General features: G+C 43.3%; 14 protein-coding genes across 19 annotated transcripts; 8 read left to right on the forward strand and 6 right to left on the reverse strand.

The window, feature by feature from the left end:
• Positions 1 to 4,049: 4,049 nt before the first annotated feature.
• On the reverse strand, positions 4,050 to 8,012 carry LOC128301426 (protein cup). The gene is made up of 3 exons (XM_053037897.1): positions 7,373 to 8,012; positions 6,689 to 7,106; positions 4,050 to 6,605 (listed from the first exon to the last, which is right to left on the reverse strand). The coding sequence occupies exons 1-3, from the start codon at positions 7,461 to 7,463 to the stop codon at positions 5,222 to 5,224; spliced, it is 1,893 nt and encodes a 630-aa protein (XP_052893857.1). The 5' UTR covers positions 7,464 to 8,012; the 3' UTR covers positions 4,050 to 5,221.
• A 501-nt stretch (positions 8,013 to 8,513) lies between these two features.
• On the reverse strand, positions 8,514 to 61,679 carry LOC128305429 (cytohesin-1). 3 transcript variants are annotated; one of them, XM_053042867.1, is made up of 11 exons: positions 61,146 to 61,679; positions 59,577 to 59,650; positions 22,056 to 22,188; positions 20,611 to 20,709; positions 16,828 to 16,927; positions 16,577 to 16,751; positions 15,193 to 15,279; positions 14,984 to 15,102; positions 14,792 to 14,903; positions 14,429 to 14,678; positions 8,514 to 8,691 (listed from the first exon to the last, which is right to left on the reverse strand). In XM_053042867.1, exons 1-11 carry the CDS (start codon positions 61,219 to 61,221, stop codon positions 8,579 to 8,581), a joined length of 1,338 nt encoding a protein of 445 aa, XP_052898827.1. In that variant the 5' UTR covers positions 61,222 to 61,679; the 3' UTR covers positions 8,514 to 8,578. The 3 variants fall into 3 exon arrangements, with proteins under 3 accessions (XP_052898827.1, XP_052898825.1, XP_052898828.1); XM_053042865.1 differs by lacking the exons at positions 59,577 to 59,650; positions 61,146 to 61,679 and adding an exon at positions 22,349 to 23,386; XM_053042868.1 differs by lacking the exon at positions 8,514 to 8,691 and having other exon boundaries at positions 11,181 to 14,678; positions 61,146 to 61,677.
• Positions 61,680 to 61,885: 206 nt separating this feature from the next.
• On the reverse strand, positions 61,886 to 63,028 carry LOC128305431 (SUN domain-containing protein 3). The gene is made up of 5 exons (XM_053042870.1): positions 62,897 to 63,028; positions 62,551 to 62,835; positions 62,326 to 62,487; positions 62,077 to 62,255; positions 61,886 to 62,013 (listed from the first exon to the last, which is right to left on the reverse strand). Exons 1-5 carry the CDS (start codon positions 63,026 to 63,028, stop codon positions 61,986 to 61,988), a joined length of 786 nt encoding a protein of 261 aa, XP_052898830.1. The 3' UTR covers positions 61,886 to 61,985.
• Positions 63,029 to 63,932: 904 nt separating this feature from the next.
• LOC128305428 (uncharacterized) lies at positions 63,933 to 68,031 on the forward strand. The gene is made up of 6 exons (XM_053042864.1): positions 63,933 to 64,212; positions 64,337 to 66,033; positions 66,101 to 66,172; positions 66,243 to 66,437; positions 66,504 to 66,639; positions 66,708 to 68,031. The coding sequence occupies exons 1-6, from the start codon at positions 63,933 to 63,935 to the stop codon at positions 66,824 to 66,826; spliced, it is 2,499 nt and encodes an 832-aa protein (XP_052898824.1). The 3' UTR covers positions 66,827 to 68,031.
• A 781-nt stretch (positions 68,032 to 68,812) lies between these two features.
• Positions 68,813 to 70,263, forward strand: LOC128305430 (testis-specific serine/threonine-protein kinase 4-like). The gene is made up of 4 exons (XM_053042869.1): positions 68,813 to 69,017; positions 69,089 to 69,258; positions 69,397 to 69,841; positions 69,925 to 70,263. The coding sequence occupies exons 1-4, from the start codon at positions 68,880 to 68,882 to the stop codon at positions 70,078 to 70,080; spliced, it is 909 nt and encodes a 302-aa protein (XP_052898829.1). The 5' UTR covers positions 68,813 to 68,879; the 3' UTR covers positions 70,081 to 70,263.
• Positions 70,264 to 127,006: 56,743 nt separating this feature from the next.
• LOC128302337 (uncharacterized) lies at positions 127,007 to 144,986 on the forward strand. The gene is made up of 6 exons (XM_053039136.1): positions 127,007 to 127,500; positions 130,803 to 131,071; positions 133,449 to 133,659; positions 138,430 to 138,541; positions 142,157 to 142,785; positions 144,059 to 144,986. The coding sequence occupies exons 1-6, from the start codon at positions 127,389 to 127,391 to the stop codon at positions 144,247 to 144,249; spliced, it is 1,524 nt and encodes a 507-aa protein (XP_052895096.1). The 5' UTR covers positions 127,007 to 127,388; the 3' UTR covers positions 144,250 to 144,986.
• Positions 144,987 to 146,891: 1,905 nt separating this feature from the next.
• LOC128302615 (uncharacterized) lies at positions 146,892 to 154,128 on the forward strand. Its single transcript, XM_053039480.1, is given in 11 exon segments — positions 146,892 to 147,018; positions 149,475 to 149,634; positions 149,722 to 150,056; positions 150,143 to 150,354; positions 150,506 to 150,622; positions 152,240 to 152,369; positions 152,437 to 152,820; positions 153,319 to 153,549; positions 153,638 to 153,856; positions 153,930 to 154,105; positions 154,108 to 154,128. Coding segments are annotated over 11 exon segments (2,112 nt in total).
• Positions 154,129 to 161,704: 7,576 nt separating this feature from the next.
• On the forward strand, positions 161,705 to 166,959 carry LOC128302616 (uncharacterized). The gene is made up of 10 exons (XM_053039481.1): positions 161,705 to 161,798; positions 161,877 to 162,072; positions 162,147 to 162,693; positions 162,774 to 162,893; positions 163,714 to 163,840; positions 163,915 to 164,081; positions 165,806 to 166,004; positions 166,106 to 166,333; positions 166,439 to 166,666; positions 166,808 to 166,959. Exons 1-10 carry the CDS (start codon positions 161,705 to 161,707, stop codon positions 166,957 to 166,959), a joined length of 2,058 nt encoding a protein of 685 aa, XP_052895441.1.
• An 11,591-nt stretch (positions 166,960 to 178,550) lies between these two features.
• LOC128303667 (uncharacterized) lies at positions 178,551 to 181,949 on the forward strand. The gene is made up of 4 exons (XM_053040707.1): positions 178,551 to 178,777; positions 179,633 to 180,432; positions 180,498 to 180,845; positions 180,936 to 181,949. Exons 1-4 carry the CDS (start codon positions 178,551 to 178,553, stop codon positions 181,544 to 181,546), a joined length of 1,986 nt encoding a protein of 661 aa, XP_052896667.1. The 3' UTR covers positions 181,547 to 181,949.
• A 4,526-nt stretch (positions 181,950 to 186,475) lies between these two features.
• On the forward strand, positions 186,476 to 187,555 carry LOC128301028 (6-pyruvoyl tetrahydrobiopterin synthase). Of its 2 annotated transcripts, XM_053037325.1 has the most exons (4): positions 186,476 to 186,609; positions 186,670 to 186,755; positions 186,838 to 186,917; positions 186,984 to 187,555. In XM_053037325.1, exons 2-4 carry the CDS (start codon positions 186,688 to 186,690, stop codon positions 187,361 to 187,363), a joined length of 528 nt encoding a protein of 175 aa, XP_052893285.1. In that variant the 5' UTR covers positions 186,476 to 186,609; positions 186,670 to 186,687; the 3' UTR covers positions 187,364 to 187,555. The 2 variants fall into 2 exon arrangements, with proteins under 2 accessions (XP_052893285.1, XP_052893284.1); XM_053037324.1 differs by having other exon boundaries at positions 186,523 to 186,755.
• LOC128301027 (alkaline ceramidase) lies at positions 187,509 to 189,350 on the reverse strand. The gene is made up of 4 exons (XM_053037323.1): positions 189,142 to 189,350; positions 188,621 to 188,877; positions 188,422 to 188,559; positions 187,509 to 188,318 (listed from the first exon to the last, which is right to left on the reverse strand). The coding sequence occupies exons 1-4, from the start codon at positions 189,235 to 189,237 to the stop codon at positions 188,003 to 188,005; spliced, it is 807 nt and encodes a 268-aa protein (XP_052893283.1). The 5' UTR covers positions 189,238 to 189,350; the 3' UTR covers positions 187,509 to 188,002.
• Positions 189,351 to 189,506: 156 nt separating this feature from the next.
• On the forward strand, positions 189,507 to 193,158 carry LOC128301026 (protein shuttle craft). Its single transcript, XM_053037322.1, has 4 exons — positions 189,507 to 189,608; positions 189,745 to 192,353; positions 192,439 to 192,790; positions 192,858 to 193,158. The coding sequence occupies exons 2-4, from the start codon at positions 189,868 to 189,870 to the stop codon at positions 192,987 to 192,989; spliced, it is 2,970 nt and encodes a 989-aa protein (XP_052893282.1). The 5' UTR covers positions 189,507 to 189,608; positions 189,745 to 189,867; the 3' UTR covers positions 192,990 to 193,158.
• Positions 193,159 to 194,755: 1,597 nt separating this feature from the next.
• LOC128302050 (cytochrome c oxidase subunit 4 isoform 1, mitochondrial-like) lies at positions 194,756 to 196,144 on the reverse strand. Its single transcript, XM_053038764.1, has 3 exons — positions 196,019 to 196,144; positions 195,286 to 195,497; positions 194,756 to 195,215 (listed from the first exon to the last, which is right to left on the reverse strand). The coding sequence occupies exons 2-3, from the start codon at positions 195,490 to 195,492 to the stop codon at positions 194,889 to 194,891; spliced, it is 534 nt and encodes a 177-aa protein (XP_052894724.1). The 5' UTR covers positions 195,493 to 195,497; positions 196,019 to 196,144; the 3' UTR covers positions 194,756 to 194,888.
• Positions 196,145 to 197,602: 1,458 nt separating this feature from the next.
• Positions 197,603 to 223,922, reverse strand: LOC128301514 (developmental protein eyes absent). Of its 3 annotated transcripts, none has more exons than XM_053038044.1 (7): positions 223,820 to 223,922; positions 217,974 to 218,020; positions 199,464 to 201,018; positions 199,192 to 199,387; positions 198,976 to 199,090; positions 198,657 to 198,901; positions 197,603 to 198,186 (listed from the first exon to the last, which is right to left on the reverse strand). In XM_053038044.1, exons 1-7 carry the CDS (start codon positions 223,898 to 223,900, stop codon positions 198,005 to 198,007), a joined length of 2,421 nt encoding a protein of 806 aa, XP_052894004.1. In that variant the 5' UTR covers positions 223,901 to 223,922; the 3' UTR covers positions 197,603 to 198,004. The 3 variants fall into 3 exon arrangements, with proteins under 3 accessions (XP_052894004.1, XP_052894003.1, XP_052894005.1); XM_053038043.1 differs by having other exon boundaries at positions 198,976 to 199,093; XM_053038045.1 differs by lacking the exons at positions 217,974 to 218,020; positions 223,820 to 223,922 and adding an exon at positions 201,170 to 202,390 and having other exon boundaries at positions 198,976 to 199,093.
• Between the last annotated feature and the right edge of the window lie 32,997 nt (positions 223,923 to 256,919).

Here is a 256,919-nt window from a genome sequence, read left to right on the forward strand (position 1 = left end):
TGCACGTGCGTTAGGTACACTGTTCCCGTGTTTTGCACTTTCCAGTTGCAGTTCCCGCCGCACTGATAGTGCCCTTCTAGTGATGCTGTTTTGACAGTTGATCATGCGTTAAGTATGCGTCGTACGGCAAAAATGGGATGACAATTGCCGGCGGCTGCTGAGAAATTTGGTCGAACATCGGGGCAGATGTTGATTGCACACGTGCACACGGGAAGCAAAGGCCGGTTGACGCGCTTAGATACCGGATATCTTGAGCGGTAAGGTTGAAGTGATACGTGCACGGATATTGCCCGATGGGTTAAAACCCCTTTTTTCGTCTGTTTTTCCGTTTACCTAAGGGTTGTTGGCCGTTATTGAAATGTTCCGGAGGAAAATTAGTAAATCGGAATATAGACGTTTTGACGACCATTCAACACGATTACAAGGTTGTTGAAAAGACTCTTGCTCATCTAGTGATGGATGTATTATAAGGTTAATTGTAAGTTTACTAATATTCAGCTAGAATAATCCTTAAACAAGACCTCAAGCAGAAACACCGACATTTAGTAGTTAGACCAGAGGAAGATGTAAAGATATTGAAAATATAAGACTAACTCGTCTACAGTTTACGGCTGTTACATTAAACATTAAAGTAAATTGTATGTCGGATATAAATAGTTGCTGTATGTTCCTGGCATCTAAATTGTACAAAAATCACCCAAAAACGATATATAAAATAGATATTCCAAATGAGCTGCTTTCTCTACAATCAGGTGTCAAATACAACCACTTAAATCAATAAACAGCATACCGCCAGGGGCTGATTCGTACGTAACGGTATTGACCTATTTATCTTTACCTACCAAACATAAAGGCTCATAGACACACACGCCACACACCCAATTCAATAAAACGCGCGTTCCTAAACCGAAAAACGACGATCTCATCCGGATAAATGCTTTATCAAAAAGCTAAGCACACTCAAGGCAACAACATCACATCGATACTCGAAAGCTTCGCCAGCACACGCAAGACACGCAAAATTGGCAAATGAAAATTCAAACAGGGGGTCACCATTCGCCATCATCCCCGCCCGCTGCACGAAATCATCAACGGTCATCATAAATGGCACCGACGGCATTGGGGCTCTGCCTTAAGAGAGAGATCTCCTGGAATTTCCACATGCCGGATGTCAGTTCGGTGGGGCATTTCATCGATAGTTGGTGTGCCGCAACGAAACGTCCGATAAGCTGCTTCCGGTTGCACGGAATTGAGGGAGGCTCGATCGACATATGCCGAGGGCAATTGGGATTGTTCGAACCAGTGTCCAAACTAACCGGTACCAACCAGCGGCACATCGGTGCCCGAATAACATCATGTCAAATCGTCTCCCTGCCAATTCGGCAAAGGATGCCACTAGCCGCCGTCAATTTCAGCAATGCGCCTACAACCGACAAAAGGACCGCAATTCATTGAGCTCGGAGTGCCGAAAAGTCATCAGCAAGAAAGTGCACCCAAACCTACGGCGGTGTATCGAGAGCGAGCGCCACTATCGCGCCTCGAGGGGGAAACAGTTGGTGCTGAAAATCAACGCCAACGAGGACGAAAACAACCGTCCACACACACACACCTGTCCTGCGGCCTCTGCCATTGCTTCATCCTGTCTGGTGTGCGACTAAAAATAAAAACGAAAAGATACGAACACAAAAGCGCCCGCAAATAATTGAAACTCACCACTCCCTGAACTACCCGATCTTCCAACCGGACCGCGGCAACAAAGTGCAGATATGCAGCCTCTGCAACAAAATTTGCCTACAATAGCGCACAAACACCGTTTCGTGGTTGTTTGCGCGGGTGGGTTCAGTAGTGTCTGCTACCGCCGTGTATCAAATCCTAACCGGAAACACCGCACCTGCACACAATAGGAACACACATTGTTTGGACCGTCGCCATTTGATGAAACTCATAACCCCACGATCACAAGCGAACAAACAAACAAACCAAATGATCAAAGCAAGCGTTAAATCGCAATCCTAACCAACAACCAAACATCCAAACTCCTCCACCACGCAGGCTAGAACTGGACTCGCGAGTATGCTGCAATGTGCCAAAAGTGTGTCACCTTTATCCGCAAGCAAAAACTACACTTCCGGCCAAAAGTGGTGAGCGGACATGGGAGATTTAAATACAAAATTCAAGTGGGACAGCTTAGAGGACGGGCAACTTTAACCAAATATCGTACCGAAAGCGAGTGAACCCTTAAAATTGTACTGTTTCGATCAATAGTGAGGTGAAGTGAATCAGAATATGGGGTACATCTTTTTCCTTATCATATTGTTCTCGTTCAGAGTTCGTAATACTGAAAGTCCTAAGTTCGAATTCACTAAGTAATACAAGAGAGTTTAATGGTCACAGCATTATAAAGCTCTCTTTCTTTTGACTCTTCGGAGTTCCCGGAGTACCTGAGGAAATTCTGCACTCATTTCAAATTGATGTAACATAAAACTTCGCTACTACAGTGCGCAGGCACTTCATGTTCGATATCAAGCCACGCTAAACATAAGGTCCTTGGTTGAGAGGACTGTACAAAGATTGCGTCCCCTTGGAATCCTCTTAATTAACGATGTTCGTAAATCGGTTGGACATTGAACGAAAAACTTTAACCCCCTGCAGAAGATATCCCTTTTAAAAGGGTTTGTTCACGCACAACAACGCCGTAGGCAGGAAGTTGCCAGATCGGTTTCTTTAAGTTTCGTCACCCCTGACTGTCGTCAACCCCTCCAAGGCTCCACACTTCGGCGGATTGTGAGAAGAAGCGGTGATGACGGCCAATCGACATCTATACAGACATCTAGGCAGCACCAGGCTGTCCTACGAAGACTGTAGCACCATCCCTCAGCATCTATAGAAACAGCAATGACCTTCGGACCCTTGTTGCCCACGTCAGACGACCCGTAAGATTTGGAAGCACTTACCTTAGCGCATTTCCTCATCGATACATCCATGCATGCGATTCCTACTCCGGATTGCACTGGATTGAAGATGTACACTCTCGATGAACTGCAAAGGTGGCAACTGATGGTCCAACGGAGTATCTGCAGGAATTGCATAAAAACAACATGAGGCATCACCGTACCAACAACATACTACCTGGCCGATTAGTCATCCTGATGGATGAATCCTTACCAACAACCCGATGGCCCCTCGCACGCATCATCGACATTCGTCCGAGCAAGGACCACTCACGCACACGAGTAGTTACACTAAAAACTACCAAGGGGACCATCACGCGTCCAATCACTATAATTTCACTACTGTTCACTACTTTTATACTACTAAATCTTTCATTCTAGCCGCGAACCCGAATAAACACGTGCTAGCAACTTTAGTTTGTTTTGTTATGACATTCTGTCATGCACAACAACACCGCAGGCAGGAAGTTGACAGTTGACGATCGGTTTCGTCAAGTTTCGTCAAGGGAAGGTGAGTGCCAGGGGCACGGGTGCAAAACAATAAATCACTCTTGTTTTGATTGATGATTTGATCGGGCTGAACATGTGCTGCTCGTGATCTGCTGAGGCTTTCATCAAGATAGAGGCTTGTCACATAGAGAAATAGCGTGCGGAGACTTTTTTTCTCAAGCTCCGCTTTCTCAGCAGCTGGATAGATTCACTGAAACACATAAGTGTCTTCGGTATGGAGTACTCAGTTGCAAGTTATCCAAAACAACGGTCCTACACCGAATCCTTCATTCCAATCTTTCCGCTTACCTGTACAAAGGAATATTAGTAAAAATAAACAGTTCCGGTTACCTGTACAAAGGAATATTAGTAAAAATAAAATAAAATAATCCTATTCCTACGTTTGTTTACTATCTACATCATCCACTTGATTGGAATCACTGTTACCGTTATTGATGCAGATGTCCTTAAATGTTCACCTGTGATTTTGTATTCTCCTTTCATTTTATTTTCCTTTTCCTGTTTTAATTTGCATGCTAGAATTTTAATATGTACTCTTTTGATCTTTCTCTTAATGTTAGAAACAAGCAAAACAAGCACCCACCATCGTAAACGCGCACAAATAATCATTTTTATTAGAAATTGAAAGAAAAAAAAATTAAATCCATCCACCTGTGCCTAAACGAACCAAAACCACTCACAAACACTTTCGATTTTTTCAAAATATGATGCTCCAACCCAACACTTCCAATCCTGTTTGCAGTGATCGTCAATACTCAACACTGTTACAAGTTTTGCCTAACATTGTCGAAGTGATCAAAGGAATATAAACGTTACAAACTCCTGCGCTTCTCGCTGTTTTTGCATCGATCAAACATGACAAATTGTTATACATTTACTGAGAGTTTTGTTAGTAGAGTAAATAAACAACCTGTCAGAAGAAAGTTGGGACGTAAAACATGTTCCATTTCCTAGATGTCAGTTTCCGTTTCGTACTGACACTATCCGTGATAAAGGAATAGACGTGAGTTATGTTAACAAATTACAGTATAACGAGATTGCCTAACCGATCGTATACGTATACGAAACTTGATTTCTCCTGGTTCAAACATTGCTTTTGTGGTACATAAAGGTGAAAATTAATATATTAAAATATTACACCGTGGAATTTGCACGGAAAATCGTCCCTTGTTGGCGTCTCGTGTACCCAAACATTATACCGGGAACATAATCGCAGAGCACTTTCTATCGGCTCTATTAACACAAAACATTAAACTTTTCAACGAGCAGCAGAAGATCAACTGTTTCCAACTATTTCCGGCACTAATGAAACAAAGGGCTGCAGTGTCGATTTGCAAAAACTATTCTCCTGATCGTTATGATGCTACCCAGGCACCAAACGCTTTGTGAACTAAGGTTCCTTGCTTTCGCTGTGTACAACAAATTGTTTTAAACATCTAACATATTTTTGCCAAATTTCCTTTTACCAAAAATACACATAACACAAAGAGACAGGCTGTGTAGAGTGTGAGGAGTAGTACTTTATAAAATTAAAGGAGAAATTCAACAATTGATAATTAAATCACACAACATCTGCGGTCAGAAGAGTGCGAGTATGGGGTGGGGGGTGGTGTGGAATTAGTAAATAATAATTCCAAAATGAAGCATGAAAGTAGTATAAAATCAAATGCAAAATCTTTCGATTGGGTCCATTATCTTGCAAGCGATTAGAGGCCAATACAAGCAAACTGCTATACATATCCGTGAACGCTCAGTGTGTGTTAGTAGCGTCTGTTTGAAGGTCTCATTTGGCCACGATTGCCTCCAGCAAACAGGGAAGCACCTCCAACCGAGCCCGGTTCATTTCTACCATCCACACCACCGTGCTGCTGTCCATTACCTGCCAACGCGGACAAACTGCGCTGTACGTTGGGACAGATCGACTGAATAAGCTGCTGTACAGCCGGTTTCGGTTCCTGACCGCTCTGCTGCTGCTGCTGCTCCAACAAGTACCGGCTCTGTTCAGCGATTTTCTTACGCAACAATGCCTGCTTCATGATCGATTGCGTGTGTTGCTGCAGTTCGGCCTGCGTTGGGATGCGTTGACTTTGCTGCCCACCGGCAAAGTTAGACGAAGCGGCCGCAGTTGCATTCTCGAGCGAACATTTCTTCAGCAACATTTGACGGAGCGTTTCCGTCTCTTGGCAGTTTTGGAGAAGCTGCAGCAAGTACTGTTGCTGGTGCTGTTGATAATTGCGTTGGTTCTGGGCGGCCAACATTTCCAACAGCCGCTGGAATGACTTAGCGTCACCGGCGGACGGTGTTGTGGAAGTGGCAGTCGAACCGGTGGAACCTCCGGGGAAGAACGATTCAACACCGGCAGGAGGATGCTGAAGTGATGACATGGACAAACGTCCCGAACCGGCCTGCCGGTGCTGATGTGGCTGCGACGAATTGCTGTAGTGATGGGTGTTCCGATCGAGTGCAAAACGGACGTGATGTTGCTGCTGATGCTGCTGGGAGTAATGATGCTGGTAATGATGTCCTCCTCCAGTAGAGTTCGGCCCGGAAGGAAGTCCACCTCGATGGTAGTACTTGTTCATCCGGGAACTAGTCGAATCTCCCGAATCGCCCAGAATCGAATCAAACTTCATGAGTTCCTCAAAGTTGGAAACGTTCACTCCACCACCGGAAGAGCCGGAACATCCCACCGCGTTCCCGGATAGCTTCCTTCCATGCCCGCTGTTATTGTTCATGTCCTTCGTCGGAGTGCTGCGAGCCGGTGGTGGAGAACCATTGTTTGAGGTGGACACACTCTCGCCATCGCCAGCACCACCCGAAATGTCATGCCGGTTGCCACCACCATGCTTCGGATGCACGTGTTCATAGTGTAGCAGCTCGTCGAAGAAGACGCCACGCTGTTTCCCGCACGCCGGTGATGTCTTCAACGATTCCGCCACCGTACGGCTTACGTCCTCATCGAAACCGCGCAATTCGATCGTATCCAGGCGGGAAGTTGGACCAGCGACTACCCACTCCGGTTCCTCTTCGATGATCGTATCCTGAAGGCGCATCGCACCATTATGTACGCACGGGTCGCTTGCGTTGTAGCTCTTCACGATCACGTGATGGTTCCGGTTGCTAAACTCATGATTACGTCGAAATCTGTGTGACAGGATGGTTGGGAACAGCAAATAAATACCACTGGGTGCTGGGATTTCGCAATTTGCACCGACGATGTATCTTACCTTGGCGGATTGAAGCCATTGTCGCGTTGACGATCGTTCGGTTTGCGACCGTACGCACCACCGCCACCACCCAGGCCGAGTTCCTCATCGCTACCGCTCACCCGGCGTACCCGGTCCTGGGTGAAACCGGTGCGGCTCCAGATCGGATACTGTGCCGTGCGCGGATCGTCGATTGCCCCCGGGCGTCGATGAGAGAACGGGCTCTTTCTGAGGGCCAGCAAATGGGCGACCGTGTAGCGGATCACGTTCGCGGCGGCAGCGACGTTGAAGGAACAGGAAGCCATCAAGGACGACGGATGCGGCTTTGGTGTCGCCGTCGACGATGCGTTCGTCGTGGTTAAATCCTCTTCGTTCAGTACGATGGCCGGCAAACCGCAGCTAAGTATAGCCGGATCCAACTCTTCGAGCGATGTCATATCTATGAGAACCAAAATCACACAACCCGCCCGCAAGTGAAATGATGAAACTATGCTAGCAAAATGGCGGCATCAGAGATGATGAGGTGGCACTTGCTTCGTACTTACGCAATAATACCACACACCAAATTAATCGCAGCAGGCCATAAATCCAACTACACAGCACTTCTGTCATATCAATCCAGTACTGACACACACAAACACATACCCATATGACATACAGGACAAACAAAAAATATGCTACAACCCGCTGGGACAGCACACTAACCTGATTCGATACGCAGCTCCGAACAATTTTCATATTGTTCACCGTGGCGCAACGACATTGTCGTTGTGTCCGAATTGACGAATTTCATCATACCCGTAATTACACTCGGTTCTCTCCTTCCAATGCAACTTGATTTGCAGAGAAATGCGCCTAAATATCCACCTGTGTGTTGCGTTTACCAACGCTAGTACTGTTGTACACGAGTGGTCGAGTTGCTGTGCTTACGCGAAGACTAGGTTCAACGAACTCTGCTCTCCTATCGACAAGATGGCAACGAACAGGTGTGGTTCTTGCCAATTTTTCTTCTAACTTTTGAATATAATAATTTGTAACAGTTTAAAATCGATAGCACACTGATACCGCGATTAACGTGCCGAAAAGGATGAAAGGGAAATGCACCAGTTAAATAAACGAAACTAGCACGCGCGTCGTGCGTACGTGCAAATCTTTTGCGGGCAAAAAACGGCAATTAAGTTATTAAAGGGGGAAAACACTTTACAGCACTATGACGCGGATTAAAGGATTGCTACTACTACGCGAGCGCTAACTCTGAACTTAAACACAACTTGAATATATTCGGCTTCTTTAGGAAAGGTTATTTTTTCTAAAACTTTAGACACTCGAGGCCTGCCGACGCGATCACCTGTTTAACTTGGAATGATCTTACCATTTGAGCTGATGTGCGTTCTAGGAGGAAGGTGTTCCGTATCGTGAGTGCGGATCTAATCCGTTCCGAGCATCCTTTTCGGGTTCGATCCGATCCAAATTTGAATTGGCACTAGTTGACGGTTAATTTCAATTTTATACATGAATTCGTATTCGGTGATATATTATTATTTATTACTTTTTCAAGCTTTATTGGATTGGATGGACATGGAATATTTATAGACCGTACCAAAGAGTCTGGGAGATTGTTTGCTCGTCAGATGCTACTGGCCTAGACTCCAAATGATAAAATAAATTATATCAACCCTAACAGGCGGATACGAAGAGGGTCACTATTTAAATGTCGTCCGAAAAATTCGCTAGAAATTATTCATTTAGTTTAATACACACGGTACTACTTACCATACGCAAAGTACACTATTTCATGTTTGAATTTGTTAAGAAAAGATTGTTTTACCTAGTCAAAATGCTCATTTATATTGTCTTTATTTGTTTGCTTATCACAATGTGTGTTTGGCCCCACAAATCCGCAGCTGGAAGCTAGAGCGGCATCAGATGATAATCGTTGACGGTCGTACGCTGACGTTGGAGCGTTTTACGTTTGGCACAGAACAGCCCGCAACTGAACCACTCGAGAAATGTAGCGAACGAGTCTAGAAATGGGGTAAATTAACATGTTTAACCTTCCTTCCACTAGAACCCAACACTTCACGGTTACGGACGAACTGGAAAGCAAAAGCGCATCAATTGTTCTTGCTTATGTTGCTGATGCAATGAAATTGTGTTGAATAGCAAGATGACCGATTCATACAAATAGATAGGTTGATAGAAAAGCAAATTAATAATTATTTACTGCCGCTGTTAGTGATGATGTTTTGACAAAACATTTGGAACATAAAACATTTTTAAAATTAATCGAATAACCACAGGTTGTCATTAGCAACATAGCTAAGCATGTGGCCCTGGATGTGTTCATCAGCAAACCCTCCTATATATTCACCAGCTGGAACGAATTAGCAGTTGAAACAATAATCGCATTACAGCACCCATAGCAACAGGTGGATCTGTGTTGCAGTGCAGTGTTGTCAAACACAAGCAAGGACATGAGTTGGGTAAATAATTAGTTAAAATTCACACACAGAAGCGAATCCGATCCGATGTTGACCGCTAGCACCGGATAATGATTTTAGATTTAACTGTAATACTGGGTGATACAATCAACAGGCACACAAACAAGGTTTTAGATATTCGAGTATTCGCTGTAAAACCACAACTGCGTTTATCATATTTTCCACACGTACAACTTCACTTCAGCGTTAGTACAATATTACGGAACTGTTGCACTGCTACTGGTCCTGAACTGGGCACATTCTTGAGTGTTTCCTAAGTGTAATCCCATTTTGATTATGATGGCAGTAATGCGTAATGGAAAATTAATATATTATTTTGCAAATTAAACCAATCCTTTCACCCTGATTAACAATCAATTGCCTCTTTGGTAATTGATTTTGTAATAAATGTGCTGAATTGCCTAACTCGAAAGCTTCCTAGTACGTGAACAGAAAGAAACGTTGTTGCTAAACTATTCTTAAAACATGCTACTCACTCATTAAGCTTACAATCACAAACATTATCCTATTTAATGGGGGACTTTCTGTTCTTTTGCGTGACACTGTTCAATTGAGGTTTCTTATTTTTTTGCTACTTTCGATGCTCTGTTTCGTTCATGTGTTTCAAACTTTGCTTGTTCTATCCTAGCTTTCTGTTCCATGTTTCCGTTCTGTTACAATAAGGAACTTGCTGCTATCAGTAACTTTTCACACGTTAAACCAATTTCTTTCCCGTTTTTAGATATAATTTTCGCATGCGAAAATTACCCTATTAAATTAGGATGGTTTTCAATTTTTCTGCATAATATTCCAATGTAATAAAATTTCTATTGTATCGTTTTGATTGTAAATAAAAGCTTTTAAATATTTAACCATAAGATCGTTAGTAAAACTTTGTTTTTGTCACACTTTCATTACCTAAAAATTCCCAACAATTTTTTTTGTATACACATAAAACACACAATTAATTTACTGGGAGTTCATTCCAAAGCTCGGAAATGGAAGAGAGGCGCAACTTTATAATCGGTTGCACACGCACAATCACATAATTTACAATGATAAAATAATGCTGCCGATTCCCTCCTTCCCTATGATTTACACCGTGACACTAATTGTCCCTTCCAAAAAAAAAAAACTAACCTCGTGGTGGAAAATGGACCCGAGAGACGGCAAATGCAAAATGAATGTTATGACCAACAGCACCGAACTGGGTCAATAACGGAACCAACGCAACACGTTCCCTTGTGCCTGTTGGTCAAAATGGGACACATTTGATTGTCCGTTCCAAGTGGGTGTGGGTTTGGAAAGGATAAATCAAACTGAATGCCACAGCAGTTAGCACAGCCAACAGGAATGGCGGTGGCGGTGCTCTATCAGTGGAAAAAAAACATTTTCAAAAAATAAAATAGTGAAATGAATGTTTAAATGAGAAACAGATACATTGCGTGGGGTGCGTTTTGAAAAACGGAGATGCAAAAAAAAAGTTATAATACCCACCCCTAGATGCATCTGCAGGGCCGATGCAACGAGGGACATTTAATACACACACACACACACACACAAAAACACATACACGAACCAACTTCATCAGTAACGATCCGCTTCCGAATGGTGCGAATATTCCCCAGTATCCGGACTCGATTTCGATTTCCCAAAAACCGGGCTAGACGATAGAGGGCCGATATTGGCGAAAATCGAGTACACCAAACCAGATGAAAATCAATTTAAATTGAATTAATTCATATTGCACCACACACGTGTGCTTCCCGTCGCCTTTCAGTGCCGCTTGTTTGAAACAGGACAATCCGGATCGTGGGAGACGGTTTTAAATATCATTTTAATTGTGCCACGGGCAGAGCAACAAGAATGTCCGTACTACGAGGCGAGGCTTAAAAAAAAATTCCCAACCCGATCCAACGGGTGTCTCAGTAGTCTTTCGATCCCCGGGGAGTGGTAGGAATTTTATTTCTTCATTATAGTTTTTGCACTAAAAAAATAACAGCAGGACCTCATCAGACCTCGCATTTGCCATTGGCATTCGGTCCACCACCGACGGGTGCCAGTGCAATCGATGCAGTTCTGAACGGTAACAGCACAACACCCGGCGGTAACTATCCGGGATATGAGCGAGTGTGTGTCTGTGTTTCCCGCTTGTTAGTCTTTATTTATGCTCTTTTTTATTATCGAATTTCAATCATCATTATCGAATCGATCGAAAGAGGGATGGGCGAGGGGGCACCTATTCATTATCGTATTATTCGATTTTTCTCTACTCGATACGATCTGCCCTCCCCAGGATCGAACCGGATGCACTCTCGGTGGAATGTTTCCAATTTCCATTATCTGACGTGTGAAATGATTTTTGGAGGAACGTTTCCAGCCCGCACCACAGGGTTTCCACCACTTTTCACGACAGTTCGCTCCCAGGCGGTGTCGATCGATCCTTGTCTTATCAGTGTCTGCTGGGAAATTAACTTTCATGCGATGTAGTACGCATCAAATTAAAAACATTCCTACCAACACGAACTGGAACGGCTCCGAAATGAAACCGGAAAAAAAAACTACATCTCGATGGCAATGCCTACGTGGTTAAGCTAGCTTAGTGAGCAGAATACTTCAAAATTAAACCCGTTCAATCAATCGTTCTTTCCTTTGGTCACTAGCGCCGGGCAAATTATCCAGCGGAAGGACCGCGATACAACAAACGCGAAAGGCATGTTGCAACAACTATTTGTAACAAAAAAAAAAAAACAAAACACACACGCGCGATTCACATTCTTCGTCACACTTCTTCATGTTCAACCAATAAATTCAGTACCGCATTACAACTACATGCTATAAATTTAGCCTACAACACGGGTTCGTCGTTCCCGAAGTTCTCCATTTTCCAACGGTTCCAATCCTGGCTTGATGTTTTTTTGTTATGTCCCTACAGCATCGATCCATATATGTTTGGGGTCTATATTTTCTCTCTCTCTCTCTCTCTTTCTCTCTTTTGTGGCTTTTACTCTTTACAATAATGCGCGACAACGATGCATTGGGTCGAGTAGAGTTGAGTTGATTGAGTTTACACGAGTTAATAATTAAGGGAGAGGGCCTCCTACCAATTAGACGAGGGATATATGTAGATCGTTGCATTACAAAACCGACCGATGGGATAGGATTTTAATTTGAGATGCTTTCTTTTGTACGCGATGCAGACACTCGGCGGGGTTTTGGAGAAGATTTCGGTGGCGTTGGCGTATAAATAAGCGTTTCCGCAAACAAAAGAGCACGCGCAATAAATTCGGGACGAGGCTGCATCGTCGTTGGATTGGGAATGCCGCGTTTGGGGATGATATTTCGAAAACTCAACATTCACTTATAGTACAGCGTGGAACGTTGGAGTTGTTTAAATGAGGGTCACACCTTGCAGGCGATGATACTGTGTAGCATCTCTTACGATATAGGTCTACGATTGGTTCTGAGGAGAAGCGCCTTTTGCGAGCATTATTATTAATGTTTATACATGCTATTGTGTGTCTTTGTGGCACTCCAATACATCACTTATGCTGGTATCCGTTTGCTATATGCTAATATCTTTGAGGATGTTTTGCCATGAAGAGTATATCTGACTTGCTGCTTTGGGTTATATGTGGACAAGGGTTTCGATTGTGAATGTTCAATCTCTTGTGTAGTAAATGTGTAGTGTGTAAAGTAAAGTTTCGCCCATTCGCGTAACTGTTGACTAACTAAAGAAACAAAAAAAACTGACCAACTGGCCCATGAGGGGTTCGGAAACTGGTTTGGAACTTGGAAAAAATAAGTTCTAGAGCATTTTTACGATAAAATATACAATTTGAATAATTGAACGCAACACAACAATGCTCGAGTAAAAATGTACTGAGGGTCGATTAATCTGGTGCTGACTTACACCTCGAACACGCGCACATCTAGTAACTGCTAACTGAACTATCTGACTGATATTTACAACTATGTGAGTGTTCTTGTTGCACGACGCTATTGTTTCTATTGCTCAAAACAAAACATTTTCACTACATTTATACCGTTCTCTCAGTTTCTCTCTCTCCACTCGCTATTATCATCATGATCACAGTTACGATCCACCGCCGGATCGCTGTCAAGTTCGCACTATATCCTTGCATATACAATTCAACACACGGTGCACCCTCTTCTTCTCTTACAGCCCGCCATGGATGGGGTTGGGAACGGAGAAACTCACACACTGGAAGCTAACTGGACAGGTAAACAAAAATACTGTCCAAAGAACACAAGTTAAAAACATTCCACAACACACACAGAAACGGAGCAAAATCATCCGATCTGTAGTGCGCGACAGGAAGGAAGATAGTAATTGTTACCCTTTCGCTAACACAGAAACCCAACGGCAATATGACAATTAAACTAAGCTCTGACACTACCTAAACATATCAACTGCACATTACTTTGATTAACTAACTTTCAACTAACTAACCTAACCTTTGAACAAACGAACGAACAAACAAACAAACACGTACGATCATTTTCTTCATTGTTGGCCCACGATTGTTACACGGCTTCGCAAAGCTTCCGGCACGATCAACACTGGGAAGGGCACGGAACATTTACACACAGGCAGGCACACGCACGCAATACACTGGCAGGCAAAAAGACAAACCGTGGTTATTTACCGCACAAAATACAATCAGCAAAAAACAGAAACTCGACTAAATGATGCTGTTTCCTAGCGTCGAGCAAGCGTTACAGGCGTTACGGTGCGTTAATAGAGACGAAAAGCACGATCCAAATGCAGTGCCGATCGGGTGAATGGATGTCACGCGCATTACTGAATGTGGCTTTATGTGGGGGGGAAACATTTTTCTTTTTCTCACTTAAAATGTATAGCCTAATGGTTTGTTGCTTTCTTTAAGCACGTTTACATTTGAATTTATCATAAAAATGTTTGCATCTTTCACGGTTCCTTCATCATTCGATCCACCAGCAGCCTTGTTTAATGTTTAGTTTCGTTTTTTGGTAATTTAGCGATTGTTTTAAAATGTTATGCTTATTCCTCACACGTTTTGTCTTTTCGTTCAACTTTTTCTTCTATTTGCATTATGGAACTGTGGCTGATGAGAACATTTTTTGTTGCTGTTATGTTTCGTTTGTTTGTATGCACGTTTTGTTTTTTGTGTGTATGTGTATGCATGGCGCTATTTGTTGTTTTGTTTGTTTTTGAGGGTGCCAAATTTTGTAGTAGACTTTTAGTTTTAGTTCTTCAAACAGGACAGCGCTAACTAACTTTTTGCCAGGGCTTTCTTTTTCCTTTGTACTAGAATGTCGTGGAACGGATTGTGGCTGATCGACTGGTTTAGGCGGCTGATCCACTCCTGCTGTTCCTCCTCGGTCGCGGCAGACATTCGGTAGACGGTGTGCTTACCTTCTACCACCTTGCCCTCACTGTCGGTTTTGCATGCCTTGATGATGTCCGCGCCGCCGCTTGCATGCAGCTCGAAGCAGTGCGGTTTACTACGGTCCGTTACCTCGCGCACCTGTCACAGAAAAGAGGAGAAGATGAAAAAAAAAACAAAAATATGAAAACATTGTGTGAAAAAATAAGGAAATTTGTTTTGAATGATAGCTGGAGACACGATTGGACACATACCGCAATGTTTTCCAGTGGAATAATCCCCCTCGGTTCCTTGTCGGTGGTGTACTCGAAGTAGTAAAGACAGTTATCGTTCAGGATGAACCATCTTCGTTTCCACGATTTATATCTGCAAATAAAGACAAACCCGGCAAAATTGAATTAAAGCTCACCGGAATGTGCATGCGTTTGCTGATGGTATTCTCTTACCTTCCACCCTGCTTCCATAGCCATCCTTCTTTGTCCGGATTGAAGAAGGTATGCATCAGATCATTACCATCGTCCTGAGGTATTTTAAACGGTTCTGCTCGTATCGACTCATACAAGGACTGGACAACAACAAAAAAAATGGACAGCAATAAAAGAAGAACAAACGTTACCGCTATTGCACAACATGATCGACCATTTAATCTACTAACCTCCAACAGTTCGCGCGGTAAATCGCCCCCATTGTTGATACCACGGTTCATCGAAATGAACTGTTCAACCGTAGGCTTCTCTTTGACCTGGAAGTGAATAATAAAACCAAATGAAAAAAAAAGTTCGATGAATGTTAAATTTCATTCAATGACTCATTTAATTCACGCATCAGGCGGCTGCAAGTATGCGTTTGAAATGAGGGATGCACTCGAAGAACTGCATTCTACACACGCACTGGTATTTCTAGACAAAACCTGTATCTGCATGGCACGGTGACCAACATCAAAGAGTTCAAAGTTCCATTTGAAGTGGAAACCACCTCGTAACCGAATGCTTCATATATCACTTTTCCCCGGTCACGCAATAGGGATTCAGGATGCAATCGACCGATGATATCATTGATTAGCTTACGGCTGCGACTGACAAACTCATTGGGCAATGATGTTATAATTTAGCTAAGCGTGTTATGCCGATTCCCAAATCGGAAGCTGTAACAATCATTTCCGGAAAAACGACCATAGCTGGCGTTCGTTTGATGTTGTTCCAATTGGCTTGAAAGTTCAATGCACGCCACCATTAACGTACCCACCCGCGTACGGGGTTTTAATCAGTTCCAGAATCGGCAGATTGGAAATAATTACCAACCAACCAAACGCACAGTTACACAGGCATCCGAGTGCAGTAGGTCAGGTGATGATGCATTTTAACTCATAATCGAAAGATATGTTGATCAGGATATTGGGTTAGCCGTATTTTTTTTTTTACTTTGTTTGCAGTCCTCACATATAAAACAAACTGCCCTCGAGCTGGTGCTGCATAGGCATTGGTAGTAATTTACGCGTCGACAAGTCGTGGACTACGTTAATAAGCCAGCGTGAAATGTAACATTAAATTTAAATGCGTGCAAAAGGATGTGCCGCACTGAGGGGATAAAAATGGGACAGCATCCTAATCGTACCATCCCGATGCACCTAACGTGTGCACCGATGCGCGGATGTGAGTGCATAATTGTGCAAACGGGTGTACATAATGCCATATTTTCCATTCCACCAACCACCAAACAAAACGCTCCTGAACTAGCTTTGTTCCCTCGGCCGTGTTCGCAACCCGAACCACAAAGAACACTCTCAGCAAAAGGGGTAATCATCGTTTATCGTGGGACCGAACGGTCCCATCGCTGGGATATGATAATTAAATTCCGACCCGTTGCTACATAAACCTTGTGCCCTTGCTGGTGGGTGATGTAGTTCACGCCTGCAGTAATGGTTCGGAATAAACTTTCGGAAAACCCTATTGATCGTATCGGAGAATATGTTACTGCAAAGTGCGCTGCCATATTTTTCCTTCCGTTCCTGTGTCCGTTATGAACCGACCACCACCTACCGATGGATTGTGGAGCGATGTGTTGAGCATAATGATGGCAAAGCTCAACACGTAGCACGTGTCCGTGTTGGTGAAGATGTCTGGATTGAGCTGGCAGTACCGCTGGGCGAAGCATTCCATCATGCGATCGATCTTCTGCGCCTCGCCGGGCAGTCTGAATGACCAGAGGAATTGTCTAAAACGGAAAGGAGAGATACAAAAAAAAACACGTTAATGATGCTTTTATTCAATGTTTGCTATAGCGCACTCACCTTAAAGCTTGCACCAGTATAAGATTCGTAAAATCGTGTAACTCTACAAAGGCCTTCAGTACTTGCTCGTTGAAGTCATTCTTTTCACCCAAATAATCACCTGAAAAAAGCAAACGGAAATTCAAATAAGTATTACACAATTCTGCGGAAAATATAACCAAACGCATGTTTACTGCTAGCAGATCGATGTTAATGCATTAATGTGTTCCTGTTCTCCAATGTACAATGACAAGTTTTATGTACTGATGGCTTTTTTTTAACCAACACTTTAATTTATTGCCACCATAAGAATGATTTAAAATGGTAGCTATTTAAGCTTCCAATACTGAGGTCCTTCCTTTTTCCCATCCTTCATCCTTTTTTCCCATTGTTGCTCTGTTGCCGCCATGGACGATCGTTCATATCGTCACCGGGGAGGAAAATTATCACATTCGCGAAAATAAATTTATTTTCCCATATCATTTTGCTTCTCACTCGGGTTCGTCACAATTCCACCAACCGTTGGTTTCATGCTTACGTACAGGAATTTGCGAATCGGTACCACATGAACGCAGCAGCACGGTCCACTCGCGCCTGCGGCCCACCATACACCCAACAGATACAGTTGAAATGTGCCAAAATAACAAACTACCGTTCGGTGACCGCAAACAACCATCACACGTGGTGGAATGCATCTCTCCGCTCTCCCCGACGAGGAAGGTGCTCGAATGCGGAAGCACCAATTTGTCGTTCCCTCCCCCTTGATCAAACGCTGCTTACTGTCCACATTAAACATCTTTCAATCATCGCTCACAGTATGATTGCTCAGTGGAGCAGAATTACCGGGAGTACGCGCAGTGGTAAGGAGAACATTCGGAACCACAGAATCCGGAACCACAACCACCGAACCATGTGCGGGGTGTTAAGCGAGCGATACCGGAGCACGAGGGTTCTGCGCACATTCTATAGCACCACACACGAAACCACTCGGTTGATTGTGCAACAACAATATAAAGAAAACAAAACCCAGCACCGGTAAAACAATTGGACACTGTTTTAATCGCATTTTATCAACACGATATTAATTATTTTTGTTTATTTTTATGAACGCTACCATTATCTGTATGCGCGGTGCCGTTGTTTGCTGGCGATAGGTGCAACAAGGAGAGGATGGGAGAGACCACAACGGGCACACGTGTGTAAAATAACATTGCGTGGTTATTATTAATTACTCATCCCTGTGACCCACTGTGTGCGTACAGGCTGGAAGGAGAAAGTCATTCCTGGCAAAAATAATGCAAAAATAAAACAGATAAATAAAATTGCGCTTCCATCAATCTCCCGCGGGGCGCTAACGGAGGTTACGGATGATACGTGGTTTATCATTGCCCGACAGAAACACCGTGCATCGTGTGTAATAATCGAAATCCTGCGTACCAACAACTATCTATTTTTAAAACATTTTTAGACTAATGCCTGTGTTGATGCAGATAACGGGTGCATTACAGAATATGTGCTGATGTGAGCGATCATATTAGTTCCCTGCTAAACTAGTGGTTAAACAATTCATGTTTTATCTATTCTAGCTAACCCATTATGCACAGACCCACAGACACCCTCAAGCAGCTCCAGTCCCCACAACACGTGGCGTTTAGGTGAAGAAGCAATAATTCGTAAGGAATTTCGTGTTTATTGAACAGGTTCTCCATTGCATTTTCGCCACAGGGTCGACGGGGCGGGAAAGTGATCCTATTAACCTCCTGGAACTTAAAGCAATTGCGATCTAACAGTGCAGAAGAACCTGGACAAACTGGACTTTGTTTTGTGAAACTATCAGTCACGAACAGCTGTATCTGAGCATTACGAAATTACAATAGAAAAAGCGGTTTATGAACAATGTCGGGGTCTTAAAGATAGGCCTCATCATGCCTATTCGGTGCAGGAAGGCAATAACTCAGGTATTGGAAGTGTACTTTACATTCTCCACCAATAAGTTAAGAAATGAAAACTCTAACACCATGTTGCTGAAGAAGGTCCTTGAATGATAAGGAAAATTTTCTTTGCTTCGCAAACTTGCAGTGATTTTGAATATGATCACAAAGTGTCTATTTAAAGTTTTTGCTTGCATCGGAAAATATGACACAAAAGAACATAAGAACTTTTGAACAGAGGTGATATGCTCTCTTCGATAGTCTCTCCTCGTCCCACGATGTCTGCCAATAATTTCGAACGCAACACGGATTGCCGAATCATTCCTTTCTTTTTCCTTCCGAGATTCCGAAAGATTCCTTCCGTTGAAATAAACACGTTTCCTGCTATTTGTGATACGAAAGAAGCATAGTTTTATGGTCCATTATATTACCGAGCGGCTCTGTACTTATTGTGTTTTAATTAATATCCCATTCAACTGCTATCTAGACACGACAATCGATTATAATCGAACGTTTCAACAAATAGCGAAGTAAAAGTCCGCTAGGGAAGAAGGCAGGTGATAAATCTTCTCCTGCCATCAAAATTTACCACGGCGAAAATCATTACCGTATGAAATAAGTACTGCTACCTTACGAAGTATCGCCGCGATCGCAAAATGATAGCGAAGGTATGATTGTATTGAAACAGAAAAATAAATTACTTTAAAAAAAACACACACACGCACTCATCCACTTATATGTGCCCTTCGTAATGCGAGCGCATAATTTGTGAATTAAATTTTAACAATTGATGCGCGTCTCGTAATTCATCCCGGCGTCCGGAACATTTCGGTGTTTGCGGAGTGGAGTGGAGTGGTGGTAACTCCCAATGGCGGGCGCGACGTAAACACGATCGGGAGCAAATTGAAAAAGGCAATTATTTTATCTGAGCTCATCATCGGTAAGCTTACACCCTGCCCCCGGCGGGTTTCGTTAACCCTTCTTACCATTCCATTCGCAATAGTGCACCGAAACGAGGAGTGCAGTATGCGCTGTAATACTGCTGCACAGAGGGAACGAATCCAGCGATACGATCGGTATGAATCCAATTCGTAAAAACACACTTGTGCCATCTTTTCCTCCAGTACGCGCCTCGCCTGTTCGTTATCCCAATGGGGGGGACCGGACATGTATATCGATTACAAGGATCGTCGATTAATTGTATACACGTGGGGGATGTGTCACTGCAATTCACCTCCCTCTGGAGGGATGCAAAAGCCCATTTGACATTAGCTCGGTAATGAATAAAATACCGCTCAACATATCTACCGGGATATGGCAAAAACTCTTTTTTTTTTGTGTGTGTGCATTCCATCCTCATCAGCGAGTCCGGCAATGAGTGGTAGTCGCAAAACTGGAAGATAGGGAAAAAATAGCATTAAATTGCATTCGTTGCGATTAACGAGTTACACACTGGCTATAAAGTTCGTTCACTTCCCGGGAAACCGTACCCACCAAAAGGGAGGAAACAGAAATATATTTATACACCAGGTCCATAAACATATCCTGCCACACGTGCGAATGAAACACATACACGTATGTACATATGAAATGGCCGGCCAGTAACCCACCAGCTCCCGATTACTCCTTTCCAAGAGGTGCGCTTCGAATAAATCCTTCAAATTTATGGCGATCGTCGTGTCGCGTCGAATTCACGTTGGAGCGTTCAAATTGGAGAATATCGCAGGACTATCGTGCCACACACACATACGCGCGCCCTTCAGTAGTATGAATTATTTATCGTCTCGGTGTTTTGCAGATGGTGCGCTGTTTGATGAATGATTGCTAGCATTCGATTCGATGTTGCCAAAAAAAAAAAAACGATGTAACGTACCGATTGCCGTTTTGTTGAGACCTTCTCCTTTGTACAGGAACTGCGCCACATCCTGGGGATCTGTCCTTAGAAGCTGGTTTTCATATAAAAATTCTATTCCTGCAAAAAGGAAGGTAAAAATAGAGACAACAATATTAGTAAAATGGACAGTGGTGCTAAGAAACTTAATTAAAATAATGTTACAAACAACAACGTTTAAACGTTACGTCTACAATTAATACGGATATAGAATAAAACAACATTTTTTTTTTACGATGGCGTCAGACGCACTTCATATTTTAAACAGGAATTGGTTTGACATAAACCGGTACACCCAACTAACTCAATACTACAGCGGCACCGATCTTCCCACTTGACAGCGATATGCACTGGGGGGAGAGCGAATGGACGAATGATGGATGACTTTTTAATTTTAAAAGCCACTTCAGACCCGACAAGAAGTTGACCCGACTGGACACGTTAGTTCTTCAAGGCCGTTCGCTGCGAAACATTCTTGCGCGGGGGACTTGTGGAACAACTACTCCTAGCAACTTCTCGTACAGCAACGACCGCAAGGAAACTCTTGGCCCTACTCCGGTTGCGGCTCTCGATACCGAAGTATCGATGGCGTTCGTTCGTGCCGCCATCATACAAGCTTAATTGCACCTATTAGAGAGCGCAACAGGTTTTGCCGCGTGCCTTGTTGACGACGGTCCGAGGGACCTATCGTTGTGATCCAATCGAACGGATGCGGACAATTTAATTAAACGAATAAAGACAATCATTCATCGGTGTTGTGCACTTTCTATCCGGAGGATTCCTGTCCGGAGGTAGCCTGTGAAGTGGTGTACGGTTGGAGAAACGATTTATTCAACTTTCAGAAGGATTGGTCGGGGTGGAACTTCAACGCCTGGTGGTACGTGCCCCTAGCAATCACATATCTCACCCGTTACAGCAGGGGGTGAGAAGATACAATAGGCGGTTATGATTAATGCTAGGGAGTTGTCTCACGCAGAGGGAAACGTTTCGCTGAACGCATGGAAAAGAGCAAGAGTTTAGGCACACTGGACACTTAATTGTTTCGTAATTGGAAATGGAAGATGATATTGGTTTAATAGTGACATATTTATCGTATGCCTTGGTCGCGTTAAGTTTGAGTTCCTGTGTTCACACATCCAACATTATTGGGGACTATCAAACAATTTTAGTTGTTCATGCAAATATTTTTGCTAAACTAATAAATAAGACAAGCTTTTTTAAAATGACCAACAAAACCAACCAAATCCAACAGCAACGATGCGATTCATAAATCTTTCAATATCCACAATTGCTTGGAGCATGCAAGTTTGCATTTTTCATTTCACCAAAAACCTTTTACCGAAGAGGCAGGAAAAGCTTCCTTTCGCTGTGGCGCTTCTGCACAGCCGCACACACAAAGAAAATCCCTCAAAGTTTCCCATTCGTACCTTTCTTTGGATCCATGTTGAACTTTTTCCGCCCGAGCGCCATCTGTTTGTCTTTGTTGGAATGTTTGTTCTCCTCCTTGCTTTCGTGGGATTTCATCTCCGACTCGACCTCGTTCAGCTCATCGTTGATTTGCTGCAGCGGCGGAGAATTGAAACGAAAGAGAGCATTGTATTAGATTTAGAGGAAATTATTGGAAAGTGTAGATAAATGAGTGTATAGGTTTAGCTAAAACTAGTACATTGCGAGCGTCATTGTTGATGGTTGCGAGCATTACCGGAACTATCCGAATTACCTTACGATTCGGCTGCGAACAGCTTCTCTGGTAGACTAGATTGCTCTTGTTTTTACAGTTGTTGCACATCCGTAACACTTTGGTAATGGGTAGCGTCATGGCCGGCGGAGAGCCCAACAGTGAGGACCTTGGTTCGGCTACGGCGGATGACGCTGGTGGAGGTTGATGCGGATAGTTACGATTGAACAGATCAGCACTATCGTCGATGAAGTCGAAGTTACTGTCGTCCAGTATGCTAAACTGGTGCAGCTCATCAGCACGTGCCGACTCCTTCAACCGTTGCTGTTCATTGTTGTTCGGTTCCGTGGCCAGTTCCGACGACGGTGGTAATCGTGGCGGGGGTGGAATTGCTGGACCATTTTCCACCCCGCCAGCATTTCCCAGAGCGTTCAGGAAGTTACGCTTACTTTCCTCGACCAGCTGCCGCAGGTCAAGGTTGCTATTCAGCAACTCACCATTGTCGCTGAAGATCAACCCGACGCGGTACGTACGCTGCCGGTTCAGTACGGTCGTTTTCGTGACGGTCGTGACCGTTTTCGCACCGTACACGACTTGCTCCTTCCGGCGCCGCAAACTATTCGTCGCGAATGGCTGCAAACCGGCGGCAGCGCCCTCTGTCGGGGAAGTTAAGGAACTTAAGGCAAGATTACTATCGGAGGAGGCCGATTCTAGCAGCGCATCGTTCCGATGTCGAGCTACGGTCGTTGTAATGGTGGCGGTCGTTGCGATGCTACCGGTTGTTTCCGGCGGTTCAAACACCTGCACATACTCGCACGTACAGCCGGACGTTGGACGCCCGACGGTGGTACTGCTGGTGGACACTACCTCGTCCAGTCGCCCATTGCCAAACAGCGCTGGGCCACCGTTCGCCGTGGCGGACGGCAAATCGACACAGCTCTTCTGGAGCGGTTTGTCCGGCTCGAGGATGGCTTTTTTCGGCTTCGGTTGACGCCGAAGCGACCAGAACCAGTTGGTGGGACCCTTCTTCACGTCGGTTCCGCTACCGCCGGTAGCGCTCGGTGGCATCGAGGAAAACATTTTGCGGGGGCCACTGTAACGGTCGATCAACGGTCGATCGATGAGGCACTTGTTGGCTCGGAACGCGCGCACTAAAACACTAAATAACACACTATCTTTTCTTGACGCTTGGTATGCTTGGGTTTGCCCGACGAGCGGGTGGCAAATTCTCTCTTTTTCTGTGTTTGTATGGCAATGAACTGGCTGGCTCTAGCAGTACCTCACGTCCGAATCACATCTGGCTGTTGTCGCACACGAACGGCCGGACCGCCAACTTCACGGCTGAACAGTCACTTCACCGGCACGAGCAAATGCGGCTTTATTTTGTCCTTTCACTTGGAGTTTTCATTTGATTTTTGAACTGTTCTTCCGAATTCGGGGAGTGAACGTCACGAACATTTAATGCACATTTGAGGTATTCGAGTTTGCTTTCAATTAAAACGGCACTGCAAGTAAATTATTAAACGGGTTTTGTTAAACGATCTAATAATGTCGATTCCATTCGCTATTAAAGCAGCAACGCAACAGCAGCAACGATAACGGAGAAGTTTATTAACGAATTAATCAGATCACATCAGCTTCGATTAGTGAAAGATTGGGAACAATCAAGCGAGACTAGCTGAAGGCAACACCTTACATTACCGAACCCCTCTTTAATTTCCCCACTGTACTTGAGATGATTGGAAAGCCATCAGCAAACTACCCGTCAAACATTTGGCCCAAATTTATGTGCCCAGCAAAAATCAACCGCAAATGCTCGAATGTTCGCCACCGCCTGCTTCAATCAAACAATTTTCCAACATCAACCCGTGCACCCAAAAGCCCGGTGGAGGAAAAAATAGAGAGTGAAAATTTCGATCGATCCATCAATTGAATGGTTTCGATTTGTATGTGTGTGTGTGCGTTTTTTTTTTCAGCCGAAATGTCAGCCATTTCATTCCATTGCATTCACGCGCGCACATACGCTCTGGCAAACTGCCACAGCCAGTGGATCCGCACGCACGCAAAAGTGCAGTGGCGCACATTAGACGCGTTTTGTTAATCGATGGCGATTATTCAGGTGGTAAGTAGATTAAGAGCCAACATGGTGGCACAATTACGTCCACCAAATAGCGCAAATCGGAGAGGAGCCCTTGTGATGTGTTTGTTGTGTCAATTTGTTTATTGAAGTCAAGGAAATGATTGGGCTCTAATTTGGGGCAAATTTGGGTCAATAAAACAAAACTACTCAACTAATCTCCAACAAAACATCATATTTCTTTACTAAAAGATCGTTTATAGTAAAGTCACAAGAACACATGAATTAAGTGCTCGTGTTTTCCAACATCTGTCAAGGGCAATACGCTCTGCGTCATCCGAGCACTAAAAGAAGCACTACACTCAATAAAATAACCAACCACTTGAGCGGTAAATTTAACGCTACTTAATGCTACTTCCCGCATTTCTTCCCGTCGTCGAGGTGCCGCAGCCGGCGCCGTCGCCGGGCTGAGCCAAATCTCTTTTCAGTGTAAATCTAATAAACTTTGTGCAAACTGGTTCTATTTACGGTAGGTCGCTGGTTAACCAAGGAAGACGCTGGGTGAATTGATGATTGCGCAAATGGTGTGTGTCATAAATTTTGCCCCAACTCTCTAAGCACACTACTCCTGTTCAAAAAAAAAAATGCGTAAGGGCATACAGCAAGGGAACAGCTGCAAAAAAAAATCCACTGTCGATGCTTATGCTACTCCCCCCCCCGATGATGACGCGACGCGTGGATTAAGTGCAATGACAACCACCGATATTTGCTGCTCGTGTGTCATGTGTCATTGGGTGTTACAAACGCGGATAGCACCAATCGACCACGATAGCTCCACAGCATGGCGCACTGCTCGTTCAACACCGCAGCATCTAAAATCTATCATCTTGTGCCCCGCGGGAACTGGCTACCGAAAGGGGCACGAGGGTCGTCGACGAGAGATTTAATTCAATTTATAACAATCATCACCCCGGAGCTCGGCCGGTGCCGGGGCGGACAATGAACAGCTTTCCGTTGACGTTGGATTATAGCGGGTTTAAGTGCGCGGATCCACACGCTGGCCGAACAAAGTGATGCTGCGAAACGCTGCGTCGATTTGTGGCTCTTGGACAAAAGGCTCGTACACGTGCCGCACGGAAAGCAAAAAGGAAGCGCTGCATCCGAGCGGGACCAATAAGTAGCCAATTTGTATTGTGTGGCCATTGTTCAATTGGTTTAGCATCATAAAGGAAATGTTGTTTATATAATTGTAGGTTCATTGACGATATATTAAGACGCTTGAAAAGTTTACCTTAAAAAAGGAATGCTATAGTTGAGCTTAAACTGAAATAGTGTATCGCGCGTTAAATGAAATTAATACTTAACATTAATAGTTAACAAAATTGAATTTTAATTTAAAACACACACACACACCAATTTGCAATCAATAACACAACGCCCATCCTCGCCTCTCCAGGAGGCGATTGTGTTAATCCCACCTGGGACAGTTGTCAGAATGGAAAGGACGAACCGAAATCCGCCGACCGGTAATTGAATAAATTATGTGCAGTAAAAATTAATTTTACGAATTATGAATTATTAATCCGATAAATATCGGGCTGCTTCTACGGGAGGTGGTGGGAACACTCTCACTTCCACCGCGCTCACGGAGGTGTCGGAGCTTTCGAATAAATTTATCGAATGGCGGCTCATATTCCACACTTTAATAATAGCAGCAATCAAAACGAAAAAAAAAGTTAGCATGAAAGAAACACGATTGACCAATTGCCCAATCGAGTATTATGGTGATGATGATATGATGCAGTTGTGTGTGGAAAGGTCCGACATCAACAGGTGCAAGTATCGGTGGCCACAGGGGAAAACACTGGAATGGAACACTGCTTTCATCGGTCTTTCGTAAAGACTTTTTGTGCACATTTTCGAACTTTTTCACAACCATGCGTCTCCATTTCGAACGCAACACTTACGAAGTTTTGTGCGAAATTTGTGCTGGAATCATCTGGACGTTCTTTCTGGATTCATTCACAAATAATACTGCCAATTTAAACGCATTCGTGCTGTAGTTCTTATAATTGATTAATTAAACAATGCGTCCATACATCAATCGTTCGATTGCTTGCTGTTTCCCATCCATGGGAATGAACATTTTACGCTGAAAAAATAATGCTGCCCTGTCACGACCTGGTCAAACTTCGTCGTCACCAAAAGGAGAAAGAAGCTCCCTCCTGTGCTGATGGTTCCACAATACAAATTAATGATAAATGTGAGCCACAACCTCACAACCATAAAAAAAAACAACGCGGAACAGCAAGTGACAAACGCGGCAAGTATAAAATATATTAATTTCTGGGCTCATCGTCCGATGGCATTTGCTTTCATTGCCTTTCGGTAGATTACAGGCATCAGTGTGAGCATAATAACACCACATTCTGCCTGTCGGGAAATACCGAACGGAGATATTTAAAAAAAAAAAACGTCAACAAATAATTGCACAGTAATTCGAGGTTCTGCCGGTAAAACCATCTTTTTTAAACACTGGCACAAACAGTGCCGCGTTGAGAATTTCATTTCATCTCGTAACGTACGCACATTCCTTCACTTTGCAATAATTAACCTCGTACATACTCTTCTGGTTCGGAAACGGTACATGTTTTATTCGAACAAAGCCTACTACTCAACACTGTTCAGGCAACCGGATACCGACCCCAATAGGTTTGCTGTGGAGAACAAACATTTGACGTTTCGTCATCAATTTACAGACAAAATACGGATGAACTTCATCGAATTTTCATTACAACACTGCAAAAGCTGGTGATGTAATAAAGCTAAGGCCTTAAATAAATAGCTCCACAGCTTCCATGCTAGCTATTTCACGGTAGTTTCATTCAAAAAGAAGCTTATCCTGTCATATGAAAAACGAGATTGTGTATTTCGGGAGGATTTCCCAGCCAAAACTCCCGGCTCCCGGCGTTCGGGCTAACTCAATTTACGGATGGCTCTAGCGATCTCATTTTTACCCACCAATCAATTGAGTTCCAAATCCCTCCCGAATCCAAGGAATTCTTCTCTAGAAAGCTACTTTCTATCCAACGTTTGTGATGGCAAGCAAGCAAGTCAGCATTTCTAAAACTGGGACTATCGTTTTTGGGGGGTGTCCCCCATTTTAGACGAGTGAACTACTTCTTAAAGATTTTCCTTTCTTCCCATCGATCGATTTATCCAATTCGGTAGTGTAAAGGAAACGGTAAATGGTTCTACAATAACCTATCTTTCAGGCAAAATCTTTGCACCGTAGCCTAAAAGCATCCCCTCTTAGACTACTCGTAGGCTTTTAAATATATATCCCGTAATACCGCCCCCACTGGGAAAACAGCTAGACCATTCTCTCTACTGCTGTTGGCTTTACAGCTTCATTAAATTGCGGCCCTGTAGTTGAAGGCCCATTAATTTATAGCCCAAAATTTTCCCAACACCCAAAAACCCACCGACGCTCACGCTCGGTCACAACCGTTATACGCGGCACTCACTCTTTTGGGGGGACTTCCCAACAAGGGGTTTTTTGTTGAACGCTGAAGATGAAAATTATCCAACGGCAAAGTAAGTTGTTTTCCGTGTTTCACGTTGCGACAGTGACACTAAGACTGTGGCCGGACTGTGGTATGGAAATGAAGGACAATATATCTTACGCAGGTTTCGTTTACGATTCCGGCTTTTAGGGGAAAAATCATCGAAAGAGAAAAAAAAACGTTTTGTGCTTTAATAACGCTTTCGTAAATGCATAAACATTAGCGCCAAAGAATGGTGTTGCTTAAGGAGGATAAATCTTGCTGAGGACATCTAGCATAAATGAGAATACAAAAAGAAGCGAAACACTCCCACAGAGTGAGGGCATAGCATATTGTGATAACTATATTTCATTCTTATTGATCGTCGTTTAAATGACTCCATTTCCTATCAGCCGCCATCAATAATATTCCACAAAAGAAAATGCCAAATGAAAATTCAATTTAGAAACGCCTACCACCCCTAGACGACTTTTTGTGGCCATTTTGTGTTTTCTCGGCACGGAAAAACAATACTTATAAATTTCCAATCGACAACCACCAGGTGGCCGCCTTACACTCACACACATACACACACACATAATCGCTATCGGATTCGGCCCCCGTTGACGAACGCCAAATCGATCAGCAAACGCCACCCCACCCAAAACAAAAAGTGACAATCAACCATCGATGAAACAACTTTTTCTTCTGTGCGCCACCAATGCCATTAAGGAAAGGGAAGGTTGAAATCAACGAAACGATGGCAAAGGCCGCGAAAAACGAGAAAATCTAACAGCAACACATAAATAACATGTGTTTCAGCGGTAAGGCGTGAATCGTGAGGAAGAAAAACGGCCACAGAAACAGAAAGTCAGCCACAAGAAAAACAGAAAAGAAAAGGAAACACAACAGATATGAATAGCGGCATCCGAAAGCGAAACGGAACACGAGTTTCCATTTTTGGAAGCGCAACACACCCAACGGATGAAGAGTTCGGATGTGTTACCGTCACACAGCATACAGGCTGCGCTGCTGCTGGCTAATGGCCAAAACGAACCGTGTGTAAGTAATGCTATTTTCCTCTAGTTCAATGTCACAGCACGATCGAACAAGCGAGATGGCAAAAAACTCTCGAAACCTCCTCCCGGACAACGGATCTGCAGTCTGAAGTGCCGAAAGTGACAAAATATGACAACGCACAACACGCGTTATGGGTTTGCCGCCCGAACGATTCTACTTTCAGTTGTTTACGGTTTAATGAGGGGTGGGGATTTTTCTTCCGAACGTCTCTAGACATTCGAAAGGAAAATGCCGTCTGACTTGTAACTATAAATCTTCCCGTTACTAAAACATGCCTAGACCTAGGCAACAGGCTGACAGTAACATCGCATTCGTGCCACCCCTTCTAAGCTTTCAAGTTTCATTTTGCTGTTTACCCCAGGGTAAACAATACCCCCAAGAATACAGACAATCCAACAGTTACCCTCTTGCGCTCCATAAATCGGTCCTCTAGTCGACTAAAGATTTTGATATTTGATCGAATATCAAGCAGCCTCTGGATGGACCCAACCCAACTCCCTAGGATGTATGATTGTATATTTGGAGCTTACAGGGTTTTTGACATGTTAGAACAAAGCAGGCGCCTATCACCACAAGCGCAGCACATGAGATTTCAACGTTCTTAGTAGACACCACAACCCCAGCAGGTTTAGTTTAATGCAAGCACATGATAAACTCGTACGACGATATTAACCAAGTACCCGATTAACCAATCACCCGAGCAGTATAAACGCTCTCTGAGAAAGGATTTTGTCAACCAAACGAGGCTTGTTTTGATCCGAAGAAATATTTACTACATTTATCAAATTAAATATGCTTTATTTCATGAAAAATATAGTAAATTTTGTTAACAATCATCGTCTGGCTGTGAAAATCCTGCCAAGAGTGCGTTTATATTCCTCGGATCGTACTTCACTTCTATCGCCGTACTGGTGTTGTAGTAAGCTGCGCTGCCATTGTTACAGTTAAGTCCTGCGTACGAGGGGGTGGGATGTGGTCCGAATGGGATTTTGGTCCGGTTCGTTTCATGTGAAGACCGGAACTGCTAGCAATACACCACTGGGTCGTTCCTTCAAGCGAAGTTACGCTCGCATAAATGTTCGCCGACACTCCGTCAACACCTCGCAGCCAGTTTTACCATTCGTTGGCAGTATTGATTGGACATCATAAATTGTCGAAAATCGATCGACACCAATTTAAATCCAGAGGGCGGAGGTTGGTCTATGTTTATGCAAAGTGGAAATGGAAACAATGCATATTATGTCGCGTTGTGCCCTACGCCTACGTGTCGTGGTGAATTCCTTTCTGTAATTTTTTGCTACTTTCAATGTTGTTCGACAAGTAGATGCTTTAATTTTTAAATATCATAATAGCAAATATGCAGTAAAATTTAAAGAACTAAAACCCATTTTGAGTTGGTTATCTGCTTGTTTTTCAACTGTTTTGTAATATATTTTTCAAACAAACAGTTCAAGTTCATGGTTGTGCTGCAATAACACATCATCTCATGACATCCTGAGCAACGCGAACAAAAGAAACTCTACTCCCCCAAACCACGTACCGAACACCTACGATGACTACAAAAACACACGCACGCAAAAAATCAATCAACCGTACGAGAAAATCGGAATCCTCGGAATCGCCTTCGTTTTATGATCCCTTTCAAGCAGTTTAATCTAAAACTCAAGATTGAACGGCGCATGAATGCGAAACAGGAACTCGATTACAAACAATTTGTTCATGTTCCGCTCGGCTGGTAAGGAGACGAGGACATTATGCTAAAACAACATCGATACCGATGCAGGAAGCGACGAGAGAGAGAGAGAGGGAACTCCAAAATTGCAAACACGCACCCTCCCCGTTCTGTGGAAGGGCATTTATGACGTGACCAATATGTTTGTGTCTGTGTGTGTGGGGGTCCGTTACCCCGAGCGACTGGGTCAATACTGGAACAAACAGCTCCAATCAAAACCAGCGCACCAAAAGGGGAATGAAATGTCGTACCAGACACGCAAATATGCAGTGGAAGTCCAATTTGAAACGGGGTACACTACACTGTACGCGGCACAAAACACACCCCTGGCTGGTATAAACAGTTTTTTTTTCTTCTACGGGGAGCTACGTAACTAAGCTGCATAATAGACAATAGATGGAGCAAGTAGTTAAAAAGGGGTCGTCGGTCTGGACGGTGGCCCATGGTTTGCGTGCGAGCGCGTCTGAGAGTGCGTATCAATTGAGCACAAGGTCAAACCCGAACGTCGCGTCTATTATGAAGGAGAGAACAAGCGATTCAGATTTCAGAGGCCACTGTGCCACGCATGACTGTGATGGACGAGCTGTGCATGATCGGTGCGATAGCATTCATTCGTCAAAAGCATCATTATCACATTTCGAACAGCATGAATATATCTTGCAGGCTTAAAATAACCTTTTGAAATTACATAATAGCAAATCGATATTTCGCTCATGAAACATCAAAATGAATACAGTAAATAATACAGGAAAGTCTTTTAAGATAAGTTTTTAACATTTTACCTCAAAGCTAATCGAGTTCAATCAAAACAATCGAATCGAATTATTTCGCAGTATAAACTGGAGTAGAGCACAGAGTACACTAAGAAATTGCATCCGCAGTCTATACCGATATCGAATCCGGATTTGACTCATGAGGCCACTCAGAAGAAGAATCTAAAGGAGTTGAATTATGGGGACTAATAAGGAGTTGAAACTGGAGTCGATTTGGGAGTTGAAACTGGAGTCGATTTGGGAGTTGAAACTGGAGTCAATTTGGGAGTTGAATCCGCTAGTCCAGCGATAAAAAGTCTAATCCGGAATTGAATCAAGAGAAGAAGCTGTAGTTGAATCCGAAGTTTATTCTGGAGTCGAACAAGAAGTTGAAACTGGAGTCGATTTGGGAGTTGAATCCGAAAATCCTACAAAAAAAGTCTAGCCCGGAGTTGAATCAAGAGAAGGAGCTTTAGTTAAATCCGGAGTTATTTTGGACCCGAACAAGGAGTTGAATTTGAAGTCGATTACGGAGTTGAATCTGGTGTTCAATCTCAAGTTAAATAAGGAATTGAATCTGAATTCTGTTTCGAAGCAGACTCTGGAGTCAACACTCCCCGACACACAACTGGCTTCCGAAAAATCGCGAGTTTTCCCTTCACTAATTAAAACCCAGAAACGCTAACGAGCAAATAAAATTTGATCATTTTTTGTTTTCATTTCTATCACCGTACAAACGAATCGTCCGACAAAATTCAGCTAAATGGCTCATCTTCTGCCTCTATCGCATAACAAATAGAACCATTGAAATGGAACATCTCTCCTTCGGTCTTATTATCGCTAAATTAAAGAAGCAGCAAGAGCAGCAGCAAAAATCACCTTCAATGCGCTGGTCGGCACCACCACCCCAACATTCACGAAACGTTGAACTCGAAAGTGAAGGAAATGACCTCTCTCCGTCGCGGGGTGGCATCATAAATTAACGCGAACATTTTTTTTCACCCAACACCCTCCCCCTTGTCTCATCCCCCCACAGTACCCGCATACCTCTGCTGCCTCCTTCCGTCCCAATTGACGTCCGGCTGGACGGCGAGCAGAAATAACCTCGCTACACATAATGGGGGCCTTCCCATCCATGCTGATTCGAGCACGGAACAAAATGCATCGGTTGTCGCGCCATTCGCATGCGTGCATCCCCTCTCTCCCACTTTATCCACGCACGTATGATGAGGTTTTGTCCTCTCCTGGTACATGTTACGCTTCTGATTAGCAGAAAGCATACATACGATCTCCTCCACCGTCCGTTGGCTACGTGGCGTGAATGAGCAAACGGGTGCAAGATAGGCGAACACATACCACCGGGTGACAACACCCGGGTGACTCGTTCGCTAATAAATAGCCGATCGGTGCATATTTGCATACGCGCGCGGAACATTCTTGCCGTCCTTCTGGCTGGACGCAGATTGCGCAGAAAGGTAAAGCCTGCACAGGACGGCAAGGTTCATCACCCCCTTCTCGTACGATCGTTTGGTACGGGGTTGGGTAAATATATGATCGGTCGTTGTCATTCTTACGAGTGCGGCACACCGGGACAAGAGTCATGAGCATGGGGTCTGCTGGGACGGTTTGCACGAAGCGCAAGAATAAATAAACAGTGCAGAAAGGTCGAATAGCCTTGTTTTACGACTTTGTGTGCAATGGAAAGGTGTCACTTTTGGGAGCGGTAAGTTTGTGTTAAGATTTTGACACAAAGATTCGAATGATTTATAACTTAAGCCTGACGGGAGACGGTCAGATTGTATGAGACTTACATATTACTTGCTTTTGTTTTGGTTCATGAGGAAACTCTTTCTGTTTGCCATTCTTCGTAGATCAACGATCTGTTATGATCGTACTATTACAGTAGTACCTTTTAGACATTGAAGATATTACTCCAGAGGAGCATTCGATTCACGATCTTCGGTGTATTAGACCAAACACTCACGACGCTTCTACAAGGAATCTTCGCTGTTATAGTGTTTCTATGCAATTGAGCATACTAAATAGAGACGAATAGGTATGAAACAAGCAAAACATTGTCTAAAGATCAGGAATTCTTCAATTCTTCAATTCCTTCAACCACATCGATACATATTCCCACAGACAAAACACTTGTCTGTCATTCCCACTGAATTGGAATTCACGACAGCACTCAACATTAATTAAATAAAGTGATAGCACATTAACAAACTAAAGATCTACTTTTTGTCCCCTAAATCTTCATCCAGCACCCCGAGCGGAACACCCATAATTAACACTTTCGGGGCACTCTCTCTCTCTCTCTCTACACGCCAGACGACAATGACATACACAAACAACATCATGTGAAATCAATTAAATACGATCAAGATCACTCGCAAGATCACTCACAAGATGAACACGATCTTCCGAAAATGCGACCCCGGGGTTTTGGGAAACAAGATACGCATGAGAAATTCGCTTCTTTCGCGCAGCCACACTTCCTTTACAACCCCTGCGCAAACATTTGCTTAGCCGATATCTAGACCGATGAGCGCAAGTGTCTTCTGACTGTGAATTAGCGCCAACGCCTCGACGTCAGTGTTGCAATGATGATGGTGTGTGTTTGAACAAATGATGACGCAGACGGCGGACCTTCCGTCTCTCCATCGCGCCTCGGCAGCTCAGATCGTGTCACCGTGTGACTCCATCATTACGTGTTTTTTTCCTTCTACAACCCGTTCAAACAGCAGCAAGATTGCTATCGCTTGAATTGCGATGACTCATTGCACTCACTTCGTTGGCTCCCTCTGGAGAAGCTTCGGCGTTTCAATTTGCCTCGTCATTCCGTGGCCCCAAACAAGGGCTATCGGGTACGTTTTATCGTTACGCTTCTTAATCACACAGCCGCACAGCACATCACGAGCACATACGAACATGCAGTCATAACAAAGAAGATGCTAAAGGGAACAACACATTAAAGCAACACCTTGCGCCTAAACGCAACTAGCCTTGCCCTAGCCGATCGAGCCTTGTTAAGCCGCGGATCAGGATGCCAAGATCAGTTCTGCCCGAGATGCCCTTCAAAAGCCAGCCACGAGACGGTGCTAACAAAGGGGGGGCGCATTCGCTGTGCTGTCAAGGTCCTAAAAATAGGACCACAAAAATACACCCATCAATCGGTTTCCCCACCTCAATGGCTGGGAAAAGCCGAGTTAGTCGTTAGGGTGTTGTTTTATTTTTTTTTGAAACATATTTCATTGCTTCCATATTTTTTTGTCACCCTGTGGTTTGTGACGCCGGCCAGACAGGAATGACAAGGATATGGTGTTTTCTTTGCACATGACGAATTCCTCCACTTGTTAAAGAATGATGCTTTAACCACACGTTCGTCTTTCCGAATCGGTTTCCGTGTGGTTAATCATCGTCCCACTATCAAATAACACGAAAACGTCCCGCCAGGGCGCTTTATGATATGTGACGCAGCTAATAATTTGAGCTGCTCGCGTTCTATTTATGACGACTTAAGGCAGCTTTATCGTGCACCATGTAACGTAACGGCGGTAAACGGAAGCACACCCCGCGAACAACAGACTGGTTCGCGTACTAGATGCGAATTTTCTCAACCTACTTCGAAACGATCTTTTTCAAACCCCCCCCCCCCCCCCCCCCTTTCCTCACCGCACGGGGACTTGCGATCGCAGGAAGATCATCATCTTACATGTTGTTCTTTTTTATTCGCACCAAAATGGTGACATTTTAAATAAAGAACCTGGCGCACCGATGGCGTTTTTGCCACTGTTGCCATGCCAAGAGACGCCGACGGCCCTTATCGGGTCCCCGGTGGGTGAAAGCGAAATTTATACATCAGCACTCACAGCGAAATGGTGGTTGTTCCGGCCAGAATGGTAGCGTGGTGAGTTAAAATTACACATTAATTACCGTGAACTTCCGCCCGCTCAAAACTACAATTCTTGGCGGCCAAAGAAAATGGCAACAGGGTGACCCCCTTATAAAATACCAATGTTGAATAATTTTAATCTGTTCAGGGGGTTTAGACCACACTTGTTGTTCCACAAAAATCACTTTGATTCCACAAAAAAAGAAAAAAAAAACCCATCGAATTAATAGACACAAAAGAACGCGGCAAAAAGAAGCGACTAATAATATCGTCGTGCAGGATTTTCCCGCGACATACCATTGTCTCGGGCCAGCACAAGATGGTGGGAATTTGGGTTCTAATGGCAATCAGCAAATTCGTCGACGTCGCGACCATGTTATGAGCGGGGACTTTGGTTTTTTTTTTTCGCATTAAAAATTCGAAACACAAGAGGGACAAATAATTTGGACCATTTTGGGTTAATGTTTGGGAACAGGATAAATTACTTAACCGACTGGCTGCTGGTGCATAATCTGTAGTAATCTGATATTGTTAATAGTTTATTAGATTAAAATTGCAAGTTTATTTATTTATTTATTTATTTATTTACGAAGTTATCCACCAATCTAATCTAGCAGCCGGCTAATAATTACAAATTACAAATGTTTATACAGACAATAATATGAAGAAGAAAGGACAAGGAAATAAATAACATTATAAAACCATCAAACTAAACTATTGCAAAAAGGGCCTAAGGTTGTTCAAAGTTAAACAAAAATCGACATTATTTCATAACAAGTTAAATGCTTTAATCATTCGAATCAGAGGTTCACTGGACCCAAAATTTGTCAATCTGAAACCTATGCTAAGGAGTGCCCTAGGCATCAAAAATCTACTAGGTGCCTGAAACATAATCGAATCTAGAATAGACGGGGTGTTAATTGAGGGGGTTGTGTTGAAGGGGTTCACCAAGCAGATACGAAAGGGACCAAGGAAAGACGAGTAGTTGATCCGCTAACTCACAGAAGCTTCAGTAAAAATGTCAAGTAAACCCCTAAATTTGAATGCATTGTCACCCACCAAAATCTTCACTAAAAAAATAATTAAACACTACAAAAACGTGCTACCATGTTGCAATCGCGCAACAGGCTTGGAAAGGAAATTACATTCGATCGCACCACCATAAAACCTCACACCTCCTGCAAGAGAGGAGAGTTCCCGCACATCAAGGTTTGTTTATCATTTCCGGTTCAAAACTGCCGTTCCGTTTCAGCCACCCACCCACCCACCACGAGGTGGTAAACGAACGCACAAAACTCGCCCGTTCAAATAACGCTTGTCAAAAGGTGCAGCAAAAAAAAGGAAAAGGGCCCCATCCCTACTGTACGCTCCGCTATGGCCGCGTGTTTGCTATTCTATGTTTGTTTATACTAAGCCAAAACCCCCATTCCCGACCCGTCTAACGTGCACGCTTGCGGCCAATCTGTTCGTTCTAAAAACCCGAGCGACAAGCTGTTGCTACATTACACTAACATCCTTCATCCCGGGGTTGTAATAATGTGGTGCATGTGGTTGCAAAATTATATTTCACGAAAGAGAAAAACATTCTAAGACTGTCATTGAAGGGGCACGAAAGTACTCGATCGAGATCGAATAGTGCAAAGAACTCCATCCTGCACAGGCAAAGCGGATTGCAGATCAACCGGAAATTCGGCCGGAAGTCGGAGACTATACGAGCATATTGTCGGCAAAAGCGAAAGTAATACCAAACACGCAATAACTGCAGTTATTGGTGCGCATCTGCGTTCAATTCAAGCGACGATTCACGACGATGCGTCGCCATACGGGGTTATGCTTGGACAATGCGTTGAAGTGCATTTGATAAGCGTCGCTTGGTTTGCGGCTTCTTTTGATGAAGGGAGGACGTGCCTGTCAATCGATGATTCAGGACAGATCGGTCATTTGCAGTGGTGAATACTAGCGCTAATCAATAAACAAACAGGCTCGTTTGTTGTTGAACCGTGCGGTAGAATTCATAAAGGACCCGATCGATCGGGTTTGATTACTTCATTAAAGTACTAAAATAATAAAACTATCTCGTGTATCATTTACGCCTAGAAAAATATGATTATTAAAAGCAGCAACCAAAAGATGATCGATTATTTGTTTTAGTTCGTGAAAGCACGATCGGGGCGAATCTTCCTACCCTATGGATTATGTCATTCGACCATTCACGTCCACAAATGCGCAGAAGATACGCGATACAAACCCCCACGGATCAGATGATCAGTTGCGCTTCATAGTGCAGCGGAGTAAAGTCCTCACCCCGCATCAAATGTCCAAAACCGCTCGACCGTGCGCGGCATGGAAATTCATATTTTCCACCCCACAAATATCGCATGGCACGGGCAACGCGATCTCATCTTGTAAATCATATTACCCACCCATCGTTCCTTTCGCCATATGATCGACCAAAAAATTCACGCACCAGAGAACAGACCAGTCGCTTGTCGTACGGTTTCGTGCTGTCTATTCTTAGGTGGGTGGGTGGGTGTCTGTGTACCTTTTGAATGGGAATATATTTTGCGCATCCGTATCCACAAACCCGAGCGGTAATGGAGAAGGCCACTCAATCAGCATCCTTCCGCCAGCTGTGGTCCAGCGGCACAACACGGCCAACTGTGGAACCACCTACAATTCCAAAAGCAAACAAACCCCAATCGTGACGTCACTCTAAATGTGAAGAATCACCGGCTATTACGGACACGCTGATCAAGATGATGGTGCTGCGCTCTTTAACAAGACGACAAAACGGTGGGGGGAAGAATTATGCAGAATCCCAACCAAACGGAAATAATAATGAATATATTCGTCTTCTGCACGCTGCCGGGACACGCTTATTATCTCATCATATTTTCTCCAAACTTCACCCCCCAAATACGATGAAGACATGCTGGTAACGGCGTAACGGCTAGCAGACAAAGCGAGTTAAACGGCGATGATATCATCATCTCTCAGGCACAACTGCAAAATGGCACACGCGAGAGACAAACACCCAAATAAAAAAACAAATGCTAAACGAATCGAAACCATCTCTTCCTCCTCCATATGGCCACAGCTTAAGCGTGGTGAGGGAATTTGTGCGTGTGGGAGAATGTTTTTTGCCCTCTGTTTTGATGTCATGTTGGTAGAAAGCGACTAAGGATGAGGCCAAGGTTGGATGGGGGGATCCGCAGTTCCCAACTGGCCCCTTGGACGCCCCTGACGGTGTCCATGGGTAAAATAACGACGTCGAAGTTGATGATGATGATGATGATGATGGTGATGGTTTAGCACATCCAATAACATTTTTCCACTGGTTAGCAATTGAGTGATATAATGCATGAAGGGCCATGGAGGGAAAACAAAAAAAACTTTGCTTAATCGTCTGGACATAACGGAGCGGGTGTCGGGTCCTCGAAAGGGGAAACAAAGAATTCTTCAACAAATATGGATGCCCCTCTAAACGGATACGTAATAGGATTTTCGCTTTCTGTTCTCAAAAAAATAACTCCCTCCGAAAAACAGAAGCCAGAAGCGCGCAAAAAGGGATAATAAGGTTTATTGAGGACCACAGCAACTCTTTCCCCGTATCTCTTATCGTCGGTAAACTTTGGACGCGAAAAAGGGATAACATGGTTTTCTTATTTTGTTTTTTTTTTTTTTTGTTCGGGAACGATCTCTTATCTGCGCCGCGGCTCTGTTACAATTTGCCTCAAGGGCAACATATAAAGGCACGTGCTCCACACGCTCCATCGACATTCCCCAACAAAAAAAAAGCAACAACCTGCCACCACCAACCCAACAAACAGGATAACTACGACAAGATCAACGAACAGACCTCTTTCTAGCCGGAGGAGCAGTTTTGTAGACGAGTGGCAAACACAAAACACCAAACCGAACATCTCCCGATTAAGCTACGGCGCAATATGTCAGGAAGTCCACGGCCCAGAACATCACCGCCGGGAGCGAATCGAAATCGAAAGCGATAAAATCGTATCCCACAGGAACGGCTGGGGAGTTGAGAAGTTTTATGTCTTCTTCCTTTGCGGTGACTTGCCAGTGTTCCCATGGGATGAATGTGGAGTGACACACATATTTTTTTTTTTGGAATGCTTCCAACGTTCAGAACTGGGTCACACTCGCACAGACACAAATTTGCAACGATCGATCGCTTAGAACGATGGAAAGGCAAAACAAAACAAGAAGTCCTTTTGCTGAGTACATCCTCCAGCACAGTTGGATCACTGTCCGCTCGTTGCGAAGAAATCCGATACCGGAAGTGATCCCATAAAACATTGTGGGGAGCACATTGATGGGATGCAACGCATTCTGGACGCAAATGTTTACGATCGCCCTAGTGCGATTGAAAAGTGAGCCCTACAAACATTGGCTTTGCGGTGAGTGTGTGTGTGTGGTACGCATAAATAAAACTGTTTATAATAAATCCGGTGTTTATAAGTGTTTCTGGGAGAACCCTCTCAGAGCCACCGGAAAAACGAAGAAAAAACCCCTAAGAAAAGAACGAAGGGTTAAAAAACGGATTATCTTTAAGAAGGTTATTGTTCGAAAATTATTCCGCCGCCTTTTTTTGGGAGGGAGAATCGTAAAGATAAACAACAGTTCTATAAATACGTGTAAGTCACAAGCTAATTATAATATTCGACCGGTGGTCTTTAACCTTTCCTTCACCTTAAGAGACTCTTCCCATGGTAGCTTATTTGTGGATCGATTCATCAGGAAAAAAACACCAGGGAACACCTTCAGCAAGAACTCAACATAAAACGCTTCCGCTCGAGAATTAACGGATTAACCTGAATCCATCACAACACGGGCAGGCACATTCCGCGTTATCGATGAACGTTATCGCTGCTGCTGTTTGCTTTTATGCACAGCAAAGCAGGATATCGAATGAATCTACGATTCAAATGTGACCTATTGGTGCTACCTTTAGAACTTCAGCGAGAGAGAGAGAGAGAGAGAGAGAGAGAGAGAGAGAGAGAGAGATCCCGTTCCCACTTATCCCTTTTTCGAGACGGTAGTAAATTAAGGTACAACTTCATTGCCAGCAAACGTTACGTGGTTTGCCGGTATTACACCTTTCTATTTGATTAATTAGCAAGCCGCAGCATGGAAAAGTTCATAAATGGAAGGTAACAAACGACAAATGGCGGTGGGTGGGGAGCGGAATGTTTGGAATATTACCAAATAGCTTTCCGTTTTCCGGCATCGGTTGATAAATGGCTTCGGGTTTGGGTGGGACAAGCGCAAATTTGTAAAGGATCGAGCAATGAAATATGTGAGCACAGCAATTATACTCATGCCTGCGGCTGTAGGAAGCTATGTATATGTATGTAAATTTATATTGTGTATATGTATTTTTAAAGGGAATTGTGTTTATCAACCCAATAAATCTTGCTTTGCTCTGATAACATTCACCCTCTGGATGATCTTAATGACTTAACCTTAATTTTTAAGGTATTTTTAGCAATAAATCCAAATTACAGACAAGGTAATGTCAATTTCCGGGTTCTAGAGACTTTAAACGTTTTTTAACTAGTAGGCAACGAGCAGTCAGAGACATTTCTAAAACCATAATATACAGCTGCATCTCCAGTAATGTTGTCTAAGAACAAGCTCAAGATCAAGCACATGAAACGTCAGCCAAAAAAACATCTCTTCTGTCACTGTGATTTATCAAATCTACAAAAAAAAACAACGTTATGAAAACATGACAACTTCCAACAAACACTTTTAAAACTCTCAACTTCAAAGCTCCCCTTGTAACGGCGTACATGATCGTACGTACATTAGCAAACGTTCAATTGACGTACTGGGACCCGCGCCGCGCACTACTGTTCGCCAGAAGCAATCAATTATTATTGCCGCCTGTCACTCTCCCCCGTTAGGTGTTCGTGTAGTGCAAATTTAGCACGCGCTTTACGCCACAGTGCCCGGGGGTCCCATCCAATCGCCGCCCTTGTGTGGTTGCAGCTGCAGTATCATTCTTTTGTTTGCCTTTTTTATTATTTATTTCTGTCACAGTGCAGAGGATGCAAAAAAGGGCTGATAAACGACACGGTTTGCTCGCACGGAAAACTGCTGACCGAAGGGGCGAGAAGCGTTAGTGAACTGGGCCAAGTTGATCTAGAAGAAGAACAGGCACAAAAAAACAAACCCATGGTATGGTAGCGGAAAGCTTCTGGGTGCCAGATGGTGCACCCTGGTGCCAAAAAGGGATGGAAACGGGGGAAGTTATCGGGAGAGCAAATAAGCTGGACCGGAAAGGGACACACCAGGCTAAGCAAAGAAGCCATCCTTCGATAACGATGTTCCTTCGTCGTGCCGGATACACAGCGCGTGTGTGTGTGTGTGCCGTTGGCCTCATGGTGAACGAAAATCGATGAGCAGACATATTTTATTGGCCTGGTTGGTTTCCTTTTTTTTTTTGCTTGTGTGGAAAGAAAATGCACAGCAGCACCACTCGAAAAAGACGGACTCACTCGGGGTGTTTATGATAATTTATGCAAGAACAGCAACGCACAAATCGAATCAGGACAGGGATACCAAGGTGTAGAGAGAGAGAGAGAGAGTATCATGCAGAATGTATGTCTTATATACAGACACGTACAACAAACGAAACATGATTTCGGTGCCACAACAGCATCATCTCTTTAACCTCAGCCATTTTCGGTGTCGTTCGGTGATGGGAGCGGCACTCAAACTAAATATAAAAAAGAACACCCCTAAATGCTCTTTATGGCACTACTGCTTTAGTTCAATGAACCGTAAACAGAGCTGCGAGGAAGTCAGAGCAAGTCTCGCAGGTAAGGGAAACCGGGCCCGTGTTTGCTCTGCTTTAATTCCTTCGTCAATCCTGGAGGAGACATTGCCAACATGACAAGTCTTCAATGGAGTTGAAGTGTCACATCAATATTCATCGAAACCGCATCGAGAGTGTCGTCCCGTTTTTTTTTGTGCGCGAAGAACGTCTAAGAGAAGATATTAAGCGCACCGCACCCTCGGTATGCTGGACGGTGCTATGTTCACACAACTCACGGATGCGGATTTAATAAAGATATCCCACCTGCATCCAGCATTCCACTTGAGGGCGGGTGGGATGATCACACACACCCGGTAAATAAGCCACCGCGAGCGGCACGCCTTGAACAAACTAATTTCCACCGGCACGGCTTAAATAGTTTTCTTTCCCCGCGAGTGTCTTACGGCGAGGGACGAATGTGAAAAGCGAATTCCGGCAGTGTCGCAGGGCGGTGTGAGACATTCTTGTTTCGCCTGTGCTTAACATCCACCCGCCGCATGCGAATGAAACACACACTGTAGCGGACAAATGGCACCAGGAGAGGGCCCAGAGGACAGTGGCTGTGAAGTAAGCGAACGACATCTTGTCCCGTACGCTACACACATATGTTCTTTCTCCTTGGCATCTCTGGATAGTCACTTTCTTTTGTACATGTTGAGGAGTTTTGTTTGGCACTCCGGATCATCCATTGATATGCGCCAACCGACAGACGGAAGAGATGAGATTCTTACACGTTAACACGCTCCCTTGTTCCCTTTTCGTTTTCCCAATTCTTACGAAAACCTTACAACATCGAAAAGAACGGACAATAATGCAGTGACCTTCTCGGAAAAGAACCCTCCGGCGGGGGAAAAAAACCGTTTTACGCAACTAGATCTTCACGCGTGCCAGGAATCCTTGCCGCCTTTATTTTCGTGCACCGGAGAATCGTTCGCTTCGTGGAACGTTCCTGTTTAGCATATTTTTAAATCCAGTTGCCAGGGTCTCTTCCTTTTTGAACCATCGTTCGGTGCTGTGTGTGCACGATAGGGATTGAAGCAATTGAAGTGTCCGTAACGCCGTAACGATTGGGAGAACCGTAGTTAGCATAGAGCATTAAAACATGTTAAGCATTCCACGCCATTTCCCGTGCGCCAGAGCAAAGTGGGCAACGGGAAACCAGTGTTGAGAGCGTAAGAAACAAAAACAGTTAGTTGAAGAAGTTGAAATCGAATCAGTGAAGAACCCCCCCCCGGAAAGGGTTTCTGGTGGTGCTATTTATGAACGCTGCAATGCTACTTCCGGCGCATTCGGGCTTTGGGGGTGTCCTGCGATACAAAAAGTTTATAATTATTTTAATGTATGCGCTAACGAAAAAAGCAGCCTTCTCTCGCTCATGTAAATTCATGTAGCATTTGGGTACAACTGCTGTGGAATTTAAACAAGACAACATAATTAAAGAACTTATAGTTTAGTGTTCTTTTTTCATCAAATGCGAAGAGAGTAGCAGCGGCAATGGATAAGCTCGTTCCATTTGACACTAGAACTTCTGGACCATTTCCGTTAAATCACACAGGTTTTTTAATGCATTTTAGTAAAAGAGTGACTTTTACATATCAGTTTTGTCGTATGAATTCTAAAAAACTTCAACAAATTATACGATTTTTGGAAGAAGTTCAACTCTTCGAAGGAACCTCCTTTACATTGGAGGAAAATATATTATATTGGGAAAAAAAACTGATACAGGGTTTTCGGAGATTATAATGATAAGTTCAGCGAGATATTGAGGAATCGTCGAATGATGTTGCTGGCAACACTGCTGCTGGTAAAGTGCACAGCGAATAGCAACGCAGCTACTGTCAAATCCATAGCAACCGCGTTGCCAACAGGAACATTCTATTGTCACTCACTGAACTTGTCAATATAATCCCTGAAAACCCTGTAGTACTAATTATAAGCTATAAATTATGATTTTTGTGCAATCTTTAAGGCATGAAAGAAACAAAAAAATATTAACCGATAGAAAACAATTTGAAAACATCTCAAAGTGTGTAGATATAGACACAAAGAGCAGCACCACAAGCGACAGGTGGCAGATTAAGCTGTGTTCCTAACGATCATGTCCTGTATCATTTTACGGTATTCATCATGCCCTTTACGGCCCAGCACGGTTCAGTAGTCCGGGTTCAATGAACCGGCACAGGTAGCAACATAAGAACACAAACACCGACACCACCTGATAGCTCGCTTCAATTTCGTTATCTTCAATATGCCTGTCTCCTCCGGTTGCTTTATTTTTGTCAGTTTCAAATGCATCCGTATGCAAGGTTCGTAGTGCCTCGGTAAGCGATATCAAGCCACATGTTGCGCGACTGCAAACACAAGCACTTTAATGAAATTTCTTGACCGAAGCGACCTCACTCCCCCATTCGTTTCGCAAGGTGCGTGAATGCAAATTGCGATAGACTGTGGTGTCGTGTGTCATATTAATTTTCCACCGGAGCCGGGTGAACAACAATCGACCACGCGGCTGGGTGAAGTGTCAGCTGACAGAAAGCTTTCCTTCTCTTCGTGTCAATCAAATTGAGAAAGCTCTTCATTTATATTTTCCACATCAAGATACTTTCACCACGTTTGCCTGTCATCGCTAACAATGCTGGCGGACAAACAAAACAAGAAGAACATCTAACACGATGTGAAATTCCTACCCCGGTTGGTAACATCATCGATGGAATTGTAATAGCTGTCCATACTTTACCATTCAACCCATAATCGCAGTGGTAAACATATCAATATGATGTAATTCTGATTAATAAACGAAGATATCTGCACTGACGATCGGGTGCACCATGGCCGATGATCATTAGTTGGTCGTTGGTCCAATACAGTGTGTAACTTAACTGTATAAACACTTGCTTTTTCATTTTTGAGAAAATTAAGTCGGGGTTTTGGGACTTGTTGGTGTTGTTGGCGTGAAATACCCCACGTTATATTCTTTTGGTGTTAAAAATAATCCACACTCCTTCCGTTGATTTCTTCGGTGTTTTAATTACAATATCGCCGACGTCTAAGCGCTCTTAGCTCATCCTTCACGAGTAGTAGATACACACTGATTTTTTTTCTGTCTCTTCTTGTGCTATCTGATTGCTTTGATTGAAAAATCTTTCTTCCCCCAACTTTCCCATATCCGTTGACATATATGGATCGAAATCTTCTCCACGTGAACCTGACTCTGCTTTTAAAACTATTGAAATTCCAACAGTAATCTCCTTGTGGTAAACCGATAGATGATCACAGAGGAAAATTGCGATTTGGTGTAAAAATACGTTAAAATGTTGATAAAAAACAAAAGAGATCAAGAAACGTATTATTTTTTCTTTCTTTTAATTTTTCTAGAGCATCAATGTGGTGCAACTCTGCAAGTCTGAGTAACTATAAGACTGAAAAATAAAATTATTTGTATAATTGTGTACATGCACTGTATAACTTCACCGTTTTTATCAACGCATGTCAATCTTGTCACACTTATCGAGTTTCCCGCTTTCTTGTTTACAAGCTTCTTTTGCTACCATAAGGAAGAAATAAAATCAAGATTGTTTTATTCGGAGGTCATTATGAAACGTGTAAAGCTAATGTTTAAAACAACATACGAATTCAAACATCGCACCCATACGAACTTTCCTTGGAGAACATCGACATCAGTGCATGCCTATCTAATCTCGACGCGAATGTGCGACACTCGCTATCTTTCCGCAAGTTCACTATCGCACAGCGTAAGGTTGCCAATCTTGCTATGCATTCCTTCGATAATGAACAACCACAGTCGGGTGTGATAAGAGAGTCTAATAACACTGAAATCTTGCCTTACATACACACAACACCGACGGACAACAAATAGTTAACGAAGCGCTCAAGTAGAGAGCTGGTGACTTGCACACCTATCCAATCCATCGCCAGCCGGTATGGTTGGGTGTACGTTTTGGCATGACAGCAAAGTCATTAAAAATATGTCTCATTACCATAATGAACAACACACCTAGAAAGCATCACAAAAATCACTCACAGAAACTCCTTCGCGTGAAGGAAGCGAGGAGTGAAAAAACCTGCAATAATATACGCAACCATTGCTAGCATCCATTCGGCATATGTGTTTTTGAAATATTTATTTTGCTACTGCTATTTCTTCCATTCCTGGAGGAAGCAAAACTTCGAGAGCAAACTTTCTTCCCGGTTGAAGAACCGGGGCCGAGTTCCAACAAGGCCTTCCTACATGGGCGTGGGAGTTTCTTTTTTTTCGCACCCGACAAATCACCCAACGCAAGCTCATAAACTAAACGAACAACAGCCGGGCCGGGTGCCTCTGATAAGATCTGGTTCAGGGAAGTGGTCCGTCCGACATAGTGTGCAGTATGCCAAGCATAACAGGAAGTTCTGTGCTTGTTCTTTTAGTTTTTTTTTCAGTTCTACCCATTTTCTCACTTTCTTATCACTAAAACTGTAACACGAGCAACATAACGAGACGCACAAGAGAACCCTTCTTTTTTTTTGCTGATCGTAAATCTTCTTCCGCGTCAACGCAGTCTGCCTCCACACTGGAGCATCGAAGCCAGAGGTTGCGCTTACTTATAACCTCGAGAAAAACCTGTATCGGTGGAAGAAAATGGCCAAAAAAAAAACAAGACAAAACGTGTGAAAAATTGTGATGATGCTTCTAATATCATTGAAACGTACGCGCGCAAAAACCGATTCGTTTGTTTGGCCGCTGAAATAAATGCCTTCGGCAACGTGTTACTAGCACCATCCCCAAACGCAATCGCACGTCACTGCGTTTTGCGCAAAAAAAAGTGCGGTGCGCGTTTCCTAATGTATTGCTATCAAAAAACAAAGAAAAACTCACACGGCTCACAGCAGTTGCCAAAGCGGGTTTGTTTTATTTTGTGCACTTGTAACACCACACACACACACACACCCCCCAAACCAAATGTGCCAAGGGTGAAATGTGCACCACTACGCCACGCACGCACGCAGCAAGGTTGTGAACGATTTAGAGTTCTGTCCTAATCTTTGCTTATTCTGCGTAAAGTAAACAAGGCGCCTGGGCATGATTCATGCCAGCAAGCGCCTTTCTGGTGACGAATCGGAGTTCGGAGCAAAAACCCCTTTGCCTAGAATGTGACGAAAAAGCTCTAGAATCTAGCGCAAAAAAATGGCGCCGACTCTTGTACGCGGAAGGAAAGAGGGAAGCCTTTTAGATGGGCCAACAAATTGTGATTGAATTTTGGGCAGGTTCCACACTCACTCCTCGCCGAAACTCGATTCCAACCTAAATCGATCGTATGGTGATAGATTTCTGGAGTGCTTTTTACCTGGGAAAAAGCTTCACAGTCCTCGCAGTTTACAGTCGCATGTGCGATAGTTCGACCCACATCGAACGTTCCACCACAAAACGAACTCTGGTTGATGCGTTTCACTCAAATCCACCGAATGTTTGCTCTCGAATGGAAACGAAACAAAGCACAAACAAAAAACAACACTATATTTCAAACATCTATCAGAGGTGCTGCTGCTGATGGTTTAGAGATACAACGAAAAAAAGAACGAAATTCGATTTGAAACTCCTAAAACTTAAACCTCTGTTTGCCAGCTGCAGTACACTTGTGCAAATAGAATCCAACAGAACCCACTGCACATTCCAAAAGATCTAACGCACGAGGCATGATTTGGAACACTCTCACGGGCACACATTCATTCTCTGGGCCTTATCAACCCCTTTTAGATGCACACAACAACAGCAACAACAACAACAACAAAGTGCAACAAAACTGCGCAAAGTGATCGGTTCGGTAGTGCGCGACTTGCAAGCTGCACACATGCACAACACACCGGCGGCAGTGACTCACCCGCGAGTTCGCGTTAATGGTTTGCCCTCCGTTTGTTCCTGCTGACGACGACTACAGCTGCGGAGAGTCGTTATGGCCATTACCGTTGCTACCGCCTGTATTACACGCTGCACGATAGGGAAGTAACGTTGCTATTTTGTTGTGCGAAATATACGCGTTCGCCAAAGGAATGGGAATTAGAATTGAGCCGCTGGTAGGACGCGAATAATAACTTTAAAAAAAACACACACATTCTGTGGTCTGCTAGTGAGGGGATCGTAACATGTACGGGGGTACGATCAAATTCTGGTCGGTGTTTTCGATTCGACAGACATTCACGAACCTCCTCCACAACAACATGGGACACAACATTTTAGTGTGCCCGCCGTGCCATATGCGGGGTGCTGGTGAACGAGCGACTTTCACCCCTGAATACCCACGATGCTGTGTGTTTGGAACATTCTAAACATTCGGTGGCAACTGAGAATGAAGGTGACAAAAGCACACAAGCTGTGAGTGAGTAAATAATGTACAGGCAGTCTCCGAGATACGCGGTTTTTGGAAATTTGACAGCTGCGCTAGAGCTAGATAATTTTTAAACTTCATTTTTGGCTATATAGAAGCGATATTTTCACTTATATCAGATTTTTATGTGACCTTTGGGATTCAAGCTATCATGAGATGTTAACAAAACAGTGAAATTTAAATACGTAAATGTGTACTATGTCTACGAAAGAAGTCATGTTTAGTATGCGCCACGCGGGCAAATCTACAAAATCTTGATGATCAACGTCTTTAAAAAGCCAGGAAGTGGATGTCTGCGGTGGGTTCGCTCTTCAAAAGAGTACACTCTCATGAATATTCGTGAAATAACAAAAACAAAAACGAAATCCAGTACGATATCCTTGCGATATTTTACGAAGATGTCAATATCTCCAAAACTCCAATGGGGCGATTGGTCCAAGATGACTTAAATTCAAAGTCCAGGGCACGAGTGAAAGCCCACCTCATAACGGACCAGATTAAAGGACTACAGTTGAAACGATCGAAGATTTTGTTGAACTTATTCGAGAAGAAATATCCGATCGTCGTCTTCTCTTCTGAACAGAAACTTTTCACCCAGCGATCTTGCATGGAATTCGCCCACGGTTAGATTTATTCCAGATGCTGAAGGATTTTCCAGAGAAGGAAATGTTCAAGTGAACCACTAAACATTTTGCCGAAATCATGGTTTTCAGAGCAGTTGCAATGGGTTGATAATGACCCCGGTTTTCATCAAAGTCTGCTGGAAGGTGAATGATGGTGTCTTTTTGGGCATTTCGATGGAGGAGGTCTTACTTTGGATTAAAGAGAACTGCAATGAGCATCATCAGGTTTATTTTAACTAGTCAAGGGAGTGAAGAATTGCTGAAGAATATCATGACTTTTTGACCTAACGATGTTTGGCCGCATAGCACCTCAGACTCGCACTTTTTTATGGGTCACACTGTATATCTCCGAAAATCAATGTATCTTCAAACTCAATATGAGTCTCAATAATGTTTCATAGAGTGCTGTCACACACTGTAAAAAAAAACAAAACAAGCTAAACCACGGTTGACCCTTGAGGTTAATAATTGGAACAACTCTTAAATGCTTAAAAGATCCTTCAGATTGAACAACCGTGCCATCTGTATTTAAATTTCCCAGAAATCAAGCGGTTACGCATAAAGCTGTTCGCACAACGAAGCAAAATTAAACGGCTCAATTCGCTACATATTGCTAAATTTCTCAGAAACTTCCCACACAACAACGACCGACCCCGCAATCGGGAGATGACGGTTACCGCAAGCTTTATCATCGGCAAAGGCCACGCGGTTGAAACGCTCCAAAAAGAAGAGATACGCGACATAGCAGATAATCGGACATGGTCATGTGAGTCATGTGTGGCGCTGCTGTGTGACGTAAAACTAGCGGCACAAAAATTGGGAACAATCCCAATCCAGGGGTTTGTTTTACGGACAAAGGGCATTATTCGCAACAGGTAGATGGAAATCGCAGGGCATAAAGGACTGGAACTCTTTTTGGCTACAGAATGTACAAGCAAACACCAAAGTTTGCGCATTAATTTCCTTCCCCCCCCCCCCCCCCCCCCCCCCTTCTTTGCGTGAGAGCAAAGTTTTGGTTGCGCCTTTTTGCGCGTAATTCGTTGTTGATTAATTAATCGAAATACCAAGACAAAAATGAACTTCCAGATTAAGTTCCAGATGGAAGGCGGAGGGCAAAATTAATGGATAAAATTGGCAGAAAAACACTGGGGAACGACAATACGTCGTTTGTGTGGCTTCCTTCCGTTCCACGAGACTGATCACGTCCGCTTGCAGCGCCGAGTGGTCGGAATTGAATGGTTTAATTTGATATTCTCATCCTGATATTGCTTTACTCGTCCGTAATGCTGGTAGTGTGTTATTGCTGCTACTGTTGCTGCTGCTGCTGATATTTCTCTATTGCACCGGGGTTACACTTCTATTAGATTTGATTTGCTTCTCTACTGCGAGACATCTTGTCACATCACACACACACAGATCTCGTCATATCACACTTGTGGGGTTGCTGCGCCACAGCACAACACACGATCTCGATCTTTTCCTCGTGATAGATCGCCACGAGGTGCAGTTGGCAGGGGAAAACAAAATCGCCCGCGGGGTCTGGTGCAGCAACTTGCAACGACGCGCAATTGTCGTTAATGGTGGCCAATAGTAATAACACAGAGGAGACATTCGTATCGCGCCACCAACTCACCAACACGCGCACAAACAGATCGCAAATCGCAACGCTCGATAGTAATTAGAATTGCTCCCTGATTACCTCCCACTTAAGCACTAAACCAACCCCAAAAAAGGACATTCCATGCGCTTCACGGTGCGCCGTTGCACAACTCTCGGCGCAAGTGGCTTTGTGGAATGCGTTTCTGTGTCGAGTGGATTCCAATCGAGTGGATTGCAGAGCAGAGAAGGCACTTCACTTGTCACTCGTTACATTATCTGCTAAAACCTTCATTTTTATCATGACTGCAACCAGATGCAGGGTTTGAATGATCATGACACGATCGCATTTTAGGAACTTTTTTTAAAAAACTTTAAACACCTACACAACACTAGTTTGTTGCGTTAACATTACACTATTTTCCGACAAACTGGCACCCTTTTCTTCCCGCTGTGGACACTTACGAATCTGGCACACGGTTGCTGTATTTCGTGAACTTTCAACACACAACAACAACAAGATGCAAATATAGTGGCCGACAAAATACGCACACCGTATGTTTCTGTCAATCACCAGCAACAACAACAACTACGACCCGGGGCCCGGAAGAAAACAAATCAGTAGAGCGGCATTCGCGGACGTCGCGCTGCTGCTGGCATATGCCTTGCGCCCGGCTACGAAACTCCGACCAAACTGACGAGCGGGCGAGCGCGTACGACCGTAGCGAGCGCGTTGGAATTGTGTAGAGAAAAACCGTACGGAGACACAAACTCAACACGCGAGGGAACACAACACAACAACAGAGCAACAACATTCAAAAAAAAAACCACCAGCGCACACGGCAAGAAGAGAATAACAAACTCACCCTCCAACCCTCCGCGGCCTTCATCTTTGGACCGGCCATAAGGGACGCAATAGCAGAAGAAATAGCAACAAAAAATAACTGAAACACACACACTAATACACTCTAAGCAGCAAAGGAAAAGCGCGTTGCACACACTTGAAGAAAAGACGGTTGATTTTTAAAGGGTTCGTGAGCCATTTCGAAACACATTTTTAGGAGCCCTTAATATTGATGTTATTTAGAACTCCAAACTAATCCAACCTTCATAATCTAAAAGTGAATAACTTAAGCAGTTAAATAAGTTATTTGATTACCTAAATTTAGGAGTTGTTCACTCAATACAACTATTTTTATATCGCAGCCGATTAGTTTTTTTTCTACGATTAGTAGGTATAAAATCAAAAAGGTATAAATAACTAGTGTCTACACAAGAACTTTAAATTAATAAACCTCTGAATATGGGAATTTTGAATTGACCTATTGATTGAGAAGGACACAAAAATAGACAAAGAAATAGACGAAGCATACTGAACCTTACTTTTTGAAATCGCAAACATGATTATCTCCAAACGTGCAAAAAGATGATAGATTAACTTGAACAAAAAAATGCACAAAAAAAGACAGTGCGTGTGCTTTCTTTACTCGGAAACGGCATCGGCTCTGAAAATGATAACCGTTGCTGTTTATGAGTAAAAGGTGAATCATATTTGAGTTTTTCTTTTAAATAATGCATACAAAATATACCACAACATCACAGCACACTAGCCATGCTTTAAGAGCGTAGGTTTTATATTTTTATTTTCGCAGTGTCGTTCATTTTTTCCGGTGCAGATTAGCGAACCCTGTAAGAAATATCAGGAGCGTAAAAAGATGAGAGCGAAACGTGCGAAGCGAGCGAACGGATCAAGCTGAATATGAATGAATGAGCCGGGCGGTAAGTGTGTGTGTGTTAGAAAAGTAGGGGAAAAACTCACCCCTATTCTAAGCAAGTGTGCGAGCAAGAATATACGTAGTACACGCGCAGGCTGTGGTCACAGCGATAAAAAAATATGTTTTAATTGACGTAGATAAATAAAAAAAACTTGTTTTTGTACACAATTTGTGGAATTGAAGAGAACGAATGATAGTCAAACTAAAAGCCATTAAAATTTAGAAGAAAAAAAAAATGTTTTAAGATACAAATAATTGCGAATAAACACTTCCATGTAACTAGAAATTGTGGAATAATGATCACTAAAACAATTAGTTGCAGTCAGTGGAGTTTTAATCCTTTCGCGAGTAAAACTCTGGTTTTAGAGCTTTGTTGTTGTCCAAAAGGTAACAATGGTTTTCATATATGATTTTAGCTATATTTACATAATACCACAGCATTATTATAACATCATACCATGTGGCATTTATAAAAAAAACCGTGGTATAACTTCACAGAAAGCGGAAATAAATACATCCGCAATGCCGGTTATCAGCATAATCTCCATGTACTTATCAATGCTACACCAACCATTGCCGGATAATCGAATGTTTGTTTTACAAGCAGAAGCTAAACCTCCATTTGCATTACATATATTAGACTGCGGTCACAAAAACCAACTTCCCCGACGACACAATACGGCACAGGTTCAACGAACATCACCTTTCGTCCGTGTGCTTTAGCGGTTGCCTAGATACGACACCGCGCGATGACGATGATTATGATCGGTAGGGTGGCACGTGAATTGACTTTAAATGAACTTCCACGCAGCAGTAGCTGAAATACGAATCACAATCTCGGCCTATACACCATTAAAGGTTACACCTTTAATATTACAGCACTTCGGCGCCTGGATCTTCTACAAAAACAGCGCAATATAGGAGGCCAAAAAAAAAAAACAATATCCCTAGTGCAAATTTCTTACGGTTAAAAGCTTACGCCGTGTGTCACCGTTCCATTCTACATAGCAATCCCACGGCGTGTTGTGCAGAATTTATACAGCCTTCTTAACGACCCTGATGCATGGGGAAGTATTTGGCACGGTAAACACAATCGTAACGCACCACAACAAAACAGGATTTCGTCATCGATCGGGAAGGTTTAATATGATAGGGAATTTTTACGAGCACAGTGGATATTTGATGACGTTCGACCCATTCGATACTATCTGTCGTACGCACCTTTACCGCGCCGACACACAAACACTGAGCGGTATCACTGTTTGTAAACCGAGAAGAATCTTTCCATATCACTAACGTACGCCAATGATATAGCGATTTTACACATGGAGTTTACAACAGCAGTAAAGGTGTCAGAGGTGTCAAACTTTTTGTGATGTGTGTTAGCCACTATTATAATTAATAGCAGTGTTTTTCTTCCTGTTCTAGCCATACATTCACTATTCTTCACTTTCATAAGTCACTGTATACGACATTGAGAACAGTTTTAAAATTGGAAATGTTATGCTACATGAACTTATGCGTTACTTTTACAACAAGCGTTTAAAGAGAATTCATAACTCAAACATACTTTCAGCTCTAATAGTCTTTAGAGCATTTTATGTTTGGTTTTCCACTGACAATAAATCACTACTTTCTTGGACGGAAGCCTTCCCAACTCTCACAAATCTATTACGCGAGTAAGTTTTAGACAAACAGAAAAAAACAACATACCGACGCTACACACCACGTGTTTCTTTGCAAAACTTTAAAGAAGACGTCCACCGCCCGACATCATCCTGGCTGCAGCACCATTTCCCATTTACTAGTTCTGCACAGGGTTTTTGGCCGTACAAAAACGTCGCAAGATCCTTAGCTTTTTATGCTTTGCTCCCGAAAGCATTCCCCTCCAAAGGCGATGCGGCGTATGCCCGGGATGAAAATCCTTCCCTGATCCCGCGGCATCATCGGGGTGTTGGCCGTGGCCACGGAGCGACAGAGAAGCAACGCACTCTCGTGTGATCGACCTTCGGAGAGTGGCAATGTTTTGGTGGCAGCATTTGGTGAGAAACAAAACCGTGAAGCCGGAAAACAACGTTACGGGGTGCGTTTATAAAGAAGATGTCCAAACAGTCAAAATAGCATGAACCATAAAGTTAATATCGCTCAAAAGGCAAAGAATCTTCATCACTTTAGAGCTCATTATTGAACACTTGAAGAAATGCGGAAAACTGTTTCCTTCTTTTTCCCTTTCCGTATGATTTTACTCAACCAACGGTAGAAGAAGTAAGGGAAAGCTTCCGGAGAAGCACCGTCATCATCGTCATCATCCCTCCATCGATCGAAAAGTCCAACGAACCCCTGAACAGCCAAGCGAATGGGCGGGAAAAGCTTACGTACTACCACTACACCCAACCGTACTACGAAAGGAGGAGGACGGATATCGGTGGACAGACGGAAGCTAAAAGGCAATTGGCCGGAAGGCATGCAGCATAACGATGCCGGAAGCGCCTGATTCTTCCTTACGAGCACGAAATCGTACGATTGCCGCAAAGAAAAGAGAGCTGTAGATCGTGAAATTGTTGTGAGAATTTTTTTTCAACCCCATCCTGGCGTCCATTGTCAGCTTCCTCCCTGCTTGGCCTGGAGAGCCTGGAAGCGGTTTTGATTATTTTAGCGCTAAACAAACTGCTTTCCCCTTGAGTGAGAAAATGGGAGCAACTCTCAGGAAGAGCGCAACGTCCTTTGATCCTATACGAGCAGTAAATAGGTATAACACACAACATAGCACGGGATAGAGACTCCCGAGGCCATGCCGATTAAGCTTTGAAGCTTTGAAGGAGTGTTTCGTTTGTTTGTTTTGGTGACGGGAATAAAAGCTCCGGTTGCCGGATCGGACGCTGGAATTGGTTATGTATTGCCGGTGGTGTGCCGGTAATGTACATGGATTGCCGGTAAATAATGTCGTAGCGTAAACACGTGAAACGGAATCCTCTTGAAACATCTCGTACCAACTGGAGAGATACGTAACTTATTCTACAATAAGGAGGTAATTTATCCGAACTTCACGAGATACTCCATTCCGAAGTTACAGGATGAAAAGCTAAGCAGCGCTCCGAGCAAGTATTACAAACTTCAAACGATTATCTCAACGCCAAGTTTTCAAACTTTGTTGGACATCATAACTTTTAAAACGGTTTGTTCAATTTGTACAAAGTTTAAATTCTTGAACTTCACACAGTTTTTGCTGTCTTCGCGCATAGTCGATGTTTTTCATCTTAAAAATTTGACCCTGCGGGACAGGCTTTTATGAACATTCTCGTGTCCGAGAACTTGCATTTTGTATGAATGTAGCTATTTTTAATGTAGTTATATGTACGAGTTATAGATATTTTATCGGAAGTTGTGGAAAACATACTGATAGTTATAACATCGTGAGATTATTCATTAAAAGTTTATAACATCCTCGAAGATAAACATAAAAAAAAACTGTTCCATACATGATATTACATAAACATAACATAAAATTGATCAGACAAAGGTGTTAGGAGTATTAACAATGAAAAGATTGCGATTAAATCTCAGTTTAAGTCACACTTCTAGTAAATAAATAAGCGAAAGGAAATGGAATCAACATACAAAACATAAACAAACTATGATATAAAATGATGATGATGATGATATGATGATGATGATGACGTCCAGATTAATGGGATGAATTCCAAACGCAATTGCAGTCAAAAATAGCTTAAGAAACATATAGGCAAAAATGCGAATGATTTAAATCCAAACTTCATTATACATCAACGCATTATTGCGATGAATTGCCACTTGAAAACAAATATTCAAAGCAGCAAATAATCGAAGAGAACTTGATCCACCACGAGCACGCACTAGACACGCCTAATAGATGCAGGTGAACAATGGTCAAGTGAAAATCTCAAGAGCTTCCGACGAGAGAAAAATAATTTAAACCATACAAAAAAGGAATAAAATCCCACAACACCGAAACGATTTTCTCGAGGTAATGGAGATAAAAAAAAATCATCCCAAACGTGTCTTACCAGTAAGGAAAAAGCTTTTCGCTTGGTGCATTAATGCAATCAATCCGTTCGCCAAGTGGGTACTCTGTACCGTTCGTAAGGGTTCGCGAGAGTTCAGACGAACATCAGCATCCCTCGAATGCTTCGCTAAACGGAACTCTTCCTTCGGCCAACAAACGAACGGCGGGTGGAAAGTTCTTCCAATTCAATCACACAACAAAGAGACAGAACGGTTTCGTGCAGGGATGATTATGCGCCCTTGCTATGAGGATCGTATCCTGTATGTGGGCAACCTTTTTATTTTTATCAGTTATACATCGTATCAGTTATACAATCTTTACTGAGGACACATCTGTGAAACATGATTAGACTCTGAAAACATTATTAAATCATGAAAGAATAAATAATTCTCAAAGATCTTTGAATCTTCAAGTTATTTGTATTCTAAAAATAATATAATCGGTTCAAAAATACCTTTAGATTCAAGAATCTGAATCACATCCAGTTACAGCGGAAGGTTCAGCTTTAATACTGAATTTAGGGTAGAATGAAATAAAAATCCTGACGGCCATTTCCTGCGGGTTACTGGTGCGACCAACCAGATTAAAGCACATTAAGTAAATGTGTCCCACTTGTTTTTTTTTATCTTCACTTCCCGAAAAGCACCTTATGTTACATGCAAACACTAGGGGGGAAATTTTATTAATCCTCTGCCTATAAAATAAGGACCAAATTATCCTTAACGGTCCCGCTGCTACCAGTGGCAGTGAAAGCGCACTCAAAAAACCAGAAACCAAACACATTCGCACAGTAACAGCACGAAACGCATGCTTTTGTGGCATTAGATTTTCACTTGTTTTCCGGCATTAAACATGTTTAACAAGAGAATTAAGTAATAAAAACGGCTCTAACGAGGATGTGGGGAACAGGAAGTTCGGAGAACATGGCTTCCCAAAGTATGTCACCGCGTGTATGGTTCTGTAATAAACTCATTCATTACATATTTTACAATGAGATATTAAGTTGTACAAAATCTACCTAAAACTTGCACCTTTTATGATAAATAAATCAAAAATCTTAAAAAAAACGAAATGTCTTTCTATCTGTCACCTTTCAGCAACTTTCATCCAAAAATCCTTGAGAATGTACCTCACTCACCAATCTATTATCCGCCAAACCGAAAACAATCAAAAACCATTGCGGAACACCACCATTGCGACTTTACTCGTGAATGCCACCCTGGTGTCGTGTTGTTATCGATTGCGAATACGCCGTTCCAGTTGCAATGGGCTAACCGGGGTGTTGCCAAAAAAAGCCGAAGCCTGAAAGAAGACGTTTGCTATTTTCATTTATCCCCCCAAGGTCAGCACTGTCGGAAAATGTGTCCGCATTTTTGTTTGCGAATCTCGCCCATTATCCTTGATCTAGTTAGAATAATTTGGCCAATTATGTACGGGAAGGCCATGTATTTTTGGTGATCAAGGAAAGTATTTGTTTGTTTCAGTCTCGGATAGCAATAATTTCCAGAGCGGATGGTCAAAAGATAGCGGCGGACAGATAGAGTACAAAACGAGCTTATGTTGGCCACAACTTCAGCAATACTACGGCAAGATAATGAAGGGTGGCAACAAACCGCGATAACAATAATCATGGTGGATAACCATCGTGATGCGCGTCAAAATTAACACCCTCCCAAGGGAAACGGATTGTAAGAGTCTAACGGGGAGGAAAGGCAAACCTATTGTTGATTAGCCATTTTCCAAAATAACGGGGTAAGACCTATAACAGATTAGCCTACATCGTTCCGCTTCTTCGGACCTCCGTTTTTCTTTCTTCGTGCTATCCCCAATACCTTATACCACCATGACCCGGAATCCCAAAATCAAATCCATCGTGAAGGCTTCCTCAAAGGCATACGCGGAAATTTGGGCTTGGCTGTACGCCGTTGCTATCATTGGGCAAAACAAATTCGCGTGTCCTTACCGCACTGAGACAGAGAATTGGAATACCAGTAGTATACCACAACCACAATAGTGGGTAAGGAAGAAGCAATAACAAAAAAAAAAAGACATTAGAACCTATTAGAACGTCAACACGACAGCAGGACGGCGTCAAAAGGTCACCGAAATCCAACGGTTTGGCAAATCGTGGCAAATCAGCCGGTTCGGTCCATACCGTTTGTTGGTGTGTTGCGCTCCACAACTAAGGGAGTGTTTGCGAACATTAGTTTCATGAGCAGGCCTACCGATTTCGGCCGGATCTAGGATCGAGGTTCCAGCGATACCGTCTCCAGTTAGTGATTGGACGAGCAAGAAGACGACCACAACTGTGCGTTATTAGCAGTGCTGCCGTGTGCCACGAATGCGGCCAAATTTTGGATTGAAATTATCGAATTGCAGGTAAGAGAAAGTATTGCCTAAGTGCTGTAAACGAACCACCAACATTCAAACCTCAGGCACGATGAATCAGTGACATCTTCTACAATGAGATAGAAAACAGAAAACTGCACGGCGCATTCAAGTGATGACTCAACGACTTCACGGTGGTGCCGGGATCCTCCGGTGTATTCTAACTTCTCAGGGTTGCAAGTGAATGGTGGCTTATATGCAGATGTGCAGACTGCTTTACCGATTGTGTGTGCGTTCTTATTAATCGTGCATATTATCATTCGCCTCTTATTCAATCCGGTTCGCCACTTCCTTCACGTAGCGTTATTTCTTCATCGTCTGGGTATGTTACATCGGTGACGTCATTATTTGAGACTTGACTTCGATTTCAAGGCATCTGGTTTTGCGTTTCAATGTTTTCCACTCCATATAATGTAGCTTATTGTCTATGTTCCATAACTTTTGAATGGGTTTCACACACTTCTTGCACGATACAACATCAACAATGACGCCACATGTTGAAATCCTAAAAGAACACATTCTTACAGCTTAAACTCACCTGTATCTCGAGTAATATCTCCTGTTTCTTCCTACGCAGCTCTATCAATAGTTTCTGCTGCTCTGGTGTTAGCTCTAAAAAGATAAGCAACGTACAAAGGATTAGCTATTAGTATAACTGAATAATCGTGCAAGGTGCAACAATGCTTTACAATTACGTCTTGCTTAATCCAATACACACAATACACACAGAGAGATACACACGCGCTGTTCGTTGATGTAAAATTAGAACTTCAATCCCGCCCAATCTATGCCCCGGATAAACGTAACCGGTACGACGCTCGGCGGTCAATTTCACTCTAAATGAACTCTTTCCGCTGTGGGCACGGTTTGGCGGCATGATTCAGCTTTCTTACCCCATACCCAAGACGATAGTGCACCGTTGCACGCCGATTACACCTCCGATTCCGGGTGATTAGCATTCGTTCTTCTCGTCGACATTGGACGAGAGAGAGCCAAGCAGTTCTTTTCAATTGTCCGGTTAGTACCATACATAAGGTAGATGGCCCATTTTGTTCTTCATAGCAGAGGGATGGGACGGGGACAAATGGAAAGCCCGGGTACTTGAAATAGCTCCCGATGACTCCCGTTAGCTGCCGGTTCCAGTGCAAAGCATCGAATCCGATTGGTTGATTTAACTTCTATTTTCGGTAATCCATCGAACGTGCGCACCCCGTACCATAATCCAGTGTGCCGGATAGCCTTGTTGTTGTATTTACGGACGCGAGTGTGTAGGGACGCATGTTTTCGTGAGTTACCGGAAAATGTAAAGAAAACATTGCGCAAGCAAACGTAAACATTTCGGAGAGGGCCATTCGCGGGCAGATGATAAAGGTGAAGGCGAACCATTAGCTCTAAGAAAAGTCGGATTTACCGGACGATATTGTTGACGGATCCAAAACAGGTGTACCGATTGCTATTTGGAATGATGCACATTGATTGATTGTTGACACTAATAATGTAATAATGTTTTTACAAGTTAAACCTGTTTTGTCAATGCGTATGTTTTCAGAAGTTCAGAAGTTCTCAAGTGTCAAAATTACATATCCCTCAGTAGTCATGGTAACTTGCTTCCAGGTTGCTTCGAGGCTCAAACAACATAAGGGTAATATTTATGCTTGTTGAACTTAATTCTAATAGGATAACCCGGTTGATGTGGACATTTGTTAGCACCCCTGGCAGCCGCGCGTATGGAAAGGTTTGCGAAAAACAAAAAAAGTGAAACGCCTGCTGGCTACGTAACAGACATACTTTGCAATGTCGGTCGCAAGGTAAGCAAGCTGACCCGCACGTTAAGCCTCATCACATAGGCGTCCGGCGGGCAATTACGCTCACGTTAATTACGGGGCATTGTACGGGCCCATGGGGCGGCGGCATGGGCCTGTTTCTGCACAACCCTTACCGGGGGGGTTATAATAACAGACACCAACCATGCCACGAACTAATGCTACCGGAGGCTGAGTAGCAAACAAAAGCGAACCTAAAAAAATGGGAAGAAGGGTGGCAAAGCAATCCTCGATGCAAGAAGGGACCGCGGTGTTATTAGGTGTCTATCGAGGTCGCTACATACCTGGCAGTGGGAAGTTTTCTGTGTGCTGCGAAATGTTTGACATCGTTGCGTACGAGCTTTCCATTGTGTTGACCATAGTTCTCTCCGTTGTTGTTGTCGTCGTTGTCGCGGATGCGCTTTTCCGAATTTTCCAACCAACTCAGCTGAATCATGCACGCGCGTGTTACCGCACCAATTTTCGCAACACTCTGCACTATTTATCAATCTTTAACGGTGCACACCGAATCACAGTATCACGTAAAACTAACCGAAAACAGGATACAGAAATCAATTAAGCAGCAGACGATTTTCACGTAAAGAGGCTTTAGGTACGGGAACAATAACACAGCCACCTTAAAAGGCGTTCACGACGCGGGACGAGATTTTACAAATTTCCATTACACACTCAGCGGTAATTCTGCTTAGAACCGCCAGGCTAGCTAGCCCTATGTGGAACGCCCCGATAATTAACCACAAAAACATCACATTCTCACGTAAACACTTGGCACAGAAATTCTCGTCGCGTCTTTATTGTAGCTATTGTTTTTTTACAAATGCATTTAGCTACAAAACATCCATGTTTTAACGAAACGAAACGTCAAAACGCGTATTTCAACGAAAGTGTCAATGTTTTAACGAAACGTTGTTTGCTGATTACACTGTGGGAGGATTTTCGGGCATATCTTCATTTCATTTTACCTCCAAATCATTATGGTTCCTCACAAAGAACTCGTCGATACTCAAACCATATAAAATCAAAGAAAAATGGCAACAAATATCAACTCTCAAAAATGATTTTAAACGAAACTATCTTTCTCTCCTGAAACTAACGGCCATTTCCCCACATCGTACGAGTTGTTACTATTCTGGTGTGCCGTGAATACGAATCCTGCAAAAAGTGAATCATTTCGATTATTTTACGAACGAACTGCATTAAAGGATGCTCATTTACCGGTAGATGCAAGTAAACATTTCACCGTGATTGGAGTGAATGTCAATCCGTACGAAACGAATGCTGGGCATGCCATGCTCTAAATCGAACTCAAACGTCTCCAAAAACGTTGTCGCGTAATCGAAGGTGAATGTGCCGAAATAAATGTCCTTTCCTGTGTTGCTTGGTCTGTTTGTACCCTGGAAATCAAATCGTGAATCAAAACTGTTGCGATCATTTAAAATATATCTAATCGGTGGAACTGCGTACCCAAACTGAAAATTCCTTTATAGCGCTGTAAACATCCACTTTGCCGGGTAATGATGACTTCGGAATGTGTTCAATCGTTATGGCTTTTAAGTATACGTTCTTCATCAGCTTCAACACTATTGTTCCTGAGCTTCCCTCCAAAGCATAGCATGTACCACAATCCTTAAAAGAACATGATTTCGAAACATTAAACACGTATTTCGACGGATGAAATTCATACGCCACCTGTATGATGCACTGCAATTGATGATAGTCGTCGTATATATATGATATCATATTTCGCATTCTACTAAAGATTGAGCTCTGGTGACGTGATGTTGCATCTGCTGACACAACCTCTCCACCAAAAATACGAGCCGCATAATCAGTCGGACCAAGTTTATCAAAGTTCAGCTGTTCCAGGAGAGATATTCTTTCTTGGAGAACTACCATTTCTTTAAAACATTGGACATTTGTTTCACTATTCGTGTCATCTATCTTGTGAAGTTCTATATCTTTGTTCTGTTCCGGCTGCTACGACATAAAGGAAATAATTGGTAATGGGTTGAACAATAACATTGCTTCTTCATACCTTTTCAATAACTGCAATCCGATCGTGCGATTGTTCGTAGTTTTCACTAAAATAAACCCGAAACACGATGAAACATACCAACAGAGAGCACAGTATATAAACGGCCAAATTCTTCTGGTAAGTTTCAGGCATTTTGGAAGAAAAACCTTTCACCAATTATCCAAAGAACGCACAGCCTACTAAGAAATAATAAACCGCTTTTCAACAAAACCTCAAAACAATTCCGATCACAATATCTCCCTATAGGGAGCGCTTGCGTCGGCAAAGAGCGAAAACTGTCAACGTGACGTCTGGAACAAAACAAAGAAAAAATACGATCAGAAAGAGAAAGAACAACAATACATTTCGTCGCAAACATTTTCGCTTGCGGCGCACGGTGATCAGCAAATTGCAATTCTTGTGAACCACCCGAAGATATCTGCTGTGTCTCCTTCAACTTTGGCTACCTGCGTCATTTGGCAGATCGGTACGAAAACGCGGCGTAAATCCGGATGACGACATTCGTCAAAAAACGAACAGTGCACAGGTGCGTGTAAGCACACACCAATCGAAATAGCACCATTCGAATCGGTTTGCGTGCGAGATTTGTGGAGTGAATGGCTAGCTCACTGTTGCATTCGTCACCCGGTGTAACGTACACGGCCGGAAGAAACAATTGTCGTGAGTGGAAACATCCGTAAATCAAGTCTAGAGAATTGAAATTTCAAAGTCCCAGCATCACACCGCAGCTTGTCTGTGTCCGTCGCGGCTAGCCCACCCCTGTGTGCTGCAGCTGCACACGGGAGGCCGTGCAGAGGGATAAACGCGTAGTTTATGTTTTCTAAAATAAACAATATTACATCATACATACTTGATACAAACAAGCGAATCGAACGGTGCTCCCGGTAAGGTGGTGGCAGTCAGATGCCAGTATTCACGACCGTAAATAGCGTTCATTGTTGTCGTAAAGCGTGATTCGCCTCGTCCCACGACAGCCCCCTTTGGGGACTGCGCCGAAGGGTCACCGGCGCTCACCACTACTTCCCGTTATCCGGCAATGGATAGCAATAAAAACAAGGAGTGCTGTTACAGCAACGGTGGCGGTGGGCTTACCGTAGTCATTGGTACGGACGGTATCGCCAAGGCGGTGTCTGCTGCAAAGTACCAGAATCAGTTCAACAACAACAACCTTATCGAGCAGGAAAACCTGATGCCACCGGTGCATGATCGAGTGTCCGGCATGGTGCAGGACGACAGCTCACCCTCAACGTTGCCCCAGCAGAATGGCGTACCGTCGAATGACTCGCCGGTGAAAGATAAAGTTCTTGCGGAAAATGGTAAGAAATGCTAATAGAGATCATTTCAGAACTAAACAACATATGTATATTGTTACGATACGCCAGCAATTGGTAAGAAATTCAATTTGAAAACATTTTTTGTGTTTTATGCTTCAACTTTCAGGCTCTTCCCGTCACTTCGCGTCCGTTTTTAATCAATCATCCTCATCCGTTCTTGCTGGCAGTGAAATTCCATCGGAACGATTGCTTCCGAATCTGCAATCATCCGTGGAATTTTTTATTACGGGCACTAACAACGTCACTAGTTTTAATCCTACCACAAACGGAACAGGCGCGGACCATCTCCGAACTCCTGGACAGGGGAGCAACGGTTACGTTCAACCCACCGTAGATCCTGCGTCCAATGGTACGGTAGTTCCTCCAGACAATGAATCATGTCAAGTAGATGTGGAAGTCCCTAAATTCAATGTCCACGAAGACTCTTGTCCACCGGATGAAGGTGATTTTTCGGACAACAATTCGCTCGGCAACTTGTCGTACGTGAGTGAGAATGGTTTAATTGAGGAAATCATTCTACTCCCGAATAATGCTTACTCCGATGATGATAATGCTTCCACGTCGGATGACTGCATCTATGCGTACCGTGGTGGAGAACCGGACGGTGCTGCTGGGCAGCTGTTAGACTTGCAGGGTGATTTGCCACCGGACGACGAAACGGATTTCCTCGAGATGGATTTCGATCCGGAACCAAGCTCCGAGATGGAAAATTTTAACAGGCAGTCGGATTTTATGCTCGGTTTGGACGATGATAAGTTTGCTGGCGTGCCGAGGCCATCAGACGGACAGGATAATGCTGGGAATGGAACGCGATTATCACCCATCGTTGCACGGTCCCCTACGACGCCGCAACATAATTTAATACACCATGAATCGGGTCCTTTTCCGATGGAAAACGAAGCAACATCACAGAAAGGAAATGACACGGGTTTACATCGTGTACCGGAATCAAACGATGCACGATCACTACTATCAGCTGCGGTACAAACACATTCTTCGCTGGCGGATGAGTCCATAGCGACAGCTACTGCGCACGATCAACGGGAGCTAAATGTTAACGTCGGGGAACGAAACAACAGTCTCGTACCAAGCGTGAACCGACTAGAAGCGCAAAAAACGGGTGCCATTCCAAAAAATGTTCCAATTCTGATGGAACGTTCTACGCCGACGGAACGAGAAGGTTTGCCCAGCACAAAGAACCTTCGACTAGAGCTTAGCCTACAACCAGACGAGCCGGGTTTGGTCGAGACATCGCATCACTACCAACAATGTTCTCAATTTTATTACAAATCTGCAGAGTTTGGTGCTAGCAAACGCTCGAAGGGAGTATTGGCAGAGTCGGGAGACGAAGAAACGCACTGTTTGGACTGTGCAGAACAAGAGTTCCTGATGCGGACGAAGCAAGATCCCACCAGACAGAGGTTTTGTAACGTTTGTAATGCAGCGAAACAGGAAGTTAAAGGACGATCGTTGACAAACGGTGCTGTGCGTTCTTATGCACGAGATAATACAGGGCGTGCCGAAACGCAAGGCTTCTTCTCGCAAGGATCAGACCGGGAACTACCGCAAGAAGACGATCATACGACGGTGGATGAGCTGTTGGATCTTCGTGCGGAACAGATCGTCTATGATACGTTGCATAAAATCAACACGTTAAAGGAAATGCCACCCATGGGTGGACTGGCGCGAGTTAATCGTTATCAAAACACAGGCAGCGTACCGAACGTGCCAGAACAGCACGTAGCAACCAAAACAAACAATTGCTGGTATGATCAACAAGTTCCGCGTGTCCGTGCTAAAAAGGTGAGTAGAATTGTCTTATTGGAATATTACTCGTTCGTGAATTTAATTGTATTCATTCTGTTTTTAGACGCAAGATGAGGAGCAGAGCGTAACGATATACACGTTTAACTGCAGTCTATTGACAATAATGGAATCATTGGTAAGAGAGAATAACATAATTGTGGTCTTCCTTTTTGGAACAGTTCTTTACCGATCGATTCTTCTCGTAGACATGTTTTGGCCTTACACCGAATCAGGAAGTGCTTCGGCAGTACTTTTACGACCAGTACGAAGTCGACACGTCCAAGATGACCATACCGCAGTATCTGCTTCACATGTCCAAGCGCGATTGCAACTACAAGAAACTGATCGACGCCATCAAATCAAGCTGTGATGATGAACTGTTGGATATACAATACTATCCGGTCAGTGGCGAGTTATAATGTGTTATTGGTCTACGGTGCTTATTAACCTTGTTGAACCGTTTTCAGCTTCATCCTTACTCGGACATGCCAGAAACAGTGGAAATTTGTTCCAGTGAGATTGCAAAACGATGGACCGCTAACACTAATTTGCGACAAATTATTCACTTTAAGCACAAACACTTTCACACGCTGAATGTTCTTGGTAAATGTTCACAGTTTTCTATGCCCATAGGCTTTATTATAATTAATATGTATATATATGTTTTGTAGGTAAAATTGTGAACATTCTTCGGCAGCCTTCACGTGGTCGGCACACCAGCCACATGATCAGTATACCACAGTACTACAAGAGCGGAATTGTCAAGATCCGGCGGATAGGCGTATGGTGAGCGGATTTGTCGCAAAAACCCACTAGAGCTAGTCAGCAGTAGCTGCAGGGATTAAAACAAACGCTCATCCCCACTAGGTCAATAAGCCAGTGATTTTTTGTTAAGGAACACACACCCGGTCCCCTGTTATTCACATTTGCCCTGAAGGCACCTGCAGAGAGGACGACGGCTGCCAGATGTATTATTGTATATTGGCAGGACAGACACATCACACATCAGTTTAGATTAGTTTGTATTTGTTGTTTACGCTTACGCGCGAACGGATGCGTGATTTTGCTCTGCCTATCGTCGTCGGTTCGTCGATCGCTTGATGCGGTTTTAATTAGTACTGGATTGCAGATACGCATAAAAGGGTACATATGTACATATTAGATAGAAACCTATTTATTCTACGGTACACCCGCGCTAGCTTGCTGCAAAACACAATGTGAAATACCCAGCCCCAGGAAACAGTAGGACCACAAAAGTGTGAAACGTTAATATGCTACTTTCGTAACACGGTTCGAACTATACTCCTGTTTCCGTACATTATCCACAATTCGGATAGGCCATACAATATTTTTCTTGCTTTGCTTTTTTCACAAAGGAACACCCCACACCTTAAAGCAAAGGAAAAAAAACACTACTGTGATGCAGTTTTACTTATGTAGTTTTGGTTTGTTCTGTGCTTCTACTCTGCTAGGAGTTGGTTGGCAAACGAATTCGTCTTTTGTAAAAGCTTATTTTTAAAATGTCGCTAGTGCAGTTAACCAAAAGAAGAATATAAATTCAGTGGCCTACAAGAATCCCAGTAAAAATTGTCTCATTTCCCAACAGCAAGTCCTCTGATCAGCAAATACTAGCAGGCAGCCAGCGGCACTACTCTACACCAATGCTTTAAAAAGACATGTAACACCACCCTCACGGTTATCCAGTATGCTATATTGCAAAACTTATGCATACCTCCTATTAGTCAACAATGAACCAATAATGGAAACGTATTGGGCAGGAAGGGCTAGAAACAATATCCCGTTTTTGATCGTATTATATACATTATACACGCGCGCGTATCATTTACACGAGTATGGCCAAAAACCATCGATCGTTTTGGGGGAGAAACAGCTTAGCACACACACATAAGGCCGCATCCATTGTACACGCGTCAGGGTGATCCCTTTCTAGTTTTCAAACTGTGAGACCCTGGTGTGATCATGTGAAGATCATTCGAAAAATGATAACAATAATAAAACAAATCAATACAAAATCAATTGTACGTGTTTAAAAGGGGAGTAGAATAGATTGCAAGCAAACGGAATTTTTGTCTACAATTGCCGCTGCTCCAGAATCGTACAAATCTGCAACAAATTAAATACAATTATTCAAAGGCCTGCTTGGACTGTGAAGAATTGGGTAAGTATAATATTGGCCTGCTACAGGAATCCTCTAATCAGCTCAAGACCGTGTGGCGTCGTTTGCCAATCTAATATCATGGTCTTTCTTGCGGACGCCACCAGAACCACCAGAGTATTTGATAGTTGTATGATAGTGTGGGGGTCAAAATTTGCATCGTACTCTCGAACGCGGCTTAGAAGATTACGGCAGTTTGGGACAAAACCCATGCCTCCGAGGCGTATGTAAGTACTGAAGCTGTATCTAAATTAGTCCTCAGAATCATACCTTAATTAGACCTCAGAAAAATAAAACCACAGTCTACAAACCATAAACTATGTGAAACATTTTTTTCCATCGGGATGTAAACCTAAGTTTCGTAAATGAAACTCCTGCTGCGCAAAAGGCTAAAATAAAATGAACCTTGCCACACTTTTTCATTTCGCACGTAATCCAAGTAGTGCATGGAGCCTAAACACAAAACAAAAAAAAATCACTTACCTTTGACAGGATCGTGTTGTCATTCCACAGTTTCTGTTTGGCAAGAAGGGAGGGATCTGTAAATTGTTCTCTGTAGTCGCTGGCGCAGCTAAAATAGTGTATTAAAATAAAAAAAACAGCAATATTTATCGCAAAATCGTTACATCAAAACCTCTACCTAGCGGTGTGTTGAGTAAGTGGTAAAATGGTAGAAACGCAGGCGCGTCTGCATGCAGCACTGCAGGAAACTCATCCCCGTACGTCCGATCCGCTAAATACACTTGCAAAGAATGGCTTCATCGCGATGGAAACGATTGGCAATGGAGCGTTTGCAATCGTAAAGGTAGTGGCATATGTTGTTATTCTCTCTGCAGGTTTACAGAACAATGTTTGACACTATTTCCTCTATTGTAGAAAGCGCGCTGGACCAAGCTAAATAAAGCGGTGGCTATAAAAATTATGTCTAAAACACAATTATCGGATAACATCGTGCAAAAGTATGTGACACGCGAGCTGGAACTTGTACGTACTTTACGCCATGAACATATAATCCATTTTTACGAAATAATAGAAACCAATATGAGGTAAGTACTACGGGGGTATGATAACGAACCATCATTCTTGGCAATGCTAAATGATAAATTTTAATCACAATAATCCCACACCACTCCCTGTTTTTTTCCTTTCCCTATTCCTGTGGTTCACCGTGTCGTGGCGAACAGGTTTTATATAGTTATGGAATATGCCGAAAATGGATCACTTATGCAATTAGTACGCGACAAAGAAGTCACACTGACGGAAGCGAGAGTACGTCGGTACTGCTGGCAATTGGTCGATGCCATCCATTATTTGCACGCGCACTTCATTGCCCATCGGGACATCAAGCTGGAAAACATAGTGCTTGACAAAAAAGATCGTGTAAAATTGATCGATTTCGGATTTTCCTGTCGGACGCGACAAGAGGGCAACGATCAACCCACCTTATTACGACCGTACCTGGCGGAATCGTGCTGCGGCAGTTACGCGTATGCCAGTCCGGAGTTACTGTGCTTGAAAAAGTACGATCCCATACCGGCCGATATTTGGGCGACCGGTGTTGTAATATACACGCTACTATATAGACTGTTGCCGTTCTCGTCCAACAATGATGCGAAAATCATGCGAGAGGTATGGATAATTAACTGTAAATACTACATTCAAGTTAAGAGGGCTATAATCAATGAACTTAAACTCTTCTGCCATTACTGTAGATTATAGGTAGAGGCGTACATTTTCATTCGAAAGTAACGGTCACCGATGAGGCGAAAGAGTTACTGAAGCAAATTTTTGTCCCGGTAGCGCTGCGTATACCAGTCGAGATCGTTAAACAATCGCTATGGTTCCATATGGAACTGGCCGAAGAGTAATTGTGCGAAAGGATGCGAATGAAACGAATATTTCCCGGGGAAAGTTATCCAAACATTTCAGTTTCATAAATGTCGTCTGTGGATAAAATAAAGCTTAGTATAAAACACGGTTCCTGTTACTTATTATCGCTGGCTGGTTAGTTGTAACTTCACAAACCTCAGTACAAAGCAATCTTAAACTGATACGCGATCTTTTACGGGTTAAATAAAAGATAATAAATTATTTGCGGGAAAATGAAAACCTTGACCTTGTTTTTTTTTTTTTGTTAACATGTGGTACGTACCTTTTGCAGAAAATGGTACGCCCTCCGTCCGTCGGTAATGGGAATCACAAAAACGTACACATCACCCTCCAGGGAGTCGAAGGTGATGGAATGTAATTGCTCTGGCAGCCAACCGGTACCGTTTTGATGGCCTGGCGGGAGATATTAACGCGCGAATAATGGAATTATTCATGAACAAACTTTAGCGAAACACGGAACAGGGACGGTTTGCACTTGGAACACTTTATTTATAGTGTCAACATATAATGTTCCCTGGCCGAGAAGTAATCTTTCACTGTAAACAAACAGTAGCGAACAAAACAAGTGCAGCTGATGGATTAATCGATCTTTAGTGATAATCGCTTTAGTAATTATTCTTTTACGACAGCTCGTTACCTGACGGATCTATCATTTACATTAGTTTTTTGGCTTTTCTTAACACTAAGATAGTTAAGAAATATATTCTTTATCACATTTTTTTAATCTGTACCTGTCAAAAAATTGACACTCTTTGATGTACATCGAGGACTAGCTTCACTAGATAGATAGTACTAGATCGAGTTCTACTAGAAATGTTTATTCGCTCATTGTTATCATTTATGAAAATGGTTTGCCGAAATCAATCACATTTTTCATCCTCAACTGAAAAGACTCCAATCTCCGTCGAAATGTTTTTATAGCCTAATTTTGTATTTTATATTAACAAAGTTAGACGTTGTACGAACAATCCATTCGATCGAAAGCTTATAAATCTTTCATTTAACAATTGAGATGCACTGAATGCAGCTTTTTCAAATGGAATACGAGACGAAAATTATACAGGACTTCTTTCTCCAGATCATACAAGCTGCTGTTGGTTTGTCGTGTACTGTATGTTTTGGGGAACAAATGTGAGTGTTGGTGCAGGTCACTGGCAATGGTACTTATTTTCCATGTGAATGGTACAAGAACGTGGTGCGAGGACAGTTTTTCCTTCCCCATTAGGGCACTACATTTTCTTAGTAAGAAATACAGATGTAACTTTACTGCTGTAGTACATCTGACTGCATAACCGTTTGCATGCTTCCTTTGCACTAATGTGTAAAAACAGGAGTTAATAAGAAATTAACAGAAATTAGTAAAAGTGTATCCAGTTTTATTTAAATTCGAACTGATTTATTGCGCAAGCACAGGACAAATCGTGCAAAACCATTATTGCCGATTCTCCTGAAGCTCTGAACCCTGCTGCCCTCCAACATATTGCTCAATAAATTGGTTAAAGTGAACCGGATCTAAATGGATCAAATGCATGATTCGTTTATCCAGTGTCCGCGGGAACCGTTGTGCGGCTGCTACACTTTACCTACTTTGTACCAGTGACCAGTGCCGTGCACGGCGGGAATGTCCCTGGACCGCGAAAGCAGTTTTCCCATCCGTCTTTGCCGTTCAATTTCGAGCTCGTGATTTACAGTCGACAATATTCTGCGGCCAACTACTGGTCCGTGTATTGTGCATTTTTTTTTTCATCGTCGCTGTCGCCATGCCTTACGCCTGAAAGATAGTTTTACGGGATTTGCTGAAAACCGAACGGATCGGGACCGGAAACGTTGGCGGAAAGGAACGAGTGTACGCTAGTGTGTGTGTGTGTATGTGTGTGTGTGTGTGTGTGTGTGTGTGTGTGTGTGAGGGAGTAGGTGGAACATAAATCTTGCCCGGTGATAAGTTGACTTTCACGTTCCGATCCGTTTGGCATCGGGTGACTTTCGAAACGTTTGGGTACTATGTGGCGCGCGATCCGGGTGCAAAACGGACATACCGGATTCGGATTTGTTTCTGCTGCCCGTGGCATGGGTCGGCTCAATCTGTGGTGTCCGGTTGCACAAGTTCGATGTCAAAGTTGCTCCAACTTTGTGTTAGCCTTTGGTAGTGTCCCTGCCCGGAACGACGGGTTTGTGGGTTGGTGTCGGTGTGTATTTTCAGCGTGAACTAGCAACTACTGTGTACTGCCGTGCACGGGTTACGGGTCAGCGGAGAGGTCAATCAAAAAGTCGTCCGTACGTCAGCGTCCGCTTCGACGGTACGGGTTGAATGTTGACATAAATGTTCCGTGCAATGGAAAGTTCACCTGATGGTGGTCAGCCAGTGGACGGTTTTAGCAACAGTTTTCTACTGCTTGCTGATACATACCCGCACCAACGGTACGTAACGGAAACCGTAGAGAAAAGAATGGTAACTCCGGTTGAGGCATTCATCTCGCTACCGGTTTGTTGGATTGATTTTCCAAACATCTCAACCACACAGAGCACGAGCGAGCGGCATAGTTTAAACATAGTGTACACCCCGTAGGCGTTATGTTACGTGGAAAATTTTAAATCTATTGCTTGTTAATGACGCACCGAACGGGTTGTTGTTGTGTGTGGAGCATTTTTTGTGTCAATAAACCGCTGTTTGACGATTTTTAATAAATTTGAGAGGACCATCTAGCGTTCAAATAGAACATTTTATCGTCCGCTTGATCTCAACAGCGCACGTGTTAGTGAATTTTCTTCCGTCGTCCATGTTTTAGATATTTGTTATAAATTGTCTAGATTAGATCGAGATGAAAACAAAAAATGCTAGTCCTGTTGAATTGGTGATGACGTAAAGGGACTTTCCTCCATTTTTCGCTGTGAAGCTGACCACTCTAGCTTGAAGTTCCTCAGAGCACGCAAGAGAGTTTTTCGGTGTAGTATAAATTTGGTACATCTTTGTGACTCTTTTCAGCCCTTAGACAAGCAGATCGCAGTTAAGCTGAGCTATGATCGGATCGCGTGAGTTGTGAAAAGGTACGTACAAAATTTATAGCACTTCTACAGCAAGTAGACCACATTTGTTTGATAAATTATCTCTGCTACTAAATAATCTTACTCTTAGAATTTCTAAATTTCAAGCTGATCACTTCCTTCAGCAGTTTATCTCACAAATAGCAAGAGGATGCGATGCAAACACGTGGTAAACTTGGGAGCATACGAATCTCCTCGACCGCTCACTGCTAACCCATTCAAAACCCATTAATGGCACGTGCCGCAAATGCACCGTTGAAATTCCACACCACAAATCGTACAATTATCGAACTGCTGTACTGCTGTTAAAAAGTGGTTCCGGCAGCGGTAAACAGAGATGTTTCCCGGTATCGGAAGCCACCAGCATCTTCGCGTTCGATCGGTGAATGCCGGCCTGCGTAAACATGGCATTCAAGAAGTATTTAATTAAGTATAGCACTTAGCACTGCTGTCGGGCGCTGGTAAATAAATGGGGTAGTCCGAGCCCTACGCCAGACGAATCTTCCCTCGTACGTTCGTACCGTATGCGAACGGACGCGATCGTATGCAGATCGCTGGAACGATCAGCATCCGGGGAAAGTTATTTTCTTCGCCTGAGAAAAAAAAGGTCATCTTACGGTGGGTGAAAAATGCTCCTTTTTGCCGTGCGTCTTCACGCTTGCCGGCAGCAATGTAAACAACACTGGTGCGAGCCTATTAATGACTGCCGCGGGTCACGGCATTAAGTATGGGCGTGTGCTGTGCTGTGGAAGGCGCAACACCGGCAGTCGTCAATCGCCGGGTAGATTTTGAATTTATTTTCCTGCCAGTCTGTGTATCGCTCGAGTGCGGTCTCCCGCCGAAGTCTGCGTCGGAGTGTGCTCAGACTGTGGTTAGACATTTGCTAGTTGGTTAACAAATTATCACATCTTAAGATGGAACGCGAAGAGCAATTTACAGTATTTTAATGAGCTATCTGTTGACGATGCTAGCTTTTTCACTAGAAGGTTTTGACGTTGTGGGGATATTTTTGTACTTGATTGTTATTAAACCTTCTATTATTGTAAAGAGTTGCAGTGGAAAGATTTTGGGGATGGAGTTTTATTTAATACGAAAGGAACGGCCAGGCCGTATTGCTTTTAACTAGTGGTTTTATCTATTGTACAATTCACATTCGTTTGAAAACATTTCCTCCTACAAATAGTGAAAGGTTACCTGGATCTAAATATTGTCAATTGTATTTTTTTGTTATTAAATCAATTTGCTACATAAATTACCTAATTACCTAAGAAATGCCAAGTATGAATCCTTCATAGTCTTATTAATTTCTTCTTCTACTTTTCAAAATTTTCCATGTAAATTTTTAACAAAAACAAAAATAATATACCTAGTTAAATATAGTTAAGTATGTTATTTTTTTATAAGGACAGTTTGGGTAAACATAACCAGATGCAAACTACTCAACAAATCTATTGTCGTTTCACAAATTGTGTCACAATCATTGTTCTGGGAAGCTCTCAAGATTTCATCGACTGTTTGGGTTGTATTTCACACACTTTTACTGCGAAGCTGCGCATCCAAGGCGCGTTGAATCACAAACAAGTCCATTATATCTGTCTGGGGAAATTGAGTGTTTGAAGCCGTTACATGACAATCATAACAACTTGTTAAACGAACCAACAGTAGGGTTTATCATGCATGGAATTTCGATTTTTATGCCATAAACATATCAATAGAGAAAGTAATAAAAGAGACATTTCAATAAAAATTAATGCACCGTTCATAAACCTTAATTTTTAAACGACTGCTGATGTAATTTTAAGAGAAAAACGATTTTTTTAAAAAAAGAATTCCTAATGGAGGGTTTTAGATAAATGCTAAATTTGGATCAACAAAAAAATACTAAAAACAAGCTATTTGCACTAATCATCATGCCGTTCAACATTGCCCATCATTTTCCACGAAATGTAATGGCCCGGTACAGGCATGTTTGTGTAAATATTAACTTGTACATTCCCGGGTGGCCTGTGGTCCGCTTCGCCGGACTTAATCCTCCGTAGCGCGAAAGCAAATTAATCCTTCCTGATTCTTTACCCATTTATGGCGGCAGTAAATTAGCGGACGGCAGTAGAAACTTCCTAACATGCAACAACATTTTACAGCGTTACAAAACATCCAGCCACCACCGAAACCTGAATTACTGCAATCCGGCCCATTTCGGTGTTGTAAAAATTATAAACAAATAAACCGGCCCCAAAAATCGGTTTTATGAATTTACGGTTTCCAGCAATAATTTTCCCGCCCGCCTAGTGTTTCCTTTTTTTTGTTTTCCCAAGAAAAACAACACACACACACACCGTTCAGGCGTGAGTTTCGGCTCATATATTTCCAGCTTTCCAGCTTCTCGCGTACCGATTTGTGAGACGGCGAGGAGGCAAAACATGAAACAAAACAAAAAGCAAACTCTCATTCGAACACTGCAAAGCGCGAAGCCGTGTACCGCATCATCAGGTTCCGGGTCTCTGGGGAGAAAATCGGCCGTACCGCCATAAAGGAACCGCCACCAATAAATTTAAACTGTTTAAAACCGTCTAAAGTAGCAGATGTTTACGACTTTTTTCCCCGCCAGCGATGATGAAGTCGCTAGAACCACTTAAAGTGGAAGGTGTTGGTTTTTTGTCCGCTCTCTTATGCTTCGTTTTAACACTGTTGCACACAAATGGGGAGATTGTGCGCCGTTTTTTCATCGGAAGAAGCATATATTTTCACATTTATTTCTTCCCCAGTCCGCAGTTCTTAGGACACTTTAATCATAAACGGGTACGGGATGGGGGTAATATTAATTGGTTGTTCGCGACAGATCTTAGGTCATTTGGGATGCCCTCTTCCTATTGTTGGAAAAGTGGTCCAAGGCGGCGGTAAGAAAATTGGATTTTCTTTTTGCTCGTAGTACACCGACAGATGCGCTTCTAATTGTCAACTTTATGACAATTGGAAATTTGAAATACAACTAAAAATATTCCAAAACATCCCAAACAAAACGATTCGCTATAAATCTGAATCATGTCTGCCTCTTCCACCGAGGCAATTGCCATCCAGAACTTCCGGTTCCTGATTGTCCCGCTGGAAATCTATGCTCCCCTCTTTTAGTGACCTATTCACCATTATTGGAAGAATTCTACGGATATTGACAGTTGTATAGTACCCAATTCTGATTCGTTTGGTGCCAACAAACCATTATACATTTCCTGAAGTGAACTGAAAGCGAAGCTCTCTCCACATTTAGACACCACACACAAACATTCGCCCGTGACAAATGTACTACCTATTAAATTGATATTTCGAAGCGATATTTCGGTAAAAAATGGTATCCCATTGTTGTTGACATAAATTGTGCGGTAGTAGCAGCTAGTGCGACAACGAGAATAGCCATAAATGTCACTGGCATTTGTCTCGCGGCCTCGGTATTGCCCGTGAATCGTTTGGCAGCTCGTCAACTAAACGCGCTGCGGTTTTCGTTTGGTGCGTTTCGGGCACGTGTTCGTGGAGCAGAGCATGGTGGACGTGCGTGTGTTAACGGCAGTGTCGTCGTCATTTTTAAAGTGAAGCAGGTTTTTTCCCTTGTTCTCTCTCTCTCTCTCTCTCTCTTTCTGCTTGCTTTCCGATAGACTATTATTCACTACCACAAAACCCTCGAGTCTTCTGACATGTTCCGGCAGGTTGGATATTTGTCAAAATCACCTCCCGTATTCGCTCGTATGTTCCTGCTGGAAACGATATACACGCAAACGATCCGCCTAATCGAAATCTTCAAGTGCTTGGGGAGGGTGCGGGAAACATGCGTGACACGTTGGAAACTACTTAAGAAAGCGGAAAATATGCCCAAATTAAGAGACGTACAGGTGAACATGGGTAAACCATTGTCAGTTGCGATAGCACGTCAAAGGTGAAGAACGAGCTCTCACTTCAATGCTAGTTAAACCATGAAATTGAAAAATATTTTTCAAAAGTATTTTCTTATTTTTTTCTTTTTCTTATTCGCTGATTCCCTTTCCTGACGTTTGTAGATTTTTTTGGCGAAATTGTCACTTGTCCTGATGCACGAATATAATTGATTTCAAAAATATTGAGCTATACAGATATCCCCGGGAGTTCCCATGTTTTTTTTTTGGTTTCCAACGAATTATTTGCTCTAATATGTTAAATTCGCAGTTGCGGAGAGCCTTGGTCGGTCTTCATACTACAGGACCGGCACAAAATCCCATCTGGACCAATCTTTTGTGCCGCAGGACTAATTATCCAGCTATGGGTAAATAAAGTCAACGAAAGCTAGAAATGACAGGCCTAGACCTCTTAAACATAAAGAAGAATTAACCAACAATTCAACCCTTATAGCCTTAAACCAACAATTCAACCTGGCACACTTAAGATAAGCGACTGCTCGTGTAAATTTTGTTTTAAACTCTTAACAGCTATTTTTTGAGCTCAAACTCAAATAGTGTTCAAGATTCCGACGATGATACGATCTATGTAATTTTCAAATTCAAATCAACTTGTGTTATTGAGATCGAATTCTCACATCATTCACAAGAATTATTGGGTATATTAAAAAAATTAAAATGTTTGCTTAAATGTAAATGCTTAAATGTAAATTAAAATTAAATTATAAAAAAAAATAAATTAATATTGAATTAATCCCGTCATTTTTGTTAATATCATTTGAAATCCTTCATCTGTACTTTTTGTTTAAGATTTCATGAATTTATGTTAACATAAAAACATTATTTTCTCTAAGATAAATTACTTTGCTAATGCTAATTTTTAATGAGAAATATTTACCTTACTCGTTATATATTTACTTGTTTTTCTTAGCAATTTCATCCTTCACTTTAATAATACGTTCTCAATTCGTACTACCAGTGTAACTGTAGTAAAAAGAAAACATACTGATTGATAATTGTTGTGCAATCGTTTTAAATTATTCAAGCTGTAATGAACTGTCGAAATGTACATGAAACATCCTTCGGTTTCCGACTTCTGTTGAGTTCTTCAATCAGTTTAACATCTTTTTTTCTTTGTCTGCCATTCGATACTGTTTTCCATCGAACCGTATCCTATTTTGGATCGGTGACAGAACAAAAACAATTCAATCATCATATCCGTCCACGTGGTTTCGTGTCGATCCTCACCCGACACGCTCCCACGCATCGATCAAGAAGATTGTTTTACGTTCCGGTACTGAAGGCGAAGGAGCCGCACTAGGCAACAAGGGAGGGAATGGGTTTTGTGTGGGTTGCCCGCTGAGTATTTGATACGACACGCCATAATGGTCTCGAAAATCTGTTGATTTAGGACACCTCCGGTCGGGATCGGTTTTAGGTGTGGTTTCGCAGTTATTCCCGACTCGATGTAACTGTTTGATAAAGGGAAATGATTAAAAAAAGAGAGAAAGAGTATGACGGAAGCGGGAAGAAAAAAAGTGTACAAACGACAAAAAAAAACAACAACTTCAAACACGTCCATCATCAGAATGGACACTTTCTGCCAGGTTAATACCGCTTGCATCGATTGACCTTTTGCGGTATTGAATGATTTATTGTGGGATGGAAGAAAAACAACAGAGTCAGAAAAAAGCGAACATTTAATTTCTGATGACATATTTCTGGATGTTTCCAGCAAGCACAACGAAAGCAAAAAAAAACGAAACCATTGATGGTCAAACGCGTTTTGGGAAGGATGTTCAAATATTCGCAATATTGTTGCGCAATGGAGAGTAATTCGATTCGGTCATAGCTGGAAACCATTTGTAACATTTCACACACAAAATGTAACAAGAAAACTATAACACACACACGCGCGTTCGGCACAACAGATGATCAGAAAAATGAATAATCTAATTAATATTGCCATGAATCATTATTTTTAGTCGGATTCATTATGTTTCACCGAGATCGCGCATGACACGCCCGAAGGAAGGAAGTTTGTTTGATTTGTTTCGGTTCGTCGCCGGTTCAATTTGCCACAAATGGCTTTAGCGAGCAGTGCTGGCAAATGATCGCTTGAGGGGTTTTTTTTTCCTATTTTTGGCTACCTTTCCGCAATGCTTTCAAAAGAAAGTTGTTCCAACCTCCAGGGTTGATTCATGGAAAGGAATTTTCAAGGCCAGAGTACATTTGGATGCGCAAAAGGTAAAAGTAGCATCATTACACAGCTATTTTTACCACACTTACATCGTTGTTTTTCGCATGAAAATTCTTATTCATAATCGATTTTTTAATATGATGAAGAGCGTTTTTAGATCACCATAGTAGCAAATACAGGTATCTTGTGATAGCGGAAACCTTATTGATCGTTTAGAAAGCAAAACGAACAACACTGATGAAAAAGCAAAATCAGCTGTTTTGCTGCTATAAAACACATACACGTACAAAATCTGCTAACTTTTCTTATTTGACAGTGCTTACATTAATTACATCGTGGTAATTGGTGCAGTGAATATAAAAAGTAAATGGAAGACATTTACCGGAAAATGTTAGCTACCAAGATGGGATATCCTGTAGCTATAAACAGTGGCTGATAAAAAAGATCAACAATGTCGATGAAATATGTGAACATATTATTAACGTTATTGTTAAATTGTTTAAGCAACTTACGTTGTGTAAGACAAACTCAGTATGAAATTATTATATTATTATATTACATAATCATAATCTGTAATTATATTACATCGTAACTTCAAGAGGATTTTTTAAGAATTCTTTTTAAAACTCTAGTGGTCTTCTTGTGGTCTTCGGTGGAACTTCTCTACTCAAAACACCTGTTACGACGAACGAAGCTAGGACTATATAGAACTTATATAGTTCCAGTACTCACATATGTCTCTGAGATATGGACTTTGTCTAAAACTGACAAAATCCTCTTAGTCGCGATCGAGACGATACTCGATACTCAGAAGGATTTTTGGCCTCGTATGTGTGCAATGACGAGCTCTATGAACTGTACGGCGAACTTACTGTCGTACAGCGCCAGGCTCCGGTGCGCTGGTCACGTCATAAGAATGACCCCGGACGACCCAGCCAGTGGTGTCCTTCAAAAAAATTTGTTTGGACGTCTGACTGAAAGGAATTTGCTTAATTGACCGTTTTCCAGTGGTAAAAACATAAATTTTGTGTAACCTGAAGTTTACAAAGCTGCACCATTTTGTTACTTTATTGATGGCTCCTTTCATAAGCAAGAGCAGGATAATAATATTTAAAGCTTAATTTTGTGCGTCACTGTAATCAGCCTTGGCTGTCTGTCGCTTACCGAAAACGTGATTGCTTAGATTGATTTGGTAACCTTTCTAGGAAAGCTCGTCACCGGCTTGAAACTACCATAAACAAGCATTAACGCAACGCAAACGGACCAGCTTCTCCAACTGGTTCCCAAAGTGAATTAGCTCGTAATGCGAATTAATGCAAAAGTTATGCGCAAGAAAGTCCTTCAGCACTCACCGAAGCTAATGGGAAACTTTTTCGCGCAAAATAACTGACGACGAGCGAAGGAATAACGAACAAAAACGAGAAAATGAAAGGAACGCAAATGAAGATGAAAGTAAAAGCGCCATATTTCTGGCTGCACATGCTTATCGTATGTTTCGCACAAATGGCCCACTGCTCGCTGGGTGAAAGTTTGTTTTCGCGCCATCCTTGAAACGGACCGGGCTCTCCGGCAGCAATTACATATTGCAGGTCCTGTTGGGCAGCAAACGCAACAGACGCGACAAGACAAATAGCCGAATTATGAGCCATACGTATCAAACTTCAAGCCAAACAAATGAAAACCGACTGGTGGAAACAGACCAGTTGGGTGTGATATGCGCTAAACAAACCACAAAAAGGAAAGAGAGAAAGACATCCTTCCCACCGTGTTTTGGTGCTGTTGTCCTCCTGCAGCCACGGCACGACAGTATCGATTGCAGATTATTTTGTTTGTGCACCAATCGCAGCGGGTAGCATAAATCGATACACGCGGCACCATTTGTGTTTTGGATGAAAGTTTTGTAAAGCCAATTAAATTAAACCCCCACACCAAGGCTGGAAAGAGCCAGCCCGGTTCAATGGCTCTCCAGCGGGTGGTGTAGTATTTGGTTTTATTTTTCGGTTTTTTGTGCTGCTTTCTGCAACTCACAATACCTTCGCAATACGACACTTTAACGCTCATACCTTAGCGATCCTCAGCGGTGGAATACGGGCGACTTTTGGGCAGATATACGGTGACGGTGTGTAGAGCTTCTTCTTCGGGGATTCCTCGTGTTTCCAATTTTATCCAACCACCACCGAGGGAAAGGTGGGCACGTGTGTCAAGACGGACAGGTATCAAACTTTAATGACATTATTGCAAATACGGTGCGGATCGTTCTTGTGGTGGTAACGTTTGATATCGAATTTCGAGCGGTGAAGTTGATAGCGTAAGAAGATGACATAGAATCGGATAGAATACAATGTAATCGTGTAGGTAGGCAGTGTGGTTTTGAATTCCCGGAAAAAGGAATGATAGATACATTCGGAGCAAATAATGGGATCATCTTTGAACATGCAAAAGTGTAACACGAAAGATGTCGCATGTAGAAGTTTAAAGGATTACGTGCGAATGTCGCGCTAAAGCAGCACTATTACAGCTCTTATGCAGCGCTGTTGCTGCCTGATTAGTATTGCGCTATCCTTTTCCTTTTCTTCTTACATCATATGCTTATTCAGTTCCTTCTGATTTTTCTTTCTTTTTCTTGGACTTCTTCTTCACTTTGCTTTTCTTTTTCTTCTTCTTTTGTTTCATTTCGTCATATCTTGTTTTCTTATTTTTCTCTTCATGGTTGTTTTTCTGTGTTTTCTAATCCACAACTTTTTTTCTTGGTTTTCCTTAGATTTGACCATGCAATGTTTGAACGCCGTTTTAAATGATATTAAATTGCTACTGCCTATATAAATTTATGATATACCGCATACACGTCTTAACACTTAATACGCTGCCATCCGTTAGACTGAAATTCTGGCAGTTTAGCAATACGAGACCTCTCAAACATCGAACCAAACTTTTCGAAAGTGCCATCAAAAACAAAGGGTCTCCCCGAATGCCATTATGCAAATCAGTACACCCGAATAAAGTTGTTGTTTCAATTGCAACCAAAACATATGATTTTTTACTGTTGCCAACTAAACAGCAGTACATCACACTGGACAAACACAGCGCAAATGCCTCGATAAACAACAACACTATCAAGATCGTGCCTGTATTTGTCCGTGTTTTATCGGGAGGAAAAGGTCATCTTTCCTGTGAGCAAAAATCGTAACCGGCCACTAACAACGTGCCACCGTTGCCGTAACCTCTGCCTCAGCCGAGCAACAGGAAGTTAATTTCCATCTTTTTTACCTAAATAATTAACACGGCACAAATGTCCACCGATGCTTGCCGCATCCCATCGTGAGGTCATCTAAACCTTCCGCGAATTTGTGAAACGGCGAATTGGGTTGCCTTTAGATTGTCCCCGAGGGGATTTTTTTGTGTTGAGTTGGGGAAGGGCAACATGATGTAGAAACATTTTGACCATCGGTGTGTTTGCTTATTGCTTTTGCGAGAAGTGAGCTATCATCTCTTCGCAGGAACATGATGCGGAATCTATGATTAGCATGGAGTCGGACGGGAGATTCGTGTTTAGGGTTTAGTGCAAAAAAGCTTGTAGACAGTTTGAATTTGACATCACTTTTGGTCTGATTTTAAGTGTTGGAATTAAGTTTTTAAAACATCGAATATGGTAAACGTGTTTTTCATGCCACCACGCAACACAGGTTTTCATGTTCCTATCTGAATCACAGGTTCAAACATGCTTTAAAACATTCAGCCAAACCTCTGGTAGAGCAACATCCTTGGCTTATGCTGACATTTAAAGGACAATTGGTAAAGCGAAAGCGAAAGTGTACGGTTGTTAGGTCGAAACAGCTGGCATTCGTTGGCTTGGTTTGTCGTCCTGCTATACTCTGCAGGACAACATGCGCCACCACACAAACACACAGAAAAAAACGAGATTTCTTTTAAGTTTGTTTTCATCTTCAGCTTCCCACCGGAAATTAATAATTCATGAGCTGAGGCCCTGTGCTTGGCGTGAGGCGGCTACGCCCGGTGATCAAGAGCCGGTTGGCCGTTCGGGTGCCAAACATCGGGGGCCCTCCCGGAAGTCAGCGCTCGTTTCCACCGAGCCGGGTGCGGTGTTCGGAGTTTGTTTGTTTTATTTTGTCCAAAAACATGCCACAAACCGGGGATGTCCCAGCCACGCGCTACACGGAGAAGGTGATAAGGATGTAGAGCGGCAAAAAAAAAGAGAAGAAATAGTTGTTCTTGGAAGAGGACAGCGAAAAATGCCATCCCATCCTTTCGTACCCTGCATCCGGTGTGGGGTCGGAAGTGAACGCTTCGCAGCAAAGCGAGGCTTGGATAAGGATGTCCGTTCATCCAACCGTCGTATTGTCGGGAGTCAGTTTAATGGTCGTTTAAATGCTATGGTGTTGCTTGTAATTTCGGCATCAACCTCTCCCGCATGTTGTGGACCAATTGCTTTACCGAGAAGCACAACCCTGCAGGAAGGAAGGGCCTACCGCGATCGACCGCGTTCGACAAGCTGCTCCGCTTGGTTACCATGGCAACCCAGTTCCCAGGCGGAGATTGATTTGGTTGATTTGATTTAACGGACCGGCCTGACCGAAAAGTAACCGAAACAAAATTACGTTCCTTCGGTGGCCCTTAAAACCCTTAGCGCACACGACAAAACCACATCGGGGCCATCGGGGTCGGTGTCTCGTAATGGAGGACTGTTTGCCTTGGGATTCCGGCATAGGCTCGAATGCGCGCAATTGTCAGTGTTTCGTGGTACGTGTTTTCTTCCCACCAGTGCTCTGCTGGGTTGAGGTACATTTAAAATTCATACGATTGCTACCGTGCACACGGGGCGGTACGTGGTGGAAGACGGGACAGATGAAATAACTCGAATATGGTTTTGGTTTGTGGTGAGTGTACTTTAAAAATACGAATGGAAGGGAGCTTGCTAATGCTGTTGTGAAATAATTTATTGCGAAGACCTAAAACGTACTGAAACATGATAAGTGTAAGAAGGGTAAGTTGTATAATTTAGTTCAAAAATTCAAAATATCCTTTTGAACGCAACTTTTTTACAAAATTGATACAGCGTGATTTCAAAAATAAGTTAAAATATCCATTTATTTCGCTGTAAACTTGTAAAAGACATTTAATTTAAGCCACAAACGCCTTTATTAACTCCAATTCTTCTATTTTATTTTACTGGCCAAATTTGTTAGAATTCAGCAACTTTAAATATGCTGTTAAAATGATTTATTGATTTATTGGTGAATCTTCAAAGGTGGTAGCGATTATGTAAAAAAATGTAGTTTTTAACCATTTTTTGCATCATTGATAGGGCCTCATACCTTTACCTTCTTACTTCAAATCATGGGAATTATATTTTAAAGTCTAAATAAGGTCTAATTTCTCTTATAACATAAGTATGTAAAAATGTAAAAATTGATGAATGTTTCAAGCCAATAGACAGACTTATTGCGAAGTTAAAAATGTAAAATGTTATGCTTATTAGTTAAGTATCCATAAATACCTTCACTTTTATACGTTTTATCTCCTTAATTCCGGGAATGTTTTCATCCCTTCTATAAATGTTGATTGTGACGGTTACATTAGCATCTTGCAACAAAAAATTCGTTAGCATCGTTCAAATATTCCCCTTGGTGCGATGTTATTTTGTCCTCCCCGATTTGATTTTCGAATACAAATGTCCTTCTCCCACTATCCAGCATAAAGAGGGGGGTTGTTGTGAATCTGAATCACCCCGACAAAAACCATGCTGACCATTTCCATTCCGTCGCTGGTGAACTTCTTTCGTTAAGATTGTTCCGTGCCGGAGATAAACGATTGGAATTTAAAAATATTAAGACATCCGAATCAACACAGCCATGGAAGTGCGGGTAATTCTTGGAGCAAACCCTCATGAAGTATTGGGAATAGATTGATTGAAAGCAGTTCCCTCGTCAATGCCGTGTGAATGATGCGAAGGGCTGTAGTTTTTCCCCGCACGGATCGGGGAATTCTGTTGCGTTGCGTAGTGCGCAGAAGCAGAGCTTCGTGTGTTCATCCGTGGACGTACACAAAACGACCGGGTTAAGGGCGGTGGATGAAGGGTGCACGGTTCTGGCGGTGTCCCGCATCGTAACCATAGGCTGAGCGTGTACCGTCGATCCGTGTGCCAGTCGGTGGATGGCTTCGGTGCGGGAAACATCGGCTGAAAACATTTCCGACCATTTAAACGCTTGTAAGCGAGGGTTTGAACAGCGCTGCGTACGACAAACACGTTCGCCACGTGGATTGTTCGGTGTTGTTTTTGTGGGATAGCGCATCTTTTTCCGCTTTCCGACAAGTGCCATCCGGTACAGTGTGAGAAGTGCAGTGTGCAGTGAGAAAGCCCGATTAAAGGCCCGATGCACCACCAGTGTGTCGCCGCATTGAGTGAAGTAATTATGCTTATGATTTCTTTTCCGAGCTGCTTCTCGTACGTGACCGAAAGACCGTTAAGAGAGGTGGGGATTAGAGAGATAAATCGGTTACATATGAGCAGTGGACTGCTAGAGTTTGTGTGATCCTTTCGATTCGTTCCCGGTGGAATGACAGCGGAAGCTGAAATGATCGTGCCCCTTCGCAAGAACAGCAGCGGAACAGCGGAAGGAAACATAATTTTTCACCGCTCTCACTACCCTTCCACAACACAGCTGATATGCTAATGTCTTAAGATGGGCGGGCCGAAGTGGCCTTACCGCCGTGTACCTATCCTTCTCAACTGCTGCAATCCATCACTCACGCGCTTCGCCGGAGCCAGTGCTAGCAGTCATGGGGATTAGGAGCAAAAACTCGCGGGAAAAGCGGCAACAAGAAAATGAAAAGGGTTTCAAAAAAAAAAAAACGAGCGGGCAAAACGATGTACAAAAGTTTGATCATGGAAAAGTCGTACCCATCATTCGATCGTAGTAACCCTCGCGTTAGCTGCTACGTGGCAGAAACGGCACATGTGTTTCACCAGAGTGTTGCGTGTTTGTGTGTGATTGCGTCTAGAGAGTGTCAAATGGGGAAAAGATATTACGGCACCAAAAGGCAGCGCACGGTGAACGGCTAACCCGTTCCCAGAGCGTGGCAACAGTTGGGTGACAAATTGGGAAAATTAAGATACTTTCTTCTGCTTCTTCAAGTTACACAGTGGTGGGTGCCGAGAGTCACCGTGGGGGCCGGGGAAAAGGTACGCCGCCTGGGATTAATGTCACTGGAGAGATGTTGCAAGTATCTCGTCTAAGTAGGCTGTTTTGCATGAAATCTGTCCGTCGGTTCTTTAACCCTCCACGGTGTGCACGGCCAAGGTGTGTGCGGAAGCGGAACAGCCAAGTGGGGCGCAAGAAGTCTGGAAGCATCTTGAGAACTTCGTCTTTTTCAGGGCGGGCAATTGAGGTGATTTGAGTGAAAGGGGGCACCAGAGGGTATGCCAAGTTTATTAATAATCCCGGCACGATACAGTGTCGTCTGCGGCACAGTAGCGTTGGTGCGTGCTTTGAAACAAAATGTGACAACCACTGTTGTTGTTTGTACCTGAAAGTGCGTAGAAGATAAAAAAAACGTGTCGGTTTCGGCGCCATCGGTTGTGTGGAAGAAATTGTGCAATCAAGAATCGTGTTGTTGGTTTTTTTTCTAATGCTTTAGGTTGTTTTTGTTTGTTGTTGTTTGTTTCAATTTTTCAACTTCAAGACAAACGCATGATTCGGCGTAGTGTTGTTTACCATCGATTGTAACCTTACCGTAAGAGACCGGGTGAAAAAGACCGGAACGTGAGTGAGTGGATTATGGTTATGAAACACCGTGTGGTATTTGTACAGCTAGAATAACGATAGTTTTGTCGAACGCATTAAATGAAGTGTTGAATAAGGTGTGACAGAAGAGCTGTGAACTGAGCGCTTGGTCGGTGCTAGAAGGAAAGCTTGAAGTTTGTTCTTCTACTCGGAATGGTAAGCTTTTTTGCTTATTTGATTTTTTCTATTATTTCATCCCTTAGTTTAACAAATAGTATTATCGATCGATTTCGTTTACCGATGCAAAGATAGAATTCGATATTTGCTTCACAATTTTCGTGACCTTGACGATCGACTGTCACTCCGCTGTCCTCCGGAGAACGGAATACCGACAAAAAATCAAACGGTTGTGTCTGAGTGATGATAATTATGTTAAGACAATAATAAATTGTCACCAGAACCAACAACCGGTTTTAGCAATTCGTTTCTCAGGTGTAGTCGGCTTTAGATGACACTATATCATAACAAATTTCATCTTGTCCAGGTCAATTGCTACGGCCTACAGGAGTAATGAAGCTGCCATTTTGTCCTCAATCAGCATACAAGCATTTTTTATATCTAAACTATTTGCTAACTGTTGTTACTTATTGGCATTTTCATTTATGTTAAACACATTGAACTGATCAGAGAAACTATTATGTTTGACGCAAATGAGCTTAAAATAAACATTTTTACCAGACCGATTCCTTTGAAATCGTCCAAAATTTCACCTATCTGAGGTCAAAGGTCAGCACCGACAACAACATCGATGTTGAGATTATGGCCTAGGGTGTTGGGGTTCCGCAAATTTCTTCATTCAAAACATGTCAGACACGCGTCAGTTGAAGCTCAGATACGCCTCTGAGGTATGAATTTTGGCTAAAAGTAAATGGAGAGCCGTAACGGCGAGGATCTCTATGAGCTGTATATTGAACTCACTATCGTGGAAATGAATTAGACTCGCAAGGCTGTAATGTGTTGATCATTTCATGAGAATAATACCGGACACCGGCTAAGAGGAGGTTGTTATTTATGTAGGCGCTCGGACTATGAGCGGGTTACAGTGATCCTGGAGTAGTCTAATTACCTAATAAGTAAGTAAGTAAGACATTCTTGACTGATGATTATTTTAAATCATCCTGAGTTAATACTTAGGCATCAGAGCTGCAAAAAAAAATCAGCCATACAATTAAAATGTACCAATAAATAGCTTTGATTTTGGACTTCTTTTTCATAACAACCTCAAGAGGTCTAGGTCTGTCATTTTTGTCTTTCGTTGACTTCATTTAGTCATGCATTTACATGCCATAGTCAGTCCAGCGTAAGGAGAATTGATCCGAATGGGATTTAAGACCGGTCCTGTCGTATGAAATCCGGTGCCGCTACCAATACACCTTGATTTTCGAAACATAATTAAATTAATTATATACACTTTGAAATGTTTAAATTATTCATTTTTTCATAATACTTCGATCCATTAAACCTTGCTAAACAATAGCAACAAGTGTAGGCAAATCATTCATAGTTAATAAACCAAAACATCCTTCCATTAAATATTCATGCATTTTACACCCCTTCACACAGTATCTCATTAATCCATTACGCGTTCGGCTAATAAATTTAATGGCTACATCATCAGCACCGATAATGCCTCGCAAACGGTTTGTCAAATGCAAATTACCACCCACAAAATTACCACTGCCACAGCCACATCATGCCATCGATCGGTTTCAAGATAACAGCATTAAGCATCCAATGCCGAATTGATTGGCCAGCTATCGAATCGGTCGGACATCGGAAGAACGTTTTCGGGTGGGATGACTCCGTACCGGATAGGGCATGGAGGATGGAAACAATGGACGACCCAAAGCAAATGGTTCGGATTAGCATTTCAGTAATTAAATTCCCGTTTAGCATACCGTTTTGCGTAGATAATTCCTCACCAGCACGCAAGCAGAAACATTCCTTGAGCGATGCCGAGAAACGTGTTGCATTTGTTTGGTGGAAGCGTTCGGTTTTGATCGCTCCTTTCCTTCAGCGCAGCGCAGCAAGGCAATCATGGCTTTCTTTGATGTGTGCTGGAAGGTGTTTGTTTTTTGGCATTGTTTCGTTTGCCAAATTGCACACGCATGAATGACAAATGCAGCTGGCTATCAATAACCGCGCCATATACCGTACGCCGTTGCATTGGCGAAGCAATATTGCTGAGGCGGATGCGTGCAATACGGCGGAAGATGTTTGCTGACTGTTTTTAACGTGCGTCCCTAATCGCTGCTGCCTGATTGCCGCTGCTGCATAATGCTACAATCTGTGTTCAATGAGCACAAAATGCAATGAGCGCAATCGAGTTGAAAATGATAGTGTGTTGTTTATACCGTCTAAAAATAATAATATTGAATTCATATCACAGTTCAGTAAACCCGTCCACCGCACCGGTAGGGGGTTTAGAGTGCATGCAAATTAATTTCTACCTGATAGGAGCTGCTTTTCGGTAAAACGTGGAATGCATGTTTGTTTATCGATCATCTTTGTCGGCCTGTCAAGCCGAATCGCTTGTTGATGCATGATAGAACAACAAATCGAACCACAAACGAACGACAAAAAAAAACCACACACCCAAACTCCTGAGTGTGCTTATGATGAACAAGGTATGAAAAATGCGTCATTCCGGGAAAGTGTCGTAGGGGGGAGTGGTTGCGATATGAATTATGCATACGAGAGCTTAATTTATGAGAGTGGTAGATTGTTTCTTGCTCGCAATCTACCATGTCGAGGATGAAGTTGATTATTTAATGGAGTTTTTGGAAAATAGATTGCTCGTGTTACGGGGTAACACGAGGTAAGCTTTAATAGTTTGCAACCGTGTACGGTGTGCAAGTTTCGATACGATCATTTCGCCGCTAGCGATAAAAGCGTCTGAAATGTTGTGATAAGCTGAACTGTGCCAGGATTCAAGTACACTTGTGTGTGTGTTTTTTTTTACGTTAAGAGGATTATTTATGTAACACTATTGCGAGACTATTAAGCATGCTTGATTAGGAAATTTGGCATCAACATGAAAATATGTTTCATCTATGAAATTGTTTTACTCCACATACTTGTTTGCCTAACATACATGCTTCATCTGTTAAGTGGTTTTTTTTAGCCTCCATAATTATTATCTATTTATCAATTTATCTATTTATCTATGTATCAATTTATCTATTTATCTATGTATTTATTTGTCTATTTATATATTTATCTATTTAACTATTTATCTTTTTATTTATTTATCTTTTTATCTATTTATATATTGGTCTATTTATCCATTTATCTATTGCTCTATTTATCCATTTATCTATTTATTTATTTATATATTTATCTATTTGTCTATTTAATCATCTATTTATCGCTTATTGATTTGATTTGACTTTTTGGTGTGTGTAACATTATGTTATAAATTTCATTGTGTTTCTTCTAACTCAACGGTTTTTTACATTTGCGTTAATTTTTACGTGAGTTTACATTATTGGTAAGAAAATGTTATGTCCCGTGTGTCCTGATAAATTGGCCAATAAGTAATAACAAAAATTTGCTTTTTAATTTCAAAACATACCATAACAACATAACAACTGCGTCCTTCATTTAATTTTACACAATGGTTGATCAAGAAGAAGAATTCTTGTATCGTGAAAATTAGGTTTCCATCCGATTGGTTCATTGATCGATCCTTTGATGGATGCTTGATTCTGCCACGACAACTGCCAATCGAACGCTCGTATCGCAATGTCCATCACATGATTTATGCATCAGAACCGTCAAACCCGTTACCATTAATTTGGAATCTATTGGCAAATGTTTGCCACCAGCCGGTGTGCGAAATCACAAAACACACGCCGCTTAACGTCACTTATCGGAAAACGAACCATCCCGTTACTTCGAAACACCAATGCAGGAGATTTCACGCTCCATACGGCGCGTATTTGGGTATTCCCGCACATAAACTATTGATTTAGAAGGGACGCTAATGAATGAGTAATTGGGTAACTTTTCGGAAACATGTCGCGCATCTCCGCGTGTGTGTCCCGAAGGCCGTTGCCGATTGTGCGGCGGTGACGTTTGAAAATGTGGCAGAATAATTAGCACACTTTCGGTTACCTTAATGCAGCGAGCTGTTGACCCACGCGGGATGAGATTTTTGCCCACGTTCAGGCCAAACAGTGAATGAGCCATTTTCCCGGGAGACCATTATCTTTCAGACGGTAGTGCATTAAATCCCTGCCATCCTGGTAATGCGTTAAGTGGCTGCTGTTCATGAAAATTCATGGCTCCATCTTGGAACCGGCATGGGAAACTTTGTGGTGCGTGATACGTGAGGTCGCTACTGAAGGAATTACCCACCGTACATGGCCGCAGAGAAAATGTAACCTTTCGTCGTTGAGAAGCTTGAGATGGATGAGAGAATACGTGACAGAGGTAGCAGGCAGGCAGACAGCCGGAATCGTCTCAATTATTGGATCACTGTGTCTGTGAATCGATCAGCACGAATTTACCGGCACTCCTTCCGATCATGCTGGTTACTAGAAATTTTTACATGAATGACGGTAGCACCGAAGGACATGTCGCTAATTTTAGATCTAATTCCGAACTTTCGAACCTAAACAACTCCATTTTTGTGTCAGTCAACTCGTCATCAAATACGTCAATACTTTGTGGCTATTGTGATCCTTTTCTAGTTCTGCCATCGCGTTTCAAGCGTTAAGCACTAATCGCACGCCATCGATTTGTGGCTATAGATAGTGTAACATTTCGCTTTGGCTGTATCTGTAAACTTTAAATAATGAACAGCATAAATTATTCATTCCGCCAGGCGTACGGTGCGACAGTGGAACGCTTTGCAGGGTTTTCTGTGAAGACATAAGTTGAGGACTATAATTATGGAACGCTGAACAATTCTAGAAATACATTTGAGAATGTCCACCTTTCATGCGGGTGACAACGTATTCATCGTTACAGTTCCGGAATATTTTCGATGGATGTGCGAAAATATTCTTCCAATTGGATTTGCAATGCGTGCGGGGTCGTAAAAGGTTCTACGAATTTTCATAGATATGAACCCGGGCGTCATGATTGGCAGGATGGATGAGCATGGGAAGCGACAACGGTGTTATGGGCTTTACTCTTCTAATGCTGCATCTTAACGGACAGGGCTGCCGGTAGGGCGAACAAACACGTCATGCGGGTTGCGATTGTTTGTTTTTCCTCCATTTATTTGTCACCGTTGATTGATCGGACGTGTGGAATGATCTGATTATTGTTAAGTGACGGGTGGGCCGTAGTAATAGTCACTGTTTTGCGAAAAGCGACTAGCGAAGAATTTTTCCGCATGTACGTGAGCTCAGATCGCTTTTTGGAAAGGGCACAAGTTTTCGTGACAGAGTGTAATATTTATAACCTTTACATGAGATCCGGCCCTCACCACGGCGATCATTGGTTGGTTACTGGTTACAATTTTATGAAGTTCCATAAATGCGTGGATTAGTGTATTCACTCACATTATTGGGCATTTTTATTTTAACGGACATGACATTTTGACACTAAAAAAGGGGAATATTATTCTTGCAAAGCTTTGATAATTTATTTTCATCTTCGTTGCGATGTGAACCGAACTCAAGTTATCAAAGGACCGTTGCGTTTTGTCAGTCTCACTATCATAACTTTGATAGCTACGTTTGTTGCGTGCAAGGGGCTGGTCCGTTTCCTTAAAAAGCTCACGGAAAGTTTATAAATACAAGCAATAAAACACTCATCTTAAAAGCTGATCGCTAAGCAATGCAACATGTTGTTCTGGCACGAACAAATATAATTCGCAACATAACGGGGTGCGTTTGTAACACGAAATTCTTCTAAGAATAGATCCACTATCTTACTGGAATAGCAAACGCATTTTATTTACATACGTCGCTAGTAAAACATTCACCTAATGGGATTGTATTTTCATCTCTGCACACACCTTACATCCCAATACTTGTTGTCTGACGATATATTTTTACCCAATCAACGATATATTTTATTTTCTTCTCCTTGCATTCGTGTATCATTTGATTGCGAAAAAATTTGTTCTCTTCGCATGAATGTATTAGCATTTGAGCGTGTTGCGCTAACACACAGTGCCACCGTAACGCGAATTCGATTCCGTACGCATATTTTTGATTGCCTCATCTCAAATGCAGAATCAGCTGATGGAAACAACCGTTCGGGTAAGTTTCGCAAAGAAATGCAAATCGATTAAAAGGAATTGAAACGCAATAAACATGTAAATATTCGGCCAAGAAACGTGCATCGGTTCAAACATTTTGCCCTAACCTTACATTCCCTTTACATAAATTAACCCTACTGCACGATTGCCCCCCAAGCAGTAAACACTCCCACTGGTAACACAAAAAAAAAAACACCGAAACCAACTCGGCACACGAGGGTCCATTTTGGGAGTGAAGTCCCACTTGATGCCGCGTCCACTGGGCACTATGTTGCACGATTCGTTTTTTTTTTCTTCCTTCGCCCATCAAAAAGGAAAGCGAGTTTCATCCGGTTGTGAACCCAGGCAAAGTGTTTGATAAAATTGTATTGTCCCGGTTTGGGCGGTCACCCGGTTCGGGCGTGTTCACAACTCGCTTCCGGTACCTTTTCAGCGAACCTTCCGTGTACCTTCATTCAACAATGTAAAATCAATTGAAATATTCTCTTTTTTTTTTGGTTGCTTTTCTTGCATATGCGAACATACACATATTTGCCAATCCCGGTACGATACCGTGGAGTGAAGTGAACCCGGCCCGGGGTGTGGTGTGCGAATTGTAATGGCCGCTATAAAATGGGTCGTAAAAAAGCTCATCCAAGCGCTTGTCCGTCCATGTGCGGTGATCGTCTGCCCGACGATAAAAGATCGTGCAGAGAGCAATGTGCGTCCGGCAGGTGTATGAATGTGTGTGTGAGTACTGCACTTTTGACACGATTGGAAAAGTGTGGGCACATTCGGTACCCGCAGCATTTAGGGACCAGGGCTTCTTTTTCTTTGCTTTCCAAATTGAAGGACATTTCCAAATTGAAGCACAATATTCATGAGCTGAACAGTGGCGTGGAGTGAAGTAGCAGTGAAAAAGGGCATCAAGCAATTGATGTTTGAAGTGCGAACGATTCAGCAAAACTGTGAACAGAAAGAGGATGAGCTGTTGGAAAGCATCGTCGGAATCCAGTTTGCGAAACTGACGACGAACAAAAGTGGACGCAATAAACACGGGCACACGGACCGAATGGGAGACGGACAGAGAATTGTAGAAAGCAAAACAACTTCAGAAACAAAGCGAGAACCAAGAAAAAAAAACCCAAAACACACATTTACACAAAATCGAAACCAAACCAACCCATCTGCATAGTGTGGTGGTACGGTAGCGAACGAGCTCATGAAAAATACAGCGAGTAAAACGGTCCCAAAAGGGTCGCACGTAATACGATTCCGATTCCGAGACGCAGTGTTTCGGGGAAGGTTAAAAAAAGGGGTTCCGGGACTTTTCACTTTCTGTCTCTGCGGGGGGGGCAATCGATGGCGTTCGGTTGCGTGCGTGCGGCAAGATCGAAGTTGTACAAGTTTCGTGGCAACCCGCTGGACGGGGCCGGTCATGTGCCGGACTGTCGTATTTTATTCCACCATTAAGACAGGGATGATCCGTAAATGAGCAACACAAACAAGAGCGTGGGTCAGAGGCTCGAATGGGGCTGAATGGGCTAAGAGGCTCGATTCTCGGTCCATCCCCAAGCCGGTAAACGAACTTCGCTGCTTGGTTTGTTGTTTACTTGGGTCAGCTTTAGTTGTTGTGCTGAAGATTTGTGAAACTGTCCACGGATGATGAACATTTCAACTTCATTCACCCGTGTTCTGGTGGACAGGAAGAGTTATTGAGACCCAGTCATCCATCTGGTTGAGAAGGATTTTTTTGGACAGAATAATCAAATAACCGAATGGCCCGTTTGCTATGCGAAATGAGTTTTAAAATAAATCATACAGATTGTATAAAGATAACGTTGTTAAATAAACAGCTGCTATAGTGTCAAAAACACTTAAAACTATTGCTTAAAAACGTCGTTTTGCTGTTGATCGGAACAATCTTGTTGGTGTTGAAAGTTTCGAAGCATCGAGTTGTTGAGACATACTTAATTTGGATCGGATTCTAAGTTATGGATTCGATTCGGGGGCCGGATATGGGATTCAATTTGATTAGGATTCGATTGGAACTCGATTTGATTCGACTCGATTGGTGTGTATCTTTTATTTATTGTCCACAATTGGTCATTTTAAAATTTTTCAAGTTTGTAATTTCATTAAAAACTCCATACTTAATATTCTTTGCATTGATTATTCATCGTTAATCGACATCAATTTAGTTGTAAATTTGACATTTTATATACATTGATTATTCGTTAGAACTGAGCTGAAACCTCGCACAAATTGGAATCGGTAACGAACAAGTAACCTCAACAACTTGATTGAACATTTCGTCTAAAGATAATAATGACACGCTGCTGTAGACGAATGTTCGTACTCAATGTCCCATCTATGCTGTCGTTGGTATAGGATGGCCATTATACAGCCAGCAACTCATGTTTTCAAGAACGATGTTTTATATAAAAATGACTTGTGCCATGTTGTTGTTGGTATGTATAGCTATGGATTTGAATATTACAATATATTTCTGCATTCCTGAGTATAGTTTAGTTAACTAAATAAATATGTTTGTTTAAAATTGCTCTGTTAAATTCATCTTCAATTCAAGCAGTGATTTATAGCAGTTCTAATATATTTTATTCCTGTACTTCTGTACTTCAAATATAAGATTATAACATATGATAACTTATTTAATATCAATAGAAGATTTTTTTCGGACATTTTTTTATAACGAATTATGCTTGTCTTTTAATCACCAGTAAAAAAAAACATTCAATACTGTATTTTTAAATTTTTCGGCTTTCGGAAAAACAACATCAACTCGTGATGAGAATTGTGCCAATCGGGAATTAGGCTCACAGAGAACCTCGACTGCGTGGGAGTCACGCACCAGGACGAACATTCGCAAATATTGAAAGAACCAAAGATTGGGAAGCAATCAAGCCGCTAGAACCAGGGACGTCTACTTCACGCCATTCATCTACCGCCGTCGGCCTTATTTTTAGTCTACCGTCGTTTGGAAAGATATTTCCAATTCGTTGGAGCACGGGACTTCACTCTGTGCACAGGGTCCCAACGGGTAGTATTATTTCTTACCCTGCTTGCACGCTTTTGTAAATACTTTCCCACTTCATGCAACAGTCTCGTTTGATCTGATACACTTTCAACGGGACGGGAGGCGTATGTAGCGTCGCTAGGCTAAATGCAAAGTGTTGTCGAAATTCAGACCCAATCCCGTTGCCGATGGATCGCACGGAATCGCGCTAGCTGGCTGTCCGAGATGAGCACGATATGGTGAAATGGAGAAAATATAGAAAATTTCATTCCCATCAAATCGTTCGTTAATCGGATTAGCTTGTTTTCCGACAGATCGATTTCGTTTGCATACTTTACCATCAGCAGCGCGCACGTCGAGGCAAGTGCCGCCTGTAACGCAACGGCATTGCCGATACGCCTGTCAATGCACCCAGCACAGTAAGTTGGCTTTTGCGGTACGGTGCCGGGGTATGGAGTGGCAGAAAAAATGGGAAAACTTTGCCAAAGAAACGCTCCATTTGAGGATTCACTGTGGTGAATGGCACGCGAAGCTGTTTGCTGTTGTTAATTCTCGGAAGGACGATCCTTTGACGATGGCACCGGGTTTTGTATTTCAAGAGATTTGATGATTAAAAGTCTGGCCCCTTGATTGCATTACTGATTAGGTGGAATGTTTCCAAAACCCTTTTTGTGTGTGTGTATGTGCGAAGCGTCTGAAGGCGATGAGTACTTTGGAGAGGGATAGTCTAAGTTTAGATATCGCGTCAAAAGTAAATGATGAATTTATTCAGCAATCGAAGCTTGAACACGGAGCTAATATTGTGTCTCTTTTTGTATTTAAAAAAAGCTTTTACAAGAAATAACGGAGTCCTATAGTGTCCGTACGGTTATAGTCCCATATCTATAGTAACTACAATTTAATTCGAATTTAACGATTTTTTTATTGTGTTTTTTATTGTCACTTTTTGATTGTTTTGTGCATAAATTTTATTTTTATTATTAGACTTTTGTCATTTTTTTTTCTTTAAATTAAACAAACATGATTTGAGGCAATGTAAGTAAGTCAGCTGGAATTCGTTGGCCTACGAAAAAAGTATTAGCTGATCGAAAATTTGAGCTATTTACCACATATGGTTTCAGTCATAGTGAATGAATTTCTGGATCCGGTATGATTTCTTGAGCTTCTTGCGATTGATAGAGATTGCATGTAACCACAGTGTATATAACAATATTTTAGTTTAGATCTTGCTGATCTCATCGAAGTTCAATTTGTAGGAAAAGACGTGATTAAGGAAGTTATTTCTTGCGCAACTCCCTCTACTGTAGCCAAGTTTTAGCCGAGTGAAATTATCGATAAACTTGATCCCACGTTCTCCTTTCCCCGCGCCGAACGATCGACAACGCGGGCGTTCTGTTTTATCGCAATTTGACGACAGGCAATCGTGCAAACTTTCGTGTACGCGCTGAAATGCGGATCCTTTCACCAAAGAAGGAAAGGCACGGCACCGTCAAGCAATCTTTGTCAGCTAGGTAGTTCTGATTAAATCATCCGTTTATCGTGAGGTTCAATGCACAACCCGGTTCCTAACGCTATCGCTTTGATATTGCTACACGAAGGTACGCGTACACCCGATTGCTCGGGCAAAAGTTTCCATCGGTACTGTTTCGCACAAGATAGACGAGTGCTGTTTCTTTTTTTTTCCTTCATTAAACCTTTTTCCTTCCATTGCTTCCTCCTAAACGCCCGGGATGCTGTTTGCAAGGGAAAATGGTTCCACTTCCCTAGCGTAACGAAGCAATCTTCGTACGGCAGCTGATAGATTATGCTCATTTATCAATCAAGGTTTGTGCGGAAGGATGGATATTGTGCCATGCCATACGCTACCCTTGCCCTACCCGGTCGAATGTCCGAGCGAATGGCAAAGTTTAATCGTTCACGGGCAAAGGTTCCGCAGCGGTCGGATGGTGCCGGTGTTCGGCATTCGCGTACGGTTACGCTGCTTAGGATCCTGTGAGGCAGTAAACGATTTTCTGGATTAGTCACCCGTCAAAGCGGATTGTAACGACCGAATTTTATCCTACCCGATATACACCATCGGAACGTTATCGGAAACCCTTCACTTCACCCGAAGCTCTTCGGAACAATCCAATTAACACCTTCAACCGCCGGGGCTAGTAGGCTAGTATTTTTGCGCCTCGTTGGGTGTGCGCCCGGCATCGAAGAACTACCGCTGCAAGTGGTTTTGAATATTAGAGCCGTTAACCGAGTTTTCACGTTCCATTTCCTTCGTTCCAATATTTAGCCAGCGGTGTTGGAGGGTTCAATATACGGTTTACTGCGTCAGCTTATCGGTTTGGTGAAGTGCAATGGGCCATTCAAATTAAAGGGGAAAAACTTTCTCCGAATCCGATAGTAACGAACTGTTGGTAGAAAAAAAAGGATTTTTTCCTCCTTCCAGTAGCATAAGTTTCTAAAATCCATTCCGGCTCGTTTGATTCAGATACTTTAGTTTTAATTTCATGCACTTAATTTCCTCACTCAAACATTGTTGGGTAAAGAAATGGGGGAAAAAAACTCTTCTACCGCCAGTTTGCCTTTGATAATGCCACATCACCTTGAACCACTTTCGGCGAAACATTGTTATCGATGACGCAGGAGCTTTCTCACATTGTAGAGGGTTTCTTTTTTCACTTTTCCAGTGCTGATAATTTTTCCCAACACCAACTTGTAGCTACAACCGGCACGGTGAAACCCGCCAAATGCCCAACACGTTCACGGTACAGATTGACCCCCACACTGGTGCGAGCGAAAGGATGGATGGCGCTTGGTCCAAGAAGGTGAACCCCGTTAAATGGTTCGATACATTTTTATGAGCTCTAGCCGTACCGAACTCGGCTACCAACGACCGGTCCACTTAAGCTGTCCAGCAGCTAAATTGCTTCCGTTCGTTGAATTTCTCGCCTGCTTTATGACTTCGAATTGGTAGACGGACAGTGCTGGGACTGTTGCCACTTTTCAGTGCATAAAATGTTTCGTAATGCCGTAAATTCATCGCCAGCGGGAAGATGCTACGGGGAGGTTCTTAAAATAAACTGCACGCTGTACGTAGCGAGAAGTGTACGTGATGAAATAATTATCATAAGTGATGTGTTATTGATCGATTCACATGAATAAAATCAGGCGAGTACTATATAATGTTGAATATGCGGAAGGATAGGACAATTATATACATCTTCAAATGATATTCGGCATCACTACTGTAACATGAAAAACTTGCATCACTGAGGGTAATTTTCGCAAAATTCCAATTTTCAATATTGCTCGCCCAATAGTTACCCAGAAATCGTTCTTATTATTCTGCCCTTTTTAGAAATGGTTCTCGGTAACACTTTAAGTATTTTAGTAGTAATTTGCAATCACCAAATGCCGCAAAGCGAATGTAGCATAAACGTACGAAAAAGGAAGCCTCTTTGCTGTGGAACAGATGTGCAAAACCGCGCGGTTTTCTTTGCAGCCGAAAATGGGAATACTAATACCCATCAAACACGCGGCAGCGTACCGTAGTACGGATTTACAAGGTAATACCGTCGCGGTCAATTAACCTACATCATACAGCCCCTACTGGTGTGCGGTTAACCAAAAAACCTCATCCGATCTTGCCCCGATTCCAGTGAGCAACAGATGCAGAGTTCCGAGTGTGCTACGCTTTCATCACAATGCTTCCCAACCGGGGATGGACGGGGAATAGTCGTCGCACGGCAGCTAGTATCGAACCTGACGGGCGTTCACGGCAGCGTTCGGTAACGTTAGCAACAGCATCCGTTTGCTACCAATTACTGTTCCTATAGCTTCACTTCTTGGAAGAAATCGTATCGAGAAAAAAGGGTTCTGCTTCCCAGCTGAGACAAACCCCGGGCAGCCGAAGCGGTAAGAACGGCCCAGGAGACGAACCAGGGCGGGAAAAGATCAAAGACGACCGCGTGCTGTTGAACAGACGCACAGCGGCAAAGCCCGGAAGCGCTACTAGATTAAATGCAATACAAGCCGGTTTTCGGGACGAGATCCGTACCGGTGGATACCGACCGGCAAGATGCCAATCACAACCAGTGCGGCCGATGCTGTGTGCAGGGCCCCACTGCGTGAGGGTTTGGAAAAGTGGTAGAATTCTTGAAACACGAATCCACCACCAGTTGGACGGGGAACGAGCCGGGAACAGGTGTAATATTGAACTTTTCATATTTCTTTGCCAACGATTTGCCGATTTCTTTATGCGGGGTTTATTTTTCAAACGACCCTATGGATGTTCGGATGCCACACGCTAACACTTTACGTTGTCCGATGCAAGGAATGGAAATGGGACACTGAACTTGCCGCCGTTCGTCGTATTTCATGCAATTTGTATTTTCCTTCCTTCCAAAGCGTTGGTTAAAAATATTCAACCCAGACCGATGGGTTATTTTTTTGCCCCTCGGTGCCCATAATGGAGTATTCACAGACGGCACGGTCGGTACGCTAACCCGAAAGGCAATGCCTCCTTCGAGCGTTACTCGTGACGATCAGCAAGCGCTAGTAAAAGGGTAGTAATTCGATTGCAAACATTTTGCGAGCCGGAGAGCAAGCGCACGCAACAGCGGAGTGGTCGGTGCCGAAGAGAGCCGAAACAGATATTAAACATCGCAGTAAGCCGAATTTGCACGGTGAACGGAAATATAAATTATTCACTGGATTGGTTTAACAGGTGAACTGAAAGGGAAAAGAATTCGGATCGGAGTGTTGAAATGGTCCGTAATGGTTCTATTTATGGCGCGCGTTCCGTAGTGGTATATTTGTACATAATTCTAAATAACCATGACATCTGATTACTAACCTTACTTACTCATTTAATATTTTATTCGATTTATTATTTCGATGGAGGCGCCTAGTATCTCATGAATTCGCGCAACAAATACACTAAGTATTCGAGCTGGTAACACTGCATTCAATTCGAGATGACGGTCTTAAATGAATGAAGGTTGTGGTGTTTTCTAATACATTAGCTTGAAAAGTTACCTCAAGAAAGGGAGGATTGCAAAAAAAAAATAAAACAAATAAATACAAATACTTTATCTTTATTCTGCCATCGTTCGTTCCTGGCGATTCTTTTGGAGTATTTTTAGCGATGTAATTCTCATCATGCTTCTCCCCATCATCACCCAGTAGGGTTGTTATTGGAAAAAGGGGTTGAAAATTGCAAGGAAATCTTCTGCGCGTGGGATGAATGGACCTTTCTACGACAATGCTGCTCAACACCCATTGTTGAGTCGAAAAGGATTCGCGACTCCGAGTTGGTGTGTTTCGGTGCGTTTGGACTTGCTTTATAATGTTTCTGTCTGTCAAATCGCACTAAAAAAACATACCGAACCATTATGTATACAACGGAGCCACGAAGGAAAAGCAATCGAAACGTGCGACAAACTGCATGTTTGTTGGCCTCGGGAAGGCCAAATTAAAAAAAAAAAAGAAAGGTTATGTCACGTACCATTGCCACCCCGGATGCGGCAAACAATGGCAGCACCGTAACTGCGGTTACCGACCGACCTGGCTAGATTTAAAAACTTTCGCCTCATTTTTCATTCGTGCTTCGCCGTAAAAACCGATCCATTCGTTCCGTTTCCGGCATGGTGCGGTTTATTTTACTTGATTCCGGCTACCGGTACGATGGGCTGTGTTTTTTTCGGGTGGGTAGGCTATTATTTTTTGTTATTCTTTATGGCCACCGTTGCCCCAACAGGAGGATGGCAATCAAATCACGTTTGGTTGTGCTGTTCCGGCGACTTCGTGGTATTGTCGTACCATGATCAGGCGCAAGCTTTCGGTCTAGAGATCTGCCGAACTCAACGCGTCGACTGGAGGTGAATGGCTCCCAAATGTTGCTAAAAGCCCGCCGAAAGTGGTGGGAATCAATACGAGAATTGCAAAACAGCGCCGGAGCGCACCATGCGAACTTTTACCAGCGTGTAATTTGGCTGGGAATCAGTTATTGGTTAGTCGATTGTTGTTTGCCTTCGTCGGACCAAATTTTCTTTCCCAGGTTCGTTGACGTGTAAAGTGTACTGTTTACTTCTGCCAACTCCACTGGCTAGGCTTGAGACCGGTAGCAGTGGTGTAGCCCCGCGGTAGCAGATACCATTAGTATTGCTACCGACGACGATGAAACTTTTCCTTATTGTTCAACGTTAGCGCAAAACTTCCCGAACCATCGTGTTCCGGTCAAACTTTATGGTATTTCCGATTCGGGTTCGATCGACGAAAACGATGAATTGAAACGAGCGCCAGGTGAAGGAAGTAAGCGAGGCGAGGCCAGCGAGAAACTAGTCCGGTTTTGATGAATTGTTGCAAGATGCGACGAACGTGATATATACATTTGTGAGACGAAAAGCGAGATTCAATTTGGGATTGCAAGTTTGGAAATTAAATTAGTTTCCCCGGGTCGTACCCGGGAACGAAACATCATGTCATGCAGTGCCGTTGCGATGTTTGCTTGAGCAAGCGAATTTGGAAATAGTTTATATTGCCGTGAGATTAAAAACGATTCCGCGTCGGTTGGTACGGTACGTATAAAGATATTTCGATACCATTTCTTGCTGGTGTTTCCTTTCGGAATTAAATTCAACTACGGATGAGATAGCACTCTGCCCCATACAGTATTTGTGCTCGTGGTATGCTAGTTAGTTTAGCAGCTTAAATGGGTAGAACAATCATAACAACATTCCGCAACGTGTGGCATATTGGTAGGCTTCCCAGATGTGGTTACTCATCCCATTCCGCTACTTTTCCCATAGGTACGTTTCGTTTCGTTTCGTTACGTACTTCGGCCAGGACGCATCTCGCCCTGGAACGGAAGGATAAGCGATGTATTTTCGGCGAACAATTTACAAAGTTACATCCGGCAAAGGGATTCCAAGTCCGGTTTCGTTTGTGTTTGGCACGCTACCATGCTGTATGCGAAATAGCCCGAAAAGGATTCCTACCGGCCGCCAAGCTGTGCCACCGTGGGTTGGAAGATCCTGGAAAGAGAAGGAGGGAACTTTTTGTTACGAGCTGTACACTACTGAGTGTTTGCTAACAAGAGTCATAATGAACCATAAGCGGTATAGTGGGAGCAAGATGGCCAGCTAAACAACAAACATACAACTATATTTGAAGATAATCTCCATAGAAAGTTTTGTTGAATACATCGTGTGTCTCTGCCCATACGTATTTGTGTTTGTTTTGGCAGATGAATGTTTTGTTTGTCCTAAACGTGTGTAAAAACAATTTAGAATATATTGAACAAATATTTGAATGCATCCAGTCTCTTGTTTAATTTAAATCAATTTTCCAATTGTTTTCAATGTACAAGAATTGTTCATGTGTTAAATTGAATTGATATTTGTTCATGTATGTTCTGTTAATTCTCAGAACAGCAATGAGATTCTTGGGTTGATGGGCCATCTCACAATTTCCCAGTAAGTCGAAACTATTGTTGAGTAATATAACTCTACGGTGCAATTTTTTTCTTTTGCATTTGCGTTTTGAGAAACAATAAATCAAATGGTATGAATGAACACCATAATTAAATATGCCTTAGTTCAATGTTTAACATTCCGTGTATTGGGTTAGCAGGTAAATTTCTAGCATTTAATAAAAGCGGGCACGACTCAATTGTCTCTTGATCGGATTTGTTATCGACAATCCGTTGAACAAAACTATGTTAACAATTTTCCATAATAATACCTGAAGCTGTGGAGGAAGAACACTCGAACTTTCTTATACACCCAATAAACATTTTATATATCTTAAATATGTTATATATATGCTGAATCCCAAAAGTAATATTTTATGCAAACATTCAAGGTGTTTAACTTTAAATCGTTCCATTTCAAATAAACTGTATTCACTTCCCAATTTTTTATTTATTTATAAATTGATATTCTTATCACCAAACCTTTCGACGGCCCCTCTCCAGACCTACGTTGACCCGCTGGGTGCGTGTATGATCCGCTTATTGAGCATGTTAATACCAATATTAATAAACGTTGATCATTGATTGTTGTTGCTACAGGCGGAGGTACACGCAAACGGTGGCATGCAAACCATCCCGACCCCGTCGTCAGCTAATTACCGTGCTCGTCAATGTTTAATTAGATCAACATTTCACGTTGCCCCGGTCAGGATTACCGTTCGCATGCTCACTTGTGGCCTTGCATGAATAATTCTCGCGCATGATAACACAGACCGGAGACCGTACAGTGCGCCATCATGCCGTAGCACTTGGCACCGGGTGATTGAGTTAAGAAATGATCCACTTGAAGCATTAATGGGCGGTCTGGCTCGGCTCGTAGGAGTGTGACACACGAACCAGACCATATGATACCGGCAATTGGATATGACTGACGGTAAAGCGGCCGGAACCACCTTCCCTGCCACGATGTCGAGGGGAAGGTCATGGCGGTCTCTGTGGTAAAATATTTATGAAAATATATAAGCCAAACATTCCAGCCCGGTAATGCGTTCCGACGGTGGTGTCCGCGGGAGGATAGAAAGGGACCGTTTCTTTTCGGGAAAGCTAGCTTTGGAGGAAGCTGAGGCAATCGGTGGCAGAAACAGAAAGGTCATAAGGATTGCCCGCACAGTAAAGGAGTAAAAGGGCGCGGTCCGTGGGTTCGCGGACGGGCTGTGTACATCAACGTACCGTGCACCAGTTTACCTACATGCCTACATTGCCTAATGACATGTTCCGTCGTCCAGGCCGAAAAGGCACGTACTGTCGCATAAAATATGTCACCTTCAAGATGCCGGTCCTTTCGGGGCGATGGTTTATGTTGTTTGTGCTTCGGTTGGCTGAGTGCTGCCTTTCCCGCGCTCCGCATACCACCTGCCACGGCTGCACACACCGCTACCAATTGTTTGCACGAGACAAGACGTTCCCAACGGTGAATGGATCGAAAAATGGCGGCCCCCAAACTGGGCACGGACCAACACGGATGGAGTCGCGTACGCAGCAAAAAACGATTTATGACCAGAGTCACGATCGCAGCCCGACGCGCTGTTCGACGTGGGCAGACATTTTGTGGTTGGGTTGGGGTGGGTGAGTGATTTTTGTGATTTAATGGCCCACCGGCATGAGATGATCGTTTCGGTGAAATATATTTATATAAATACCATACATATGGTCCGCCAAATTATCGGATGGCAATGGTTTGGACGTGGACGGAGTGGGATGGAGTGGCTTTGAGTGGTTCAACATTTTGATTTGATGTGATTTACCGCTTGTTGCTGCGGACAACGGATAACGGTCGATGGGTGGGCGGGGGAGGAAGGAGGGACAGGGGACGTTGGAGGTCCCTGAAGTTTATGGCTCGCAAGCAAACAGTTGCCGGACTGGAGCAAACCGATGCTGTTTGCAAGGGAAATCACCATTCGGCCAGATGAGTGCCCATTTGAACGTAACTGCTACAAATGTGTAACCGGGGGAAACATTTATGAGTTTTAATTTCTTTGTACTTTTTTTTCGTAACGGTGCGTTCCGTGTGTAGAGTGTTAAGCTTGATCAAAAGTACAGTTTTTCCCTAGGACGTTTCGCGATTACATTCTGTACGTTATGAGTTTCTCTTTACATGAATAAGCACGTTAAAAGCATTTTTCTTAAATTAGATTTGAATGAATTTTGTTATGTAAAAATCACTGTTTGATTAAATTTTGCAATAATATTTTATTTTGAAACTTCTTTAACTTTAAAGTTTGAGGGTTATTTATTTATTTCATCCAATATGACGGCTTTTGTCGTATTATCAACAACGTACTGTTGAGTTTTTTTTACAAATTTTACAAAGCATTTCCTCCTTGCTAATTTTGAGGATTATTATTATTAGTAATTTCTTTACCTACTACGAATTATAAAGAATGTTTCGTTTAATTTTGAAATTAGAGTCACACTAATGTGTTTAAAAAGTGGCAACTGCGGTAACGTGGGAATAGACTACGGTTCTCCATTTTCAGTGATCGATCAATCATCCAGAGATTGATAATGAATTCAACTTTTACATTTCATAAACGAACTGACCACAACAGCATGGATCGTAGACGATAAATGATGAACTTCTATTTTTGATCGGAAATTTTCCAGTAGTAATTTTCTACTAGCGCTTACAATTTTGTCCTCCCCTTATGGCCGCCCTCTTCACTCCTTAATAATACTCCTAGTTAATCATGGGATTTTCACCTCCACATATCCGTTGCTTAGCCTGATATTGACAACAAACAAAAAGACATGTAAGACATGTAAGAAAACACAACACACTTTGTCGAACACAATGAATGACGTACCGTGCCTTCCCGCACTGGATTACGCTGTCGGAATTGCATCCTTTCCCACAACTTGCCTTCAATTTCCGGTTCTGCCCCGTTCACCACGGAGGGGTGGAAAAAACCTTCCCGTGAGGCGAATTGGTGCCGCTTCAGATTTTATGCCCTCATTTTTGCAAGCATCACTCTTATCTTGCTAATCAATCGTCGGTGCGAAATGAAACAGACACCGTCGGTCGAATGAATGGTTGACGGGGGTGAGGTGCGATGGGCCGGTGTGGCAAGAGCAGCGACCAAGGGAGGTTTGTTTAGGAATGGTACAAGGGTCGGCAACACGAACGCTGACGTGGTGTCATAAAAACCACAAAAGAAGGAAAGCATAAACTTTTGGGTCCGGTGCTGAGAAAGCAGACGTTCCGGGAGTGAAGTCGACCTGTTTTTTTTCTTTTACGGCTCACATTCCAAGCGTTTCAGGATGCCAATGATGGCTTTCTCTGTAAAGGGGGGGGGGGGGAGATTGCGTGGGAAAAGGGCCCGAGGGGGGGGAGTTTATATGTTGTGTTACAAAGCGCTGAAAAAAGGGAAAAATAAGCATTGCTAGGAGCTTTATGGAAGATTATTTTTCCCACCACAAAACCACGCACCCAGCGGTAACGGTGCGTTGCCGTTAATATAACTCCGGAAGGAGTTAATAACGAGCGGTAGCAAAAACAAGGAAAAAAGGGAAAGAAAAGCTCATCAGGCCCAGCACCGTGAGTGGATTGGATGCATTCTTTGGGAGCTTCCTGGTGCACATATTTGCTGGGTTTTTTTTTTCGCACGATACTGAACGGTTTGCCGTACAGTAAATCATTCTCGATGCGAGGTTTATTGGCCTATGCTGCACTACATCAGCATCAGTTTTTCTTTCCCATGTTCGATGATTCATGCAGGGCATGAATTTGGTCCAGGGATAAACATTTGCACAAGGACACTTTCGAATGGGGCAAGCGTTGTAAATTTTATTGATTATGCGATTAATCATGTCCCGGGGCAAGTGGCCCCGAATCCCGAGTATCAGGTCAGGTACGGAAGAAATATGGATCAAATTAGAACTCCCCGAGAAAAAAAAGGTTCACATCGTGCTTTTGCGTGTGACCCGCTGGGAGTTGTACCTGCACCCACCATCACCACCACCACCACAACAACGTTAGCCATAAACTGACCCACCCGGGCAAACTTGGCTACTTGACGAGGCCAAAACTTGGCACCACAAAGTCCTTGCTGCCTGCAGAAAGTGTGCGGACATCGTATGAAAAATTAACGAGATTTTAATAGCATTTTATGGTGGCGCTTTTCTTTCGCTGCAGGAATTTCATAAATTTTTCCTTGCTGGCGTTTTTGTTGCTATCTTCGTTTGTTCTTTACTCTCTTTTCCTTTCGCCGGTTTTTTTTTGTTTTGCTTTGATACATCACCATGCGTGAACGTTTGGTGATCATGGTCCGGTCCGGCAGCACTCGGGTTGAGCTTGTTGATTGGGTAAACTTTCTTCTCAAATTTCATTACGCCAAATTCCAGACGAGTTTACTTTCCGGTAGCGTCTGACGGGGGGTTTGGTTATTTTTTGTCCAGCCTTCTGTCTCGACTCCGGATCAGAACGAACAGCACGGGGAAGCTTGCTTTTAGCAAACTAGCCCAGCAGCCAATTACATTTGACGAAGCAGTCAAACGGTGACTGTTTGGCGATGATGGGGTTTTTTTTTTGTCACAGCATGGCAAAGGAACCACTCACTCACGGAAAAGAAAAGAGACAAACGATAAAACCAGGCGAATGATTAGCAGATTAGTGTGTCCCTTTTTTGACTTATGGGTTTGTGTAAGTGTTCAGTAAGTAGCAAAAAGAACCGTCTCTGAGAGCGTCTAGATGGAACCAGGAGAATAAAAACACCAACCCGAGAAGGAAACTCGTTTTCCGCAGCGAAAAAAGCCCTTCAAACTTTTAATGGATCGCAAAACTACAATGAAGTTAAATTTGACCGGGTACGGTCTTAAAAGGTAGAATGTAGAAACGATAATCTTTAACGGTCCAATGTGCAATGGAACCGTTTGCTTCCGTAACTTCCGTTTGCTCGTGATAGTTTAGAGTGTTTTAATAATTTAATCGTGAAATTCTTCTAAAACCGGAACCACGATAATTTTAATAGACATATACACATATTGCTATAGTTATGATTTTACTAAGGGGACGTTAAGGCGGAGCAATCTCAAAAATATAATTTGTTTATTTGTAAAGATATGAAGAATAATATCCAAATCAATACACAATGGAATACTGAGGTATCATTTCCAAAAGCTAATTTATTCCCAACTAGAGGTTGTATTTATTCAAAATCTAAACGCGTTTCGCTTTGAATAATATACCCTTGTTTATTTAATTTGACTTTGAAAATAGGAAAAAGTAGGCCTTGGATTATCTGGTGTTTTTCTAGTAATATTACCTGGCAAACAGAGCCTGCTTGAGTCTAAATTACTGTACGAAAGTGTGTTCATCTCACAAATCGAAGACATCTTCAAATTCTTTTGGGCATCTTCTTCTCGAACACGGTTAAAAGAATTTTGTCAGTTTTGCACAAAGTCCATGGTGTACACAGAGGTGTATGTAAGTTTTACAACCCTAAGAAAAATTTTGATTCCGATATTTTATATATCCGACAAATGCAGTTAAATATGCAAAGCTTTCATATAAATCACTAAGTAGAATCGGATACATCACCAAATTTAATTATCCGATCCAATATTGGAGGCAGTTTTTTGTATAGGTAAATTGTTATAAGGTAAAGATAAGTCTTTATTTTCAAGCTTCTGAGCATGTGCCTTAAACTTAGTTAGCTTAAACATTGTGAGGAGTCATTTGACCCCATTATAATTAATTGAGAAGCATACAGTCATGCCACACCACACACCACTGCGATTCATGCTGTTATCTTTTGACAGGCATTTGGTTTTATTATTTTTCCCCATGATGTATCTCATATTCTAATCCTATTTCCATTCAAAACCCAACGCCATATCCGCTTAGCAGCTCACCGGGTGAGTTAAAAGTAAACATCACTCTCATTCATTGTTTCACTCGTCATGCGGATTTTAGCCGAGGGGGTTAAATTGACAGGGCGAACCGTATGGTCAAGGTGTATGACATTATGATTTGTAAAAGGAAGTACAAAAGAAAAACATCACACATGACTAAACTATCGCATACCACTGTGCAAATTTGCCCGAACGCTGGTGTACTGTTGTAAAAAGCGGCAAAGGTTTTGTAACGGTAGGGGAATGTTCGCTCCCACTGCACGCTTATCACTATCATCGGTGATACATGACGCGAGACACCAAAATGCTCTTTTTCCCAATCAACCGGTGGCGCTGCAATGAAGGAAACTGCATAAAATAAAAAAAAGCCCATCGCTACTCAAAACCATCGCCAAAATTCGTCTTCCTGCCACCGGCAGCAATGCAAATCAAAATTTGAATACCAAATGGAAAACTAAGTGAATAAATAAAATCAAATGGAAATTAAATAAAGCGAACGCGCGCGACGCCGAACACGCCGCGGATGACGCCGATGGAAGGAGCCCTCTGGTACGGGAAGAAGCGATAGATTTATGGCATGGATGGTTCAGGGTTTAGAAAGCATTCCGGGGAAAGTGCAGCCAAAGTGCAACCGGAGCTGCAACCAAATGAAAACCCAATAAAGCCGAGCTCTTTCTGGTTGGCTGGGTTGGCGCTTTTGTTCAAAAGCAGATGAGCTGGAGCGGGCGTGTACGTACGTACGTACGTGTTCGCGCGCGCGCGCGCGTGTGTGTGTGCAGGGGTCGGTTCGGTATGTGTGCATCGCAGGAAGGAATGAGTGTTTGCGTTTGTGTGAGGATGTGCCGGGTGACAGGTGCCGAGGCAACCACGTGCAACTGCAACTGACGTAATGCACATGGCCGCACACCGGGGCCGGTACCAGCTTTGTGTAACCGAGCTCGGAATCGTGTTGCGACATTCCGACTGCGCCATCGAAAAGCGAAGCACAGCGAGCGGTGAATGCTTTTTGTGTGAGAAAAAAAATGTAAATCTTTGTTTTCTGTAGAATTTTTATCCAATAAAACTCGGATCCATGGAAATTGTTTATTGATTGACATTTATACAAAGAATTATTAAGAAAATTGATTATTATTAATCAACAATACTTTTAAAAAATCAATACAACTCAACATAGACTTAATACGCGATTTTTTTGTGCTTATCGTGTAAATGGAACTTGTGTATTTTTATTGTGTACGGTTAAAAAAACAACATCAACTTAAATTGAATTCCTGCCGCAGCAAACAAGATAAAAACTTTGCAAATAAAAATAAATAAATGTAATGCACTTCGGTGGTAAACGTTTTATGGCTACTGTAATTGATGGTTTTATGAAGACTTTATGCAGGGTTTATGCATACTTTCAATTGTCATCGTTACAGACACGTGTTACATTTTTCCGCCATAATCAATTCAAGAATTTGCATCAAAAAATCACCAGGCACCAGGCGCCTCCATAACACCGGTTTCGGTTTGTTATGTTTTTCTTTTTTTTATAGCCACGCCACTCTTCATGTAGCTAACTGACAGACCGCTGTTTAGTGTTACTTTGCGCATGTTTATTGCTTAATTTTATTTCAAAAATTTGGTCTCGATTGTTGTTTCTTTCTCCTTTTTCTTTTTTGCCCTGTGGTGGAAAGCGCTGTGGGAACATTTCACACTATGCTAATGTAGGGGCGGAATTTGTTCAGCGGAATCGGAAAAAAAGTTTTGTCCTTCCGAGAACTCATGCCAGTTTCGATGTGCCATCGTTTCGTTTGGGGCACAGCGTATACATAGGGTCCACATACATCAACCGAAATGTTTGCAAGGTTAAGCCTGATACGGCACGATGTCGTCTCGCGCGGTCTGTGGCCCGCATGCAAGTGGGCAGACGAAGCAGAGGGTAAAACAGAATTATGCTAATGGCTTATGCAACGCCTATCCTATGCTGTGTTCCGTTCGGTACGGCAACCCCCCGGCACACAGGCACGAAACGGAACGCACTGACGCGACAGGAACCGTCAGCAAATGGCAAACCAAAACGGGTCGGATCGGTTCGAGATGCGGCATTATCATGCGGACTGACGGAGCGTAACCCGTCAGCTGCAGTGGGGCAGTTTTGGAGAGGACTACGGGCAATTGAATTGAAATTCGCCCACTGCACTGTACATTCAATTTTGTCTTCTTATCCGTAAAATTATCTCCCCCGGGGTGGGGCGACAATGAGTGAAATAATTAAAAGTACACTCGCGCATAATGCAATAAATGCGGCAGCTCGTTTTGCTGGTGTAGCTGCGAGCCGTGCCTCAAGTGTGCTCCATAAAAGCCGTTTAAAGGACGCCAACATCCGGATGGGGGAAGAGAAGGAAAAAAGGAAGCGGATATGCGGGGGAGGGAAGGGGTGATCTCAGTTCAAACTGCCACTATTGTACACTTATGTACTACCATTTGCTACCAGTGTGAATGGTGCTTAGATGAATGCGAGTGTAATTTTGCACGACCTGCACGATGTGGGACGGTACATGACTTTAGGTCGTCGGATGCTGCCACACTCTCCCTCCTCCTCCTGCGAAGAACGGTCGAATGAAGTTGTTTCATTTTGTCGGGTGTACAAGCGTACGGGAATCAACTCGAACAAAAGGGCACAAGCAACGCTTCATTAGGCGTGGAACGAACGTTTCTTGCTCGTTTACTTACGTGCAATCAATTTGTAAGCGTACTCTCGGCGATTTAGCATGATGCAGGTACTTGGTGCTGGTGCTCGGTTGGTGCCAAGCTTACAAGACACTCCAACCGGCTGAGCAGCCGACTGCTGAACCACTCATAAACAATATCGCATCCAAGAGCTGGTATCGATTGTACCTTTCTTTCTATATACGGTAAGCGAAAATCGATCACGTTTGTGATTGATTAAGAGCAATTGGGAGAATGATGATGAAACGGTTCCGTTGCTGCAGTGCGGAAGTCAAATCAATCCGTCCGGCACTTGATGTTATTTGCTCTAATCGCTTGAAGAGCTGTGTGGGCTATGCGAGTGTAGCAAGCTACGGAAATATAAATTTCGTGATGCATAGAAATAACAGCAAGACATTTCGGCAATTGTTACCATGTCAACAGCTGGCTGGTACGTAGGGTATAAATGATTTCATTGCGTACCAGCATCGTCTTGCTGGGCTGTGAGCATTTTTATTTTCCCCCATTTTGTTCGCTTTGGAGAATGATCGCCTGAAATAGAAACAATAGCTACGTCATGATGGAGACGCATGGTGGCTGAGTAATTGTGTAGTCTTTGGAAATAAATGATCCACCCAGGTGTGGAACGTGAATACAGACGTTTGTATCGCTCGTAGGTAGCAGGATGGTTACGAAAGAATGCACGGAGAACAAGACTGTGTGTTTTTTTTGTAATGTTCTGTACAATTTGTTCTGTTTTTGTTGAAGAATAACAATTGCCACTTACCAGGACATGAATGACGTTACTATGCAGTGACCTGTTTTATATTTGCAATACGTAGGTTTTAATAAGAACAATATTTTCCTGAAGCGTGTTTTGCTATTAAATAGAAAAGATGATGCGTTAAAGCTCATTAAGTTAGTACCCGTCCCAAAGAGCGAGGACTATCCGGCTAGGAGGTAAAATAAGTCTAGTAAGCCAGAAATGGCAGGCATGATCTAGTAGGTCGTTTTGTCAAAAGAGAGAATCAGTGAAGGAGCGAGAAAGAGCTAAAAAGAAAGCAAAAGAGAAAGAGAGAAGGAGAAGTTAAGGAAAGCTTTCCTGAAAACAACAAAAATACAAAAGTAGTTGAAGTGATTATTACTTCACTTTCCCTTTTTTAAGTTTTATGAAGAATTTATTTAGAATGTGTTATCGTTTTTCCTTATGTCTGAGAATTTGGCTTTCAAAAATAAGGCCACATGGACATAATTTAACCCCAGCGGTCTACAGGCACTGAACATAGAGCAACAAACGCCAAATCATATGGCACATTTTTTCGCAGAACATTTTTACACAATTAAAATTCAAACCAGTTTGTTCTTTTTCGAACTGCTCATTTAACATTTGGAAGCTGATTTTGAACTGTCAAAATATTGTTCAGCAAGCAAGGATATACAATGAACAATTCTATTGATGAAATTATCATGTGTTTATGACTATTTTTATGTAAAGGTTAATGGATACTTATGTACAAAGTATCAAATTGTTTGAAATTTAGCTTAATTGCTACACCAATGACGTTAGTTTGACAACTGAGCCTTGCTTGTTGAGAGTGATAGCCGAGAAGGGGCGAAAGGCCAGCACGCTCTAGCTCCAACAAGTTGATATGAGATAGACAACCATTAATGAAATATGCAGCTAGGTTATCAGGTCGTAGAGATGGCTTTAAAAAAGAAAATCATCATAAAATTCGGAGCATAAAGTTTTCAATATTTAAAATAATCGATAGTGATAGAGAATGGCGCTATTTATGAGGTTCTAATAATTCATCTGATGTTGAATGTAATTTCTTAGGAATTTGTACATTTCTGATGTTGATATGGAAGGAATTTTGTGAGTTTAATGAATATTTCATTAAAAAAAATCATTCTTCCCGTGGTTTCCGAACCTATAATATTTATATTACAACGAGGATTCATGTTATACATGGGAGTATGCTGTACATAATGAAATAACAACTCTCAATTCTTTATGAAAAAACGGTAGTATTCTACCAGTAAATTATTTTCACACCATTCAAACTAATATTCTGACACGAGCACAGATTTCACTGTTCCGTTTGATGCGCTTCCGACAACAGCACAACTCCCATTTGGCAAGGTGACTCGCCAACAAAAACCCCGGCACAAGATATGACTCGGTTTCAGATGATAAAACTTCTAATTCCCCGAAACATGGCTGATTATTGCCGTGCACGTGAATGCGGTAGGTGGTGGTGGTGGTGGTGGTGGTGGTGGTGGTGGCGGGGGATGGCCGGTGGCGCATCAATTTCCACTGCAGGTGTCGCTTTTCGGATCACCAAATTCGGGGGGAACAAGTACCGTCTTTGAACGTTTCGGGCCGTTCCACAAAACCCAGCACCGGAAGCATACCAGTCGCGTGACATTCGAGCAGTCCAGGCATGGCTTTCTTTTAATTGCCCCCGGCGGGACGGTTTTCGACGAAACGTGACCAATTGCTCGGCTTGCATTTGCAAAAACCGTGCTGGGATAGCTCTCGTTTCGTCTAATTATGATGGGAGTTTGCTGGCGTCATTTTTTCCTCACTCGCTGCCCACTCTTCCCCCTGGCTTTCCTCTTTTTCACTCTCAACAACCCGTCACAGAGCGTGTCCCTCTGGGCCACTTTCGGTGTCGTTTCACGCAACACGAGAGCGCTTCCTGTCGTTTGTCTGTCGTCAACTCAAACAGTCGAACCGTTCCCAGCTCATCACTCGGGCACAGCTCAGTAGCTTCGCGTGAGAAGAAAGTAGTGAGTGGGTGCGTGGTGAGGAAAGGAAGAAAGCTGGCCATTGAATCAAAAGGACGAAAAAGTGTCGGTAATTGGAAAGGCCCCCTCCCCCCTCGAAAATGCTCGGGGGATTTTGGGTGTGAGCCGAGCTACATGAAACACATTTTGAATTAATCTACCTAAAGCAAACGCATAAATGAATTTCCGCCGCTGGAGCTTTGTTGATTGCTTTTTTTTTTTTGGTTGGCTTTGCTCTATGCATTTGTTGTGGGGTTTTTTTTGTCTCTTTTCCATGCCTTAATTTATTTCGCTCGTCGAATTTTTACTTTGTATCACGTCAAACGGTAATTAATGTCCCCTTTTTTTGCTTCTTCCATTAACATCCTATTGGAGGCGCTCTGTTTGCAGACATTGAGACAAAGCGGTACCGTTTAAAAGATGACAGCTTTTCACAGTAATGGTAATTTACGATTTCCTATAAAAACCCATTTAATTTATTTGCCATTGCGGACGAAACAGAACAGAGGCAGATTATTATTGTGGTACGGCACGGTAAAAATTATGAATCAAACGATCTTTGAAGCTTTGCCTGCTTTCGGTGTGATCCGGTTTTTTCAAAAATCTTCGACAAACGCAAAAGCATTTCTGTACGAACGCAACATGCACTTGGCGTCTGGTTCGCAGAGCATTCGAGCAAAAGTTTATGGCCCAGCAATTTCCCGAAACTTGGCAACACCCGCAGCGCAAACCGGTGCTGCCTGCCGCCCACTGACTCTCGGGGCAGCTCCCCGAATGATGCTCTTCCCCTGCGTGGATCAACCGGTGCGGGGACAGATTTCGTAACTTTCGGCAAATCTTTGCAAAGCCATCACGTACGACATTATGTGGTAAAAGCAGGCGATGGCTGACACGACCTCGAGCGCTAGATTTTGGGAAAGTGCTACGGATGAGTGTGAATGTGACGCCCCCGGGTTTCGTTCGATGAGTGCCACTCACCAGCAAGTCAACAAGCGGCGTACAAGGCACGCTAGTTCCGGCATGAAGCATATTGCTACCAACATAAGACAGCTCATATTATGGATGGGAAGAGCACTTTGATGACCAAGTTTTGGGGTTGCAAAAAGGCGAGGCTGGTGGATGGGGAGCGGGATCATGCCATGGCACGGCTGCTGAACAATATGCTGGAAAGGCATGCATAAAGTTGGTTGCTTGTCTGGGTTTTTCGCTCATTTTGCCCGGGACCGGGTGCAAGGTTTGCGTGGTATGGTGACACAAGACGATAAGCAAATGAGATCCCGGAACACACCGTCGAGCAGGCGAGCATTACCTTCCTCCGCCACAGCTGGTAACGCTTCTGCACGATGGCTTGGGGGCATTTTATTGCTAGCGAGATGGATGGGTACTTGCGTTTTGTGGTCGTTTGACGCTGGCAGGGACATGTGGTGTATCATGAATTGAGTGAGACAAGGACATAACGCTTCAATCCTTTGCCGTAAATAACTGAAATTAATGTAAAGTCCCTGTTTTATTGTGTGCCTAGTTTTACGCTCGCAACAGTTTATTGATAGTAAACAGGTATGGTCTTCCCGTACCTTTCAAGTGGTGAAATATATTTTGCAATAACATAGATCACAGTAAAAATAGATCACTGTTAGACTGATCCATTTGTAACAAGAATTGAGCAGTGTATCCTGGTCATGGCACCATTCGAATTAGTCTAACTGTACTGCCGCAACTGGTTTACTGACCTTCCATTAAAGTGGTATGTATCAAAAATAATACAATTGAACAACAAAATAAAAATGTTAGACGATTAATTACAATCAGCAGTGTTTCATAAAGGGTTTAAAGCTGTTCAACTATTGCAAATTTTGCATCAAAAGTTTTACGCGCCATGTTTAAACTGTTTAAAATCGACGCGCTTCTTTCACATTTAGTTAACATTTATTCGCTTTTTCCTACAATGATAATACCCTTCGGGAATGGGAAATAATGTGCATGCTTCTTTTATCACTCGAATGAAAATGAATGGCTTCCGGGATGACCCTTGCCGGGGAAATTTCACCCATGCCCTTTGCAGCAGCAGCATGATGTCGAAGCAGCGTGACAAACACGGCTGTTCTATATCGATAGCCATGAAATTGCTGCCATCGGGCAATTTGCATAACATCCCCAACGGTGCGAGGTGTGAAACCTTTGGTTTCCTGCCAAAGGTCAGCAGGGTTAGGGTGAGTTAAATGAAGGTGGTATATGTGTTGTACGTGATATCGGCATCGGTATCAATGGTGCATGCGAAGGGATTGTGTTGCCGTTTTCTTTATTTAGAAATGTGTATTGAAAAATTGTTTTTACGGCCCACCTATGCCTAGCACCTTTGTACGTGGGGCTGAAGCGAAAGCTTACAAGTAGTAGGCTAGAAAATGTGTGAAATGGATCCGGGGTAGCAAGTACCGGTAACCGATCATCGGGAAAGAATGGTTGCTTGGATATTATATTCCATACCATCCATGCAGCGATGATCGAGCACAGTACGTGCAATAGATGAAATTATGAAGCTATCTGGAAACAAAATCGCTTACACATAACATGATGATTTCAAACCTCTCCCGGTACGATCATTAGCGCTAGCCGGATAGAAATGTACGCTGCAGCCACATTCGTGCCGGACAATTTTAATTAATAGTAATTGCCTGAAACTTCATCAGGGAAGGGAAATAATTAAAGTGAGCAATTTACCGCATTGCTTCGTAACATCCGTTTAGTGGTGCAGTGTTTAATTTCTACCGGGTGCCTGCAGATTAAACATGCATGCTATGACGCGGTGTATTTTCTATTTTTTTTTTTTGCTGCTGTTGAAGTGTAGTTTTACAGAATGTTGAAAAAAGCGCCAAACCCCCAAACGCACCGGGTAGAATCATTCATCCACAAAGCGATTAATTATTGGTCACATTCAGTACGATCATAGCGCAGCCCTGGGCAAGCGGCGGGGATGGTATTGAATTTATTTTCCACATGATTTTATCCGTCATTTAATATTGTGGTACCGGGGTTGTTTTTTTTTTTGACAAGTTCGTGCGATCCAGCCACGACCAGAAGCAATTAATACACCCTACCGGTGAAGCGCGATTGATTATTGACAGCAATGACGTTTGTGGCTGGTTGTGGTTTAGTAATTGGCTTTTGAGCTTTGCGGCTGATGTACGGTGAGTGAGTGGAAGTTATGCAGTGGTTATGCTAACACAACTATTTGAATTAATTAGGACATTCATTGGTGGTAGAATGTAATATTTTTATTGTTCCGCTTTTGGAAAACTTTTAAAAATTCGTTTAGAAAAATTTAAAAGTAAAGAATAATATGGATCAATTTTGTTGATATTTTTGCTACTGGATAGATATAGGATAGTCAGTAGGACAGCAGTGGTAAAAACTGTCATAAATTTTCTACGATTAGAAAAAAGTGCATGAATTCAAGTAATTGATCGTATAAAACCAGAGTTAAAATTATTAACCTGACACGTCGTATAAAAAGTATTATGAGCTCATTGTCACCATTATAAAAATGCGATCGTTGTGAATAAATGAACGTGTGAAATTCCAGCATTTACCTTACGTGTCGTTTGCTTTAACAATAAACCCGACTGCCTTTTCCATTATCGAACGTGATCGTGGCAGGGAGATAAGCATGAACAAAAAATGTTAAAATTCCCCATTCCATGTTGTTTGCATTGTTTTTCGCACCCTTGCATTGCTGGTCACTGCTAATGAAGCAGTTAAAAAAAAACCTATATAGAATGGAACACACAAAAAAAGAACAAAACAAAAAGCTATATGTGAAACCCTGCCTTAATGGGGGGGGGGCATTTGTGTCAATAAAAATTGCCACATCAAGTGGCGTGATTCGCACAGCCTGAAACTACGGCCCCGAAGCAGGCGAATATGTTTTTATTTTTGTCGGGTTGACCGTACGGTTTCCGGCGTTTGAAGCCCACATAAACATACACAAACACACACGCAGAGAAAAAGCTGCAGGAATTATGAGCCCTCGATTGGGCGCTCAATCGAACGTACGGACGTGAGCGTGGTAGCTCATTTTCCTTCCCAATGTCGCCGGTTTCCTCACGATCGCGAAACCGGTCCTTTCGTTCGATACGTGGACCTATCGATAACCTCGCACCTACCGGGTACGGTTTGCAGACCTTGGGCCGTATAGGCTCATAAAAACGGTGCGTGCCCTTTAACGCGTACACTCGTTTGATGGAAAAGGTGAAGGTAATTCCGCACGAGCAAAGGCATAAATCATACATTAGTTGCATGGAAACGGAAATTAATTTTATATTTCCCAATATGGAGCGTTTGATGGGGGGAAGCTATTTCCTACTCGTTTGTACTTAAATTTTTCTTCAGTGCGCCGTGCGAATGGCGCGACAAAAATGGTGCTTTTTCTGTGTGTGGCTCAGCTCGTGCACAGATTTCAACTAAATAGCGTACAGGGGTGGGATTTTTTGTTGCAACTTTTTTCGCAACAAACATCTAGAGCTGTGGAACGGTGGCAAAATGTCTGTTTTATTGATTCGTGTGTTCAACGAGCAGATACAAAAAAAAACAGAAGGCAAAAAACACAGGAATATTCAAACAGGACCCACACATATGTCACAGTCGCACACAAATCCTCTGGACAATCGATGAGAGCGAAATTGATTGAAATTTTTGGGACACCCTGCAATTTGACACGCAATTTCTATTCTATTTTCATGCAATACATGATGATAAACCCCAACCAAAAAAAGGGTCCGACCAGTGCACCAAAACACGGACACGGATTGTCACAGAAATGCTAAATTATTCGTGAAAATAATGGTAATCATGAACAGTAAACATTCGTAGTTTGTGTCGGAAAACATGAAAACACTAGCAGAGGGTCACACTGATTTGGACGCATGATTGAGTACCCGTTACTGTCGTTGTTTTATGAGGTCGAAAAGGGTAAATAAATTGCTCGATTGATGTTGATGTGTTTTTTTTGAATATAACAAGCTATAAACAAATTGACCCAAACTTTAATTGCAATTATATAGTAAAAAAAACCAAGAGTTGATTCCTTGAGAATTCCTAGGTATTTTAAGACGTAAACATTGGCGTAATTTGCATCAAGAATTCAACAAACTTAGCCATTGTTTTCTCTCACAAATCAGTTGTTCTGATTTAGGATAAAAAAAAACAATCCATATTAAACCAATGGTTCATTGTTCAATAAAGATTCAACAGGAACAGGAAATAGTGCGCCATTCAAATGAAGGTAGAATCGATGCGTCCATAAGTGCGCTATTTCCTGCAGAATACTGTAGAGCTTGGCGACATTTGTTTTCATCAGAATTTTAACGATTTCACAACGGGTTCTCGTCGCGCCCACGATAGCAACGAAAACAAACACATCGCATAATTTCACACGCGAACATTCATCGCTGTCCGGAATGCATCACCCGATTCGTCCCGTGCTGCTGCTGGCGGTGTTGTGTGCACCTTTCTTTACGCCAACGCCGAAAAGCACCAATGTCAATGCCGAAGAAGCGAAACGAAACTTTTGAGCAATGTCACAATTTGCCGTTCCAATCGGATCCCACATTGTTTACTTTTCCGGATAAAGCCATCCGGCCGGCTCGAAGTTTGCCACACAGCAGCTTGCTGGGGAGTAAAGTTTTCGAAGGCAACAGAAGCAAACAAAAGCGCCAGCACCAGGGACCACGGCACCACCGCCGTGAGTGGAAGTGGAAAAATAAATTTCCGAATGGCTCGTTATCCTGAACCCGAAGCGATCGGTCCGCAACGGCTCTATATTCTTCACCCGCTTCAACGCTGGGAGCGCTACGATTCCGAGGCCGAGATACTGACAAAAAGGCACACTATTGCAGCAGTTATCGATTGAAGAGCTACGAATATAAGGATCTATCCGAAAAAAGGAAACGCATGCCAATGAAGCGGCGGGACACCAGATCCCACTATGTCCCCTTATGTTCGATCCCCGGCCATATGGAAGCGTGCGAAAGTTTTCACCATTTATCAGTGCGCCTTGCTGAACGGGAGCCGGTTTTAAATAGTTTGATTTGGGTGAAGTTCACAAAAAAACGGGTGCCGAATGAGCTTTTCCAACGCTGGTTGATGGCACAGCCCCGGAAGATTCGTATCGGTTAGATGGTTGATAAATTTTCTGTCACTCCACAATCCATTCGGTTCATACTTTCGGTGGATGAAATGGTGCCGCCCTTGCGCCGTAGCCGGCGTGCAATTAGGGAGAAATCAATCCATCACAATTTAAGTGCTTCGATTCGGGCTTGAAATGATGAGGAACAAAAAAGGGAAGAAATGCGATCAAAAGTTTGTGAGCGATCGCTTTTTTTTACCGTTCGCCAGATTTGTTCGTCGTGAAAGTTTCATTTTGCGTTCGACTGGAATCAAGTGCTTGGAATTAATCAAGAAAAAAAAACGCATCCGGCGGGGTTTGTGAGAATAGTTTGCAAAGTATCATTAATACCTTTTCGATTCGGGGGGGTGGAAAGTTTGAACGGCATTAGTGTGTCCGGTATGGTTTAGGGTATGGCACACGAACTGTTATAATGAATTTTAATTTATCAAACTGGAATAGCCTCCGGTTTGTGGGATGGTGATTCGGGACGGTAATGGATCGGGAAAACCGGAAGCAATTATTTCTAATTCAAACGGTGAATAATTTATTGCAGATCGCATAAATGTCGAAAGCGGGAAGGTTTTTATTTTTGTTGTTTGTATGAAATTCAACTCTATTCAATATTTGATCCTTATCAGGTGGTTTGATGTGTGAGTGAGGAATTAAAATGTATGAACCGAAGGACTTTTTAATATTAGTTGCCTTTAGTGTTGTAACCAACTACCTCGTTTAGATGAGCAACGCTGAGCAAAATCCTCAATTGAATGAGCTGAGAAATGAGGTCCCTCTTTTCCCCACTGTGTGAGGTGGTGTCGTTAGCAACCTCAGCTTTTGTGAGGCTCATTTGAGAGCTGAAAAAAAGAGGACCCTCCTTTTTCTCATTGTGTGAGATGGTGTCAAGAGCCTCAACTCAAAGGTGAACGTCTTGAATATTCTCGCCATAAAAAAAATATAATTTCAAAAAGGTACCTCATCCAACAGTGAGAGAAATGCTCACTCACTCACAAAAATGAGCAGAGTGAGTGTGAGGCCCTCAGCTGCTCATTGCTCAACACTAGTTGCATCTGCAAAAAGCTAATCACAACGCATGATTGAAATAGTAATACTGTAGCATTGTAATACTATAGATTGCATACGCATTCGTATAAATGATCTGTCTCTAAGAAGTTTATCAAATTCCTCCTACACAAACATAGTGGACATTTGTTTTATCCGTGTGCCATTTAATCGGGTGTCTGATTATCTCTGCTGAGATTGCATAAAAGGTCAAATAAAAGGATGGGTTGAACTCGATGTCAATAGACCTTTGTCACTTGGCTTGGCAAATTCTCTTCTTGGTAAATTTCTCGAAGCAAACGTCAAACCTCCGGCGAGACCTTCGCGGGACGAGATCCAACGAGATTCGAAGAAGAGAAGTAACGCTTGAAGCATGTGACCCTTTTTCAGCTGATAACATACCATGACATACGAGCTCTTATCCTTACAAATATGGCACATTCTTGCACCCAACATACAACGTCCGTTTTTGTAAAATGCTGGAAACTTACTTGAAATGTAACAAAATTTAACATAAAATTTTAATATACAAAAATAACTTTAACTTATGATGTTTATACAAAATATATAGCGTACGATGGATAATTTATCATAATTTCAAAATACCAAAGCAAATAGAAAAGTAGCATGTAGTAAAAGATAAACTAAAATACTAAACGCTTGACATCGATTAATAAAAGTTGATGTTGTAAGAACTTTACTTGCATGTTTCAAAATAATATTTTTAATGTTTTAATGTAAAAATTCAACTCAACCCCAAGAGTTCAAGATGAGTACAAAGCAGCCCAAAAGTCAATGAAATGTACCTTGCGAAAACAATTAAATTAAGTTCCGAATATTGACTGAGTTTCACCGCTCAGAATTGGTGTACTGTTGTAATTTAAAGCTATCCTTCCCGAAACGCTACATAACGTCCAACTACCGTCCATTGCGACGAAATGCGGCACATTCACCCGCATTCATGTAAATTCAATAGGTCAAAAGAATGTTAAAGCGGTTTTTTTTTTAAATAAACCTCCCCGCAGCGACGAAAACGAAACAGCATTTCCAGTGATTTCAAACGATTCCTTTGAACCCGAGACCGTTCTAATAATTTGGGACACAATCGAATAATTTGGGAGGTTTGATTGGAGGCCATGGGTTTTTTGAAACATTTACATACGAAAGCGGTTCGTGAGAAAAATGACGCTTTCAAGAAAAATAATACAAAAAAAGAGAAATGAAAACATTGCAAACGGGAAGAAAATAGCATAATGTTCGGCCTTAGAAATATCTACTCTACATCTACCCTTGGACACTTCCTTCTCCCAGGGGTTGCGCCATGAGAAGGAAACATTTATTTCGTAAGGATGCGTGGGGGACTTTCCAGTGTGTTCACGTACTCGAGGTTGTGGGTGTGTGTGTGTGTTTTCACCGTGGGAAAGGAGCCAAGAAATTTTTGCCAAAAGTCGGCCATAGCTTTTCACGCAAAAGACGCATCGCCAAGGGACCCGGCTTTCATGTTCCCCCAGCTCCCTTTTTTTTTTTGGTGAGAATTGGTCGTGTCGGAGGTACAAAAGATGAATGAATGAATAAGTAAAAGCCCACCTTGAAACTTGTACGGCTTTTCCCGCTCGTTGCCATAGAAAACGGGAAGCCGGGAAAAACGAGGAAAAAACCCTCAATAACGACGAAACCGCACACCGTAAGGTACAATCACTTCTTCTTCAATTCCTACCTTGGCTTTCATCCGTCGCTTTTTCGCGTACACGGTGACCGTATGTAGCCGCGAAATACAAAAATAAGAACATAAAACACAGCCCGTTTCGAAAGTGAATCAAATCGAACAGCCACTGTGAAATAGCCACCCTCTCATGGGGTTTGAAACGTCGGGAAAATTCAAAGGTTTTTCACTTCTTCCCCTTCCCTGGGGACAAGCATACACACTCACACACACATACACATACCGGACTATTTGATCGGTACACCATTTTGATTACGGGTTTTGCTTGTGCCAAAAATTCATTGCCTCGAGCGACGACACCAGGTCGCATTGAACGAGTGCCACGGTTGGCACGGCCCAACCCAAAATATGGGACAAAAACCCAATGCCATTCCGTACCTTCCGGGCGCGTTAGGCTCTTTTGGGGGTGGGGGTGGTGAAATCGTATAACATTTTCCGGTTGCGTAGGTCTCGGTCGGGGCGCAAGCGAGGAATCAGTACCCCCATACCCGCGGATGTAGGTGTGTATGTGACAAACTGTTGTTCTCATGCTTTTTTTCTTTCTTTCTTGCTCTCTCTTTCTGCCTCCTTTGCTACCATATCCTTACCTAATCTTTTTGCACCTTTTCCGTTTTAAGTTTTCCATCCTCCCCCACCCACCAAAGGCTTGCTAATGCCAAAATATCGTTTCCGAGCTGTTTTTTTCCCCTTGTTGTTTGCTACTTTTGTGCCGCCATTCTTTTTCAATACTGTTTCCAATAGAAGTTGTGCTTTATTTGGCTTTCGGAGTGGTTTGCCTACTTTGTTGCTGTCATTCCTGAATTTCTTTCCTTTCTTTTCTTTCTGTTTCTTTTTTTTTGCTAGAAAGGATGTGGATGTGTGTATGCTTTTAAGCAAGTGGTTCGAAAGCGGAAGCAATGCTTTTGCGTGCCAACTTTCTTATCTACCGCCAGGAATATAAAAAAAATTACCGCATTGTGAAACGTGAAAGAATAAAAAGGCATGTAAAAAACGTCGAGGAAATGGTGGCATGAGTTAAGTTTTTCTTTTCCTCTTCGATGCAGTGATACAAGTTTGTATGGGCTGAGTGAAAATGGTCAAGGTTAGCAGAAATGGAAGGATAGTTTTTAACTTCTTTCGATCGTTTCTTCTGCCGCTGGCCTGGTGGGGCTAGGGTTTCGTGGGTTTTTTTCTCATTCTCGTCTGCATTTGGTCACATTCGAAGAATAGCTTTCATTTCAAAACTAAGCCTTTTTGGACGGAAAGGATAATTTCTCTTCGGCGAATTTGTAGGGGGTTTACGTAATTTTTCGTCTTAGCCGGAGTTATTGGGAAGGATTTTTTTGTACATAATGTTTTTTTTTAAGTGTCAGATTAAGTTTAAATTAATTGTTCTACAGTTCTACTTCTGCTTCGATGTCGAATGTCGTTGTTCTTCATTTATATATTATTAAGCTCCATAAATGCTGACTATTTAACAATTGAATGTTTGAAGAACCTTCACAGTAAAAACAAACTCTATATTAATTTATGTACGTTCTGCAAATTATTTGAATTCATCATAAAAATTCTTTTCACAACAGAACTACAAATGGAAAAATTCGATGAATTGACTCAATTTCGACTCAACTTTTTAATCACGTGAAATATGTCCATCATTGATTACTACATTTAACGTTCCACCGAAACGTCGCGTTGCATTTAAATTATTTAATCAAGAAATTCTTCGCAAATTCCTGGTATAATTTTTCACTAAAAATCCGTTGAAAAATTCACTTGAAAACGAACTCATCTGTAAAGCTTGAAAAACACCAGGCGGCTCCATCGCGCAGTCAGTTCTCGGAATAAAAACAAACGGACGTAACGTTCCGAAATCAGAACGATGCAATTCAAATACGAAGCTTTTCACTATCGTTAACGACACCGTTACCTTCTCTTTATGCTTTTCTTTTTCTCGTTTTCGTCATCCATTCCACCAACCAAGGGGTGTCAACTTCACCTGATACTGCAAAATGATTTCTAACCTTTTGCGCGGGACAACAATCTCATTTCCTTCGTGTCGCTTTGCTTTTTCATTCCAGCCAGCGCAATCCAACCATGGAAATGGGCCAAGAACCTGGTCATCATCATCATCATCATCACCTGGCAACCGCTTAAAGTACGCGTGAGAAAACAAATCACGGAGCGAGTGGGAGCGAGTGAGAACGAGAGAGAAAGAAACGGTATAAAAGAGATAAAAAAAAATCATTCCCAGTGCAAGGTGCAACATTGAAATCCATCTACAGTTGACAGGATCATTAGTGACGTTTAGCAGCACCGGACGGTACAGCGAACTGACGGAAGTGTGATTCAAAAAAAAAACAACACACACACACACACACACACACACACACACACACACACCCACGATGATCACTATGAAAAGAAGGCTGCCTCAAAAGCTGGTCGTGTTGGTGGGGACTTTAGCGGCCGGTGGCACCAGTGCGTGTGTGACAAGTGCCGCACCGTGGATGTGTTCCGACAGCTCGCCAAAGTGTTAAAAGTTAATTGAAATCGGACTGTAGCAAACAAGAAGAAAAAAAGAGGGTGGGAAACGGAAGCTCCTCGGTACGGTTCCTCAGTGCTGTGTGCGGTGCAGCCCACTCACCATACAATTATCATGAAATCGTTCTGGAGCGCTTTGGCACTAAGCGCTAAGCACAAATGAGTGAGCTGGTTGTCGCGTGGTACTAACGGAACACGATTTGCATAGCAGCACCTAGTGGGCGCCGGAGTGTGTAAGCTGTTTTTGAATGTAAATTTTCCCACGGGTATAACATCTTGGGCTCACTCACTCACACACCGACGGACATCCTTTCGTGTATGCACGAAAGCTTGGATTGCATACAATTTGCATCGCGTTTGCTACGTACGTAACGATAAATGGTTTCCATTGCAAGCGGAATGCAAGTACGTGACGTGTGAATTTGAAAACGAGTGCAACTGTTGCAACAAGTAGTCTTAGTAATGGTGTGGTCCCGTCTCCGTGTGATGTGTAATTAAACAAACCCCGGTTTACAAAAAAGACCAGATAACAACAGCGTGTGTCAAGCCGTTACGTAAGTGAGTTTAGAAGCTTTTTCGGACAAGGAAAACCGTAAGAACCGTATTAGCCAAATACGCGTTAGCCAAAAAAAGTAAACAAGACAAACAAACAAACAAAAAAAGAAAACGATTATTCTTCGAGCTTTATTACTTCAATCGAAACGCCCCCTGTCTGTCAACCCCCAATCCAGGAACCGTATCACCAAGTAACGAAACGCACGTGCCATGGCTTGGATTTACACCGGTACCGATCTGAGCTATCTCTGTTGCTGCAATCAAAGGCATCTTCTAGCTGTGATATTCATCTTTACCATCGTCATGGGCGCCCCACACACGGGTGAGTAAAGGAATTCTTCCGAACGGCCACCGACCGATTCACCGTGTTCTTTGTGTTAGCTTCCTCTGATGTTTACGTACGTGTTGATGTGCCTGTTTGCTGATCTGTCCCTCCTATTGAATTCTGTGTTTCGATAAATCGGCTTCAATGGGACTCGGAAAAAGGAAGCGCATAAAGAACTATGCATTCTTGGAATACACATCATTATTCTTACGTCGCAAGTGTCGCTCAAAAGCGTGCCATTAAACAATCTGTCAAAGTATGCCTCAAGGGAAAGCAGCAAGCTCTTCTTACGCTGTCTAATGCGCAAACAATGCGAGCTAAAGATGTGCCTACCAGCACGAGGAAGTGTGCCATATTTTGCAGAAATTCGAATTCTCAGAACATGTTTTGCGGAAGGTGATATCACAACTTGGCGCTTAATAAGCGTCGTCGGAAATATAATGGTCATGGTCTTGTTCGAGTAGATAAATTAGCAGTAATTCCGCATTCGTGTAACAGTAGTCGACGTCGGTTTAATTTGATGTATTACACTATAGATTCGAATGGACTGGCTGGTGAGACACACAATAACAACTCAAAACAATGGTTACCTACAATACGACTTCTTCAACTCCATATCGAGCTTAGTTACGTCCGGTGCTTCCGCAATCAATCAAACGTAATCAAAAACAGGCAGAAATGTTTTTTTCCTCCCTCTTCATCTAATGTGGTTTTACGACATGTTGCAGAAGCATTACATGCACTTCATGACAATACATACAAGGATTTCAGGTTTGTGGTGGACAAAAAGACTGTCACATATTGCTTGTCAAGATATGTTTCTTTAATTTCCAGTTACTAAACAACTTATACAGGAAGGTTGGCCATAAAGAAGCTTTCGGATTTAGTGTAATTCGAACAGATTGAAAACTAAATTATTTTATATCAATTTCACGACAAAACACTGACAATATCCTGTAGATTTATAATACATTACGTGAATTTTAAGTGTACACAAACTAAACATTTAAACCAATTTCTTGTTCGGAGTTCGGAACAGATTTAATTTACCGCAGAAAAATGTTCATCTGCATAATTAATCCACACAGCTCAGACGACCACAAAGAACCCTAATATCACAGTACAACTCAACGATTAGTACTACCAGAATTTATAAAATATTCTCCCTCCATCCCTGGGCCAAGCGTATCAGAACGGATAACCTTTTGTAATTGCTGTTTAGCCACTTAACTGACGGCAAACATTCCAAATTGGATTTGACTGAGAATGATATCCATTAAAATTCATCGCACCACAATTATCAGCCTTGGCGCATTTCGAGAATTTACACGTAAATTCAATTTAATTAAAATAATGGTCCTATCGACCCACTCAATCCAAAACTGTAATAACTTCACTGAATAAATGCTTGCCCAACAAATGATTCTCTCCACCCTCCCCCGTTAGGGGTGGACCTCATCCTCAAGGCAGTGCAGTGTATTTTATTTCGTGCCAAAAAAAGGAAAAAAAACTTGAATGATCCAAAAGGATAAAGGCCAATACCGAGCAGTCGCCTAAGTGGTTTGTGTATGATCCATTAGCTCTCGCTCTCGCAATATCTGGTGCGTACAAATTTCACAATCGCTTTTTCACAGCCCCCTTTTTTTGTGTTGCTCGCTACAGAAAGGGATGATGGAAGGTTTGCTTTGGCAAAAGGAAAGAACGGCAACAATACGCAAAGGTTTTTTTGTTATTATTTAGCATCCCAGCACTGGCCAGTGCTGCTCCTCACTGACAGTTGAATGTTGACAATTTGGCACAGGGCCGGTAAAAATTCCACGCTCTATATTTTGGGTGACAAATACATTTTACGCGTTTTTTCTGTTGTTGTTGTTCGTCTTCTTCGTCTAAACTGCCACAGTCAACATAAAGGCAAGCTACGATAAAAACTACCCTCTCCCCTCTACACACACACACACACACTAAACAACAACATCCATCAGTGGAAAAAAACCATTTTTTTCTTGCTAAAAACCTAAGGGTAGGTTTCCAATTCCACCCAACTCTGTGTGTGTGTGATTTTTTTTTTTTGCTCAACGGAAATCTCAGTTCCACACTTGTCAAGTTTTCGGAGTTTGACAAAGCTACCATTTTTTGTTGTTGTTAATGTTGTTGCGCTCCTTCACCATGGCAGAATTGCTTCAAAAGCCACCAAGAAACCAACTCCTCATCAGTCCCCGGACCGTACAGCTAGCCTTAAAAAGAAAAAGAAATACACGGTTCGTCCATTTGTTGGTTCGTTTACTGTCGCGGTACATTAGGGTGTGTGGGCTATTGCTGTGGGATTGACCATCCATCCTGCCCCCAAACCAGTTGGCAATCGTAAGAAGTGGTAAGCTGCAAAAGCGTTCCAGCAACGCGTGGTTTCGCGTGGCTGCTAGAATTGCTGACGATTGCTGACAGAAAAAGGGAACAACGCTTCGGCCCGGCTCACTCACTCCGCCCCCGCTGCTGGAGTATCCTTTTGAGCGTGGTGCCACGGAACGGAATGATGATGGAAGGAATCGGTGTGAAATATCATAAAGTCGAACCACATTGTTGGGACGTTGGGCGGCGGGCGTTGGCAGCTTTTTTCCTTGCATTCTTTCATCACTCAACCCCCCTGCCAGGAATGAACTGCCTGGGTCGGTGGGAAGGCTTAGTGATAACAATACGAGCCACCAAACCCGAACCCGAACCGCTGGCTCCACGTTCCGGACGGTTCACGGATGCGCGTAAGTAAACATCAACAAAGACGATCAACCAAACGCCCCGCAGGTCGTAGTAGGCGGGGAAAAACACAACAACAATAACATCAAAACGGGGGAGGAAAAAATACAGGGGCTGGACGATAAATACACGAAATAAATTAATACCGACCTCCGAATGCAATCAATCATCGAAACGGACCACACACACACACACACAGGATGAAAGTAGGTTCTCTCCTCAGATCCGTGTTCGCTCTCGTCGGAAGGCAACCCCGGGGGTGAGGGGGAGACCCGTTCGGTGGACATGGGGGTTTATTTTTCCGGCTCGGTACGCATTCTTCCCGGTGGACACGGAAATGTAGTACATTAATTTTATGCTTACTTCACCCTCGCCACCGCCACCGGATCGGTTTGTTTGGTGGTTCAGCTCGGTTTGGTGCGTTGTACGTTGTTTTGGTTGGTCGGGCCCGGCACAAAACCCATCAAAAGCCCCGCGTATCAAATGGCCGTCTCCCGTACCGGTGCGCATTCATTCATTGTTGTTTTGTATCAATTTTCCACCTTTTGCAGATTTCACCTCTTCGCAGCGGCAAACTTTGGTGCAAGATACCGAAGGCAGCAACAGCAACCATCGACATCATCAACAGCACCAACCCCACCATCACCACCACCACCACCATCATCAGCACCATGAACATCCGGGCTCATCGGCAGCGCCGTCGGTGTCGTCATTTCCGGCCGCGGTGTATTTTGCCACCCAAAACAACACAAAAGTCACCGCACAACGAGGCGGCACGGCCCTGCTGCCGTGCACCGTCATCAGCCAATCTTCCGCCCTGGTGAGTTAACGTTTGAGAGCCCCATCTGGCGTGTTTCCTTGGAGATAGGGGGGCGGTTAAGGCGGGAAGATTACACACGCACAGTAGAAAGCCCGAACGAATAAGGAATGTTTACGCCCCAATGGTTCATTACACAACTTTACAAAAATATTGAACCGTTGCCGAAGGAAAGCGCGAAGAATAATACAATGTAATCCTTTCGGTTGCGTCCCCGAAGACTGATTCGTGTCGCAAAATGGATGAATGAAGCAAGGGACAATATTGTTTTGTTTATTCAATTTATTGCACCTTTCTTTCTTATTGATGTTTATTTGAGGTCATTTACTATATTTCTAAAGTCACTAAAACCGAATCTACTACCTTACAAAGTTCCCTACCTTATTTTGCTTCCTTTCATTCTCTGCAGTTAAACACTCAGAAGCTCAAAAATCAAAAATGTTTTACAAATAAAAAAACCTACATTATCAGTTCCCAAAGCTTTGATGATGATGCTTACGCACACTACGACCGAAGTCTGCTAAAAATAGATTAGGCGATCTTTTTTGCATTCAACCAATATCCACATCCAACCAATTCTTTCATGTGTAATCATCCAATATTGAAGGCTTTTCATGTCATTCATCCAATATTTTATCGTAGTAGCCATGCAACTATACATGAAATGTATAAAGGTTTGTGTTTTCCTTCTGCCCATGGATAGCAAAGGATCCATGGATCCATGATCCTCGAAAAAAGGATCATGATCCCCTGTAGAGTGCACTGATACATTCATAAACAGATTACGGCAAATCGAACAGCGCTCGCATTGTTAAATTCAACCACATCACATACCTAATACGAGTGTTTCTATGAAAAAGTATACAAATTAATGACTTCTTGGCTAGACTATTGAAATTTTACATAAAATTGTGTTGTTATGTTGTAGAATTAGCAACAAATATGTGTGCCACTGACTTCACGTCAAAACCCAATCAGGCTGTGCGCTGTTAATTTACCCTTTCGAGCAGTTTGTTTCGTCAGGCTGTATCATTCGCTCTTGTGTGTTGGCGTCCCATAGTGCATAAAATAAAACAGTGTTCTTTACGCTATTCTTGCTTTTAAAATGTTTCGCAACATTTAACTGACACGTGGTGCATGCTCAGTAAAAGATTTTCCCTTGATTTACCGTTTAATTAAGCGATAAATGAAGGGAAAATCTGCATCCTTCAAAGACGCATTGTAAGCATGTCAAAACTGCACGAAAGAGTAAATCAAGGGCTGCTAACTTTACCTTCATTTACCCTTAAATTACCCGATAACTTAGGGGTAATTTTAAGCTATTTTAAAAATATGTTGAAAGAAGCTGCTATAATTCCATACTCGGCGATTCGAATTCCACAAAATGTAGTACGTTTACAGTTGGAAAAAAAGCCATTTCATTACGTAACATTTGTCAGCATTTTGGCAACCAAACGACCAGAATTCCATTAAAATAGCGAATCTTGCTACAAGTGAAGTGGGCAAAGAATAGCTGATGGAAGCTTCTAGTTAATCGGTTTACAGGGTTTTGTGAAGAATTTCTGAGTATCGATTTGCAAAACGCCGGTTGTTTTTGGCGAAAAACCGCGACGGAACATTGAACGTATGCCCTTTCGCGTAGGAATGAGTTCACTCTTAGGGGCTGTAACTTCGTTACATGCTCGAATATTGATTTGCATTTATTATCCGATGTTCCTGAAGCCCTTAGCGTTGAGCAAATGCCAAAGATGAAAGGTGGGTTTTACGTTATTACCAACATTCTGTACATTCATATCTAGCCATAATTCAACCTTGTTTTGTAACTTGCGGTAGAACCTCTCGGCTGTACGTTTATTAACTTAACCTTTGTTACGATGGGTGTAAGTTTACATTTCATTAGTTTAACATTGAATATTGTTATCCTTTTGTATAAATTATTTATTGCTTTATTTTGTTCTCTTATGTTATGATTATATAAAATATGTTATAGCATCCTTCGTTACTATACCTGGTTCTAATAATAATTTATCGATAATTCACAATGCTCCCGTGCATCCTACTCATTTGTTTTAACCGTATCGCAAACTCCCAACAGTAAGCTTCTTATAATGCTTTCCCACAGCTCATTCTGCACCATTTGCGAGCTGTTTAGCGAGATTTCCATTTGCCTTTAGCAACAAAAAAAAAACAATCATTTAGCCTACAATCGGCCTGGGACAGCAATATACAACCGAATGAAAATAAAACAGCGCCAGATGGAAAATGAATTTTCTTCCCCGCTCGTACATCGGCCACACGCCATTCGCGCCACGGAAGCGACCCCGAAGCGTATCTAACAAACGATGGCTTTTTTTTTCTTCTGTATTATCCACCCTTCCAGGTATCGTGGATCCGCCGGCAGGACTACCAGCTACTAACGGTCGGCCTCTCGACGTACAGCAGCGACGAACGGTTTCTGGTCGAGCATTTGCGCCACTTGGGACACTGGGCACTGCGGATCAAGTCGGTGCGCACCGAGGACGAGGGCCTGTACGAGTGCCAGCTGTCCGTTCATCCCGTACAATCGGTGTTTGTCGAGCTTAAAGTCGTTGGTAAGCATGGGCACGTGTACCCGATTTTCCGTCACCATTTTCTTCACCTTTGGCAAAATCCTTTGGTGTTTTTTTGTTTTTCTTGCATTGTTTTCCTGGGGACGTCGTTGTTTTTATAGCACCATAGCGACAAGCTCTGTATCGTTCCGGCTTTGCCGGTGGTGTGGGAAAGAATCGAAGCTTTTCGGAATGATTTTCCAATAAAAGCACTCCGGCAGGCCACTTTGGTGGATTTTTTTTTTCGTTATTCCGTTCCGGCGTTCGGTATAAGGAAATATGGCCTAGTAAACGTGAATCGAGTGCAGTACGCTCCGGCCGGCATGGTTACGGACAGCGCACAGATAAACCTCTCATGAAAAATTCCTTCGATGACACAAATCCACGGTACACGGTAAGGGCCGGCTGGTGGAGGCCACTGCCGATTGCTCGCTTGCTGCTAAGAAAACAGTGCCCACAGCACGGCAAAGAACTACTTCTTGAGCATGGGAAGGTTCCAGTGGGGGGGGGGGGAGAAAATAATCTGTGTTCCTCAGCCCACACACCGCATTTATCCGCTTCATGCCACAACTTCCTCACTTCCTCGCAGGTGTAGGACGTTCGATCGAAATGGATGTTTCCAAAGCTCTGCTCGTATTTGTAGCGCTGCTCATTTAAGGACCGGGGTCTCTCGGTCCCTTTGCTTGCTATATTGCTTTCACACGACATGCATTTTATTTTAAACTTTTTTGGCCTACCTTTTTTAAAACGTGGCCGTGTTTCGCTGGGCTTTTTTTCCTACCTTTCCTTCTTTCTTTCATTTTTATGTTCCTTCGCTCGGCTCGTTTTGTGACTCGGTATTAGGGATTTCGCTCTCAATCCTTTATCAAGCCTAGCCGGAATGGCTTCCCGTTCTCGATTTGGCAAATTAGATTGCGGAAGGTAAGGCGCATACGAAGTCCTAACCAATCCCAAATGCTTGTCGCTTGTCCTGAGCACAGCAAAAAGCCCCTCAATATTAGGCATAAAAAGCCACACACACACACGGGCCACAGCACACAATAGAAACGTTAGCAAATGGCGTAGGAAAACAAATTCCAGTTGACACTTTATGCCGGTACATGGGCATGAAGGGGTTTCTCCCCTTTCTTGCGCAGATCGTAACCCCGAAACGCGTGAAAAATGCTGATCACTGTGTGCTTTCGTGACAATATGCGAGTTAAAAACGTGTGTACGCCATGTGATAATGGGCAAACAGAAAATGGAAGGCTATTATTTTTGGGTGTAGTTCGTTAAGGAAAGAAACAACACCGAAATGTGATGATTTTTGCCATCAAAAACGGATCTCAAATAATGGGACAGCAAAACCACAATCTTCTGAAGTTGTGTAAGGAATAGCACAATAAAAGAAACATTGCAATTGAGTGTAACTAAACGGGGGTTTTTTCGAGAATTTTTTAAATCTTGGAATGGAAACTTGTTTTTTATGATGTTGTCTCTCCTTACCGCCACCTGCCGTAATTTTTGATTATAGCCCATTCTGGGGAAGGAATATGTCAATTAAGTTATTATTGTTTAAGGGTACCCAAATAATATTTGTCATTAAGTCCTTAAGTCTTATTTTAAAACATCCGGAGCTTGCAGCCCCTAATAAAACCATAATAAAGCATTACTAAGACCAAAAGGTCCATCTACAGAACGTTGTTGAGAACCAATTAGGAATTGGTCTGCTCTAGAGCTAACGTTCTAGTGATAGAAATTGTACTCTACATAGCGTGCTATTTTACAATAATATTTATCTTTGATTATATGCACTGGTCGTTAAAAAAATGAAAATTATGCCAACAAAGATGGAAACCATTGAATTAAACGCCAAAGATTTTCATTGCAGACGCCTGCAAATTGTTTGGTTTTAAAACAATATTATTACAACCATATTAAAACTACAAATACTCTACAAACACTAAACCAATACCACAAATTTCTATAATATACAAAAAGCTGTAAGCTTCAATAACGTTCTAAAAATTTACTGAACGCACGCCTTACGCACCGGATAAAAATGTCATGCACCGTTAATTGAAAAAACGAACTAAATTTCATGCCCGAATGTCACCAGGAATGTCTAATGCTTGTTCATCAATTTTCGGTCGTTTCTTACGCCCGAAAGCAAGCGGCCAAGCGTGCGAATGATCAGGAAACAGGACAATCTGCCAGCAAATTTCCAGCAGAACGCTTCATGTACTCCAAGTACATGATGACTTCAACTGCTTCCAAGCGTGAAAGTTGCGTCGGTTTTTATCAGCATCAGAACCGTGCGCCAATGTTCCCGGGTAGCCGGTACTGCCGTACGGAAAACTTACTCAATCATTCTCGTGCCCTGCGAAAGTGTACCGGCGCTGAATGTGTTACACTTACAAATAGCTTGCTTGCTTTAGCCTGGGAGAGCATTGGGAAGCATTTAAACCGATCCTGTTTATGGCAACTGGTGCTTGCCGCCATCGTTCGCGCACACAAAAAGCTCAAATTCCCCGTGTGTGTGTTGTGCACAAAGCAGAATATCCTCACACACGTGACGTGTGCCGTGTGCCGTGGCTTAGATCCGCACGTATGGGTAACATTTTTCAAGTATTTAACGTAACCTCGTTACCCAATGCACCGCGCGCGATGGTGTGCTGGGAAATTGAGTTTTCATTAAAGCTTGATGAAATCTCATCGAATCTACCGTGTTTCCTTTTTGTGAAGGTGCATGCATGTGTGTGCCCACCGTACGGCGGAGAACAAGTAAATGCTCCTTCCTGACCCTCAGTACCGGGAGCTTCCGAACCCATTGCTACCGCAATCGAGCGGCTAAGCGAACCGAACTCATCGTCGTCGTCGTCGTCGTCGTTCGGAAAAGCTTACCAAGCGCTCACGTCAAGCGTATATTTTAATTAAATTATTTACAATCTGCAACCAAATTTAACCTATACCAAAGGAACGCACCGTAACAAGCCATAAGTACACACACGCGCACGCATGGACGAGTAGCGGCGTATTAGGGATGTTGATTTTTTTACTTTTTAGGTTTCGCCAAAAAAAAAAAGAATAAACTTCCCTATTCGCTCTTGCAATGTAATTGAAACTTTTATCCGGTTTCGCAAGACGACGATCTGCGGAAAGCGATACGGTTCCCCCGGAGGAGACTCCCGATCCAGCGCACCACAGCGGGGGAGGGTTGAGTTGGGATTTCATTTGGTAAGCTGTATCAATGTTTGCTATTGTGTGTGCCCTATTCGACTACCCGGGCCCCGTGACTCCCTGGCCGCCTTGTGGAAAACTTACGGTTACAAGATTTCCGATTGATTTTGCCCCCCCCATTAGGAATGGAAAGAATGTATATGCCGTCAGTCACGCTGATGATGCTGATTGCGATCAGTCTTTATTTTCCCTTGTGTTTGTCCATCAAACAAACCACTGTTGAAGTTTAAGATATTTGATTTGAAGTTTTAAGCTCGCCAATTTGGGCGAATGGGGCAGTGTATTGGTGGCGGCACCAGAGGACAGGACCGGTCTAAAATCCGTACTCAGAACTGACTATTTGGCTACGGGTAAATAAAGTCAAAGAAAGCGAGCAATCGGCGAGGCCTAGACCTCCCGAGGTTGTTGTGTCGATAAAGACGAAGAAGAATATTTTTAATTTCTTTTTCCAACCCACCAACCGCTACTGTCTTTTGCAAATGATGTTAAAAGTTTCAAAGTGTGACGCTGCAGTCTCTGAATTTTAAACGTGAATGAGCATATGAACATCAAAGGATGGAAAAAAGCGCCCCCGTGCCCTGTCAAAAACAAATATGAAAGCTTTGAAAAATAGTGGCAAAACTTTAATTTACACCAGATTTTGTTCGAGTGTATCTTTCTCAAACATGTGGTTTGATGAATATTGTGTATTATCACATCCCTTCAATAAACGGAAAGGAATCTTGACTTCTTTTCGCTGTCGGTGCACAGTCCCCTTTAAAGTACAACTAATGTAGCTGCTCAGTTTATATTTCGTACGATAATGCCCAAAAAAAAAAGATCGCATTAAAAATGGTTTCACAAATAAATTTCTTTGTGCTTTCAAGAAGCTTTCTTATTCTGGGCTTTCCCCCCTTTCTTTCCAAGCCTCAGCATACACATGATCCGTAAACATTCTCAATGCGCTGGTTTTTTTCCATTTTTAACAGCACCGCCAACCTGTCACTAACAATTCCGATTGCATTACATTCACTCAGCACGTGGAGTACACCGAAATACACTCTTGCTAACCTGTACCGTAACAAGCACAGCTGAGGCGAGCGCAATAACGCTAACGACGACATAAAACCAGTTGCTTCATCACCCGTTGCTCACCGGGAGTGGTTTAAAAGGGAAAAAAATCTCGAATCCCCGGAAAGCAAAACAGCTCAAACGTTTTTAACGATTAGCAGGGTTTCCCTGTCCACCGACAGGAACTGGTGAAGATTCCCTCGCTATTTCGCTCATCCCCTTACCTTTCAAATCATTCAAAGCCAGTGCAAGCAGGTCAGTTAGACAGCACGTGGCGAGGGTGTGGGAACACATATCCTCCAGAACGAAAGAAGCGAAAAACAAGGGATAAATGTTATGGAAGGTTTTCAGCTACTCGCCAACCTCGCTTCCGGTCGATACAGAACCCATCCGGCTCAAAGGCAAACTAGCGAACCCCGCACAGAAGACTTTAAGCATAGTCAGTACTTGCTTCGTACTATATTTTGTGTTCTCTCCTTTCTTTTCACATGCTTCACTTTGCAGAGGCAACAGCAGAAATAGTCGGAGCACCGGATCTGCACATTGATGAAGGATCTACCTTACGGCTAGAGTGCAAATTACAGCGTGCTACCGAGAATCCCACGTTCGTGTTCTGGTGAGTAATTAATAATGTGTACTTTTGTTGTTTTTCGTTTTTTCGTTGTCGTCTTCTTGTAATGCAACCTATTTATAACACTAAATTAAGCTTATATTGCGCTAGAACGGGAAGTTTCCAAGTACGAGCGCATGATGAAGAATTTCCACGAATTAATTTACTAAACAACGCGTCACACACATTTTTTATGACTGTTTTAATCTTTCTGGTGAATCACTTGTGGTTTGCTTTCACTTTTTATTATTATTAGATTATATCAATACATTGTATAAATTGTGATTGACATACTTTTATGAACCAATGCTCGTTAAAGGGTTTTATGCGCCGTAAAGAGTCGGGTGGAGTTTTTTAAAAACAACGCAACGAAATGGTAAATTAATAGCACGCAATAACCGTTTCCAGTAGATAACGCGTATCCATCCGATACCATAACCACCGCACCACCCCTTCAAAGCCCCATTGAACATGGTTCAATATGGTTTTGTTGCTTTATTTCCATCTTGTTGTATAATTTTAATCACAATCGATTTGGGGGGAAAAAAATCAAATATTTTACAGCTTGTGAGAAAAATAATCCTCCACCCGGGATATTATGTTACCGTTAGCGTCACGGAAATGGCCACCTCACGTGTGTGTATGTGTGTGTTGCGTATGCATACTGCAGACAATATAACGCTTGTGTTTGTTTGTGTTTTTGTTTTTTTGGGGAGTTTCCCCCATTTTATTACTGCACAAATGTCGGTATGAAAGGATTTCCTTTGCATTATTTTTTGCGTATCGTGGCACACGGCAGATTCGGGGGACCCCTTATGGAAGGTGGTACGAAAATCATTACTCCTACCGAGCCGACATTGCGCCAACTGACAAATAGCTTTTTTTTAAAGCCAAAGTTTATGCTTGCCAACCCCCTTATCATCGCAACCGTACACGCCGGTCCGGTGGTCGTGGAAAAGTCGCGTAGCTCATAAAGAACCGATCCGATCATCGTTCGGTGGAAAATAAATATGCGACAGGTATTAATGAGGGATTCATGATATGGCAATGTCGGGTGATGGTTTTTTTTTGTGTAAATACCAAGATTAAAAAAAGCAATGATTTTTGAGTAACGTGACGGTAGGATACGGTACCCATGGATATGGCCAGTACAAAAACGGGGACAACTTGGTGTTTTTTTTTACATTTTGGGTAGAAACCGATACTGTAATGCCGGGAGTACGCATCATTCATTTAATCGCAGTGTTATCTTACGTGCGGAACGGTGGTATGGAAGCTTTGTGCTGTAAATGATACGCTTGCAAAATTACGATCAAGGCTAATCCTCTTTGGCTTACCGATTGCTCTTAATAAGGTTAACAACGACCAATGACTACTGACACGAGTTGCGTGATAGTAAAGCGAAGTTATAAAACCCCGTTGCAAGTAACGTAATTTGTCAAGTAGTTGCTCAATTGGACAAAATTTTTTTTTCTGTATATATATCTGCCCAATTTGTATATCCTGATACAATAACTGATACAATTGCGATAAACGTAGGAAATACATTAATTGAACAGCATTTGCTGTGGCTGAATGTCGTCAACTGATTATCACATCTGTGTATAAGTAGAAGCTTTTTTCCAAAGCCAGCCTGATCGAAAATGAAAAAGATGGCTGATTGGAGCTTTTTCCCCGTAAACAATAGCAATTCGTATTCATATTCACACATGGTACTGATTCAATGCCTACGCGTCAGGTACCAGGCGTCTCCATAGGAACGTAAGAATATCCCCATCACGTACGGGTTTTGTCGATAATTTTTAATTTTAATTTTAATTATAAAAAAATACTTAAATTGCTAATTTGAATGCACTGTTGCAATTATGCGAATAGTCAAGGCTGTGAGTTATTTGTGGCCTTCCATATAAATTTACAATGTTCATTTACTTCGGAAGGAGCGCTATTTTATTCAACTGCAAAACGTAATATCAAAATGAGCAAATATTTACCGATGGATTCTAGTTAAAACGTCAATGTTGATTGTTTAATTTTATGCGTAAAAGGGAAATTGGTTTTGGATAGTATTCATATCAGAGGATTGAATTCCATATCAAGTATTAAATATCCAATCCAATCCACATCAATAATCAAACCCCAAGAGCGTTGAAATTCTGACAATAATATGCGACCGTTACAAGCTAATTCGAAACGTTCCATAAGCTTACCTTAACCTATACCTGATATTGACCGACAAAAGAAGGAATTCATTGTATTAATTCTGCTAAAGGCATGCCATGCGTGATTGAAGACGTTATTCTGTTGCTCGGTTAACCAACAACAGCCGATGGAATTTCTGTAAAATGTTAATAAAGTCAACGATTTTTTTTTTCATTACAAGGAACTTTGAAGAATTTGTGGAAAACGTTTCTTACCATCTGTGTATATAATAATATGCTTTGAGAGTCCACTGTAATCATTACGAATTCTGGAAATGGAAAACATTCCAAGCAAAACGTAATATTCTATCACAAACTTTCACCAGAGCTTTAAGCTTTGCCTGACAATTGCAATGCCCACCATCGATTTCTACGCCCAACGAGCATCCGTTACCTCGCATGGGGTTCATCTTTACCGGATAATCTTTATACACTGTCCAAAATTACGAACCTATTGTGCCGCCCGCATCCAAATGCACGGCAATTACCCCACAAAAACCGCTAATCATCAAACCACGCTTACTGTGTTTGGTGTCGATTTCGATGGTCTGCGATGCATTCGAAACGATCCTGCACGGCAAAACCCGGCAAACGGGAACGAGATCGTTGATCACGATAATTACTTTCCACACAACGGGTACAACGGTGCACCGTGCAATCGTTCTCTACCGGTTGACAAAGTTTTCCGTCCATTCTGGTGAACTGCGCGGTGCTGCATTGGTTTGGGTGGGCGGGAAATCCCACCCCGATTACACGCATCCGTCGTTAGTGTGGTTAGATTATTCAGTGCACTTTCGGGGTCGTAAAATTGGCATGCAATTGCGTATGGCGAGAGATGAGCCTGGTTGGTTCTATCTGGCTCTGTGATGTAACTAGCTAGTTCCAGCTCTGAGGGAGGGATAATTGTATGACCGATCGTGTGTTACGGGGTGGAATACAATTGTGTCAAACAAAACGATATTGAATGCGAATGTAAAGATAAGAAAAGTGGTACATCAATGCTGGTTGCGTCCTTCAACCCGTATGCAATGAACTTTATTTATAACACTGTACAAAAGATGAAAAGTGGGCCGAATAGAATCGAGATAGAGAATAAGTTTGTTTAACGGACCTCCGAAATGAATTGTTGTACAATATAATAACTTAATAACTTAATAGCATTACTTTTAGTTTAAATTCTTCATCATAAAGTTTTGTTATCCCTCAAGCCAATGCTCTCACTTCCAATATCTTTCCCATTAAAAATAAGTAGCTATACAAACAGCAACTATTGCCATCGGTGTTTTCCGCTTTTTTCCGCTTCTGTCCTTCACGTTCTGCAATGTTGGCACCAAACTACGCCAACGGCCAACAGCAACACGTAAATGAAAACCACTCACCACATTTCACATACTTATTTTCCCTCCCGATCTATCCCGCACAGGTACCACGAGCAGAATATGGTAAACTTTGATCAGCTGAACGGATTTTCCGTCACACCGTTCCAACCGCCGGCCACCGCCGGTCACCTGGCGCACCTGCATCCCTACCTGCTGCCACATCCGCTCCAGGAGCACGAGCACGATTTGCCACTGTCGTCCGAGGAGCAAGGATTCAATCTGCTAGACGACGATGGACTGCTCCAGCGTTCGCTGCAGCTGGGACAGGATTCGTCCGAACCCTTCCTACCACCGTCCGCTTCCTCCTCGCTGCTGCTAGCGTCTCTGGCGGCAGCGGCAGCCCTCTCATCCGCGCCCTACCACCAGCAACACCTTGATCGGGCGGATCTATCGCTGGAACGGCAGGACGACCCGTCCGGTACGGTATCGTCCGATGCGCTGGATCTGCCCGGCGCACGCCACCATCCGCATCTGCACCATCAGCACCATCACCCGTACCACAATCAGCATCATCTCGCGATGAATTACAGCGACCCAATGCCGTACTCGCACATCCTGTCGCCGGCACCGAGCGTGCTAACGATCAAGGAGGTCCACTTACGGCACGCTGGTAATTACACGTGCGCACCCTCGAATGCCCGCCCGGCCAGCATTACCGTGCACGTGCTGCAAGGTGAGTTTTGGTGCTGCGAAGGGGAAGCGAGTAAAAGTATTCGCGATAGCAACAGTGCCGCCACCGGTTGCATGGGGAGGTAAAATTAATAAGGCAGTTGAAATGCTGCTCAGTGCAACAAACCTCTGCCCGTCCATTGATGGTTTCTACCCAGAAGGCAGCCGTTCAAAGACCAGTCAATCTATTAATCCTAATTACATTGCCAATCGCATTGCGCTCTTTTGATCTCCGGATTATATTTAATTCGTGTGATTTGCAGCTATGCAATCAATATTGCTATTCGCAGAAAAATGTAATTACTATTTTGTGTGTTGCGAGGAATCATTTGCACCCAATCAAAGATCGTTTATTAAAAGTTTGTTTTTAATATCATCGCTTAGTGAATCATTCCATGTTTTGGCGTCATTTTGTAATGTTTTTTTTTAATGTTTAGAAATTGCAGGGTTTTCGGCGCTTGTACTGGAATAGTGCAATTTTTGTATTTCTTTTATTACGGCTCTTTGCGGCTGGTCAGTTAGATTTTCCGGCCAGAATTGTGCAATATGTTAAAGAAAAATTTTGTTAGTGGATAAAGCGGATCTTAGTGGATAAATGACACGACACAAATCGATTAATTAATTCCGATGTTTCTTTAATTCAGGCCTATTGATCAACATTTTTTCTCTAGTTATGATGATTCCATTCAACCAATATTTATTTAATTAATTTGACATTGCACTGTTGCACTGGATTGCACTGTTCCATTAAATGCTTGAAAGCCCTGTAATGTTACCTCGCTGTTCGATCTAGATCAGGGTTTTCATTATACTGTGTTATATAGAAACGCTTAATACTCTCATCTGGCAGTTTCGATTTTTCTTTTGTTCTCCTACTTGCGTTCTATTCTAAACGTTTATAAGCCACAACGTTTATAAAACATACCAACATTTCGAATAGCTTTTTTCGCTCACTTTGCCTTTGATCCACAATGGGGAGTGATGAACATGGTTCCTACTTTACACCAAGTTAGGTAATCATTTAACATAAAATGTGTTGTACCAGTGCAAATAAACGAAGCATAAAGTACGATAACAAGGTTAACCGGGTTGGGCCCGGCGTTCGTCAATGCGGCGCGTCTCGCATCAGCATGCAAATTGCGCACCGTTTAGCGGCGTAACAATGTTAAATAAAAAGCAGTAGCTAATGTAATTTCTGCTAAATAAATTCTTTTCCCTCTCCCGTTTGGTTTTCTTCCACGCTTCCCCTTTCTGTCCATCGTCATCGACGCGGCCAGGTGAGAAGCCAGCAGCGATGCAACACGCCAACCGCAGCCAGCTGGACGACGGTGGCAAACCGTCCCGAAGCGGAAGTCACCCACAGCGATCCACTGCCACGCTGTCGACGATGCTGGTGCTGCTGCCGCCCATGATGGTGATGCTGCTGACGGCGGTGATACTGCACGGTTCGGTGGCGCACCATCGGTGAAACGAAATATCGCTAATAAGTGTTGAAACATGCAAAAGGTGTGACGGCGCACGACCGTTGCGCTGGCCCCGAACCGCGTGGAAATGTTTTATAAAAGAAAATTAAATACAAAAAAGAACCCCCACTTTACATACAGAATCACACAAAACCGAAGAAACATCTAAGCAAATCGTTGCATACTGTATCATAGAGTTCAAAGAGGACGTAACGGCCCGTACGTAGCAAGCGTAACATGATGAAGCCGAAACAAGAAGAGAGAAGAAAACGAAATGTTAAAATGCAACAAAAAAAAACAGAAAAGGGAGAGAAAAAGAAATTTAAACAGTATTTTACTCCAACCCGCCATTTATCGCGTTGTGTTTAAGATTTTTCCGCCAAGTACTGTACCGTACTGTAAGACGTCCCATTGGCGGACGTTTTGCCTGCAGGCCACTGTTACGATTCCAATTAAGCGCGCGTACCAGAATGTACGTTCGGTCTGTCCGTTGGCCGTTGGCAGCAACATTGAAGGGTACGAATATGCAAAACAAATGGACAAACGAACAAAACAAAGCGAATCGGAGTAGATAGATACAAATGTTATATCGAGAAGGGGAAAGCAGTAGGACACGCGGTGCACAGTGCAGTCGGTGGGGTCAGTGTAGGCAGGAAGAGTACGACTAGTACGGGTAGTAGGGCCACATTTAACTTTGTGGGTAGGGTATGGGGTACGTAAATGGGGTTGCGGTAGTGGATGCATGCGTGTTAGCAAAAAGGGACAGAAAAAGTATTATTCATATACAGGAAGTATTTCAGAACTCAATAAAAAAACTGCTCTAAACTCTGACACATTTGGCTAGGTTATGTTTATGCATTTATCTGCTACGCCACGTATCTTCGCGTACGATGAATATCACATACAGTGGGACATCTTCGGTACCAACTATGTCAGCACCGAAACGTATAAATATTAGCAATGCTTCAGAACCGGATACCGGATGTAGCAAACAGAGCAAACGTCGGGATGACGCAACCTTCACGAAGGAAAACTTTGCCGGGTTTTTTTTTTGCTTCGTCAACCAGTGCAGTCAGTGGTCAGCAAACTTTTCCAAAAAAAGTTTGCCTGACCTTCAGAACTACAAGGCTTGGGCCATGTGTCGCCTGAAGGTGCGTTTTAATTGGCGGCAAGAACACATTCAATGTTGTGCCTGTATCTGTTTGCCTCCATCTATCGTACTCACGACTAAGAACTAGAGTTATACCATTTCCGTGAGAGGTGGGAATTTGTATCGAAATTCTATATTTATATATAATATCTCATATAGCCCTTACACACTCCCAGCGAACACGTAACCGTGAGTGAAGTTCGACGTGTTTCCTAGCTGAGTTTGAGGCTGTATTTTTCTTCATGTAATTGGTTTCCTATTATTGATGACATCTTTTAAATATTTCCGAATAATACATATTAGATAATACATTTTCCAGGTATTGCGCTATAGAGCAATAATTCACTCAACAGGTACGAAAACCTTGTTCAGTTGACAGCTGACCACCGTTGTTCTATGTGTGTTTAAAGATCAATTTGTCAATGAACATCCAAATCAATCTCAATAATTTCGAAAAAAAATACAATTGCAAGCAAAAATTTATTTAAAAAAATGTATTAAATATTACTGTCACAAATTGCTTGTGTCAAAGTTGTCCTTTGACAACCATAAATCCAAGTAGCTGGTGGCGTAAATCTATGAAGAATGAATTTGCCGACCACTGACACAATCATCTTATCTGCAACACACATCCACGGAAGAAGCGTTCCGTTCGTTTCTCATTCAGATCATATCGTACCATTCAGTAATGGAAAGTCCAAAAGAAGAAAAAAAAGCCATATTTAAACATTTTGTCAGACGTTTGAGCTCGAAGGGAACCGGAGTGGTTACAACCCACCCTTTGATGGGTATTCCGCTGTGAATAGAGCACTTTCTTCCTGTCCTTTGAAGTGAAAGGCATCATATGGCGTCGTTATGATGTATTTTTACAAATATCAAACAGTACGTAAAATAGTTGGCAAAACCATCATTTGTATGGTAAGTATATCTTCCTAGTGGTGAATTCTGCCAATATAAAAGCATCGCATTAGTTTATTAAATGTTTTGGTTTTTATATTCGTGTCTGTATACATGACTCACTTAGTAACATTCTGTCTCTTGAAAGCTTTATAACTTTTGTATACAAAAAAAAACCTTATTTCTGAGCAGCAAACCAAACTCAGAATGCTCCCATAATCGGACACTCATCAGAAGAAAAGAAAACAAAACCAAACATGTGACAAACTTCAGGCCACGCGCCATCGGTCGGTCTGGCACGCCTGGCGCATTGTGATGTGATAAGCGTGTCTTGAACAAAAAGATTAGTGTTTAACAGCTTACACGAAATAGAATGGAATTTTTTCAACCTATGATTAGATCTGCGTGTGTGTGTTTTTTTTAAATACAGAAGTCAAATTTTCTTTTGATTAATTTGTAACAAGTGAGTAAAAAACACCACACTGATAATCCACTGTTCGTTGGCTGGCTTACTACGATCGGTCGGTTTAAATAACCGAGAACCGCTTTCAGATTTAGTTCTACCCGGTAAAGGCACGCGATTGGCCACGCGTTCGTAAGATGAGACCTCGCGATACTGCAGTGCTGGTCCCGGGGTCATTGCTTTGGCTAGTTTGGGGTGCATTGTTTTCATCGACATTACCGAAGATCGATAGTTTCGTAGGATTACCACTGTCAACAAAGCCGGGTGAGTGGCATCAGTGGTGGAAAAGCGAACTTTACGCCTTAAACCGCTCGCAGTGTGTTTTAACTTTTTAAGAAGTGCGTAAAGGTAAAAAAAGCAGTGGAATATTTCAAAGGTTCATCAGTTTTACTATTTCATTAGTTTTCATTTTAGCAAACGGACTTAACATATTTGCTTCTAGCTGTGCTATGCAATAAAGTTACATGAATTGCGCAATTTTCCTGCTTCAATTCCATTTGCTCCAATCTCGTGCGAAGTAAAAAATTAACTCACGGCTGATAATACAGAGCCATTTTTTGTATCTTTCTATCACAACTTTAATTACAAAAAAAACGACGATTCCATTAAGATTGTACGTACGTCTGGTACGTTCTACATTATTCCGATGGTAATTGATACGAGAGTGAAGCGACTAAAAAAAGCGAAAGAATCCAATCGAATCACCAACAAAAAAAGATTGTTGAGAGCAATAAAAGTGTTAACCTATAAAAAAAGGTTCATTTTGTGTTGAAACAGGAAGTATTTGACTGTTGCTTTCTGTATTTGTAAAAAAAACGGTTCATGAAGCAATGAAGTAGTTATTTGTTATGTGGATGATGTATTGATCAATCATTGTTAAACAACTCCAGCGTAATAATTAATCAACTATAGAGAAAACGAATTCCTGTTTTTAGTATTCATTTCCGCCGAATAAATTTAAATCAGTCACTGTCTAAACTCCTTCTGTAGTCCAGAGTCTAGATTATTGATACAATTATCTGACTCAATGATCTTGCTAAAGCTAACAAGAATTGTGCCTAGGGTTAAGTTGTATCACCTGATGTACAACGATGGATGAAAGTCAAAAGTAAAGTAAGTGAACTCGAAAGTGTAATTTAGTGTCCCAAAGTCTATATAGTATACAGGTCGATGCATATGCAGAGTAAATTGGCGTGGGAACTTGTTTGGCAGTTAGATGAAAAATTGTTAACGTTTTTCGTCCTTACAAGGCGAATCTTCCGAAGGGTGGACTAATCGGTCATTTAGGAGTCTGAACTTCAACCGAGAACGCTACCAACAAACCATTGGTGGATTCTACGCTATTCGATGTTGGGTCGCTTGAGACCTCCCGTTGCAAGATAAAGATAAGCAAGATAAAGTGTAAAAAGTGTTTGTATTTGCCTCTGTTCGTGTGAGGTAAGAAAGAAAAGGGATCCCTTGCAGGTTGGCGAGCACTGATGGGCGCCAACTACCATGCCTTCAAGTAGTTGAATCCGCCACAGTAGCTATGTATTGTGCATATTTTGCGTACTTTGTTAGTTTTTTGTAAACACTTTTTCATTTAAATGTCAAAATCAAGCTCAAAATAGTCAACTATATTTGGACTATGCATCGACCTGTATACTATATAGACTTCGGTCTGTCCTTTCGCACATACGTCTGCATGCTTGGTACACTTTTTAAAAATATTTTGTGTGCTCATTAATTTCCTGTCTAAGGAATTTTTAACAGTTTTCTTATCTCAGAACCCACTGTGAATATTTGAACCTCAGAACGTATTGCAGGGCATCATCCAAGTAGCCCAGTATCACCATTGGCGCTGACTTTAAACTCATTCAAATGTTGACATCACCTATGATGAGGAAATGTTTAAATCTTTTTTCCGAATTCTAAGCCTTTTATTTAGCTGGGCTGTTGCGTTTTTTTATTTATAATCCTTGCCTCGTTAATCTAGAATTGGACCGGCGATTGTTCATAATAACGAAAAGTTTCAACTGATAATACTGATATTGGAAAAATGTAATAAACACGTGTGCAAGTAGCTATTTCCGTTGCAATCATTGATTACTTTTTCATGCACAGTGAAGGCAACAGAGACTACCTCAACTGAACTCACTATGATCATCCGGGCCTTATCAAAATTTGGCATAAGGAACAGCTCAGTGGGAAGGACACGGTAATTAAACTCCAATAAATGCCAGAAGCATTTTATTTCTTTTTATTTCACCCAGTAATGGTGATAGTATTATATTCTTTCACACTAACGCTCAAGCGGTGTTTTTCGTTAACTTATTTTCACTTAATCGTACCTTACTGGCCGCACTGATTTCAGAACTGTGTTTTTTGGGAAGTGTAATATGTTTTTAGAAAAATATTAATCATTAAGGATAATCTCATACCCAACGCAAAGGAAAAATAAATAAATGAATAAACCTCCCCAATAAACCAACCTCTTATCAAAAATTTTCCAAGAAACTCTAAAAGTTGCTGGACAACATAAATTGTTCACAGTTCTGTGTTTTAGTTGAAGATTATAAAACCAGCGCTCAATATTAGCGCTCAAACAGCGCAGATTTCTGGTTTATTTGGTAGGGCTTAATTTTAATTCGACGGAAGTCATACATTTAATGCATTAGTTCGTTCGATTGATGGTCAGAAATTTTGATGGAACAAAGCTTAACAACGCATTCCATCTACAGCACGACTCTGGCCGCTGCTACTACAACTTCCCAATACGCCCCCACCCACCGTAGAACGGGTCGTACCGGGTGTACAGTGTGACCGACCGTGCACTTCCGATGGACCACCGCTAACATGCCACTTTCACTGGAGGTTGGAAAACTTCGCCACCATGGGATCGTAAGTAAGCCAGTGCGATAGTCAGCAGTGTAGATTTGACTTCAGCAGCAGCAGCAGCAACTGATGCCATCTTATCATCCGCCACAGCTCCTGCCAGCACTGTTGGCGTGGCGTCCGAAAGCACTGCTTCCACCGGCAGTGCATCACAGCGAACGGGATGGAGCGTGGCGTTTACACCATCAACCGACGCATCCCGGGACCGGCGATACACGTCTGCAGGCACGACATCATCGTGGTGGACGTTGAGAACGAGCTCGAGGGTCTCGGGTCGACGATCCACTGGCACGGGTTCCATCAGAAGGACAGTCCCTGGATGGATGGAGTGCCGATGGTGACCCAATGCCCGATAGCGCAGAACACCGTCTTTCGCTATCGCTTCCCGGCGGTGGAAGCCGGCACACAGTTCTACCACTCGCACACCGGTAGGTGACACCGAACGGTACCTCGCCGTGGCCAATTTGTACTAATTATTTTTCGAAAAACACACAACCCTTTCCAACCCTTGCAGGCTTTCAGAAGGCGAACGGACACTACGGTATGGTGGTTGTGCGCGACCCGGACGATCTCAATCGGGACCACTATGACTACGATCTGTCCGAGCATCGGATCCTCATCGCGGACTGGACGCTGGACATGGTGGAGAAGTGGGTACCGGGCGTCGCCACCCAGTCGATGCGCGTCGACTCCATCCTCATCAATGGCCGCGGGCGGTACTTTAATGTATGAATAATGAATTTATCCCTCGCACCCCCGCACTGCCCTGCACGTCGATGGGTTGGAGGGTGAGGAGGGGGGGGGGGAGGTAAATTAAAATTTATCGAAAATTATCCTCACCATCCACTCGGTTACACCTTTACCCATCCACACGCAGGAAACGACCGGTACTCGAACGAACGTCCCGCTAACGGTGTACCAGGTGGAATATGGCAAACGGTACCGCTTTCGGTTGGTCAGCAGCGGAAGCCAGTACTGTCCGTTCCAGCTTCAGGTACGTACTAGGTTTGGGGGGGTGGAGGGGGGGGGGGGGTTGGTATTCGGGAAAAGTAGTTCAAATATTATAATTACGTTACGTGCTTTACATCCCAACCGTCCCTTCCCCATAGTATCCCTGAACCATGGCGGGATACCATTTGGCTTTCCACGTTCCACGGTTTGGTCTTTGTGCTTCGGAGTGGCCAGCTGCAATTTCAATTGCCAAAGCGTGCGCGCGCGCGCTCGCCCGCCGAGGTGCCAATTTGGGAATGAACAATGTTTCTCAATTACTCACAGCGTATGAATGGGGATTTATCGCTATCCTATATGGTACCGGGAGCAACGATTGTCCTTAAACACATCCCCGCACATGGTTGCCCCAAAAAAATGTAACACACGAAGTTGTTTCGTTACGTTTGTTTGTTCAATTAAATTATTTCTTCTTTTAATACATTTGAGCAGGTGCAAGCCGAATATTGCCGGATACATTTTATTTAATCTTATTTTAAAGTATACTATTTACTATGACCGACTTCTGCTAATATTTACCTTTTTTAAAAAATGACTTACTGAAATTATTAAATGATATATCTTTTAGTGTTTCAAAGAGGAAAATTAATGAGAGTAGACCTAGTGCACCAGTAATTTACCAGGTTAACAATTATGAAACCGGTGTTCAATCATAAGTAACGCTAGTGTTATACGCGTTCCCATACAGAAGTGTTTTTCTCTGTTATCTATCAACAAATACCAGTTTGTAATTCGTCGAATTTTGACCAACAAGACAATATGTTGTGGACTCTACAATGTCGGATTTCGTGACGGAATCTTCCCATTTGAGGGAAATTTTATTTTCTGCTTTCACTAACAGAAAAAAACGCGGCCGTTACACATTGAATGCTAGTGGAAGTTTACGGTGGAAATGACTTACGTGAAGCACAGTGCCGGGGATGATTTCCAAAAATCCTGAAGTGGCGATTAGGATGTTAGAAGCGAAATGGACGTGACAGGCCTCCAGAAGGCTTGAAAAGGATTAACTTCTGGTTGGTAGAATTTGGTCTTGTAGTCGTTCAATTGGAGTGTCGCTTCTACGACTTTTTTGTTCGGTTTATAGAGAGTCTTTCGACTGCCTTAGCCCGCTTACTCACCAGCCATCAGGGACTTTCCCCATTTGCATCGATGTGACACGCACTTGCCGAATGGGGCTTTTATTCATACGAAGACATTGAAAATTAGCTCAATAATATGTTTGTGAAAGTCTTTAATTGACTAAAGAGATAGCTTAAATGTGTGTCTAAATACGGCGTATACAAGAAATGGACAATAAATGTTGGATAATTTTTGGAGTATCAAAAGTTGATATCAGATATCTGAGCATATCCGGAAGGTGCATATCAATACTGACTCCCGGAAATTGTTCTTGGATACCTTGGATACTTGAATTTTCATCTCACATGCCTGGAATAAGTTCCTTATCTACGAGATGCTCAAGGGCATAAAGACTTACAAATAGAGACAGTTACTAAGACTGATGCACTCTGCAGATCTACTACCCTTCTACAGCAAAATCTTCTTCCACAAAGTCACATGTCAACCAATTGAACCCTGTTTCCGCTGTTCTGTTTCTTGAAAGATCCAAAATCACAGTATGTTGATCATCTCCACCGATGGCGGAACAGTGCAGCCTCAGCACACCGTAGACACGCTGGTGTCCATCTCCGGCGAACGATACGATTTCGTCCTAACGGCCAACCAACCACCGGGTGAGCCATCGTAAACCATCGAAAGTAACCTCACGCCAAACCAACCCAACCGTTCAACTCTTCGCAGGCAATTACTGGGTACGTGTCCGAGGGATCGGTTTCTGCGATCCAATGCGCGTGGAAGATTTCGCCGTCCTGTCCTACCGCACAGCGGTATCCTCCATCCCGGACAGTGGGCTGACGGTGGCGCAAACGTTGGCCTACCCGAAGGAGTCGCCGCCAGCGTACGATGACCCATACCCGGAAGGTATCGTGTTTAACCACCAAACCGCACCCTGCTACACCCCGCACGATACGTACATCTGTGCCGCGGATCTGGAATCGTACGAGGTGTTTCGGGACGATGCACTCATCGACGCCGTACCGGATCATACGTTTTTCCTTGGGTTTAATGTTATCAGAGCGAATAATAGCTTGCTGTTCTCGGATCATGGTTTTAGCCATTTCGCAAGTAAGTATTACGCGGTCAGCACATACAACCGTTAACGAAACGACCTGGGGAAGCATTTCCTCGGCAACTCACCCATCGATAGGTAGGAAATTCTTGCAAACATAGAATCATCACTTCATAATTGCAGATAGCTTAAGAGCTGTGAAGACTTTGTTTGGAAGTTATTTAATTTATGTCTTGCCACCCTCAGTTGCTTTGCCTTCCGGACGAAGCGAGCAAGTGTCTCGAGTGCTGGAAGAACTCAGGAAAATATGCAAGATTTAATGAAGATGCTGCCACTAATTAAATTAGTTATGGTGCAGCTCTCGGAAAGCCTTCCGAAGCTCCGGTGAAGCTACCGGTGATTATTTGTGCTGAGCTATTCGTGCGCCATTGTCCATTCCAGACCTACACTCGTACACGGTACTGAAATACGACCATCCATAATCGGAGCTTTGCTGGCGTTTTCAAAAGGGACTGACACAGTAATTAAATGGAATGCATCCTTTCGTTTCGCAGCCGTCCTGGATGATTTCAACACGATCGGTGCAACGAACATGATCAGCTTTGTGCCACCGTCCTTCCCGCTGCTGATCCAGCCCGAGCTGATAGTCGACGAGAGTGCACAGTTTTGCAACGCTAGCCACAAACCGGCCCACTGTACCGACGACCGGTTGTGCTTTTGCACACACCGCATAAAGGTGAAACACAACGATGTCATCGAGATCGTACTGCACGATACGGCCAAGGGTAAGCTACAGTTGGACAGTGGAATGGCATTAGGCCACACCACGGATTGATATCATCGCTGATGCACTCTTGCCCGTGCCATTTGCAGTGGAACAAAAGTTCTACCATCCATTCCATCTCCACGGGCATCGATTTATAGTGACCGATTCTGGTCGCTTTCCGAGCGACATCCTTACGGATCAGATACCATACCTGCGGACTCTTCGTACCATACGACGCCCAAACGCACATAGCCCACCGTACAAGGATACGATGTCCATACCGAACCGGGGCTACGTGCGGGTACGGTTCCGTGCGGACAACCCGGGTAAGTGAACGCTGGTGTGGTGTGGTGTTCAGTTGGTCGCTTTCTTTGAGACGCATTTCTTCGTGTTTTGCAGGCTTCTGGCTGGTGCACTGTCACTTTGAATGGCATCTTGCCAACGGTATGGGTCTGGTGCTGCAGATTGGTGAACCGAACGAAATGCTCAAGCCGCCGGCCAATTTCCCCCGCTGCGGTAGCTATCAACCACCGCTGGAGGCAGCCGATCAGGCAATAGGCAATAGTGCAGGACCGCCATAATGCGATGTGATCCTTAATTTATCGCCCAAGCTAATGTTGGAGCGTGTGGCTAGGCTAGGAATAAATTGTGAAATTATCTTCGAACCAGAATTCCTTCGCCGTGCTACATTCGATGTCTTTGCCCTTTGTCACGATTAAGAGAGATGACTTTATATTGATATGATTGGCGTGCGGAGGGAGTGTGAGACATGGTCAATATTTGCGGACGTGTGTAAATATTGCTACTGAAATCATTTGGTTGGCTAATTTCAATGCTTTGATAGTGGAGTGTTGTGATACGAAGAAGCGGTAAGATCATTTCCGTTTTAAATAATCAATAGCTTTAAAAGAGCTCTCATCAGCTCAAACGAGTCTTTAAAATATATCCTCTGTTCCCTGTTGGATATCCCCGATTCAATGAGAATATCAGGCATTAAAATCATTCATCCATAGCGTGTCATACTGGGAGGCTATTTACTCTTTTATGCTTCAACTGAGCTGTTTGCATCTGCTGGAGAGTCTGGACAGTTGTTAAGAATTATTTGATGCTGTGTGTTTGAATATGTCCCACAGTCTTCTTTGTCATCTCTGGTCCTCGTCTAGGATAGTGCTCTCGTTTTGTTTAAACATCATGCTGAACAGTCTTCGGTTCCACTTCAAGGTAGTTTATATGCATTAAATTGTGCATCCATGTATCGTTAGTTTCGAAGTCGAAGAATCTGTTTCAATCGTAGGATATTTTGTGTACTAAAGCGAGCAAACTTCGGTCAAATGAATGATAGTTTACGATTTCATAGCCTTTCATGCTACGGCGTTGTCCACAGTTACAAGGATACACGTTAATTTTGTGTCTGATAAAATCGCACTAACCAAACTCAAGGCCATACATCGGTGTCATATTCGAAACATACAGCGAAAACATGATACGTTAGTTAACTGTACCATGTTCAATCATCGCTCAGTCATTTATCGATTTCATCCTTCATCACTATCGGGTAGTTAGACAGTCATATACTCCCGGCTTAATCGATACATCACGCAATTACATCCCTCAATCACTGTTGACCGGGAATTCCACAGTCTATTCACGAGCGCTTCATTATGGAGCATTCCGATGAAGGATGACGATGGCTATGCCAATTATTAACGTCGTGTTCGATTATGTTTACAACAAGTCGATGGAGCATGTGGCAGTGAAACAATGCAATGGAACCACATCGCATGTTGACCCATTTCGAACCCATTTCTTGGGTCATGCAGATAAGCGCCTGCAAGGTATGCAATGAGTTGTTTCGCGCGAAGCATCAGCTCCTTTAGTACAAATTAGTACAGCAACGATCGTGCGTGTGTTCTTGCAATACTCTCTCAATTTATACAATGCTTTAATGCGATCCTTTGATGAAATGTTCCTTATTTTACTTATTATGTGAATTAAATGAAATGGTATATTAAAACACATACAAGGAATAATTACTATTCATGGCTAACACACATCAAAGGTTCACTATTTCGCTCATACACAAGCAAACACTGAAAACATACAAATTTGACCCCTGGAACACGCAGGTAGCTCCATCAAGACGTCCCCTAGTGACAGACTGCTAACGATCGACACCTTTCCCTCGTTTGAAATTTCTAATCAACCGAAACTGATTGACATACCGTGACCTTTTTTTTGTAACATGACATCAACATGATTGTATCGAACAATAAGGTCTGCCCGTTGCTTGTGAATAATAAATGATGTCGACCGGCTGGTGTACATATCTGGTTAGTCGGTTGTCGAACAAGGAAATGGCAAAATTTCAAAAAAAAAAACATGTGTGAGGTTCAGGCGAATGCAAACCACATGATAATGTACAAGAAATAATTTATTTTTATTTTACACCCAGAAACAGGCATTATGTTTTCCTATTGTGCCATTAAAACACCTCCGGGAAAGAAACAACACTAAATATCATCCTTTTTTTTGCGCGAACAAAACCGAAAGTCATTACAGATTGTGATAAATAGTACAAATTTTCATCAATACCCTTTTGGCCTTCACGACCCGCAACCCGCCGGTATTATTTAACAGATGTGACATCCACGGGCCAGAGTCAGAAGTCTATGCATTAACCTTCGCACAAAACAACTGTTGCCTAAGCGGGGGGAAAACAACAAACCCCCGCACAAATGTCTTGCCGACTCGTCATAACCCATTTCGGGGTGGCGTCACCCTCTGCCCGGTCCCGATTCGCATGCGGTAAAGCTGATGTAATTTGCCTAATTGGCTCTCAGCACAGTGGAGCGAACCGCAGGATGTTTCAGATCAATTTGCCGTCATGTGTAGGAAGAGCAAACCCGAAGGGTAGTAGTACTGTGTTTGTTGAACAATTTAACGACTTACACCTTCCGGGGTTACGGGCAGAAAAATCAACGGCCCTACGCACCGGCCCTACTGTGGCCTTTTGTGGATGGCGTAATCAAACGAGGCCGGAATCCTGCATAGATTTCAGCAATGACGGTTGAGCAGCGGCAACGTAAAGGGATCGAGTAGGATTACACCGGGCTGAATATAGTTTTCCCTGTGAACAAATATTTACATTTCACCGAGGGAAACTGTTTACTTTGGACGTGCGTTTCTTTTCCTTTTTTTTGCAAACAGGGAATACGTACGTAAGAGAGAAGGTAGAAATTATCGTACGCATCGTTCCAGCTTCTGTGGGAACACATACTCTAAGCGTGGAATAGAAAAGAGATCCTTTTACGGTTGGAACAGATTTGCCGGCTAGAATTTAAACGTGTCTCGTGATGTGATGTAACTATCGCAGTTGAAAAGCACACCACCGGGTGGCAATTTCTTTTGCAATCCATTTGAGAAGTGAAGTGTAAGCGTTAGCAATTCACTTTAACCAAACCGAGTGTGCACGAAAGGGAAAATGTGTCTTATCTGGTGCGAGTGGCAAACCCATAACGAATTATAAATTTGCAACGTTTTCCAGACAACATGCTGCTGGTTTTTTTTTCTTCTAACCATCCCTACCGCACGCTTGTATGTGGTACGTTATTGCCCCTTTTTGGATGGCAATAAATTGCTTGTGATGAACAATTTTGCTTCATGATTGTCACAATTAGCATCGTTACTTACTTTAGATGATCCAGGAAAAATACATCAGCAATAGTGTTCGTTTTTTTCCCCGTCCGAATAAGCACTGAGAACTAACTGTGCTCAGGGATGAGCAACCTACAAAGAAGATATGTATGTTTCTTTTGAATTATGGGAAAAATTTGTACATGGGCATGATTAGATTTCTTAACTTATCTCCTTATCCTTATTTCTTATTCCTTGTTAGGTGTAATTTTAAAAGTTTCATAACCCCTCAAAGAGACCTCATGACCCATTCGATGTGCTGAAGAACTCTGTACCTTGAATTTTGCAAGATTAGAAGTGAATATCGCGTTTTATTATGGTACACTAATTTCCCTAGTGACAGGTGACAAGTGACAAATGACAAGTGATGCAGGATATCCAAATCAAATTAGGTCAACGGATTTGGATTAGAGTTGCATCAGACAACTGATGAACGAAATTAAAACCATGCGACCCATGTTAGTGATTTTGTGAACAAGACTGCCTTTCCAGCTACTATTAAATACTAGCAAAGGAAAGCCGTCGGTGCGCTTGTAGTGTCACTCGTGTCGGAAAACTGAAACTCTCCATATAAATCAATTTCGAACAAGAACCGTTGCTGTTAGCATATTCTTAAATTGGAAACAATGTGCAAATGTTTTAGGAAAATTGATGCTGATTGACTTCACATTAATCCCAGCAAAGTAAACTACATAAGTAAAGTTTACGTTTATATTCTATTATTATGTTCTATTTGTTTTTTATGTTGTTGTTTATGTTCTATTTGTTATCCATTTTCTTCAATATTTTCGTACAAGAAGTGTAAAAAAACATGTTACGTTAAAAAAAACGTTTGTCGAACAGCGAAGATTCAACCTGTTCAATAATAAATTAATTTGGTGGAAATAATCACAACATGTGTACAACTTTAAATGTTCTTCGGGATGTTAAAGGAACGTTCAACGAACATTGGGTTCATAATGACCCACAAAGCACTACACCCGAGAAAGGTTATATTGGAGGTCTTCTATAAAGATTCTTCTTCAAAGATGTATTGAAGGTTCGCTACAAGTCGCTTGAAACCAATATTTCTTTAAAATATAAAGTAAAAATGTGTTAAAGTGCCTAAGGTTTCCCTACCCTGGATCGTATAAAACCGTCTTCACCCATCCCCACGTTTTTCATCGAGAAGAGGGTAAAACCAAGCGAAGTACAACGAATGTAAGAAAGTGCATAAAAGAAATCATAATTCTACCTCACGGTCGGCAGTTCTTTCCCCCTCGTTCACAACGATCTCAATTTGTGAACCACTTCACCGTACATTATCCATCTGTGCGAGTACGGCCGAGAGATCAACTTACCCTAGGACCCCTCACGCTTTCTTCGGCGTACAATTCGTGTCCCCTTTGCGTACAGACGTGCGGCATTCGGTCACAGATTTTAATCGAATCAGGCCCCGGAACTAATTTACACTGAACTTTGCCATCTAGCGCACGGCTGTCGGGGAAGGGATCTTCCGCGTTCTCGGGGTGTTTGCCGGTGGTGTAAGGAATCACCACAAACAACATGCCATAATCTTGTAACAAGCGAAGGACTAACAACACACGCACACACACATACGTACTAACTAGGGGAATTACACTTTTTGCTATCCAAGTCAATCCTCCAAGGACAGCGTAAACAAACAAACAAAAAACCAACCGGATCTTGGATTCCATCCTGTCTTACCAACCAAAACTCCACACATACACACAACTAATCAAATACACAAAGCTTCATTTCGATGCTCAAAGAAATGGTAAATCCACCGCCTGCTGTTCAACCACCATTGGGATTTACTCCTGCCGCCAGAGCACCGAAGCAAAAGCGCTGAATGTCACTCATCCAGCAACCACGTGGTACCGATAGCACGAACCAAAAAGAAAATCGTGGAAACGCAGGAAAATAGCATGTGTTAATTGCGTATGCCACCGGCGGCATTTGGGCGTAGCGTATCTGTTTGTTGAAATATTTAGACGTGCGGCTTCAACTTCTGCGTTGAACGATAATGCATTCAGCAAACATACGCGCCTACTACGCGCGTTGATTACCCTTCGAGAATTTAACAACCGCTCATAGCCTAAACAGGGTTCTTCCGAACGAGGGTGGTTGTCAACTCTAAATAGGTTTGTTGGAGGGGGGGTGGTTTAGCTTTTGAAGCACTTTAGATGGAACTTGGTAATGAATTCGAAAAATTTCGGAAAACTCCACCAATATCCTTACAATCCGTTCGGTATTATCAGCCGATGTGTTAGACGCTCTTTGAAGCGCACCCGGCAAGAACGTGGTTCGAATTTTTGGTCGTGGTCTAAAATGTGTAATATTTAAATTCATATCAAGTCCACGAAAACCGTAACCCGGAAGCAGCAACAACGTAAACGAGAGCAAAAAAGCAACAACAGATGCGATAGACATCATGCAAAAATGCTGTCTTTGTACAGCGGCACGACCATGCCATGTGTGCCGAGCAAACAAATCATCGAACTACCGGAGCCGGATGGAATGTGAATGGAACCATCCTTCCGGAACTGTGGAATTGAATCGGTTCCCCGTTAAATGTTGTCCTGCTTAGCTGTGGGCAGGGAGCACGGAGCGGAGTAAAAACTTTTCATAAAAGAACGTACAAACACCAAAAGCTACCCCCCCTTTGAAAGCAGCATGATCGTGTGCTACTGCGTGAACCATTGCCGCGCCATACGTATAGGTGAAATTACATTTCTTCTTCAAAGCAACTCACAAAGCAAGCAAAATAGCCAATTTGATGTTGTGTTTCACATAGATTTCCTCTTTTTTCCGCTTGCAACGTCAGTAAAGGATATTTCTTTTGGAACATTCGGTCGAGCAACAAGAAGAAAAGTCAATCCCACGCTCGATGATTGCAATGGGGGGTGCGTGTTGCCGATGGAACGATGGCGTCGTAAGCTGGCCCTGTTTTAGGTCCCAATTTAAAACTTTTCAACGCATCCAACCCGTTAGCGGTCGTTGAAGAAATTAATTAAAGAACCATGTACCATGTTTGTCGACTGCTGCTGTTTTGCCACACTGATATGGGCAGCGTCTTTTGAACCGAACCTACAGCAACATATGTGCTGTTAGTACCGAACGGGTGATAGCAGACAACAAAACAAACTGTTTCTTTTGTCGATTAGTTTTCTTTTATTATTTTTCTAACCATCTTTTTTTACGTTTTTGTAGTTCGCACTCTGCGCCACCAGGGCAAACAACAACTGATTGGGCAAAAGAGATTATAGTTTGGAAGTTTTTTTTGTTGTCCGAATGAAATGTTGACACTTTAACGTTTGAATATTAACGTCACGGTAAAGTGTGGCGTGCTATTTATTACATTTACGCCTGATTCTTTCATAAACCTATAATTGAAGTAATGTGCGTATTTAATAGACCATACAATTCAATTAACCTTAAAGTTTTGCTAATCAATTATTTTAAAGTCTTTAAGTGAAGTTAAGAATGAAAGGAAAAGTAAAGTACCAAGAACTTAAAACTTCAATTTAATTTAAACTAAAAATGCGATGATAGCAATGTTAAATTCATAAAATCAGCATCTTAGAAATGCGATCTGACCGTCCTTGAGAAATAAAAGTATTTTTAAAAAAACCTGCATCTCATTCGATTTGAATCCTGGTTCTTGGAATTCTTGAAAATATAGCTGGCAAGGAGCATGAATGCTCTTCTAGGTAGAAGAACAAAGTGAAACCCGAACAAGAAATAAAGAAGTTTACGCAAAGTAAAACCAAAACAAGGAACAAACTTTTTAAATACAACATGCGAAAATGTAGCTTTTTTAAGACCAATCCCCGTGAAGCTTGGAAAGCTGTTGAATTTTTTTTATGCACTTCGGCATGGGATTCGGTACTGGGGATGTCCTGATGAAGACCAACTAAACCGACTGTGGTCCACCAGAAACAAGTTCTCGTTTCCGCATTCCCAATGGCATTTGATCTCGTTAAAGCATTCTTTCGTTTCCCCAGAATAATTAACAAAAAACCTCATCAATCTGCTCGGTAACTAACGAAATCGTGTCCACGTCTAGAACATGGCAAATCTCTTCCAATTAAAACATTGTCCCATGGATTGTTAGTCCTTTTTGGTTGTGTTTCATCAATGCTCCCCATTTCTTACCCGGTTGGAGGCTTCTTATCTCACTAACCACAACGCTCAAATCAATGTTCATTAAGGCAGCAACGTAAAATAGCTTGTGCTCAACAATACATCACATACACACAACCCAAATCAACACGCGCATGATGCTGGGTCAGTTCCGATTCCAAATCTCCATGCCGCTCCGCAGTGATGTAACAGGCACGTGGTTTGGGTCACAATTGATTAAGCGTTAATCCCGACAAGGAGGATGATAACAGCTGCTAAAATTCCGGCTGCCGAAATGTACCGCCCAGCAAAGAACCCGGTCCGGTCAGTGTGTGAGAACCGCTTGGTGCGAGAGGATGGAGCATAAACGGTGCTACTTCCCCATCTGGCTGCTAGGGGTGGCAGTGTGTGTGGTGTTTCTGGTACGACATACGACCTACCCGAATGCGAGTGAGTTTAACCTGTTGCAAGATGTTTGGTGGTGAATGGAATTAGCATTCTGGTGGGTCTTTTTTCTTCTGGTGATAGTTTTCCCTTCCATGGGCAAATTTATGGCTGGACCGCGACTGTTGCAGACAGTAAGATTAGCGAAGGATCGGCCATTGCCGTTGCGCCTGGCGGAGTTTCACGATGGTGCCGAGTGTGATCGTGTCTGTACGGAACGGGAAGCACCACGGGTGTGTTATTTTCGCTGGCTCGCGGAACAGTATGCCGCGATGGGGTCGTAAGTATTATGCTCGTCGTGACCTGGTACAAGAGACACCTCACTCACGCCTCACCGTGGTTCCATCTCGGCAGTGCTTGTGGCGACTGTCGTTGGGGTAACCGGAGCCACTGTTTTCACCCACAGTGCATCACGGCCGACGGTATGGAGCGTGGCGTTTTGGCCCTTAACCGACGCATTCCCGGACCCGCCATACACGTGTGCCGGCACGATATGGTGGTGGTGGATGTCATTAATCACATGGATGGGCTTGAAACCACGATTCACTGGCACGGTGCCCATCAATACGATACGCCCTGGATGGATGGGGTGCCAATGATCACGCAGTGCCCAATTCCACACGGTACCGGCTTTCGGTACGCGTTCAATGCATCCGAACCGGGCACACAGTTTTACCACTCGCACGCCGGCCATCAAAAGGCGAACGGACACTACGGACTGTTCGTGGTCCGGTCGCCCACCGACATCAATCGGCATCTGTACGATTACGATCTCAGCGAGCATCATATCGTGATATCGGACTGGACGCTCGATTTGGTGGAGAAATTCGTTCCGGGACTTCAGAGCAGTACGGTGCGCATGGACTCGATACTTATTAATGGCCGAGGACGGCATTTCGATGTAAGAAGGCGGGATAGTGAGAAAGTGAAACCGAAGGTCCTTTATCCGTGCGAACTTATTTGTATACTATTTTGCTACAGGAAGAGGAACACGAACTACAAGTGCAAGCACCGTTGACAGTGTATCGGGTAAGGAAAGGTTACCGATACCGCTTTCGAATGATAAGCAGTGGAAGTCAATTTTGTCCCTTCCAACTTCAAGTAAGTACTGTCAAATATCTTTAACCAAAAAAAATTAACCAAAAAATCATACAATAATTTACAAAAAGGACTGTGTTTTGGAAGGCTTCTTTGACCTGTGGGAAAAAATACGTGAAAAGATGCGCTAGGAGCAAAACTGTGTTCATGAAGCCTGCATCTCATTTAATTAGACCCTGCTTCCTAGAAAGTTTAACATTAAACCTAGCTAGAAGCGTAAATGTTGCACGGATTGCACAAAGATGGTATTCTCCCATGAACAGTATTTGGGTGGAATAAATTATTTTTAAATTAGTTACACAACAATCGATTTAGAGTTAAAACGAAATTAATAATGAATGAAGAATTCTTAATGAAATATAATTTTATAATAATAATTCGACATAAAAGTAAATAATAATTTGAAAAACATAAGAATAATTCATAAATAATACATTTTATAATGATACAAACGAATGATATGAAAATCAAACGCAATAGCATCAGAAACACGAACAAACAAGGAGACAAGAACTAATTTAAAAAGAATACTAAATTATTTTTTTTAATCGGTGAAATATGACAACATTTTAAACAAGTTTTATAAATTATTTCACAACTTTCATAAAAACTAGAAAAAAACTATAAAATCTAAAGCATTTCCCGTAAATTACTCGTGTTAAATTAAATACTTTACATAAACGACCTTCCCATTTTGATTCTTTTGGTAAGCCTTGCATGGATTTGCTTTTCATTTCAAATATGAAAAAATAAAACTAATGTCCTTTTTTATTTTCTGATTCTTCTACTGTTTTATGAATCCTAACAACTTCCGCACAATTAGATTGAAAACCATCGAATGCAGCTGATTGCCACCGATGGAGGCGCCGTGCAGCCCATCATGATCGATACGCTCATCTCAACCTCGGGCGAACGGTACGACTTTGTACTGTCGGCAAATCAGAAACCAGGTACGAGCTACTGCCCAAACAAAATAAAACCCAACCCCGTACACCCGTCAGTCATTAACTTTTAACCATGGCAGGTAACTACTGGGTGCGGGTCCGTGCCATCGGCTTTTGTAACGTTGAGCGAAGAGAAGAGTTCGCCATCCTGTCGTACGGCGACGAAGCGGACAGCGTACCGGAACTGGAACTGGCCTACCCGAAGCACACGCCACCTGCCTGGGACGAACGATTCCCCACGGGGACGGTAAGTGAGCGTCTAATCGTCACCCACGCGCCAACGAATAGCTTCAAGCGAATTTGCACGTGGGACGTGTCAACGTGTCCGTCGGACCGTGTGGCACCCAGAGCGCCTTGCACTGCGCTAGCCCGATGATGAAAAGGACTCTTCGCAAAACGAGAGCCAGAAAAAAAACACAAAACGGTCTAGGCTAGTTAACATACACCACGGGGATAGATGTTGCGTCTATCCAGTGCTAACCGAAACAAACGACGTTCATTAGGCGTTTATTTTATTTCACCGTTTTTTTTGTTTTGTTTGCCCATTCTTACGACCGTCTCTTTTTTCTGTTTCATCATTTAATCATTATCGCCCACTTATCTCCTCGGCGAAGTGTTTAGTGGGCTGCTCGCATTACTTTTCCAGTGGTTTTATTATTTCTCCATGTTGGGGCCACTGCTAAGCGATAGGTAAATAGCTTCATTTATTTGAATGACTAACTTCATTTACCTCCAGCTGTAGGTGTATAATTTAGCGCAGTGAAAAATGTGTGCATTGTCTGAGGCAAACAGCTTCGTTATTTTCGTTACATCTGTTACACTCCATTTCTCACTTTAATTTGTTTAACTTAAACTCATTTTTATTTAGCTTACTTAGCTTTACTCATAATTAGAAGCCATTTTGTTTGTCTCTATGTGGCTCTTCATTGTTAATCAACCTTTTTAGGAAAACACGAGCTAAAACCTTTCCAAAGTTTGCTCGAACCGTGATAGAAATTTCATTTCATTTTAAAACGGTGAAAACCACAGATAATTTATTGATTTTGTTAGTCTTTTTAACTGCACAGTGCGTACTGTAACAGTACGAGCATTCGGTTTTAATGTTTTAATTACAATTCTGAAGAGATAGCTAAAAGAGGTTCATATTTTTACAGTCATTATTACACTTTTTTCATTAAGAAAAATTAATTTTTGCACCAAATAACGTATTTCTATTTCACGACAGTTTCACGAAATTTATTTATAAAAGCTCTCATTTAGTTTTTATATTTTTTTTAAATGGGTAATAATAAGTCGTGGAATACACTTTTTCTAAACTAGCTCTTTATTCCTCGAAGATCATATTCGAAATGTCCTTTTTAAGAGCCTTGCAGCAAACGACACGACTCGCCGTATAATTATGGCAGGCACTGTATATTTGTCTGTTCTATAAGATCTTTGCCCTTGGTAGGATAAGTTACTAGAACTTTTATCATTCCATCTTCATATAAACTCATATATATATATATATTATCCTCTACTAATATACTAGGAAACTCCTGTATTTAAACCGATATGAACTGAAGTAATAATATAACTAAAGAAGTCTTTATCTCAAACAGTGCCTAATTTTGCACCATTCTGAGCGTAATAGTAACCTTGGTGAGTAAACCTTTGCCGGGCTATCAGGCTAAGCAGCCCATTCATTTTTAAAAGTTCCCCTTACGGATAAATGGCCAACCACTCGAAGTGCACCGTTTCGAGTGGTCTCTGCGTACAAGGCTACTAAGAAAAGCTCTCCATCGTCCAGCTTGCTTTTCCTGTTTGTTCAACAAAACACCACCATCACCAACGTTCAACGAAACAAAAAATCCCGGCGTGGCAAAAATAGTCATTACTAATAACGGTCCACTTGGCCGGCAAGCCATCATTGCTGCCAATCGTGATGTAACCGGTTCGACTGCTTTCCGTTTTCCTCCCGCTCACGTCCAGGTGCTCAACAATCCGAACGCCACGTGCTACGTACCGGACGATAACGATCTGTGTGTGGCCGATCTGGAATCGCACGAAGTCTACCGGGACGACGCACTGATCGATGCGGCCCCGGACAAAACGTTCCGCATCCTGTTCAACACGTTCACCGCCGACCCGGCCATCCTGTTCTCCGAGCAGGGTTACGTCCGGTACATGAGTAAGTTGTGCCCGCTCAGTGACACGCAACACCGGCACGACCGTGACGTTGGTTTTGTCCATTCGATGTAATTCCTCTTTTTGTGTACAATTTGTGTACAGCCGTGGTGCTCACGCTCAACAACATTGGCGTCACGAACAACATCAGCATGGTGTTCCCGGACTTTCCGCTGCTCACGCAACCGGAACTGATTGGCGGCGACGGCATGTTCTGCAATGACACGCACCGGCCGGAGCGCTGCAAGCCGCACCACGCCTGCTTCTGTCTGCACCGGCTGAAGGTGGCGCTCAATGACGTGGTCGAGATGTCGCTGATCGACGACGCGGAAGGTACCGATAGCGGGTCCTGGGCTACGCTAGTCGTTACATAAATCGTACGCATTTCTAAAAACAAAAAACCGGCCACTTTCTCTTCCTGCTGCTTCCATCGAACAGTGGTCCGCGATCTGTACCATCCGTTTCATCTGCACGGGCACCGTTTCATCGTTACCGGGATGGGTCAACTGCCACAGTTCCGGACGCAGAGCGAAAAGGTGGAATTTGTCGAGCGGAATCGCCGGTATGCCCGCACGATGCCCAGTGACCATAACCCACCGTACAAGGATACCGTATCGGTACCATCGCGCGGCTACACTCGCATCCGGTTCCGGGCGGACAATCCAGGTGGGGGACACACGCGGGGAACGTTTTTCTACGTACCATTTTAATTTTACACCCATCATCTACATTTTTGTTTTTGTTTCCCTTTCTCTCTCTCTCTCGCGTTCGTTCCCTCTCTCTGTTTCTATTGCTTGATCGCGACAGGATTTTGGCTGGTACACTGTCACTTCGAGTGGCATCTCGGTATCGGGATGAGCTTTGTGCTGCAAGTGGGCGAAGTGGACCAGATGAAAAAGGCCCCGAGAGACTTTCCACGGTGCGGCAGTTACAAACCGGACATCTACTCCCAGGGCTAGGGGAAGTCGCACGCCTTTATAATGGATGTTTTTATACGGCCACCATGCTTCATGGCAATCATATAGTTACGTTCAGATTGGCACGCGTGATGCGTCCAAACACCGCACGCTACAAGCTACCGCACGCTCGTGCTTCAGTGCACAGCTTAATGCAAATAGCAATCTAAAATCATGCGACCGAACCGTGTTTGATTGGTCATGTGGTTGCAGTTGTAGTTGTAGTGATTATAGTTTTATTCTGCCGAAAGGATAACGGAAGCTGATGGCAGTGTGACACAGCGAAATGTATTATGATATTTGCGACATAAGACGTAGATTAAAGTAGGCGCTGCAGAGATTTGTTTTAAAAACAAGGCAAATTGTAGTTTGTTGCTCCTGCTAATAACAAGCTTTAATAAATCAGCTAAAGCTAAAATAAATGTTCCGATTAGAATGTAAAATGCACCACAAATTGTTCAATAATTTGTAGCAAATGTAGGTGAATATAAAATCTACATTAAACAAATATGTTTTTTCTTTACTTTGTGGGTTCTTTTTTATAATGCTATTTTCCACTAGATTATGTCAACCGTTTAAATCTCACTACAGGTAGATTCTAAACTCAAGCATTAGAGATGGATAAATCATTCAGGGTAGGTCGCGTAATCTTCAAACCTAACCCTCGTTAATGCTGATAATATGGAAAATTTCAATTAATGGTTCTGTGAAGATATTATTCTGTTCCCAAGCAAGATATAAGAAACAAACACCAATCAGTTTTAATTTTACAAAATTCAAAGACACAAGACTGATCTCCAAATTGGACTTGGAACTTAGTGATTTTTCTTTACTTTATTCAAAATTCGCGTTATCAGCTCATTAAGCCCATAAATATTATTTCACCGAAGGAAAATTCATTGTAAATGTAGGAGGTTTTCTTTTCTACGTTAAAATATTGGTTTTGGATCATAAAAAGCTTATTCTGCAGGTGAGTTTTTTGTTTTTTTTTTTGTCGTCTGAGTCAAATGTTGATGTAGACGGACTCGTCCTTAGAATATTTTGCGATGCTAATGGTGCACCGTTGAGAAAAAGGATAAACGCCGGAGGGTATGCAAAATGAAAGTTTCCATCATGGACAACCCAAAGCAGACTTGTCGGATTCACAGCAGAGCAGTTCACTTGCTCTGAAAATAATGAAAGTCCGTAAAAACCATTATCGGGTTGGAAATAAAAATACTGCAGAGCTGTCCCGTTTATCACAGGACAGGACCGGTTTGAAATCCCATCCACAACAAACCTCTCCAAAATACTATGGGGTACTCCAAAATACTCCAGCCAGCGGCGGATCAAACGGTAGGCGGAGTAGGCGGTCACCTAGGGCCTCGCCGTGTTGGAGGCCCCAAACAACTTGTGCCGATTGTGCGATTTTTGGAAATTTAGCAGCAGAGTTAATTTATAGCATAAAATCTAATTAAAAAGGTAGAAAATTGGTTATCCTTGGTTAGATAATTTTTTTTTTATTTGATTAGCTATATCGGCCCGGTTACACGGCTACGCAAGAGAAGTATGCAGTGTATTCAAACTCATTCTTCTTTATCGGCACGACATCTTTAGGATGTTTAAGCCTACCATTTCTATTTTTTTACTTTATTTACCCGAAGGATAGTCAGTGCAGCGTACGGAGGTTTGGTGGTCCAAATGAATTTTTTCCGTGCTCCTATCTTGTACAGACCGACTGCGCTACCAATACACCATCTGGCCGCCCCGTGAACCCTTATATGCCCTTTTACTTCAACCTATTCATGTATTCTGTTTCTTGAACGGGATTTTTTCATCTGTTCGTAAATGATCCTACCGTTAGATGCTAGAATAGAAACCATGCTTGTTTTCACTTCCGCAATATTTGCAAGCTATTGCCATTGCGATAATCGTGGTGTGGTATTGTTTTCTCTCCCCCATTGAACCGTGAAAATGTCCAGCCTACGTGTTTCGAAACAGTATTTTGGTGGAGTATTGTGTTTAGTATTTCGATTGTCACAATTTCTGCAAGTTTGCAAGCCGGTAATGATGTTATAATTGACACAATCTGTCAGTGTACTACGACATAGCTAGCATTGTCATAGAATATGAATAAAATCATATTGCAATCACTAGAACTTACTTTTCCGTTCGATATTTGATACTTCATGGTTCTTGGAATACCATTTATGTCTTTCTAGATTATTCCTTATTCGAAGCTGGATTGTAGGTTCAGCTTATGTCCACCCATCCCAAACTGTCCAAACACTTCATCATATCCCCGTGTAGAATACTGTTCAAACTACATTGTTGTAATCTCGGAAACATTTGCATCGTTGTTAGACTGAAATTGTTTTAAAATTTCCAATTCGAAATCCATACGGTTGAAGATCATCGCCGCGAAATCGTTGATCTAGATTAAAAAAAGAACACGAAAAAGATACTTGAAGAAATCAAGTATGAATTGATATAAAAACGATGTATTCAGTGAAGAACCTATCATAATAGTCTTGCTAAAACATTGTCGTGCGTGCTGAAAGCGGTCTCGTTTTTTTGCATTGAAAACTCAGTTTGTTTGAGAAAAAATAGTGAGTGCTTTGTGGTGTTGTATCCCTATAATTTGCTACTGACTATCAAATTGTGCCTGAGGAGCACATAGTGTGTTTCGTACTGATGTAAATGTGCAAGTGTAAATGTGACGAAATGATCGCAAGTGTCTTCACAATGAGCGATGAGATCGGCCCAGAAATTCTTGGATTTTTTGACGCACGGACAACCGACCTAAAATTGGAGCATCAAACTTAATACGCGAAAATCAAGCGAACGATCGAAATTCACATTAATATGTGCCACTAGAGTTGGCAAAATGCTGACAAATTTGCCCAATGACCAAATCTGCTGGGCAACTGTGAAAACCACTATGCCGCGCACACAATTGTTTTCAGATTTCAGATACCAGGAGAGCATGGTTACCCAGAGGTGACATCTGCAGCTTGGGACAAATTTGCCCATCAATAAAGCGGAAAGCATCCTTCATCTCGCTCAAACTTTTCAAATTCCATACAAAACCAGCGGTTTTCCGATTCCCGATACCAGGAAAGCATCCACGGAAACCGCCGAAAAGTATGCAATGTTTAAACACTAATTTTCCCGTTGGTCGTGAAAAATTTCTTCGAAAACTACCAGTTTTTGAATGTATAATACCAGGAGAGCATGCACGGAAGAGGTAGCTCCTGGTACTGCGCCCGAAAGTATGCAATCAACTTGCAATGCAATGCGCCGTAAGGTATGCAATCAACTTGCAAAGCAATGCGCCGTAAGGTATGCAATCAACTTGCAAAGCAATGCGCCGTAAGGTATGCAATGTTTATACACTAACTTTTCATACAAACCAGCTGTTTTCGGATTTCCGATACCAGGAGAGCATGTCTCTCAAGAGCTGACATCTTCCTTCCCCTTCCCCCCTTCCCACTCCACCCTTCTCCCTCCGCCATTCACCCTCCACCCTTCCCCCTCCCCCTTCCCCTTTCAATATGGCGACCAAGATGGCGGCCAAGATGGCGGCCAAGATGGCGGCCAAGATGGCGGACAAGATGGCGGACAAGATGGCGGACAAGATGGCGGACAAGATGGCGGACAAGATGGCGGACAAGATGGCGGACAAGATGGTGGACACAAGATGGCGAACAAGATGGCGGACACAAGATGGCGGACAAGATGGCGGACAAGATGGTGGACAAGATGGCGGACACAAGATGGCGGACAAGATGGCGGCCAAGATGGTGGACAATATGGCGGACACAAGATGGCGGCCAAAATGGCGGCCACAAGATGGTGGCCAAGATGGCGGACAAGATGGCGGACAAGATGGCGGACAAGATGGCGGACAAGATGGCGGACACAAGATGGCGGACAAGATGGCGGACACAAGATGGCGGACAAGATGGCGGCCAAGATGGCGGCCACAAGATGGTGGCCAAGATGGCGGACAAGATGGCGGACAAGATGGCGGACAAGATGGCGGACACAAGATGGTGGACAATATGGCGGACACAAGATGGCGGCCAAAATGGCGGCCAAAATGGCGGCCACAAGATGGTGGCCAAGATGGCGGACAAGATGGCGGACAAGATGGCGGACAAGATGGCGGACACAAGATGGCGGACACAAGATGGCGGACAAGATGGCGGACAAGATGGCGGACAATATGGCGGCCAAGATGGCGGACAAGATGGCGGACAAGATGGCGGACAAGATGGCGGACAAGATGGCGGACAAGATGGCGGACACAAGATGGCGGACAAGATGGCGGACACAAGATGGCGGACAAGATGGCGGCCAAGATGGTGGACAATATGGCGGACACAAGATGGCGGCCAAAATGGCGGCCACAAGATGGTGGCCAAGATGGCGGACAAGATGGCGGACAAGATGGCGGACAAGATGGCGGACAAGATGGCGGACACAAGATGGCGGACAAGATGGCGGACAAGATGGCGGCCAAGATGGCGGCCACAAGATGGTGGCCAAGATGGCGGACAAGATGGCGGACAAGATGGCGGACAAGATGGCGGACAAGATGGCGGACACAAGATGGTGGACAATATGGCGGACACAAGATGGCGGCCAAAATGGCGGCCACAAGATGGTGGCCAAGATGGCGGACAAGATGGCGGACAAGATGGCGGACAAGATGGCGGACAAGATGGCGGACACAAGATGGCGGACAAGATGGCGGACACAAGATGGCGGACAAGATGGCGGACAAGATGGCGGACAATATGGCGGCCAAGATGGCGGACAAGATGGCGGACACAAGATGGCGGACAAGATGGCGGACAAGATGGCGGACAAGATGGCGGACACAAGATGGCGGACAAGATGGCGGACACAAGATGGCGGACAAGATGGCGGACAAAATGGCGGACAAGATGGCGGACAAGATGGCGGACACAAGATGGCGGACAAGATGGCGGACGCAAGATGGCGGATAAGATGGCGGTCAAGATGGCGGCCAAGATGGCGGACAAGATGGCGGACATGATGGCGGCCAAGATGGCGGCCAAAATGGCGGCCAAGATGGCGGACAAGATGGCAACCAAGATGGCGGACAAGATGGCGGCCAAGATGGCGGACAAGATGGCGGACAAGATGGCGGACAAGATGGCGGCCAAGATGGCGGCCAAGATGGCGGACAAGATGGCGGACAAGATGGCGGACAAGATGGCGGCCAAGATGGCGGACAAGATGGCGGATAAGATGGCGGACAAGATGGCGTACAAGATGGCGGCCAAAATGGCGGACAAGATGGCGGACAAGATGGCGGTCAAGATTGCGGCCACGATGGCGGCCAAGATGGCGGACAAGATGGCGGACAAGATGGCGGACAAGATGGCGGCCAAGATGGCGGACAAGATGGCGGACAAGATGGCGGACAAGATGGCGGACAAGATGGCGAACAAGATGGCGGACAAGATGGCGGACAAAATGGCGGCCAAGATGGCGGACAAAATGGCGGACAAGATGGTGGCCAAGATGGCGGACAAGATGGCGGACAAGATGGCGGACAAGATGGCGGCCAAGATGGCGGACAAGATGGCGGCCAAGATGGCGGACAAGATGGCGGACACAAGATGGCGGACAAGATGGCGGACACAAGATGGCGGACAAGATGGCGGACAAAATGGCGGACAAGATGGCGGACAAGATGGCGGACACAAGATGGCGGACAAGATGGCGGACACAAGATGGCGGATAAGATGGCGGACACAAGATGGCGGATAAGATGGCGGTCAAGATGGCGGCCAAGATGGCGGACAAGATGGCGGCCAAGATGGCGGCCAAGATGACGGACAAGATGGCGGACAAGAAGGGGGACAATATGGCGGACAAGATGGCGGATACAAGATGGCGGCCAAGATGGCGGCCAAGATGGCGGCCAAGATGGCGGACAAGATGGCGGACAAGATGGCGGACAAGATGGCGGACAAGATGGCGGACAAGATGGCGGACAAGATGGCGGACACAAGATGGCGGACAAGATGGCGGCCAAGATGGCGGCCAAGATGACGGACAAGATGGCGGACAAGATGGAGGCCAAGATGGCGGACAAGATGGCGGCCAAGATAGCGGACATAAGATGGCGGACAAGATGGCGGACACAAGATGGCGGACAAGATGGCGGCCAAGATGGCGGACAACATGGCGGACAAGATGGCGGACAAGATGGCGGACAAGATGGCGGACAAGAAGGCGGACAAGATGGCGGACAAGATGGCGGACATAAGATGGCGGACAAGATGGCGGACACAAGATGGCGGACAAGATGGCGGACACAAGATGGCGGACAAGATGGCGGACAAGATGGCGGACAAGATGGCGGACAAAATGGCGGCCAAGATGGCGGCCAAGATGGCGGCCAAGATGGCGGACACAAGATGGCGGACAAGATGGCGCCCAAGATGGCGGACAAGATGGCGGACAATATGGCGGACAAGATGGCGGACAAGATGGCGGTCAAGATGGCGGACAAGATGGCGGATACAAGATGGCGGCCAAGATGGCGGACAAGATGGCGGACAAGATGGCGGACACAAGATGGCGGACAAGATGGCGGACAAGATGGCGGACAAGATGGCGGACAAGATGGCGGACAAGATGGCGGCCAAGATGGCGGACAAGATGGCGGACACAAGATGGCGGCCAAGATGGCGGACAAGATGGCGGCCCAAATGGCGGACAAGATGGCGGACACAAGATGGCGGACAAGATGGCGGACAAGATGGCGGACAAGATGGCGGACAATATGGCGGACAATATGGCGGCCAAGATGGCGGACAACATGGCGGACAACATGGCGGACAAGATGGCGGACAACATGGCGGACAAGATGGCGGACAAGATGGCGGACAAGATGGCGGCCAAGATGGCGGACAAGATGGCGGACAAGATGGCGGCCAAGATGGCGGACATAAGATGGCGGACAAGATGGCGGACAAGATGGCGGACAAGATGGCGGACAAGATGGCGGACAAGATGGCGGCCAAGATAGCGGACATAAGATGGCGGACAAGATGGCGGACACAAGATGGCGGACAAGATGGCGGACAAGATGGCGGCCAAGATGGCGGACAATATAGCGGACAAGATGGCGGACAAGAAGGCGGCCAAGATGGCGGTCAAGATGGCGGCCAAGATGGCGGACAAGAAGGTGGACAAGATGGCGGACAAGATGGCGGACAAGATGGCGGCCAAGATGGCGGCCAAGATGGCGGACAAGAAGGGGGACAAGATGGCGGACAAGATGGCGGATACAAGATGGCGGACAAGATGGCGGACACAAAATGGCGGACAAGATGGCGGACACAAGATGGCGGACAAGAAGGGGGACAAGATGGCGGACAAGATGGCGGACACAAGATGGCGGACAAGATGGCGGTCAAGATGGCGGCCAAGATGGCGGACAAGAAGGTGGACAAGATGGCGGACATAAGATGGCGGACAAGATGGCGGACACAAGATGGCGGACAAGATGGCGGCCAAGATGGCGGACAACATGGCGGACAAGATGGCGGCCAAGATGGCGGCCAAGATGGCGGACAAGAAGGGGGACAAGATGGCGGACAAGATGGCGGACAAGATGGCGGATACAAGATGGCGGACAAGATGGCGGACACAAGATGGCGGACAAGATGGCGGACACAAGATGGCGGACAAGAAGGGGGACAAGATGGCGGACAAGATGGCGGACACAAGATGGCGGACAAGATGGCGGACAAGATGGCGGCCAAGATGGCGGACAATATAGCGGACAAGATGGCGGACAAGAAGGCGGCCAAGATGGCGGTCAAGATGGCGGACACAAGAGAAGGCGGACAAGATGGCGGACACAAGATGGCGGACAAGATGGTGGACAAGATGACCGGTGGTAGGTGGTGACTCGTGGGAAGTGGGTGGGGGCTCGTGGGAGGTGGGTGGTGACCCGTGGGAGGTGGGTGGTTGCTTGTTGGAGGTGGGAGGTGACATGTGGGAGGTAGGTGGTGACACGTGGGAGATAGGTGGTGACACGTTGGAGGATGGTGGTGACACGAGGGGGGAGGTGACACGAGGTTGGAGATGACCGCTAATTGACGGCTAATTGACGGCTAATCGACGGCTTTCGGCGGTTTTCGACCAAAATTGCTGTACAAGGTGCTACCTCTTCCGTGGATGCTCTCCTGGTACTATACACTCGGAAACTAAAGTTTTCGAAGAAATTTTTCACGACCAACGGGAAAGTTAGTGTTTAAAAATTGCATACCTTTCGGCGGTTTCGAGCAAAATTGCTGTACTAGGTGCTCTTCCGTGGATGCTCTCCTGGTATCGGAAATCTGAAAACAGCATCTTCCTTAAACTAGTGAACGCTCTCACGGGTTTGATAGTAGGCAATGCAATAGTGATGGGCAAATTATTTATTGCAATAGTGATGGGCAGGTTATTTCACCTGCAGCGCAAATTTTTTTTCCACCTCTTGAAAAACATGCTCTCCTGGTATCGTAAATCTGAAAACAATTGTGTGCGCGGCTACGGTATAGTGGTTTTCACAGTTGACCAGCTGATTTGGTCATTGGACAAATTTGTCAGCATTTTGGCAACTCTCGTGGCCCTGCACCTAATGGATCAAAGAATGCTATAAAACATGATCAATTGTTGAAAAAGTTCAGTAAGTAGGAGCTCACCACAGAAGCCAACCGTTAATTTTTGTTCATCGCCTAAAACATCTACATGAGCGGAACAGGTTGCTAAGAAATTTCGCTGATTGTTACCGAAAAAGTAAACCGATTGGACCTTGGGCGAAAAAATCGTAGAAGGCGTTGGACTAATCAGGAATTATAAATGTACGTAAATCGTAGAAAATGTGATCCAAGTAGTGGCGTTATGGTTCTCCTTAGCTCATACAAACGTTTATATATAGACTAGCTTATCGGCCCGGTTTCAGGGCTACGCAACAGAACTCTGAGTTGTACGCAAGGGAACTTTGTTTTCGATACTTTGCTGATGTTTGTTTGATCATGGAGGTAGTCTTTCAACACAAAAACTTGACTTGATTTTAGTTTTCAAATGCTAAAAGCTATGCAAATCTAACCGGCTGTGCATAACACAAATTACCATTATTATTAAATAAAATTTGCGTTGTTTGCACAATGTTAAGCAATCCGCTAAATAACAAATAAATAAAAGAATCGAAATTCACAACTTAGTAACTCGCTCATTCTGTATTGCAAATCGTACTGGACTATATTCCTGTTATCAAGACTCGGATTACAAGTTACGGTGATGAACAGATCTGGTTTTCCCAAAAGCACAAACAATGATCATTGAATTTTGATACTGTGTCCTCATGTATCCGCTGCAACTGAGTGTTGCATGGCGAATATCCCGGAAGCACTGCGAGCGAACCAATTCGATGGCAAAGTGCTCCTTGAATGCTGTAGTTGTAAATTCCACCACGTGCTGCTTCTCGAAATTGGCGCACGTATGATTGTAGCTCCATTTAGAAGAGTACATATACAGTGGTAACTGGTGTTGGTGGTGATATAGCCGGTTCCGTTATTGTATTCGAAGATGGTGATGGCCCTGGCGGACCATTTGAAGAAGATGATTAGGGGTGGCCCAGCGGCGAATAAGACGGTAGGCGGAGTAGGCCCTTTCTTACTGCGCTTTTCGCCTTGTCTCATTCCAAGTCCCCTCAATGTTCCCCTTCCCTCCTGCATCGTTTTTAAAATTAGAGGCCCCAACTATAATTCCGCCCTGGGCCTCCAAGGGGATGGATCCTCCACTGTATCCAGCTATGATTACCCTACGGGACAGGACTAGACTTCTTGAGGATGTTGTCCCGGTAAAGAAGATGAATGATCCTTGCAGGTCTAGGCTATTACTTTAGAAAATGAATCCACAAAATAAAATCGCAATCGATCCTACTTTCAAACCTGATCTGTATGGATTGGTAGTCGCTAGAATCCTGTAATCAACTGGCCTATGGATGGATCCAAAACGTTAGCGTATTTGGTGACTAGTCAAGACTTTTAAGTCACTAAAAACTCGACAATGCTTAGATATTACCGTTCCCCGTATTCTTTTCCTTCTACTCTTCACTTCATTTGCCACTGCTATCCTTCCAAATCCTCATTTCCAAATCCAAATACTGCATTTCTCGCCCTTGTGGTAACGGAAAGCGATCTCCGAAAATAATGCTAAACTAAACAGACACTATGCACTTTGCACAACAGACACTAGATTACCAAGCGATTAATCGCCAACACGGTACGTGAATTATGCAAACAGTTAAACCGTATAAATGATGCGCAAGATAAAGGTAACTTCATTGGAAACACAAACAACGTGCGCTGGTGGCGTCACACTGTGTCCCACAGGGCTTTTACGATGCCTTTACAACCGGGGAACAGCTCGTTCTCCTGCATGTGAACGCAGGCCGCTAATACCTTTCGTCATCAGGCTTGTCTCTGCATCCCGTTGTCTGCGTACACACGATGCACCCGACATTGCAAGGTGGTTGTTTTTGTTCCAGCAAAGCAGAGTTGCTGTGGTGGACCGTGATCATGGCAGAAGGTGTCTGGTTCTGTGCGGGATTGTTCGTGCTGTAAAGTCCCGCAATATCTTGATGAGCCTTTTCCGCGAATCGATATCTTGGGGGAAGCTGCAGCTATTAGCGCTAGGATTATATGCTTACCGCCAGAACCAGATTACGTCGAAAGGGGTTTTCGGAGATCTTTTAGACAAACTTCTCACAGCTATTGCAGACTGGTGTGGCCCATTTCTTGTTAAAAAAAAATACTACAAGTTAGCATGCTTCTGGCAACAATGTAACCGTACTATAACTGGTTTTGATCTTCGTTAATAAACCGGTCACTTCCTGATAGAATTTTCCTCAATAAAGGGGAACGAGATCTTCAATCGTATTCAATCGATTTGTTTACTATTGACATGGCATGATAGGTTTGTAGCGTTCCACTCGTTCTACTAATGCCACAACAAATATTTTAACTGTATTACAGCTTCCTCGACAAAGCTGCATATAGATTTTGTGAAGAGCCACACCTTCCCGATCTGCGCTTAAAACCGGTAGCTTTCGAACTACTTCAGCTGGATGTACTTATGGACGGAAATAAAACACTATTGCGACATTTAACTCCACATTCGTGAAACAGTCATCGAAACTTATGACGGGGGGTCCGTGCTTTAATCGTGCGTGGGATTTCCCTTCAGAGACCCAGCGGAACCAGCAGACGGAGAAGCTTCCCCTTTTAGGTAGAATGAGTGCAGGACGTCACCAATCTTATCTCGAAAGCATTAAAGCTGTTAGCAAAGCCCTACGGCTTACACCATACTACCTCTCGAGAACGCCCGAACGCACTAGCGTCGACGAGAAATTCCGTTATAAATAATTTCTTCCCATTGCCCGACTGGTCAGTGTTACAGTTGGTTCGCATTGTAGTGCACGGTCCACTACAATTTCGGTGCATCTTAAAATAGTTCGTAAACGAAAGAACCATTTCCTTTTTCTGGCTCTTAGTGTAAAGGTTGACATTAGTGCGATGATTATTCTGCGATCGCAGACGTTAGTGGTGTTTGCCGTGATAGTGATAGTGTGTGCCACTAGTGTGAACGGTCAAGCGTGGCTGCAAGCGTTGGTGAAATCGACAAACGGCACGCTCGATGTACGCTCATTTCCGGGCGAGCAATGTTTGAGGCAGTGCGATGAAACCCAACCGCGAATCTGCTACTTTGCCTGGACGATGGAACACTACCACGTGATGGGACCGTAAGTTTTCCACTCGTACCAAAACACTGACGCGGACGCGTCGTAAAGTTGAATGATTTACATGCATCGCAGTGCAACGGACGCACTGTAACGTTAACAGCAGTAGCACACCATGGAACCGGGTACATGGTGTCTGTGTACTTAGCGATAGAATCCAACTTCATCTAGCGACAAACAGTTGAATGATATTGCACCCTATGACGTCAGGTGAAGTTCAATGCTAGACACTGTTCGTTGCGTGTATAGGAAAAACTCAAGCGCAACTCTTAAAATAGAAACTCCAACAATACCAAAGCGTCTTCCACTTGTGCTTCTGAAATCTTCACACGGTTGCACTTAAGCAGCGAATGAATCACTTAATCTATTGAAACATAAATTCCCTCAGCCTACGCACTATAGGCACTCGATCGACGACTGTTAGATACTTAGTATGCGCGTGCTTAAAGTTCGATGTAAACAGTACTTGAAGTAAAGCCGATCGTCAGAAGTGTTTCCTTGGATAGCGTTATCCAGCTGATTTACTTGTCCGCAATGCAGAAATGCGATCATCTCAAGTTTGTAGTAATACCCATCAGAGCTACCTTAAGTGTCTACACCACTTGTGCTGTCTTGAAAGACATTCCATCAAGATCTCGTGAAGTGCCTTTGTCAGCAGCATGTGCGAGTATAATTAGGGTAGCAAAGTGTGATGGGTTTAGTTGCAAAGCTCCGAAAGGAAGCGATAAGCTAGCATAGTGCGGTACGCTATCCGAACCAGTTTAGCATCTGAATGACTTAACCCCCACACAAGAGCATTTTTCTGCGTTATCTCATCAACATCTAATTATACTTTCATTCGTCAACCTTCTTCTGCAGTGCTTGTCGTAATTGTGCGAAGGGTAATCATACCGACTGTTACCATCCTGCCTGCATTACGGCGGACGGTGTCGAACGGGGTGTCATGAGCCTCAATCGTCACATCCCCGGACCGGCGATCAACGTTTGTCACAACGACCTGATCGTCGTCGACATAACGAATGCAATGGCAGGCACATCGGCAGCCATCCATTGGCACGGGCTTCATCAGCGTGCTACCCCGCACATGGACGGTGTGCCCTTCATCACGCAGTGTCCGATCGGGTTTGGAAATAGCTTTCGATATGCGTTCCTAGCAACGGAACCGGGTACACAGTTTTATCACTCGCACTCCGGCCATCACAAGGTGAACGGACACTACGGGGCACTGATTGTGCGCGAGCCGCGAGCAGCAGACCCAAATGGTGATCTCTACCATTATGATACACCGGCCCACGTGATCGTGGGTTCCGATTGGATGCATATCGATGGGGAGATGTTTATGCCGGGATTACCGTCCGCTGGGGGTATTATGCCCATCAATCTTCTCATCAACGGGCGCGGTACGTTCTACGATCGACAGAAGAACGAAACCACCGATGTCCCGCTGGAGGTGTATACAGTGCGACGTGGAGCACGGTTCCGATTCCGTTTCATCAATGCCGCCAGTCACGTGTGTCCTCTGCAGCTGCAGATCGAAGATCACATCATGGAAGTGATCGCTAGCGATTCATTCCATCTGCAGCCTCGGAAAGTCGATACACTGATCACCACGTCTGGTGAACGGTACGACTTCGTGCTGGAGGCGAACGGCCCAAGAGGTAGGATGATCTTCACAAAGCATACGGTGAAGAATTTTTGAACAAGTCATCTCTCTTTTTAACAGACACCTACTGGGTGCGTTTGCGAGCCCTTGGACCATGTGCTGAGCTGCAGCTGGAACAATTCGCTGTACTACGGTACACCAGCGGACCTGTGGAAAATAATGCCTTCCCAAGCAATGCACCTCCTTCATACGATCAGCAGTTTGCTAACAGCGCAACCGCTAACCATCCCAATGCAACTTGCGGACAACCCGAGTTTGGGGATTACTGCATCACCGACTTTCAGGCGTACGACACGGACGAGAATGTCATCAATGGCACACCGGATCATCAGCTCACGTTCGGGTTTCTTAACGGTCTCGTCACCTTTCGAAACATGTTCGAGACGCATCCGTACGAGCATTTTATGAGTAAGCACCGCACACCCTTGAATAACTTTATCTAAACTGATATCATTATTTGCACATCCTCTCTTTCGCTTCTCTTCTGCCGCTATACAGACATCCATGGTTCGGTGATGCTGCAAGGCGCCATCAACAACCTTAGCCTATCATACCCACCGTTCCCACTGCTCACCCAACCCGACCAGATCGAGGAGAGCATGTTCTGTGATGAACACCGCCGCCCAGCCCGGTGTGCCGATCGTCAGCTGTGCACCTGCATCCATCGCGTCAAAATCGAACTGGGCGATCTCGTTGAGCTGTACATCCTCGATCTAACGCCCTCCGTTAACGATCTTAACCATCCATTCCACCTGCACGGCTATCAGATGTTTGTGATGGAGCTGGGACAAGATCGGCGAGTCCCGGTAACGTACGAGATCGCACAACAACTGGCACGCCAGCGCTTACTTCAGCGCAACACGGTCCTTCTGCCACCGCGCAAGGACACGGTCTCGATACCGAGCCGTGGCTATGCGCGTGTGCGGTTCCGTGCGAACAATCCCGGCTTTTGGCTCATGCACTGCCACTACGAATGGCATACGGCCGTCGGTATGGCATTGGTACTGCAGGTAGGCGAAACCACCGACATGGTCAAACCACCGGCAGGCTTCCCGAAGTGCAACAGTTACACACCCCCCGTCGATGAGCTGCTTCAGGGGGCTCTGTGAGCAGGACGTCGAATTTCATTGTGAATTAACACTGTGGTACCATACACATACACACTATTTATTCTCGCTACTTGATATTGACTCCGGATGAGTCCGCTTATCGCTCGCTTCTTGGCTGTATTGATCTAGTGTAATAAATTATTTGAAGCATCCTTCAAGTAACGCGGGAGTGCGAAACATTATTCCAACCTCTGGTTGAAGAGCGCGGAATTCCAAACATACACTCAAATCACTATAAAATAGTAGCTCGATTATTTATTTAGTGCAATGTACGCAGGGAAGCATGTAAATGATATCTAGACTAGGTGGTAATGTTGTAAAGATAGATAGAATATCTCAATAAACTAGTCATATCTATATCAGTTAACCTGCTTAACATGCTCTAGAATTCCATACTACTAATTGGAACTACTACTAAGCTCCGATGGAGCAGGGACAGTTGAATTATGGTCCGTGGTATACGTGTATTGAGTTGGTGGACACAGCGAACATTGTGGAATTAGAAAGAACTCCACAATGTTGAAATAATAAATTAATTGTTGAACTGCAATTCAATTTACGAGCAATAATTCCAACTCAATTATCTAGCAATATCTAAAAACGGTACGCTCAAAAAAGAGATTATAATGAAACTGAATTCTTAGCCCTAGACTGTTTTTCTCCCTCCCCTGCGTAACTGTTCAAGTACACCCCAGATGCAATATCCTACATCCCGTGCTCTTTGTTGTCTCCACGGCACGAGACACACGTTTTAGAGATTACATCTCAAAACACTCTCTATGCTTATCCAAACAAATCACGCCGTGTTCAAATCCGATCTCCATAAGCACTTATTGAGACACACCATGCCCGTTAGGCTAATAATGGCACTTGACTATCGAACCTTTGCCCGGTCGCACTGTCTGGTTCCATCTCTCGATGCAAACAGTCCTTTGACCCTTTAACACTCCCGCAGGCATCAACAGCAAACCGAACAGTAAGAGTCAACGATCTGTGAAGCTCCGGATACGATTATCGTTTATGCTGATACGGTAAGCAATCAGGACTCGCATTCAAACGAACCTACAGGGCAACCAGATAAAGAAAATGCGAGGTAAAAGAGAGAGAGAGAGAGAGAGAGAGAGAAGAAAAAATACGACAACAACCGGAAGAAAACTCACTCTTTGCTGGTACACTGCACCGTATCGCCATTGAAACGGAAGTTACCCTCAACTGACAACCTCACCTCAGGAACTCCATCGAAACTCCCTCTGGCAGGAGTAGGGACACTGTTTGGATAAGTGCTGCTACAATGCGCACTCAAGCGCAATCGAAAACCGAGAGAGAGAGAAAAAGAAAGGCGAAAGGAGATATACCCAAACTTGGCAAGCATTTTCTTCGTCCTCCGCATGCACAAATCCTTGTCCCTTCCGCGAGCGACACAGACCGCACATGCATACACACATTACACAGCGGGGACGGAGGGAAAATTCGCGTGGCGTGAAGAGTGGAGTTTTAAATTTCAATTACACTGCACACTCGGTTGCTTCATCAGCACACGCGAACAAACGCGAGATTGTTGCGATAGCGTTGTACTTCCTGAGGCGCGCATCGTGAGCTCACATCATCGCGCGTACGCGTACCAGAAACGCGCCATTGTGCACCCTGGTAAACCGTTTATCAGCTACAAATTGACAGTCACACACACACACACACACGCACGTGGGAGTGAGTGGTTGAAAAGCACCGGAAGCGCTTATCTGCTTTCGTCACCGATCGAGGAAGGTTCACCGTCGTGTATCACTATCATTTTGTATCATCCCTTGGTGTCTCTCGCATGTGCTGTTATCCTCGGCGAAGCGTCACGCGGTAAGGGTCCTGAAGATGGAAGACTCATGTGTGTGTGTGTGTGTGTATGTGATCAGTAACACGAAGTGTGTAATCCTTCAACCATTTCAGATCCTTGAAGGATGGGATCTCCATTGTCAATGATGTCTCGCGAAGAACTCGCGTACTTTAAGTTTGGTGTGATTGAAAACGTAAGATTCCAAAGAGGACACGAATTGCCAGCCGTCCATTAATCACGTTCACGAACCCTAGCATTTCCTAGTAAATTAAACCGTTCCACCAAATGAAGCTGCTTAATGATAATTATCTTTCCACTATTTCCACACCAGAAGGGAGTTTGCTCACAGATGGAGCTTTGAGCTGTGAACTTTGTGGATAAAGGTGCGATAATGAAGCAACCCTTCCAATGCACGCTCGGAAAATGCTTCAATGCAAGCGTCAGCAATCGATGGGTTTTTAACAACTCACCTTCATTAGAATGCGACACTAAAAGCTACACCGCGCATATTAGTACAAGTACGACATAACTCAACTTCCACCTTTAGCCGTACCGTACCGAATGGATCTATAATTCACCGGCACGCAGCATCCTGCATCATGCGGCGTATTGCCCTAACCTGCGTTACACAACCCGGGAACGCCGGAACATGGCATCATAAATCCTTTTGCTGTGGGATGTACGGGTGTATTGCATAAATAAAATATCGCAAAACCTTAGCCAGTAAAGATGTGGCCTGTACTCCGGTTGCCGGTACGGATTATCTACTGTCTACTTACCCCAACCTCACCACCAGTACGGTTTCAAAGGAGAATTCCTGTTCCAACTGCCCTCCACAACTTCCCCCAAAAAAAAAAAAACGCTGACCAGCTTCAATGGGAAAAGTATTTCACGCTTCAAAGAGCCTGCGGACTTTGTTGGTTTGGAAAATTTTACCAGACACATTTTAACCAGCAAGGTGTTGAATGGGAACCAAAAGGGTAGAACACACTTTCTGCCTCGCTTTTGGCAGGTGTATGGGTGTGTGGGTTGTAGAATAATTTGGTGTTTGCTATTCAGTGCCGTTGAGTTTCCTTTCATTTTCGTTTTTTTCGGGAACCCGTCTTATCCCTTCTTCCCTTTTTTGGGGAGTTTACGGCGTGCCTTTATGGGCGTGCTAAATATGTTTACCAAGGAGGTAGACACCCCGTTGCTGCTGTGTCTACCTCCATCGTTACCTGTAGCTTTTCGGGTGAGAGGATACAGCAACATTAAGCAAACCTCTAGACAGGTGTACTTGTTGATCCCTCCGTGAAGCTATTTTGGTGCTTTCATCTATTTTTTAATACATTTCAACAGGCACTTATCCGTCACGGGAAATGTTGCCAACGGTGGGAAGGCCTGTCATCACAATCTGCAAAATCTTTCCCGGTACAGTAGTGTTTAAGAATTAAAGGCAATCTAGATCTTCCTCTCTATTGCGCGTCGGAATCTTTATACACCTGGTAATAGTATCTGCTTGAGCTTCGTTACCGGTGCTCTATTAGATTGTCCATTGTGTAGCATTTCATCAACTTTAAAAGATCACGTTTTTGTGGTTTCGTTTCACCAATGCGAGCTTGAAGATCCGTTGCATAACGGTACGAAATGACTCATTCAAATTGCCAAAAACGTTGGGTTATAGCATCACTTCATTACAATGGATTCAAATTGATCAATAGCTATTGAACGTGTCGGGCAGGATTTGAATGCTGTTATAAACGGTAACATCCCGGACGATTAACACAGTTGGGACACTATGGATGGCGTTGCATGAAGACAACCGAAAAGAGAATCGCCCTCCCGCAATCCCGTATGCATCCGTAAGCGAAGGCTATTCCGAGAGTCCCCCTACCAGGTTCAGTCCCGCTAGCCATTTACCAGCCCAGTTCGAGATACGCGTAGATAATGCTTCCGGGATGTAGGAAAAATAGTAGCTGTTCCCTTCATGAGAAGCTGGCTACTATCCGCATTCGACCTTTCCCACTAACGTGATTACATCCGAGCGACAAACGACGATGACGATGAGGACGATGAACACAACCGAACCCAGTCGCCCGGTAACAGTAAGTGCAGAACGGTTAACCACATTGAATTACAACCCATTTGTAGTATGTGCGGTCAAAACGGCATGAATCGAGAGTTGCTCTGTACGTGGCGAAAAGTATCCCCCCATCCGGATGTCATAAAATTACCGTAAGAGCATTTATCGAGAAAATAGCTGCATGCGCCAGGAAAAAAACAAGGAATAGACGACACAGGACAGGACAGGAGGGGTGAGTACTTTTTTCTTCCCCCTCTGTCTGTGGCTAGATGTGTAAGTGGAAATTCTGCTGCTTACAAATCATTTCCAAACAATTTTCATCTAATTGTTTCCTTTCTGGTGGAGCTTTTGAACGCACTGGCAAGTGGGAAGGCAGCATGGAAGCGTATGCAATACAAATTGGTTTACCAATAACCTTGACACTGAGATAGACATCATGGGTCGAAAGCCGGTCTCATGTGCTTTTTTAAGGGGATGATGTTGAAGTTTTCTTTGCATAATAGTCTCAAGCAAGTGGTTTCTAGTGACCATCCAGTTACAACAAACATGGACCAATGTTAGCAATTTTAATGGATTTTTTTCGCAATTAAGTGGTGAAATAAAGTTCTCACTAAAGTATATTTTTCAATCTTGGACTGCTCTTAATTAAACACTTCTAGCTTTGCTCTGAAAATATGAAATATCATCATTTTACGTTGCAAAAAGCTCAACATTTAAATAATTTTTAAGCACAGTTATTAGTACAAATCCCAACTGTAGAATTCAACCACCGCATCAAAACGAGTTTGATGTTCACTGCACAATGGAACGAATGAATAACGAGAAGAGATATTTTCAAAATGTTGTCTTAAAATTAATTTTCTAGAAATCTTTATGAGTTGTTTATGACAAACAAAAGTTTTTTTTGATATTATGATCAACTATTCTTAATTGTTTTCAATGTTTTTACGTTTGCCGTGATGAGGTGTTGTGATAATAATTTAAATAAAATAAAACATTTCTTTTTCGTATGATACACACTGAAGCACTGTGCTGCGCGTAAGGGCCTTTGGTTGTTTTGTTTTGGCTGCCCAAACCTAGAAAAGAAATAGAAACGTGACAAAGGTGTTGTTTTCCCAAGTCTTTCACTGTTTTTTTGGCGTAGAACGCTGCGCTGCTCCACTTAACATCCAACAGGTTGAATGTTTTGCTTTCTTCTTTTGTACACGTCTTCATGATTCGAAATTTACTTTGCAGCCAGATTGCAGCTGACCAATGTCCTCCCGGCCACAAGTTTATTTAACCCGGAAAGAATGTTTCAGTGCGTGCCACCGGTTGCATAGGTCAGTAAACTGAGTGCAATGTGTTTTTGGGTAACGATACGAAGTAATTCTGTTCTAATGCATACATTGTCTCCAATTGTAGTCCCTTCCTGAGTGAGGAAGTGAATCGACAGGTGTACGGCAAGTGCAACAATCCCAACGGGCATGGACACAACTATACCGGTACGAAGTTAAGCGGGTAACTGGACCTTCAAGCATGTTTTCTACACTTCCGTTCTTTGTTTGCAGTGGAGGTCACGGTACGTGGCCCAGTCGATAGCAAGACGGGCATGGTGATGAACATAACCGACCTGAAGGAATACATGGAACAGGCGATCATGAAAAAGTTGGACCATCTAAACCTCGATAAGGACGTGCCATACTTTAAGAATTTGGCCAGCACCACGGAGAATGTGGCTATCTTCATCTGGGACAGCCTGAAGCTAATCATGGATAAGCCGGAGCTGTTGTACGAAATTAAGATATACGAAACGGACAAAAATTCGGTCATTTATCGTGGGGAGAAACATTCGGTTGGACATCACCATCACCACGAAGCGGCCAAACAATCCCGAGTTACAAACTCATCGGAAAACTCGTCGAACCTCTCGTCCGATTCGGACGGCTAGGCAAGGTGACTCGTGAAGTTGTGACCAGTATTGCAAAGATCTGAAACGCCTACATCCCATGACCAGAAGATTCCCCTCGTACCGGTATAATATTTTTTCGGGCCTTGACAAAAGAATGAACTCGCAGCAACAGTACTTTAGGAGCTAATAAAATTGTTTCCAATTGAGCATACATCCTAGCACTGCTTTATTTTAAAACCCTTGCGTTTATCGAATCGATGCAACACCCGAGCGATAATATAAATAATTCGAAATTGCCTCTTTCTATCACACTGTCGCACTACAGCAACGATTAAAATCATAGTTCTAGTATCACTCCTCGTTGTTTTGAACTAAATACCCTCCGAATATGGTACTGTTTTCTATGTACACGTTTATCAACAATCCGTCGTACGTATGTGGCAACTGGAACGAAACCCGCTTGCAAACAAACTCAATTCCTTTACCGCTCTTGCTGTGATAAAATCATGTGTGTAAAGCGTTCTGTTTTCGTTTTTTGGTACGTTTACAAAAACCTCTTACTATTCCTGCGTATCGATGATCGATCAAACCATGTGCTACGTAATGAATGTATGAAGAGAAATTCTTTTGGCATGCATAGAGAGAGAAAGAGCGCTACATAAAGTTCATTCACAACGTTTAAATAGGATCATCAAACTTTTTGTCATAATTGATCGACACGTACGGTATACCCAGTTCGAAATCGTTCCGTGGCCAATACTTAAGCGTGGGGCGACTTTCGGGCCGTTCGTCGTTGACGAAAAAGTAGGCAAACAGTACGCAGGCCGGATAGGCGGAGATGAAGATGAGAATGTGCCAGAAACCGTGCAGGTACGGAAAGTTCATCGACGACCAGGCATCACAGAACATGCGATCGTTAATCCAGCAAACGATAGCCATCACCAGGATGGTGGTGTTACGTACACCGAGCCGATACACACGTTTATCTTGCACGCTGCAAACAAAAAAAAACAGAGGTCATTACGAGGGTTTTACGTTCCGGTAGACAGATCGAGCGCAAGGACAAATGAAACATGGTAAGCTTAATCGGCACTTACATTTTCAGCTCCTGGTACAGCAAGTAGGTCGCTGGTATGGCTAGAAACATGAGCGCGAACGCATTTATGGCCGGATGGCAAAATGAAAGTGCCGTGGCCGCAATGGAAAATATTGTCATCGACAAGCAGAATCGTTTTCTGTTGAGAAATTAATGCCGTTAATTAGTTATTCTTAAAACGCGCTTAACATTAACTTTACCTCGATCGCTTAAAGATTCTGGGGAAATGGCGCCGTGGACAGAAGAGACTCAGCGTAGCCATAAATACCCACAGAATGGTCAGCTCGTCCAACAGCTGGCCAAGCAGGCTAAGCGTCGCGTGGAAGTAGGCCGATGAAAGACCGACCACTATCAGCAGTACCCAGATCAGATGAATGGCCGGTTGTATGAACTTGCCGTAATCCTTAAACAAGTAGATGAGAAACGGTGGACCAAGCAGGAACAGAACATTGCTTATCTGCGGAGCACGAGAGAAAGCACACGTGTTATGGAAAAAGGTTGAAAAACGTGTTAGCAAATACAGACTTTCATTTACGCATTGCAATTGATGGCATGCGGGTAATTGCGCACATGAAGTTAGGAAGGGATGTATAATTACATAATGCAATACCCGTCCATTTCGCCACTGATGCCAATGCCACATAGAATACAGCTTTTTTGCAATCGTTTAGCTGAGATTTGTGACACAGATTGAGGAGTTAACACGTTTTGTAACACTTACCGTATTAACAAATTCTGCAATATCCGGTGATACGAGGTAGTTGCCCTCGCACCAATCCACTGGTGAGCTTCCACGTTCTAGATGTTCCCACGTCATGATGCCACATAAATGTTCCTAGATTTACTACACAAAATTAGAACGCTTTTCTATGTTTTCACCGATTTATACAGAAGATCTGCGGAGTGATTGGTAAGGTACGTCTGACCAGAAGTAGCTCCCTACAAAGTTTGTTGTTGATATGTGCTGTTGTTGTTCTGTTTCTTTGTGTTCATTCGGAAGATTGACCGACGAACCACTGTGCCTATTTCCCGAAGTTTGGCAGCTGTTCGATGCTGTCAAAACTGACAGCACATCCAATTTCTTCGGAACCTTGCGTGAAGTAGAGTTTCTTCGTGTGGCGTTGTGATTAATTTTGTACCTTTATTATTTAATTTACACCAAAAGCTTCTAGTTTCTTCATTTTCTAGGTGCGTAACATTGCGTGAAATTGTACAAGTCATCAATTCCCGTGACATACGAACATTTCCTTACCCAGTGAACCATGCCTGTCCCCGTTTGCGATTTCGTCACATAGAGCAATGATATCGTTTTTATCGTCCCCAGTCAATCACAGCCTAGAGGTAGCTAGCTTCTCTGAATAGGGACAACCGTCTGGGTGCTAGCTTTTGCCGGCTCACGGGTGCCTGAGGGCTCACGTAGGGTGCGTTCACCGCCCTCGCGGTAGCTATGGCAATGAGCGACGGTAATGCAGCCGCTGGGAGCAGTGGCAGCAGTAGCTTCGACGACTTCATCTCCCAGTTCAATGCTGGGGTCCAAATACAACAGCAACTGCAATACCTCCGATCGAATCCCACCAACACTAGCCAGCTGCACAATCCTCAACAACCGGCAACTTTTCAGTATTACGGTTTCACCTCCAACCTGACTCCAACTGCTGCAGAGTTTATCCCACGCAAATACCAAACGGAAACGAATGATGGCTTCCCGCAAGCGACGGTTTCGATGGCAACCAGCATCACATCGGCACCTGCTGCTGAGATGGATGATGATGATGCAGATGATAGGGAAACTGTTCGTGGCGGGCCATTAAATCATTACGGTGCGGGAAGATCTTCTGGCAGCCGTCCGCGTAGAAACGAAAGCCTTAAACCACGGAACGGTTGGCATACGAGAGATGACCGTCCGGTGGGCCGTCAGGGAAAATGGAAATCTAACCAATCTACTGCCGGAAGTGGAAGACTGCGAACCCACGAGGATGATTATACGGGCGAAGGTGGTCCACCTCGCAATGGCGAAAACTCTTCTCGGCGTGCCGGTGCAAGACAGTGGGGAGGAAATCGCACGATACAATCCGAACCCGACGAAAGACGCTCGAACGGTGCAGCGTCCAAAGCGGAACCGAAACCACCGGAATCACCAACGATAAAGCCACTGTCAAAGTGTTCCCAGCGCGAGAAACTTATGCGAGAGATCGAATGCTATCGGTTGGAGTGTTTGGTGTGCTGTGAAATTGTAAAACCCATGCAATCGATCTGGTCCTGTGGAAATTGCTACCACATACTGCATCTGGCGTGCGTCACCAAGTGGGCAACGAGTTCCCAATCAGAGGATGGGTCGGGTTGGCGCTGTCCGGCCTGTCAGCACGTCACGAAGAAGGTCCCGAGGGAGTATTTTTGCTTCTGTGGCAAACAGAAAAACCCCACGTATAATCGGGAAGATTTGGCCCACTCTTGTGGGGACGTTTGCGGACGCCGCGAGCTTTGTGAGCACGCGTGCACACTGTTGTGCCATCCCGGACCGTGTCCACCGTGTCAGGCGTCGGTACAGCGTAAGTGCGGCTGTGGACGGTTAGCAAAACTGGTTCAGTGTTGCCAGAAGGAGGAACTGGTGTGTGATGCCGTGTGTGATAAACCGCTGAACTGTGAGCTTCATCGGTGTGGGAGGCGTTGCCACGCAGCAGAGTGCGAAATGTGTGCGGAACAGGTGCAACACAACTGTCACTGTGGGAAGAGTGAGCGGATGGTTGTGTGCAGTGTGGACAATTTGAAAAGCACCCGGTATGGGTGTGGGAAAACGTGTGGGCTTCCGTTGGGCTGCGGGAATCATCAGTGCCAACGGTTGTGTCACGAGGGTGAGTGTGAACCGTGTGCGGATGCACCCGAACGCGTACTCAGTTGCCCGTGTGGACGGGAAGCGATCGTGCCGGGCAGTCGCACATCGTGCCTCGATCCGATACCGACCTGTGTGGGATGTTGTGGCCGAAAGCTATCGTGCGGTCCTCCCGGTGCAAATCATTGCTGCGAAGCACAGTGCCACCGGGGTGATTGTCCACCGTGCAAAAAGTCCACCACCGTAAAGTGCCGCTGCGGTAGCATGGATCAACCGATGAAGTGCAAAGACCTGACGACGCGTGCCGATGATGCACGGTGCAAAAAACGTTGCGTACGAAGGCGCAGCTGCGCTAAACATAAATGCAACCAGGTGTGCTGCATCGATTTCGATCACATCTGTCCGAAAACCTGCTCGCTTCCGCTGTCCTGTGGGCGACACCGCTGTGATAAACCGTGCCACAAAGGCAACTGTCGGCCCTGTCATCGCGTTTCGTTCGACGAGCTGACCTGTGACTGTGGCGCTAATGTTATCTATCCGCCCGTACCGTGCGGAACGAAGAAACCGGCATGTGAACGACCATGCAATCGGAGGCACGCGTGCGACCATCCGGCACTCCATAATTGTCACGCCGAACCGGAATGTCCACCGTGTGTGGTGTTGACAACGAAATCGTGCTACGGCAAACACGAACAGCGTAAAACTATTCCGTGCTATCAGGAATCGTTCAGTTGCGGTATGCCTTGCGGCAAACCACTGGTCTGCGGGCGACACAAATGTATCCGACCATGCCATGAAGATGAGTGCTCGCAGGAGGGAGCTGTTTGTAAACAGAGCTGTACAAAAACACGAGAAGCGTGCGTTCACCCCTGTAATGCGCTTTGCCACGAAGACGACTGTCCCGATGTTCCGTGCAAGATTATGGTCGAAGTAACCTGCGAATGCAGCAACCGGAAGCAGCAACGCACGTGTCACGATTTCGCCAAAGAGTACCGTCGCGTAGCAACCGCACAGCTTGCCTCGTCCGTACAGGAAATGCAACGTGGTGGATCGGTCGAACTGAGCGACATTTTAGGGCCGATTCGTCCGAAAAACAATAAAACGTGAGTAATATTTAATATTCGTCCAAGAAGCATTGTAATTCATAATTTTCCCTCACTTTTTGTCTCTACGCACACTCGCTCACAGCCTGGAGTGTAATGAAGAATGTCGGCTGCTTGAGCGTAACCGTCGCATTGCGATCGCACTACAGATCAACAATCCCGATCTACAGTCGAAGCTGCAACCGAATTACTCCGAAACGCTGCGTGCGTACGCGAAAAAGGATCCCGCCCTGGTGCAGATGATACACGAAAAGCTAACCGAGCTGGTGAAATTGGCCAAGGAAAGCAAACAAAAGTCACGCTCGTACTCATTCCCGGTGATGAACCGTGAGAAGCGGGGCGTGGTGCACGAGATGTGTCACATGTTTGGTGTCGAGGCGGTTGCATACGATGCGGAACCGAATCGAAACATCGTTGCAACGGCGGATCGCTTTACAGTAGGAGAAATTTTCTTTTTTTTGTGTCTTCTTTCGGCGCTGTTATTAAGTTTTTGTATCTTTTTAGTCGTGGTTACCGAGCATGAGCCTAATGGAGGTGCTGCAGCGGGAAAATGGCCAGCGCCGTATCATCGTACCGAGCCTGAACGCGTGGGGCCGAACGAACTACGCTGGGGCAGCAAGTTCAAGCAGTAAATGAACCTACGGAAGGACATTTTCTTCAGTCCTATAATGTTCTATGTGTTTTTTTTTATTTTGGCTAATTATTGCTTCAACGAATTTATTGCACTGCCTCACGGGGGTGGCTGTCCATTGTGTACGAATCAGTTTGTTATAACTGTAAAGTATCTGTATTTATTAAATGTCAATAAAACAAGTAAGTCCAGTGAATGTGGAAGAATGGTACAAGGGCAAAACAAGGCAAACGAATTTAGTCATCGCTTTATGTATCTGTTATATTTTTCTTTATGATGGTAAGTTAAGAAGTGATGCTCATTTTATTTAAAAATTGCTCAAATTGGAATGGCGATACTCCCTTTTTAAGAAGCTCCCAGCTATTGCCATAGCGATACTCGTGGTGTGGTATTGTTTTCTCTCATCGATTGAACCGGTAAAATGTCCTGCCTGCGTGTTCGGAACGGTATTGTGTTTTGAATTTCGATTGTCACAATTTTTGCAAGTTTGCAAGCTGGTTATAACCGACACAATCTGTCAGTGTACTACGGCATAGTCATAGAATATGAATAAAATCGTATTGCAATCATTAGAACTCTCTTTTCCGTTTGAAATTACAACCTCATGGTTCTTGGAATACCATTTCTGCCGTTCTTGATTTTTACTTATTCAAAGCTGGATTGTAGGTCCAGTTTATAGCTTTTTCCTAATATCTTCGGAAAAATGGGGAGAATTACGTTCAAGTCCATGAGAAACTGTCCAAATACTGTATGATATCTCCGTGATGAATACTGTTCAAACTACATTGTTGTAATCTCGCTAACATCGATCGGTAAGGAAGATCGATGAAACGGAAAGCATCCTGCATTTCGCTCAAACTCTCCGTCGACTGCTACGAAATTCCATACAAAACCGGCTGTTTTCAGATTGGCGATACCAGGAGAGCATCCAAAACAGGAGATAACATGTATGTCTCTCCAGCGTGCATATTTTGTCACCTGGGCCATCACTACGCATACCATCAAACCCGTGAGAGCGATCGCTAGTGTAAACTAGGCGTGGCATAAAATTGCCCATCCCACAAGTTCATTTCACGCTGCAGATGTCATCTCTTGAACAACATGCTCTCTTGGTATCGGAAATCTGAAAACAGTCGGTTTTGTATGGAATTTCGAACCAGCCGACGGAAATTTTGAGCGAGAGATGAGGGAGACTTCCCATTTCATCCATCTCACTTGCGCTGGCGATCGCTCTCACAGGTTTGATGGTATGCGTAGTGATGGCCCAGGTGACAAAATATTCACGCTGCAGGGACATACATGTTACCTCCTGTTTTGGATGCTCTCTTGGTGTCGAAAATCTGAAAACGGCCCGTTTTGTATGGAATTTCGTATCAGCCGACGGAAAGTTTGAGTGATGAGCGATTTCCCATTTATCCATCTCACTTGCGCTGGCGATCGCTCTCACAGGTTTGATAGTATGCAATGCAATAGGGATGGGCAAATTTATTCCATGTCGCAGGTGAAGCAACAAATAGTCAAGAAAAAAAATAAAAATTATAAATAAATACATTACATTACTCCTCTGCTTATATAAGAGCGACGTTGCAAACGTCTCACAAGGCAAACAAAGAAATATCTTCCGTCAAGTATTATTTGCTTGTGCATCGGGAATATTGATCACATCCTCTCCAAGAAAATGTATGCTCCATTCAGCAATCGATCTAGTAATCCAAAACTTTTGTCCATTTTTTGCACAACATCAAAATAAAAACTCAGCATAAGATTATCCTAGAGGCTGCACTGATATTTATTTGCTCAACAAGCGCTCACAGAACAACTAAACTGCGAACCATGTACGATCACGGAATTTAATTACTTTCACCAACAGCTTACAGCAGTCTGCGCCTGTATCCTGACGCTTCTTACTTCCACTTGTTGTTGTCGTAGTCCCACTTTGAGGACACACCATGGATGGGGTTAATGTTCAGGTCGAGCATACGTTTCAGCTGTGCCTTCTGGTGCTCTTCGTCGAACGTTTCCGGGATCGGTTCGTACACGAACGCCTTCAGCAGCATCATGCCGATTAGGCTCATAGACGCCACAATCAAGGCACCACCGATACAGGCTTTCCATTCACCGGTCGGGTGCTTCATCTCGGAAAAGGTCTGGCAGAACGACGCACGGTACAGGGCTTTCTTTTCCTGCACGGACATCTTCTTCCAATCACCCTTCTCCTTCTCGCGCAGAGCCTAAAAGCAGGGAGATCATCGCTAGTTTGAGGACACATCCAAGATGACAACAAGCTGTTCCGTTACTTACCAGGACATCGCGGGTGTTTTCCTTGAAGCGGATGGCCGGCATCGGGTAGTCGACACGGTCAGCATACACCGGCAGACCGTTCCAGCCGTGACCGACCACTTCCCGCTTGCCGATCTTCTGCGAGATCATGTCGTGGGACTGACGGGTGCCCATCTTCGTACGCAGCGCATTTCGTAGCACCACCGACGCAAGGTTCACGTTGGCCATCGTACCTGTCGTAAAAGGATGAAATATTGCACTTGAGACAGATTCTAACACGGGACATCGGCGGAGGTTAGCCAACGGCAGCTCAAGAACATATGACTACTTTGATGGGGCGATTGGTGCTCGACAGTCCGTGGAGACAGAAAAAAACAACACACACAGCATTATGTAACAACCCTGCGTTTATCCCAAGTTTCTGCAACCACGGCACCATCTAATCGTGCACAGTCTGTAAAACTCACGCAAACTATCGCAACACCGATAAGAAAATGCATTAGCGTTGAAATATGTGCAACGGCGCCACATCCTTATTCAATTGATTTTCACCATCATTTCTCCGATTACGAAATCATAACCCCAAAAAAAAAACACTGCTTTTCCGTGGTAATCAAAGAAGGAACCTCCTTGCTGATATTATAGAACATTCTTCGAAACACACTGGCGTCGATTCAGAAAGAGTTATCGAGCAATGATAGTCACCAATCCGTGTTTTCTGAAGGGTTTTTAGCCAGCACCAAGTAACACTCACCTCCAGTGAATTTCGAACCGACCGAGAATTGAGAAGTTTTTTCGCTACGCCTGTGTTTAGAAAAAAAGGGGAGCAAATTTTTATCGAACTGTCAGAAGCGCACCGTGGTTACGCTTTCGGTCATTGTACAAGGCATGCTGTCAAGACTAGATCAATCCGCCGTTGTACAGCGCTGCCACCTAGCGGTAAACTGAACTGCCAATCTTTATATTTTCGATTTGAACAGACCGTTGGCAGTACCATTATTTTGTTTTAGAAAGCGAAGAAAAAATTACAATCTAAAATTATCCCAACTACTCAAAAGAATAAGCAATTGAATTAAAACTGCACACAGTATCTACACAATACATATTGCTAATACAGAGCCATGCAGCAAAGATAGCAATAATGCGGGGGAAACAATAGAACTGCACACAAGCACTGTCTATATGCTGACGTATTTTTTTTCTTTATTTACTTTTCATACACCGGCTCTTCACGATTTTTGGGACACGCTTTTCTTCTTCTTTGCCACAACGAAACTGTGCATGTGCTACACTCATTGATCCATTCGCGTGAGATAGTGTCTGTCTGCTTTGTCCCATGTTTTCTGCGATAAACTTTTATTCTTTAGGGTAATATTTTGATTTGAGTAAATCATCGTGAGTATGTACACGCCTGCCCATCGGGGAAGCACAGTTAGCCCATTCCCGTTGACATTATATTTTTTCTCTGCGGGGACAATTGTGTGTGGATTTTTTATCAATCATACCCACACACAGGTTTGCCAATTATTAGGAGGATTTGCTTTAATTTCACAGCTACAACAAACTACACCTACAAAATGGAACGACCGGGGGCACATTGTTCGCTTGTGGTTTCACCCACGTGGGGACCGTGAACAATAGGACGATTAGATAAGGTATGTACACTGACTTATTAACAGTAATGATACACAGTTTTGAACCGGAAATGTTCAACCGAAAGTTCCTCGGGCCAGTTAGCTGATGATGATTATATTACCCAACTTATGCGCGATTACATTCACTAACAACTTGCGATGCTATCTAATGAAATTAAAAATGTCCCTCGTGGCTAGTATAACTCTCGTTTTTTATATAACTCGCTTTTTCCCTTTTCATCTTACACAAGCCCGCTCTGCTGCTTCTCTTTTGCTTTTTCTTCGATATTTTCCGATTATTCGAGCATAATTTTACATACTTTATATAGACAATGTTGTAGTTAGATGAAAAGGAAAATAAACTAACAAAAGAAAAAGGTATTTGCACTGGGATGATTGGTACCGGTACGGGAACCAGCATCATAATTTATAGCCATCTAATACGTAGTTCGAGTAAATCGAGTTAAAAAATTGGTTTATGCGTTGACTTCGATACACAACTTTTGTGTGTTTGTTTCACGCCTTTTGGCGCGTTGCAACTGTGTTTGGTTTACGTTTTTGTCTACATTCACTAGTCCTTTCTTCGGCGACGTATTAACCATTTTGGGATGTGTCTGTTTTTCTCTCTATTATGTTGAGCAGTTTAAGAGCTGTACGTCTGTTTTCTTGTCTCATCTATTCCATGCTATTGTTTTGTCCATCAGTTTAGTTGCACTTTAGCTTTAGCGCATTTTATTTGCATTCGCGAGCGAGTTACGCGCGCACTCCTCGGAGTACGGAGACGTATTACCGGAGGGCGCATTAAAATAATTTACGACTAACATAGCTCTGCACTATAAAACAATAATAAATACTGGCTGCCTGTAACTATTTGAACCCTGCCACCATCGACCCGCGCAGTATTACATTTTGTTCCTCGACTTTGAGCGATCAGTATCCAGGAACCGGAAGCCTTCAAAGTGCAGCTTATTTCACTTCCACACAGCGCACAGCACAGCGTCCTTGTCTTTAGGTTTTTTTGGTGTTTGGCTGTCAAAAGAGTGGGGGTTTTGATACGGCAGAATTATCTCGGTAAAGTCGGCCACGTGTAGAAGGAGGTAAAGTTTTCATAAGAAACCCATCTCAAGTGCGGTATGCAATGATCTGATGTCACTGTGGCTGGATATTCGCCAGAAAGGGAAGTTAAGATTTTTGGCCGCATTCTCCTCATCCTGTCCATCGCCTACCACGACGTACGTGCTTTTTCGTCCGAACCGCGTCACAATGCGCTCGAAGCATTGTTCCTTGCCTGTGCAGAGAAAGAGAGAAACGAGTGGATAAGAACACGATTACAATAATTCGTCTATCGACGTACGCATTAACAAATATTTACTGATTTTAGCGATTTCTAGAATAATTAGCATAGTAATCTATGAATCTCTGAAGATTCATGGATCTCCGACGATATGTGGATCACAACGCAACGAGTTTTCAGAATCTGCATCGGTCTTTACAAACACTAAATTCTCTTACATAAATTTCTGGAGATACAAGGATCTGTGAAGAATCGATATTACAGAACAATTCGACCATATGATGGAATATTGCAATCTGTTGTGCTGTGTTAATCTTGTTTAGAACATTGAAGATAGTTGAATTTATGGATTATATTAGAATTTAAGTAAAATTTGCACAATTCAATGAATATCACATGAGGATCTCGTCTTCCAAAATCAGTTTCGTTTTTGCTAATGCATAAGTTACAGCTCTATTACTTACCGATTTTGTTCGCACTGTACACGTTCTCTACCGGGAATACCTGCCCGAGTCCGTACAGCAAAATCTTGGCAAGGGCCGGTACAAGCTGCGTCGTGGTAACGAGCACATTGACACAGTTTTCTCGCTGTGCGATCATGTTCAAACACTTCAACGTGAGACTGTGCCAGCTGTCCGTCTCGAGCTCGATGTCCGAACGTACCTGCAACCAGTGGTCACGCTTCTGAGGTCCTAGCAAACCACCAACACTGTAACAGACGGGAGTTAAATGTTTTCATCTTCAGTACCGTCACCACACTGACTACTCGTTCTCAATACTTACTTATTCCGGTATGTGTTGTACGTGTCCTTGATTTTCCGATAGCGAAATGCGAGTTTTCGCATCCAGTCGACGCCACCACGCACACCATTCGGTAGACAAACATTAGGTGGAGCTCCTGCTGGACGAGATGGGAAGGAGAAATAAAGAAGGAACTCTGTAGACACTCTCTTGTTGACTTAGGTTTGCGAGCATCGCGGAAGAGGGCGGATTGTTTACCTTGCGGTGTGGCATTGTGGAACCCGTCGGCGGCAAAGTTGTAGTTGTTGAGATCCTGCCCGTTGTCATCGGACGCCACGTCGTCGATATGTATCTGATCGCACTCTTCCAGATCGTTGAAGAAGAAATACGCATCGGCCATGTTGAAGATCAGCTCCTCCATCCGGTAGCCTAGCTGCACCTGGTGATCGCGGTTCTGAAAACAACAAGCGCATAAGTTGAGATTTATTGATTTCTCTTCACCTTTCCTCTTTCTATCGTATCGATGTTACCTTATTGTATCGCCCAGCATAAGACCCGGTTAGCAGCGAATGGAAGATGATGATCGTTTCGTCGAGATCCCACACGAAGATCCGCTCGGGGGCCTTCTCACTAATGCCGGGCTCGCTAGTAGAGCTGCGCGTTGGACTTGGATGTGCGTGACGTCTACCACGGGCCCGACCCGATTTCCCGGTAGGTGTCGTTTTGCTACTACCAGAACCACCGACACCGGGAACAGCACCGATTCCGGCCGTAGGTGAAATCGAGATCGGTGATTGTGGCGAATGTGAATGGGCGAGCATGTTTGGTGTGGTAGCGTGCGCCTCGGACGGACTGTCCGCCGAAAGACCGGCCGGCACGTGGAACCCAGCCTGACTGCCGCTCGAACCGGGTGAACTGACGTAGGGTGAATAGCTGGCGGTGTTCGCATAGTACGGGCTGTACTGATCGTTGTAATAGCTGTACCCATCCTGCTGTCCCGCACCGAACTGACCGAACGAAGAGTTGTACCCGTAGGAGGAGTAGAGCTGGGCGGAGTTGTTGTTACTAGCGGCAGCGGCGGCCGCATACGGCGAAGCTAGATACGTGTTCGGGGACGGGATCTTCGTCGATGCCGTTCGTGCGCCGTACGCGGTCGCACCGTAAGCGGACGAGTAGAATGCGGGTGTGTACTGCTGCATACTGTTGTAGTAGTTGTAGTAGTCCGACTTGTGGTCGTACACGTTCGAGGCCGCAGCCGTTTGACTCTGGAGCGCGTCCAGCGTGGCGGCGGTAGTGCCGGGATTAGCACAGAACAGACCGGCGGTCGTCCCGTCAAGGTGGGCGGTCGTGGAACCGAGTGGTAGATTGGTGGCCGTCGCCGCCAGATTCGCGTCCAGTCCGGGGCTGCGCAGTTCCGACTTGACCGTACCGTCACTAAGCCAGTGCGACATTCCCAGCTCGGCGGAATTCCCTCCTCCGGTTGTCAGCAGGCCTACGCTGCTGTTGGTGCTGCCACTGCTGCTAGTGCCGGTGCCACCAGTCGCAAGCGTGGACAATCCATCCACCAGCCCACCGGTGCTGGACCCTGCGGAACTTCCACCGGAACCAGATCCCGAGGTGATGGTGGTGGTTGCACTACCACCACTGCTGCTTGCGCTACTACTGCTACCGGCACTGTTGTTTAGGCGACTGGTCAGTGATCCAGGACTTGCCAGAAGTGCACCAGCTCCAGCACTTCCGGCGCTACCGTTTGACAGTGGTCCGTAGCTTAAGTTAAGCCCGTTGTGCAAAGCGATGGAACCGCTGGAGGAATTGCCACCCACACGGTACGAACTGGTGGATAGCGTACTGCCCCCGATTGCAGCTGTTGCCGTGCTGGCGGAAGTGGAGTGATTGAATACAGTGTGGTCACCGTTGACTCCACTGCTCGGCCCACTACTGTGGTGCGTGTGAGCTGATAGGGGACCAGATGGATAGTGGAATGGTGTCCCCAAGGCTAGGGTCGAACCACTTCCGATACCGTCCAGTGTTGGTACTGTCGTTCCTGTTCCTAGCGATGACGACTCCACGAGATTACTGTAGATACTGCAAAAGAGGTAAAAGAGATATAACTCGAATTAGAGAACGTTTTACTTTTAACCATGTAAAAAGGGTCTCACAAGACGTAACCATTCCCGGCCGTGCCTTTTTAGTTCAGATTTCAACCATTACTCAAAGAATTGTAACTGGTCCTTACTGTATCCTGTGCCCAGGGTGCAACACGAGCACCGGAAAGCACATAAATCACCGTACACCGTTTTTGGCTGAAACTCAGTACAGCATTTCTTCATCTTCGCTTTCACGCGACTGTTGTACGGCTGTTGGTTATGATCTTCATTAACCCTTGATGGTGACGACGGTAGAGAGAGGTTCATTTTTTATCCTTCCACCGTACCCCGTGTGCGTAAGTAAATCACCCTGCACACTCATTGCTCATTCCAGCCCAGCAAAAAAACAAAGACAAAGTAGGCCTTCGTCGTCGTGCGTGTGGTGTGGGGGAGTGGAGGTGGATTGGATTGATTTATGTGGGTCGAGACGTGTCAAAGCGCAAAACAATGCCTACTCTACCTCTACCATCATTATTATGACGCATTAAAAACCCCCAAAATGTCCGTCGCATGAGTTTCTTTTTTTTGTTGTTGTGGTATAGTTTGCTTTCCTCGGTGGACTCGGTGTATCGGTATTTATTTTGGTTTGGCCCCGGTTACCAAACGACGAAGCCAACAAGAAAACTACACGATAAAGGCTGTGGCTGCACTAGTAATAATAATAATAATAATAGCGATAGCAAGACAAATATTAATGTTGATCGGAACACAGACACACTAACGCACACACACACACACACAGACACCGAAACCGTACGCACAACCGCCTGTGCATATAGAGATCAGTTTTCCACCGCGTTCGCGCACGTGCGCGTGCGTTCCTCATTCCTTTTTCTTCGCCCGTTTCCGCTCACCAAATGTCTTTGTGCATTAATTTTATTGTAATTTCACACTTTCTTTCTAATTGGGAAAAAACTCACCGACCCATGCCCGTGGTGGTGCAAAACAACCGGGAAAGGTGTGTGTGTGTCTGTAATGGGATCGAGCCACCGTCCGCGGAAATGGGACGGTTTTCCGACCATTTGAAACGGGAGCTTGTAGGGTATGGCGAATCGGGGTTTTGTATATGCTTCTGTCTCCGCAATGACAATGGAAATCGATCGATCAGCACTTTCCAAAAAGGTGTAAATTAGTTCAAATCATGCAGAATGAATGTATGGCGGCATAAAACGTGGAAGCAGTTAGAGTTTACAAAGATCTCAAAAGGACTTTTTTCTAATAATAATATGTAAAATAAATATAATAGGCCTTTCCAAAACTTTAAAGTAACTCGAGCTTTTACGCTTGCAAGGAAAACCCCGTAATGTTAACAGCTTGTGCATCGTTTTTGTGTTATAATGTCCAGCAACTTTAAAACCGTCCTTTGGAGAGATCCACGTTCAACGTTTCGAGCAGTCACTCAGATACTTCATCGCTTCTTATTCTGTTCCTTTGGAACGGAGTGTTGGGGTTATTGAAGTTGAGTGAAGTTTACCATAGAAAAGGTACTCCAACAATTATTTTTGGAGCCAAAGGGACACATGCATTTTTGCAATTCGTACTCTGTGGCAAGAGTATTCCATTTTGCTACACTTCAGGAAAACCTCCAAACAACACAACGCTTTGGAGCTGACAATAGGAAGGAATAAAAGATGAAAACATGATGTAAAGTAACACATTATATTCCGCTTGTAAACAATGGCAGATACTTCAGGTTACCTCTATATCATCTTGAAACCGATACAGCACACATCAAAATCAAGGTCAACGATGAGACTCGCATGTTTTAAAACAGCAACAGCAAAAAAAAAAAACTCAGCATTGTCTCACAGGCAAGGTGCATTCTGCGCGTTTTCCGCTGCTAGACGAGCCAGCGGCGCGCATAGAAGGGTGGCCGCGCAACCCATATCGTCCAACATTCCGAAGTGCGATTCATTCGTACGTAATACGATCTACCCCACATCGTACGAGAACCCTCCGGCTTCTTCCGGGAGGTGACCTTTGCGTTAGGCGTTCTCGGTGGACCGCGCGCGTGTACCGTCTGTCCCCGTAACTGTTTACCCGTACCCGTTGTTGCTTTGCGTTCTGCTACGCCCTCGGCCTGTCCAGTCTCTTTCACTAGTGCGCTCAAATTTCTGCCCACCGAAGCAGATCGTCACCGTCTGCGGGAGGGCTGACGATGGCGAACCCATTTTCCCAACCGTTTTTGCGGCTAATGTGTCAAACAATTGGGGCCCTACAAGCGTTTAGAAACAAAGCGAAGGAGGCTCTCTCCCGCGCTGTGGCTAAAGGATCCGGTTGGGTTTGTTCCACGCGATCACGTTGGGACCGGGGAATTTGCTGACACATCCTGGAAAGCGTCAATTTCTGGAACTACACCTAAAGGCGAACGCATCAAGAGGAGCCTTAGAATGAGTCGAATGTATGTACATCCGAGTGATTGAAGCGATACGGAGCACAGGAAATGAAGAAGAATTTGCCGTTGTACCCGAAGGGACAAAAACAAAAATGGCATAAAGTCTCGAGTTTTTTTTTTTTTTTGTTTCAACGCAACAAGTGCAGCCCATCAGACGCATTGCATGTTGTAAGTGCTTACACCACAAACAAACAACCAAACGACTTCGACGGCATTCATAGGCTGGGCGTTGTTTCTGTTTTATGCCGATAAGCTATTTCAATTTATGAAAATCCCTGTTTTTTGTGAAGTTTTTGTTTTGTTTGTCTCTCTTCAGCAACCTGCCAAACATTTACCGTTTTTCGGCAATAGATAAATCGACATTAAGCGACACAGAGAGAGAGAACAACAACAAAAAACCACTCAAATCGTGGAAAGGTAAGCAAAACAATAAATAAACAAATAATGTGCAAAACGCACCGGCAAGCTGAAGCACTATTTTTGTCGATCACTGCTAAAGGGACAGAGTGTGAGAACATTTTTCTGCTTTCCCGGCAAATCTTCACACACTCCGACAGAGCAGAGTCTCGGTGGAGGAATTGTCCCCCCCCCCTTCTCCCCGAAGGGTTTGGAGGGCTTTTGGTGGGTTGTCGTATGCCGCGTGAAGATCACGTTTTTTGAATGAATTTTTACACTGTAGACACTTGATTGTTTTGCGTGTTTTGTGGAAGTATATAAAAATGAAACAACGTTGTGCGTAAAGATCACCACACCGAACAACTTTTGCATGCTGGCACTGATCATAATGTAATGGAAATAAGACTGATTGAGAATAAAAAGGGAATAAATATGCTAGATCGTTTTCAATAGATAAAACAAATTTGGTAAATTATTGAAAAGTTATTTTCGATATATAATTTACATTTAATGACCTTTGATTTTTTCTATAATTTTGCTTTAAAAACGATATAATATTTTGGACAATTAAAGCACATTAAAGACACTTAAAAATGTGGCAATTCACTCATACTTTGTGACAATTGTAAAGCATCCGACATGTGCAACGAAAGCGAATTATCAAAATTCTAAAGCAAAACATTCGATCTACACACATCTTCTGGCTGTTAATATTTTCTTCAAGCGTCAACAATCATCACTTCTGCGTCCAGCAGATGACCACACGCATGCAACACTCGGTTTTGTCACTACTGGTAACACATGGTACCATCTGCCTCTAAATGGCACTGCGACTGGGTGGTCGTCATATGTCTCTCCGAAAACTGCCATCCAAAATGGAAAGCCACCCGATTCATCTTCATCCCGGCGCGGGTCGCTACGAGTGCGGGAGCGACCATGGCTAGTTAATTTAACTAGTCTAACCACCGGGAGGGCGAGATGTATGGTCAGTGCGTGACATCGAGAGCGCTAGCAGACTCTGGACCGTGCCCATTTGGTGGGAAATAGAACGTTTCCGTTTTCTACTATTTTCCCACCGTTTTGCAGTGTTTGTTTGTTTGTTTTGGTGAGAGGTGGGTGGTTATCCTGCGATGACTGCGTGCCATGTAATCTAATCTCGTAAACTACCTTCGCGATGGTTTTGGTGAGATGATTGGGATGGACCGCTTGTAGGTGGCTTAATTAATGATACAGTAGAATAATGTGTTAAGAACTGAATGATGTATAACACTTGTTGGAAAAAAGAAGAAAAGTTATATAAATTGCTTAGTAAATTTTTTAATTATTTACGATTTAATTACACTTGCTAAGAGGATGCAAATTCTAGGAGTGATGATCCTCTTGATAGTCTTTGCCGGTAGCCAATCGCACTTTTTCCGGCAAAATCACTAAAACCCGTTGCCTTATATGATGTTACGGATTTTAAATCAAAGGAAAATAAAGGAAAACTAACGTAACGCATAATTTTATCTTACAGCAAAATCTTTTATAAAAAAGTAATAAGTCAGGTGACAATTTGTTGACCATATTTTTCATAAAGTCATGAAGGGGTTAAAAAAAATCTTATGATATTTTAAAAATATTTTAAACATCGACAACAAAACCAAAATCATTTAATGATAAAGTATGCTATTATATATATCACATACAACCCTTAAACATTTACATTTGTTCTGACATTAACTTAAAACACACACACACCATGTACAAAGAAAAAGTTATGTCGAGCTCACCGAACAGAAGATCTCGTTTGTAATGATCATGCTTGACGATCGTGTTGTACAACGCTATAAATTAAGCACACCTCATAGATTTGTTCCAATTTGTAGGCATTTCCCTCCTCCCTGGTGGTTTACGGTTTACGAGCGAGAAGCAATCAAAACGAAACATCTTAATTTTAACACCATCGAATAAATTCCATTATCCGTAGCCCTTCTTCCTCGCCGTCGCCCGGATAGGAAGTGACAAACATCACAAATAAATCGAGGAAATGGTTCAACATAAACTGTAGCACGTGTTGTCCATAAAAAGAAATACACACACACACGCGCATGCCAGTGCGATTTGACCACAAACGGGACGAATGATGGGGTTTTTTAAAACGTACGTCCACGATAAACATTCCACGACCCGTCTCCCCGGTGTGGTGGCAATCATAATAATCCGTTCCTAATCCAATTGACCGAATGTCTTCATTCGTTCGTTCGCTTCCGATACCACCAACGGAGCAGTTTCCACGTACTGCGAAAGACCCCGAGAGAGCTCTACCCGTTTGATTTATGATCCCGATATGTTTTGCCTTTCTAGGCAGCTTTCTTCCAGGCGTGGAGAGAAGTGGATGGTTTCAATTTGATTTAAGTCTTTATTTTTCCTCTCACACGATGGTGAAAACTCTAGGCTGTTGGGAAGCGGTCTTAAGAAGCGATTGTGCGTCTTATCAAAATTAATTAATATCAAACATGCATACGTTTGGCTACATTTATTGTCCAAAAGTTTATCGATTTGTATCAACCACACAAAATGGAGTTGGTTTTCTCGCTCGATCGCACGGTGCCATCCACGTGTTTGCTACAAATCAGCCCCTTCGCGTTGGTGATGACATTTATCTTATGTTTCCCATTATCTACCCGTTAAAAAAAGATTCCTTTTAGGGAATAATGCTTGTGAAATTTACGAAAATACAGTCCCCCCCCCCCCTCCCACCCTTTGGAAAACAGGAACATTTTTTCCTCAATGCTCAATGTTGAAAGGAAGTTTTTTATTATTATTATTGATACCAAGCGCCCATTCTCCCACCTGGGAAATATGATATTTTACGCTTCCTCGAAACCGACGAAACAACATGCTCACCATCATCAATGGTAGCCGTCGCCATAGCGATGACAATGGGTACGACGTTGGGCATTGAAATCGTTAGTACCAGAGCGTCGAGAAAACGTCCAACAGGCAGGAAAATGGGGAAAATCGATCCAAGGCATACGGTCGGTGTCTAACGGTGTTGGTGTAATAAAGGTTTTTCTACGAACTTCTACCAACTGCAATTCAAATTCTGTTTCCCGGTTGGGTAGCTTTTCCCTCCCCCCCAGGCAATGCGGAAATCATTCGAAAAAAAGCGGGAATAAAGTATCTTCATTTACTGTGTGTCTGTGTCACTGTATGTGTGTGTGTTTATGCTTGTGTATGAATAAACGCACCAAGCGGGGGAGGTTTTGCCTCGAAACGTTGTGATTGGTGCGTGATTTTCACACTTCGTCACTTGGAGGGGACTTCAATCTTGTGTGGGGATTGGTGGAGTTGGAAGTTTTCCCAATTTGTTGATTTTCCTTCGGGTTTTCGTGCCCCTTTCAGAATGGGAAATGCTACGTTAAAATCAACGAATGAGAATATTTATTTCCTGGCTGATTTACGCACACCAGTGACGGGCAGGAAATTGTTTTGGCCACAGCAAGGTGGATAAAAAATCGATAAAGCGAAAAGATAGCTCCATGGATGATGTTAAATCAAAATCCTTCTTCCTCTTTTTTATATTATTTTTCCACGTTTTTCTTTCCTGAGTCCTAGAACTAATCTCCTGCCTGTTGGTGTAGTTCAATTCTTACATTTCGTTCTACGGTTTTGTTATATTGATGTTTTGTTATTGTATGCAGGATTGTATGGAGAGCACTAATGATTCTCCATTTAAATTCCAAATTGTAACGCGAATTCGAGATACGCGAGTCTCATAATTTTGACACTTCGTGTAATTTTGTACGTGAAATTAATTTTTGTATTTGCCAAATTTCAAATTTTCTCAAAAATACGTTCCATTTTAATAATATAAGCATTAATTTTAATAACATTGTACTCTAATTGTCGAAATAAACTTACAAATATCAATTTGTAATGTGCTTTGTGCCGTGAAAAGAGGAAATCGATCCCTGAATACTAAATATAAACGATAATATAAAGATAATTCTAGTTCCGCGAATTTCTCTGGCACGCATTATTCGCGTAGCTCAGAAAAAGGCTGTATTACATATTGCTCTGAGCTATTGCTACAAAGATGAGTAAACTCAAATTTTTCGAAAGTCCATAATTGTGTTTGGAACACTGTACAACTCACAAATTAAATTTGATTTAAAATTGTATTAAAGAAAAATAAGGGACTAAAATGGTATTCTTTAGATTAATTTACAAACTCATTACTCTGTGTTCTTGCATTAGATCCAATCCAACAAATCCCAAACATTTTCCAAAAGAAGCACACTTAAAATCTTTAAAAAAAATTTGAGTACCGATGCTTTTGTTATCTATTTTAGTCCATCCGGCCAGAAAAGCGTTTTGTTTTTAGTTATTCGGATACTATTACTGTCCTATTACACGCGTATCGCCATCATCGCCCCCCCGACCGGGGTAATAGACCGCCGGTCACAGTAGCACCAGCGACGACAAAAAAGTATCGAATTTAATGTCCCTCTCTCCGCGTTTCCTCCAATTCTATGCGCGAGTGCAATAAATGTTTGCCACCCTACGCCGCTACACACCAAACTAACCAAACTCCACAATGGGACCGTTTCTTCCGATGCAACGACGTGAACGCGGAAATGGCAGGAAATGCGACAACGGTGCACCACACTACTCGATGCGGTTCTGGATGCAGAGCTGCATCCGGTTTTTGGGGAGATACGGACAGTGAGTGTCATAGCTAAATTAAATTGATTGCCACCGAACGGGGATGTGATGCAGCTCCACTCCAAACTGGCGGTGTGTGCAGTTTAGAGGGCGAATGAATTAAAACTTATTTATAGCGGACGGATAGGCATGGGTCGGATCGGTTTCAAACGCACGAAGCCCGGTACGTGGTGTAATAATACTAGAATTACATAATAATTACAGCTCATTGTCGCGTTCTGTGGTGACAGTTGGCGAAGATCTACGCAGAGCGCAAACGAGGAAAACGTAAACGACTTACGTAATTCAGCGCATCAGTTCACGCGCTTGAAAAAAAAAGTACCTCTCGTCTAAATGCATGGAGCCGAATCATTGATCATATAAAAACCAAATGTCTCTTTTGTGTGCTTTGTTTAGTCGGTCACCGTAGAAACGGTACCGATTGTTTGGATTATTATTCTCGTTAAACATGTAAAAAACATACTGCTCTCCTGTATGTTATGTTTAAACTCCAGCAAATCTCGACAGCTTTGGGCGCTTGTAGCATTGGTCTGATCGCAGCAACCTCAGGAGGCAACGCCGCCGTCGTCAGGAGAATTTCTGTAAGTGTCGATGAAATTTGAAACAAGCGTAAACAAAAGCGTCGCACCAAACGGAAGCAACTAATAAAATGGTGTTTTATAGGACATTAGATTTAAGAAAGGAACGAAGGGAACACGTCTAAACAGCTTACTGCAAGTGGATAACTTTTTGAACGTGGCAAGTGTTTCTAAGAACCGCTTCATTTTTAAGTATCAATAAAAAAACATGATTGTAACAACGCTTGTTTCGCGTCGTTTACATAAGCCAAGCGAACATAATCATTCCGGTTTGTTGGACCAAACGGAATGAATTTGCTTTTATTTTAACTAAGCCGAACGTACGTTTGATGAGAAGAATTCGTTTAACGCGACGCTTGACAAATGTTTGGCTGTCATCCACGCGACCAACCCAGACGATCGCGCATTGTGAAATATTATCGGTTACTGCTGTACCACGTGCGAGGATTTTTTTTTTGTTAGGTTTGGAATTTCAATCCATACGAACGACGCCCGGTCGCTGCAGTTTTGAGGATTGAGGATTTTCTGTGCCAAAATCGGCCCAAAGAACGGACCGGAATGAAACGGAAAAGGAGAATCTCTGGCTGGTCCTTTCGGTGGTCCACTTGAAAATGATGTGAAGGCTGTTGCTGTTTGCTCACAGTTCTTAAGCAAAGCCAGCTGGCAGAACCGTATTATTAGCTTGCAAAACCATTTTAAACCCATCTTGCTGGGTTTGTGATGGAAGATGTTTCGGTGTGCTAAAAGATGATCGTAGCGAAAAAAAAAACATACCGCCAGCAGTCGCTTCTTGCACCGTAGTTCCGAACTCTATTCAAACGGCACCCAAAAAGGCATCATCGTGAACCATCGCGGCTAAAGCAAACTCAGTTTTGAGTACTTTTTTTTGGTTCCCTATTTACCATGAACCACTTGTTTCTCGCTATTGGCAGTGCGTTTCGTGCCTCGCCCGAGCGGTGCATTATGCGGGCGCATTTGTGCAACACATGTGCATCTCCTGCCCGTCATCCCGACGACCCCGAACCGAACCGTTAAATAAATTAATGAGCAAAGACCGAAAGGGTCCTGGACACATTCCGATGCGCCTAATGTTTCGCACTCGGACAAGCAGGAGTGTGTGTGTGTATGTGTGTGTGGGAAGGATCACGCCAAGTGTCAACGTACAATCGTTGAAAACACCAAAAAGAAACCGTGTCCTGCTTGTTTCAGTTTATTTTATTACTATATTTTCTTCATTTGTTCGTTGGACCACTGTTTGCTTGCTTCGGCACAGCTTTAACAGTACCGATAGGATAAACCTTCGAAGCTTTCGAAGGCGCAGTTCGGTGCGTTCGGGACGTGGGACAAAATGTGATTTATCGTCCGTGTCCGACAATTATCCACACGTTTCAAGTGTTCGGGTACGCAAGCAGAGGCATATCTTCTCGTGCAGCGGATGTGGCGTAAGGTTGACATAGTTTTGCAACGCCTCGTAAGTGCCCGATATGTGAATTGGGTTCCTTGTGTTGTGTGTGGTTTGAGAAGCTTGTTCAGAAATTCAGAATTTTCTTCAAGCATCCACATTTTGCTTGGTTGGCAAATTGATAGTAAAATTGATGCAATGCCTGATTTGTGTTTGTGTCTTGACGAATGTTAAGCGCGTTTGATGTTCATACAAAATTTACTAAAAGCCCTCTAAGAAAGAATATTTTTAATTTCATTTAACTATTGCATGCCTTAATTCTTCCATGACGTTTTTATACCATTTAGAAATTAGTTTACAGCATTATAATGTACTAGAAACTAATGTTTTAATATAAATCATTTAGTAGATGAGCATTACGGTTTAGTACTGCCACCCATTTTAGTTGCCAGGACGTTGGGGTCCTGTGGTCCAAACAATTATGAAAGGAATAATTTTAGGTATTTTATTCCTTCTTGAAGGCTGGATAAATTAACTTCGTATTAATGGAAATTGTAATATTTCTTCATTCAGATTATTTAGTAGTCCTTAGTGGTGTTTTACATAATCACAGTCAGCTCAAGATGGAATAAAATAAGATCTTAATCCACTACAACATCCATCACATTCATATCACAGCACAGCTAAAGCTACAGGTGTTCTGGCAAAAGATTTGTGAAAAAAGGGGGGAGGCAATGCGTATGCGTCCCTTTGTCCCATGCGTGCACAGTTCGGGTTTCCCCTCATTGCGCTCACAGCCCAACGCACGGTTAACTGTTCTTTTCAACGTCCTGCACGACCATTCTACGCTGCCGCACACTCCTGACAAGGCGCAACAAAGAGTACTCGCAGCGGGCAGAGCCAGGGAACCCAACAGCTTCCAACCATCGGGGTTCGCCGCGACCATACGCACACACGGATTGAAATTTGAGATTTTTCAAAGCGCTGCAATTTTCGAGAGGAAGCATAAAAAAGGAGCACTATTATGCGCACTGTTCCGCCCGGGACCCGTCAAAAGACCCAGCACCGCGCGCCCGGGCCCACATCCCTCTCTCTGTCGCCAGAATATGCTGGTTTTATGATCGCGGTAGTTACAATAAAAAGAAAGGAAAACTCGACGGTAAAAAAAGAAGGAAAAAAGCAGATAAATACGTACACATATTGCTCATTTTTTGTGTGTGCTTCCCTCCGTTCATAGCAAAAAAAGGAATTGTTTGAAAACCCGCCTGCCTGCCTGCCTCTTTAACGATCCCGCTCATTCTCCCTCTTATGCCCACTCTTCCACATACTTGATCTTCCACACACTAGTGCGTTCTCGATCACGGAGCATCGTCGTCATTTCCAGCGTACTTCAAATGGTTCATTTCCTCGTTTGTGAAAACCTCTGCCCCCCCTCCCTCCGCACTGGCGATGATGAACGATTTCAGCATGTTTGCGATGCTAATTGTTTTGTAAGGGCGAAACGAGCGGTTTCCTTTTTCCTTCGCGCACGAAATGGCCCAACACGAGGCTTAATGTGCTGAAAATTGTCGCCTTTACGCGACCCGGCAATGGTCCGGGTTGCACGAAACGGACTCCAAACAGGAACAACCACAGAGAGGGCTTTAACGATTACGGGTCAGGAAGAAACGTTTTATCATCACACCAAGAATCTGATGAGTTCTACTTGACTTCTACGGGAGGAAATTGTTCGCGGCTTGTGGTGTGGTGTTTATTTTGAAACGAAGCGTCAAGAAGGGCCAATTCCAGCAGCGTGTAACACAGTGCGGGTGTGTGCGAGGGCGCGCGCGAGTTTGGCTAATTGGCAGAAGGGTGCGCGCCGCATTTGCTAGTGGCGCATCCTGTAGGCCACGCTCCGCTGCACTCATTATTAATGATACTTTGCACCACCAGTGGCACGAACTTCATAAATCAGGGCTAGTGGTGCGGAGCTAATATTTGTAGCAAAAATAAAACAAACACGCAAGACCGTATTCTTCTGTGATGTGAAGAAGAACAAATAAATAAATTAAAAAAGGAGTGTGAGGATAATATTGATAAACAAATAAATTTTGAAACTTTCAAAATTATGTAATAATGAAATGTCCGATCAACCTCAATTGTTGTAAATTAAGGATAGTAATAATGACTTCAAACTTTAAGAAACATATCAAACGATCAGAAGAAATTAAATTCTTTCTTGTTATTTATACTTGCTCTCAAAATGTATCAAAGAGCATAAAGGAACTCGAGGTTGTAAAATTCACATACAAGTTATCAAGTCTGCCCACTCTTGCGGTTGCTTATCGACTAACATCTTGTTGTAAATAACACGCACCTTACACCTAACTTGTACTAAAATGCATAGATGAAATATGTTATGCTAACAAAATCCGTATACGATGCGGTACTTATAGTTTGTAAAATATTACTCTAAGGTGGCTAAATAACCTTATCCGAACCGAATACTAAAGGTCAATGCTTGTCGATTGCCCGGGTTTGTTTAAATAGAACATTAGAAAACATACATTGATCAGTAAATTTTGGACACGAAAATCAATACGCTGCATCTTGCTGCTAATTCTCCATCTCGCACTATCGCTTTCAGCGGAATAGAAAAAAAAAAACACAACAACACATAAACATAGATGCCTAATATTCGAGGGCATCGTTAAATTCGATACCGGTGCCAACGCCATTCAAAAGTGTGACACACACGCATCCTCCAAACACGGCCCAATCAGTCGATCGATTTACACACTTCCGAGTGGAAGGAGACAGGACCGGACGACGTCCCCGAAGGGGTTGGTACCGGAATCGGGCGATCGATCGATCGGCCAGTTGCTTGGTGTGAATTTAATTTTCCCATTCCCATTGGCACTCGCGCGCTTTCCGGGGGCTCGGAGACCACCCACCGATCGCTGTGTGTTTGCTCAGTGGTCCATTATGTGCTCTCCCGTTACATACGCCATCTACCACTGCTACACCTCGCGAACAAGGCGCCGTATCTACACAGACCGGGACGACCACTGGGACACGGGGAGTCGTCCTCGAGTCGATATCTCTTTCCCCGACGGCGAATGTCTTAAATCATAATCTTTATCTTCATCATCGGCAGTGTCTTTTCCTGCGTATATCTTATTTTTTAAAACCCTCAACCTGCCCCCCCCCCCCACCCAAACACTCACCCAATGCGATGGGGCAGGGAGTTGGAGGGGGGAGAGATGTTTCTTTATCTCTCCGTCTTGCTGTCCTATCGCACCTTAAAGATTCTTTGTTTTGAATTCGCGCCCGTTACCGTACGTCCGTTTGCATTAAACTCGCGTGTCCACAACGAACCATCGGTGGTCCACGATCTGGGGAGACACACTATTCGCGGTTCCTACCCACTGTCCGCTTCATTTTCTTCCCCAAACAACATCAACATCCAGCAACATCATTATTTTGCATTCTTTCTCCTCCATCTGGCCCCCTATCACTTGATTCGATGTACCCGTGAGGAACAGAAACGAAAAGACAACCGCACATAAGTTAGCCTTTGGGGCAGCACTCGTCGTCGGCGGATTGTTCCGTCACACTAACTCAAAGCGACATCAATACCGTGCCTAACAAATCGTCGTCAATTTATTGACAAACGGAACGGAAAGGGATGAAGGTAACAAGCGAACGCCGGGTAAGAAAACGAAACAATTCGCAACACCGGCAAGGGACAATAATTTAAACGTTCCGAAGATACGCTTCGGGGGTATATTTATCACGGACACCAAAGAGTAATCGAAGGACGTCCTAACTACCCATCGCGAGACGAACACTGACCGTGGAAGCTGTGGAGGAAACGAATTAATTCTCCTACTCCCGACCACAACCCCTTTTTGGCTCCCCCCCCCCCCCCCCCCCCCCCTTCAACGCTCAATCAAGATTTTCGCAAATTACCACCGATTACTAACGAGATCGTAAACGACCGACGAAAACCGTAATCCGGACCTGCTGACGGTGGATGCGCGCGATCCTCCATCACTAGTGCCGCAAACTGTGACAGTTTCTCTAACTGCTTGATCACGGCAAAGATCCGAGACGGCTGCTGGGGAGGGAAGACTCTAGCTGGCATGTTCTAGCGGTCGGTCCGCCAGAAACCACACGGCCGTCCGTCGCTACCGGCGAGCGAGATGTATTAATAATAATCTAATTAGACGAAAACTAGCAGTCCATCAAACGCTGCTGGCTGTCTGCTGGCCGAAAATGTGCCGCCGCACGACATAACGCAGCTCCAGACACACACACACACACACGATCAACCATGCGGTACACAGACCGTACGCTAATCTGTCCGACTCCCGGCGGCATCGGTGGCTTTTATCTTTTCGGATGATCTGACAAGGGCTGCACGTTTTAAAAAGGGATTGTTTTATTATTTTTTTAATGGCACACAAATCGTGTCTCATGACGTTTTGGAGGACGAGTGGACGAGCAATGATGGACATGTTCATCAGCTGAAGGTGAACAGATAGTGCGAAAGGGGAAGGATACGGCGTAACATAGCGCGGATGTTTTGTGATGATGTGAAATTCCTGTTTATCTCTTGCATTCATCATTCATATGGAATGGACCCCCGATGTGGTCATGATAAAGAACACGGAGTGCAGTAACATATAGTGCAGATGAAGAATTGGGACCTTTTGAGGCACATTGCAATGAAAAGTGACAGTAGTTTGCGTCACATTTTCTGACAACAACAGGCATCTTAACATGATCTATGCAAATTGCATCCTAATTGTCAAACGTTGATATCATGGAAGTTCTGTTATCAACACTCCTAATTCTAATCGGTGATGTTAGTGACCTTCAGTTGCGTAAATACATAATAGCCTTAACGGTCAAACGTAACGGATCATTCCCATAAATAACACGAAAATTTGCACAAGACATTTCACGGGTAGGTTTTTGCTGGCAGTAAATAATTGCTCTCTCATTAACCCAATCAAGCAGCTCCCATCATCATCCCGTTGGACACACATTCCATTCCGATGACTAAGCGCCCGTGACTTTCGACACTTTCCGTTCCGTTGTCACCTTTCGCGATCGATCGGGTTCGATCAACGCGCGACAACCGAACGCCGTTAATCGATAATCGATCGCCCCGAAACGGCAGCACTGAGAGATACCGCGGTTTCGGCAAACGGAGCGGCGGGGGGGAGGGGCTGAGATCACGATTTGGAGGTGGACGACGATTGCTATCTAAATATTTCGACCATTTGGAGATACTTTATCGCGAGATCGTCGCTCCCAACCCCACACCGATACGTTGTTGTTGCTCTCCTCGAATCGGGGCAGGCCAAGGGAGGCGATTTTTCTCATCAAGGGGCCAACCATTTCATCTGCATACAGATGAGCTTCCCATCGGTCTCGAGCCACGGCTTCAGTGCGCTTGTCAACGATCCATTGTCACAGCTTGGTTGTTTGTTTAATTTTGGCTTTATTTTAAGTTTCAGCCTTTTTGCTGCTTCGCACCCGTTCGTACCGTTCCGCAACCGGGATCCGCACCACCGAGCGGGTGTCTCGTACACACGCGGCCACCAGTCCCGATTCGATAAGTTTATGTTTTATTCATGTTCGGTCCGCGCGACTAGAAAATTGTCGAATCGAACGCTGCTAGCAAGCCGGCCAATGGTACACGGACGGTCCGATGGCCCGGGAGCGTCGTAAATTAGCGTCCATTTTCCTGCCCGGTGTGCCCTGGTCAACACATTCGATTTTACGGCCATCGGTCTATGATTTAACGCCCTCGAGCGCACCAGGTAGCACAACGCCGGCCCGGAGGACCAGGAGGTGAAATTGTTCTAGCGATAAGCTTGAAATCATGTATCCTTATCGAATCGATAATCGTGTTGGTTAGTGACATACATATGATGTATAAATCATGGCAACCCGATTGAGAAGCAACACAGAGCTAAAACCTTCCCAAATCTATAGTTTTGGGGGTAATTTTCCAACACATTTTTTGCCCGTAACGAATCAAACAAGAAGTTTAAGGGTTCGCATCCCTATCGCTCATTAGTTAATATACTCTTTTATCACATAAGCATTCAGTTCCAAAAGCGGCATTGCTAATGTTCTTTGATTCTGGATTTCATAACAGATCCTCATAGCAGATAGTTATAGTAGATCTTCATAGCAGATATTTATAGTAGATCTTCATAGTAGATTTTCATAGTAGACCTTCATAATATTTCTTCACAGTAAACCTTCATAATAGATCTTCATAGTAGATCTTCGCAGTAGATCTTTATAGTGCATCTTTACAGTAGATCTTCATAGTAGATCTACATAGAAGATCTTCATGGTAGATCTTCATATCATTGCGTAGTAGGATTTCATAGTAGATCATGCTTTTCTGATTCCTCCATTATCAGAAACATCATTTCGTTTAAACTAAATTCCAGTTTAATTTAGGAACTTTCCAAAATTATACCAGCAGTCACGACAACATTGTAAAGTAACAACTTTAAGATCGAGCTAAAGCTGTCAACTTAAGGTTTGTGTATTCAAAAAACAAAAATTGCATTACAAGAAATTTAATGAATCCTCAGGTGCTGCTGGTAGAAATAAGCAGGATTCAAATATTTTTTTTATATATTTTTAAGTAAATTGTTGTAGCTAATAACTGGATTTCTAATTAGATTATGCAATCACAACACATTAATCAGATACAAAAAACTGAACATAACGTAATTATAACCTGAATTATATCTATTAAATTGATTTAATCTAACATATAGAAAATGAATTATGAATGAACTATAACGACTGGTGAACAAACAGTCCGCACGCAGTAAGTTGTAAGTTCCAAGAATATTACAAACAGCTATTTTTTCAGAAGATCACATTTTTAACTTAATTTAAACAAAAACAAAACTTTAAAATATCTTTTTCACAAAATCAGTCAGTATCTCAAATTATGTACTCATTGCAAAAGTATTTTAAAAGAGTCATTAATATACCGACAACAGCAACATTCTCATGTGAAGCGAATGTCTTCAACATCTAGAAATTGTTCTTCTCCTTACGTACCAATAGATAGTAACATTTATTATTTAGGTACAGTTTCCGCAAATTGATGTTTGTAGCTCCTCGCCACATAAACCAAGCCAACCGAACCCGGCAGGTTCGTAAATCCACTCGAGCCGTAAAATGTTTTCGCACTCGCATTACTACCCAACGCAGTACCGTTTACGACGGACGTGAACACTTCAATTTACGACTACTATACCGGGCAAGTGCACCAAACGACCATAAACCGGCACGGTAATTCAGTACAAAAGCACTGCAAACATTAGCGGCGTAAGCGTATGCGGAGCAAACTAACGATCGTTCTGGCCGATCCAAACTCTACTTACCGCGAGCGTTCCGTCGTGTCTGGTCCTTCGGTGCGCGATCGTTTTCCCTGCGAGAAACGGGAAAAGAAGATGAAAACCAAACGTTACAAGTTTGCGTGTTGTTTTCCCACTGCGGTGTGTCCTGGCGTAGAGAGACGCCGTGTGAAAGTTTCCATTGGCCCGTGCACCAATCGGAAACAAATCATTGCCTCTGTCCCAATATTTAACAACCGAAGCGCATACGGAACAACAACTACTAACCAGCCACCTATCACACTACTACTTAGCGATCCGTGATTTATCAGCCAACCCCGCGTCCCGTTGCTCGCGTCGTCGGTGAGCTCGTAATTTATCTTCACCTTGCTTCCTGGATTCCCGCACATTTTCCCACCACCGGCATGCCCCGGGGGAGGGTTTCCCTTCGCATCACACAAACTCCCCCCCAATAAAACGCTAAACGGGAACAAATTATTTAAACGCTTCCCGAAAAAATGCACGATAAGATGGGCCGGTGTGTCTCTTGGGGGAGAAAACGGATTGGAGAGGAACAGTATCCGACCGGGAACGGGGCGAACGTGGGATATGGCGAGGAGAAGAAACGACACAGCAATCCCAAACCCTACGCATCGTGTTCCCCTGTTGCTGTTCGTACCTTTCGTAGGGCTTCTTCCCGTGGTGTCGGTGCATCTCGTATTTTATGCATCGCTTGGGAAAGATATTCACTTGACTGATTTAAGGGCTTCCTTCTCTGGCCGGGTCTCTCGTCGATCGCTTCGTAGAATAGGAAAAACCCCCAAAGAGAGTGGAACGAAGAGGGACAACAAAAAACGCGCATATTCAAAATCGAATGAAAAGTAAAAATAAAAAAGGCGACAACTGATGGGTGTCAACAAGGCACAAGGCCTCCGTAGTCGAAGTAAGCGCTGAGCGTGCGTGTAAAAAATTGAACACGAAAGCACCAAAAAAAAAACCACACACTCAATACTCCATCGATGGCGTCTTAAGAGGGGAGGAAAAACCACCCCGACACAACTAGCGTGACATGGTGATCTAGTGAGCATGTGTTGACAACAGGACGGAGAGGCTAGGAGTTTTTTTTTTTGATTATCGAACATAGAGTGTTCCTTTGGCATGGCAATGCTTAAGCTCTATTTGTGCATAAAAAATTGTTCGTTCTTGCACGAGGAATAGTGTCTTGGTTGATTGAAGTTGTGGGATTCCTCGTGTTTTAACCTTGCACAATCTTCGTTTCGAATTCGAGGCTGATATTAGAACATACTTGAACATGTCCTACACAAATCGGCACGAATAAAAAAAAACGGAATACCCTGTGTCCCGGCATAATCTTTGATCTCCTTCCGAGAAGCCTTATCAGAACGTTTAGTCCACCAGCAACGCGTTGTTACCGTTCCAGCTTGCCAGCCAGGGAACATCCAACCAAGCCATGCATCATGTTGACGGACGATCATCACCAAGTTGCGGCGAGCCTCGGGAGTGTATCGGTTGCTTCTTGTCACATTAAACCGGCACCGGCACACCGAAACTAGAATGAACCTAAAAAGCAGCCGAGAAAAGTGGGAGGAAAACACATCTTTATCGAGCGTTTATCGTGTTTTTGCTCGCGCGGAACACGATTTTTATATCGCTACGATAATTGCCTTCACGTTTTGGACGGGTGTTGCGACGATGGTGATGCTGACGTACACCTCTGTCTCTCTCGGCATCGATGGAGTGTTTTTTCCCTTTTTCTTCAAAAGGGTTTTGGAACACGGATCGTTTGGAATCAAGCAACGGAGATTCAACATGTCCATCCATCCACAGGGCGAAGTGCTCCCCCCAAAACGGGCCAAATGTCTTTTCGTTCTCTGTGTGTCTCCGAGGGAGTCTTTGGAGACTGGAAAACACACACCAACATGATAGAAACAAGACGAATTTCATCAACCGTGCTCTCATGCGTACGAAATGCACGAAAGAACCCCCCAACGACCCCCGGAAAAGGTGATCACCTTCAAGGTGATAAAATTATACCGGTCTTGTTCGACCCAGCAACGGTGGTTTGGCCCCTTGGAAGGTTTCCCGCTGAAAATCTTCAATCTTTAGGACATTTCCGAAACTTTCTATCGATTTGGGGAGAAGGCTACAAATGGGGCCGAAAGAGTGAAGCTGCTTCTAAGTGACAAACAATTTTTGGAGCCACGCCATACCCCCGGAGAGCACCAACCCATCCACAATGGGCTCACAATCACAGATGGTGAGCCGATTGTCTTCGTTCCCCTCGTACGGAATCACCTCGCGTACGATTAAACTGATCAACCAACAGGCCCATGCCTATAAATAATGTTCATAAATAATATCCATAAAAACCAAATTAATAGGTGAAGAATTATGTTGTTGAGGTTTCCTTTCCTTAATTTTTATTAGCAACCATCTCAGATCATACCATCAGGCATTTAGACGCCCGGCCCCAGTGAAGGAAGGGGTTTGAAGTCTCGTCAGTGATGTTTGGCCCTGGCAGTGGTGTTTATTTTTTTTTATGGAACGATATTATTTTATTTGTTTTTAATTTTTATCTCCGTTAACTTTGTCGTTAAAGCGAAACCCCAGAAGAATATGGGATGTGTAACCAGTAAAATAAAAAGTGCCACCGTCTTGATTCCGATCGATTGATCGATCGTAATGTTTCTCCTCGTTTGGGTCGCGCTTTTCTGGCACGGCATCTGAAGAAGCGCGTATCGATTTACCCCTTATTACGTTCGGTGGGTTCCCGTTGGTTCGATATCCTCGATTTCGCAATCAGAGAGTCTCCATTCGTGTGCCCGGGGGGCGTAGTGTTGCCACTTTTGAAGCGTGTTAACAACGACCACAACCACAGCCACGAGCGTAATGTTTGTGCATCTCAAAAAAATAAAAAAACAGACAAAAAAAACCTGAGACGATGTATCGACTTGGGCAAACATTGGAGCCGCAGTTTGGCCGGTGAAATATGGCCAACATAATCATTTGTGAGTCGGGGTGGTTTTCTTTTTGGTTTGCATGTCCTATCACCCCAGCATCCAGTGGAAAACGAACCAGTCCCCATCATGTTGAAGGAGATCCCAATCCCAGGACATGGTTTGCAAAGTGAGCCACACACACACAAAAGGGCGGTAAAGGTGTAAGCATAAAATGTGCAGCTGCATGTCCAAAGCCCCTTTTTGGGGGGTCTTGCCGAGGTCCCGGTGTGCCGGTGGGTGATATGCGCTCAGCCCGTCGAGCCGTGCTCTCCGACGACGGGAGACAAACATTTATCACGCCTAAAACATGTGTCCGCGTGTGGGGCAAAGGGAAAATGGTGGCTGAGGGGGAATGGGTGCGGAAACAAGCGTGTCCTGCGTGGAAAGGTGCCTTTATGCACACTACAAATGGCATGTCAAGTGGCTAAAGCCAACCCATTACAAGGGTCAAACCGAGCATAAATGGCGAGCGAGCATGTGAAGCAAACTGCAGTCACAAATTGCGCTTTAAGAACATCCTCCTCCTACTCCTCCCGGGACCACAGGAATTTTTAGGGCCCTTCGCCCCGCTGGGTCACCGAGGAGACACCGAAACAAAGCGACTAATCAACACCCCATCACCTCGTACACTCGTGGTGACCACCTTACGGCCAGCAGGGACGATCTATCTAATAAATCTACTTGAAAAGTGACCAAAAGCTGGTTAAAAATATTAGTTGAAACATTTTCCAGGAATTTCTCCTCCTTTCGGGAGAGGCTGGCTGGCTGGTTGCGAGCGCTCCGCTTGTTTTTTTCTGTCGTGTTCCGTTCCGTTCACATTATTATTCGTTTCGCTTAATCATGGTGGTACCCTCCTATCCTATCGTTTACGGTGGACCTGTGGACCATATCGTTCCGATCGTTAACGACCCTGGACCATTGTGCACTGTTTTCGCCCGCGCGGGGTTTGAATGGACGGAATGGGGGCTTAAAAACAGCGAACAAAAAAAAAAACGCCGGCCCATGGGTGTGTGTGTGTGTGTGCGGCGCGAATAGTGTGTGCCCGTAGCATAATTTGAAACATAATTAATTTTATATTATTATTTAATTTATCTTTCACACAAGTTCCGCCTCCTCGCGCTCCTCGTGTTTTGTTTGTTTAAGGCACACAGCTTCTTTTGCGGCCCCGTACTGCCTCACACCAGAAACGGGTGTTTGTTTTGATTTAATCCGTCATGTGTCATCGGAGGACACAACATTTTTTTGGTTGGCGCGATTTGTTCTGAACGACAAGATATACCACATCGATCTTCTGGTGGTTGTTCAGTAGAGGGAAGGTATCACACGTCTGACATGGTGAACTACTTTTCACCACACACGATGGAACATCGTTCACTTTAATTTATAAGATTGGATTCTAACGCAGTTGATGGACAAGAAAGGTCTTCGTAGTCGTAATACTTGAAGGGATCTAAATTTCAAAAATTCTTCTTGAAGTATCAAATGCAAAGAAAAATAAATATCTTGACTCGAACTATAATATTCTTAAAATATTTTATAACTTCTTAAAAATACTTTTTTTTAACCAATTTTAATTAAATTGAATAGTTTAATATAATATTAAACATGTATCACAATACACACAAATCAATAAATCTAGTGAGGAATTATACTAAAATAGAATTGATTTTATAAAGTATTAATAACACTTTCAGTAATAACTTTTAAAATTTTGTGTTAACTATCATCGAGCATGCTGTTAAAATATTTTCGCTAAAGACACACCAAACCGGACGCAGACGAGTGCACTTGGGAGAACATCGTGACAAATAAATGATAAGCCTTATGCAACAAAAGCAAAAGCCAAAACCCAACAACGGAACACTCTCGCATTGAGCCACGGAGGAACCATCACGCTGGAATCCCACCGGGTATTTGAATGATCAAGGTAAATTAAATTAATAAACAAAAAGACACAACATTAACACGGCATATTTTAGCAGCCTCCGGGAGAGGAGGAGTGAATCGATGGGGAAAAAGCACCAGTATGTGAGAGAGAGAAAGATTTTAAAAGATGAAGATAGCGTGGAGCACGTAAGAATGGAAGAATTATGGCTGTGACCGGTCCGGGAACCGTGGTCCTTGGGTGCGTATGAGAAATGATCGGACAAATGAAATTTGAAAAATAACCATAAACCAATGTGTGCTGTGTATGTGTGAGACACAGACAAAGATAGATAGGAAGGAAGAAAAGGGATTGTTGTGAAACTGCAAATATTATGCGCTATGCAGGAGAGTATGAGTAATTGATGAGGAAAATATCAAGTTTTTAACAAGTTTTGTCAGGAAATTGTCATTTTTTATCCTTTGGCAGTGGTTACTTCTTTGACTAAAAAATTAAAAACTGTATTATACACTACATATTCTAGCAAAACATTCGTTAGTTCAACACCATAAATCAACACGTTTCGGAACCTAAGTTAGTGGTTTTCGACCCATTCCTACACTACACCTCATCACAACCGCTGTCCCTCATCACAATCGATTCGGAAAGATTGCATCGGAGGCACAACAACAAATGGTTAAATAATTTGTATCCCTAAACAGTCATAAAACTAAATAAATTTATTGTTCTCGTGACCACACCAGCATAAAGATTAGGAAAACACGTCCAACAAGCACACCACCCGGCAGCAGACAAGCGATAATGGCAGCAAAGGAACGGTGTTAGAGCTAACAGGTGAAGGCGCAATGGGGTCTTTAAAAATGGGAAGGATCCAAAGATAAGACGAGCTGGAGACACCTAGAATAGAGCAAAAGACCCATCACCGGGGTACGGGGAACCCGTAAACGAATCGATACTAGGCTATATGGGCTATTGGTTTATGGGTGTACCTTTGGTTCTATCTCTATCATTTTATCAATGATGGAGATCCGGGGGGCAGATATATAGCTACAAGGCATTAGTGTCACCATTTCATAAGATTTTCACATTAAGAATCAACCGAAACACACACACACACACGGGCAGGCACACACACACGCACGCACAAGCACTGTCACCTGTGTGTAGTAGTAGAGTGCACAAAGTTCACGGTACGGCCGTAGACTTACATGCACCGATGCAGTAAACAAACAAACAACTAATATCGAATGAGTAGCGATCGGTGTGTCAGTAGAAGCAGTAGTAGCAGCAGCAGCAGCAGCAGCAGAGATGGTTGAAGTAATAACGTTACTAATCGTTGCGTAGCAAAATTACCCTCGATCGTCGCTTAACACACAAACACGAAGTTCCAGCCGCTCACGAACTATTTTGTTTGTTTATGGTGGTTTACTCAACCAGATGACGTTTGTTTGACGTTTGGCTTCTGGCTATATACTACACTCACACACAAAGTACGGATGAGTAGTACTACTTCACTAGATGCCACGGCTCATTGGCGCACACTTCAAACGACGTGCAGTAGAAGAGGTTCACCGACGGTTAACGATGCACACAAAACGGCACACAATTGCACACAAACACTCTGCCCCGCATGCAGCCACACACACACGGGAGGTACACGATGCAAATTTGTCCATTCGGCGTGTCAATTGCCCGTGGATGATGATCCGCTGACGTATTTTCCCCCGCTGATGGAAGGATGCTGCGCCGCTTGTCTAGAAAAGAAGCGAGTGGGTTTGGGTTTTAGCTTTAATGTGTGGTTCGGAGTTTGGTATTGCTTGTTGTTTTTTAGGTGACTGAAAACGGTCCCCGGCTCGATCGTCCCCTGTCCCCCGGTGGACATTTTATTGCTTTTACATTATTGCTATTATTATTACTACTACGCGAGTGTCTGGCTAGTGAAGTGGACCTCCCGCCGGGCTACGTTTTATGCTCGACCACTATGGCTCTCTTCCAAACTCTTCCGCACTCTTCGCCCGGCTCTTTGAGATAAAGATCTTCGACGATCTTTGTCCACCGACTACGCCTGCTGCTGCTGCTTCTGCTGCTGCCCAGCATCATCATCGGGATCACCTGTCCCGGTGTGTGTCTTCGGCGCATGTTTAGCATTTTGTACTGCATACAAACACAGCCACACACATCCCCCCGGGCTCGGTGGTGGTGTGTCGTAAGGTGCCGACGATGTATCATTCCAAATTTATGATCACGACGAAGGGTTCTCACGTTTTTCGGTAGAATCAGAAATTTGCCTACCTCAATCGATAAATGCAAAACACGGAAAAAAATTCCCCTCCACTCGAATTATTCTTCTGCCGATAGACGATCGTTTGCCGAGTGGCTGCCTCGATCAACCACACCGGATCTTAGATGTGCGGATCTGCGGTACGATACCCGTCGCTGATCATGACGATCCGGCATTCGACATTCATCCATACTTCCGGACCTCGGAATCGGAAATCGTTTCATTTGTTTCAATTTTGACGTCACTCTGAGGAACACAGTGGGACAAGTGCAAGTGCTGTATTACCGAATCAATTTCGGAGACCCAACATGATCTCCGTTTCATTGGCATACACATCATGATAGCCTCACAACATTAGTATAACGGGAAGAAATTAAACTTATTAACACTACACCCCAAAAGCGTGCTTGTGGCAATGTACAAAAACCTGACTTGAGCTCAGAAGTGTTCCAACGAAATTCCAATGCCGAACACACTCTAATCCGGTACATCTGTGCGTATACAAGCACATCTCGATAAGGCTAGACAGCACAACAAAAAACTTCATCGAAACATTCAAATCAATCTGTCGTCGTCATTGTCACTGACGTTTATCGATTCGAGTCCTCCCCGTCAACGTGTTGTGCTCCGGTACCGTAGCCACATTTGACAACCGTACCTACCGGGTAGATGGTGCTTGATTTTTCGTTTCTCCTTTTCACCCGACGACTCCGAAAACGCCGACCGATCCTCGATCAAAAACCGGGACAGTTGCTACGGTTCGGCCCTCTCGCAACCCATTCCAGACCACAGCAGTTTGTGACAGTTTCTTCGAACCCCGCGCGAAGGCCACGCGTGTTCCCGGCTTGGAAAGGGTTTTACTGTGACCGCATCGCGTCGCAAAGACCGGTCTGCGTCTCGTTTCCACCGGCTGCCACGCAATTCCAGCAACGCTTCCCGCTTCTGCCAGGTTTTTTGGTGAACAAATTGAAACCTGTTGATGAAAATTATCATCAAATAATTGATTTCCAGTTGATTAACATCGAGACGAAAATCAAACAAATGAAAAATGGGACCCAATTCCACGAAGCCTGGTCCCGGGATCCCCGTTATCCCCCGAACGCTGCTCAACCATTCCACCAGCGATCGCCTATTCTTTAAGGTGTGGAGCAAATTAATATGCATCATACATCAGTGTGACAATGTTTGAAGGAGATGAAAGCAAAAAAATAAGCATCTTGCAAAAAAAAAACAAGAGAAGAACAATTTTGCAACATAAAAAAAACACAACACTACACATTCCCCCCGGAACGATATCGCAACGCGATGGAGACGCGATCGATCGCGGTCGGTGAGAATCATTCGTCATTCGAGGGATGACACTCCGTCCGGAGGGGGGTGGTTGTTGAAATAATAAATTTACCCGCTGACAGTTCCCTGACCAAGAGGGACACTCTTTCTCTCGCTGCAGTGTACGGCGGAAAAGATCCTTCCGGTGCGATAGTGTTGCGCGAGCGGCCTGTGACTCACGAATTTGTCTTCGTTTCTGGCACAAGCGACAAGCCACATTATGAACATTATTGCATTGTTGAGGGTGATTCCCACCATCGGTGTGGTACCGAACGTTCGCATTAATTTGTCAGGCCTGCCCGATGCCGATCGAGTGACGACGACGTGCATGATGAGGTGCCTTCTTTTTTGCGCAAACGATCAGGAACGTTCATTTATTTCTAGTGGGCAAGATGTGCAGAAGAGTTTGAAAGGATGGTCATTTTATCATTTTCCACACGACAAACGAAGATGCTATCATGTGTAAACGATATTTTAAACGATTTCCAAACATTTCCTGGTTTGCGTGTGAATCGAGCTTATTGTTTATAAAAAAGCTAACGAGATATTTTCTTGCATCGAAATTCTTCTTCGCGGAGATTCATTTCATAGCAAATTCGATTTCCAGCTTTTAATATTTGCAAAGAGTTTAATATCCAATGCGAAGAACCATTTATTGATGCATGTTTAAATAACATTTTACATTAAACCTCTCACATAAAGCATTTAAAAAGGTCAATTAGATAGTACGCAATCTTAACCAATAGTCAATATTTAAAACTTAACTGAAAAGTGTGACATTTGTTAAGTAATTGGTTTGTAATTGTCCGAAAATTTACTCTATCTCCTCTTCTATCCATTCAGCATTAATTTAATATAACTTCTATAATTCAAATTGCGCTGACATTTCTATTAAATGAATGGCTTTAAATCATGCATCCATGCATAAGCAAGGGTTCCTATTCAAAATAACATTTTATAAATTTTTTTCATAATGTAAAAACAGTGCCTCAATTTTCCAGCGCCAACGCATCAACACCGCCAACATCAAAGCAACCTGGTTACCATCTCAGCGATCGGGCAATTAGGGCGCCGTAATGAAAATGTTTGACATTCTTATCCATCATTACCCACCATCGACATCGCGCTCCAGACGAGAGTGGCAAATGGGGAAATTCGTTCCGAGCGCGGCACACCAACGTAGACGAGGTGACGAAAATGCACCTCCCATCGCACGGTTCGTCGGCGTGTGTTTGGCTGCGGAAACTGGGCGCGCGTGCAACTCCAATTACAGGCAAACTTTGCTTTGAAATGTGAACCGTGAAATTTCACTAGCGAGCCGAGCGCTCAAGTTCACCCAGGGATTGGTCCGGGTCGGGGGGTGTACACACCCGTCCGGTGTGTGTGTGTGTGTGTGGGCAAGCCAGTGAAGGATTTGCGCTAGACAGTGCGGGTAACAGTAAGGAACGTCAGGAATGTCGGGCACTTCAGTCGATCAGACTTTATCTCGATCGGTCACCACATTCCAAACCTTCCGGACCGGATCATCCACGGGGTTCGCCATCCTGACGGAACTGTCTCGGGGCGTTCGGGGCTTGCATGGAGTCTGGCATGTTGGCTCAACGGGATCGAAAGGATTAGACAGGTAGCTACCGTTTAAAATTCCCTTTGCCCCGTTGCTTTTCAGTGCGAAAGGTTTCGAAGCCATTGATTCATAAAATCTGATTTGTCTGTCCGCCGTGGCATTATTCCGCCGAACAACCCCAACCTCAACCTGGGTATGTATGGAATGGGCTGATTTCTTCAAGATTCTAGTGAGATTAAGCACGGTACAGCAGCATTTGCGGTACAATATTGGTAAACATGGGGACTGGTAAAGCCGGTTTCTGGAGTTGCAAAGAGGATCAGTTCGGTTGCGTTCGTGCATGTACTTTAGATAAATCCATCTAAGTGCTATGGCTTTCCGCTTCCCATCAACTTTCCCGACGGGTTGCAAGGCGCCGCTTATTCGGACGGCATTTATTTCATTTCTATCTTAAGAAATATTGGTCAAATTTAATAATAATATATAATAATATATCAAGCAAATTTAATTGAGTTACCTAACAAATACTTCTCCGAACTGAATAATATTTTCAGCGCATTACGAGACTATTTAAAACAGACCAAACGACAGCCAGTTTACTCATACCCCGAGGGGCGTATTCAGTTACAAACACCAGATACATCTGCGGTTAAAGATAAGAGACATTCTGTCCGGCGTTTCAACCGTTCATGGCTTCATAGCCCTTTCTTAACTTCGTAACTTATTCAACGTACAATAGAACTATTTCATATCGAAATTTGTATCCACAATCATGAAGCGGAGTCACTTCATATACTGAAATTTGAAGATTTTCTATCACACTTGTAGTACACGACCTGTCTCTTCCACATGTCAATTATCTATTATTAAAATTACTAAAATTTACAAGTAAATACAAAATTAATAATTAACACAATTTATAACCGATAAGCTTAGGATGAGGCAAATTACAAGGAGGAAATGCCTTGAAAAATTGTACACCACTCAACACTACGGTGTCGATAATACGACGAAAGCCGTCAAAATGGAAATATAAACAAATAAATAAAACAATTAATATCTGCTTGTCCGATTTAGAAAGCTGTGTTCGCCGTATCCTATCAACTGGGATATAGCTTATGGAATAGGTTATGACTACAGAAAAAAAGAAATGCTAAAGATTTCATGGTATTCAACCGGAAGGGAGGTTGACCTAAGAAAGTGTAGATCAAATCCATACCAATTCCATACCAATAGTATTAAATATTACAACATAGCAAGGCTAGTTTATCGATATTTTACATGCAAAAACACATGATTTATTGCATCCTTGTTGGAGAGAACCATCTTACGGACTCACCTTCTAGAAGGGAAAACCTCTCAAGCAGAAAGCATCATGCTCGAACTACTGCAAGAGTTGTCTAAGCACTCGTGGACTAAATTCTCCACGTGTCTCAAAACTTACTACCGGATCACCCACAAAGGCTTCAAGATTAGATCGACTATAAGAGTGTGATAACGACAGATAAGAAGCTACCTTTCAAACCTTACAACTAATAAATTATAGAATAAAACGGCACATAATGATAATCATTTTAGATAACTTCAAATATACAGACAACTCTGAACAAAACTTCACACAAAATAAGAATTTTCATCTAACTTTGCCACATACTCATAAACAATATTGTTGAAATAAAAAAAAAACATATTCTGATATTAAAGTTTTACAACATTTCATCAGTTGTTGAAAACAATGCTATTATCTTTTATCATTCGGGAGTTTGATAAAAAGATAATCGTAGTTTGGACTCTATTATGCGATGAAATATCGATTATAAATAAAAAATAATGTGTCAAACACAAAGCCCAAAACGGGATGAACTGAACGCATTTATTATTTATTTTTAGCAAACACTGAAAGTTGTACATAACAAGCAGGCAACAGGCAAATGCCAACCTCAACTCAGGTACGGTCGTGACATGTGTAGGTGGCGCGCTTTTACCCAGAGATAATGCAACTTATTGCAGCAGTTGATAAAGCTGTCACGTTCTACTACATTTTTTTTATCAAAAAACAGTTCCGTGCGTACCAGTCTGCTATTAATTTATTTCCTTTGCTGCAAACTGCATCCAAAAAGTCCAAAATGCATCACACTGCGGTGGAAGCGAACGTGCCCAACGGTGGTGGCGGTTCGGTAATTGTTCCCAGCCCAGTTGAACTAAAACAACATTATCCACGGATTACTGTCACCCGCGCGTTGTCGGTTGGCCAGCACGGACCGACTTGTCGTTTGCTGTTTGCCGTCGGATTTGCGCGCACGTTCAAGTGAACGGGGTGGACAATAATTGTCTCGCCACGCTTCTAAAACCTTTGTGTGACGGCTTTGCAGCGTATCGGCGCATCGGGGTTCAGGTGAAAGGGCTAACGCAGTAGGGCTTCGTCGCCAAGTGGAAAGCGATTTGTCGCGTACAAACCACCATCACTTACTGGAGGGGGGGGGGGCTTATGGGAATAATTCGCGAACAGCAGTCCATTCACACCTTTTGATGTGATAACCAGGATGGATGTGTTTGCCTTTGACTAATCGGCAACGTTTGCATTGAAGGGATGAAAGCGTTTGTTGCTGCATCAAGCGCCAAATGCAACGTATATAGAATTAAGCGAAAGCCCTGCTAGTGTTTCTGGAAGGAATGGCTGTGAAATGCTTTGCTTCCTTGCCCTTTGCGATAGGTTCGAATTTCCTTCGGAAGCTTCGATGCCGTACGATGTACAACTTTCTTTCACGCTTGGATAATCTTTTTCTCTTCCACGAAATAGACCCTCTTCCCGGCACCCATGGACGGGGATGGTGGGTTTCTTTTGCATGCCCGATCTATTAGACCCGCGATGCCCTCTTTGCAGGTCCGAGGTTTCGTATGTCACACGCTGCACAGGCCCGCCCATCACTATTATGCGCGCTAGCAGTTTACGGCCGAAAAGAAGGACCCCTCGCACTCGCACAATTCGTCCGTTTTCATGTGCAACCCATCAGATCAGACACACGCACAATCTCTCACAAACACACACGCACACAATTCTGAACATACACAAACAAACATTCATCTGCAAAAAAAGGCGAAGATTAAGACCGTAATCGTACACTTTTGTGCCTGTTCGTATTGACATCCGCCGTGGAAAGGCCTTAATCCTTCGCGCATTGTGCCATCCCTTACGAGCGTAACCAACGGTGCCGTAGTACAAGCAGTGAATGGCAGCAAAACCGTCCATTTAAATGTAAGGATAGTGTTGTGAAAGGAATAGCATTAAAATTCACCTTTTTCTAATCGAAACACTCTGTTTCAAATAGGACGTGATTTGTTCAACAACAAAAAAAGTATTCAACTCACTTTTCCTGCAATTGATGCTTTTCTACTTTACGTTATTGCACAACATACGGGTTGTTTATTTGACAATTGCTTTTATCATCATAATTTCTTCACACATTTCTTCTCTTATAGGTTGAGGTGGTCTGTTGTTTGATACACTTTTATTAATTGCAACAGATTGCAGTAAACTCCACACACTTATCACACGGATTAACCAGTTTATGAACAAATTCACTCCCTTGTACGCGAATCTGCGTTTCTGCCGTGCGTGCGTGATCCGAAAATGCAACCCCGTACCGTACCGAAACACGACGTAACACACGCGCCCGTAAAACGACACGCTCACGGACCACGATCCACTCGGACGGAGATTTAAATGGAAACTAATTTTTAACATATTTTTTGATCTCCCTCAACATAGGAAGTTTCATGCTCAACCGAGAGAGAAGAACGTGCACGAGCGAAAGAGAGTGCGGGAGAGCGAGAGAAAGACTGCAGTCTGGTGCGGGAGCGAGAACGCATGCTCCATTGCTAGAAAGAGCACGGCAGTTGCCAGTTTGCTTTATGCTGCTTGGATTATTATGTTGCACCCCCGGTCCGTTTGCGAGACCGTTTGGCTCTGTGGCTTCGCTTCCCTTTCCTTTGCTTGCGCTTTTCTTTGCCGCAAAAAGCATGCAGAATTTTCGGATCGTGCAATATGGGTTGGCTACTGAAGGAAGTTGCAGCATTTCTTCTCTCTGATTGTTGTGCAACGTTGCTGTTTTGTTTTTCTTTTGTAGAAAGTTTTGCAAAGCATCTTACATGCTTTTTACATCGTTCATTTAGCGATCATTTGGTTGAAAAAAAAATGCACTCAATACTGCAGTTTTCGTGAGGAAACATACACGAACGCTGGTACAGTGGGTAAAAATTTCTGCTGAAAAAGATGCAGAACAATCGATTGTTGATCAAAAATGTCAAAAAATATTATGCAAAACTGAATAATAAAACCATTCATAAATGATTTCGCTCTAAAGTTTTCAATTGAAAATATGTATACATACACATCTAAGTTGCATAAATTGCACAACGTTGTTAAACAGTCGGGAACATAATTATAAGGCCACTTGTTTATAAGAACTAATAATTGGTTTATAATTATAAGAACTGAAAAATTTACATGAGATTACATGACATACATTTCATGAAATTTGCGTATCTAATTACTACAGTTCAGAAGCGTTCCCCTTAAGCACAGTACAAGAGAAACAATCTTTCCTGTTTCAAATCTAATAAAAATTAATTGAAATAAGAAAAATAAAACAAAATGCCTTGTTTTCATTATTACTCTTACATTTTCATCTATCTTGACAACTTATTTTCCAATTATTTTACAGTGGTCTTATAGTAATGTTACATACTGTCTAAAACGAAAATATTTAATAATAAATTTATTTGTTTATGCTGCCATATAGTATGACATTGAACACTGTCCCGAGATGTATTAAGTCGAAAAAGACTAGAATGGTCTAAAACTATACCAAACAACTATTCTGAACACTATCCTAAAGCCTATCCTAAGAACTCTTAGCATAAATTATCTTTAATTCATTTTTAAAACCTTTTTAATAACAAAGAATTGTCATATAATTGGCCAAATAGTTAACATTCAAGATGCAAACAGTATAAATAAATTCTCGATTCTTTCACGAAGACAAAAATGTGGTTGACATTCTTTTAAAAAGCGAGAGATGCTGTTCTCTACAACATCATCAGTTCATCTTTATTGTTGTGGAATTTGCTTATTTTCACAACCACTCTCTTTATCCCTCATACATTTCTTCCTTCGTTCAGATCATAAATAATGCTCAAAATCAAAAGAAAGTAGAGCAATCAGCGCAAGGCAGGCACAGCGCTTGTATAAACAATTCTTCAGCGAAACGCTAAATTGCCACCGACTGTTGACAATTAAAGTGCAAGTTGATTTGGTTTGTTTTGGTTTCGTTCGGTTACTCCGCATTTGCTACGTCCAGCTTCACAACTGTGTAAAGGACTTCTACTGCTGCTGATGCAACTGCTACTCGCACGGTTGCAAAAACGTAAACACATCACGTTCCTTGCCGGGGTTTAAACTCGCCTCCAAGCGGTCCAACGTTCGTCAATGAACTTCGGACTCTGACGCGCAGCCCGATAGATTACAACTTAATTGAACTGCATTGATCGCTGCGAACGCGTTGCAACTTGTCCATTTGGCGTAAAAAGAACGAGCAAGTGGAGGACGACAAAAATGTTTAGTCATTCGATGACCCAACTGTTGCACTTTCCGTCACCATTCTTCTGCAAGTGGTGATGTTGGGTGCCCACTTTTTTTTAACTCGATCATGCGCTTATGCGTAAACATAACAACAGATCACGTACGACGACGATCGATTACCATGCAAATTCAAGTGCTCCGTGTGTTCCGAGTGCAGTATGAATGGAGAAAATCATTTCCTGTGGTCATTGTTGGATGGTTGCGCTATGCTACGGTTTATGCTTGCGGCATTTTTGCTCAACATAACACAAACGAATGCAAACGTGGGCCCTTAACCCGCGGAAAGCAATGCATTAAGATGATGCAAACATAACTGCAGTCCAGCACAACACAGTAACAACCATTGATAATTATCCCGTTCCCGTTGCTATGGACGACCATTGTTGATCGCAACGGAACACGAACACTGCGCTACCAGGAAAAGCGTTTATCCAAACACAACGCACAATCAAATCAAAGCAATCGATCGGAACATGATAGAACTTCAACGTGCTACTGCATTAGGTGGGCATGCGGCCCATCGGTTTGCTTTGTAGTGGAATGTGGTACATAAAATCATCTTGATTGCATATTTCCATAATCGGAGCATCATGTTTCCCTACCTAATTGCTCTCTGCATCGAATTCTGATTACGTCCTCGTGTGCCGCTTGCCGTGCTTTGTTGTTTGAACTATTTTTCACAACCTTCATCGTCCACCTACTACCATACAATGTATTACCGCCAGACAACACAAAACCGATGTGATGCTAAATTGATCACCGGGGCTACTAACACACGATGACGGGGCGAGTGTTCTCTCCGGGCGGAAATTTGTTCCCATGTTATGCGGAAGCTTTTGTAAGTGGTTTCAAAACAGCCTTTTTGAATGCATGATGACAGCCAGATGCCGCCGAATGACAACGCGCTTCTTCAATCTCGTGCCTCTCTTAGGCTGTTGGTAAAAATGGTTGACGCAAAGAACAACTCCACTCCACGGAATGATCCGAACCAGGAGCTAAAAAAAAACGGCATCTGAAATCTTTCGCAAATCATTTGACAACATCCACACGGTGGTGTTATGTATATTATGTATTGCTGCTCGGTTCAAACCACGCCCATTTTATGCTCTCTGCGCCCCCAGGCAGACCAGCAGGGAGGGGATGATGATTTCTCTGCTATTCATTGCATATAGGCGATGAAAGCGCATCTCGCACGCATACATCCGAACATGCGATGATTAAATTTTCCAGCACACTAAAGTAGATATTAAACGTTATTGTAAGCGAACTTTATGCTATCTACTGTGCGAAAAAACTGTTCCCAGAAGCGCTTTGTTTGACATTTCTGCATGTTATTTGTAACTGTAACTTGTGTTAAGCTGCATTACAAAATAAAGTTTATATTTAAAAATTTTCTAAATTATAGAACATATTCGAAACATATTTCATTTTTTCATTATTTTTTGTGAAATACTGACAGTTTAGTTGTGCAGTATTTGGTGTGTAGAACGATCAAATTAATTATGTATATGTTCACACTTTGTCCATAAATCCTTGTAGTAACATTGCACTTGCTCTTCTTGAATTGTTCTAAACTCTTTGTTGCTTTAAAACCTCAATTAGGTTGATAAATAATCTAATAATGTTGAGTTGAAAATTATCGCTTCTAGTTGCTTAATAAAGTCTTGCATGCATCGAGAATAGCAAGGATCCATCCAAGATTTGAACCCGGATCGATCAAGTTGCTAACTTACACATTACCGGCTTTCACCATCTTCGCCCCCAGCAACGGGTCTGCTAATGTAGCATTAAAACCAGTAACATACTCTGCTGTCTGTTACAAAACATTATTCACATTTTGTTATTTTTTTTTTCAATCCTTTTTAACCATATCAATCAACATCGACTGACGGTCGACGTTAGTATGTCACTTTTCGTAACATTTACCTTGCTCAAGTAAGATGTTGCACATTACACGTGAACAGTGGCTGGAGCAAAAAAGGACGCACGCAATCAAAGGATAGCCAAAGGAATAAACCCATCTTAACGTTACCGTTCTCTTTTGGCATTTTTGGCGAAACAACTCGTTCTTTCGTTCTGAACGCATCAACGGTTGAAACAAACGACGAATGTAAACGTTCAACAGTGTTCCCGAACGTGACGTCGGCACATCAAACGGGGGGTTGCCTTATGGCATGAATGTTGAGGAGCAACAAAAAAAAGTATAAAAAACCCATAGACAATCAGGCACTCAAAAAACCAGAAGTTCTGTTTGTCGTCGTCATCAACTGTTCGTCGTATGATTTGGTTCTATTTTGCGGTTACGATGGTGGTACTCCAATTTGATAACTATGATTGATTCTTTGCTGTAAGCTTTACAGAGATTTAAAGATACAATTTATTTATGTAGAAAAACAAACAATATTGAAGATACTTGTTTGAATGTTTTTGTCGAGAATTAACTTCAGTTTTACTTAAATAAATTAAATTCAACAGACTAGCACCCGGCACGATTTCTTCTTAAGAAACGTAATGTTCTGCAGCAAGTGAATAGCATACAAGCAGTCCAAATGCACAGCGGCTTTAAACAATCCCCCAAGAACGCCGCTGGGTTAGGAACCGGGCAGCAACAAACAAAACGCAGCAATGATTCGTTTGAAAATTATCAACTGTCAAAAGTGACAGACGTGAATAAGATACACGAAGCGTTTGCCTCATAATTATGACGTGCGCTCTCCTCGTTTCCCCCCATCTCAGCATTCGGATCGGATCATGGCCTACCGCGATACTGAACCATCTCATAACCCCGCGCCGATCGGACCCCTTTCACGACTGTGTTCCCAATCTCGTATACCAATCCCGGTTATCCCGGTCCTGGGCCGCCTGTCAAAATCGCGGCAGGAAGCAAACAAGGACCACTGTAAGTGTCGAGTGAGTGGATAGAGGAGAGCCATGGGAGTTGGGGAACATTGCCCACAAACAGTAGCTGATCTCGAACCGACCGCCGACTGTCAGTAGTCAGCACGAACGCACAAACTATGGGAGGCACGCATCACAGTTGTTTGAAGGGGGGAATCGACACGGAACAAGGAAGAGTTGGAAGAAACGGAGAAGAATTGAACCATGCGGTAGCATGCATTTGGCACCCTGTCTTGAGGAATGATGGGTCGGGTTTTGTTTTCTTCAATTTGATGGTGCTACATTCACCATGCACTTTTTGGTGAATGAATGTTTAAGATACAAGTAAAAGTATTGGTTTTTGGTTCAGGTTCCAGGAATGACTGCAACGAACGTCTGCAGCAGCTCGATCAAGTGTCGATCCGATACAACCTTTTTTTCATTTCTCATGTTAATGAAAAAGTTACAAAAGATGAATTGACCATTTAAATGATGTACAATGTCACCGTACTTCTTTTTTGATTTGTGTTAATTGTTGCTAGTGACTAGCTCAGTTTATACTCTTTGCTTTATGAGTTGATTATCATCTTTGATCTTTACTCTATTATTTAATTTACTTCAGATTGGCTTTTTTAGGTAACTAACAATATTTTTGAAATACATTTCCTTTTTCTATGTTGCGTTCCATTAAATTGGACTGTTCATAAGCTCTAAAACATGTTGCATACTAGTTTTACAGCATCGGAGACCATTATTATTGCCCGCAGCATATGGTGGTCGAAATTTACTGTTCCTTCACAATCCTCCTGTCGCGTTTTGGTAATTGGATCCCTCGGTGTTTCGGTGGTACCATCCGACCGCCAAACTAAGCTGACAGATTGTTCCATCCAAAAACCTCAAACCAATCCATTTGATCTTACCACGCGACCACCTCAAAATGGCAACAGGGTGTAGTTACCACCGGTCACAAATATAGGCGTACCGTAAAATAGAAAACAATATGAACAACAATGAAACCACCAAGATATGGGCAGGAGCAGCAGCATAAACCAATGAAAATGATAGCTCGAAATGAAATTGAATAGAATTCCAATATCGAGAACAACTAACCAGCAGATCAAATATAAAAAAAAGATCACAAACGCACAAACCAATCTGTTTCCTTTGGGTGGAAAAATCAATCAACCGTAGTTAGTAAAATACGTAACGAAAAAAAAACACACACAGACACATACTCCTCTTCTATGGGTCGATCTTTTGCTTCCTCCGCGTGGTTAGATCGCTCCACCACCACGAGCACATAAATAATAATTGTTTTCCTGAGAAATGAACAACGACTGAGCAGCGGACGTTGCAAATGGCCGACTGGAAATGGATATTTTATTTTCCAAGTCCAATTTATCGACCCATTGCCACCATGCCAACCCACCACCGTACGGATACGCCTGACCACGAGGGACCACGGGGAGATTAGGGTCCCGAAAACAGAAAAAGGCTAACGGCAACGGAAAGTGGGTTCAACACGCTCGCCGGTAGCATATGGCAAGCACGGGAAAAAGGATAAACGAATCCTTCTCCTAGCGATGCAAACCGTACCGTACCGGTAGCCAACGAAGCGTCAAAACGGGATCGATGTCCAATCAATACGAGCAATCATTTCTAGGGCCTTTTTTTGGTTTTCTGTACGATACCTTCTATGGCCAGTAGCCTACCGAATCAAACAGCACAACCACCGCAGGAAGACCTACACAGCCATCAATAATTGGAACTGTTTACGGGTCTTCCCCGGTACCGGTGCATCGATATCATCGGAAGGAATATTTCATTCTACCGTATGAAACCCTTTGCCGATTTTTACCATTGTAGTCATTTTTTCATCTAGATTCAGTACGCTCCGGATAAAAAGCAAGCAAAAATGTATCAAATGACCAATTTCATTAATGGCTTTGAACTTCTGGGTGCAAAGGTGTCCCTTAATTGTAAGGTCAATCGAATAAAAATGCACCCAACCCATACTTGGTCGAAATTGGAAGCACCGTTCTATGTTGAACAGTGACATTCCCTACTGAGAGTTGTAAAAATGCTTAATAATTAAAAAAAATCAGCACAAACTTAAAGAATCAAGCAAATTAAAGGGGAACGTGTGGTAAGAGTTTTGGGATAAAAAGTCCCTTTTCGAAACAAGACGTCTGAGAATTATGAATCTTGAACCCAATTGTAACTCTTTTTACAGCTTTTTCTGGATCTTAAGTTACAAAAAATTATCCCCTTTTATTGTTTGCCTTCTTTTAATCAAACTTTCATTGATTACCACCTTTACGTCCCTGTATTTATCGGGTAGTGTGGGAAAGGTTTTGATGTAACAAGAACAAGAAACAACTTCATACGCTTTGTTTATTTACACGCCTAAAAGTTCAAAGGTTTTACAAATATTTCCTCCCCGTCCGGGGGAAAAAGGGGTTCAATAATGTACGGTGAGATTTTTTTGTCACATTTTATTGAAACCCATTCTTGATAAAACAGTGTTTAGTAATAATTTTTCTTGCGAAATTTACGTTAGGAAGTTTTTTGTGTGTAATTTTAAAGAAGCAATATGCAACATGAACATGTATGCATGTACAAAAAATTCATTTTATATAAAAAAACAAAATTATAAATCAATAAAGTAATGTGAAAGAAAATTATTGTCAGATAAATAATAAATAAACAAAGAAAAAGAAGAAGAAAACAGTAAAAGAAGAACAGAAGAAGTAAATAAAAACATTCATCAATCCATTATTAACTTGTACAACACAAAGAATTTTCGTCCAAATACATAAATTTTTATTCGATTTGAAAAATTCCTTCCTCAAAAAATGTCTAAAAAAACATCCAATTTTTATTCACAATTATCCGAAACCCGGCCAAAAAAGACCCTATCCCTAGCAAGCACAAAGAAAGCGAAACATATTGACCTCCCAAGACAACCCTTTCTCGATCGATAAGTCGCATAACCGAGCATTTGTCCAAAGGGTTGAACAATGATGAACGGAAACTTCGCCTTTATTTAATCAACGTGGTTGACGGTATGCATTTTGCTCAGCTTCTAACAAGACCTGCCTAGTGGAAGATTCGTGAGAAAAAGTATTTTTTAACAGAAAAATCAATAAACTCGCAAGTACGAGTTACGAATTGATTGTTATTGATTACTTCGCCAGATTAATAACGAACTTGTCTTACGATGTACCGTAGTAAAGGGTTACAGTTCAATTATTTTGTGAAAAGTTTCTTGCAAGAACACATTTCCCAAGGCAGTTATGAGAAACCCTTGCCAAAATCCCCAAAGCAGTTATTTTAGTAATTCGAGAAAACATATTTTCTTCAATTTTCCCACGCCAACAGTCAAAATCTACAAGTCTGTCAAAATTTACCAGCAGCACATCATGATCGAATTATATGCAAAACACACACACACACACAGACGAGCGAGCCAGTATCAACAATCGTATCTATACCGAACATTATAGCACCATAATTAATTCCCACATCCCGGACACGTGCCGGAGTCTGTTTCATAAGCCAGCAGAAAAGGGAAAGCCGGTAAATTTGCACTCAATTTTAAGGCCAACCGTTACCGGCTATTCCAAACGAGGGAGCCAGCTCATGAAGACTGACAGCGACCGTCGGTCGGTCGTGGATGTTCAGGGTGGTCGCCGAAGGATGTGGCTGTAAACCAGCAGCATGACGCCAAACCACCTCACGTTCGCTGATAGTTGTTGTTAATAGAATATATCTGTCAGCGGTTATTAGATAATGATGGACAACGAACCGCGGGTGTTGGGATAGAGATGGTTTAAAGCAGTTGTAAAACACCCCTCAGTTAGTACCTTGTTACCAGATTCCAGTTTGGAATTTCAAATGCCGAAATATGATGCGAAATAATTTACATATCGTCTAGGTTATCACACATCTTGGTCGGTGGTATAAGTCTTTATTGGGAAATATCGATCAACTTTAAGAATCCGAAATACTCCATGATGGACAATGTATTCAAATAAGATAGAGGAGAGAAATGTTCCAAAACAATTTAAAATAAATACACCGAATGGATTGCGTACGCGCATTTCTCTGAAGAGATGTGTTATTTCATTATACTTGAAGGCGTAAAGAGAAAATTTAATTAATTCCAAAACCCGTCATACAATAAAATTATACCACTTGGGGTAATTTCATTAACTGAAAAAGCACATCGCAATCATCACCATTGGAAGTAAAACCTACGAACAACACGACCAATAAACGGAACACAAAAAAGCATATGTTTGCGTCTTAAATGAACCACAGCCAAGTGCGAGTGTGCGCCGGCGGCGAGGTGTTCCCGTACTTGAGAGGATAATGCGATTCCTTTGCTCGGTCCCTCGGTTCCCTGGCCGGGGGAAAAAAAAAACTTTCCCATCTCCAGGGAAATCCTAATCAAACTCAACAGCATCAGACAATCCAAGCAAGTTAAGTTGTTATAGCAACGCCCCTTAAATTACGTCGACATCTACCCGGGTGCCCGTAATGCAACCAACCAGCAGGGAAATCGGAAATCAACAAGACAAGCATGAGGAGGGAACCGGGAGGGTTTCCAGCCGTTCCGTTTCGATGCCACACAAATTCAACGAGTACAGGATCTTTTGTGCGCTAAATCATGCGACCACCGATGCGAGCGGGAAAAAACATTGCGCGACAAACCACCCACCCACTCCACCGTTATCGTTCAACGAGGATCGAGAAGGAGCATGAAAATCCTGCTAAGCCCGTTGTTATTGTGTATAATTCACTTTTCCCAGTTTGCCACATTTTCATCCCGTTCAGCCCGTCCGAAGGAAACCTATTTTCACCCGCGTGCGCTAAGGTGTACACACATACTTTTGAGGGTGCAGAATAGCAAGGGAAAAACTTCGGATTATATATACAATAAAAATAAAACAACCAAACGTCAGACAGCGCAAAACGTACCGCCGCTTCGTCGAGCTGACGCGGGATAATTGCACACGCAGCAGCAGCAGCGGAGAATTATGGGAATCATGTTCGGATGCCTTAAATTACGGGTGTCTTTTGCGCTATTTTCCAGCTTTCCCCCTATTTTCGAGTTTGATTAAATCCAGTTTGCTGGCGAGTACGCCACAGTAGGACGACGAGGGACACAAGTACTACTTAAAATGTAAGAAATGCAATTATCCTACCTTTATTACAATGTTTATCAGAATTTATTCCAAAAAGCATTAGGAACATTCGTAAAATTTGAAACTATTGGATAGTTGGATGATAGTTCATGTATCTCAACTAAAATGTATCTCATTTTTTAAAAAAAAAATTTCAGCAAGATCAATCAACCCATCGGTTTTTTTTTTAATTTCAGTTATTGTTCGATAATTTCTATATTTTTCCGGATTTAATCGAACCCGGGTTTTTTTGTTTGTTGAAGTATGATCAATTTAAGTTCATTGTTTAAAATGGTAATACTAACCAGTGAACCACTTTTGATGAAAAGCATATTTATCCATCACATCCAACAATTTGCCACTGTTCGGACGATCCGAAAACTCTTTTGGCTTCCTAACATTCAAACACCGCGAAACAGCCCCCGGCGAAGGGTTGTGAGAAAATTAATTGCATACATTTTTCTCTCCACACATATACACACACGGGCAAACCACACACGGGGTATCCCAGCCAGCTGTCCGCACGGTAAAAACAGTTAGTTTGTGGTGAAAATCATCCAACCTAACCCGTAATGCAGCTTGTGGAAAATCCCTACCGGAGTGTGATATTAAAAACGGTATCCAGTAACCCAAAGTTACGGTCAACAACAACGGCACCATCAACGGTAACTCACCCTCGTACCACCTTCACTTACACACACACACGCACACACCCATCAACCCACCGTAATAAAGTGGCCAAATAATTTAATCATATCATTTGTGGATTTTGATATGCGGCTTCCTGATCTTATAAATCACCAGACCCTTCACTGGCTAGCAGAGCATTGCGACGAGAGAGAATGCGCCTCAAGGGGTTTTGTACTCCCGGTTTAGCGCAGCCCTATAGAAACGGAAGGAGTAGTACGGCATGGGCCCCTCGTTCGGGGTGGGCAAAACACGTCACAGCGGCAGGGTGACCGATTCGATAACGATCGTGCCGAATGATAACGCTCCCAATGGGCCAAATTAACACCGAAAATTGAATGAATATTTCATACATCCGATACGGTGTCATGTTGCAGCCACGGAGCGCATACAACGTTCGCCGTACCACTACTGATAGGAGTAGGCCCTGGAGTCGGATTTCTTCAACAAGTGTTTCCTTATTATTTCTACCGGTTTGCCCTGTTTCTGTTGGGAGTTTATTCCATTGGATTTTGCGTTTATGCATCCCCTTAGAGTACTTCAAGGCATCGTTTTTCTGTAAGGGTGTGTTGCCTTTTTATTACCAGCGCATCACCATAGTTGCAGTATTGGTTTTAATTAGGAAAAATAATAATTGAGTGATTTCGTCACTTCTATCGTTGAATTTCTCAAATAAAACAACAGTTTATTGCTTTGTATGATTCCCATTTGTTGCTCAATTAATTCATCATCTAACACATTTTAATAATCCATAATCCGTATCAGGCACCTGACATGTTGACTTCTTTCCAAGACAATTCCCACGGATTTCCCACAGATGATGCCAGAATATCGCTCAAAGCGCTGGACAAGATAAAGCAAGCAAAGTGCTGAGTCTTGTTTACATAACGCAAGAAAGCAGCTCGTCGTCGTCGTCGTCCCTGCGGCTAACTCGTCCTGCCATCCTTCGATCCATCGATAGGTGAAGCCCACCGGGTAAGATTATTTCACATACAATCGGGCCGATGTTACATCAACTTCTATCCCGACTAACGCACGGCCAAAGCCCAAAACACACGCTATCGAAGACGACGAGGACGAATCGAGCGCAAAGAAAAGATGCGACTAGACAATAGGTGATGTGGCTAATGAAATTTTCCTAGAAATTTCGACCGAAACTGTAATCGATTTCAACGATGCGTGACAGTATCTGGCTTCCGAATTTTTATGCCCCGAACACGGGATATGCAACCACCGAAAGGAAAGCTGATCTTGCGCTGAAGGGATCAAACCACGAATGTGAGACAAGAGGCAAGATCACCCACCCGGGTCGATGGTTCATGGGTCTGAAGATGCCGCGCTCGACACAACCGGGTCGATCATCCTCGATCAGGTGAGTTTGTGTGGGGCCGAAGCCCGACAAGCTACCAGCGAAGAGCGCAAAGGGAACGAATCAGAATCCGTTTGGCTAATCGGCTGTAGTCCATTTTTGGTAAGCTCTGCCTTTTGCGGTCAGCCGTTGTGGTCCTGAACCCGAGAACCGGGGATACACCCTAGAGTACGGGACTAACTCAAGCGTACCAAGGCTCGTAAGGATTTTGGTTGTTCTTCCGCCAGTTGATTGACGTGACCATCGTGCCCGGGGGAGTGCTTTTTAGGTACTGTATCTCTGCGCCGAACTTTTCGAAATCGAAATCTCTTTTAAACAGTTTTATATTCGATCACAATGATGCTCTTTTAAAAAGATAATTAATAACATAACTCGTATAGCATATTTTGGCGTGTTGAAAACACTCAGTACAAGTCATCAATTAACGAGATGTATCATTCTGAACAGATTCGTAAAGGACATAGCATTTTCCCATACAGAATGACATAAGGGATCATTCTCGCGGAACCACATAATAAGAGAATCGATTTAGTTTTAGCAAGCCAACTTTAAATTCAATTTATTTGAAATAAATTAAAAATCTGATTATTGAAAATAATAAAAAATCTAATTCAATAATCCTTTTTTTCTGTTTTCTTAAAAAAATGGTTTGTTTACATTTCTTTAGGAAAACAATCGAATCCTTTTTTCGGAGAGTTGGAGTCTTCGCTGCGAGGGTGGTTTCTATAAGTTATTGCAATCTAGACCTTATATAAGTTAAATTAAAAAAAAACTCTCGTCACTACACTCCTATACTTATGATCAGCACTGTAGCTGTAGGTCCATGCACACATGCAGGCGCTTTTCTTAAGGCCATGTTAGAAAGCCCCCTGTCTCGATCGGCTTATCAAAGGTGTTTGCGAAAATGTTTACAAACATAACATAACAAAAGCCTTAAGGTAGCACCAACACCGTTGCGCTACCGGCACAAAAGGGATTATGCGTAATGTCGACTTCTATTGATGGTAAAACACCTACCGATCCCGCACCTCTTCGCCCACTGGAGTGCGTCTTGCGTGTAGAATGGAACTAGGAACATGCTGCTTAGGGCACACACTGCTACCAAACAAAAGACCCTTACCATTTGCACCCTTTTGTGACGGTGTTGTATGCTGTTGGCTGCTTTCTGCCAATTGCTTCGCATGCAGAAGAAATCAACCGTTTTGTCTGGACATGCGAGACTCCCTCGCTTTTGCGAGCGAGACCCGGTACTATGACCCCTCGGGAGCAGTTAGAAGGGGCTTAGCACGAGCATAATATACAATAAGCTTATTGTGTGCGTGTATTTGTTCTTTAATGCCATACCTTCCCCAACCCCGGAACCACGGTTTTGCCAGCACTTCACAGCATAATCCGAAACATATTTAGATGCTTCACATTTCGCATAATTTCGGGACGGTTTCGGGTGTTACGTTCCTACCCACATTAGGTACCGCAATGAAGTGTCTTCCGTTTTGGAAATGACCAAAAACGGCCACAAAAAAAAACCGCCCAACCAACACTGTAAATGTATAAAAAAAAATCAAAGCCGGTTGGTCGCTGAGAAGCACTTTCGGTTCACAAATGATTGTGGCTTAGTTTTGGCTTTCGGGGAAAACCCATTTCCCGCCCAGTGCCCGGTGCTGTCCCGCGGTCCGAGTAAAGTCTGGCCGTCTTTGAAGGGTTTCACGCTTGGCATGAGTGGCCCGGCGGTGATCGTGCCCTTCAAATTCGGTGGCCACTTCGGTTTGGTCCCGGTCCCGGACCTTGAATGTACTGAAACCGGCCGGCAGCAACGGGAGTAACGCACAGTCAATGTTGCTGTTGTGATGCTTCTGCGACGCACTTGATCCCTTCGTTAAGTTCGGCTGATCGGAAGGTTTCGGTGCGGTGGGAAATGGAGACGGTGCTTGATGCTCTAAACGGACAGCTCAACTTCTAATGTTTCACTCGTGTCTCGAGCACATGTGTCTGGGTCGCCGAAAAGGGGGGAGAATCCTTTCGATAACACTTGCACATGCGTTTCGGGCGGAAATAAGCTTCGTTGTGTGTGTGTGTGTGGAATTAAGGTTGGTTTATTATTTTCGACACATGGTTTTCAAGTCTTAAAGTACTTAAAAGGTTCCATTTAAAAAAAAATGTTAGCAGACGAGAGATAAACTTTGGAACTGCTTTTTGATCGATATATTTATATTAAAATACGCTGTATCAATACTTATTACCAAATTCAAATTACATTTTCTTCACACCTCAGCAACACGGAGAACGATCAGTGAAATTCCAATATCTTAAATACTTTATCGTGCATTCGAATCATCGCACACACTTCCAAATAAATTATACTCACTAATTAAATCGGATTCCCACCTCCGTTTTGCCAGGGTCGATGCAGCGAGTAAAGGAAAATATTACACCCTTCACATCATAACTCAATTGTGCCCCCAAACTCCCACTCTCCCGTATGATTAATCCACACCTGAGCAGACGAACCTCATCATTATCGGTGTGATTCGATCGAATATCTCATAAACCATTCGATCACCCCCTTAACCGGTGGGGACGGTTGAGTTCGAACCGCGAAAGACTATGCAACACTGCGGGTGTCGTCGCTCGGAGGAAGAATCCCCCAAGACGCAGACGAAAAAAGGCGAACCCGAGAAATTTTTCATACAAGCTTTAACTTTAAACAAATCGTTGTTGTCGAAAATTTGCGCTAAGCATGCTTCTATTAGCTGGTTTGGGGCGAAGGACGCAGACATGGGGATGGAACGGAAGGATGCACCATAAAAATTTGTCACAAGAACTCTAATCGTTCCCACCCGTCCGTAGTTGTTGTGTTGTTTTGTTTAAAGCTTCATTGAGCAAAGTACGCGTTCGACGATCGATTTCGACCCGAACCCCATACAGACAGCTTCTGATCTGTGCTGGAAGAAGAAACTCCACCTTAACACAGGCCTGGCTCAGAATCTATGTAAATTATCAATTCCTCACGCCACTTATCTGTGTGCATCCATCTGATCTATAAATTAAACACACATCTCTTTCCCCCACCCCCTGGTGGTTGCTTCCCCCCCAGCACGGGTTTTTCGTAGGCAGCACCAGCAACCAGCATCACAGAGTTTGATCGTCATTTTGGTTGATCCTTCGGGTGAGATAAGGAAAACGAAATTCGTAACATCTAAGACAGCAGCCACAGCACGATCAACCCGGGGTAACCTGGGCCGATGCTTCTCCGTACGATACATTCTCTCATCTGGGTTTTTTTTTTCGTGTGTGTGTGGCTCGCACCTTCCACCCGGTGGTCTCGCGCAGGTTGTCTCCGATAAAACCTATCGCGACTCAAGACTTCGCGGAACTTCTTCATCTCGCGTTCGCGATCGTCTACAGCGACCAAGCAGAGGATCATCCATACTACAGCAGATGACTGCAACAAACAAAAAAACCACGAAAGAACAAAAACCATAACCATACACACACAACAGGTTGAACATGGCTCCTTCGTCCAGGACATTGCATACTGGGCTTTGGGATTTTAGGGGGGAACACGCCAAAACAGGTTCCAACCTTTCGCCGACGGTGTCAGCGGGATGTTCTGGTTTGCCTGGCATCTTGACGCCAGCCTGCGCGAGACGAATTCATGCGCACACAGGGTATGATCGAACAGTGGGATAAAATTATAGAAAATTTATAAAATGAAGATACTTTTCATTGAAAAGTGCGTCAGCAAATCATAAAGCTCTCCAGACAAAAATTCTTTAATGACTCTGTTATTGTTGTACTTAAAATAATATTCCAATTAGCAGAAGTATAATGTTTCATTGTAAACTTAAAAAAATAACGTCTTATACAACAATGAAATTCTCGACGAGATTTCCGTTTATCCTCCCTCCCTTTATTGACCACGCAGTATTCCCAATGTTCGTACAAATTTGCTAATCGGTTGCTGCTTTCAGCAAAGGACAATCTGCAAAATATCGGACCAAAATAAGCGTTCACCGAACGCTACGGAAGGTGCAAATGTTTAACCACAGCTAATTGGAACTGACAGTGGTCCAATCATGCGTAAATTAATTGGCCCAGGCACATGTGTGATTTATAAGAAAGGGGAAAAAAGGCGATCCAAAGGCACACGTAGTCCGGACCATAGAAGAAGCACTGTCGCCGCTTCTGATCCTTTGCTGTCAATAAGCTGGAGGAATCGAAGAAAAATTCTTCGGAACTGTCGGTTCAACAAAGCCGTACTCACCCAAAACCGTGCGCCATTCGCCAACGGTATGGTCCACCAGTTGTCAACCTGTGCTAGCAGCGGAAGACATCATCCAGTCCCACCGATCTTCCGAGAACAGTTCAAACAGCTTCGCTTCGCATAAGGTCAGCTAATTTCAGCGGCGAGCAAAACATATTTCGTGCTCCGGCAAGTACACGTGTGTTGCCAACAACTGTGGGCATTTTGATTGGTGGTTCCAAGATTCCCGGAACCATCGAATGTTGACGTCGAATCAATCTTAACAGCCAGAAATTGAAACGATCTTCGAATCTGATTAATGCTAACTTTTATGCAAAAAAAACTAGCCAGCAGAATGATTGCTCCATAACACTGGATTTATTATCGATTTTTTGTTATTCCGAATAACTTTTTCCTTGATAACTCTGGAACCTATAGGTTGGTCAAATCGTTAAACAAATCATAGCTATGGCATGAGCGTGTTCCCCTTCAAGGAACTCCTGAGCCCCCGATCAAATGGCGAGGTGAGAAAGTTTCTCATCGTTTCGGTGACATTTTGACGCGTATGCGAACGAAACGCGATCCAGAAATGGACGCGATGTCCACGTCCTTCCGCTCTCAAAAACCGTGCAACGCCCCTGGTTTTCACACATGACTCATCAATCTAATTCAATAATGAGACATCCCATAAAATAAATTTAATAATAAATTTAAATATTTTACCAATTTCACTCCATCGTGTGCTTACGTTCTACGACCATCACCCCCCCTATGGCAATGCGGGGATGATGATGATGATGGGTGTGGAGGCCCATGGTCATAGCACGAGGTGGTCGTTGATCGTCACCTCGTTCGCGCTGTGGAATAACATTTTCAACCTCCTCGCTCCTCCTTATTCTTAGATCACACCAAGTTCCAAGTTCTTAAGATTCCTGTTTTTATTCGATCGAACTCAATCGAACGCGGGGATCGTGGATCGCGTTTTCCAGCCTGCGACAGAAATTAAAACGCGTCCACTGCCAAAGGTGTCGATGGTTAATTTCTCGATCGATATCTTCACAGCCACAGGCTGGCCCGTGATCCCGTTGGCAGGGAAGAAATGGGTAAAAAGAATAAACACCCAAAACAAAACGTGATGATTTTATACGCCAAGACCACCAGACGAGCGCACCGGGAACCTCGTGCTCGTACGTTTCGTTTCGTCGATCGTAAAGAAAACAGATTTTTATTTTACAACTGTCCACCGTCCACAGCCGAGAACGAGTGGTTCTCGCTTTACGCAAGTTGCGCAGTGGACGTAATGCTGCCCCGAGGTAATCGGAAGCAGCACGGGAGAGGCGGGAATTCAGTGGATATTCCATAGATTTTAAAGATGATATTTTATGTTTTATTGCGTGGCGAAAAAAAGGCGGGGGATATGTATCCGTCCATTTTATGTGGTTCTGCTGCTTTAACAGAAGTCTTGAGAAAGAGCATTAACTGTAGAAAAGGAGAAGCACGTAAGTGGATCTTCATGTGAGAACCGATTCCAACAGGCATGTTGATAATGTGGACTAGTATTCAAATGATTTGGTGAGTCATCTACATGTTTGATAGCGCAAACCAATGATCAATGATCGTGAGAACTTCTGCAGCAGGTCAAAGACACTAGACATATAGTAGCTCTTAGAAGTAATCTTACCAGCATTACGGGTTTTGACAATTTAAATCCTTCCAGGGTTTAGCTGTTGAGCCATTATTGCTCAAATGATAATATAACATTTCCTTTTCAAAGATATCTAAATTAGTTTGTCCATGCATTAAAGTTTTCACCAAGGTATCCTCCCCGAACCCTTATGTCAATTCTTGATACCATAGGCGTAAGTTAAAAACAACACATTTCACTCGCCAAGTGCACCTTCTAACTAGAGCTATAATGGTAAATTTGATACCACACATCGAACGAAAAACAATGTGTTTAACTGGAGAGCATCAATTAAAGCGTTCAGGGTGGTACTGCGAACGGCGTCTTTTAATGGGTTTCGGTCGACCAGTAGTCGAGGTCGTTGCCATAGTTGCGTCCCACTAACACACGTCACGCAGCATGCGCATCCTGCTTTCTGGCGGACTGGGTGCGGATCCTTCCACTGTTTGCAAGGATAACTCGCTCTGACGCATCTCCGTCTACTAATGCACACGCACACACGTGCCCTTCGTACCGGCGACTAAACTAGGGGACTTTCGTTTGTTGTTTCAACGTTTAGCCCTTCAGACAGTACCCGACTGGCAGCACCCTTCAACTCTAGACAATGGAAAATAGGTGTCTTTAATGCAATGCGACGACAGTAGCGTATGTTTTCACAGCACACCACCGCCGTCCGTGGTCGGAATCCCACAAATTGGCAGTATGGTTCCATAAGCGAACCGACCGGTTGCTAAGATACGCAGAGAGGATATTATCGATCGCATCGCATTGGTTTGACGCACTAGGGAAAGTAAATCATAACACCGCCCCGGGGGGAAACGAATCACATGTCGCAGGGACAGCAGCGCAGGTCGATCGATTTTGGACCATTAATGCTCATTCTGTTTGTTCACACTCTGTGCCCTTTTGCATTCGATTGTTTGGCTTTTCAACATGATTTTACTTTCGGCATATGGTTCCCCGAGTGTTTATTTCCACACGCTTCATTCTAATGCAGATCGCAGAATTGGGATGCTTTTGAATTTCCTATGTCCTATAAAGTAAACAAAAAGGGCTGTAGAAGTTAGAAAACCCTCGCATTACCGCTTGTGAAGTAGGTGAATAGTTGGACATACAGTTCTTATTTATAATTAATGGATTCATCTATTAGACATTTTCTTTTTCATTTAGGAGACTTAAAGTTTGGGCTTCAATTGTCTTTGCTCAATGCTCTTTTAATGATCTACAATAGTCATTAGATAATCAATCAATTTTTTTTATCTTATTCCTTTGCTAATTTATTAAATTAGAGGATTTACCGATCACAAGCTTTAATTGTTGTTATTTTCAATAACCCAGTATTTTTAGAAATGGATTTATCTATAACATATCGCCATGCTTAAATGAATTCTTTCTGCTCGATTGGTCGTGTTCAATGTGTTCTTCGTAAACACCACAATCAAGTTATAAGGATTCTCTTCTCACGATATACCTTTTGGTGGACATAATGCTGTCATCACTTTCTGCCCTGCCCTACAAGCAACAAACGATACGATCAGGGACATAATGATACACACCATTTTACACACCGGGAGCAACATTCTCAGGAATCTGTCACCTCCGTTCAGGACGGTCCTGTCCTCCCAAAAAAGGAACAGGTACCTGCCCTTTTGCCGGAAGCGCTTGTCACCGGGCATCTATGTTGCACATTTTCCATTATTCTCAGCAAACAACGATGCTTTGGCATAGCTTTGGGCCTTCCTCCGATTGAACGGGACAGATTAAAAAGCGGATTAGCAAACTGCAACACACTGCAATGTGTCCCGGGAACCGAACCATAACTAGAGCGTGAGCAGCACGGCCCATTGTTGCTGCTTGCATTTTGCTGCCACCATTCCCACCCGTTTGCTTTGGAAGTTCTGCCAAAAGTGCATCAGCCCTATCGGAAGGACACCATCTACGGTGAGAGCTGCATCGCTTCCAAGAATCAAGAGCATCCACTCGAAAACGACTGGAAATAGCTCCGAAGTATATAATGAAAATATAAAACCAAGAGAGAAACATCCCTGTTGCCTATAACAGAAGATGCTGCTTCACTGCTGCAGCATAGAAAACGACATCTGGTGCACAAAGCTCTACGTGAATAATGCTGCCGCATTGCACATTTAATTTCTCAGCATCAAAAGCGCATAGGGTGTCCCCATGGCAAAGGCGGAACTAGGGTTATACGAAGACGGAAACAGACTGCCACTTACTAGAGCCAATATTTGTTTAGGTCGACGTCAGTCAGCGCGGAATCAGTAGGGCCAGGACGATGCACTCTATCGGACAAGTCACTTAAAGTCATACAAACACACCCGGAGCGGATAAAAGTTTACTTCCCATTGAGGCCAACGAATGGCAGATTTAAAAATATATCTCAGCTCGATATTATGCTCTACGGTGAATCCGTTTCATTCCTTCGTACTTTCTATTTTTTAGCTGTGTTACTTGCAAGAAACCAAAATATTTTATTTTTCAAAGTCAATCAAGCTTCAAAGTTTGTTTTTGGTACAGAGTTTAGGATTAATATGTGTTTCAATTTCGAACAAAGGTAGCCTCATACATTGAGATAAAATATCCTGAGCAGCAGTTGAGAAACATTTGCATTTGCTATAAATGCCATAAATTATAGCAACATATTTAGAATTGCATAGGTGAGAGTTTTCTGATACTATCTTTCTGATGAATATTCCCCAAGATTCGATGTACCAACATAAACCAAAATTCCAAACATTATTGTCACACTGTTGGCCAACAATTTTGAGCTTATTTTTTATACCGGTCTCCTTCACCAGTCACGACTCGATATGCTTCAGCTCGCGTGGTTACCTCCTTACAGCAAACAAACGGCCTGCAGCCTTGCTGACGTTTAGCCTTTATGCTGCTTCATTAGCTTCTTTTGTCCTCGCCTCTTCAGCCTTCCGAGGAAAGCGAACATCCTGCAAATGAACGTGTGGTAAAGGTGAAGGATGCCATTTTAAGGATCGCTCGAGTGCATCCATCCTGGGCGGCAAAGTTCACCACGCTAGGGACGGAGCACGCAAGACAGTTGTAAGGATTCGTCGGTTGGTTTGCCGCTCGCAATGGAGCGCTACCGACGGAATCCAACGGCGACAACAGCCCGGTACAAACTGCAGCAGGAAATCCCTATCCCCTGTCCGAGCATGTCTTCTCCCACGTGTACGGTACTGGCGAATGGTTTCGTATCTGTGTGCGCTCTAGTTCCATCATCCATGAATGAATGCACGAACGAACGGATGAACCTTCCCGGACTAATGTTTGTCTAACGGGGTGCGAGGAGCAATTTTTTGTGGTCAAGGAGGGCCGGGAAGAGAACAGGAGAAAAAAAGGTAGAAATGTATACACATACGTCCCGAAATGTCGGTATCCATCAACCAGAAGCCCTGTCCGTTTCTTGCACCGTGAAATGCACTCCACATGAGCTCGTTCGTCGTTCAATCCGTAGGCTTTCCCTTCATTCATAATAACGGGAGCCACGGTACATGCAGCGACCACACTGAACGAACGGTCCAGTGGCCTACCACGGGCCTCATTCATCTATGAGAAAATTAAATTTCTACGACTTCTCAATGAAATGTGTCATGCCTGCTTCCACATCCTTCCCTGTTTATGGTGCTTCTATTTGAGCTACTTACCTTGGAATGCTACCTTTCATGAGACGTATTTCGATGACAACTATTATTAAATGAAAAGGATGGAGAAAGAGCAGAAGAACAAAATTAATTTAGCACAAAATTACATGAAATTGGAAAGTATAATAAATAAATAAATGAAAATTATGGAACAACAAAATAGAAACAAACAATAAAATTCTAAGCAATTAGAGAAAAATTAAATAGCAAAGCAAACAAGTCTTCTTCCACTAGAATATAAACAATATTGTTGATAAAAAATAAAGGTGTTAAATAATTAATTAAAAGACCAACGAATAAATAATGTCAAAATTATTATGAAACCAGTACAATTCATGCGTAGATTTGCAATAAGAACAATCTTTTAGAAACTTCTCATTGCTTCCAGACATCCAACAAGAACGAACTAATATTGTACAAAATTTAATCTGAATCTCCCATAGATATGATGAACTGATTTTCTCTTTGCAGTAGACTTACCAATAAAGTCTCTGTATATAATCTAATCTAAGGCCAAACACCTCACACATTATTTCAAATATTATTCTATTGAATTTATCTAATCTTCAGGCTACAGCATCCCAATTGTATCAAATTACATCAATTGTACAATAGTTATCAAGTTGCGTAACGTATTAACTAATAAATTAAATACGTTTGCTTTATAACCTATTAATGATACGACAAAATAATTAACACACAATCCTATATGTTAACACTATTCACACCGTGTCTCAAACCCTATTCCAAATATTCTGAATTGATGAGCAACATCACTCACATAGGCTCTAAACGCTCTTTATAACAACATTATCTATACCAAACGACCATTCTGTGCGTGTGCATGGCAAAACTCGATATTATGTTACAATGGTGACGCGGTAACATGTTCACACTTCTAACATATGATCATCGATCTGGGCAAGCGATCATGTAGGAAACGATAAAAAAATAGGATCGACGTAACAGAAGGTATAGACGTAACAAAAAAAAAGCTCAACGTAACGTAAGTGTTGCCCAAGTGTTGAAAGTAAAATAAACAAGTGTATTAAACTTTGGCCTCTGCACATTACCCAAATCTTAGACCAAACTTTGGAAGTACAATAAAAAAAACTGAAACAGATATGTAACGAACAACTCCTACAACATCGAAAAATGCGAAAACATGACAACAAAACAGGACCGAATCACCACTCGGTGACATGAGTTGACACGGTTTTGAGAGAATTTCCTGCAGACAAAGAGACCTCCATCTAGACCCGTTGCCGTACAGCTTGTTACATTCGTTACATTTTTTTTCAGGGTGAACGGACACACGCACATGCGTGATATGACCCATGGCACGCGGTCAAACCGCCCAAAACATCGGAATCTCCCCACCCACACACCTCAACGACCTCCAGAATGTAAACTGATTTAAATTTAATAGTTTAATTAGTAACACGATAAGGAGATGATCTTTCCAAGGTTCCGGTAGGTTACGTTTCCAGTTCCCGGGTCCGCAGAAAAAAAAACTTTCGGGGACACACTTCGGCCCTGGGTTGGCGATGCGGACGGGTGATGGCGAGAGCGTGGCCGCCGCGGTGCGGGTGGATGGTCGTTTATTTCGTTTTTCGTTTCAGATCAAGATCGACACCACGGTGGTATCGTGCGTCGACGTGCGCTCATGTCTTCTGTCACGACAGGCACGTCGCGGTTTCGCGGCCAAATCCGAGGAAATCGAAACCGGCCACGGATCAGCTTTCACTTCGCACGCCAACCATCCCAGACCAGGGCACGCATTGTTTTCATCCAGCGGCAAGAGCGTGGCCGGGGGAGAGAGGGGGCGTGTGCGTGTGTATGTATGTGTTATGGTCAGGTCGTTTCGCTGGAAAGGCAAGCTTTGTCCGGACCACCATCGGACGCATGAAATGGAGCCCGGAAAAATGTGTGTGCTTGGAGTGGGTGCGCAGGCGCAATTATTCGCAGAATTTCCACACCTCGGCTAATGTTGATGTTGCAATCCATTGTCGTATGGAGGGTGGTGGCAATGGTAAGGTCGAATCGTTGGGGAACGTTTAATTGTGTTGTCCGTTCCACTCAGGCAACACGATCGTCATCTCAATTGGATGATGATGGGTGCATACAAAAATAAACACACAGTTTTACGAAAACAAACACACGAACAGTATTATCATTATTAATGAGGCATTTTTTGACTGCTTAAAGTAAGATAAATTAATAAGCATTGAAAATCATCTTCAAAATTTCCTCAATCAAGATGTTAATTTAGCTCTTCATTGTCCATTGACAGGACATGGCTTTACAATCGCAATTGCCCTTAAATAACCAGAACCCAGAACAGACAACCACTTGTTGTTACTGATTGTGGTGTTAAAACTGAGTTAATAAACTGTTTGGTAGATGCAGGTAAGTATATATTTTGTGGCAGTTGGTATAACAAACTATTATGTGATGTAAGAGAAGGTCTTTTGCCTTATACAGGAGCTCTAGTCATCAAACACGAATTGCAATAAGGCTGACAAGGAATTTTTGATTTGGTATTGAATATACCAATGTAAAGCTTGCCCTTACTGGCTATGTTACACAGAAATATGTGATAGTGTGGTTATATATTTACAACCACTGCACCAATCTTCGATAAACATTTAATAAAAGTTTTCTTTGGTTGTTATTATAGTGTTTTAGAACATACGCATACTGATTCGCATTGGGCTGCAAAACGTTTTCCTACTCACTGCAACACATTGTTATTTATTCTTTTGCTTTTTGTGTTTTTTTTTAAATATTCTAACAAAACAAGTGGCTTTATAGTTATGTTACCCACTGTATGTAGATCATTCAATTGCAGTACAATGCTGGTACAACCCGTGTGAAAAACAAAATACTTTAAATAATAATTCCTATTACACGCATCATATCCCACAGCGACAAAATTCGTTAACTCCTTGGTGGCAAGACCAACGCAGTTAACTGCACGGCAAACAAACAAAGTAAAGGAATTATGTGAGAATGATTACTGCAATTACACGACAGAACGTTCCTTTCATCAGAAAAGTTACACCCGACTAGGCGGGTACGTATGTACCTCACCGGTCGCGCAAACGGACGGCACGGTCGGAGCAGAAGTTCCTCAGCCAAGCTCAAACAAACTTCAACTTCTTCCTTCACAATCTCAACACGGTGTTTACAGTACGCGAGATGAACAAATCCGATAAATGTGATAATTAATTACAGCCCGACTCGTCGGTTTGCATAAATACATTTTTCCTTCCAGGTTCCAACACCAACCCTCCCGTGTATTAATGACCACGGTGACCAAAAGCATATCTTCGCCCCGTGCAAGACACCGAACCGATGGCCACCTTGCGATAAGCAACGTGAAAATTCCGACCGTGTTAATGTTCGCTACGGATGATGCAGGCAATGTTTCGCATTGTTCGTCTTTCTGTTTTGCTGTTTTGCCCTTTTCCAGCGGCGCTCCAAGAGTGTTGAATTACCGGGCGAACCGAGTTTTCCACGATGGTTCGGACGTTTGCACATCGTGGCCA

Source organism: Anopheles moucheti, chromosome 3 (assembly GCF_943734755.1).
Source record: "Anopheles moucheti chromosome 3, idAnoMoucSN_F20_07, whole genome shotgun sequence".
Lineage (NCBI taxonomy): Eukaryota > Metazoa > Arthropoda > Insecta > Diptera > Culicidae > Anopheles > Anopheles moucheti.

Excerpts from the sequence above, each read along its gene's own strand:
- LOC128305431 (XM_053042870.1), bottom strand. The coding sequence starts at position 63,028 with ATGCCTGAAACTTACCAGAAGAATTTGGCCGTTTATATACTGTGCTCT. Across the intron at positions 62,488-62,550 it reads AATTGCAGTGCATCATACAG|GATTGTGGTACATGCTATGC; the intron begins GTGGCGTATGAA and ends TGTTCTTTTAAG. Across the intron at positions 62,014-62,076 it reads ATGTTTACTTGCATCTACCG|GATTCGTATTCACGGCACAC; the intron begins GTAAATGAGCAT and ends CACTTTTTGCAG.
- LOC128302616 (XM_053039481.1), top strand. The coding sequence starts at position 161,705 with ATGGAGCATAAACGGTGCTACTTCCCCATCTGGCTGCTAGGGGTGGCA. Across the intron at positions 161,799-161,876 it reads TACGACCTACCCGAATGCGA|TTTTCCCTTCCATGGGCAAA; the intron begins GTGAGTTTAACC and ends TTCTGGTGATAG. Across the intron at positions 166,667-166,807 it reads GTTCCGGGCGGACAATCCAG|GATTTTGGCTGGTACACTGT; the intron begins GTGGGGGACACA and ends TGATCGCGACAG.
- LOC128305430 (XM_053042869.1), top strand. The coding sequence starts at position 68,880 with ATGGTAGAAACGCAGGCGCGTCTGCATGCAGCACTGCAGGAAACTCAT. Across the intron at positions 69,018-69,088 it reads GAGCGTTTGCAATCGTAAAG|AAAGCGCGCTGGACCAAGCT; the intron begins GTAGTGGCATAT and ends CCTCTATTGTAG. Across the intron at positions 69,842-69,924 it reads ATGCGAAAATCATGCGAGAG|ATTATAGGTAGAGGCGTACA; the intron begins GTATGGATAATT and ends CCATTACTGTAG.
- LOC128301026 (XM_053037322.1), top strand. The coding sequence starts at position 189,868 with ATGGCAATGAGCGACGGTAATGCAGCCGCTGGGAGCAGTGGCAGCAGT. Across the intron at positions 192,354-192,438 it reads CGTCCGAAAAACAATAAAAC|CCTGGAGTGTAATGAAGAAT; the intron begins GTGAGTAATATT and ends ACTCGCTCACAG. Across the intron at positions 192,791-192,857 it reads CAACGGCGGATCGCTTTACA|TCGTGGTTACCGAGCATGAG; the intron begins GTAGGAGAAATT and ends GTATCTTTTTAG.
- LOC128301028 (XM_053037325.1), top strand. The coding sequence starts at position 186,688 with ATGTCCTCCCGGCCACAAGTTTATTTAACCCGGAAAGAATGTTTCAGT. Across the intron at positions 186,756-186,837 it reads GCGTGCCACCGGTTGCATAG|TCCCTTCCTGAGTGAGGAAG; the intron begins GTCAGTAAACTG and ends CTCCAATTGTAG. Across the intron at positions 186,918-186,983 it reads GCATGGACACAACTATACCG|TGGAGGTCACGGTACGTGGC; the intron begins GTACGAAGTTAA and ends CTTTGTTTGCAG.
- LOC128302050 (XM_053038764.1), bottom strand. The coding sequence starts at position 195,492 with ATGGCCAACGTGAACCTTGCGTCGGTGGTGCTACGAAATGCGCTGCGT. Across the intron at positions 195,216-195,285 it reads AAAACACCCGCGATGTCCTG|GCTCTGCGCGAGAAGGAGAA; the intron begins GTAAGTAACGGA and ends CCCTGCTTTTAG.
- LOC128303667 (XM_053040707.1), top strand. The coding sequence starts at position 178,551 with ATGATTATTCTGCGATCGCAGACGTTAGTGGTGTTTGCCGTGATAGTG. Across the intron at positions 178,778-179,632 it reads CACTACCACGTGATGGGACC|TGCTTGTCGTAATTGTGCGA; the intron begins GTAAGTTTTCCA and ends CTTCTTCTGCAG. Across the intron at positions 180,846-180,935 it reads TCCGTACGAGCATTTTATGA|ACATCCATGGTTCGGTGATG; the intron begins GTAAGCACCGCA and ends GCCGCTATACAG.
- LOC128301426 (XM_053037897.1), bottom strand. The coding sequence starts at position 7,463 with ATGATGAAATTCGTCAATTCGGACACAACGACAATGTCGTTGCGCCAC. Across the intron at positions 7,107-7,372 it reads GGAGCTGCGTATCGAATCAG|ATATGACATCGCTCGAAGAG; the intron begins GTTAGTGTGCTG and ends TGGTTCTCATAG. Across the intron at positions 6,606-6,688 it reads AATGGCTTCAATCCGCCAAG|ATTTCGACGTAATCATGAGT; the intron begins GTAAGATACATC and ends CCTGTCACACAG.
- LOC128305429 (XM_053042865.1), bottom strand. The coding sequence starts at position 23,386 with ATGTTTTCCTCGATGCCACCGAGCGCTACCGGCGGTAGCGGAACCGAC. Across the intron at positions 16,928-20,610 it reads TCTCAACAAAACGGCAATCG|GTGATTATTTGGGTGAAAAG; the intron begins GTACGTTACATC and ends TGCTTTTTTCAG. Across the intron at positions 15,280-16,576 it reads CATCGCTCCACAATCCATCG|GTCAAAGAGAAGCCTACGGT; the intron begins GTAGGTGGTGGT and ends ATTCACTTCCAG.
- LOC128301027 (XM_053037323.1), bottom strand. The coding sequence starts at position 189,237 with ATGACGTGGGAACATCTAGAACGTGGAAGCTCACCAGTGGATTGGTGC. Across the intron at positions 188,878-189,141 it reads TTGCAGAATTTGTTAATACG|ATAAGCAATGTTCTGTTCCT; the intron begins GTAAGTGTTACA and ends CGTGCTCCGCAG. Across the intron at positions 188,560-188,620 it reads AGAATCTTTAAGCGATCGAG|AAAACGATTCTGCTTGTCGA; the intron begins GTAAAGTTAATG and ends ATTTCTCAACAG.
- LOC128301514 (XM_053038043.1), bottom strand. The coding sequence starts at position 223,900 with ATGGTGACACTAATGCCTTGTAGCTATATATCTGCCCCCCGGATCTCC. Across the intron at positions 199,388-199,463 it reads ATGCTGGGCGATACAATAAG|AACCGCGATCACCAGGTGCA; the intron begins GTAACATCGATA and ends TGTTGTTTTCAG. Across the intron at positions 198,902-198,975 it reads TACAACACATACCGGAATAA|TGTTGGTGGTTTGCTAGGAC; the intron begins GTAAGTATTGAG and ends CGTCTGTTACAG.
- LOC128305428 (XM_053042864.1), top strand. The coding sequence starts at position 63,933 with ATGGATAGCAATAAAAACAAGGAGTGCTGTTACAGCAACGGTGGCGGT. Across the intron at positions 66,034-66,100 it reads CGCGTGTCCGTGCTAAAAAG|ACGCAAGATGAGGAGCAGAG; the intron begins GTGAGTAGAATT and ends TTCTGTTTTTAG. Across the intron at positions 66,438-66,503 it reads TGGATATACAATACTATCCG|CTTCATCCTTACTCGGACAT; the intron begins GTCAGTGGCGAG and ends AACCGTTTTCAG.
- LOC128302337 (XM_053039136.1), top strand. The coding sequence starts at position 127,389 with ATGGCTTGGATTTACACCGGTACCGATCTGAGCTATCTCTGTTGCTGC. Across the intron at positions 131,072-133,448 it reads TCAGCCAATCTTCCGCCCTG|GTATCGTGGATCCGCCGGCA; the intron begins GTGAGTTAACGT and ends CCACCCTTCCAG. Across the intron at positions 138,542-142,156 it reads AATCCCACGTTCGTGTTCTG|GTACCACGAGCAGAATATGG; the intron begins GTGAGTAATTAA and ends TATCCCGCACAG.